We start from the raw sequence: 286,895 nt of genomic DNA on the forward strand, positions 1-286,895 counted from the left end.
TGCTATGAAACTGTTTATCACAGGTTTGTGTTCGGCCTCTACCTGATAAGAACATCCAGAGTTTGCTGAAGGGGTCCTCTCTGCTTATAGAAATGACCCAAAGAGTGCAGTTTCTTTCCAGCTCAGTGTGTGTGTGTGTGTTTGACAAGACGCTTGTGATCAGCTCCAATAACCCTATTAATGTATTTTAATCATTATGTGCATTGAAAGTAATTGCAGTTTGAAAATGCAACAACTGGTGTAGGAAGAATGAGATATAGTTGCTCAGGGTAAAGACAAATGTGAACAAGAGGATTGTCCCCGAAACATTTGTTTGCTTTTAAGAGTCAGCATTTATTTGCAGAATATTTACCTATGAATACAAGAGCTGTCTTGCAGGATCAGAGCAAGGTCCATGTAGTTCAGCATTCCACTTATCACAACAGAAACTTGGATGCCGATGGAAGATCACCAGCAGGGAATGAAGATGCATAGAGCATTCTGGAGTATTCTGCTTGCAAACTGAACTGTCATTCAGCTATTGCGGCTGATAGCAGAGACTTTTTAAAGCAGCCATCTCTGCTTGTGGTCATTACTACATCTTGTGGCAATTAATTCTATGTTATAAGAGTTCCACTGAATCAGACGAAGGGCGGATCTAATAGTTACCAACACTGCCCAGAGATTTATCCAGGAATCTGACATGTAGGGCAAGAAAACAACACCTCTCTCTCCTTTTGTTAGTTGCCCCTTCCCAAGCAAGTGGTGTTCTGAGGCATGCTTTCTCTGAAAATGGAGATTGCGGTCATGGCTTAATAACAGCTGATAGGCTTGGATCAGTTTGCCTGATCCTCTTTTAAGTGTTGGCCAGGCGAGTGACCATCAACACAATACAGTGGTACCTCGGGTTACATACGCTTCAGGTTACATACGCTTCAGGGTTAAATACTCCACTAACCCAGAAATAGTGCTTCAGATTAAGAACTTTGCTTCAGGATAAGAACAGAAATCGGGCTCCAGCGGCACGGCGGCAGCAGGAGGCCCCATTAGTTAAAGTGGTGATTCAGGTTAAGAACAGTTTCAGGTTAAGAACGGACCACCGGAATGAATTAAGTACTTAACCTGAGGTACCACTGTATGTGGCAGTGAATTCTCTGTGTGTGTTACGTGTTGTTTGGCAGTGGATGCAGGATACTTATTCAATCATGTGTCATTGAGTGGTGCAGAGTTCTAGTATAATAAAGGGAAGGCTATGGAATGAGGAAGTACCCAAAACATACATTTGGGGTGGAGTTGGAGGAAGGGATGCTGCCTTGGACCAGATAGGAAAGCACCTATCAGAACCCATGCCAATCTTTTGCACTGTTTGTGCTACAAAGCCTGGATTTTGTTTTGTCAGTTAACACTGCTTTTAGGGAACTCCTTCCTCTGACAGTAAAGTCAGAATATTAGTGTCTACCTGTAAGCTCTTTTCTTGGGCAATTAAACTACGGCTGTGTATTTCTGCCCTTATTGAAGAACTGGCTAAGGAAACTTTAAAAGTCAGCAAAATTGTTCAGAGATTATAGCTGAACGGTGCTATTTTGACGGTGGAGATGATGGCATTGTGTACCTCTGCCACATAGGTCTTGGCAAATAGTGGAATCTATGCTTGAACAACACCAAAAAAGCTGGCCTCCCTGACAGCTAGAAACATGGCTCTGTAAGGGCAAAGTAATGTGACTGGGTAGGTCTTCCACAGTGCACACAAGAACATAAGGTAACTGAATTTGTGATGGCTTTTTTCAAAGATCTGCTGTATCTGATTAAATGTGCAACTGGATCCTTTAAACCTTCACCTGCTGCAGGTATATCCCCTGAGCAGTCAACTTCAACATGTTGCACTTTTCCACTAGAGGAGACATTGTGTGTTGTGCAGCATAGAGGGTGGCTACCATGAAATTTGCTCATTGCTGCTCAGGAGTTTCAGGGCTATTGCTGCATTAAACTATTGAACAGGGGTAGACTCTGTGCTGCCCTCCAGTTACTGTTCACTAAAATTCTGATCACCCCAACCATTGGCTATTATGCTGCCTGAGGTTGATCTAAGTTACAGACCAACATCTGGAGGCTACTACATGGACTAACACTACTATATTCATAATTAAAGATGACCACTAGAGGGTCTGGAGAACCAGCATAAATGTTCATTCAAGTTGGACAAGTAGTCTCTCTTGTGCGTCTAATATTCAATGGCCTCTGTAGCTGAAGAGTGTGATGATCTGTGCCCTTTGTAGATTATCCAGGCACACACATGGGAAAATCCTGCACAAGGCATCTTCCAAGGGGTGGGCTCACATCTTCCCTGATTGTATTTGAGCACCACAATGATTTCTGGTCAAGATTATTTATGATTTAAGGTTCAAGAGGAACCAGGGGTGTTTCCAGACTGTTGCTGTTTTTTGCTTTTGTTTTGCATACTGGGAAATTCAGGTTGCACAAGTACAATGAATTTGGAGCTCCTGTACAACGAACCCACATCCCCCAAAGAACGGGCATTTTGCAATAAGGAAAGTGGTGGAGAAACGCACTGGAAAGTGTCGAAGGATGCTTGATTTGATGCAATATCATCTAACCTCCCTGCAAACAAACCATAATAAACTGGCCATTTGGAAACACTCTGCACCTGTGTTTTCTCCCTTTTGTGTGTGTTTTCATTTTCACTGTGTTTTCCCATGCTTGTGCCACCATGCTTTATGGCACAGCAGCCTCCTCCTTAAGGAGTGTATAGGATGTGAGGAAAAGCTGCTGCTGCGCCAGCCATGGAGACAGACTTTTCTCCTTGTGGGGAACCTCCGACAGCGAACAAAAGAATCTACAAAGAGGTCCACCAAAACCCTTCAACTTTTATTTGTGGGAACTGGCATGTGTGCTCTCTTTCCTGGCGTTATAGTCAAAATGGAAATGGATGGAAGGGATGTGAGGGTGGTGGGTTAAATAGCAGGGGGAACAGAAGTGTAGTCTAGTGATTATAGAACAGCCCACAAAGTCAGTCTGGCTTTTGGGTCTGCTGGAAGAGACATTAAATGTTGCTAAACCTGTTCCCTTATGCCTTGGGTGTCCCCCTTCTTGGGCTGTGTGTGGAGTAATTCTGGAACATTAACCTGGCTTAGACGTCAGATAGATCCTGAATGGGGGCGGGCGGGTAAGAAATGGTAAGAAACAAGTTGCTTCCTTTTCCCATGTCTTTAAATATGGCAGTCTGGGTTTAAAAAAGGGCTGGGAGGACGAAGCTGTACTCTCCAGCTAACATCATCCCTGACCAGCCCACACTAACAGGGTCTGATGGGAGTTCTCCAACAACAGAAGGACCCAGGCTCTCTTTGCTTGGGTTGGGGGATCCTTAGGATGCCTTTGGTGCTGAATTCTGCGAGACTCAACTAATTAAAGTGGGGGAGAAGGTTAGCAATTTGGGGGTCTGTGTACTTTATTGGGTATTGAAGGTGGGATATGTTGGAATCACAGCGCAGCCTCCCTATAATAAATGGAGAGTTGATTTCCCTACCCAAACAGGGCCAGTCCAAGACATTTTGCCACCTGAGGCAAAATCTCTCTTTTTTAAGGGAGGGGAAGGGGAAAGAGATCTGGGACTTGGTGCAAAGAGCTGGGGCTCCGCCTTTGGGGACCACCCCCAATAGCACTCTGCTTCCATTGGCACTGATAGAAAGCTCTTTTCAAGAGTTTGGGTTTGGGTTTTGGTCACAATACATGGGATGGGAGGGTTAACTCTTTTCTCCCCAGTTGTGAGTTAATATTTACTTATTGTTATATGTATTAGTCTTTTTTCTTACAAAATAATTTGAAGTGAATTACATCTTGAGCTAGGCAGAATTTACTCTCAGATGGCAGTTACTTTTGAAAGTGTGGCTGGGAGCAGGGAAGAGACTGCTGAAAGATCCAGGTCTTAATCCCTTTGGTCCCCCCCCCCCCCTGAGAATACTTGGGCCTGCGGATGTGGCAAGATGACCACGCATGTAGCATATGCCTTCCCATGGAACTAGGGCTTTGATGAGTTACACCTATACGTGTAGTGTTCTGTCTTCAGTTTAGTAAGAGATTTACACAGCTAAGCATCTCTGAGATGCTTAAGTATTTTGCCACCATCCCTGAAGGTGTACCACAGGGCAGTCCAACATTTCATACCAAGTGGGGCCACAAGAGTAAAGGTAAAGGGACCCCTGACCATTAGGTCCAGTCGCGGACGACTCTGGGGTTGCGGTGCTCATCTCGCTTTATTGGCCGAGGGAGCTGACATACAGCTTCTGGGTCATGTGGCCAGCATGACTAAGCCGCTTCTGGCGAACCAGAGCAGCGCATGGAAATGCCGTTTACCTTCCCGCTGGAGTGGTACCTATTTATCTACTTGCACTGGCATGCTTTCGAACTGCTAGGTTGGCAGGAGCAGGGACCGAGCAACGGGAGCTCACCCCGTCGCGGGGATTCAAACCACCGACCTTCTGATCGGCAAGCCTTAGGCTCTGTCGTTTAGACCACAGCGCCACCCACGTCCCACTTTGACACAAAACCCACAGGCCACACACTGCCATCATCATCGTCAACATCATCATTTGTTTAAGAAGGCATGAAATTGATGGTGTGTTAGCCAAGGTATTTAGGTGTGCCCTAGTTTGACCTGTATTTCCTGTGTTGGCATGGATTTGTTGTTTTTGTAGAAGTGTTTTAGACAGTGTAGACCTTTGGCTTGCCAGGTTTTTATCTGGAGGTTTTGCGCTGTGTGTTGCAACAGTGGGTGATAGGCCAGGGGAGGTAGTGGGGGTGGGCCTGGGGATAGTTTCCCTACTTTTCCCTACTGACACACACTGCCTTGTTGTGTGGCGGGGGTTGGGGAGAAGGAGCCAGACCAAAATTTGACGCCCCCATCTTGCAGCCCTTGCACTACCTTCCCAAAGCCAGCTGAGGCACTGGGTGTGTGAGGCTCTGGCAGGGTCCTAGAGCCCTCCCACCTCTTTCCTGAGAAAGTGTTAACTAGACTTTAGGAGGGAGTCATAGAATCACAGAATTGGAAGGGACCACAAGGGTCATCTAGTCCAGCCCCCTGCAATGCCAGGAATATTTGGCCCAATGTGGGGATCGAACTCATGAGCCTGTACTAAGAGTCCCAGGCTCTATCAACTGAGCTATCCCAGGAGGTCCTTGTCAGTTGTCAGACCCTCAAGGCACAACAAGAGCTAGGGAGGGGGACAATGTTGGACAACCCCTGTCTACCAGGACAGGACAGGTGCTACACTGTAGAGTATTGAGGTGGCTAAAATGCCAGAGCCCTGCTCTCACCCAGGAAGAAGCAGTAGGGCACTACCACCTAGACTTGGCAGATTTATCCGTATAATTTGTTTTGAACGATTTTCAGCACTATATTTTTTAATTGCTGTAACGTGTAACCTGTCCTGCAGGTTGAACTATTTTTTTGGGGGGGGAGGGGGAGCAGCTAAGTCCCACAAGACATGGTACAGGCCCACTATTTGAATGGCAATTCCCATCAACTTTGGTGGGGCCTGACCCCCTTAAATATTTTATTGGGGAGGCCGGAGGGACCTCAGCCTCTAGGAGTTCACTCCTATCCTGCCCTGGGACCTTTTGATAAACTGGGTAGGTAAGAAATCACCATCATACCCTGACTGAATCCACAGGTCTCCCACCCACCTGTAACCAAATGGAGAAAGTGGAAGCACTTTAAAGAAAAAAATCCTGTCCTAGTCTCGGCTAGGCCAGGCCACTACATCCATATATATGTGTGGAGAGAGAGAGATTAGAACCCAAGTTTCTTTGCGGGAGTGCGGCTGAGGAAGCCGCTCCCACTCCGTGAAACTCTGGACCAGTGTCTTTGGGATTTGGGACTACAATTCCCATCACCCCTGACCACTGGTCTTGCTAGCTAGGGATGATGGGAGTTGTAGTCCCAAAAAATCAGACGGCGACCCAAGTTTGGGGTAACCTTGCGCCTGGACCAATGGCCTGTTTCGGTCTCCCGACAACTTTCCTACGCTCTCCTCTCACACGCGCATTTGCCAGAAGCAGCGCCAACTCAACTTCCCTCTCCCTCTCTCTGGTAACTTTCTAAGCCTCGCCGGGCCGCAAGCGCGAAGAGCACAAACCAGGCCTTGAGGGGGAGAGACGGAGAGCCTCTTCTGCCGAAGAAGGGCGCTTTCTGGCGCGCCGCTCGCTCCCCTCAGGAAAGGCACAGCCTCTCCCTTTCGCTGAGGCGAAGACGAGCGCGCCCAGAGCTCTCCCTTCCCCGACCTCTCCAAGCCGGGGCGGGCAGCCCGCGGAGACCGGCCCCCGAGGCGGGGTCGCCCCGTCCCATGCCGGCCTCGCTCCTCCTCCTCGGGGGGCGGGAAGTTACGCTTTGGCCGCCGCCGCCGCCGCCGCCGCTGGGCTGGAGCCCCGCCGACTTTGGCGCCGTCGTCGTCGTCCCGCGCTCCAGTCAGTCCGCTGCGCCAGGGGCCGAGGGCCTTGGTAGGGGCCGGCGCCAGGCGCGCTGCAGCCGACTCCCTCCTGGCGCCCACCGGACGCTGGCTGGGCGGGCGGGCCAGCTCCCCCTGTCGGGCGCGCCTCCGCCCCAAAATGCCCGCCTGGGCGATCCTGCCTATCGCCTTGCCCGCCTTCAGCATCACCGGCATGTGGATCGTGTGAGTAACACAGGACGGGGCGGGAAGGGACCCTCACCAGCGGACCCGCGCGCCACGCTTCCAGCCAGCGGCGTTTCTGCCCCGCTTGCTTGCCCCGAGCGGCTCTAGGGGCGCCGCCGGGGGGAGGCGAAGGTGGCGGGCTGCGCTGCGCTCCGGAGCCGTGGCTGCCGCTGCTTCTTCGCGGCTCCGCCTGCCCGCGCCCTGGCCTGGCCTCTCTGCCCGGCCCTGCGCCCGCGAGCCTGCCCTCCGGACGGAGCCGGGGATGGCCCTCGCATCTCCTCGCATGGCCCCAGCCTCGGAGCTGCAAGCCGGGGTGGAAGCCGGGGTGCAAGCCGTGCAAGCCGGGGTGGAAGTGAGCCAGTGCCAGTGGAAAGTTTCAGGGCTGAGACCTGTCGGGGTGGGGGGCAGCATCTGCGTGGAAGGATGCTTTGCGTGGCGTGTGCTTGTGTCTCGTCCGCCCGGAAATGCGCCCACATGTTTCCAGAGTGCTGCTTATACAGTAGTGCGATGCGCGCTCCTCGTGCGCCCGCGCGGTGTCTTCCGACTACCTGCTTATCAAGCATTCCTCCGGATTTGTTTTCGCGCAGTTTTGCGCACGCGTTGGATGGCGCCCCGGGTGTATTGAGCATTGATTCTGATTCGTTTGGCCAGAGATGTTCGGACATCAAGCAGTGGAGATTCCGACAAAACATCAGGAAGAACTCTCTGGTAGTAAGAGCTGTTGGACAGTGGAACGGTCTCCCTCTGGAGGTTGTGGCCTCTCCTTCCTTAGAAGTTTTTAAGCAGAGGTTTTTAAGTGCATTTCTCCTCTGTCTCTTTCATTTAGAAAGTTTCCATGTTTGACCGGGAGTCAATCAGCTACTGGTAAATTCCATTTACTTCATCATGCAATTGGGTTAGAATTGTGGAGTTGGAAGGGACCGCGAGGGTCATCTAGTCCAACCCCCTGCAAGGCAGGAATCTCAGAATGACAGATGGTCACCCAAAGGCAAGGTAACTGCTTTTTACAGAAGTGAAAGCCTTGCCAAAATGAAGGGACTGGTAGAACAAGGGCAAACCAATTATATGGCAAATCAGAAGGAACGACAAAAGGGCGCCCCTAAAGGTGCTTAGGCTAAATAATGGAGACTTCTTTAAAAAGGCACCAGACAGGTACTGCAGCTGTTAAGATCAAAAAAGGTGTAAAGGGAGGGGGCAGGGAAATCACAGAACAGCTAAATAAATCCTTTGCCCCTGCCTGCAGGGGTTTAGAGACCCACAAGTGAACCATATATATATATATATATTAGCACTGCACCTAAGACATGCAAAGGATGGGGCTATAGACATTTTAGAAACTTAAAACCCAGCTTCCCATTGTCAGCTGGCATTTACCCAAGGAGCTCCAGGGGTAAAGGTAAAGGGACCCCTGACCATTAGGTCCAGTCGTGACCGACTCTGGGGTTGCGGCGCTCATCTCGCTTTATTGGCCAAGGGAGCCGGCGTACAGTTTCCAGGTCATGTGGCCAGCATGACTAAGCTGCTTCTGGCGAACCAGAGCAGCGCATGGAAACGCCGTTTACCTTCCCGCTGGAGCGGTACATATTTATCTACTTGCACTTTGATGTGCTTTTGAACTGCAGGAGCAGGGACCAAGCAACGGGAGCTCACCCCGTCACGGGGATTCGAACCGCCAACCTTCTGATCGGCAAGTCTTAGGCTCTGTGGTTTAACCCACAGCGCCACCCGCATCCCTTTCTCCAGTGGTAGTTGACTTCTTACAAGAGTGGAAGGTGCTCAGCGTTCCACTGCCCAACTTCAGAATTTTACAGGAACTCCTGAAGTCTATACTCTGCTGCTGAACTATTTCAGTAGCTATTGCGATAAAAAGCATTGATCTCAGAAGCCTAAGAAGGAGGAGGCTAGCTAAGAACAAGATATATTCTCAGCCTCCATTAAAGTTGGTTTGGCACCCTTACTCAACAAGCCTGATCCCACCCCCAACTGGACTTCTTGCTATAAGGAAAGTGACATGAAAAGGCACTGGAACGTGCGGCAGAACAAATTGCTGGACCCAGTGTCGTATACCCTCCTGGAAAACAAATTGGAGCAAATGTTCAGTATGCAGCCAGTCACTGTCTAACCTCCCCACAATCTTTGCGCAGGCAAAATTGGGAAGCAGTTGAAAGATTTTCCATAAGTACACTCAGTGTCTCTGTTTTCAAATAACAATATCCTTCACACAGGTCCATTACAGTCAGTTTGAGACGTTTTTGTAGCAATGTGGGATTGATGAAGGAAGAGAGGTGGGGAGGGAGAAAGGAGAAAACAGAGAAAGAGAAAATAGGAGGGGTGAAAGCAGAGGGGGTGAGGGACTTCCATTATTTACATAGTGTATGAGTGGAGATTTTTTTGTCCGCATCGCATGGGTAGGTGTCTTATTTTTGCTGGCAGAGCGAGAGATCAGAGGGCCCAAGTTATGGCTACTTGCAGTTGACCGGTTGCAGGGTGTTTTGTTTGTGTGTGAGGTTAAGTTAGCCCTATTGATTCATACGTTGTTAGGGCAGGGGAGGGGGTCATTGTCTTGTTGGCCTTTGTATGTGATAAAGAGGAGCCACACAAGGGGGAAGGCCTCCTTCTTTGTTTGATCCCATGATAGATTCAGTCTGCTGATTAGTTTTTCCAGTAGCGCTGTTTCCCATGCAGTTTGGTACCAGTGGTCCATGTTCACTGCCGAAAGGTCCCTCCAGTGTCTGGTAAATATTGACCCATGCATTTTCCCTTGCTCAGGGGTGCCAGCTTGAATAAAATATTGGGAGGGCAGACAGGTAAGCTCCACCCCACATAATCTATCACAAAACGTTGTACACATACAGTATTTGAATGGCAATGCCCATCAACCGGGGGGCGGAGGCTCAAATATTTTATTGGGTGTGGCTGAAAGTACCTTGACCCCTAGGAGCCTGTGCCCCCCACCCTTTTACCCTTTCTGGGGGAAATGCCCACATAGTTTAAAAAAACAACAGCAGCAGCAGCAGCAAGAACACCTTGTTGCCAAGAACCCTGATATTTCCTTGACCTGTTCAAAACATTAAGCCCTTCCCTGGAAACATGCACAATCGCCATTGTTTGCCTGGCTTGAGAGTAAATCCTATGGATTAGTGGGATTTACTTCTGAGTAAGCATGCATAGTGTTGGGCTGCTGGTTTCGCCTGGGACTAAAAGATCAAGCAACCTGCCTGGCCGCCCGGTGGGGCTCAGGGGTGTTGCCTGTCACTACCAGATGGCTGCATACCCTTGATTGGTGTGTTTAGTTAGCAGATTCTTCCAAGCTGAATCACTTTCCAGGCTTCTTGTCAATTCTGGACAATGCAGGAGAGGCAGACGGTTGCCTCAAAACATTTGCGGTGCCTCAGGCAGGAAATCTGCATTGTCAAAATATGCGGCTAAACTAAATTACAACTGGCTGCCCTTTACAGATATTCCGTAATGCGCTGCCTGAGGAAGGCTGCCTCAACCTGACTGATTGGTATCTTGTTGAATCTGTCTTGTCTGGTTGTAAGGAGACCGTTGCCTGCCGTTCGTTAGCTGCAAGGCAACGCGTTTGGGTTGTCTGGCCAGAGAGGGAGCAAGATGCAAATATTCAAATAGCTCCAGGTATATAGGAACATAAGGTAAAGGTAAAGGTACCCCTGCCTGTATGGGCCAGTCGTGTCCGACTCTGGGGTTGTGCGCCCATCTCACTTAAGAGGCCGGGAGCAGACACTTCCGGGTCACGTGGCCAGCGTGACAAAGCTGCTCTGGCGAGCCAGCACCAGCGCAGCACACGGAAACGCCATTTACCTTCCCGCTATAAAGCGGTACCTATTTATCTACTTGCACTTAAGAGTGCTTTTGAACTGCTAGGTGGGCAGGAGCTGGGACCGAACGACGGGAGCTCACCCCACCGCGGGGATTCGAACCGCCGACCATACGATCGGCAAGTCCTAGGCGCTGAGGTTTTACCCACAGCGCCACCCGCGTCCCCTTATAGGAACATAGCCAGCTGCATTTTGAGTCAGGCCGTGGACCGTCTACCTCTGTATCACCTACACTGGCTGGCAGCAGTTCTCCAGAGTTTCAGATGAGGAACAAATAATAAGTTAACTCTTGAATGAAACCCCAAGATGGTTCCTGGGCAGATAAAATATAACAGATAGAATTCCGCAGGGTGTGTTGTTAGTGTGTGAAAACGGTCAAGCTCCAAGGAAGCCCGGGCAGGCACCTCTAGATGGTGGAGGCGCCAGGCGTCATCCTGGCACCTGGGCATCTGCACTTGGTCACAAGTGGCTGTTAAAGGTAAAGGGACCCCTGACCATTAGGTCCAGTTGTGACCGACTCTGGGGTTGCGGCGCTCATCTCGCTTTATTGGCCGAGGGAGCCGGCGTACAGCTTCCGGGTCATGTGGCCAGCATGACTAAGCCGCTTCTGGCGAACCAGAAATGCCGTTTACCTTCCCGCTGGAGTGGTACCTATTTATCTACTTGCACTTTTATGTGCTTTCGAACTGCTAGGTTGGCAGGAGCAGGGACCGAACAACGGGAGCTCACCCCGTCGCGGGGATTCGAACCACCGACCTTCTGATCGGCAAGTCCTAGGCTCTGTGGTTTAACCCACAGCGCCACCCGCGTCCCAGCGTTCATTTGCTTACTTATTACGTATAGGTGCAAGAAATCCAAGACTGCTCGGCCAGCTCTAAAAGTTGGTTGCTCCTACCGCTAAACAAAACTCATAGCTCCCGTACAACATCCTCCACTCTCTGGCAAATGTAGGAAGACAACATTACTGGCACTACCATGGTGCCAGTTGGTAGAGCATGGGACTCTTAATCTCAGGGCTGTGGGTTTGAGCCCTGTGTTGTGCAAGAGAGTCCTGCGTTGCAAGGAGTTGGGACTAGAAGACCCTCATAGTACCTTCCGACGCTACAATTCTACGACTCGTAGAAAGTCGGAATGGCTTTGGCCAATGCCAAGTTCACAGATTTTATTTCTCAAATAGCAGCTTTCTCCAGGGGGTAGGATCAGCGGGCAAGACCCCAAGAAGTGCCCAAACCATGCCCAGCCACGTACAAGCATCATTCACTCTAGGATACCAACCACACTTCCATTATTTACGGCTGAGGTATAATAAGCAGCCGGCACCGCCAGCCAAGCAAATTAACATGGAAGAATAGTGGCTGGATGGGATGAAGGAGCCTAGACGAAACCACAGACATCCTGAATCATGCGAGAGAAACTAGCAATTGGCTAAATGCTGTAAATAGTCCCTACGACTGGGCCTGGAGCTGCAGTTTCTCAGGTGTACTGGGGGGGGAGGGGCTTCCTGTTGCTGGGTGCCCACATTCAAAATTCTAAGCATAGGGCTCCTTCCTTTTTCTTCCTTCCATAGATGGCTTCATCTATGGTCCTCATCCAACCTGTTTTGTGTAAGCGTAGCATAGCATCCAGTCTGCTCTGCTTGCCTTCTCGTCATTGCATCCATTGCTTCTACTCATGGTTTTATCCTTTACTGTGTTGTACAGCAGACCCTCCAAGTGTCCCTATTTTCCAGGGATGTCGTGATTTAGAGAAGCCATCCCGGTTTCTGATTTGATCCCGGAATGTCCCACTTTTCCTTAGGATGCCCCTATTTTCATCTGAGAAATGTTGGAGGGTATGACATTATCCAACCCCCGAGCCATCCAAAGGGAAGTTTTTAAAAAATATATATTTAATGTTTCATTATGTTATTATATATGTTGGAAGCTTCCCAGAGTGGTTGGGGCAACCCAGTCAGATGTGTGGTGGTATAAATAGTAAAATTATCATTATGGAATGGGACGTCCCTGTTTTCATCGGAGAAATGTTGGAAGGTATGGTATAGTAATGTGGTTTAAAGCAAAATTTGAATTTCAATTAGGGTCTGTAATAGCTTACACACAATCTCTTAAAACTGAGTCCATGACCCTCTTGTCAAACCCATATTTTTCTGTAAAACACATACTGTACATCATGCACTCAAGTTTCAAAACCAATTTAACATGTAACAAGAGAAAAAGATGTTCCTGTTTGAAACCCCCACCCTTGGGCTCATGTAACTAGTTTCTTGATTATTTTTTTTGGACCTGCTCTTTGTCTTCCAGTACTGTAAATGATCTTGCCCTGTATCCTTGTAGTATGTGGAAATTACCAAACAAAAATCCATTATTTACGCAACTGCCCCCCTGCAAGAAGATCTAAATCATGTTTTGAAAAAAAAAGGATTGTAGGCTGCCTGATCAAAAGTTTTGGATTTTGCCCCTAAGAGAAGTATAAAAGACCCGCCAAAAGACTTAACCCTCAGTGGCTAGGAGCCACAACAGGATATGAGAGCTGCCCAACCAATTGGGAACACTGATCTCAGAGCGGGTTCGCTTTATTTTATACCGTCAGCTTTCACCCTGTTGATGCACTTCTCAACTGTTGATATTTTTGCATTCAAACACATACTAGCAAACTCAGGCTGTGCATTTATTGTTCGTTGGGAAGCCTTGCGCAATAAACTCACTTCCTCAAAACACTGGACTTTTTGTGGAAAAGCCAAGTGAGAGGAAAACGCAGCGAAAAGTGAAGCGGGTAAGATTTGCTTGATTCAGCATGGTCTAAACTCCCTGTGAACAAAAAATCTGAATGAATGCTCAATAAATAGTTGGACACCCACAGCCTGGTAAACAAATCAGGATGCTTGATAAGAAGGTTGTCTGGAAGCAACCTTGCTAGTACTGTCCGCAGCAAAGCCCAATGAACTTTCAGACAGAGAAACACAAATCAAAAGGATCTGCAAGCATTTCTGAACTTGCAATACCTATGGACAGAGCTGGATGAGTATCACAGCAGAAGTCAAGATCAGGGAGAAACAGAGTGCCTCTTCTGTTTAGGTAGAACTCAACACAATCCTGAAAGAGGCCAATTCAAAAAACAGAAGCTCTCTTGAAGCAGCAGAAGGGACTGTCCTGACTTGCCCCTAAACAGCACACCAATGCAACAAAAGCATGGACCTCATAACCAAAACCAAACCCAGGGCTTGTATATTTTTGTAACTGCTATTTGTTTTGTGATATTTTGGGAACCACCCTGGGATCAGTATAAGCAAGGAAGTGCAGTCTGCAAACCTAGCTCATCATCTGCTTCTTCTGGACGCAACAGTTCTATATCAAAGCCACTCTTGCTACAGCTTGCCTGATCTCTTTTCCTCTAAGGAGCCCAAAACTGTATTTTAGTTGCGTAGCATTCCTGAGAAGAAGCTCAGGCTGGCAGTGGCCACCTGCAGATCTTCACAAACCAATGGGAACTTGCATTATCTTATGTTTCCTCAACCACCAGCTTAAGGAAGCTGCCACGGTATTTCTGCTTTGCAGATTGGCAAGCAGAGGTAGATAATCGTTGAAATAAGGTTGGAGGGGACCTCGAGGGTCATCCAGTCCAAGCCCCAGAAAGGCAGGAAAACCTTTCTCCAATGTGGGGCTCAAATACATGACCCTGAGATTAGGAGATTCATGTTCTACAGGAAGAAGTGTGCATGCACACGAAAGCTCATACCAAGAACTAACTTAGTTGGTCTTTAAGGTGCTACTGGAAGGAATTTTTTATGTTCTACAGGCTGAGCTATCTACAGGTAGAAACCAAACCCAAGCCAAACAATGGGAAGACATGACTACGTGTGAATCCTGAAGAATTCGATGACAGACATGTACGCCCAGCGTTGTAACTCCTGCTGGTTGCCTTAGGAGCTTTCGAGGCAGTAGCTCATGCAACGCTGTTCTCGAAATTAATGCAAACTGGCTGAGATACAAGTGCTGTCACATGGGCTGACAGACAATAAACAACAGCTAATGATCAACAGAAGGGAAGTGTGGGTGGGGGAGCAGAAGGCCTTTCTTAAGGAAACACCCGGAGTGGGAGAAGAGGTCTCACCTCACCACCAACTCTGAAAATAAGGTTGCATCAGCAAAGTAGCTGCCGCAAGGATTTTTTGTTATCTGTTATTAACAGGGTCGCTTCAAAGGAGGGAACCACTGGAATAAGGTGCTCCGTTGTATTTAAGGAAACTGTGATTCTTTGCAGTAAGAAGCAGGTATGGAACGGATGTGGCATGCCATCTAAAGCAGTCCGAAAAGAGCCAGTCCAAAAGGGTATGGTTTTTTGGTTTGGGTTTTTACAAAACCAGCCTGTGAAACACAGTGCCTCTTCAATGTGTGCTAAAGTATATATACAGCTCTGCACCTGATCATCCAAAACTGGCCCCACAGGCTCTCATACTCGTAGGACCTAGGCCATATACCTCCACCGCTTGTGCTTGCAAGTCGGCCACATAAAATAGGGGATCTCTGGCCAGCCTCCCCAGCAGCACAGTACAGTGGTGCCCCGCAAGATGAATGACTCGCAAGAAGGAAAACCCACAAGATGAGGACTCCCCTGAGTGAGTGCTTGAGGGCCCTGCTCCTTCCTGCCACTTACCATCTGGCCTGGGGCGGGGCCTGGAGCCTCATAAGGACTGCGTGCTGCTTGCGGCCTGCTGCCCAGGAGGACTCCCCTGAGTGAGTGCTTGAGGGCCCTGCTCCTTCCTGCCACTTACCATCTGGCCTGGGGCGGGGCCTGGAGCCTCATAAGGACTGCGTGCTGCTTGCGGCCTGCTGCCCAGGAAGACTCCCTGAGTGAGTGCTTGAGGGCCCTGCTCTTGCCACTTACCATCTGGCCTGGGGCGGGGCCTGGAGCCTCATAAGGACTGCGTGCTGCTTGCGGCCTGCTGCCCAGGAGGACTCCCCTGAGTGAGTGCTTGAGGGCCCTGCTCTTGCCACTTACCATCTGGCCTGGGGCGGGGCCTGGAGCCTCATAAGGACTGCGTGCTGCTTGCTGCCTGCTGCCCAGGAGGACTCCCCTGAGTGAGTGCTGAGGGCCCTGCTCTTGCCACTTACTACCATCTGGCTTGGGGCGGGGCCTGACAGGCCTCATAAGGACTGCGTGCTGCTTGCGGCCTGCTGCCCAGGAGGACTCCCCTGAGTGAGTGCTTGAGGGCCCTGCTCCTTCCTGCCACTTACCATCTGGCCTGGGGCGGGGCCTGGAGCCTCATAAGGACTGTGTGCTGCTTGCGGCCTGCTGCCCAGGAGGACTCCCCTGAGTGAGCGCTGAGGGCCCTGCTCTTGCCACTTACTACCATCTGGCTTGGGGCGGGGCCTGACAGGCCTCATAAGGACTGCGTGCTGCTTGCGGCCTGCTGCCCAGGAGGACTCCCCTGAGTGAGTGCTTGAGGGCCCTGCTCCTTCCTGCCACTTACCATCTGGCCCAGGGCGGGGCCTGACAGGCCTCACTAGGACAGTTATTGCCGGAGGGGCACAGAGTGTTTTTAAAATGTTTTTTAAAAAAATTTCTTTGGATTTTTTGTATGTGGGGGGTGGGGGTGGGATGGATGTGTGGTTGGGTTTGGGGAATTATTTTTTTATTATTATTTTGATGTTTTTGTAATTTTTACATTTTTTTTGTTTGTATTGTTTTATTGATTTTGTTTGTTTGTTTAAGGTGTTATTTTGTTCTTAGGGGGAGGGGTCAGGGCTGCCGGGGAGTGGGCCCCAGCCCACAAAATGGCTGGGGCATGTTCCACAGGGGGGGATGCACTGGGACAACTGATCTCAGTGATCACGGGTAGGAGGAGGAGTTACGCTAAGACTAGACCATGTCATTACAGAGGGGGCAGGTTTAGTCGTTGTCTGAGGACTATTCCTGCCTCCGGGTCTGGTCCTGACCGGATGGATACTAGAATCAGCAAGGGATACCCACATGACCTGAAAGTGTTGCTGTGCAATGCCAGGTCAATGATTCATAAGACCACTGCCATCCATGACGTGATCATGGATGGAGGACTTGACCTGGCATGTGTGACAGAGACTTGGCTGGATGAAGCAGATGGGCCTGTCCTTGCTGCTGCTTGTCCACCAGGTTTCTCTTACGCACAGCAGCCCAGGTCATGTGGGCGGGGAGGGGGGGTTGCAGTGATTTTTAGGAAGTCATTAGTTTGCACCAGGCGTCCTATTGGGAAGACCCAGTTTTCTGAGTGCATGTTCTGGAAGTTGGGCAATAGGGGCAGTACAGGATTCCTTTTGGTGTACCGACCTCCCCGCTGCACCAAGGATTCCCTGTCCGAGCTGCTTCAGGTCGTGGCGGATGTTCTCCTGGAGACACCTAGCTTGGTCGTCCTAGGGGATTTTAACATCCATGCCGACACGACCTTACAAGGGGCCGCTCGGGACTTCGTGGAAAGCATGGCCTCCATGGGGCTGTCCCTGAATAAGTCTGGCCCAACCCATAGCCGTGGACATGCCTTGGACCTGGTGTTTACCTCTATGGATGTTGGTGATCTGACACTAAGTAAAAGCGAAATGAAAGAAGTGCCATGGTCAGATCACTTCCTGGTGCAACTGGACTTCTCTGCAACCCATCCCCTCTGCAGGGAGGTGGGACCAATTCGGATGGTCCACCCCCGCCACCTAATGGATCCAAATGGTTTCCAGAGAGTGGTAGGGGATGCTTTATCCCATGTTGATGGCCTTTCAGCCGATTCCCTGGTGGCCCGCTGGAATGTGGAGTTAACCAGGGCTATTGACTGTTTGGCTCCGAAGCGCCCTCTCCGATTGCATGGAGCCCGGACAGCCCCGTGGTTTTCCACGGATCTGAGGGCAATGAAACAATCGTTGAGACGGCTAGAGCGCCGGTGGCGGATAACTCATTCCGAATCTGACCGGACACAGGTTAGAGCTCAACGTCGAGCCTACCAAGTGGCGATAGCGACGGCGAAGAAGAATTTCTTCACCGCCTCTATTGCATCTGCAGAAAACAGCAGCAGGAGACTTTTTCAGGTGGTTCACAATTTAGCGGAACCACCTGCAACATCGGGGCCCAGTACGGGCCACATGTTCTCCTGCAATGATTTTGCAAAGTTTTTTGCAGATAAAATCGCTCAGATTCGGGAAGAAGTAGACTCCACCGTGGGAGCAGGGCCGGGGCGGGAGAGTGCTAGAGTTCTGTCTAGTCAAGTTGAGTGGGATCAATTCCAATCTGTTACCTCCGAGGATGTGGACAGGCTGCTTGGACGAGTGAAACCAACCACCTGTCTCCTGGATCCTTGCCCATCCTGGCTTATAAAAGCTAGCCGGGAAGGACTGGGCGATGGGCTTCGTGGGGTGGTGAATGCTTCCCTCCGTGAGGGAGCCTTCCCAGACCCGCTGAAAGAGGCGGTTATTAAACCGCTTCTTAAAAAACCATCTTTAGATGCGGCCATGATGGCCAATTATCGCCCAGTCTCAAATCTTCCATTCCTGGGCAAGGTGATTGAGCGAGCGGTTGCCGAACAACTCCAGGCACGCCTGGAAGAAGCGGACCATTTGGATCCCTTCCAGTCGGGATTCAGGCCTCATCATGGGACTGAAACTGCCTTGGTCGCACTGGTTGATGATCTCCGGCGGGCTAGGGACAAAGGTGAGAGCTGTTTCCTAGTTCTGCTGGATCTCTCAGCGGCGTTTGATACCATCGACCATAGCATCCTTCTGGACCGTCTTGAGGGGCTGGGAGCTGGGGGCACTGTCATACAGTGGTTCCGCTCCTTCCTCCTGGGCCGTGTTCAGAAAGTGGTGGTGGGGGATGAGTGTTCAGACCCCTGGGCTCTCACTTGTGGGGTGCCTCAGGGTTCTGTCCTCTCCTCCATGCTTTTCAACATTTACATGCAGCCGCTGGGAGAGATCATCAGGAGGTTTGGGCTGGGTGTTCATCAGTATGCCGATGATACCCAGCTCTACCTCTCTTTTAAATCAGAACCAGTGAAGGCGGTGAAGGTCCTGCGTGAGTGTCTGGAGGCGGTTGGAGGATGGATGGCGGCTAACAGATTGAGATTGAATCCTGACAAGACAGAAGTACTGTTTTTGGGGGACAGGAGGCGGGCAGGTGTGGAGGATTCCCTGGTCCTGAATGGGGTAACTGTGCCCCTGAAGGACCAGGTGCGCAGCCTGGGAGTCATTTTGGACTCACAGCTGTCCATGGAGGCACAGGTCAAATCTGTGTCCAGGGCAGCTGTTTACCAGCTCCATCTGGTACGTAGGCTGAGACCCTATCTGCCTGCGGACTGTCTCGCCAGAGTGGTGCATGCTCTGGTTATCTCCCGCTTGGACTACTGCAATGCACTCTACGTGGGGCTACCTTTGAAGGTGACTCGGAAACTACAACTAATCCAGAATGCGGCAGCTAGACTGGTGACTGGGGGCGGCCGCCGAGACCATATAACACCGGTCTTGAAAGACCTACATTGGCTCCCAGTACGTTTCCGAGCACAATTCAAAGTGTTGGTGCTGACCTTTAAAGCCCTAAACGGCCTCGGTCCAGTATACCTGAAGGAGCGTCTCCACCCCCATCATTCTGCCCGGACGCTGAGGTCCAGCGCCGAGGGCCTTCTGGCGGTTCCCTCATTGCGAGAAGCAAAGCTACAGGGAACCAGGCAGAGGGCCTTCTCGGTAGTGGCGCCCGCCCTGTGGAACGCCCTTCCAGCAGATGTCAAAGCGATAAACAACTACCTAACATTCAGAAGACATCTTAAGGCAGCCCTGTTCAGGGAAGTTTTTAACATGTGATTTTACTGTATTTTTGGTTTTTATGGAAGCCGCCCAGAGTGGCTGGGGCGGCCCAGCCAGATGGGCGGGGTATAAATAATAAATTATTATTATTATTATTATTATGAAAGGGTTTTCTGTTTGCGAGTTGCTTCACAAGACGAATTTCCCTATGGGCTTGCTTCGCAAGAAGAAAGCCCATAGGGAAATCTCCGGGGACCTCTTTTAAATGCTGGCGGTGGGGAGCAAAGCCTTTCCCCCCCTCCAGCCTTCAGAAGAGGTCCAGGAAGGCCGGTGGGGGCCGAAAGGCTTTGCTCCCCACCGCCAGCATTTTAAAAGCAGTCTGGGATAGCAGGGAAGCGCTTCCCGCTGTCCCGGACTGCTTTTGAAGGCAGGCGGGGGGGAGCAAAGACTTTCGCCCCCCGCCGGCCTTCAGAAGAGGTCTAGGACCTCTTCTGAAGGCTGGCGGGGGGCGAAAGTCTTTGTCCCCCCTGCCTGCCTTCCCGGGGGCTTTTAAATCGCCCCGGGACAGCGGAGAAGTCCTCCGCTGTCCTGGGGTTTTTTAAAATGCTGGGGGTGGGAAGAAAAGCCCTTGTCCCCCCCCCCCCCAGCCTTCAGAAGAGGTCGGGGGACAGACTGTCCCTGGACCTGGTCTGAAGGTGGTTTCCATAGGAACGCATTGATTGATTTTCAATGCATTCCTATGGGAAACCGTGCTTCGCAAGACGAAAAGCTCGCAAGAAGAAAAAACTTGCGGAACGAATTAATTTCGTCTTGCGAGGCACCACTGTATATTGGTGGGAGTGATGGGCAAGTCACCTATGGCTTGTATCAACACTGACTCAGAAATAAACCAAGTTGCTTCTTGCCAAAAACCAGGGAGTAGTTTGGCTTATTAACAAGCCAAAAGCGAATCCCTTGCCCTATGAAGTCTTTGCCCACTTTCCTGCAAACTCTGCTCAGCACCTGGGAATGGCAGCAGCCAACACTCCAGGAACAGTGTTCGAAATTTGCCAGGCGTATTTTGCACCTGGCTAACAGCCACTTGGGGCATGGGTGGTGCTGTGGGTTACACCACAGAGCTGAGGACTTGCCGATCAGAAGGTCGGCAGTTCGAATCCCCGCGACGGGGTGAGTGCTCGGGCCCTGCTCCAACATTCAGCAGAATGTTGCAGAGTGTATAATTGGGGTGCGTGCTTGTGGTCACTTCAGACAACCTGTTTACTGAACATCCAGATTAATTTGGACAAAGTTTGCAGGTAGGTTAAATGTTTATTGAATATTCACGCAGATTAAATGAGGTTGAGTCAAGCAATGGTTACCCCACGTTTTCCAGTACATTTCGTAACCCCTTTTCTTATTGCAAAAAGTCTCATTTTTTGCAGATAGGGGAGAAGCAGGTTTATTACATAAGAGCCCAAATCCACCCTAGTTGTGCAATGCCCACTTTCTGGTATGAATTGAAACCCACCCACAATACAGTGACAGCCTGGAAGTGCCTGGTGTTTCCTGTTTTAGCCTGTGGTGAAGAGAGTTGAAAAAAACCACACACAACCCCATCAAAAATGGGTTGCGTGCTTTAATTGGGCTCTTAATTCACAAACAATTTTGTTTAGATTTTAAAAGTGCAACCAGTCTGCATGCAAGTCAGCAAGAGATTGAGTTAATTGGGTTTGGCTTGGGAGGACGTCTGACGGTGGCGCTATCTCAGGGTTGGAATTTCACAGTGGGTTACTTTACAGGGCCTCTGAAAGTTGCCCTCCATCTCGCAACGGGGTGCAACACTACACTATATCAGAGGGTTATTGTAGGTTACTCTCAGCCCAACCTGCAATGTGGTGGTTGTAGTGAAGGCCCAGAATCCCTTGTGCTCCATTTTGCCTTGGCAAAAAAGGTCACACCCAGCGGTACGGCGTCAGTTGCTGACACCCCAGGGGGCGGGTTCGCCAGCCCTCGCCACCGGAACGACCCCACCTCCTAGCGGGGCTGTGCTGAGACATCTGCCTGTCCGCACAGAGGGGAGCCTGGCTGGTCAACACAACCCTTGATGGACAGAGAGGAACATCAGGCCACTCTGCGGTGAGGGCACCTGGTTTGTGCCCGCTCAAAAATTCTGTGCAGCCCCCCCCCATGCCATGCCCCTGGTCACGTCTCCCCTTGAATACACAAAAGTACAGGGTAGGTTCAGGGACGTGGGTGGCGCTGTGGGTTAAACCACAGAGCCCAGGGCTTGACGATCAGAAGGTCGGCAGTTCGAATCCCCGCGACGGGGTGAGCTCCCATTGCTCGGTCCCTGCTCCTACCAACCTAGCAGTTCGAAAGCACGTCAAAGTGCAAGTAGATCAATAGGTACCGCTCTGGCGGGAAGGTAAACGGCGTTTCCGTGCACTGCTCTGGTTCGCCAGAAGCGACTTAGTCATGCTGGCCACATGACCCGGAAGCTGTACGCCAGCTCCCTCGGCCAATAAAGTGAGATGAGCACCGCAATCCCAGAGTCGGTCACGACTGGACCTAACGGTCAGGGGTCCCTTTAACTTTTACAGGGTAGGTTCTGTCTGGCGCTACTCTAGCCCATCTCCCGACTTCCGAAAGGTGCCAAACCATCTCCCTGACTGATGTGACTGACTTGTGAAGAGCTGCTGCTTTGCCACTCTGGCAGCTCCTTCAAGGCGTTTCCCCTCCCTGATCCACTCTTCCCATTGTGTTTACTCCGGTGGGATATAAATGACCTGCTACACATGCTATTAGATTGTAATTTTTATCTCGCTTGGACTGCTGCAATGCGCTCTATGTGGGGCTATCTTTGAAGGTGACCCGGAAACTACAACTAATCCAGAATGCAGCAGCTAGACTGTTGACTGGGAGCGGCCGCCGGTACCACATAACACCGGTCCTGAAAGACCTACATTGGCTCCCAGTACGTTTCCAAGCACAATTCAAAGTGTTGGTGCTGACCTTAAAGCCCTAAACAGCCTCGGTCCTGTATACCTGAAGGAGCGTCTACACCCCCATCGTTCAGCCTGGACACTAAGGTCCAGTGCTGAGGGCCTTCTGGTGGTTCCCTCACTGCGAGAAGCCAAGTTACAGGGAACCAGGCAGAGGGCCTTCTCGGTAGTGGCGCCCGCCCTGTGGAACGCCCTCCCACCAGATGTCAAAGAGAACAATAACTACCAAGCTATTAGAAGACATCTAAAAGCAGCCCTGTTTAGGGAGACTTTTAATGTTTAATAGGTTATATATTGTATTTTAGTGTTTTGTTGAAAGCCGCCCATGCCTTTGCATCCAAATAGAAAGGTTCCGCTCACCTCTTGTTTTAGCAGGGGGCTGAAATTTAGACCCTTCTTTTCTTTGTTAGGTTTTGACAGAGGCAGAAAAGGACTGCCATGCTTAAAAAAAAACCAAGTGCATACAAATATATATGCAAATTGGGACTTGCAATCTTTCTCCCACAGCTCAAACCTGGCTTCACCCAACCCCCTGTTTTTGGACACAGATTTGCTGGCCAGCCTTTCTCTCTAACATTCAGGCAGACTGTTTGCATTTAAAAAGAATTACCGTATTTTTCACTCTATAAGACACACCAGACCATAAGGCTCACCTAGTTTCTGGAGGAGGAAAACAAGAAAAATAAATATTCTGAATCCCAGAAGCCAGAACAGCAAGAGGGATCGCTGCACAGTGAAAGCAGCAATCCCTCTTGCTGTTCTGGCTTCTGGGATAGCTGCGCAGCCTGCATTCGCTCCGTAAGACGCACACACATTCCCCCTTACTTTTTAGGAGGGAAAAGTGAGTCTTATAGAGCAAAAAGTACGGTATTTTAAGCACCGCCTGTTAGGGATGGGCAAGGATCTGTCGGTTTGGGGTTCTCTCGGGTTTTTCTCCCCTTCTCTGCCCCCCCCCCCCCGGTCTTCATTCAGTTCACCACATTTCTGCATCATTCTGCATTTTTATTTTGAAAAGTGTGAATTGATTAATACTGCTGTTATATGCTAAGAATGTGGAATCTTAGAAATTCGTGATTTGGTAGACGCTCCCTAAACGTGCTGATGGTTATCATGCCACTTAACAATGTTCAATTACCGTATTTTTTGCCCTATAAGATGCACCAGACCATAAGACGCACCTCGTTTTTGGAGGAGGAAAACAAGAAAAAAAATATTCTGAATCCCAGAAGCCAGAACAGCAAGAGGGATCGCTGCGCAGTGAAAGCAGCAATCCCTCTTGCTGTTCTGGCATCTGGGATAGCTGCGCAGCCTGCATTCGCTCCATAAGACGCACACACATTTCCCCTTACTTTTTAGGAGGGAAAAAGTGAGTCTTATAGAGCAAAAAATACGGTAAATGGAAAGGACAGTCCTGTGGCTGCTTTAGCAGCAGTGATGAGCAGTAGTATGTGGATTGACTTTCTGCACGTTGTCCTGCTAACGCAGTGTGTTGGGGGGGGGTCAGGGAAACCTTGGACCCAGGTGTCAAACACTGACCCCAGGCCTCACTTATTTGGCCCTTGGGACTCTTACCAGGCCACACCCTCTTTCCTTGAGCCACACCCCCTTACTGGCCTTGGGCTGCAACCTCCTGGAGTGTTTTTGCCTGGTTGGAATGTTTACTTGACCTCTAAACCTGGCTTCTTGCTTGTCTGGATGGGAGGATACAGAGGGATGTGCGACTGCGTCTAGAACAGCTAGTAGAAAATAGTATTCATTGCTCCACCCCCTTTTGGCCCTGACCCCACCCACTGCTGGCATGTGGGCATGGCTGCCCAGAAGCAAATGCAGCCCTGAGGCTGAAAAATCTTCCTTAAAAGGTTGCTATCTAAGGGGTGGGGAGGCATTTGGAGCCGTTTTGCCTGGGATGCATGTCGGACTCTTATCACTAGACAAACACTGCCAAGCAGATAGTCTGGCAGGGGAAGGAGCTGATTCCAAGTGCAGGGGTGGCCCCCACCTTAGCTAGAGTGAGGCAACTGCCTCAGACAGACGATGCTATATTAAGGCACCCCCTCCCACTGCCTGCTATTTCTCCAGAGTTCATCAGTTCTTCCCTTCTGCTGGAGGACAGCAACACATGCCAGCCCAGCTCTATTAACATGTGGACCCCAAAATTTCGGATCCCCCCAAAACTGATGCCAAAGCTTAGTGCTGGTTTTCTGCTGCAAATCCCGCGTTTCGTGCTGCGCCTCCCCCCAAACCGAGTAATTGACACAGCAAATCGGGGTCACAAGTAAATAGCCAAAAACCCAACATTGTCCGTTTGGCTCCATACTGGTGCCAAAGCTGTGTCCTGGTTTTGTACCACAAACCCCACTTTCTGTGCCAGTCCCAAAACTCTGTAATTGACACTCAAATCAGGGGCCACAGGTACATCCCAAACAGTGTTCGAAACTCCCATTGTTCTAGGTTTGTTTAGCGACAGGGAATTTCATTAGCACAAGCCGTTTCTGAGCTCTGGGCGCAGTACTGCGCCTAAGATTTCAGATTAAAACTGCAGAGGGGAAGGAAAGGAGGACCTTTTTCTGCCTCCCCACTTCCAGCTCCTCTCTGAAGCCTAAATAAGAGACCCTCTTAAAAATATTAGGGGGGTGGGCAGGGGAAGGACTAGACCATGTGAAAAATGAACCTAATATTTTAGCTGCCGTTCATTCATTTTCAGCTTTGTATTAAAAAGCGAGCCTAGATGTTCCGCTGTTGCGTCCATAACCTCGGTTTCAGGTGCCATTAGCTCCTAGCTTTCATATCTCCGTATCTAACACTGACCCCAAAGCCCAAGCTTGTCCGATTGACTGCACACTGGTGTCAAAGTTGTGTGCTCGTTTGGTGCTCTATTCTTAACACACCTGTTGCCTCCAGGTGTGATGGAGGATGCTACCCCATTGCTTAGGCTGAACTGCAGTGCAGCATGACCCAGATTGCCTCAAAATCTCTACCAATCCACTTTATAGATGGGCAGCAAAGGTTAAGAGAAATGACTTGCTGAAGGCTACGCACCGAATTTGTGGTTGAGGAGGCAGGAGTTTGAAGACTGCTTCCCACCTTTGGTCCGAACACCCTGTTTACTGTGTATTCTTAATGGAGGCTTGAGCATCAGGGCTGCTCCTAGGCTGCAGAGAACTGAGAAGCAGACGTTGGGTGTTTGAGGAGAGCAGACACGATCACTTCTTTCTTTTATTCCCTACAGGTATGCCATGGCACTGTCCAACAATCACATCTGCCCAGTCCATAATTGGTAAGAGTTCTTCCTCCCTTTGCACAATGGCTTTTATTGGTGGCTCTGCCTGTCTGTGTGGGTTTTCCTGGGCTGTTTCTCATCTCCTTGCTCATTTGCTTGCATTCTGCTTCTAGCCAGGAGGGGAAAGACCTTGATCTGGTATTTCAAGCGCAAGATGATACGGTTTACTTAGACTCTGTGCTTGCATAGTCTTTTTTTTTTTTCCCCAACCCAAAGTCGGCCGCCTAGATGATGTAAGTAGCTAAAGAACTCCAACTATGAAAGCCTGAAGATGTGAAAGTTTGCAGTTTTGCCAACGATTGCATGGTGCAAGTAGTCTGCTATTTAAAGCACAGAGTCTACCCACCCATTGCATTACAGGGTTTAAAAATAAAAAAGACACCACTTGGTGGTCTTCATGCTTGTGGAGAAAAAAGGAGGCATGCTAGACAGTTTCACCTTAAGTGGTGCCGAACCTCCAACCTGCAGGCATTGTAATTCAGATTGTTTTGCCCAAGCCCTGCCACTTTCCTTACACTTGATGTCATATACAATGATGCCTGGTGTGGTTTGCAGGGATCAGCCATCCAGCCGGAGTGGCTTGATTTCAAACCATGCCGGCGAAGGGAGTGCAATGTGCAGGTGCTGCTGATCAACAGAATGTTGGCGCTTGCGAATACGTGTGACTTTGCCCATGTGGTTTGAGTTGAAACTGCAAGGGCGAAGGAAAATGACATCGTCCTGATGTCAAGAGGATTGACAGGTAGGTGGGCCCAGTCCTCCTGCCAAAATGGATTGAGAGACATAAGCACTCACCCTCCTTGCTGGAAAAGGGACCTCTTTAATCCTTAAAGGCTCCAAATCCTAAAGGAAGGAGGGGCTGGAGTCTTAGTCTTTATGAACCCCGATAGCTCAGCTGGTTGGAGTGTGGTGCTGATCAATGCCAAGGTTGCAGGTTCTATCCCTCTATGGGACAACTTCATATTCCTGCAATCACAGGGGGTTGGACTTCGATTATACACAGGTCGCGCCCAACTCTGTGATTCTCTTTGTGGGAACTTTTAACTTCTCAGCAAGATACGCCAGCGTCATGAGGAACCAATAGGCTTTCATGGTGAATAGATCAAGTAGTTAGTAAATAGAGAAGCAACGTAGACTGGCTACAAAACATAGCATGAAAACAATATTGTGACTCCCTCCTCTTCACCGCTTACAAACCTCCCTCCACATTATTTATTGTACATAAGGATATGTACAATTTTAATGCCCACAGTGTGCAGCTCCATTTATTATACGAAAGGAATGCCCTTTTTGACTAAAAATGAATATAAAAAATATTGTTACACTTTCCAAGCTCTCCCCCCATTTTAATGTAGCACTTACAATTTTGTAGCAGGGTGCCAATCAATGGACAATTTTGGGGCAGGGACTAAGGTTATTTTTTAACCCAAAGCTGCGGTCGGGATCAGAGGTTCCTGCAGAGGAGACGTGGATATGCATATCTCTCTCTCTGTCTCCCTGTGGGCCTTATCTCCAAGGTTTCAGCCAGGAGTGTTTCCTAGTCCTGTCTGGAGTCACCAGGAATTGAACCTAGGAACCTCCGCATGCTAGGGACAATTGCATGCATCCAACAGCTCTGGCATCCTGCAACTTTAAAGGTCCTGCCCTGCACTTGGAGCAGGAGATGCACAGAGGACCACCTTGCTTCTTTTTCACTAGGACACCCCACCTTCCAAAGACCTACCAACCAGTTGCTGTTGTTGTTATTTAGTCATTTAGTTGTGTCCAACTCTTCGTGACCCCATGGATCAGAGCACGCCAGGGACTCTTGTCCTTCACTGCCTCCCGCAGCTTGGTCAAACTCATGCTGGTAGCTTCGAGAACACTGTCCAACCAACTTGTCCTCTGTCGTCCCCTTCTCCTTGTGCCCTCCATCTTTCCCAACATCAGGATCTTTTCCAAGGAGTCTTCTCTTCTCATGAGGTGGCCAAAGTATTGGAGCCTCAGCTTCACGATCTGTCCTTCCAGTGAGCACTCAGGGCTGATTTCCTTACGAATGGATAGGTTTGATCTTCTTGCAGTCCATGGGAGCTAGCTGCAAAATGCATGTGTTTAGAATTAAATAATAGGGTGTTTCTGAGCGCATTCAGACCTCAGGAATTTATTTGCAGCACCAGAACTGAACTGGGCTCACTGTCCTTTGGCACAAAAGTCTACCCCTTGGTTACCTTCCTTCATTTCAGCTAAGTTCAGTGGGAAATGTTAACTCTGTTGTTGCTGCTATTGTTAAGAAAAGATCAGGCTCAGAAATCCTTGCTGATCTGCAAAGTCCATTCTACCAGCTGGTAGGATCTACTGTCTGCCCCCCCCCCCCACTTAGAGAATCCAGCTGCAGGGGGCCACCTGTGTGAACTTGTGTGTGTTGCATTCCTTCTTGCTCTGGGGCTGTGGAGTGTCTGTTCCTATCAGGGGAAGCAAAGAGGCACAGAGAGCCACCCAGACAGAGGATTCTAGAGAGTGGAAATATAATAGGGCAAGTAAATATTAAGCGAGTGAGCAGAGATCTCATGGAAAGTGGAGGATAGTGAGGAAACAGAAGGAAGTGTACCAGTTGGCATCAAGTCCTGATGAACCAAAGGGTTGTGGCGTCACATTTCAGCCATTACTCCCTCCAACTCGCTTTTCACAAATTGCCGAAACTGTATTCCCCACCCATATCCCACGTGCTGCTCTCTGAACACAGGGCGCTCTTAGGAGACCAGGTAGCCACCTTCTGCTGACTGAGTCCATTGGGCCATCTAGCCTGATGGGCAGCAGCAGCCCTCCAGGGTTCAGACAGGAGTGTTTTCCTAACCCTACCTGGGATTGAAACTGGGACCTTTCGCATGCATATGCTCTAAGACAGGCACCCCCAAACTTGGCCCTCCAGGTGTTTTGGGACTACAACTCCCACCATCACTAGCTAACAAGACCAGTGGTCAGGGATGATGGGAGTTGTAGTCCCAAAACATCTGGAGGGCCGAGTTTGGGGGTGCCTGCTCTAAGATGAGGCAGGTGGCAGCTTTGGGGTGCCGTCAAGGGTGGGAGAGGGAGAGACTTGTGCTCTTGGAGTCTCACACATGTCCATGATGGAAATGGTGGCGTTGGTGGGGTTTCACTTGGATGTTCTACTTTGAGCACCAAAATTCCTTGAGCTAGCCTTGTTTATGAATTGACCCCATATCCCTTGCAGGTGGGTGTTGGTAGAACCAGTTTCCAGGATTGTTGGCATCCGTGTGTCTTGAAAGACAATGGAGTGCTCCACCGGGGGTGAAGTCAAACCGCTACATTAGGAGCACTGAAGTGAACTTCCTGGGGTGCAGTCCTGGGCAGTGTGCATGGAGTTCCTGGGCTGCCCAAACAAGACCCCACTCTCTGGTCCAAAGGAAAGTAGAGCAATATGTTTGGCAGCAGCTTGGCTGCAGGAGTTGCCGGAAGGAGGCGTACAAGGCTCCATGCAACCTTCCTAGGGTCCTCACTCCAGATTTGTGTAGGGTTTACTCCTTAGCCGTTTCTTCTCCTGAAGACGTCCTGCAAAACAGAGAAGGTTTAGGGTCAGAGTTCTAGATGGGCTACTTTCCTAGGTAAATTGGGCCGGGTGAACAGCTTTTTCAGCATTCTGTCATTACGAAGCACATAAATTCTATCCAGCATAATATGATGACAATTTGTCCCCTCGGCTGAAAATTTGGCATGGGAAATCTTCGTTTCCGCTGGAGAACAGTCAGTTTCTCTGGAGACTTCTCATTTTTTTGCTGCCGTTTTATTTTAAGCCGTCAAATAGCTCCAGTGGGAAATGCCAGGAAGGTGATCTCTGCTCCGTTTTTGTCATGCTAGTTATTTCCTAGAATCGTAGAATTGGAAGGAATCCTGGGGGGTCATCTAGTCCGACCCCCTACTTTGCAGGCTGTGTCCCTGCTCCAACTATTGGAGCATTCGTCTAGCCTTATTAATTATTATCATTTGAACAAATGTGCCCCTAGACACCAAAAGGGTGGCTCAGCTCAGTTGGTTAGAGTATGGTGCTGATAATGCCCAGGTTGCGGGTTCGATACCTGTAGGGGGCAACTGCATATTCCTGCATTGCAGGGGGTTGGACTAAATGATCCTCAGGGTCTCTTCCAAATTCTACGATTTCTAAAAGTTTATGTTCAATGCTCTTCCCACTTTCCCCTCTTTCCCCACTGGCATGTGGATGCCAGAAAATTGCCCAGAAGGAAGTATGGCTCTCAGGCTAAAAATTGGTCCCCAATTCCACCTTAACTTGTTATAGGCATGGTGGGGGAGCCTATTTCTCACCGCAAGGCAGCTTGTGGAGAGATGGACCTTATCCCTTCACCTATCAGTATGATTCCCTCCCATGCAACTAGGAAGACACCAATGAATTGTCCACACCCCAGTCTATTATGTTTGGCAATTGGGCTTGTGCAGGGGTTCAGATCTGGCACTGACTTGTTGGTTGCTGTTTTTTATTTCTACGTAAAAGCCTTTAGAATTAGTTTTGATACAGCCGATATTTTTATTATAAAGGCTTCTGTTAGCTCCCTTTGAGTTGAATTCGGAGCACAATTATGCCCCATTTTTTGGCACAACTGCCCTTGCATTTTTTTCAGAAGTAGTCAAGGATGAAAATCATTCCGGAGAAGTTAACAGGGTGTGCTGGGGGATGAGTCGGAGAGATAGCAGAATGTGTTTCTTGGAAGCTCTTCGTGGCCAAGCACTTCAGCCAAGAAAAAGACTTATATTTAGTTTGATTCCGCATTTCCAGCTGGGAAACAGCTGATATAAAATATGGGTGCACATACTTGCCCTGGAAAAGAATCCACCAAGTTTTGGGGTGAGGCTTAGGAGAGAATTTGCCATTTTAAACTGCACATTTCTGAGCCGGTTCAAATGAAAATATTCCCGGCAGTGCCTGTCTCTTGCTAGACTAGAACCTGAGAGAAAGGTAAAGGTAAAGGGACCCCTGACCATTAGGTCCATTCGTGGCCGACTCTGGGGTTGCGGCGCTCATCTTGCTTTATTGGCCGATGGAGCTGGTGTACAGCTTCCGGGTCATGTGGCCAGCATGATTAAGCCGCTTCTGGCAAACCAGAGCAGCGCACGGAAACCCCGTTTACCTTCCCGCTGGAGCGGTACCTATTTATCTGCTTGCACTTTGATGTGCTTTCGAACTGCTAGGTTGGCAGGAGCAGGGACCGAGCAACAGGAGCTCACCCCGTCGCGGGGATTCGAACCGCCAACCTTCTGATCGGCAAGTCCTAGGCTCTGTGGTTTAACACACAGCGCCACCCCCGTCCCTGACCTGAGAGAAAGCAGGGTTCAAATTTCCACGTGGCCATGAAGCTCACTGGGTGAGCCTGGGCCAGTCACTGCCTCTCAGTCTAACCCACCTCAGAGAGCTATTGTGAGGATAAAATGAGAAGGGATCAAGCATGGGGGTGTCTGCATTCTTGATCTCCCCCTGCCCAATTTTCCAGTAATGCTCTCGAGACATCTTTGCTTGAATACCTCAGGTGGTTAGAGGCCGTGGTGCTGATAATGCCAAGGTTGCAGGTTCGGTCCCCGTATGGGACAGCTGCATATTCCTGCATTCCAAGGGGTTGGACTAGATGATCCGCAGGGTCTCTTCCAACTCCACAATTCTCTGACTCCATATCCGAGCCTTTTGCTGCAAATCATTTGCATGGCAGTCCTTCCTAATGCATGCAATTAGGAAAACCCTTGTTCTGCTCTGCTCATTCTTCCTCTGGCAATCCTGTCGTTCAAAATTACCATATTTTTCGCCCCATAGGGCGCACCGGCCCATAGGGTGCACTTATGTTTTTTTTGGGGGGGGAGGAAATAAAGAAAAAAAATTATTTCCCCCCTGAGCCCCAAAGAGCAAAGAAGCCATGACAGTGAGTGGGATGGATCCCGCTAGCTGTCCTGGCTTCGTTTTTAGCCTCGGGGCTGGGGGTCCAGAAGCGATGGCGAGGTTGCGCTCAACCTCTCCATCGCTCCTGGAGCTTGCTGGGCTGGGGCGGGGGAGGCCCGAGCTTCCCCCGACCCCAGCCCCCAGAACAGGCTGCTATCCGCAAGCCTAGGGAGCCTGGCGGGAACTCCCGCCGGGCTCTCCAGGCTTGCAGATATCTGCCCGAAGCCTGGGGCGCCCCCCGCTGCGCTCCCCGGGTTTCGGGTTGCAGGCTGCTGTCCGCAAGCCTTGGGAGCCCGGCAGGAACTCCCGCCGGGCTCCCAAGGCTTGCGGATAGCTTCCTGAAGCCTGGACAGTGAGAGGGGTCGGTGCGCACCAACCCCTCTCGCTCTCCAGGCTTCAGCGAAAGCCTGCATTCGCCCCATAGGATGCACACACATTTCCCCTTCATTTATGGAGGGGGAAAAGTGCGTCCTATAGGGCGAAAAATACGGTAGTTCCAACTCCTGATAAGTTAGGGAATCGGTCGTCTTAAAAACCATTCAGCTGTTTCATCTTATTTATTTACTGCATTTATATCACACCTTTTTTACTGAGACCCAAATTGCTTTATTATGTTTTATTATTCTTTGTGTGCTGTGTTTAAAACCCTATATAAGCTTTGTTACAAGTTTGCTCTGGGCAGTCTTTTCTAACTGGTTCTGCTGAACGATTGGTTGGCAAGGCCGTCCTATTGCAATAGTTCCTAAACCAGATTCCTAACTGGATTCGCTGATGCTTGCTGCAATTCTCTCGGTTCCGTGTTTTATTTAAAAGGTGTTCCCTCGCCTGGGCAATGAGCAGGTGGTGTAGAAGCCAAATTCTTACCCCATATGGAACAAGTTGTTTTGGCTTTAGCATCTTGCAGGGTGAAAGCAAGTGTAGCTGGAGGCTTGGCTGTGCCAGCATTGTCTTGGGAAGCTCTGTGTGTACATATCATTAAAACCTACATATTTTACATAAATTATACCATTCAGTATTCCATTAGTGCAACCATCAAAACTTATTTACACTGCTCAATTTATCTTAATGCTGCCAGCGTTTTCAGCTGTACACAGTTATTTCCCATATATTCAATAAACATTTTCCAATCTTCTTTAAACGTATGTTGTTCTTGTTCTCTTATTCTATATGTTAAGTCTGCAAGTTGTGCATATTCTGTCAACTTAAGTTGCTATTCTTCTTTGTTTGGGACCTCGCTCGTTTTCCATTTTTGGGCTAACAAAACACAGGCTGCAGTAGTAGCATACATAAATAACCTTTTTTGACACCTGAAAATTTCAGTCTGAATTATCTCCAACAGGAAGGACTGGGGTGTTGTTGTTGTTTTTAAGTACTTTTGAACAATTTTTTCCATTCATTATGGATCATTTCCCAATACGCGTTTACCCTTTTACAAATCCACCACATATGAAAGAATGTTCCTTCCACCACTTTTCATCTCCAGATGCGATGCAAAGAGAATCTGCTTCTGTGTCTTAATAAGCCTGCATTGAAAATTTATTTCCCTCGATCATTCTTCACCCATTCATAAGAAAAGAAATTGCATTCTAATATTACCAAAGGGGACTTTGGTGAAATTCTCATGCATGGAGTGCAGGGTTTTTGTCACGCTTTATGTATCTTTTGATGTGGCCAAGGGATTTTGCAGATGTGTTTTTCTTCCATTTGCAAATCATCTCTTCACTGCATTCTGCAGTGAATGCCTGTCCCGAAAACCCCATGATGTCCTTGGCTGGGCTTTCTGGAAGCTGGAGAGGCTGTGCTCCTGACAGATTTTCAATGGCAACTAAACACAAACACGGGACATGGGTGGCGCTGTGGGTTAAACCACAGAGCCTAGGACTTGCCGATCAGAAGGTCAGCGGTTCGCGGTCCCTGCTCCTGCCAACCTAGCAGTTCGAAAGCACGTCAAAGTGCAAGTAGATAAATAGGTACCGCTCCAGTGGGAAGGTAAACGGCATTTCCATGCGCTGCTCTGGTTTCGCCAGAAGTGGCTTAGTCATGCTGGCCACATGACCCGGAAAAACTGTCTGCGGACAAACGCTGGCTCCCTCAGCCAGTAAAGCGAGATGAGCACTGCAGCCCCAGAGTCGTTCGCAACTGGACTTAACTGTCAGGGGTCCTTTACCTTTACCTTTAAACACAAACACACACCACCCTCGGCCACTTCTCAACCAGTAAGGTAAGGTCAGTCCCGCAGCCATCAAAACGATAAAGGAAAGCACCCGTTAGTGAATGGGACAAAGAAACAGAGGCTTCTTTGATGGGGGGAAAAGACTTTCAAGAAACTGGAAGACCAGTTTCAGCAAGTCCAGCTTTGTTTCCTCTCCCCCCTTGAAGTTTCCCCCTTAGGGCAAAGCCACCTTGCAATTTCTGGGAATGGTTGCCTCCTCTGGCCAAACCCGTGCATGAGTCATGTCTATCCCAGGGAAAGCTCTCCCCTCCTCTGGGCCATTTGGAGTCTGTTGAACCGGTGGCTCACTTCCGCTTTCCAGAACCAGCCTCAGGAAGGCCTGGCTCTGTTGCCTTTGAAAGGGAGGCTCCCCACCTGTTAAGTTGTGGGCGAACATATCAGACGACACAGCGATTCCTCCAAAGCAGCTCTTTATTTGTAAGCTGGAACAGAACTGAACTGAGAAGCTCAGTCAGCCTGCTTATATAGAGCTCCACTAGAATGCAACAGTAACCATTTTCTGTAACTAGCCAATCACTGAACGTCACTTTCGATCCTTCATTTGCATACAAACTATCCAATCACTGAACGTCACTTTCGATCCTTCATTTGCATAACTATCTACAGTATCCCCCTGCTGGCCCAGGGTGAGAACTTCAGTACATAACACCACCCTCATCTGCATCTGATCTGTACAGTGGTACCTCGGGTTACATACGCTTCAGGTTACATACACTTCAGGTTACAGACTCCGCTAACCCAGAAATAGTGCTTCAGGTTAAGAACTTTGCTTCAGGATGAGAACAGAAATCGTGCTCTGGTAGCGCGGCAGCAGTAGGAGACCCATTACCTAAAGAGGTTCTTCAGGTTGAGAGCAGTTTCAGGTTAAGTACGGACCTCCAGAATGAATTAAGTACTTAACCCGAGGCACCATTGTATTTCCAAGAAGGTATCCGAGGAAAGAAGAGCGTTTGTTTTGTTTTGTTTTTTAGAGCTTTCAGGAGTGCTAAACCAGTCCACTATGCTTGGGGTTATTTGCCCGACACAGAGCAGTATCTAGGCAAGTTTTAAAAACGCCAAGCTTCCATCAAAATGGCCACGTGAAGAGGAAAGCCTTTGTGGTACAGGAAAAAATGTCAGTGTCAGCACCGGGCAAGCTTCACTTGGGATATCAACCAATGGTGAACTGAAAAGACTTCGCTAGTTGCCACCCTCTGAACCTCTCTGGGAGGGACACACAGATAAGGGCCTTAGACTATGTTTATATGTTTGAGAAGTCTTTGAGTCCCTAATCCATCCTTGTCCCTAATGTTGCTGCTCTCCTGCTTCATTCAATGGCTGCAAATATGAAAAGAGCTGCTCTTCACAGCCATTCTTCATGGGGATAGATATAACGTTTTTAAACAAAAAATTGGGATTCTCAGAATTCCATGCTTGCCCAACTGTTGTGTGGCATTGCAGAATATCTGTCCTTGGGAATCTATATCTAGTTGGTGAGTATGCTGCTTCCTGGTTCTTCTTTGTATTCTCCGTATTTGGGAAATCTACTGCATTCTTTGTTGGTGGCCCATAGAATTCGATGCTAAGTGATATTTGGGGGAGTTTGGGCCGTTTCTAGACAGGATGACATCTTTCTGAATGGACCCAAACTTATTCTTCTGTTATTCCTCTTTGGGGGGGAAAAAAAGATTTTAAAAATTGTTTGCCTTGTTTAGAGATGCAAAGCCTTCATGTTATGCGCTCTGCTTTCCTTTGCAGGATTTATAATCAATCTTGTGAGCTGGATAGTCCTATTTCCTGCTGTACGTTGGATCATATCCCTCTTGTCAGGTAAGGAACGCTATTCCTTGCTCCCTGGGGCAAGTTGGTGGGTGATGTCTGGAAATCAGAAGCAGCCTTGCAGGCCAGGGATGTGAAATTTCAGGCCAAATATAGCCCTCCATTCCTATCCAACTGGCCTTCAGGACTCTCCTCAGGCCACAACTTCTCACCAGCCCAGCTCTGCATCCTCCTCACATGCTTTTGCCTGGCTGGAGTGTGTCCTTAAATTGTACTATTGCTTGCTTGACCAGATGATTTCTGGGGCTTATAATAAAAAATTATTTTTTGTTCCCTGTGCATTCGACGAGGTTGCCCCAGTCACTCTGGGCTTCTTCCAACAGAATATACAAAAGCACAGTAGAACATCACACATTAAAAGCTTCATGATACAGGGCTGCCTTCAGATGTCTTTGATCAATTGTGTAATTGTTTATTTCTTTGACATCTGGGGGTACGACGTTCCACAGGGCGGGTGCCACTACCGAGAAGGACCTTTGCCTGGTTCCCTGTAACCTCGTAGTGAGGGAACCACCAGAAGACCTTCAGAGGTGGACCTCAGGGTCCAGGCTGAACAATGAGAGTGGAGACGCTCCTTTGGGTATATAGGTCCAAAGTCATTTAGAGCTTTAAAGGTCAGCACCAACACTTTGAATTGTGGTTGGAAACGTACTGGGAGCCAATGTAGGTATTTTTGAAGTGGTGTTATATGGTCCTGCCTGCTCAGTTTATAAAAGCCGTAAACATATTTATAAAAGACGTAAGCACAAACAGATGGGCCTGGTGAGCATTCAATGTTCCCATCCCCTATAGTTATAATCCATGGGTTGCCATCTGATTTTATTCTGCTCCAATTTTGATTTTAAGTTGTATTTTAATCAATTGTTTGATTTATGCTTTTAATGTATCATACTTCGATGTTAGCTGCCCTGAGCCCAGTCCTGGCTGGGGAGGGCGGGGTATAAATAAAATTATTATTATTATTATCAAAGTGCAATTAACAACACATTATACTAAATGAATCTTTGAGAAAAGAATATATAATGTGGCTGTTGCATGCAAAGATTATAATATGCAAGAGTAAAATTAATTACAATTTAAACACTGCTGAATTGTGCATTGCCCCTCCTTCCTTATTTAAATCTTCCAACATAATCCTAGCTGTCCTAACTACATGACCTTTTAGTTCTCTTGAGAGTTTACTTACCAGGCCAGAGTGAAATTCCAGGCTAGAATATAAGATCCAGGAAAATCTGAACAGAAAACTTTGTTTTCATGCCACAGTGAGGACTAAGGCCTCATGTGATGCAGTATTTGCCTGGGGTTCCAAAATTCCTGGGACTGTTCTCCTTATCTGGTCTTATGAGATAACATGCTTTGATACCTTCTCAATGTTCTCCCCTACAGCAAGTGTGGTACATTCCCTCCAGAGAGTTGCTTCTTCAGCCTGATCTGCAGCTTGGGCTCATTCATGGGTGAGTTGGTTTGTCCCCAAGCAAATGTTTGGATTTGTTTGTAAGAAAAGAAGTGTTAGAGAACAAAATATAGGGGGGGGGGGGAGAATGGGAAACTGTGAAGGAGTGGAATGGTCTCCCTCTGGAGGTTGTGGACTCCTTCCTTGGAGATTTTTAAGCAGAGGTTGGGTGGTCATCTGTCATGGATGCTTTAGCTGAGATTTTGGGCCCTGAGTACTGTAGCTGTTTTGCTGGTGGTGCTGGCATGCTATGAAATAGATAGATGATAGATAGATAGATAGATAGATAGATAGATAGATAGATAGATGATAGCTAGATAAGCCAAAGGCTAGGAATATCTTTTTCTCTTAAATGAAAAAAGAGATTTTTAGGCATTAGCTGCCTCATATATTTTGTATGACGACTGGACCTAATGGTCAGGGGTCCCTTTACCTTTGCCTTTACCTTTATATTTAGGGATGCGGGTTGCGCTGTGGGTTAAACCACAGAGCTTAGGACTTGCCGATCAGAAGGTCAGCGGTTCGAATCCCCTCAACGGGGTGAGCTTCCGTTGCTCAGTCCCTGCTCCTGCCCACCTAGCAGTTCAAAAGCACGTCAAAGTGCAAGTAGATAAATAGGTACCGCTCCGGCGGGAAGGTAAACGGCGTTTCCGTGCGCTGCTCTGGTTCGCCAGAAGCGGCTTAGTCATGCTGGCCACAGCCAATAAAGCGAGATGAGCGCCGCAACCCCAGAGTCGGTCACGATGGACCTAATGGTCAGGGGTCCCTTTACCTTTATATTTCATATGAGTTGTAAGAACTCATTTGGTGGGGCATCAACGTTCTTGCTCTTTTTCTGGCTTACGGTGGGGGCAGAAATGCCGGTCTTGTGTACAAGTTCGGTAGAGGCTTTTCAGGCAATGGTTGAGGCTGATTCTTGCTTCCTTTTCCTAGTGATGCTGGTTGGCCTGCTGAGATATGCGCACGTTATAGAACATTACGGCTCTTCCCTTCTCAACACTTTGGGGCTGGCTTTAGGCTGGATCTGTGCAGCTGGCCTCATTATGGTGGGCAACTTCCAGGTAAGACGACTGACTCCTCCATTTGTGTAAAGTGTGGTAGGGAATCTGTGGCCTTCCAGGTGTTGTTTGATTGTAACTTTTATCACCCCTGCCCATTGGCCATGCTGGCTGGGAATGTTGAGGGTTGTAGTCTCAGAACGTCTGAAGATACACAAACTTTCAGTCTCTGATATAAAGCCTTAAGATAGGAGAGGGCAGTTTGAGTTTAAAGAGGAGAATGCATATCTCTTATCTAGGGTGCTCTGCTTTTGAGTATCGCACAACAGTGGCCTTGATTACCTAGTCATCTTATGCTTATATGAGCACTGTAGAGATATTTTATGTTATTTTTAGATAATTTCTATGTTGTGCTATCACAGAGTGAGTGGGGTGAGATGTTTAAAGTCAAGTGGCATGTCTATAGTTCAGGAGACAGATTGAGGATTAAATCTGTAGATTAAAATTAAAACTTTATCCACGTGATGGGAGAAATACAAAAGTAAGCAGCCTGTGAAACCTTTTTAGCAGGGTAAAACACTTATGTTTTGTGGCTTACTAAGGTTTAGAAATTACACATTACACCTTTTAATCCCTTTTATCTGTGGCCTGCTGACCGCCCCCTCTTCACCCCCGTTGCAGAGAATGAACCACACGTTTTTAGTAAGATAAACAAAAAAGGCTTACTTACATTTCAATGCAGGCAGCAAATAGAACACAAGTAAGAAAACTTCTCAGGTACAAATTATAAAAAGTTGGCTTGAAAATTGACTGTGTGTGTCTGGAGTGCCTAGACACGTCTGATCATTTTGGAAGCATGGTGGAGAGAGAGTCTCCTCAGAGGCTGGAGAAAGTATCAAAGGTTATCTCCTTTGTTACCAAATTCCCTCCCAAAGGAGGCAGGGGAAGTGACCTCACAGAAGGCCCTCTCTAGGAAGTTCAAGAACTCTCTGTGTAGTAGCCCCGTGCTTGTCTAGCAAAACATGCATTTGTGGTTTGGCTGCAAACTCCACATATATGTGGCAAAACTTCACTAGTGTTGAGCCTAGGGATAGGAGTGTCATTATTGACACTAGGATCCGTGGAGAAGGAAGCCATCGTAGCATGGTTAACTCTAGTGTCAGACACTGGCAGAGTTCCTCTGCTTTTAATAGTCATGGAAAAGGAGAATTCTTCCACCTGTGGCATTTTCTCTCACTGCCGCATTGTGACCTGGCAATTTTAAGGGTGCAATAAAGGTCAAGGAGCAGTGTGGGAAGCTGAGTGTCACATATATTTAAACCTGCCAACCAATTATTTGGCTGCAGGTGTCTTGTAAATTTATTTAGCGGCCTGGCTATATTTGCTGCTATATTTTTAGTTCCTTTTCTCATAATTCCTAATATTGCATTTGCCTTTTTCACCGCTGCAAGACGCTGAATGGAACTTTTCATTGGGCTGCCCTGCCCAAACTCCCTCTTTTGTAGCTAGCCACAGTCCCATTGGCTCTGAACCACATGGCCTGAATCAAACCATTGTGGGTCAGACTAGACATGAAGTGGAAGCTTTGTGTTTGGATCTCCTAACACCCGTCTCCCCCTAAAAAATATGTGAGGGCATTTGGGATTAAAGTCAGGGGAGGGGAGTTAACCTTTCGCTCCTGCACCATGGCCCCAGTTTCAACACACTCCCCAATCTCTGATAAACTGTGGAGGGGGAAATTTGTGGGCTTTAAGAAAGCAAACCCAAAAGTTTTCCTGTCTGTAGCTAGTAGCATGTTTGGACGTGGGGGGAGAGGGATTTGGAGTTGCTTTGTTAGAAAGCAAAGGGTCTTTGGATCTCCAGAGATAGAGCCCCCGCTTCCGATTTAGTTTGACATTGTGGCTTACACCAGGGATGTCCAGCAGGTCGATCGCAATCTACTGGTAGATCCCTGCGAGGTTTTGGTAGATCGCGGGTCGATCTCTGGCTCCCTTTCCTCAGTGTTATTGAAATTGACTCCTGCCCTGCCCCCTTGCCCAGCCCTCCATTGTTGTCTGATCAGTGGAAGGGAAGACTGAGCTTTCGCTCTGTGGCTGTTCTCATTCAAAGCGATATTATTGTGAGTGACCTTTTACCTTTGACCCTTGCCTTTAAACCCCCCCCCCCAAACATGGAACTTCCCCCCTAAGAAAGTATATGTATAAAAATGGGGCTTTTCTCCTCCCTAAAAAATTCAACAACTTTGACCTGACCCCCCCAAAAACGGGGGAGATCATTGCCAGATTTTAATTCTGAAAGTAGATCACAGTCTCTCGGGAGTTGGCCACCCCGGCTTACACCATTGCAGTTCCTCTTCTGGCACAAAATCAGCTGTTCTTGATAGACCCCCCCCCCCCGCGTATCTGTGGCTGCTCACTCCCCTAGAGCTTAATGATGCCCATTACTGCTTTAGCGGTTTGCTCTAAATAAGCTAGGATGACAGAGCAGCTGCAGAGCATGTTTTCATGGCGCCCAGGGCGCAGAGGGCAAACTGAGCCTGCCGTGTGCCAGCCCAGTCCTCGCTGCTGGTGCCACCAGAGCAACACCAGCCCACTAGGCTGGGACCTGGGGAGGGCAGTGTGAGGATGCACCAGCCATGTCCCCTTCAACCCCAGCCCCTCGAGGGCAAGGCTGGGATCGAAGGGCGCGTGGTGTCCTTCTTATGCTGCCCTCCCAGAGCTTTGCAAAGTGTCACAGGGCTGGCTCGGAGAGGGCGACATGAGCCACACGCCCCCCCAGAAAAATGTGCCTGGGGCAATCGTCCTGGCAGGGCCCCTCCCCCACGCTACGCCCCTGGCATAGAGAATCCCTAGTAGGAATTGACTGGGAGACGAAATGTTAAAAGAGTGTCCCTAGACGTCCCTGGATGTCTGCAAATGATGTCTCTAGAACCTGATGTAGGTGTTTTTAGGCATTTTCTACACTTGCACTCAAGGGACACAGGTGGTGCTGTGGGTTAAACCACAGAGCCTAGGACTTGCCAATCAGAAGGTCGGCAGTTTGAATCCCCGCGACGGGGTGAGCTCCCGTTGCTCGGTCCCTGCTCCTGCCAACCTAGCAGTTCGAAAGCACGTCAAAGTGCAAGTAGATAAATAGGTACCGCTCCGGCGGGAAGGTAAACGGCGTTTCCGTGTGCTGCTCTGGTTCGCCAGGAGCGGCTTAGTCATGCTGGCCACATGACCCGGAAGCTGTACGCCGGCTCCCTCGGCCAGTAAAGCGAGATGAGCGCCACAACCCCAGAGTCGGCCACGACTGGACCTAATGGCCAGGGGTCCCTTTATCTTTACCTTATACTTGCACTCAAATTTTCCCAGCATTTTGTGACACTTGGCTTCCTCCAGCAGCCTGGCCAAGTGCTTTCTTTTCCTTTTGTCAGTTGCTGAGAGGCCTGGTAGCTGACCTGGGGGCAATGGGAACCTGCTGCACCCAGAGGGGCCAGGCATATTAACTGTGTCATTGTGTTTGCTTTCCCTTCGTTTTGGCAGTCGTGCTTTGGATGTTTGCTGTGTCTCTGTGAAGAGAGGAGAGGGAGGATGGGGCTGCCTGAGCAGCTGATGCTTTATTGCAGTGTCTGGCTTTCTCTTCCTGCCTCTGACTATTCTTAATGGGCGTGGAGGGATGTCTGTTCAAAGCCGAAGGAGCTGGATCTGCCAAGGCCCGACCCCTGCAAATCATCTTGGCAACAAGCTCTCTGTGGCAACTGGCTGCGAAAGATGGAACCAGAGAAACATTCTCATTCTCCTGCACGTGTAGACTGGGCAACCTAATTGGTTGTGTACTGCTGGGATAGCTCCGTTGGTAGAGCATGAGACTCTCAATCTTAGGTCGTGGGTTCGAGCCCCACATTGGGCCAACAGATTCCTGCATTACAGAGGGTTGGGTTAGAATCAAGGGTCAGCACACTTTTTCAGCAGGGGGCCGGCCCACTGTCCCTCAGACCTTGTGGGGGGCCGGACTATATTTTGAAAAAAAAAAATAAAAATGAACGAATTCCTATGCCCCACAAATAACCCAGAGATGCATTTTAAATAAAAAGGCATGTTCTACTCATGTAAAAACACGCTGATTCCCGGACTGTGCACGGGCCTGATTTAGAAGGCGATTAGTTTACCTACCCATGGGTTAAATAATAATAAATAATAATAATAATAATAATAATAATAATAATAATAATAATAATAATAATTTTTATTTATATCCTGCCCTCCCCAGCCGAAGCCAGGCTCAGGGCGGCTAACAACACTAAAACAGTGTGACATTATAAAAATTCATTAAAATCAAAATTGATGGCAACCATAAACTAAAGTTTTATAAAGATTGCCAAAGGAGGGAGTCAGGCTGCGCCCTGACCAAAGGCCTGGTGGAACAGCTCTGTCTTGCAGGCCCTGCGGAAAGATGTCAAGTCCCGCAGGGCCCTGGTCTCTTGTGACAGAGCGTTCCACCAGGTTGGAGCCACAGCCCAAAAAGCCCTGGCTCTAGTTGAGGCCCGCCTAACCTCTCTGTGGCCTGGGACCTTCAAGATGTTTTTATTTGAAGACCGTAAGTTCCTCTGTGGGACATACCAGGAGAGGCAGTCCCGTAGGTACGAGGGTCCTAGGCCGTATAGGGCTTTGAAGGTTAAAACCAGCACCTTAAACCTGATCCTGTACTCCACCGGGAGCCAGTGCATCTGGTATAGCACTGGATGAATGTGATCTTGCAGCAAAGACCCCGTAAGGAGTCTTGCTGCGGCATTCTGCACCCGCTGGAGTTTCTGGGTCAGTCTCAAGGGCAGCCCCACGTAGAGCGAGTTACAATAATCCAGTCTGGAGGTGACCGTCGCGTGGATCACAGTGGCTAGGTCAGGGCGAGAGAGGTAAGGAGCCAACTGCTTAGCTTGGCGGAGATGAAAAAATGCCGCCTTTGTTATAGCTGCAATCTGCGCCTCCATGGAGAGGGAGGTATCGAAGATTACACCCAAACTCTTAACGGACGGTGCTGGCACTAATTGCACCCCCGCAAGAGATGGGAGTTGCCCCCTCAATCTCATATCGTCCCGTCCCAGCCAGAGGACCATCGGGGTTACAGTTCTGTGTCTGCGTGTTTTGGATTCCTAATCGGGCGCTGCTTCTTTCTCCTAGGTGGACCATGCTAAAGTTCTGCACTACATCGGGGCAGGTGTGGCGTTCCCCACCAGCATGCTTTTCATATTCCTTCAGTCCATCCTGACGTACCGCATGGCAAAATCCAGAGGACATTACTGGACTGGGCATCTGCGCAGCATCCTGGCAGCCCTGGCTTTCATCACCCTCATCTTCAGTATCCTTTCTGCAGCAACGTGGTTGTTGGTTTTTTGGGGAGGGGTGTGTGGAGTAGATGTATCCAGAGGCAAACAGGAGTGATGGATCAGATTGAATTAGTGTTTGGCCAGGCGAGCCGAGGCAGAGACTGGAGAGAGGTCTGCCTGGCTATAAATAGGGCCCTTAATGCATTTGGGTTGTGGAAACAGAAGGGCCAGACTGCGTATTAAATCATGTAAACGTTGACTCACAGCTACATCTCTTTGGGAAGAGCCATGCGCTTCCCCTAAATTGCAGGGGTCAGAATCACATCAAGAAAATGGAGCAGAATGAACAGGTGATATCTTGCCCCAGCCTACCCCTACTGCTGAGGTCCTAGTGCAATTGAGGAGGTGCTGTGGTTGAATTTTTAAGAAATATAAATGGGACGTGGGTGGCGCTGTGGGTTAAACCACAGAGCCTAGGACTTGCCGATCAGAAGGTTGGCGGTTCGAATCCCCATGACGGGGTGAGCTCCTGTTGCTCAGTCCCTGCTCCTGCCAACCTAGCAGTTCGAAAGCACATCAAAGTACAAGTAGATAAATAGGTACCGCTCCAGCGGGAAGGTGAACAGTGTTTCCGTGCGCTGCTCTGGTTCGCCAGAGGTGGCTTAGTCATGCTGGCCACATGACCCGGAAGCTGTACGCCGGCTCCCTCGGCCAGTAAAGCGAGATGAGTGCCGCAACCCCAGAGTCGGCCACGACTGGACCTAATGGTCAGGGGTCCCTTTACCTTTACCTTTAAATGGGAGAAAGAAACTGCCATGAACCTCCAGCGACTCTTCCAGTTGGGCCCTGGAAGAGTCATGCTGGAAAGGGTGTGCAGATCTGCGATGGACTTAATAATAGGTTTCTACTAGAGTCCACACTCCAGCTCCTTGCAGAGTGAAAGCTTCATAGTGCCTGCTATAGGGGTAGGCGGGGCGGGGGGAGGAATTGGTTGGCTGGGAGAAGAAAGAGGGGCCAGGAAGTACTGGACTTGTGGCATTTCTGAGGAAAGGACAAGGAGCAGTAGGTGGAATGTGCAGAGAGCAAGAGGTTTGGGCTAAATATTACCCTAAACCTCTCTGGAAAGTTACAAGGTGCCTGCCTTGGGAGATTTAAATAAACAAAGGCGAAATGAGGTTTTATCAGGGTTGCTCAAGACTGAAGGCATCCTACCCCAGGGGATGGGGTGGGGGGGGTTGTATGGGAAGATGCATTAGAAGTCCTCCTTTCCTCAGAAGGTGAAATCCCATGTTAGCAGAGTTCATTGCTGCTTTTTAGGGGTTGTTATTGTTTTCGCAGAACACCAGCTGACGAGAGAGCAATTTGAAAGGGGCCGGTGCGGAGGGGCTTCTTAATATTTTCCTCTTGGGCTGTTTTGCAGCTGAAAACTGCATCCTAGCCGCTTTTAGTCCCACTGGAGAAAACCAATGTGCATCTCATTGTTTCCCCTGGCCAAGGGATAAATGGTTGGGGGGGGGGATTTGTCACTGGAAAAGAGCCTGCAATGTGGAAGTTAAGAAGCCTTCCTCCTCCTCCGATTTCCAACTTGCAGCCACATTTTGCCAAAAGAAAAAGTCTCCCTAAAAAGGGATCTTTTCACTCCGAAGATGATAACCCTATCAATAGCGGTTGTTTTGGCCGACTGCTGGGGAACAGTCCACATGGGGAACCAGTCAAGGTGTAGAATCAAGCAGCCTGTGTGAGTTTTAACTTCCATACTTCGTTCTGGCTGTGAGGCCAATAACACTCGCATTGTCAAATGCTACAGAGGAGTGGCTTTCTGTGTGGCTGAAGCCCCCCACTACCCCCCCATCCTCATTGCCATTGGATTTATAACTGATAATCAATATACATCCTAATATTCTATGATAGGCGGATGCTGCGATATCTGATGTGAAGGATAATGGAGGGAACAGCCAAAAGCGCTTGCACTCAGAATAAAAGTATCACTGCTGTGAAAAGGTATTAAAAAATGCTAACTGAAGGTGCTCCATGAACATTCACTATAATGTCAAGGTTTCCTGTGATGAAGCTTCAGTCTTCTCTTAGTACAGAAAGATGTCCAAAATCCAGTTTGGACTGAGGGCAGTGTGTTGCCTGCTTTAAAACACTGGCCAAGGTGTGTATAGTTAGCTGTTTTGCAGACATGGGACATTCTCTCTCTTTGAGATATATAAAAATATATTTAATAACCATGACCTATGGGACGTGGGTGGCGCTGTGGGTTAAACCACAGAGCCTAGGACTTGCTGATCAGAAGGTCGGCGCTTCAAATCCCCGCGACGGGGTGAGCTCCCGTTGCTCGGTCCCTGCTCCTGCCAACCTAGCAGTTTGAAAGCACGTCAAAGTTCAAGTAGATAAATAGGTACCGTTCCGGCGGGAAGGTAAACAGCGTTTCCATGCGCTGCTCTGGTTCGCCAGAAGCGGCTTAGTCATGCTGGCCACATGACCCGGAAGCTGTACGCCGGCTCCCTTGGCCAGTAAAGCGAGATGAGCGCCGCAACCCCAGAGTCGGTCATGACTGGACCTAATGGTCAGGGGTCCCTTTACCTTTACTTTTATGTTGCCTCCAGGACTGAGGCAACAAATGTGCCACATTTAGTTGGGCCCGAAGCCTGACACTCTAGATCAGGCACCCCCAAACCCGGCCCTCCAGATGTTTTGGGACTACAGTTCCCACCATCCCTGACCACTGGTCCTAGTTACAGGTAGGTAGCCGTGTTGGTCTGCCGTAGTTGAAACAAAATAAAAAAAAATTCCTTCCAGTAGCACCTTAGAGACCAACTAAGTTTGTTATTGTTAATCGCTTTCGTGTGAATGCACACTTCTTCAGATACACTGAAACAGAAGTCACCAGACCCTCATATATAGTGAGAGGGTGGGGAGGGGTATTACTCAGAAGGGTGGTGGGAATGGGTGATTGGCTGATAGGTGTGGTAAACCTGTTGACAACTGTTAACGACTGCAATTTGACTTACAGGAAAAAGGAAGGGGTGAGATGGCTAAAAAGCTTTATCATGTATAATGAGAGAAGAATCCAATGTCTCTTTTCAGGTCTCTCCGTGGTTTTAAGTTTGGTAATAAGTTGCAATTCAGCAACTTCTCTTTCCAGTCTATTTCTGGTCCTGTTAGCTAGGGATGATGGGAGTTGTAGTCCCAAAACATCCGGAGGGCCGAGTTTGGGGGGGTGCCTGCTGTAGATATTTAAAAAGTGGGGAATAAGTAGCTAAATACACTTGACGTGGCACATCTTTTCCTGTAAATGTGTAGTAGCAGGTTCTAGGTTGTTCCAGTTCAGCACCTCACTAAACTATCCACGAATAATTAACTTGTAGGTTGCCGGGGTGAGAGGGAGGAATGAATGTGACGGGAGGGCACTGGATTTTCCCAGGGCTTGAGACCGGTAAAAAAATTAAGAAGCAAGAGTGTTAATATGCACCCAAAGCCTTTTGAGGTGTGATGGGTGACCACTCCAACAAACAACAAGGGTGGTGTTTAAGGCCTTGCAATTTTTTTTAAGTTGATGTTTTTTCATGTTTATTTGAGTTAGTGTGTGATCCCACTATATGGAGACTGTGTTTTTGTCTTCCCCAGCCTTTAGGCCAGAAATGGTTCAAGACATTTTGTTGCCTGAGGCTCAGGATAAGATGGCGCCCCTTCCCAATCCCATGTAAAGAGGTCGATTGGACTGGCAGTTGAATCTTACTTCAGTGTGAGAGATAGGACAATGCCCCCAGCCGCTGCAGAGCAGGGTTCCTGGCACAGAGAACAACTCTGCAGCTCAGGAGGAATGGCACTAGGTTTGCTTCTGCCACCTCTTCCCTAGCATCCACAGCCTGAGGCAACCACGACACTGCCTAATGGTTGTGCCGGCCCCTGACTTTACCTGGGATGCGATGCTTGGGAGACAGGCTAAATGAGGTGAGGTAGACCATTTTTCAGCTTGCCCTCTTCCTAATGGGCTGATATTGCCAGAGATACTGCAAAAGGAGAATTCATTAGCTGGGGAAACAGCTAATTCTGAGCATCAAAGAGAATATAGTTCATTCAAAAGGGAAACAAAACGTTTAACATCAGATAGCGGCATTTAAAGTTGCTGCTGCGGTTTTTGCCTGCTTTTTACAGTATGATGAAACTTGATGACAAGAAGCCAGCTCGGTTCAAATAAGGTTTGCATACTGTTTTATGAGACTGAGATCATAAGGAACGGCTACAATAAACGGCTGGGGATTTTCACAGGCGGTGCTTGCAGGCTCCCGTTTGAACTCTTCACTTTCTGTAAAATTAGTGAGTGCTGAAGTTCAGAAAAAACAAAACAAAACCCAAACAGGTAAGGCTGCTCAGAGTAGCATTCTGAATAGGTCTTTCTTGCCTTAAGATGCTTAAGTGTTTGACAAGGCTGTTACAGGTGTATATATGCTGGTTTTGCACCTGTGTGGACTACTCAAAGCCAGCTGTTACCAAGCTGACGATTCTGGATCCAGCTGATGGGAGCCTACCACCACTAATTTTACTAAGCCAGTTTACTAAGCCTTGTCCTGTTTACTAAGCCAGTTTACTAAGCCTTGTCCTGTTTCTGGTGAGATCCTTCCCACAGCTTGTTTGCCTTGACTTCAGCACCCCCATGTGGCGTATTTTTCATCCAGCAGAGTTTCGTCCTGCAACACCTAGCCGCCCTCTGCGAATGGATGTTCATCATAAACGTCCTCGTCTTCTACGGCACCTTCACGGCTGAATTTGGAGCCATCTCCACCGACACCTTTCTGGTTCTCCTGAAAGCCAGGCGGACTCCCAAAAGCTTCAAAGTGGATAGCAGCACGCCGAGCATGTCACATGTTCACACCCATTTGGAGAACATGGCCATGATGGGAAGGGACGGCTAGGAAACCGGTTCCTCCCAAGACTAGCTGTGCTTACCGGGACTTCCAACGATACCAAAAAAGGGAGAAAAGACAGAATATTGCCTTAAGAATCACCTCTTGTATTTATTTTGCCTATGTGCCACACTAACAGTGCCCTGGGTATTTTGCTCTGAAGGCATAGCCACATTCCAGTATCACCAGTGGCCTTTATGGAGCAAGATTTCTGTATCCTTGGATCGAAGACTCTCCTTCCAATGCACGCAAGAGGAGGGAGAGGATGACAAACGGCAATACTGAGAGGTGTAGGTGGGGTACCTGTTGCCATTTGAAGAGAGTAAGACAGATTTCATTTTGGGTGGCACAGCGCACCTTTTTGGCACCTGCAGTTTTGTACCTGGGTTGAAGAGACCTGGATTTCAGACCCACAGCAGACATGGACTTTTTTTTTTAACCTGGGACTAGGAATCAGATGTGAGCTGTCCCTGTAAAACGTGCTCCTTTCATCCAAGAAGTCCTCTTTTAAAGTGGCCTTAATTTCTTCAGGACCAAAAGTATTTGCTGCGTGAGTTGTTGCTTTTTGCCAACTTAGTGCGGTTCTGTTTACTCAAGCAAGTGCAGTGAGCAATAATTACAAGAGGCTTATTTTATGTTCCTTGAAAAAGTCCCAGCTGAGTTGGTGCCTGATTGCTTATCAAAGAAGTCTTGGGCAAGTCCAGAGTGTCTCCGATTAGAGATGCAGCGCTTTAGCTCTGGGCCTCATTACTCAATCTCACCGGAAGGATCCTTTGCAGCGCAAGTCGACAGCCCTGGTGGTGCTGTCCCACATAGGAGAAGTCTTGGGAAACCCAAATCTTCTGCGTAGCTTCCTTAGAGATGTCATCCTCTCCCTGTTCTAGGTGCTAGCAACGGTTGTTGCCTCCAAAGAGCTCAACGGGGACTACCCTCCTGGTTTTCTTCGCTATGCTCCCCATCCCTGAAAATGCAGTTCTAAAACTGTAAGGACTTTGGGATACTTGTTTTGTTCCCAGCAGAGACCTGGAAAGTCTGGAGACCTAGGGAGACAAACTGGTGCGTTCCAAGCCGTCACAAAAGTTGGTCAGATTCTGCACCCTTATCTTGTGGAACAAGACAAGACTGTGGTTCACCTCATGCTTTACTCCATACCGAAATGCCTTTAACATGCTCAGCAGTGTTTTGTTCAGGAATTTCAGTGTTTCTGAAATCTGTGTTCTCTCACGGGCTCCTTTTGTACTACTCTTGATTATTCAGGCAGGGTTTCTCAGGTCTGCGTCTCATGTTACTTTGCCCTGTGTACATTCTAAAGATTTATGTGTGGGATGAAAGTCCCAAAGATGTGTGCCTTAGAATCTTTGGAGCGCTCAGCTAGACGGCGTTCAAAACTTCCCAGAAGCTGGTTCACAGAACGTGTGCCTGAAACGCACGGCTTAGTTCTTACATTGTAAGAGCTGTGTGTTTCTGGTCAATCTGTGCCACACATTTAAAGCATATTCAACAAACGTTGAAAGCACATAGCTTTCCACGAAGTGCAGTTGTTAAGGTTGCTGGGAACTGTAGCTCTGTAAGGGTGAAACTATAGATCCCAGGATTCTTTCGTGGGGACTCATGTGCTTTAAATGTGTGTCAAATGTGCTTTTAAATATATGGTATGTGTCTGCAGTTAGGTAAACATGTTATTGCCCCTCCCTCCAAGATCCTCTTTGTAACATCATTGGAACGCCATGAAAAGGAGCCACATGAGAGTTTTAACACCACTGTTCTTGTAACAGACGAATTGGCCTTGATTCCTAGGTAATGATAAAAGCAAGATTTCGGGAGCATTTTTTTGCTACTTCCTCGCACTCCTCTTTTGAACGAGTAGATGAAAGTACCAGGCAGAACAGCTTCACTTTCTTACGACGTACTATCTCGAAACAAGACCAAAGTGCATAAATCCCACCGAATTATTCCAGTTGCATCCCTCCCCCCCTGCTCCCCTGCTCCTGTTAACCTGATACCCCATGCTAGCTGGAGTGTGATATCCTGTCCTAGGCAATGGAAGATCGCTGCTTTGGAGTTGGGAAACGCGTGTGCTATAGGGAGCGGAGATGGAGACACTGCGGAAATTGAAAAAGGAACAAGAAAACAAAAAAGACTCCCGACGCAGCAAGCTGTTGCTGTGGAATGAGGAGCTAGACTTGAGGTCTGCCATGTGAAAACAATATTTAAAGGGCTGCAAGGATGAGTCTGTGCTTACGTGTCATAGTGGGGAAGTACCTACTGCCCAAAGCAAAGATGCAAAGCTTGCAGATGCTATTGGATTGCACCCCCTCCCACTCCAGCCTGACTGACCCATGGCCCAAGGGAACTGGAGTTCCACAGCACCCAGAGGGCAACAGGTTCCCCCACCCACTGGTTCTTAAAATCAAGGATAAAACATTTTTGTATGTTTACAGAACGATGCACCTGGGGAGAAATGTGTCGTTTCTTACCAATGATATCTCGGGCACGGTTGGATATCCGCTTGCGCAGCGGCACGCCACACACTGCACTCGTGATTTCGAGTGACACCGTCACTCTGGGAGGAATCGCACTCAACCGCGGCAAAGTAAGGGCTGGGGAAATTTAGTATAACGACGGTTAACAGCATCACGATGGGGGGGAAATAGGTCTGAATCCCATGTTACGCCCGAGCTGCACCTTGCGTGATTATTTCACACCCTCGAAACAAAAATGAAAAATGACATCATCTAGAAAGCCCCTATGGTATCTCTTAAAAAATAAAATAATAATACAAAGAGGAACTTGGTGGATTGGAAGTTCCTCTCTTCCCATTTGCTGCTTTATGTTTAGCGGAGCTGGAGCTGCTCCTCAGTGGAATTGAGTTGACCTGTATATACTTTCGAAAGGACCATTCTGAATATTTTATACATGTAATATATACAATGAATGTGCAATAATTTAAAAGATATACGTGGTGTGTGTGTTCCCTCCGCCCCCCCCCCCATGTTCTGTGACTTATCTTGGAGATCTGTTTTACTCCAAGATCCTTGCTCTGGAAAATGATCGTTTGTTCTGAGGAGCTTCGTGGTGGGATTTAGATCAGGGAAACTGGGCAAAGGAAGGTTTGTTGCCCCCTTCCCCTGGCAGCTTCCCTGGCCTTCAAAGCAGGGACTATTTACCTTTAAGGGAGGTGGGTGGCGCTGTGGTCTAAACCACAGAGCCTAGGGCTTGCCGATCGGAAGGTCGGCAGTTCGAATCCCCGCGACGGGGTCAAAGTGCAAGTAGATAAATAGGTACCACTCTGGCGGGAAGGTAAATGGCATTTCTGTGCACTGCTCTGGTTCTCCAGAAGTGGCTTAGTCATGCTGGCCACATGACCCGGAAGCGCGACCCTGAAGAGCGAGATGAGCGTGCAACCCCAGAGTTGTCTGCTACTGGACCTAGCGGTCAGGGGTACCTTTACCTTTATTGATTAAAAGGCAGGAGGAACTCCTGAACATGCATCTTCCACACCATATACCACTTGATCTACAGACTTAGGAGGACACCTTTCTATTTGGAGGCACACTGGGAGCAGCAGGTCTGGGGACCACCATCTAAATACAAGCACTGTCCCAGTGTATTAACTTTTTGGGACCCTAACCAGAGTAAGTAAAAGGGAAAGGGCCGAGCAGGCAAGTAGAAGCAGCTCCAATCTATCCATCATCTCTCTTGCCAGCCCTGTCTGGAGGCAGCACCCTGCTCACAACTGCCTGCTTGCCTCACTCCATACCAATTTCCTCTGCAATTAGACTACAGTGGTACCTCGGGTTACATACGCTTCAGGTTACAGACTCCGCTAACCCAGAAATAGTACCTCGGGTTAAGAACTTTGCTTCAGGATGAGAACAGAAATTGCGCGGCGGTGGCGCGGCAGCAGCGGGAGGCCCCATTAGCTAAAGTGGTGCTTCAGGTTAAGAACAGTTTCAGGTTAAGAACGGACCTACGGAACGAATTAAGTATGTAACCAGAGGTACCACTGTAGTAAGGTTTATGTGCAACATTTGTACGCCATGCAAAGATGCACACCAGAACTTCCATTGCCTCTCTCTCGAACCGAGGCAGCCCACTCCCCTTTTATACATGTGCAGGACAGGAGATGGGGGTTGCATCCCCCCCGTCTCCCCATTTTCTGCTCGACTGCAGGCTGCCACTATCCTTAAGAGTCTGCTGTACGAAGCGCACTGCAGCCTTTCAACATGACAAGCAGAAGAGATAGCAAGGCTCCAGCTCGCGGCCTGTGGCTGGAAAAACACCCCCCCCATGAATTTCTATTCCCGGGGACCTGCAAGAGAGGAGGAGCCATCCCATCCCCAGACTGTCCTCGAAACCTCCAGGGAATAACATAATTATCATGTTGGCCAACAGGGAAACGGTTTCCAGGTTCTCGTTTCTCCGGCGATTGACTAATTTGCGACCAACACTAACGTGGAGAGGAAAATGATTTTGAAATGAGAATTTAGAAGAAGAGGAGTTTGGATTTGATATTCCCGCCTTTCACTCCCTTTAAGGAGTCTCAAAGCGGCTAACATCCTCCTTTCCCTTCCTCCCCCACAACAAACACTCTGTGAGGTGAGTGGGGCTGAGAGACTTCAGAGAAGTGGGACTGGCCCAAGGTCACCCAGCAGCTGCATGTGGAGGAGCGGGGAAGCGAACCCGGTTCCCCAGATTACGAGTCCACCGCTCTTAACCACTACACCACACTGGCTTTAATTTAATTGGTTTCTTTTTTGATTAGGGGTTCTGCTAAAATGTGAGGGCTGCCAAATCCAGACGTTTGAGAACTGTGTAAATGTGTTTCTTTCCCAGAGTTTGGGGGTATGGGGGAAAATTACAGTAGAAGAAGTATAATTTGACATCATTGCCCCTTCCTCATATTCTGGTGAGGTATTTGCTTCCTCCTTACTTTGAGTGTTTTACCACCCCTCTCCCAAAATATTGCAGATTTCCATGCATACCTAATTCCTGGATTACTGGAATGTACCGTATTTTTTGCTCTATAAGACTCACTTTTTCCCTCCTAAAATGTAAGGGGAAATGTGTGCGCGTCTTATGGAGCGAATGCAGGCTGCGCAGCTATCCCAGAAGCCAGAACAGCAAGAGGGGTCGCTGTTTTCACTGCGCAGCGATCCCTCTTGCTGTTCTGGCTTCTGAGATTCAGAATATTTTTTTTCTTGTTTTCCTCCTCCAAAAACTAGGTGCGTGCGTCTTGTGGTCTGGTGCGTCTTATAGAGTGAAAAATACGGGAACTTCCTCCTTTTTCTCCCTATGTAGTCTCCTTCTTCTCCTGGGGCGTGGCTGTCCTCTCTTGCCAACTACACTCTGAATTTCCTCTGGCACGCTGCTCCTGCTCTCCCTGTTCTTTCCCTCAGTGTCTCTCCTGCAACAACACCCTTCCCTGTGACTGGCTGAATAAAACCACTTAACAAGGGATAACTGCCAAAATGGGCTTGTGACCAGTTAGTAAGGTGTCCCTCTGTGCTGCCTCACCTTTTCTGGGGAATATTTCCTGTAAAATCTCTCCAGGCTGGTTAGCCCAGCTTACCCCACCCGCCTCCTAGGACCTACTAATAAACCAGCCGTTTTTAAAGAGAGAAGGAATGTGATAAGATTTCTTCAGCCTATGGAGTTGTGTATTCCTGACCTGCAAAAGTGTGGGTGGGGGAGATAGTAAAAAGTGGGGGGAGGGAGGGGAGACATAGGCAGAAGTCCGTCCCCCCACACAAATGATATATAAATCTTAGGAAATAAAATAGCAAGAGATGGCTTTAAAAGGTCCATTAGGTCCAGTCGTGGCTGACTCTGGGGTTGCGGCGTTCATCTCACTATTGGTCGAGGGAGCCGGCGTACAGCTTCCGGTTCATGTGGCCAGCATGACTAAGCCACTTCTGGCGAACCAGAGCAGCGCACGGAAACACCGTTTACCTTCCCACCGGAGTGGTACTTATTTATCTACTTGCACTCTGATGTGCTTTCGAACTGCTAGGTTGGCAGGAGCAGGGACCGAGCAATGGGAGCTCACCCCGTCGCGGGGATTCGAACTGCCGACCTCCAATCGGCGAGCCCTAGGCTCTGTGATTTAACCCACAGCGCCACCCGCGTCCCTGCCTTTAAAAGAGGATTAGACAAATTCACAGAGGCTAAGGCTATCCATGATTACTGGCAGTGTGCTTTTAATACCAGTTGCTAGAGATCATGAGAGGAAAGCGGCTTTTATGCATTTATGAGTAAAGCTGCATAGGACTGCCCTCTTCAAAAGGTTAGCTGAATGTTTAGAATTTACCCAGAGCAGAGGAAGTCTGATGTCACGACAAGCTATTTCCCTGGTTTTGCTTTTGGGCAAACAAGTTCAAGTTCGATCTTTCGACATTTCGGACTTATGCTTTTTGGGGGGGGGGGCAAAATAAACAATTTGGAATTAGAAAGCATGTTGTTGTTGTTTAGTTGTTTAGTCGTGTCCGACTCTTTGTGACCCCATGGACCAGAGCACGCCAGGCACTTCTGTCCTCCACTGCCTCCTGCAGTTTGGTCAAACTCATGCTGGTAGCTTTGAGAACACTGTCCAACCATCTCGTCCTCTGTCGTCCTCTTCTCCTTGTGCCCTCCATCTTTCCCAACATCAGGGTCTTTTCCAGGGAGTCTTCTCTTCTCATGAGGTGGCCAAAGTATTGGAGCCTCAGCTTCACGATCTGTCCTTCCAGTGAGCACTCAGGGCCATAGGCGCCGACTCCATGGGGCTTGAGGGGGCCCGAGCCCCCTCAAAAATTCGTTTGGGGGGGCTCAGCCCCCCCAATAATCTCCGGCGCCCCGCCAGCAGAGCGCCATCGCCGCCCCTCCCCCAGCCCAAAATGCACAGGGAGGGGCGGGCTGCATGCCTCCTGCCCTCCCTCCCGAGCAAAAGCTCCACCCAATTTCCTTTGGAGCTGATTAATAGGCGCAGCACGCTCTCCCCTATTCGCTCACGAGGAGGCGGCGCCACTTTATTTGCATATTCATGAGCTTATTTATTATTCATGAGCTTTCCCGGGCCCCCCCAATATTTTTTATAAGTCCGCGTCCCTGCTCAGGGCTGATTTCCTTCAAAATGGAGAGGTTTGATCTTCTTGCAGTCCATGGGACTCTCAAGAGTCTCCTCCAACACCATAATTCAAAAGCATCAATTCTTCGGCGATCAGCCTTCTTTATGGTCCAGCTCTCACTTGCATACATCACTACAGGGAAAACCATAGCTTTTACTATACGGATCTTTGTTGGCAAGGTGATGTCTCTACTTTTTAAGATGCTGTCTAGGTTTGTCATTGCTTTTCTCCCAAGAAGCAGGCGTCTTTTAATTTCGTGACTGCTGTCACCATCTGCAGTGATCATGGAGCCCAAGAAAGTAAAATCTCTCACTGCCTCCATTTCTTCCCCTTCTATTTGCCGGGAGGTGATGGGAGCATAGTTGTTATTAAAGACGAACATACTCCTTCTGACCCTTCCTCAAGCAACTCTTCCCTGAACCTGAGTTTTGTTCAGTTTCACAAGCCATGTGCCTCCACCACCTCGTCACAGGCAGGCTCTCTCGCTGTCTTGCCTTCCCAGAACTTCAGCTGCGAAAAGTGCTCTCCAGGACTCCGCATAGGAGTCCCATTTTCAGTAACAGCACCACTGAGTCCTCGAAAAAGAAGTACCTCTGAGCACGTGCAGAGTGTGACTTCCCACTGAATAAGGGCCGCCTCCTGCCTCTTCAGTACACTTTAGAATTCAGGAGCAGGATTGTTAACATTACAGTACAGCCCACGACCCTTTCCTTGCAGTACATACATACATTTAATTTCTACACTGCTCTTCACTCGGGGATCACAGTATAAAAACAGAAAAATACACAACATAGTAACAAAGAAACAAACAAAATACACCCCCTCCCAAAGTTTAAAAGGCCCCAGATAGTTAAATGCCAAAGGCCTGGTTATAGAGGAAAGTTATTGCACAGCACCTAAAGATATGTAGTGAAGGTAAGCCAGGGAGCCACCACAGAAAAGGCCATTTCTCCTGTTGCCACCCTCTGGGCTTCTCGTGGAGGGGGGTCCTTGAGGAAGTGTGGACCTGATCTGTTTAAGCAGGGGCAGAACTAGGCTTTATTTCACCCAGGTCAAAGACCCAGTTTGGCAGCCCCCCCCCCATGCAGTCACCTACACACACACACACGGTGGGAGCCTCAATGGCGCCTCTCTGGAGGCCTCACCCACTCGTTCTTCCCACCCCACCCCGTATCTATTGCACTGGTTTAAGCCTTTATGGGTCAAAAATCAGGACTTTGGATTGGGCGCAGAAACTGATCATCAGCCTCTCCCGCGTTTAGTTTGCAAGCGGCCTTTGCGCCTCCCGCCTGGCGAGGGCGCGCGCGGGAGCGCGGGGCGTGCTTTCCGTTGCCCGGGCAACTAGTCCCCGCCCCTTCAGAGCGGCGGTCAGCTGATTGCTAAGAACCCTCGAGGGGGGGGGAAGGGAGGGAGGAAGGGCGTGGCTTGTCCCAGGGAGGGGGACACCCAGAGGACTCCAGACTGGACGCGACGCCGAGCCTCGGAGGGTCTCTGCCCCGAAGGTAAGCGGCTCTAAGGGTCTCCAGGCCAGTTCCCCTATCTCCAAGCCCACCGTCCTTCCTCTGCCGGTGGAAAGTGAGCGTGCGTGCGTGCGGGGTGTGTGTGTGTGTGTATCTCCCTGCTTCATTAGTGCTTTAATTGCATTGCAGGTGGGGTTGGACTAGATGATCCCTTGGGCACCCCATTCCGACTCTGCGATTTATATAATTCCGGTGGGTCTTTTTTAAATGCCCACAAACTGGAAGGCGAGGAGGTGGGGTGGGGGCCCTGGGCTTGGATCCACTGCTAGGGGAGCACTTTTGTTCTCTTGCTGCTGAGTTTCTGCTGTCCCGAAATGCCCCATCGGGGGTGGCATTTTCTCCGGAGTGGGAGAAAATCGCAGGGGTCCCCCCCCCCTTACTCGGGAGCAAGGGAAGGTGAAGGCCCCGAGTGGCCTGCCAGGGAGGCGATCGCTCGCTTTGTCTTTCCCTCGGCGGGCGCGCAAAGCGCCGTCGGGGCGCCTGGCTGCTGGCTGTGCGCCCAGGGCGCAGAGCGCACGTGTGGATATTCCGGGGTTTCTGGAGCGCAGGCGGAGCGGGTAGAGTCGGGTCGGCGGGGCCGGGCCAAGTCCGTCGGGAAGAGTAAGCAAAGCCAGCCCCTCCCTCTCTCCTTCCGACTCGGCTGGGCTTCTAGGGACTTTCCATCGGCGTTTCCTCGCCCGCCCAGTTTCCGCCGGAGGCTCTTTCGGCAGCAGAGGCGGTGCTCGCTCGTCTCCTCTTGCCTTCCTCGGGCTCTCCGTTTTCTTTCGCAGGAAGCCCTAAACTCCGGGACTGCTGCTGCCGCCGCCGCCTCGACCGGCCATGGATTGCGACGGCTACCCCGCGGTGAGTCGCCCACAAAGGGGTGCCTCTGGGCTCATCTTGTTCGGTGGGGTGGGAGGGCGTGGAAATTCCCCCACTTCCCCGCCCTATTTCCCAGGTTGAGCCATATGCAAAAAACCCGGGGCCGCTTGGCTTCCCTGCAGCTCCCCTTCCGGCTTCTAGTCTCCAGAGGTTAACATTGCCGATTAGTAAAGGGCAGCATACTCATTTTGGGAGACAGGAAAACCCCAAATCTCTGTTTGTTTTTTATTTGTTTTGTGTGCCCAAGACAACCGCAGCTCCTTGCCCCGGATGGATAGTGGCCACGAGTCCCTTTCTAGTGAAAAAAAAAGAATATAAGTATTATAATAATATGCAAGAAGATGAAAATGGCCGAGTGATAGAACTAGTCAGTGCTTTTTTTGCTGGGGGTACTTGGTACACAGTACTGACAACATTCCCCCCCCCCTTTCCCCAAATGTTAAAAGTGTGGCACTTACTGTAACAACTTTGTGGTGAGTGCCAATACCATTTTTTTCTTTTTTTAAAAAAACCCCGCACTGGAACTACTTAAGCCACAAGGAATAAAACAATCCAGTACCAGTTTGAATTGTAAACCACTTTGAGGTATTGTTACAATCAAGCAGTATTATTACAATCAAGCCTTTTCTGTGGTGGCTCCCTGATTGTGGAATGCTTTCCCCAGAGAGGCTCGCCTGGCGCCATCACTACATATCTTTAGGCACCAGACAGAAACATTCCTCTTTACCCAGGCTTACGACTACTAAATAATCTATGGCCTGTGAAAGTGTGTGTGGAGATGACTGTTATTTTGTTGACTATTTTATGATTAGGCTGTCTTATGTCAGTAGGCTTTTTAGTACGTTTTTATCACTGATGCTCTGTAATGTGTTTTTAATGTTGTACACCACCCTGGGATCTTTTGATAAAGGGTGGTATTATAAATTGAATAAAGAATAATAAGTAATAAATATTGTGAAAGCAGACGATAAGACTGTGCTCCTATTTGCCTAAAGAGCCTGTCCACAGAAGACACTACCTGCTGTGTCTTTGGAGGGAGGTAAAACCAAAGTCTGCTCTGTCTTTTCCCTAAGCAGCGAAGGAGAGTGCCCTTTGCACCTAGCCATAAGGCACTGTTTTGCCTCTTTCCAGTTGGGAGGCATGATCACACCTGCTTCTCCTGAAACTCGGTAGGGTAGGTGATTTTTTAAAAGCATCCTGAGGCATTCCAAATTGGTATTTGTGGGGGTGGTGCTACTTGGCCCCTCCACCTCTTGTCTTCCCATGGCAGGAATCCCTCAAGAGTGTTAGCATGCTTTATTGAAAAAATTCTGTTTCTGGAGAAGGTGGAAAACCTAATTGTGCAGGATTCTGTCCCCTGGGTCTGGTAATAGAGGCTTCATTTAGCTATTGCATACCCTTAGCAAATGGTTTAAAGCTTTCCTGTGCACCGGCCTGTCTTGAGTTTATGTATTTCATACAGTGAGGGGGGGAAGTATTTGATCCCCTGCTAAATTTGCCCTATTGCCCTCTGACGAAGAAATGACCAGTCCATAATTTTAATGGTAGGTTTATTGTAGCTGTGAGAGACCGAATAACAGGAAGACCCCCCCAGAAGGCCAGAAGACAAAAGTCAAGAGATTGATGTGCATTATAATGAGTGAAATAAGTATTTGATCCCTTTGCAAAAGATGACTTAGTACTTGGTGGCAAAACCTTTTTTTGGCAATTACAGAGGCCAGATGTTTCTTGTAGGTGGCCACCAGGTTTGCACACATCTCAGAAGGTATTTTGTCCCACTCCTCTTTGCAGATCCTCTCCAAGTCAGTAAGATTTTGAGGCCGATGTGTAGCTACTCGAACCTTCAGCTCCCTCCACAGATTTTCAATGGGATTAAGGTCAGGAGACTGGCTAGGCCACTCCAGGACCCTAATGGGCTTCTTCTTGAGCCGTTGCCTTGGCCCTGTGTTTTGGGTCATAGTCATGCTGGAGTACCCATCCTTGACCCATTTTCAATGCCCTGGCTGAGGGAAGGAGGTGCTCACCCAAGATTTGACGATACATGGTCCCATCCATCGTCCCTTCAATGCGGGGAAGGTGTCCTGTCCCTTTAGCAGAAAAACACCCCCAAAGCATAATATGTCCCCCTTCATGTTTGACGGTGGGGATGGTGTTCTTGGGGTCGTAGGCAGCATTCCTCTACCTCCAAACACAGCGAGTTGAGTTGATGCCAGAGAGCTCGATTTTGGTCTCATCTGACCGCAACACTTTCACCCAGTTCTCTGGGTCATTCAGATGTGCATTGGCAAACTGCAGACGGGCCTGTACATGTGCTGTCTTGAGCAAGGGGACCTTGCGGGCTCTGCAAGATCTCAGTCCTCCACGGCGTAGTGTGTTACCAACTGTTTTCATGGTGACTATGGTCCCAGCTGCCCTGAGATCATTGACAAGTTCTGCCTGTGTAGTTCTGGGCTGCTTCATCACTGTTCTCATTGATCACTGCAACTCCATGAGATGAGATCTTGCATGGAGCCCCAGACCCAGGGAGGTTGACAGTTATTTTGTGTTTCTTCCATTTGCGAATTATTGCACCAGCTGTTGTCACCTTCTCACCAAGCGGCTTGGCAACAGTCTTGTAGCCCAGTCCAGCCTTGTGCGGGTCTACAATCTTATCCTTGACATCCTTGGACAGCTCTTTGGTCATGGTGGCCACTTTGGAATCTGCTAGAACGATTGCTTCTGTCGACAGGTGTCTTTTGTACAGGTACTGTAACGAGCTGGGATTACAGGTAAGACCTTACAGGTAAGCTGGGATTACAGGTAAGACCTTACAGGTAAGATGGGATTACAGGTAAGACCTTACACCTTACAGCAGGTGCCTCTAATCTCAGCTCCTTACATACAGTGAAGATACCAGGTAGCCTAACATCTGGCTGATTGATAGGGGGTCAAATACTTATTTCACTCATTATAATGCACATCAATATCTGACTTTTGTCTTCTGGGTTTCTGGGGGTTTTCCTGTTGTTATTCTGTCTCTCACATCTACAGTAAACCTACCATTAAAATTATGGGCTGGTCATTTCTTCGTCAGAGGGCAAACGGGCAAATTTAGCAGGGGATCAAATACATCCCCCCCCTCACTGTAATTCTGTGGCCCTTCTGTCACACTTGTGCCAAATGTGCCGTAAGATTTCTGTCTTGTCCCCCTATTCTGTTTGCAGTGCTTGGACGGGATAGAATACGACGATTTCCAGTTTGGCCCTCATTTGATGGAGCATAAGGATCTCATGGAGACGGGTAATGAATGCTTTTGGGAGTTTATATGTGCCTCGGGGAATGATAAATTACAAGGGAGGGGAAGTTTCAGTTGAGCTTGTGCATATTGTGTTATGGCTATAAACTGTTGCTCAACGGTCGGTGCTTCTCAAACTTGGGTCCTCAGCTGTTGGGACTACAGTTCCCATCATCCCTGACCTCTGGTCCTGCTAGCTAGGGATGATGGGAGTTGTAGTCCAACAACAGTTGGGGACCGAAGTTTGAGAAACAGTGGCTTAATGGAATTGCATGTGGTTGTGTATACATTGGTCCAATCAGGATATTTTCTTTTTTTTTATCCACAGTTGAAGGCCCGTTCCTCACTATAATTGAGCAGCCAAAGCAGGTATGGATGTAATCATTTGTCACTGAACTTAGTTGCCCCAGCTATGTACCGTATTTTTCGCTCTATAGGACACACCTTGTTTTAGAGGGGGAGAACAAGAAAAAAAACAACCTCCCCCTCTCTGCCCAGCGCCCCCTCAGCAAAGTGGCAGAAGGGGCATGGAAGAGACTTAAGAGCCTCGGACATAAGATTACCAGGTTGATGAACTAGATGGAATGGACAGTAAGGTCTGACATAACCCGAGACCAGGAAGAAGGGACGTTGGATGGAGATTGGAAAAAAGTTTATAAAGAAAAATTGTTATATTGGGAATTAATGTAAATTAATGAATATTGGGGAAAATGTTGGAATGAAACTATCTGGCTTTAGTAGAAATGATATAAGGAGTTATGTATAAATAAGTTTTAAGCTTTAAGGTATTTTTCGGTAAGATAAGGTTAAATAAATTGAGGCAAATTGAATAACAGAATATGGTGAAAGATGGAAAGGATCTGTTGAGTTAAGTAATAGGTTAGACGGTTAAGATAAATTGTTTAATAAAAAGTTAGAAAGATGGAAAGAATTTGCTGAAACAACTAATTAAGCTAGAATACAAAAAGGGAGGTGTGAGGAGGTCAATGAAACAAGTAAATGAAAGGTAAAGATAGGCAAAAAGGGATTGGTATTTTTTTTTATTCTTTGTTGTGATGATGTATTGGTTTTTTATGTATTTTCCCTTTTTTCCCTTTTTATATATTGTAGTTTTTTCTCTTTTTGTGTGTTATTTCTTATTGTGTGTTTTTTCTCTTTTCTCTTTCTCTTTCTTTTTGTAATCTTGAAAACATTGATAAATATTATTTTTTTTAAAAAAGGTGCTGCTGCGCAGAGAGGGGGAGAATTCCCCCCCCTTGTTCTCCCCCTCTAAAACAAGGTGCCGTTCAAGGTGCGTTCAGTCGCCTTCAGGCAGCTACCTTGGAAGGCTGGAGAGCAAGAGGGGTCCCGCGCACCGACCCTTCTTGCTCTCCAGGCTTCAGGTTCCTTTCGACCTGCTCTTTGGGGCTGGCGGGGGGAAGCCCACCTCCAGCCCCAAAGAGCAGGTCGGGGGGCAGCGGAAAGGCGCGAAGCCTTCCTGCTGCTCCGCGAGCTTCTTGAGGCTGCCGGGGAAGCCCGGGGCTATGGCTTCTTTAGCCCCGCGCGCCCTCTCCCGGCTGGAGAGGTAGCGCGCGGCTAAAGAGACTGGCCGTGTCAGTTCCTTCTCCCTCCTGAGGAAAAGCCCGCAAGAGCCGCGCAGAGCTTGTGTGCGGCTTTTGGGGGCTTTTCCTGCCTGCCTCCCCCCTGCATTCGCTCCATAGGACGCACACACATTTCTCCTTCATTTTTGGAGGGGAAAAAGTGCGTCCTATAGAGCGAAAAATATGGTATATGCTGTTGCAAGCACACTTTCCCTAATGGCTTGGTTTGGTGTAACTGGTCATGTAATGGGATGTCTTTGTTTCCCTTTGTCTTCTGCAGCGAGGTTTCCGATTCCGATATGGCTGTGAAGGTCCCTCGCATGGTGGGCTTCCTGGAGCGTCTAGTGAGAAGGGACATAAAACTTACCCCACAGTTAAGGTGAGCATGAGATAGTTTTTAAAAAAATGTATATTCTTCATTGCAAGATAAAAAGTACACAAGAGTAAGATAAGACACAAAAAGAAGAAATGTAGAAAGCAGAACAACAACAAAATTGTATACATTACCCCCCAAAAAAACATTGTGGTTAACCAGACCTTAACCTAATACTGTACAGTATTTATAAAATGAATTTGAAATATTGTTGAATTTGTCCATGGCAAGTCTCCGTTTGTAGGCAACTTGTTCATGTGTAGCGAGTTTGGACGTATATTCAGTCCAGCCGTTGAAGGGAGCTGCTTTATTTTCCCCAGGTTGTCAATATCTGTCTTTTTGCCATAGGGCAGGGAGAGTCCATTCGTATTGTGCCCTTTTGTTAGATTCAGTGTATTGAAATATAGCCCAACCAAATATTGATTAAACTATCTGAAGGTGAGAGCATCAGATGGTTTAATCAGTATTTGGTTGGGCTATATTTGAAGATCTTTAATTTTTTTTTTTTTTTTTAAGAACAGCCATACTCTCGTGGGCCACTGGTATTCCCACTTAGGATAGCCTTTTTGACTAGCAGATGGACATCTGTTGCTTTGGGAGGAGTACAAAGTGCCAATGAAATACTTGGTTTGCAGTCTTCATCCACCTGCACTTTAGGACACACTTTGCAACATTATACCTGGCAGGTGTTGTGAAAATATCGCCTTGCTCTTGTCGGCTGCTTGGCTGAGGAGCTGAGGTGCTTAGTTGCTTAGGGATCAAAGATGTTTTGGTGTCCAGCTCCTCTGAAGGAATGGAGCATTTTCATTTAGCTTGAATCAGGGTGGATTTGATTTAAATCACTAGTCAGTAAGATTTGATTTAAATCACTAGTCAGTAAGACTTGATTGAAATCATTTTATTACAGAAAGACTCATTCTTGCTGGTATAATCTTAATATTTACAACCAGATGGAGGTTTCATTTTTGGGAATTTTCAGAGTGGTTTTTTACACTTACAAAAAAAAAATGCTGATTTGGTTATACTGTTAGAAATACACATATAATTATGAAATTATTGTGAGGTTTAATAAGTTAACTGTTTATATTTGGACAACTTTTCTGCTGTACTTTATTGGAAGGAGAAAAATAATCATTTACTTTAAAACAATTTAATCAATTTATTTAACTAAAACAATAACATTATAGCATATGTATCCATGTTTGTTAACTGATGCGGTTAAACAATAAAATAAAAAAACAACTGACGGAGTTTTAGCACACACGAAAAGCTTAAATCCTTATTTCCTGATGAATAGCCTTTGGACTGTAGTGTAACTTAAATAGAAAACTATATTTAGAACGATTTTTCCTCCAAAAGCATTTTATTTTAAAAATCCAATTAAAATTAAAAAAATCCGATTTAAAAAAAATCTGGTGTTGTTTTTTTTTAAATTTAAAAAATCATTGATTATAATCAATGGAATTAAACATTGGGGGCAGGTTGAGTCACTGGGAATAAGTTGTGAAGAGACCCCAGAGGCAAAGAGTGTAGAGCGGATGGGTCGAGTCATCTGACGGGAAGGCTTTTAGTGGAGGGTGAGGCTTGAGGAAGAAGGAAGAGGAGATGGAGAATTGGGGAAAGAAGGGACTTAATTAGAAGGCATTAAAACCTCATAGTACTTAGTATCAGGAATGTCTGTGTGCCATGAAGGAAGCGAGCGCTGGAGAGGCTGACGGTTGCTCAGTTTCCCTTCAGCTGTGCAAAGCAGGCAAGGACATGAAAAGCAAGCGTGTGAGGCAGTGCTGGATTTACATATTGCAGCCCAGGGCCTCATAACCTAGTGGGGCCTTGGTCTCTTGCCATTTTTTGTGGGGGAAGGGAGGCAGAGTTTACTCTCTAGGCCAGGCATAGGCAAACTCGGCCCTCCAGATGTTTTGGGACTTCAGCTCCCACCATCCCTAGTTAACAGGGCCAGTGGTCAGGGGGGTTGATGGGAATTGTAGTCTCAAAACATCTGGAGGGCCGGGTTTGCCTATGCCTGACTAGGCCCAGTTGCTTTTGTTGTCGTTTAGTCGTGTCCGACTCTTTGTGACCCCCTGGACCAGAGCACTCCAGGCACTCCTGTCTTCCACTGCCTCCCACAGCTTGGTCAAACTCATGCTGGTAGCTTCGAGAACACTGTCCAACCATCTCATCCTCTGTCGTCCCTTTCTCCTTGTACCCTCCATCTTTCCCAGCATCAGGGTCTTTTCCAGGGAGTCTTCTCTTCTCATGAGGTGACCAAAGTATTGGAGCCTCAGCTTCAGGATCTGTCCTTCCAGTGAGCGCTCAGGACTGATTTCCTTAAGAATGGTTAGGTTTGATCTTCTTGCAGTCCATGGAACAGTGAAAAAGAGAACAAGGTTTCATTTCTCATGATCAGGTGCTGTTGAGTTTGGGCCTCCCAAAGTCTCTTAGTCAAAGGCATCCAATTGCTTTAATCTGGCCCTGATGTGAGGGAACAAAAAGGTGGCAGAGGCCAGGAAGATGGGGAAAGTAGTACAAGGCAAAACGGCACAAGGGCTGTGACTGAGAGCAGCTGTGCCTTATTATTGGGAAGGAAATTGGCAGGTCGAGGTGTCCTGAAGGACTATTGACTAGGCCGATGTACTGAGTCGAGACCTTCTGTCCTCCTGGAGCTGATGGAAGTTGTATTTGAGCAACCCCAACCAGCACAGCTGGAGGGCCAGGGGCGGCGCAAGACCATTGGGCTCCTGAGGCGGACCACAAAATGGCGGCTGCTCTCCCCCGCGAGGGAAGAAGGCATGGGTGAAGATCTACCTCAGGAACAAGGGGGGTGGGTGGGAATGAATATCTGCATTGGGAACAAAGGTGGGAGGAGAAGAGCAGTGTTTCTTAATGGCATGAGTTGGCACAGTGGGTGCTGCCAGTTGCAGGATTGCAGCATTGTGAAGGGGCAGCAGATACCTACAAGTGGCAAATAGCTGTGGGATTGAATTTCAGGTGAATTGGCCATTTTTATTTTTAGCTTCAGGCTTGTCAATTGGAGTTTCCTTGGGCTTCACAGATTGACTGGTGTACCTGAGCGGTCCGTTTTAGGATGCATTGCTAAATGGAGGTGTTAATGATTTTCCACAGCTCCGCCTGGTTTTTCTCAGAACTTTGTTGCTGCAGCAGCCTTTATTTTGCGGGGCAAATTTTCCCAAGTATTACTGGATGGGGAAAAAATAAACACTTGCGATAGATAGGAGTTAAAGCTCTTGTTCAACATTAGTGTGGTGAAATCTGTTTCAGATGTTAAAAAGAAGTAAACAACCATTCCCTATCTACTTTGTCTAATCCACTCTTCTGCCTTCCTTTTAACATTTGTCTAACCCCTTCTTTATAAGTAAACTATTTTGTCTTTTTTCTTGTTTTTCAGTTCTATGCAGTTACTAGAGCTGCGCGGAGTGCTCATGTTGTTGAGACACCATTGATTAGTGACATTATTATTATTACCGTATTTCTCGCCCCATAGGACGCATCGGCCCATAGGATGCACCAAGTTTTTTTGGGGGGGAAATAAACAAAAAAAAATTATCCCCCCCCCGCGCTTGTGGGGCCGGCAGCGGGGAGAAGCGCTCTTCTCCCCGCAGCCCGCCTTCAGACCAGGTCTGGGGACAGCGGGAAGAAACGCCGTCCCCACTGTCCCCGGAGCTTGCGGGGCAGGCGGCGGGATCTCCCCGCCGCCAGCCTCCAAACCACTTTGGGAGACAGCGGGATGGCGGTGTTCTGCCTCCCTCTGTCCCCCGACCTTGTGGGGCTGGCGCTGGGGCTCTCCTGAAGCCTGGAGAGCGAGAGGGGTCGGTGTGCACCGACCCCTCTCGCTCTCCAGGCTTCAGCGAAAGCCTGCATTCGCCCCATAGGATGCACACACATTTCCCCTTCGTTTTTGGAGGGGGAAAAGTGCGTCCTATAGGGCGAAAAATAAGGTATTTATTCTAGAACTCCTGAGTGTATTGGCTTTCTGATGGCTACTTAAAGTGTACAGATTCATTTTGTGTAAGGTTGCCTATGTCAGGATCTGTGGCAGCGGAAAGAAAAGCTGACTGTAGTCTTTGGAGATAATTTGTGCTACGTTTGTGTGAGGCCCATCCCTTTTAGACAAAAAGAAAAGGAAAAAAAGGGTCCTGTTTCAGGTGTACACAAAGTAGAATCAGGCTTTGTTGTGAAGAAACCCAAATCCTGCACCAGTGTTTTTTTCTTTGTAATAACAGAAAATGAATTACTTTGGCTACAATTGCATTGCGTACCTTATTTTATCTGTATCTGGCTGCAATCTGAATTTTAAAATTTAAACTTTTAACATTTAATGATTTGAAATTGTGATTGTGAAATCTGGCTGTAATAGAGGTGACTCTTAAAGTTTACACCAGACTAGTAAACTTACTTTCGTTACTTATTTCCGCACTGATTCAGGGGCCTGTCCTGAAATTTTTACTGAGTGCTTTCTTGGGCAGTTGATGGTTGCTTTCAAGAAGCTATGCCTTGAAAATGGCTTTGTGCTAGGTAAATTGTCACAGGAGATTGGAACCTTCCACTTCCACTTTGGATTAATCATAGCATAGCATGTTGTCTGAGCCCTAAACCAATTAATCTTAACTGTGGCTAGCAAAAACGACCCAGCTTCATAAACCGTGGCTTGAAGTTGCCCTTCTGCTATCCGTGGTGAAGATTAACTAGTTATTTCTACAGTCATACCTCATGTTGTGTTCGCTTTATGCTGCGTCTTTTTGTTTTATGTCCCGTGGCAACCTGGAAGTAGTGGAACAGGTTACTTCCGGGTTTCACTGCTCGCACCTGCGCAGAAGCACTAAATCGTGCTGCGCGCCTGCACAGATGCAGCACTTTGAGTTGCGGGCATTTCATGTTACGGACGGGCCTCCAGAACGGATCCCGTCCGTAACACGAGGTATCCACTGTATTTGGATGAAGCAGCAAGTTGCAGTTAAAAAATAAAATAAAATGGAAGCTTCCACATTCCTTGCAGCTGTGTTGAAGGAGGCTGGCATGTGGTTGGGGTGGGAATGTACGAGCCCAGGTTGAGGCGAAATTCATTTTCACAATGCGAAACTGTGGCTTACTCTGGTTTCAAATTAACCCAGTAATATTGCTGATGGGAATTCTGGGGAGAAAAACTGATCCATAGGCCTAAAAGTATGTGTTACAAACAATTGTCCTCTCTCTGGCGGGACTCTACTCACTTGGACTTCTTTTTCATTGCCAGATCTCCAATTATTTCGGGATGGCTAGGATAGAAGTGGACCTGGTGACTCATACTGACCCTCCGCAGGTGCATGCCCACAGCCTCGTGGGAAAGCAGTGCAACGAAGCTGGCAATTGCATTGTAACTGTCGGCCCAAAGGACATGACGGCACAGTACGTATGAGCTGGTGGGTGGGGAGTTGTAGATAGTAATGCTTTTTTGTAAAATTCTGATTTTGTAAAAAGCAGAATTTTGACTATATTTTTGGCTCTGGCGAGCTAGAGCTAAGCGTTTCTTTAAAGAAATGGCACTTAACTCACAATACAGAGGTACCTCGGGTCTTGAACGTAAGACCGTTTGTGTTCCGAATCGTTAGAAAACCAAGGCACAAAACCAAGTCAGCAAAATCAATTGAGAAAATTGAAAAACACGCAGCGGAAGCGTTTGACTTCCGAGGTGCGTTTGAAAACGGAAGCATTTACTTCTGGGTTTTCGGTGTTCGGGTTCCAAAACGTTTGTCAACAGAGATGTTCGAGAACTGAGGTACCACTGTACAGCTGGATATTTTACACTGGCCAAATATTGCACACTTAACCAATTAGTTAAGAATTTTGGAACAGTCATTTATTGCAGTATAAAATATTGAGAGCATTTCCTCTTCCTGGACTTAGCTGGGGGTTGAACTGGCAACTTCTAGACCACAGCATGCTCTCAGGACCAGATGGCTGAGCCTTATGTCGCCATTAGGCTCTGATGTCTTAATTAGTTTTCTTATTTTTTGTTGCACTTTTCTTTATTGTAAGATAAATTTGATGAGTTTAATGCAAGCATAAAACAGAATTGTTCTTTCTCAGAGGAGGAGGAAGATATGCTGTGAAGAGTAAGTTTGCCCATCTGTTTCTGGAGGCAAGTCTAGCTGTCCATCACATCTCCACAATTCCAGTGGTTAAGAATCCTTTCCCAATTCTTAACTGGCTTTTGTCAGGAGGGTAGAGTGGTTTTTTTTGGCTCTAGAGCTATTGGCCCTATTTTTGCTCTTCAGATTCCCCCACTTGCTCCCCCAGACTCGGACAGGTGCCTTTCTTTTTCTTTCCTGTGGGAAAATATATTGTTGAAATGCAAAGTAAGCATAGCTTACTACTAGGAAGCTAACTCTTCTAGGTCAGTGTTCCCCATCCTTGGGCCTCCAGCTGTTTTTGGACTACAATTCCCATCATCCTTGATCACTGGTCTTGCTAGCGAGGGATGATGGGAGTTGTAGTCCAAAAACAGCTGGAGGCCCAAGGTTGGGGAACACTGTTCTAGGTGACAACTTCATTGTAATGACTATACATTGTCCAAACTCTCTATATTCAAAGAGAACTTTACTTTCATTAACTGAAAAGAATGTATTCACAACCTCATGCTTATTCACTTTGTTCCTTATAGAGAGCTTCTGCGCAGGTTTCTCCTTAGTAACATTTAGGGATCTTCCTCTGTCTGTTTCGCTTCAGACAGATCACTCTGACACAACATTGTCCTCAGCGGTATCCTGAGAAGTCTCTCTCAGCAGCCGTTCTCCACACACAGAGAGCAGAAAGCAGTTAAAAATGACAGTTACCGGAATAACAGTCACAACACAATGGAATGCCTCTCTCATGTGACTCACAGCCAGCCAATCACATGAGAGCTATTGCAAAAGAAAAAACCCCATGTTAAAACTACACAGTAATTTAACATAAGTAAAAATTCCCATTTCAGGAATTAAATCATTATCCTTAACGGGGGTGGGGGTGGGGGAAGGAGACGAGGAAGAGGACTTTGCACTTCCCCATAGAGAATGTATTTGATGTTGAGCCCATGTAAATAATGCCTCCAAAGCATCCATAAATCAGATTCTTTCCTTCAGTCAAGTCTGGATTGAGGCCTTTGTCTAGGCAGATCAATCATCCATGGCATTTTTCAGTGTCCTGGGTTTAGTCTGCAACATGTCCACATCTTGCCTATGAATCGTGCAAAGCACTTTCTCAACAGTGCACAGATTTCCTGTGTGGAAACGTTACTCTGTTTGAACACTTGTCTCTCTTGAACCTGTTTGCATGAGTCCCATTAAGCACCTGACCTTTGGCTGTGTTTGGCTGGCTCATGGAGGGCTTTTAAAAAACGTGTTTGTCTGCGAGTAAGCTAAGTTTGTGTATGTTTTTGAGGAGCTACACTGTGAGCCTTGTCAATGGGTGGAAGACGCCCATCGCATATTGTTTTGTGCTTACTTCACTTTCTTCCAGTGCTAATCTTCTAAAAAAGAGAGGTGCCAGGTACTGAGTTTTGTAAATGAACTGGTTGGATGCTACTGGGAAAGTCTCCCTGCTCCTCCACACATTAATGACTTCAGCTTTTCTAGACTGGTGCAGGATATGGCCTCGCAGCAGAATCAACACTGCAGGCCCCTTTCTGTTGTTTTCAATCCTTATTGGCTGCCAATGCGGCAACGCATCTCCCTTCCTTGTTCGGAGGAAGAGAAGGAGGCCCTTCCTCAGTTCTTTATATTTTCTTAAAGAATGCCTAACCGCTTCCTTCCCTCAGAATAAGGCAGAGAGGAGGGGAAGAGGCCCTGCTGTCCTGTTGCCATGTTGGCAGTAGTGAAACATTAAAAATAGAAGAAGGCTGAGTAGAGTGGCAGATGAGGAAGGGCCTCATTTTGCTCATTTTCCGAGCACAATTCAAAGTGTTGGTGTTGACCTTTAAAGCCTAAACGGCCTCGGCCCAGTATACCTGAAGGAGCGTCTCCACCCCCATCGTTCTGCCCAGACGCTGAGATCCAGCGCCAAGGGCCTTCTGGCAGTTTCCTCAGTGCGAGAAGCAAACCTACAGGGAACCAGGCAGAGGGCCTTCTCGGTAGTGGCACCAGCCCTGTGCAACACTCTCCCATCAGATGTCAAAGAGATAAACAACTACCAGACTTTTAGAAAACATCTGAAGGCAGCCCTGTTCAGGGAAGTTTTTCATGTGTGACATTTTGATGTATTTTTAATCTTTGTTGGAAGCCGCCCAGAGTGGCTGGGGAAACCCAGCCAGATGGGCGGGGTACAAATACTAAATTATTATTATTATTGTTGTTATTATTATTATTATTGATGAACTGGGCTTGACTGGGAGGTGGCTTCTTCCCCTTAGTGATCAAGACAGGACGGTCAAAAGCCTTTGCTCCAGAGATTGATAGGTGGGGTCACCTTTCTCAGGATATTGTCTTAATGTTGAGGAGAATGAATGGTCAGTACTCTAGTCACGGCAGCCCAGTGGGTAGATTTTGCTGTTTCTTCCGATCATTTAGCTACCTGCTGATGCTCAAAAGAGATAGGTTCATGGGTTCTAGTCAGATCTTGATGTCAATATTGTTTATCCAGATCCAGCAAAAAAACCCCATGAAATCCAAACTTGAAATGGAGATTTTACCAGGTAGAGGTTTACTTGCACTGTTTCTTTTCACTGCACAGTAGGCCTGCAGAATTTAGAGCAAGCAAAGTTCAGTGCTCTGTCTCTTCTTCCATTTCTTTTAGAAGAGCAAAAGAGAAAAGCTGATGCAATTTAGAGTCCATTGCGGTTAATTGATTCTACATGCACAACAGCATGACCGCCTCTTGTTTATTTGTCATGCCCCTTTGTTAACACAGGAGAGTTCCCATTGCTTTGTCCCAGTTCCTGCCAACCTAGCAGTTTGAAGCATACCAGTGTGAGTAGATAAATAGGTACCATTGTGGCAGGAAGCTAAACGGCGTTTCCATGGGCTGTGGCACTCGTCACTGTGTTCCATGCACCAGAAGTGGTTTAGTCCTGCTCGCTACATGACCAGGAAAAGCTTTCTGTGGACAAACACTGGCTCCCTCGGCCTGAAAGCGGAGATGAGTGCCACACCCCATAGTCAAATTCAACTGGACTTAGCCATCCAGGGGTCCTTTACCTTTTACCTTTTATTAACATGGGGAGTTAAATAAGTTGTTTTTATTCTGACCTCTTGTTATCTGTGCTTTTTGTTTTCCATTAAATATTTTCAAGACATGTTCAGCCCCAGTAGTGGTGACTGGGATCTCCTGCTCTTGTTCTTGGGTGCATCGCTGCCCAACTAGGCACTTTCGCTGACATGAGGTGTTGATTTGTCCTTTCTCAGATTTAACAACCTGGGGGTGCTCCATGTGACCAAGAAAAACATGATGGAGGTCATTCGGGACAAGCTGAAGAAGCAGAAGTTGCGGACCAGAGTGCAGTCTCTGACAGGTGACCTTGAACTGGGAAGGAAACATCTGGGGAGTGGTTTGCTAGGAACTGTCTGCCCCTCTACCTGTTAAACTATTTGGGGTGTGTGTGTGTGTGTGTGTTGAGGTTCTATAACTGATTTGGAGTACAGTGGTACCTCAGGTTACATACGCTTCAGGTTACATATGCTTCAGGTTACAGACTCCGCTAACCCAGAAATAGTGCTTCAGGTTAAGAACTTTGCTTCAGGATGAGAACAGAAATCGTGCTTTGGCGGCGCGGCGGCAGCGGGAGGCCCCATTAGCTAAAGTGGTGCTTCAGGTTAAGAACAGTTTCAGGTTAAGAACGGACCACCGGAACGAATTAAGTACTTAACCCGAGATACCACTGTAGTGGATTAGTTCCAGTTCACTCTGGGACTAGAGGAGCAAGATTCATACCACGTTTCTCACTTGAAGTGCGCAACAAGTTAATTGGTGCAAAGTGTTAGCATGGCTAAGTATGGTTAAGTATGAGTGAAAAAGAGTTACTTGCCAGTGACAAGAAGCTTCACACAATTTTCCTCTTAATAGCATTCTTAGTTTACAAAACATGACTGAGGTTTTGGATGTGCCTGGCTTCTCCAAGACAGCAGTCATAGAATTAGTACTGTAGAGTTGGAAGGGACCCTGCGGGTGATCTAGTCCAACCCCTTGCAATGCAGGAATATTCAGCTATCCCATACGGGGATCGAACCTGCAACCTTGGCGTTACCAGCGCCACGCTCTAATCAACCGAGCTATCCAGGTGACAATGAGTCTACGCACCTGACTTTAAAGGATCTTGGGTTTCCATGCAGAACTGTGCCTCTGAGCGAGTGTAGAAGGCATTGCCCTCTATAGAGTGGCCGGAATCTGATCCTTCCCACTATGTCTGGAATTGGAAGGAAGGCCCTTTAACTCAAAATCACCCCTTTCTGGGGTAGGGGGCGGGGCTTGAAATCTGGTGTACCTAATAGGGGCAAGGTACAGGAAAGGGGAGGGACGCGGGTGGCGCTGTGGGTTAAACCACAGAGCCTCTTGCCGATCAGAAGGTTGGCGGTTCGAATCCCTGTGACGGGGTGAGCTCCTGTTGTTCGGTCCCAGCTCCTGCCAACCTAGCAGTTTGAAAGCATGCCAGTGCAAGTAAATAAATAGGTACCGCTCCGGCGGGAAGGTAAACGGCATTTCCGTGCGCTGCTCTGGTTCACCAGAAGCGGCTTAGTCATGCTGGCCACATGACCTGGAAACTGTGCGCCGGCTCCCTCGGCCAATAAAGCGAGATGAGCGCCGCAACCCCAGAGTCAGTCACGAATGGACCTAATGGTCAGGGGTCCCTTTACCTTTACCTGTACAGGAAAGGGGAAGACTGAAATTAGGGAGAGGAGAGTGGTGAAAGGGCAGAGCAGAGTTGAGAACAGAACACAGCATGTGAGAGGAATGGCTTGCTGGAGCTTAGCATGAACTTCCCTTTCTATTGCCAGGCCCTTGGGCTTGAAACCTGGGAACAAACAATCGCATTCGAGCTTGTGTAGTGTTCCTTTTTTCTTCACTTTCTGTAAGATTGCCTCTTAAAATAGGGGCCAGCATTGAAGTATGACTTTCTAGAAGCTGGTCTCTAGTGGGAGCTTTGTGCTTCCAGTGGAAGACTCACTTACATGGGTTTGATTAAAATGGGACAGCTTGTTCATGTGTTTTTCCGGGGTGTAATGGTCCAAAAGCAAGTCAGGGTCGCCCTTGCTGTAGCCCCCAAGGTTTTGTTTGAGACATCAGAAGCTATTATGAGGGATTGACTGACATAACTTTCCAACCAACTCAATTCCGCTTTTCTCAGTATGCCCGGTGTAATGTGGACCTTTATGTCTTTTCGATATAATTTCCTGCACAGTTATCAACCCAGTAAAGGTGCAGGAGCCCAGAAATTCTGGATTCAGATCTTTGCCTCTGCTGTAAACTTTGTAGGTGCCTTTGGGCCAGTTGCAATTTCTTGACCTTGGATCTCCAGCCTGTAATTTGGAGATCGTGATTCTGACCTCTCTCACGCGCAGTTATTGCAAGGATTATATGGAGCACTTCAAAAACTCAAGGCTCTTTGCAAATGTTATGTAATTGGCTTTCCGCTTGCCGACGACAAGGACACACTTCAACCCCCATCCTGCCACATGGGAGCCACTTCCAAGAAGCCATGTGTTTTAGTAGAGTGTGGGGAAAGCCCACCGGGGTCCCCCAGGGGTGGGAGAGAACACACAGCAATTGCTGCAGGAGTCTTAGCGCCATGTAGATCCAAAATAATTTCTCTTCCAGCTGTTGGTTCATATGGTAGGCGGAGATTGTATACATGACATGCGATTGCAAATCACCGAGAGCATCCTGCCTCATTAAGAGTTACTCTGATAGCAAGAGTAGGGCTGGGTGATATATTGACGTATCGCCCAAAACCGGTTTGAAGTCCATATTGTGATACCTGTTTCGTAATTTTTGACTTGGCAATATATCGCGAAGCATGATATGTGTGTGTGCTATGCAAAAATATGGGAAAAACTGAAGCCAGCCCAATGCCTCTACATAGCTCCATCCTTATTCCTGACATTGTGATATATCAGTATATCGCAATGTTTAGTTGGTGACGTATTGTGATGTTTAATACCAGATATCGCCTGGCCCTAAGCAAGAGGACCATTAAGCCGGGGCTGTTCAAGCATATCTTTAAAAAAAAACTTTGGTGCCCAGGCTGGACAGATCCCATCATCACGGCATTATTTTCAAAGGCAGCCCATACAGCAGAAATGGGGTATTTGTTGTCCTTCAGAGTCATTATGAGATGACCTCTTGCCTTTGGTAGGGAAGGGAACACTTCAACGTGGGGTACAGGACCCCCGGGTTCGTGGATGTAGTAGCCCTTGTTTGCCAGGTGTATAATTCAGCATCTCCTTTGGCAGAATCTGAAGAAGAGGAGATTGAGCAAGAGGCTAAGGAGCTGAAGAAAACAATGGACCTCAGCATTGTCCGGCTGCGATTCAGCGCCTACCTTCGTGACAGCAGTGGGAACTTCAGCCTGGCGCTGAAGCCGGTTATCTCGGACCCTATCCATGACAGCAGTAAGTCTTCCCTCTTGGTCTGTGGACTGACCTCAGTTGGGGTTTCACCCTTGTTTGGAAGAGAGCCATGGAGCAAGCATCTGCCACTGTGTCTGCTGCTTGGCCAGGTGTTGAACGTAGGCATCTGGTTAGCCACAGTATGGTCCAAACCATAGAGCCTCTTGGGCTTGCCGATCGGGAAGTCGGCGGTTCAAATCCCCGTGACAGAGTGAGCTCCCATCGTTCTGTCCCAGCTCCTGCCAACCTAGCATTTGAAGCACACCAGTGCAAGTAGATAAATAGGTACTGCTGTGGCGGGAAGGTAAACGGCGTTTCCGTGCCCTCTGGTTTCCACCACGGTGTCCCGTTGCACCAGAAGCGGTTTAGTCATGTTGGCCACATGACCCAGAAAGCTGTCTCTGGACAAACGCCGGCTCCCTTGGCCTGAAGTAAGATGAGTGCTGCCATCCACATAGTTGCCCTTGACTGGACTTAACTGTCCAGGGGTCCTTTATCTTTACCTTTTTACCTTGCTGGGATGGGTGGTGCTTTGACCTCATCCAGCTGCTTATGTTCTTAAGAAGAGTTCTGCTAGCTTGCAGGACTGGCTTTCATTTCACTTTTTATTTGTATACCTCCTTTCTATATTACTATACGGAAGGCGGTTTGCAAACTAAAGAGATGACAAAAATCACACACACACCTTGTAACAAGCTGATCAAGTACAAAAAAAGTCATAATGCAGACATAACATTAAAATAAGCAACTTACTTCAGATAAAGCAATGCTCAGTAATCCATTAGAATATAATGGTGCACAATGAAATTAAATATCAGCAAACCGTAATTAAACATAAATTCTTAACGGCAGGGGTCAGCAACCTTTTTTAGCTGTAGGCCGGTCCACCGTCCCTCAGACCATGTGGTTGGCTGGACTATATTTTGGGGGGGAAATGAACGAATTCCTATGCCCCACAAATAACCCAGAGATGCATTTTAAATAACAGGACACATTCTACTCATGTAAAAACACGCTGATTCCTGGACCGTCCGTGGGCCGGATTGAGAAGGCAATTGGGTCGCATCTGGCCCAAAGGCCTTAGGTTTCCTACCCCTGTTTAACGCTCTTAACAATTACAATAAATAATTACCGTATTTTTCGCCCTATAAGACGCACTTTTCCCCCTCCAAAAATGAAGGGGAAATGTGTGTGCGTCTTATGGGGCGAATGCAGGCTTTCACTGAAGCCAGGAGAGCGAGGGGGGTCGGTGCACACCCCAGGGACAGCTGGGAGACGCAGCGCGTCTTCCTGCTGTCCCCAGACCTGATCTGAAGGCGGGCGGCGGGGAGAAGAGCACTTCTCCCCGCTGCCGGCCCCACAAGCGCCTGGGGGGGGGGAATAATTTTTTTTCTTTATTTCCCCCCCCCCCCAAAAAAAAAAAAACTTGGTGCGTCCTATGGGCCGGTGCGTCCTATGGGGCGAAAAATACGGTACTAAACCGTTAGCAATTAAAAAAAGAACAGCAAGTCACAATGCGTAAAATGCCACAATACATAAAAAACCATGTAAAAGGGTCAAACAAATGCACACAACTTATCACATTGTTTTATTTAATCCTGGAACTCCTGTCTTCAGCGTGATCTCTGATATTGGGAAGACCACCACAGCTGCATTTAGGCCTCAAGGTTGACACATCTGTTGAGAGGAGTATGTCATCCTTCTCCCCAGGTCCTGATTGTTGATATTTTGGGTCTTGCAGACTTTGTGGAACACTAATTTCAAGTTTTCACATATGTGCTGGAGAGCTTACAAGCTCAGGTGGGGCGCGGGGAACTGGGCTGTATGGGAGACACCACAAACTATGGCCACCAGGTGGCAAGTAGTAGCCATAAATCACTTCCTGTCTGAGCGTGTCGTGAGGCCTTCCACCAAGATCTCCTTACATTGCACAGAACATGGAAGAGAGTTGAATCCCTCTCTGCACCACATTTTGGAGGTCCCTCCCACTCCTCAGTCTCCATAAAGGTAAAGGGTAAAGGGACCCCTGACCATTAAGTCCAGTCGTGACCGACTCTGGGGTTGTGCGCTCATCTCGCTCTATAGGCCGAGGGAGCCGGCGTTTGTCCGCAGACAGCTTCCAGATCATGTGGCCAGCATGACTAAGCCGCTTCTGGTGAACCAGAGCGGCACACGGAAATGCCATTTACCTTCCCGCCGGAGTGGTCCCTATTTATCTACTTGCACTTTGACATGCTTTCGAACTGCTAGGTTGGCAGCAGCAGGGGCCGAGCAACGGGAACTCACCCCGTTGAGGGGATTCAAACCGCCGACCTTCTGATCGGCAAGCCCAAGGCTCTGTGGTTTAACCCACAGCGCCACCCACGTCCCCCTCAGTCTCCATAGCTTCGCACAAATGGAAAGACTGACATTCCTTCCCTGAACCTTCTGGGTGCATGGCTAGAGTACTTGAGAGGGGAGGATTGATGGTAATCGCAAAAAAATAATGGGCTGCCGAGGCTAGCCAAAATTTGTGAACCTCTAGGCGCACATTTGGCTTGAAATAATGTGGCTCTCATATGGAGTCCCTTTTCTTACATTTGTACGCATGATTACATACAAAAACGCATCTCTCCAGCTGTCTGGATCTCAGTTACACAGCTCTGCATTTTCCTTGCTCTTCAGAATCCCCTGGGGCTTCCAACCTGAAGATCTCAAGAATGGACAAGACAGCTGGCTCCGTGCGAGGCGGGGATGAAGTTTACCTGCTGTGTGATAAAGTCCAGAAAGGTGAGCGCTGTCCCTTATTTCCCTTATTTCCTTATCTTTCATTTGTTGATGTTTTTGGGGGAGTGGCATCCGAGGTCTTGAAGATTAGGAAGCATCAGACGGGGTGGCCAACAAGGTGACTTGAGATCTTTTCTGGGCACCCAGGAAGCCACCGCCTCGTTGTTCGTGAGGTTAGGAGGATGGTTTCTCTCGGAAGATTTTCCAAGAGCAGTGGCACACTTATTGTTTCATCTCTGCATGCTTTTGAAGGCTCGGATTGATTCTGCTGGATCTCACTTTCACTCAGATCCATTGGGAAAGAACCCTGTGCACATGGTCCTTTTCTGTGGGCTGGGCTGGGGGCGTTGATCTGGAGGAACAGAAGTGACCAGAAAAGGATGTCCTCACAACATCCGTTCAAAAATCCATATGTGCCCACAGGCTTAGAAAGGTTGGAGGTACCCTGTCCAATTATGCCTGTGAGTCTTAAGAGCTTGATTCCTTGTACTCCTGTTAAACATTCTTCAGAAATCTGGATGGAGACCAAATTCTGACCCAGTTGTATTGGTTGTTTCTTTGTTCTCAAGACTACTTCACTTGGCTAGGATTTTCCAAATACAGACATATATAAGGTAAAGGTAAAGGTACCCCTGCCCATACGGGCCAGCCTTGACAGACTCTAGGGTTGTGCGCCCATCTCACTCTATAGTCCAGGGGCCAGCGCTGTCCGGAGACACTTCCGGGTCACGTGGCCAGCGTGATATCGCTGCTCTGGTGAGCCAGCGCAGCACACAGAAACGCTGTTTACCTTCCCGCTAGTAAGCGGTCCCTATTTATCTACTTGCACCCGGGGGTGCTTTCGAACTGCTAGGTTGGCAGGCGCTGGGACCGAGCAACGGGAGCGCACCCCGCTGCGGGGATTCGAAATATATATATATATATATATATATATATATATATATATATATATATTTGTTTATGCACTTTCTTACCTGCCCTTTCATCTTAAGGTCCCAGGGAGCCCAGCTACTACAACCCTAGAAAATAGGATTGTGAAAAGTAAATAAATTTGTTAGAATGGAACAGGACAACTTGTTTCTGCCAGGCTTGCTTCAGAAGAAGCAAGTGTAAACATTGCTTTCCAAGGCAGATGGTCCCTTTGTAAATTGGGCCTCCGAGGGCTCTTCATTAGCACAAGGAGAAGGAATGAAGGAAGACCCCATGTGGCTGCAGAGGAGACTTGTGGCCTGAAAATGGCTCGGGAAAGGAAGAAAATGATGCTCTAGAGCAGGCATCCCTGAACTCTGCCCTCCAGCTGTTTTGGGACTACAATTCCCATTCCTGACCACTGGTCCTGTTAGCTAGGGGTGATGGGAGTTGTAGTCCCAAAACAGCTGGAGGGCAGAGTTCGGGGATGCCTGCTCTAGAGGGCTGGGCTGTGGTCACATAGTGGGATTGATGGCACTGAGAATGTATTGTGTGGGGGGAGAGAGAAGACCTTAATAAATGAGACCCTGTGCTAGCTCAGATGCCCGGGACCTGAGACAGGGTGGGCTGGTGCTTGCTCACAAGGGAAATAACTTTTCTCTTCCTCCTCCAGATGATATTGAGGTGCGGTTTTATGAAGACGACGAGAATGGCTGGCAGGCGTTTGGGGACTTCTCCCCTACAGATGTACATAAACAGGTACCGGTTGGGTCGTGGGAGGCCTGGGTCCCACTCAAAAGATCAGTCTTGCAGACCAGCTTGAGCAATTAGATGTCAAGATTGTGTAGCATTCCGTGTGGCACCAGGCTAAAAGACAGGTCAAAGACCACCAGGTTTTATGTGCGTGGGAATTTAAGGATTGTAAGTGTGGGCTTGGGGTTTCATCTGCCTGGGGAAAATGAGAGGTTCTGCTAGTATACATAGGTCCTAAGCATATGCTTTTGGATCGTCGTCGCTTGTTAAACCTGATGTGCTTCGCAATATCTTTGGAAAGCCCATCTCCTTTCCCTGGTTTGCTCGCCTCTCGCGACCAGTGAACGCAAGCCCTGGGAAACTGGGTTTTCCTTCCAATAAAGCTCAGAGGGCGATAAAACTATATTCTGCATGGTTGTGCGACTTACTTTAGGTCGTGAACCAGGAAACTACTTGCCCATTTTCATTGCTATTCCTGGGTGAGGTGACTTGGCAGCTGTAGGGGAGGCATGGACGAAACTGATTTCTTCAGACACATCATTTGGGACTCGGGGCCAAGATGCGGAATAAGCTGCAGCAGTTGTCCTAGTTGATGATCCATTTCTAGAGGTATATTTCCCTGGACACCTCAGCTCTGTTCAATATCATAGGCTCGTGAAATCCTGCTGAGCTATTTTTGGGCACTGCATTGTGATGCTTCTCCTCCTGGCTGGCGGGTTTTTAGAAGGGTTAATACTTAACTGGGCAACGGCTGGAGCTCAGTGGCCTTCTATGCAGCGGGTTCAATCCCTGGTGTCTCTAGGTAGGCCTAGAAACTTCTCCCAGATACCCTGGAAGCAGCTGCCAGACAGTGTAGACAATACTGAAGAATAATAATAATAATAATAATAATAATAATAATAATAATAATTTTTTATTTATATCCCACCCTCCCCAGCCAAAGCCAGGCTCAGGGCGGCTAACAACAATAAAATAGTACAACATTCTAAAATCATTTCATTATAAAATTAATTCAAATCAAATTGATGGCAACCATTAGGCTAAAGTTCTGTGAAGATTGCCAAAGGAGGGAGTCAGGCTGTGCCCTGACCAAAGGCCTGGTGGAACAGCTCTGTCTTGCAGGCCCTGTGGAAAGATGTCAAGTCCCGCAGAGCCCTAGTCTCTTGTGACAGAGCATTCCACAAGATTGGAGCCACAGCCGAAAAAGCCCTGGCTCTAGTTGAGGCCAGCCTAACCTCTCTGTGGCCTGGGACCTTCAGGATGTTTTTGTTTGAAGACCGTAAGTTCCTCTGTGGGACATACCAGGAGAGGCGGTCCTGTGGGTACGAGGGTCCTAGGCTGTATAGGGCTTTAAAGGTTAAAACCAGCACCTTAAACCTGATCCTGTACCCCATCGGGAGTCAGTGCAGCTGGTATAGCACCAGATGAATGTGATCTCGCGGTGAGGACCCCGTAAGGAGTCTCGCTGCAGCATAAGATGGAGCAGTGGTCTGACTCAGTAGAAGGCAGCTTCCCATATTCCTAATATTTTGCTGCTCTGCCTCATGGGAATTAATCTGTCGGGTGCTGCAAGAATATCTCTCTATCAAACCGCTGTGGGTAGGAGGGAGCCTGTCAGTTTTGAGCTCACTTCCCTCTGTGTGCTTATGACATCCAACTCTGCTTTTGATTCTCCTTTAACCCACGGCGGTAGTTAAGTTCTTTACGTTATGATACATTGACTCTGAATCAGTCGGAGCTGCCTCTTGGGTTGCCCTATTCAGGTGTTCACACTTTTGTGTCCTTGCAGTACGCCATTGTGTTCCGCACGCCGCCCTACCACAAGACCAAGATCGAGCGCCCGGTCACCGTGTTCCTTCAGCTGAAGCGCAAGCGAGGGGGTGACGTGAGTGACTCCAAGCAGTTTACCTACTACCCGGTGGTGGAAGGTACAGGGAGCTTGCACCAAGAAGTGTCTTGCTACTTCTGTTTGTCCAGTGCCAGCGCAGGGCCTTGTCTTTGACGACTCTCCTCTTGTGTCCTTGGTTGCAGATAAGGAAGAAGTGGAGAGGAAGAGGAAGAAGACCTTGCCCCAGTTCCCTCAGCACTTTGGGGGCGGCTCGCCCATGGGAGGCGCAGGGGGTGGAGCCGGCGGATTTGGTTCTGGCGGAGGTAAACGTTGCTCTTTGTTGACGGAGGCTTGGGGAGTTTGGAGTGCCTTGCTCTTAGGCGGCTTCCTAGTTTTGAGATCGAAGGCTTTTCGTTGCAATAGTTTTGGCAGCAGAGTATTGACTCCAGGAGAGCCTGTAAAATTCTGGCACTGGGCAGTGGAACCCTTCAGTGGAATCTTCCACTCTTGTAGGAAGCCAACTACCCCTCGATCTCCTTGGGGGTAAAGGCCACCTGACCACGGGAAGCTGGGTTTTAAGCTGTCAGTTTATAAAACGTTGATAGGCCCATCCTTTGCATGGATTTCTTGGGTGCAGTGCTAAAAAATGGTTCGGTTGTGGGTCTCTCCCCAACATCATCTGACATGTAAGTAGGGGCAAAGGGTTTCTTTAGCTCTTCTGTGATATCCTCACCCCCTCCCTTTACACCTTTTTTCATCTGTCTGGTGCTTTTTTTAAAAAAAGGAGTCTCCATTATTTAGCCCAGTGTCTCCCCAACTTGGGTCTCCGGCTGTTTTTGGACTACAGCTCCCATCATCCCTGACCACTGGTCCTGTTAGCTAGGGATGATGGGAGCTGTAGTCTAAAAACCGCCGGAGACCCAAACTGGGGAAGCACTGATTTAGCCTAAGCACCTTTAGTGATGGTCTGTTGTCTTTCCTTCTGATTAGCCATATTATTTGGTTTACACTTGTTCTGCTGGTGTAGCACGTCCTTCATTTTGGAGAGGCTTTCACTTCTGTAAAAAGCAGTTGCCTTGCCTTTGGAAGACCATACGTCATGGATGTTTTCATTGAGATTCCTGCCTTTCAGGAGGTTAGGATTAAATGACCCTTGGGGTCCCTTACAGCTTGACAATTTGATGACTCAATGGCCACTTTTTTGTTTTTCTCAATTCTGTGCTTCATGTGATAAACATCTTCTCTGTGTTGGCTTAGAAATAAAACAGAGAATCTGCATAGGCACTTTGGTGTAATGGTAAGGCAGATTAGGACCATAAGAAGCTGCCTTAAGACTATTTGTCCACCTACCTTAGTGTTGGGACGCAGGTGGTGCTGTGGGTTAAACCACAGAGCCTAGGACTTGCTGATCAGAAGGTCGGCGGTTCGAATCCCTGCGACGGGGTGAGCTCCCGTTGCTTGGTCCCTGCTCCTGCCGACCTAGCAGTTCGAAAGCACGTCAAAGTGCAAGTAGATAAATAGGTACCGCTCCAGCAGGAAGGTAAACGGTGTTTCCGTGCTCTGCTCTGGTTTGCCAGAAGCGGCTTAGTCATGCTGGCCACATGACCTAGAAGCCGTATGCTGGCTCCCTTGGCCAATAAAGCGAGATGAGCGCCACAACCCGAGTCGGTCACAACTGGACCTAATGGTCAGGGGTCCCTTTACCTTTACCTGAGTGTTGCCTGCAGTTGCACTGACGGCGACTTGCTAGGAATTCAGGCAAGTCTCTCCTAGCCCTACCGGGACATGCTGGTGATTGGACTTGGTGCGTAATGCATGCAAAATAGAAGCTCTAGCCACTGAGCTACAGCGATTCCCCATCCCACTAAAGGGTTGAGGGAGGGGATGCTACTGTAGTTTAGTTCCACAACATTCTTTGATAGGAAACGATTCTATCTCTGGCTTTAAGTGAGCCACTGTTGCTGACTGTGAGCAATTCTGGACAATTCATGGGGTGGAATTGCTAAAAGAGCGCAGAGTAGTTTGCTTAATTAGACACACACACACACACACACACACACACACAGAGAGAGAGAGAGAGAGAGAGAAGGCTGATCTTCCAATGCAATTTGTTGAGGCAGTTCCAATTCCTGCAGCAAGTGGAAACTGCTAATTACCATTCGCTTTACACCTTTCCCCGTGACTCGGGAGGCGAGCGTTCTTTCCAAAGACAAAACCACGCACTCTTGCAGCAGGCAGCCCTCTGATGGAGTCATTATTTTAATTTACTAGCTTGTCTTCAGCGCAGAGAAAGGGGGTCTGGATAACAAGGCTCTGCAGAACAAATGGCAGGCGTGTCAAATGTTGCAGAATTAGTAAGCACTGAGCTGAGCATGCCCAGGGGGCTGGTTTCTATTTTTAAAGGAGAATGTGCCGCAGATCAAGGTTTCTGGGTTGCAAAGCGGGGAGCAAAGTCTAGTCGCCGTCGACAACTAGAATACAGGCTCACAAACTCGCCTGCAGTAAACTGAACGGTGCCGGTTTCAAATGTGATATCTGAAAGTCCTAGGTTGAGCGGCGATTTTGCCAGTGCGTTACTAGCTTGGGAGCTGCTGCCGTGTCTTTGCTCAGCTGGTGACGAAGCAGTGCAGAAGTGCAGACCTGACTTATTGGGGCTTGCCCCCCTTCTGCTTTCCAACAGCTACAATTTGCGAACAGTGTATAGGGGGCTTGCATGCCGATTGTGGGCAGGGACAAAACCAGAAGTGGTTGGGACCACCCTCTCTCCCATCCCCTCTCTCTTTCTTCTCCCCTTCTCTTCCCTGCTTTTCCACTAGACTGCCGGGGGAGACACGGGTTCCTTTTGCTAGAAGTCTGAAATGTTTATCGAGGGCTCCTGAAATTTAGCCACGCGTCGCCCAACCCTGTGAGCACAACTGGGCTAATATAGAAACCTCTCTCTATCTCTCTGTTGCGCGTATACGCCTGCCTACCCCAGCTGGAACTCCTTGGCACTCGGCAGGATACAGCTCTTGCAGCAACAGCAGCATCTACCTCTCCGGCACCTACCCGATGGGCAACTACCAAGGAGGGAGGGGCATCCACATGCCAGGAACTTCCAAGCCGGAAGAGGGGGAGCAGCAAACATTAGAAGATGGGAGCCGGATCTCCGCGGAGGAAAAGCGCTACGCAGAACTGCTGCAGCATGGTACGTCTGTGAGACGAGTGCTGTCCAAAGTAGTCAGGGGTTAAGAGGCGGTTCAGAAGCAGCTTACGTGCTGGAGAGTTCTCTATATGCATATATAGAATGAAATATACACATTCTATATGAAAGAGCCATAAAGGGCAAACCACCTAAGAGGTATGCTGATGAGTTTGCTAAAACAGCTGTTGTTAGTAACTCAGAGAAGGTTTGGGAACCTTCAAGCTTCCAAGAAGTCCAAGATTTAACCTCAAAGGATGCAGGTAAAGGTAAAGGGACCCCTGACCATTAGGTCCAGTTGTGACCGACTCTGGGGTTGCGGCGCTCATCTCGCTTTATTGGCCGAGGGAGCCGGCATACAGCTTCCGGATCATGTGGCCAGCTGCTTCTGGCAAACCAGAGCAGTGCACGGAATCACCGTTTACCTTCCCGCTGGAGCGGTACCTATTTATCTACTTGCACTTTGACGTGCTTTCAAACTGCTAGGTTGGCAGGAGCTGGGACCGAGCAACGGGTGCTCACCCTGTTGTGGGGATTCGAACCGCCGACCTCCTGATTGGCAAGTCCTAGGCTCTGTGGTTTAACCCACAGCGCCACCCGCGTCAAAGGATGCAGAGCCATGTTTAAAAGCCATGAAGGCTGAACTTGATTCCTTAGAGAGGAACAAGACCTTGAAGAAGTTGCGCCAGGGCTACTACGAGTGGCTGCTGCAGACCCAGCAGGAGAGTGCGCTGATGGATCTCCGCAGTGGCAAGGCTGAGAGGGGAGACGCTCCGGCTGGGGCCCAGCCAGTTGGCTTTTCACCCCCCGGTTCCGACAGCCATAGCCACAGTGGCCCATCTCTTCCCCTTCCTTCCCCGCTCCCCCAGGAGCCAAACCGATGGTGCTACAAGCTGTAGGACTCTGGCATGTGCACATAGCCGGGGGAGCGGGGCACTCTTAATCCTCCAAGCGTCACCGGCTTTTTAGTTCCACAATTAATTAATCTGGGAATGTCTGCTTGTAAAAGCCACATGCTCCACCGCGGACCTGTGACCTTCCTCTGTTGCAGGGATGGGGAGAACTATTTTCAGCCAGGGCGGGGTGTGTTCAGCCATGAGCATCCATTTCGAGGGGGGGGGGGCACACGATGACACAGGGGCCAAAGTGGGCAGAGAGACTCCCACCTTTTGCATCAGTAGGTTGCACTGCAGCCTCGCAAAAGGCGGTTTTCTGCACAGACATTCTCCCTCCAGACAAGCAAAAGAAACATTATCGGATGCCAAGAGCACATTCCACCCAGGCAAAAGCAGCAAAATGGGGTGGAGCAGGAAGGTGTGGGTCCCAATAGGAGAGACCTGGAGGGTCGCATCCGGACCCTGTGGGGCCCCCCAACCCCCTGCCCTAGTAGGGCAAAGCTTGGCAAGGGTGGTGATGTGTCCAGGGGGATTCATGCACAGTGACCGAGTGCAAGAAGTCCAGTTTGGCCGCCGGCAGAGGGTTGCAATCACACCGTGCCTTTTCCCTGTCCCCCTAGCTCAGGAGTGCAGCTCGTGGATGCTGATGCTGGCTCGGCGCAGCTCCCGGGCTCTTCTCGACTACGCAGTCACGGCCGACCCACGGATGCTGCTGGCTGTGCAGAGGCACCTGGCTGCCTCTCAGGACGAGAACGGAGACACGTGAGTACGCAGCGGATGGGCCTTTGGGGCAGGCTCTGTCTGGTGGGTGGGAGGAGGCAGGAGCAAGGAGGCTTCCTCAGAGACTCCACAATTTGGGGGACAGTTGCCCGCTTCCTGCAAGCCTTCTGTTGGAGGCAAGAGTCTGGAGGGTGCTGCTAGGGAGGAGCAACAGACCCCTCTCTGCCTCTTGAGATGTGGAAAAGGAAGCAAGGGCTCATGGGAAGGAATTTTGCTGCCCACTTGAACAATATATTCAGTCTCTCTCGGGGTTAGGAAACACTTCTCGATACCTTCCCCCCCAATCTAATGTTAATATTTTATCAGAAGGATTTCAGTTATAAAGAAAGTGATACAGAGAAGAAAAGGGGGAAGCGAGGGTGGGCAAAAGAACGAAGAGGTGTATAAGGGACAAAAAATAAATAAATACAAAAATGCAATGTATACAATCTTATATAAATTGATATCATGTTATTTCTTGATACCTGATTTAAGCCCTTTAGTATAAACTCCAAGAAACTGCCGATCCCTTAATATATTTGGCTAGGTTTTTAGATATTTTGATAAAAGCTATCGCCTTTTCTCAGTCTTTGGTTTGTGTCCATTTCCCCAGCTTTTTCCTTACACATTGGGCAGACTTCAAAATCTTAGTTTTCCCTTTGAAATTCCTTTAAATTGTGAGAACAGCAGTTCTCACCATCTGGTGAGAACAATGGGTGCTTGTGGCAGCTGTTGGTTTGTATTGTTCTTGAGTTTTAGTACGTATTTTGTGTTTTTATCCTTCATTTTTATGCTGTGAACTGCTGTGAGACAGGTGAAGGGCCAGGGTTACATATTTAATAAACAAATATAGTAAAACAAGTGAGCACAGAGCTGTAGCGGAGGCCTGACCAGAACTCTATGTCTGATCTTCAGCTTGTCCTCTTCCGTTCCATAGTCACTCATACGAAAACGTGTCCCATTTGCAATATTTAATTGCCTCCAGTAGTTTCTGGAGCAAACATTTTTCTTCTTTGGACCAGAAAGCCCCAATGTAGGGGGAGTTTTGGATCCTCCTTTGCAAATTGTAGAAGGGGGGGACTTGGTGACGCACACAGACCATAGCTAGGAGTTGGACTCGCTTCTTGTCCCGTCTGCGACTGACCGCACAGTTCCCGAGAACTTCACCTTCCCGTCTTAAAACAATAATCTTGTCTGTCCCCACAGGCCTTTGCACCTGGCTATCATCCATGAGCAGACAGCTGTGATTGCACAGCTGGTCCAAGTGGCAGTCAGCATCCCCAATCAGCAGATCCTGAACATCACAAATCACTTGCAGCAGTATAGTAGATCATGTTTCAGGGTGCAGTTTCCCTGCCCCCTACCTCCCCCCCCCCCAATCCTTTTGTCTGCATTCCCTAGCACTGTTTGGCTTGTGTGTGTCGTGAGAGGGAGAAAGGATCTCTCTCTTTCCCTGAGAGCCAGTGTGGTGTAGTGGTTAAGAGCAGTGGACTTGTAGTCTGGTGAACCGGGTTCGATTCCCCGCTCCTCCACATGCAGCTGCTGAGTGACCTTGGGCTAGTCACGCTTCTCTGAAGTCTCTCAGACTCACTTACCTCACAGAGTGTTTGTTGTGGGGGAGGAAGGGAAAGGAGATTGTGAGCCGCTTTGAGACTCCTTAGGGTAGCGATAAAGCAGGATATCAAATCCAAACTCCTCACTCCTCCTCTTCACTAAACCCACCCATCCTTCCAAGTTTTGATACTGCCATGCCTTTGCTCTTGTTGAGCTGTGATGGCCTTGCACAGACTCCTCCTTGGCTTTGTCTTAAGAAGGAGCTGCTGCTGGACGATGCCGAATCAGCAAAACTAACAGCTAAAACAAGAGAACTTAATGATGACTGCTTTATGGAAGAACTGGAAGCCCTTTTTTGCACCATTTAAAGAAACGTTATAATATGTTGAAGATGTGAGCAGGATTTGAACTACGACAGCAGAAAGAATGAGAGATTATTGTTTTACGGTTATGATGTAGAAGAGTGAAGAGTGCAGCAATGAGACAGATTTTTTTTAAAAAAAAAGAACACAGAAAATGGGATGGGAAGTCGACAAAACTAAAGAAAAAATAATTATGTATTGGAATTTTTGTGAAATGTGCGGAAATACACACACACACACACACAGACACACACACAGTGGTACCTTGGTTGTCAAATATAATTCATTCCTGGAAGACCGTTCAACTTCTGAAATGTTTGACAACCGAGGCACGTTCGAAAACAGAATCATTCACTTCTGGGTTGTCGGCATTCGAAAGCCGAAGCATTCTACTTCCAAAGCGTTTGACAACCAAGGTACCACTGAATAAAAGAACTGCCGAAAGCAGACCCCATGGCGTTGGAACGTAACCCCATAACGAGTTAAGAAAATGAGCTGGTCCCAACTTTTCCCTTGTCTCCTGGGATTCTTCCTTGTGAACTTCCTGTTCAATTTTGCGCTGGCCAATATGGCACCTCCAGCTATTGCTGGGCTGCAACTACTTCCATTCCTCTCCATGGGCCGCCATGCTGGCAGGAGTTGAAGTCCAAGAACATCTGGGTGGAGGCACTGTGTCGGCCACCCCTGCTTAGTTTAAGGGCAGCAGCGAGGAGCGGTCCTCGTTTCCTTGAACCAGCTGTGAATCCACATAGAGTATGCCTGTCTGATCGTTGCTTGCGCAGGTAGATGATTGAGTCTTGTACGAGGAAGTGTCTCCTTCTCCTCTGTTACTCAGGTGGAAGTAGAGAGAAAGTGGCCACCCCAGAACGTTGCTTAGATGGGAAGGGGCGAAGGAAGATTCTCTGGCCTCTGCACTTAGGACAAACACCTTGATTCCTTCCCCCGTTCTTTTGCTAGAATTAGACCCATCTCCCCCTTTTCTCCGCAGACACCTTTGCACCTGGCTGTGATCACCCGCCAGCCCAGGGTGGCTGGGTTCTTGCTGCAGGCTGGCGCGGACCCGACTCTGCTGGATCGCTATGGCAACTCCGTAGTTCACCTGGCGCTGCAGCTGGGGGATGAGGAGATGCTGAAGACCCTCCTCTGCCACCTTGGCTCCCACACCCTCCAGCTCCTGGAAACACCTAATTATTATGGTAAGCGGAGGGATAGTTTTGGAGGCTCAGGCAGGTGAGAGGTGGCTGGCTGGTTTCAGAGTGAATGTCTCTGAGCTGCTCGAAACAAGAGGGGAGGGCAGTGCATAATCTGCAGGAGGTGTGCTGTCTAGGGATGGGCGATATCTGGTTTTCAACATCGCAATATATCACCAGCTAAATATCATGATATATATATATCTGCGGTGGCGGAGAGCCTTGCTGGGCCTCCCCGCGGGGACAGAGAGTCCTGCCGTACCTCCCCACAGTGGTGGAGGGCCTTGACGAGGCTCCCAGCGGCAGTGGAGGGCCTTAAAATGTAAAGTAGTAGATCAAATGAAAATATTAAATAAACTTCCATATATTAAAGGTAAAGGTACCCCTGCCCGTACGGGCCAGTCTTGACAGACTCTAGGGTTGTGCGCCCATCTCACTTAAGAGGCCGGGGGCCAGCGCTGTCCAGAGACACTTCCGGGTCACGTGGCCAGCGTGACGAAGCTGCTCTGGCGAGCCAGCGCAGCACACGGAACACTGTTTACCTTCCCGCTATAAAGCGGTACCTATTTATCTACTTGCACTTTAAGCGTGCTTTCGAACTGCTAGGTTGGCAGGCGCTGGGACCGAGCAGCGGGAGCACACCCCGCAGCGGGGATTCGAACCGCCAACCATGCGATTGGCAAGTCCTAGGCGCTGAGGTTTTACCCACAGAGCCACCCGCGTCCATATATTACATTGAATATATTTTCAAGTGATTTACTAGTCAAGTTGCATCTCCTTCCCCACCCAGAGGTCTAAGTGGAATCTGTGCATGCATAAGTTCAACTAAACTTTCTTCTTCTCCTTTCCTGGGAGTAAGCCCTATTGAATTCAGTAGGGCTTGTTTGTGAGTAGACACACATTTGCTTTCACTGTTTACTGAAAAACAGCCTTCCTGTCATTCTCACATAGTACCCAACCTCCCATTTCAGCATAAGGCAGGCAGCTAAATCTTCTCCCTCCATTTCCCCCTGACACAGAAGGACTCCCCCATCCCACCAATTTCTCTTTTTTTCATCAAAGGGAGGGCAAACAAGCATGCAAGCAAAAAGGTAAAGGTAAAGGGACCCCTGACCATTAGGTCCAGTCGTGACTGACTCTGGGTTTGCGGCGCTCATCTCACTTTATTGGCTGAGGGAGCCAGCGTACAGCTTCCTGGTCATGTGGCCAGCATGACTAAGCCGCTTCTGGCGAACCAGAGCAACACACGGAAACGCCATTTACCTTCCCTCCGGAGCAGTACCTGTTTATCTACTTGCACTTTGACGTGCTTTCGAACTGCTAGGTTGGCAGGAGCAGGGACCGAACAACGGGAGCTCACCCCGTCACGGGGATTCGAACCGCCGACCTTCTGATCGGCAAGTCCTAGGCTCTGTGGTTTAACCCACAGCGCCACCCGCGTCCCTTAAGCAAAAAGATTGTCTCATTTAAATTAAAAAACACCCGTTTTAATATGGAGGGAAGCTATTTAGGGGGAACCAACAACATAATCACCGCCTGAAAATACTCTTCCCCCTCTTTTTTTCACTGGCGAGGGAAGAAAGAAGTGCTTTCCCGTTCTTTGTTTACTTCGCCTCTTGGGGTTGCTCCTGAGTTGTTAGCAGGCTCTGCATAATTAGCTGAGCTCCAAGTGGAAAGATAACTGGAAGCTGAAAGAGTTTGCTAGTTTGTGTGAGGGCTTATCTTCTTTCTTATTGGTTAGGAGGGAGGAGGGAGAGAGCTTAACAAAGCTGGAGACATCAGTGCCTGCAAATTATCTGCAAAATATTGAGCTACCCCCTGGGAAACTGTTACGTCTCCACCTTTTGTTCACGGGTGTATATTGCCTAGCTGAAACACTTATTTCAATACCGGTATTCAAATTCAACGATAAAGCGATTTTATTGCACAGCCCTAGTGCTGTCCCTAGAGGGGTTTCCCCAGCCGTCCTCAAAGGCAGCTTCTTGGTGCTTCATTCCCACCAACCTTTGCTCCTTTGTTAGGCCTTTTCCCTGTGCACCTTGCCGTGAAGTGCAAGAACCCGGCCTGCATCGAGCTGCTTGTCGAGAAGGGAGCGGATGTGAACGCAGCCGAGCGGCAGAGCGGCCGGAGCCCTTTGCATCTTGCTGTGGAGATGGAGAACCTTAACCTGGCGACGTACCTGTTGAAGAAGGTAGGCGGGGTTTGGCTGTGTGCAGTAATGGCTTCCCCATCCTCTTTCACGTATGTGGGAAGGGGTGGCTCTTTTCTGAGAGCGCTTGCCAGCCTTTAATCCTGTGCCCTTTCTCTGTCCAGCTGGGAGCTGATGTGAATGCCCAGACGTCGGCTGGCAACACGCCTCTACACCTGGCAGCAGGCATGGGCTCCCCCATCCTTACCAGGATGCTGATCAAAGCAGGTAAATCATCTCTCCAGGGTCCCTGGGACTCAGTAGGGCTCACGGATTCCTCTGGGAGCTGGTGGGCTGCCCACTTTCTCTTCTCACCCTTCTGGTTTAAGAAGAGCTGAAACTTTGCATTGACCGAAAGTCATTTGACTTCCTACTAGGTATTTATTTCCACTTGATGCCAGACACTTATTTCCACTCATAGTTAAAGGTAAAGGTACCCCTGACCATTAGGTCCAGTCGCGGACGACTCGGGGGTTGCAGTTCTCATCTCGCTCTATAGGCTGGCATTTTTCCGCAGACAGCTTCCAGGTCATGTGGCCAGCATGACTAAGCCGCTTCTGGCGAACCAGAGCAGCGCACAGAAATGCCGTTTACCTTCCCGCCGTAGCGGTACCTATTTATCTACTTGCACTTGACGTGCTTTTGAACTGCTAGGTTGGCAGGAGCAGGGACCGAGCAACGGGAGTTCACCCCGTCGTGGGGATTCGAACCGCCAACCTTCTGATTGGCAAGCCCTAGGCTCTGTGGTTTAGACCTCAGTTACTTAACTATTGCTTTGCATATCCGTTTGTATTAAGTGCTTCCCAAAACAGCAAACAATTTGAGGGTCCATCCAGCAGATGACCTGGGTCATCTGCAGCCATAACTTTACTCACTCAAGAGGGAGCAGTTCTTACTGGGATGGGAGGTGGGCATCTTGGGACCCATTCCATTCCTCAGGAGAGGACCCTGTGCTCAGTTGCTCAGTTATAAGGTCTCTCTGTCTTGTCCACTTATTTTGGGGTGTAGTCTAGACAACAAATGTTGCATTAGTTAGACTAGGGTGGGGGGGAATGAGCTATGCAGTTGATTTCAAATGGAAGATGACATTGAATAAATATCCCAGACTTTTAAAAGTTTGGGGGAAGGAGAGGGTGGGCAACAAACTGGTCCAGTGAAAGATTGGAATTCAGCACTGACAAGCAGAAATGCTTTGGCTAATGGGTCAATCTCTCATCTCCTTTACCCATGCGCTGTTCTGGGGGCGTTCCTGTGCCTCCAGTGGATTTGGGGGAAGAGATGGGGGAAAGCCTGTTGCACTATTGGGGAGTCCTTGCACTGGCTTCCAGTAGCAGAAAGGGTTTGTTGAATCTGGCCCTAAAATTCCAGAACAAGGTGCAGATCAGTCACAAAGGGAGCTGCCCGATAAACCCCCTGATATACTTTGCCCTGTTTGAAGCATTATGCCAGCTTAACTCCCTGTTGAACTCCCCAGGGGCAGATGTCCTGTGTGAGAACGACGAGCCCATCTCGGCCCCTTCGTCTAACCCAGGCAGCGACGTGGAGTTGGAGCAGGAAGAGGAGGAGGAATGGGTCATGGAGCTGGGAGAGGCCCTGGTGGAGCCGGGTGCAGACAGCGTGGCTGAGCTGAAGAGCAAATGGCCTGACAAGCAGGGGCGGGGGCACACGCCATTGGACTTGACTTCGAGCCAGAAGGTATGTAACGTTTCGGGGGGTTCAGATTGGACCCTTGCTGCAGTAGATCCATTCCTAGTTGTAACGTATGCAATGTTCTAGGCCAGACTTTCCCAAACTTGGGTCTCCAGCAGAGAGCCAAGGTGGTGTAGTGGTTAAGAGCGGTAGACTCGTAATCTGGGGAATCGGGTTCGCGTCTCCGCTCCTTCACATGCAGCTGCTGGGTGACCTTGGGCCAGTCACTCTTCTCTGAAGTCTCTCAGCCTCACTCATCTCACAGAGTGTTCGTTGTGGGGGAGGAAGGGAAAGGAGATTGTTAGCTGCTTTGAGACTCCTTAGAGTAGTGATGAAGCCACTAGAGTAGTGATCAAATCCAAACTTCTCTTCTTCTTCCAGCTGTTGTTGGACTACAATTCGCATCATCCCCATCTAGCAGTACCAGTGGCCAGGGATGATGGGAGTTGTAGTCCAACAGCAGCTGGGGACCCAAGTTTGGGAAACCCTGTTCTGGACCAGCCTCTTCTGGACTGCAGCTCCCATCATTCCTGGCTGTTGGGTGAAGGTTGTTGTGTTGCCCTCCCAGGTGTTGTGAGCTACATTGTCCACCTCTGGACTATAGAGCGTCCTGCAACTAAGGCAGTTTGGATCATCGTCCACCTCTGATCATAGCTATTTGTAGCTCTCTGTGTACCCCTTTGTTCCCCATGTTTTGTGATGGGAAGGACCCCATCCCCATGCACTTAGTAGAAGAAACTCTTTTTTATCTCTCCTGATGTAACCTGCTTAGGGGACAGTTAGAGGTAACCAAGGCTTCTTTCCTTCCAGGTGCGGGAGATATTGCAGCAAGCCTTGCTGCAGAACCCAGAAAGGGAGCAGTCTGCCGAGACTCCTGCTTCCAGGCAAGGTGAGTGAACGCTTCTGTTCTGCTTGGGGTCCTGCTGAGAAATAACCCCTGTGCATAGGGGGCTTTGGCCATCCATACACATAAAATTCCAATACATATTAAAACATCTTTTCTTTTATGTTACTGACTTCCCATCCCATTTTCCATGATGTTTTTCTTACCCCCCCCCCTGCTGAACCCTGCCCTCCCCTCTTATTTAACATAGTCGTAACACAATAATCCTTAATTGTTCTGTTCAAAACCTGCTCGCAGATTCGTCCTGTTGTAGTCTTTCTTCAAATAATCTGAAAAGGGCTTTCATTCTTCAAGAAAAACCATTGTCACTAAGTTCTCTTATTTTAGCTGTTAGCTTTGCTGATTCAACCTATTTCATTACTTTACTTATGCTTTCTTCTTTAGCGGGGGCCATAGGTGCTGCTTTCCTGGTCGGGTGTGGAGTGGAGGCAATGGCTTTCGGGGCAGAGACGGGCACCTTTGTGCAGAGAAGCAATCACCTGTCATCCTCTGTCTCTGATTTCTCTCCTCCAGGAAGCGTCCTGTCTCTGAATAGCGACACCCTCCAGAGTCTAGAGCAGCTTCTGAACCATGACTGCCAAGGGGCAGACTGGGCAGAGCTAGCCAAGAGACTGGGCCTCTGCAGCCTGGTGGAGACCTACAGAGGGGCAGAGTCGCCCAGCAGAAGACTTCTCCTGAGCTACGAGGTTAGTAGATCCTCCTCTGTCCCTTGCCCTCCCCCTCTCCTCTGTCACCGATTCCTAGCAGGTCCCCTCTGAACCCTATGTTTCTCTCTCTTCCCCCCCCAGCTTGCTGGCGGCAGCCTCAAGGGTCTGCTAGAAGCACTTGACTCCATGGGACTGACGGAGGGAGTGAAGCTACTGCAGAGACCAGAGACGTTCGTCAAGCTACAGAGTACAGGTACAGATACGGAACGTTAGAGCTGGGGTTGCAGGGGCAGAAAGACTGCACCGGATAACTTGCTGACGGCTATCTCTGTCTGCCTCTCTCAGAGCTGAAGGAAGATAGCGCCTATGGGAGCCAGTCCGTGGAAGAGGAGCCAGCAGCCCTGCCTGGGAAGCTTCCACCAGCCTCCTCGCTGCAAGTCCCACCTCTCTTGCCTCACAGCCAGCAGGAGCAAGTGCACTGATACGAGAGAAGCCGGAGCCTCGCTGGGGGAAGGGTGATTTTGGACATGTGCCTCTCGGACCCAGGACTCAGGCATCAGGAGCTGGGAAGGCCGTGCAGAGCTCGGCGCAGCTCTGATTTTCACAGCTGGTCTGCACAATGTAGGAAGGACTGTTGCAGTTAGCTCAGCCTGCCTTGCATTCACCAGACCTTCACCAAATGTGGGAGATAGGGATAAGCAGTTGTTTCGTCCTGGTGCCTTTTATCAAATTCTGATTCCAAGCCTGATCAGGACTTTTTTGTCTTCTGCTCTTCCTGAGACAACCTTGCTCCCCGGCATCAGCCACGTCACCTGTGATGGGTTAGGTTTCATTGGACAATGGATGCTGTTTACTCCTGAGCTCCTGGGCTGCCCCACAAATTGGTCCCCTTTTAGTGCCTTTTTATAGTCCTAGTGATTCAGGTGCTCTTCTCCTTGGGAATTAATGGCTCTACAGAGCTGAATTTTCACCTGTGGCTTGGTAATTTGGGGCAGAACCCCCAAAATGCGTTCAGACGAAAGAAACCCTACGTTTGGCACAACCCTCGTGTCATGTGAAGCAGGGTAACAGCCCTTTCAGAACCTTGTGAACAAATTTGTTGCTTAGTCCTACGATCTAATTTGGATTTGAGCAAACCCTTGCATAATGGCGCATCTTGGAAAATTTGCTAGCATGCAATTTTAACAATTGCCTATCAGCAGGTGTCCAATCTGCACATTGTTTTCAAGTGACAAAGAATGCCATTCAATGTCAGTAAGCAGTTTCGACAAGTGGAGCAAGAAGGATGTTCTGGCCGTTGGTAGCTGCTGACAGTTGTGCTTCCTAGTCGGAGGTGTGTGAGCGGGGAGAGCTCTTGCAATGTTGAGTAGCTAAAACTTTGATGTAAAGATTTGCAGTTAGGAATCCATGCTGGTTTGTTGTGGGGGAGGGGGGGGGTCTTCTGAGCTGAAAATCCCAACCTTGGCTCAGGACCCCCCCCCCCCCCCCAGTTCTGTGAAGGGAATAAATGATGCAAATTTGCATGTGTCTGCTACTTGGTACACAGCGAAGAGGCCTTTTCAGGAGAACTTAGCCCTTTGGATAGAAGAAGGAAACCGGCGCATCAGAGGACAAAAGTATCGAGTGGATGACTCACAAGTTCTGCCACAACCGCACTCCAATTTCTAAGTCTTTGTAGTTTTCAAAAGACTTCTGTCATAGAGAATAGACTTGTGCTTTGCGGATAATTTTTTAAAATAAAAATCCCAGGGTGATTATGTCAGCATCAAAAGTACATTCATCATTGATGCTTTATGGCTGAGACTCTTGCATTTGCAGAGGGTTGGACTAGATGACCCTTGGGTCCCTTCCAACTTTACGATTCCATGCTGATTAATGCATTTTTCTAGACCCTTTGCCTTCCAGGTGTCCTCCAGACGTTTTGGACTACCTCTCCAATCAACCCAAGTGTGGTCCAAAAGAATCTAGAGAGCGTAAGGTTAGTGAATGCTGTTTTAGGCTGTTAAGAAAATGTTCTGTTAGCTTATCACAGGCTGTGTTTATATGTCAGACTAAGTCAAACCATTGTGAGCATGCTGGTTTCAGAGGAGGAGAGTGGAGCTGTTTGCCTCCTCGGTCCATTTTAGCTTAGTGCAACATGGCAGTTTAGCCAAGGTTTTAGTGTGCTGTTTGAACCCAGGTTTGTGGTTGAGCTTTATTTCCCTCTTGACCAGAGTTTTGTCTAGGCTGCAGATGGTTCTTGAGGAGGAGAGCTTAGTCAGGACCCCAGCAAGTGACAGACAAGTGGCTGTTAGGCAGTAAGACTCTGGATTGGTGTGTTGTTGTGGCTTCTGGCATCCAAGAGCAGAGTTCTCTCTTGCAGGGATGATGCTCAGAAGCCAGCCTTTCTTCCATAGCAGAGTGGTTTATATACGTGCCACATTTCTGCCAGCCTTGCCTATTAATGTTAGGAAAGATTCACTACTAGAAAAGGGCTAGTTGAATGATCTGACCCTTTCCAAGTACCTCTCCTCTTCCACATTGCCCTGTATTCCAAGCAGAATACAATAAGCCTTTTGAACTGCTTTTACAAATCATCAGAGTAAAAATTGGAAGTGCCATTCTCTATCCCTCCTCCCAAGTTTTCAGAACTTGCTGTAACCTGCAAAAATGCTTGTGCTCTCTTCACTGTCTTCACTTCCTTCATTGTGTTCTCTTACTGCTGTTGCTCTACTCTTCAGCTTCTCCTTTTATCCTGCTGTTCCAGACACACCTCCATTTTTGCTTGCTGCTTTATTTTGAACTCTGTATAGACATGTGTGCTTTGCTCTAGTTCCTGTCTGATTCTTTTCATTCTCCAGTCTCTAACCCTCAGAAACTATGGGTGTAGCATCCAGGGAGTTGCACAAGGTGGAAGGCGGCTGGCCAAGCCATTTCCCTCCCACCCCTCTGCAGCTCCTTTTGGGCTGTGTTTCTTGGAGAATGGCAGCAGAGAGAACTGCCCCAAATTAGCTGGGAGGGCTCTTGGGCCCCAAACCGTATTTCACTGTGCTGGTATTAGCTTTGTAGAATTCTCTTCCACCCGAAAGCTGCCTGGTTTTGACAGTTTTCTTCCTTAACCCTACTGTTGTTGTCACATGCTACATCTGATCCTTTCCCCCCTCCAGCTCAGCCCTTCATGGTGTCTTTCTTCAGGTCCCCCCCCCCCAAGGTACGTCCCATTTTGTTTGTATGCGTATGCATAGCAACCATGTGTCTTTACTTCTTCTGTTTTGCTTTCTCCAGCCCCTACAGTATTTCACGTGTCTGGATAGTGGTGTGCCTTGTTCCCTGTGGTGATGGCCTTGCTCCAGGTAACTAGTTACCCAGGAGCTGCTTGACTTTGGCTCCTTTCAGCCATAGTAGGCAGTGTGGCCAAATGGTCAGGGATGGTGGCAGTTGGGCATCCCAGTGAGACCTGTGGGGTCCCTACTTTCCACAAGGGTCAGGCAGCTTCCTGCTCCTTATCTAACCCAAGTGTGTTGAGAAACAAAATTGCCGCCCTTCTGCCATGGCAGTGGCCCCCTCTGGCTATCTTTTTTTCAGTTGGGTAGGAGCAGCTGTTGTAGTTGGTTTAGGACAGCGGTGTTAAGATGCTTTGGGCTCAGGGAGAACCAGGTCAATGAAGGTGCTTGAATAAGTTTTACTTAGGTAATTAAAGGAAGAAACTGTACAGAGCTCTTTAGGTTTGTTTTTTTACAGTCAATTCAAGAGCAGAATAAAAAAATTGACACATTCAGAGAGTCAGTGCTGGAAACAGCCAGCCAGTCCCCTGCCCCTCCCCCCCCCCACTTTGCCCTTCTTTACGTCTGCAGAATTTCCCATTTGCTTTTGTCCCATTCCCCCCCCCCCCGCCCGACTGTCACCTGGGGCTTTCTTTAACCCATCTCCTGCTGTTTTAAGCAAGTATTGGAGCCACAGCCTTAAAGCCCTTTGAAGTGACAAGTGAGAAGGAGCAGGCCGGCTGTATGCAGCCAGGGGGGGTTGCCGTGTTTTCTTAAACTTGGGTCCCTGGCTGTTGCTGGAATACAACTCCCATCATCTCCAGCAACAGGCGGCGGGGACCCAAGTTTGAGGAAACCCTGGTTGAGGGGTGGAAATGCTCCTGGCAATTTCAGAACCCTCCACCCACCCTTGTGAGATTAATCTATATGTATTCTGGCTAGGACTATGGGCTACTCAGTTCTGGCCCCTGCATTGTTTAAGCCCCACATCAACTAGGCCGAAAAAGAGGCCAGCATGCTCATCATCCACAGTGATCTCCATAGGGGGGAGGAGGAGGGATTAGAGGGGGTGTGCTCTTGGGGGGGGGTCCCCCACCCCTACTATGGCTTTGTCAGGCTGCCACCCGGGAGGCACCCGTTGTCCCTGGTTACCCTGTTAAGTGCTGGTCCCTTGAAGCCAAAGGGCAACCCCCCCCCAAGCCCCGAACAAGTATCAGGGTGACTCGAGGCCCAGCTTGTGCTGGTGGATAGCTGCTGGTGGTGAAGAATGAATTGGGCATCCGTGCAGGAGTTGCTTGTGCTCCTGTAGGCAGCCAGTGCAAGCGTCGTGTCTGCAGGAGGGATCGGGGCCCTTGCCCCACCCCGAGCTCTGGGCCAAACGGTCCCTGCTTAAACGAAGCAAGTGTCTTTTTTTTTAATCTGTCGCCAGTGTGATTCAGTGTTGCCGGGTACTAAAAAAATGTAAAATATTATCACAAAAACGGTAAGAAACGGGCAAGGAAAAGTGGGGGGGGGGGTTGCAGTGTGGAGGCAGCCAGGATTCAGCCCTTTCCACCCCTTCTCACTTTTGCAAGAAATGGGGGGGTGGCGCAGGGGGTGGGGAGAAAGGAAGGTTCTTGCCGCTGCGTGTGGTTTGGAAAACAGCCCTGTGGTTTTTGTCGCACGAGGGTTTTTGGTCGCTTCACTCACGCACGAGACCAGGAAGGCTGCGCACGCTGGAACTGTGGTCGCCCCTCCTCCTGGATAAGAGGCTCTGTCCCGCAGCGAAGGAGAGGCCTCGGGCCTTCTGTGGTGCGGCTCCCGAGAACGAAATCATGCAGGTTTGTAGGACGGGCACGGCACCCTCCTGGCAGGCCCCTGACCCTTCTAGGACTTCTGCAGACCGCTGGCAGCTTGTCGGCTACTGCGCTTGATCCTGGGTCCCCCGCCGACCGGCTCCTGGCTCAGGGAAGGGATGGACTGCGACTTTTTGACACTGTTCTCTGCGCCGGCTGCTGTTTCAAACAGGGCGGCCTCTAGCACCGTGAGGTCCTCGGAGCCTGTCTTCAGCTTGGCCCGCATCAGGGTAGCATAGATCCCATAGCGCGTTTTCTGCAGGGAAGAGAGACGTGAGAGGCAGCTGGTTTGGGGGGGACCCCCTTTGCACATCACACCCCTTATTTATCCTGTTTATTCAGACCCCACTTCTGCTCCAGGGGGGAGAAGCTGGCTTGCATGGCTCTCTGCCCTCAACAATAACCCTGAGGATTAGATTGAGGATTTGAACCCTGCCCATCCTTTGAAATACCGTATTTTTCGCTCCATAGGACGCACCGGACCACACGAGGAGGAGAACAGGGAAAATTTTTTTTTTCTTGTTCTCCCCCTCTAAAACAAGGTGCGTTCAAGGTACATTCACCCAGGCTTGTGGGGCTGGTGGTGGGGGGAAGTGCTGCTTTCCCCCACCGCCAGCCTCAAAGATCCCTGAAGCCTTTGGAGCGCAGCGCCCGCTGCCCTGGAGAGGCTGTGCACACAGCCATCCCCAAGCTGGAACAGCGAGACGGAGCCCTCCGCCTCACTGTTCTGGCTTGGGAACAGCCTTGCTAGCTTCTGCAGGACAGCGGGGTGAAGGCACCCCGCTGCCCTGGAGAGGCTCTGCGCGCAGCCGTCCCCAAGCTGGAACAGCGAGACGGAGCCCTCCGCCTCGCTGTTCTGGTTTCGGAATAGCCTTGCAGCTTCTGCAGGACAGCGGGGTGAAGGCACCCCGCTGCCCTGGAGAACCTGTGCGCGCAGCCATCCCCAAGCTGGAACAGCGAGACGGAGCCCTCCGCCTCGCTGTTCTGGCTTCGGAACAGCCTTGCAGCTTCTGCAGGACAGCGGGGTGAAGGCACCCCGCTGCCCTGGAGAACCTGTGCGCGCAGCTGTCCCCAAGCTAGAACAGCGAGACGGAGCGCTCCGCAGTGCTCCGTCTCCCTGTTCTGGCTTTGGGCTTAGCGGCGCAGCCTGCATTCGCTCTATAGGACGCACACACATTTCCCCTTAATTTTTGGAGGGAAAAAAGTGCGTCCTATAGAACGAAAAATACGGTACTGTGTGTGGTTCTTATCCCACGCACCCACCCCCATTTCAAAAAGGATATTGTAGAGCAGGGGAAGGCACAGATCAAAGGATTCTGAGCATCTTTCCTACAAGAAAGGCCTAAACATTCGGGGCTAGTAAGTTTACATGGGAGAAAGACTACTATGTGAAGGTTTAGAAAAAAGTTGGGGAGAGATAAAAATTCACAATACTGAAACGCACGCACCTCAAAAAAGGGACAAACTGCTGGTTTGGGAGAATCAAGGGTGTGTTACACACAAGACATAATTACCCTAAGAAATCCAATGGGGTAGTCAACAGAGAGAGAGATTGCAGCCAAAACACATATTAGACAGATACAGGGCAGGCTATGGCAGTGTTAGAAAGTCAGCTATATAAGCTAAGCTCTATATGGCACCTTAAGCAGTTGCCACAGCGGAATGTCTATTCGCCAGGGGGTTGGAATAGATAAGTATTGGGGTCCCTTCCAACAATATGATTCTATGATCTCAACTACATTCCTTGACTGTAGCTTGCTCGTACAACAATTTGCTTGTCCCAGTTATGCGAGGAGGAGGAACACACATGGCATGGACTAAGGCAGAGGTTTTAAAACTGGTCACGGGCCCAGAAATCTCCATGTAGTCGTCATTCAACCTGCACCAGTAGCAAAATGTGCCTGGCTTGTTTCGAACAATGGGCTACAGGTGTTTCAGCTGCTGCTGAATGTACCTCCAACTACAGAGGAATTGCGAGCAGGATTAAACTATAACCCATCATGTCAGTGCAAGGATTTCTGCTTGTGCAATGGGTCTTTTGCCCCCTATGCTCTCCCCAAATCTGCTCCAGAAGGCTGGGGAGCGGGGATGCAGGGAGGGGAGAAAGTTTCCTTTCCCAAACAGAAGCCCCTGTGTCGACGAAATGTTCACGTAACGCTACGTTGGGCTTCCACCCAGCTCTGCCTGCCAACATCAGCTGCCTTGGGACATTTCTTTCCTGCCTTGACTGTGGGTTTCCTGGTGGGCTTTGGTCTGATCCAGGAAGGGCTTGCAAAGCACGACTGCCCCTGGTGCCGGGTCACCTCTCTCTGGCAAGCAGCCCGAGTATAGGACTGGTTTGGCTGTAAAGGTGGCGCTTCCCTTGCGAGAACTTCCACCACCAGGCTGTGGCAAATTCTTGGGGGGGGGGGGGAGATTCCTGGCACCCGCCCGCTCCCTTACTGACCTCGAATATCAGGTACTCCTCCTTTTGCTTCAGCTCTTCGTACTCCTTGCCCTTGACCTTCTTCTCTGGCAGAGAGGAGCGGTGCTCAAGCAGCTCTGCTGCCATGGCTTTGAATTTGGCCTCATGACTCTTTACTTGCTCCTCCTGGGAAAAGGAAGGAAAGAAGTTCCCTTGACTTCAGCTGTCCAGCCTCACCATCTAACTTCCTTTCCCTCCATCCCCCTGCACCGCAGCTCTTTATAATCCCCTTTTCAGAGAGGCTGAGAAGCTGCTGGCATGGGCTTCTCCAGCACCCCTATTTTCCCCCCACTGAGCTAAACTTGTACAATGACTTCCACCTGCCCTTAAGTTGGTGCCTTCTTATGCTGTCTTCTGGAAGTCTCTCTCCCCACCCCCAAAAGATACATAGACTGTGTATGACATCCCTGCCCCTCAAGGAAGCTCCTTTCTAAACATGGCAGTTCCTGCTCCATCCTTTGTTAGACTTTAAGGTGGCCACAAGCCTCTTTGATCCTGCAACCCTGCCACATCTTCTTTCTCCAATTCCTCTCGGTGGCAGATGCCTGGTCCTCCGCTTACCTGAGACAGCCGTGTGGTGGAGCTGGGCAGCAGCGGGCGGCTAAATTTCTTCTGAGACCCAATAGCAGCTGGGAACGGGGGCGCGGAGAACATGGCTGCCACCACATTGATGCGTGTGATCCAGGAATTCATTTGCTCCGTGTTTCTAGAGGAAGATGCAAAAGTCAATAGATGAGGTTCCCCTTCCTTCCTAGCACTAGGACAGGAGCTTCTTCCAGGTTTTGTATTAAAAAATGAAAGGGTGTTTTGTGTGTGTGTTAAGTGTGTATTTATGTGCCTTAACAAGGGACAGGCCTATATTTGGAGCCAGACTAGGACAGGGCTGAACTAACCAAAGCATACTCTGCGACTCTGGAGAAACGCAACCAAATTGAGAAGGGGATTGTAAGTGGCTGGGACACTTAAGGAAGGAAAAAAATTAAGCAGAGGCAACTGGAGCAGATCTGAAGCAAGTTCTGCTCTGGTTAAACTCACAGAGGCAGCTGAATCTGAGAAAAGGGGGCAGTGTGGGAGCGACAACTTCCCAGCAAGCCATTTCCCTTTCTCGCTCTCCCTCCCCTCTTGTCTGGATGCCCAGGGCTTTCAACATGGGCCCCAAGACGATCAACTTACTGGGCCTGGAAGAGGAAGACTCTCCAGTCAGCCGTTCTGAGGTAGAAGACGTTGGGCCTCTTGTTGTAGTCCGATGCTTGGGTGGCCAGGGAGTGGTGGATGCTGATGGCATTCTTCAGTTCCTCCTCGGCCAGGGCCTTGCCAGGCTTGTACTCCTCCTGAAACGCAGGCAGGCAGACAGTGGGTGGGTCTGGTGAATTTGCTTCTCCTGATACCAGCCACCTGCCAAAAGGGCATGGGGCTCCCTCTCCCTCGCATCTCAAGAGTGATCTTAGGTTTGAGTGTGATGTACCAAGAGGCTTCTAGGACTGCAGATTGGGACTTTGTGCACAGCCACACCAGAAAATCCCAAATAAGGGGACCTCAGATCTGGTAGGCAGGACATTGGACTACAGCAGTTATACCATTACACGTTTCAGTTGAGTTTTGTGTGTATATATATGTATATAAAATTTGCATCAGCTTAATGTTTACTTAGATGTGTCACATTGGCTGAAGGTGGGCATTTTTGTAAAAATGCTTGGAAACCAGAGAAGCTCTCTGAAAGCCTCTGGGTGGCATTTTTCTTCCCATTCATTATTGGTCTTGGGTTATGACCTGCTCTTGCCATTACGTACTGCGATATCCACCCTGCCCATTCTCCTAACCAAAATTCATAAATACTCCGCCACAAACATATTAAACATCCACATTCGGGGAGAGGGATTCCTGTGCAAAATCTAAGTCATGCAGTTGTCTTGCTATAGCTGTCCAGTTCATTCCAAATAAGGCACGCAGTGCAGACCACAACTACCCTGGCTGGCTGGCCCTTGCTTCTTTAGCAGCGCTCAAGGAGACAGCTAAAGCAGGATGTGTTTCTGCTTAACAACGTTCAGGAATAAATGAGTAGTCCCTCGCTGTCCAAATGAAGCTCTGGAAGTATTGACAGATATCCAGCATTTCACAGGACTGCTCATTACAAGGGCGTGGGGGCATCTGTCCCTGGTTAGCTTCCAGCAATATGAGTTTTGCAGTGAAAATAATTCCTCGATACAAATACGGCTTCTCCAAAATGGCTGCTCTTGCAAGGCCATCCTCACAGGAGACGAAGAAGTGTCCCGATAGATGAGGCCAAAGGCATATCTCACCCAGCGTCCCATTCCACCCAATGTTCCCTACCAAATTTGAATCATGTTGCATTTCTTCTAACACCCTATGCCAGCCATGGGCTTCACCGCCTCCTGTTCCTTCCTCTGCCCACTGGCATTGACTGGCTCCAATGCCACATCTCTTCTGTGGCAGACTGATCTGAATCCATCCCTACTACTTGTCGTCTCCCTGAGGCTTCCATCACACAGCCAAGTGGCTGCCTAAAACTGAATCTAGGTAGTCATTGCTACTTGCTGCTTAGCTTCCACTAGGACCAGGATTTCCAAACTTGAGACTCCATCTGTTTTTGGACTACTACTCCCATCATCCCTAGCTTGCAGGACCAGTGGCAGCTCCCACAGCAATGGTCACCAACCTGGATGCCTTTAAGAGAGGATCGGATAAATGCATGGAGTAAAGGTAAAGAGACCCCCGACCATTAGGTCCAGTCGTGACCGACTCTGGGGTTGCGGCACTCATCTTGCTTTATTGGCTGAGGGAGCCGGTGTACAGCTTCTGGGTCATGTGGCCAGCATGACTAAGCCGCTTCTGGCGAACCAGAGCAGCGCACGGAAACGCCGTTTACCTTCCCGCTTATCTCCTTGCACTTTTGACGTGCTTTCGAACTGCTAGGTTGGCAGGAGCTGGGACTGATCAACGGGAGCTCACCCCGTCACAGGGATTCGAACCGCCGACCTTCCGATTGGCAAGTCCTAGGCTCTGTGGTTTAACCCACAGCACCACCTGCGTCCCTCTCAAAATGCATGGAGAGGAGAGGGCTATTGAGGGCTGCTAGATACAACGGCTATGCTTTGCCTCCACAGTCTGAGGCAGCAATGCTTCTGAAACTACAGGAGGAGGGAGGGGTCTTGTGGTCGAATCCTGCTTGCAGGTTTCCCCAGAGGCAACTGTTCAGACACCGTGAGAACCCAATGCTGGACCAGATGTGCCGCTAGCCTGATCCTGCATGCTCTTCCCATGTTCTTTGTTTGCAACTCTTTGGGAAAATGTGCATTGTGTTGGCTGCATCAACACTGCCTGCCGGGTGGGGAATTTCTCTCCCGCTGCAGTTCAGCCAGACTTCTGGTGTGGAAGCTGACATGTATGTAGGCCTGTCCCTTTGTAAAAAATGTGCACAATCATCACAATTATCTCAGGCTCGTCTTAAATTGGGGAGGATGATTCACCCTTCAATTTTTCTGGGTTAACAAAAGCAAGAAGAGTTGCAAGATGCCTCGAGAGTTCTAAAAAGGGAAATGATGCCGTTTCAGTTTGGATTAAGACCCGTAACACTTGAGAGGCCTACTACACAGGGCTATCGCGAGGCTAACTATAACAGAACCTGCAAAGTGTTTTGCAACCTTTAGCTGCTGCAGAGCAGAATCTGCGAGAATGCAGTATCCACATAAATTTTGCACGGCAGGAATATGAATGTTTCATGCAAGCAAGCGTAGTGTCCCGGTTTTTAATCCTCCAGACCCGGCCACCCCTGCAGGACCCAAGCAGTCCGGTGAAGTGAAGGGTGTCAAGACAGTACGCTTCAGTTAGGCAGAAGCGCAGCTCTTTCCCCCTGCAAGAGACACTCGTCTCGACAGCACTAAGGCAGATGCAAAGCAAAGCGAAGAGACTGTCACAGCAGATGATCTTCTACATTGCCTCTGGTCTGCGTGACACATGGCTGGACTTTCCATGCAGTCTCACTTTCAGTTCAGAAAGGGTCTAAACAACATCCTGAGGACAAGAGAATATAATTTCTCTGGCCGTGTAGGAAAGCTCATGCTATGGGCAGAGTTGGGGAAGATGTCAGAAATTGCACATGAGGGCAGGGGCTTGAGATCAACCACTTGGCGGATGGGGGAGCAGGGAATTGGCGGGGAAAGGAGACTCCAAATGAATTCCATGCCCAGCCAATCTCAACACTCCTCGTCTTCAGTCCCAGCTTTCCTAGTCAACATTTCAGTTTAATGAATGGAGTTATTGGGAGCAGAACAAAACATGCAAAACCCATGGGAAAAACTGGGTTGGCTCCCTTATTCCAGCCAATGGAAATCATGCTTTAGTTACCTTCTGTAGATACAGGATCATGCCCTTCAGGATCGCGTGGAAAGTCTTCCACCCCCGCTTCCCTCTTGGGGCTGCCAAGGAAAAGGGAGAAGAGTCATTACAAAAGTTGGTGCTAGGCAAAGGCCTTGGTGGGAGGGGAGCAAGCTCAGCGGAGGCACGAATTTCTGGGGGCCTGGGAATGAGCACATTCTGCATGGGGGAGGCCTGGCAAGGACAGGACTGGTCCCATCCTGCTGTTTTCTAGGGCAGGGGCATCAGGAAGCTGTTGAATCTCCACTTAGAGGAAGCAGGCACAGCGAGTGGCTCCTGCCAGGTAATTCTGTACTCGGCAACAGATACAAAGCATACAGGCACAGCATCTAATCAGATCAAAAAGGCATTAGTTGCCTGGGATTAGGAAGGATTTTGCAGGGAAAATGGAGGGCGCAGCGTGGGTGCATTCTGTGGGATGGGCCAGGTACCTTCACGCCAGGCAAATGACTCGGTTCCCCGAGTGCTAACTGCGCCGAACCTGGAAGAATGTCCTCGCCTTGCAACCCGCTCCCCTGCCCCTAATTCAAAACCATGCCCAGACAAAGAGACCCAAGGGAATAGGCTGTCACCTGGCAGAATGAGCTTAGTTTATCCCCAGCAATCTCTCCAGTACAACCTCCCCCCCCCCAACCGCTCTGTGCAACCTTCCCAGTGCCCTCCCTGAAGGTTATGCATGGTCCCCCATGCTGCCAGCCACATCTGGCACAAAATTGCAATGGTTTTAAAAACCCAGCAATCTGCAAGAAACAAAACAAAAATCCCCACATCCCGCCCCCCTGCCCCAGGCTAGAGATGTGCGGCAGCTTCTGTTATCCTTCCTGAGAAAAAGTCATGCTCGACTCGAACATTGCTGACCTGCTCCTTCAAGCGAATGTCGTTTGGACTCCACCCTTGCCTGCAATCCTATAGACACTTGAACTCAGTGGGGCTTACTTCTGAGTACACATGAATGTGGACAGAAGTGCTTATGTGGCCCTGTTCAAAGAAGCTGAAGATAAACACCAAGTACACAGCTAAGGCAAATATGAATTGCCATTTATCCTTAGATAAGTTGTTCTAAACCAGGGGTCGGCAACGTGTGGCCCATGGGCCGAGTGCGGCCCATGAAGACCGTTTTACCGGCCCATGAGCCACCCCTGAACTGAGCTGCCCACTCGGCGAGTCCCCCTACACCAGCGCGGCGCGGGGACTCGCCGAGCAGCGCCAGAAATTGCGTCTGCGCACACGCAGATACTGGAAATCATGTCTACGAATGTCCAGACGCTGAAAATTGCTTCTGCGCAAATGCGATTTTCAGCGTCTGGGCATGCGCAGATGTGATTTCTGGCGTCACACTGTGCCAGTCCAGGCCACGGATGATCTGCGTGGGAGTGATCCGGCCCATGGCCGGTAATCCTTGCCACCCCGTTCTAAACCATGCTTTTTGTGTTGTTTTTGAACTGCAACCTGTTCCTCACCAGATTTGTACTGCTGAAGCGGGAGATATTAAGACGCAGCCTGTATGTGGCGCCATCAACACAGTACAGAAACCCATCCTAGACCCTTTAGAAACGGCAGAGACGCCACAAGACTGCACGAGGGGAAGAGTAACTTTGCAGAGCTTATACCAGGGGTCTGCAACCTTTGAGACAAAAAGAGCCACTTGGACCCGTTTCCGAAGAAAAAAAAACTGGGAGCCGCAAAACCATTGCGACATTTAAAACAAATATATCTCCGGAGCCGCGATCTGACAGCGGGCGGGAAGGTGACGTCGGGACGGTGCGTGACTAACATGCGACGTTACAGCCAGTACAGCGCCCGCCACAGTGGGGAGTGTCGGGGTGCACAACGCACCTCCTCCCCTCGCTAGTATCCACCCCGGAGCCGCGGCAAAGGTGTAAAAGAGCCACATGCGGCTCCAGAGCCGCGGGTTGCGGACCCCTGGCTTATACGAAACACTTTAAGGAACAGGGAAGGACAAAGGTCTGGCTGGAATTTGTGAACGGAGCCCCTTTGCGACAGCAATTCTGGTTAAAACGAACTCCCATAGAATCTGAATAGGTCAGAAAAATTGGTGGGCTTTTGTTTCCGGCAAAAAAATTGCAACTCCCTTTGAATTGTTTTGAAATAAGAGAGGGGGGTTGATTTTAAATAGGTGCCCAATAGGTGCACCTCAAGCAAGAGAATCCGAACAATATGCTGTGTGGGTAAGGGCAGAGGAGTTAGTCATACAGGGAGTTTCCATGAACATAAAAGGGGGGGCGGGTCTTTCCTCATGTGAGACACGGACAAAGACTCTGGTGACCAACTTCCTTTTTTTCCAGGTGCAGCAGACCTGGCTGCCATAGACGTTTCACCACACAATTCTGGACATGTGAGAACATCAGTGGCGGATCACATACTAGCCCCTCTGGGTTGTTTTTAAAAAATTAATAAATTACTGGGGAGCATGTCTTTCTGCATAAGCTTTTATACAACAACAACAACAACAACAACAACAACATCATATTATTTATACCCTGCCCATCTGGCTGGGTTTCCCCAGCCACTCTGGGTGGCTCCCAACAGAATATTAAAAACACGGTAAAACATCAAACATTAAAAACCTCCCTAAATAATAATAATTTTTTGCTTACACACTCCTTGGCAAAGCTGAAATATTTGCAAGGTGTGTTTCTTGGGCCAAAGACAGGGCAAGGATCCTGCCTTCAAAGGCGATGCCATTTTAAAAGTTTCCTCCTGCCTGTGGGGGGCTAAAAGGAAGCGATGCTCAGCGCAGACCAGAACCTCCTTGCTCTCTTCCTCATGTGCAGTCAAGTGCAGCCCGTGCCATTGCCAAGAGGGAGCCCCCCCCCCATCGCCCAGCACAACACCACCAATATCAGACTTACTCTTTTTGCAATCCGGCTCGGCGTGGCTCTTGCGCACGAGGAGGCTGTGCTTGTATGTAGCAATGCTGGGATCCTGCGAGAAATCCAGGAAAGGGTTGCTGCAGCTGCTGATGCGCTTGATGGACTTGGGGTTGGGGTCTGCCAGTTCGGAAAGCGACTTGCGCAGTTCCTCTTCGTCTCTGCACGGCAAACAAGCAGCGTTTTAAAGTCAGCTCAGGCCCCAGACCGGTCCCACCAATAGCTCACCCTGCCTACGGTCCAGTCATTGTGCCCTGACCATTTTCAAGTGGACGAGGAGGAGGAAAGCCCTGCTGCAGGAAGACAAAGCCCTTTTCCTAGATCCTGGCTGCAGTTGCTTCTTCTAGCCTGGGGGTGAGGAACCAGTGGCCCTCGCAGTTGCTGCTAGACCGCAGCTCCCATCGTCGCCACCACCCAGCCTCGGTGGCTGTGGCTGATGGCAACCTACCAGCACATGGGAGGCCACAGGTCTCCCCCACCCATACACGCCAGCGGCGATATGAAACTGACAAGACTCATTGTTGGCATCTGTCTGTCTCCAGAAACAATGGAGTGCACATCTGGGGGTGAAGTTAAACCACTGCATTAGCAGCATCGAAGCAACCTCCCTGGGGTGCAAGCCTGAGCAGTGTGTCTGGAGGTCTTGGGCTGCCCAGTTGACAGGACCCCCTTCTCAGCCTCAATTATGTGGTCCAGAGCAATACGTCTGGCTTGGCTGCAGGAGTTGCTGGAAGGAGGCGTACAAGGCGCCATCCAACCCTCTTAGGTATTCTACTCTGGATCTGTGTAGGGCTTACTCCTTAGTCTTCTCCCGAAGATAACCCACAAGGCAGCAGAGGTTTAACATCAATTGTTTCCTTATTCTAGATGGGCTACTTCCCCAGGTGGATGAGCCCCACCTACCTCCCACTTCCCTCTACAGCAGACGCAGAAACCACCTTCTTAATAATAATAATAATCAATCGACATCGCTTGCAGGGTTGCAAGAAGTTTTGAATTATATGAATTATTGCGAAAAAGGACTAAGGAGGAGTTTATTTAAGCTTTGGATTTTATAGCAATAACTATTAAATTAAAATGCAAAATCAGAAAGAAAGTTAGAAAACCATTAGTCGAGGTTGACGGAAGTCCTAGGCTGTGATAGCCAAAGTTTGTTATATTGTATAAGATGGGTCGTTATATTTGGAAAATGTGTGCAAAACCAATAAAAATGATATATATATAAATAGCTGGAGGGCCAAGTTTGGCCATGCCTGCTGTAGGGTCAAAAGGAACCAAATCTATTCACTGTATGATCCTTTCTTAAGTGTGGCAGGCATGTGGCTTCCTTTTAAGTCTTCGGTTTTCACCAAGACACATTTAAGGGATTTGCCAGGTAGAAAGGACCCTAGGAAACTGCTTTATACAAGAGTTAGATCACTGGTTTGTCTAGCCTGGTATTATACCCCGCCCTTCCCGGTTCAGGAAACTGGGCTCAGGGCGGCTAACAAAACAATTGATACTACAAAAAAAGCATAAAATACGGTATAAAGCGTAAATAACAATAAAATCAAGAATCAAGAATCAAAAGTCAATTTAGGGGAAAAATCCATCCAATAAACATTGGGTGATCACCAGGGCTAGCTGGCTAAATTAGTCCTACTTGGGCCAGCAAGGAGACCAGGGGAGAACCAGCTGTGGGATCCCAGAGCGGGCAATCTTCACAAAAAGGGGAGGGGGAGGGAAGGAAGGGGAACAAAAGATCAGGCTTCTTGACTGTTGGACCCACTATTGGTCTTGTCCATTTAATCTGCCAGAGCCTGTCTTTGCATGCAGGTGTAGTCCCTAACTCACTGAGGGTTTGAGACTCATCGGTTACCCTCCCTTGGTTTAGCCGGCCAAAAAAAGTAAAAAAACCTAATTCTGGCTTGAAAGGGGAAAACACACACACACACACACACACACACACACACACACACACACTAAAAATGGATTTTAAAAGTTAAGAAATTGCAGAAGATGATTATCTAGAAAGAGGCAGCCTTTTGCTGCTTTCAAGATGAGTGCGTATGCAGACACTTTTGACTTACCCTTAAAAATCAAGAAAAAAACTTTAAAAACTGATCCAAACTTTGCATGTATATTACTCATCATGTGAGTCAAGGGAGGGGGGGTTGTTTTATTTTTAAAGAACTAAAATGATTAGTTGTAAGCATGTAAATGTCCTGTACATTACTTAAGACACAACCCACCCACCCACTACAGAAGTAGGGAAAAAATGCACAAAACTAATCTGACCACGGAGGAGTGGGGTGGGACGAGCTTTGTGGGTGGGGAATGTGTTGTTCATCGCGGAAGCTGAGCTGAAAGAGCACAGCGAAGAAAAAGCAATGCCTATACTGTAGACAACGTTAGCCAAATATAAGAGAGAGAGAGAGAGAGAGAGAGAGAGAGAGAGAGAGAGAGAGAGAGAGAAAGCGCAGAACAGAATTCCTGCATTGAAGGGAGTTGGTCTAGATCCATGTTATGAACTCGGATATATAAGCTAGTCACCAAACAGCTTCTTAAACCAGGTTACAGATGCCAAAACAAAATGCCTAGTTGGCTGGAGCTGAGATAGCTTGAAAGCCGTTGTATTTTCAAGACATCTTTTGGGTTCCTGAAATTCATCCTGATTGTGCAGGTAAAATATAACAGACAGGATGTGTTGACCGTGTGTGAAAGCAGTCAAGCTCCAAGGATCCCCAGACATGCACATCCAGATGGTGGAGACATCAGGCGCCATCCTGGCACCCAGACATCTTCACTTGGTTGCAGGTGGCCGATCGCCAGGTGCAGAATGTCCCTAGTGCCTGGACTAGAAGACCCTTGGCGTCCCTTCCAACTCTACAAAATAGGATCCCACATGCAGCAGGCAGATTGGTCCTACAACAATAGGATTCAGAACACAGCAGTCTGATTGGTCCGCAGGAGCCATCCAATCCAGCTCCAGGTGGAAGTGAATCCACAACCTGATTGGCCTACAGGAGAATCCCGGAATTAGCCAATCACGCGCAGCCCATTGTGTAAATAATGTATATAAAGCAGATACTTTGAGGGGACTTTCATTCCTCCTCACCACTATGAGCTGAATAAAGAGCATGAAATCCACTCTCGACTCCCAAGTATATTTCACTCAATTTTATGATTCCCTGAACATAATAAACCTATCAGGTTTATCCATCTAATCAGTCAATCAAGTCATCAATCATCTATTGTCTTTTGTTCTCCCCACAATATTCTACTAAGCTATCATCTGCGCACAGCCCTCAGTATGGTTACAGCTCGGGAGGAGTTTGGGTTATCCTTTCTATCAGTCCCCAGCTTTGTTGAAATATAATTTTGGGGTCATAAAGGCCTCAGAGGCAGAGACTTGAGTAGCTGCAGCGAAGAACAGGAGCTAGGTTAAGTGCGAATGACCTGTCGCTCCTCTGCCTTATTTCCCAGCACCCTTCAGCAGAATCTCCCGCTTCTGTAGCCTTGCTGAAGACCTGCCTCTTATTTCAAAAGGAAGCTGGTGTTCTGCGCATCTCTTAATGCGGAAAGGCCTTGCAGCTCCCCAATATCAAAGGGAGCTCTACAGAAAAAAGAGAGAGAGATTCGCAGATACGGAGGGAGGCGGCACAGACAAAAACCTGGCCGCGAACGCAGAGATGAGAGTTGATTCTGTCTCCCCACCCCACCCCACCCACAAAGGCGCACATGGAAAAGGACCCTAAAGCAGGCCGGGGTGTGCGCACACAGTGACACATCCCTTCAGGGTTGGGGACAAGTGACGGGTCTCTCCTGCGCCGTCTGCCTCGTGAATCATGCCTCGGTACTGGCTCCACACCGTGCCAGGGCGGAGGGAAGCTGGCACGCTGCATTTTCCCTCACAAACACAACGCAGACTTAAATGCATCAAGCCCAAGCCGAGCTGTCTCCATGGCGACAGCCTCGGCGATGCTGGCTCGGCGCCAGGGTTGCAAACCAAGATGATTAATTCCAACAAATCCCTTGAACAAGTCGGTGGGGAGGGAAGCCAAGTGGGCAGATGAGAAAGCTGGCACAGCCCACGTCACACCAGGTTGGCGGAGAGCAAATGCCAGAGTGAAGGGCACTCTGTTTGCCCCTGCCCCCCCCATTGGATCCTGTCCCAAGCTCGCCTTTCAGCGCAGCTTTTGCTTCCAGGGGACCTAAATTGCTAGGTCTGACAGCTTCTGCTATTCATTGGATGATGGCAATCAATACTAACACTAATAATAATATTTTAAAAACTCTATTATTTCTACCAAATATGGGATGTCTCGGGTTCCATGATGGATGGAAGGCAGCACAGAAATGTAAGAAAAGGATCAAGTAAATAATGCAGAACTTAAAAAAACAAAAAGCTATATAGAAGTTAAAAAACAACAGCTAAACCTGTTACCCACAGGTTCACAATCTAATAACCTTTACAAAATGCTAAGCGTGTTAGTAGAAACCACATCCAAGTACAGTGGTACCTCGGGTTACATACGCTTCAGGTTACAGACTCCGCTAACCTGGAAATAGTACCTCGGGTTAAGAACTTTGCTTCAGGATGAGAACAGAAATCGTGTGGCAGTGGCACGGTGGCAGCGGAAAGCCCCATTAGCTAAAGTGGTGCTTCAGGTTAAGAACAGTTTCAGGTTAAGAATGGACCTCCGGAATGAATTAAGTACGTAACCAGAGGTACCGCTGTACAATAGTAATAGTAATAGTAATAATAATAATAATAATAATAATAATAATAATAATAATAATAATAATTTATTATTTATACCCCGCCCATCTGGCTGGGTTTCCCCAGCCACTCTGGGCAGCTCCCAACAGAATGATAATAATAAAGCGGTAAAACATTAAAAACCTCCCTAAACAGGGCTGCCTTCAGATCCTTCAGAATAGATCCAAAAGCATGGCTGCCCCAGCCAATCTCACGTTATGGGGAGTTCTGCAAGTGCTCCCAGCCATATCCAAGACTCAGACCACTTAATGGCTTTATGGTTTATAGACAGCACCTTGAATTGGCTTGGAAACATATTGGTAGCAGTATAAGGAAGAGTGCCCTCTCATCATTTTAGGACTGTATTGAAACCCCTCACTATGTATCCATGGTTAAATGAACTGCGGGGTAATGAACCTTGGCGCTTCTAAGGCTTTATTTCTCTCTGCCGGTATCTTTGGCGGCAGCCGCAGGAAGGGTGCTCTTATTTCCTCCGGAGAGCAGCCTGAGAAACACCAGCATGGTCTGGACCAACCACCCGCCATTTCAAGGATCCATGCCTCCAAATCATAGTTCATTGGTTATACACCAATGGAGCAGGGACCGAACAGGGAGCTCACCCCGTTGTCCGGATTCGAACCACCGACCTTCTGATCGGCAAGTCCTAGGCTCTGTGGTTTGACCCACAGCGCCACCTGCGTCCCTATATGTTTTGCTAGGTTCCATGGCCTATATGTTTTGCTAGGTTCCATGGCAAATCTGAAAAGGGCTACTGAGTGCCTTTAAATTGCCTAGCAACTGCAAAGGGTGCTATCACTCAGCACCTCAGTCTTGCAACACAGCACGGATTCAAACTGCCGACCTTCTGACTCGCAAGCCCAAGAGGCTCAGCGGTTTAGACCACAGCGCCACTGGCATCCCTCATAGAATTGTAGAGCTGGAAGGCACCACAAACACCACCTGGTCCACCCCACTGCAATGAAGGAATCTTTTGCCCAACATGGGGCTTGAACACATAACCCTGCGCTTAAGAGTCTCGCGCTCTACCGACTGAGCTACCAAGTGTTCAAGAGCCCCCAACAAAGCAGTCCTCCCAAATTCAGGTGGTTGGTAAAGAGCAGCCCACTAAGGAAGGTGGTCTTGCCCCTCCCCTTGGTGGCATTCTGAAATCTGGTGAGGACCCTTTTCCTCTTCTAGAAGAAGGTGTTTGGTGGTCAAAGCCATTGACTGCTTTAGTACCCCGACATACCAGGGGGTATGTTTTGTCTTAAATACAGTGGTACCTCGGGTTACAGACGCTTCAGGTTACAGACTCCGCTAACCCAGAAATAGTACCTCGGGTTAAGAACTTTGCTTCAGGATGAGAACAGAAACCGTGCGGTGGCGGCACGGTGGCAGTGAGAGGCCCCATAGGCTAAAGTGGTGCTTCAGGTTAAGAACAGTTTCAGGTTAAGAACAGACCTCCAAAATGAATTAAGTTCTTAACCCGTGGTACCACTCCAAACAGATCTACTCCAGTTCTGACTTCAGGGGAGAGGAACCACTCCTGCTCCTTTCTAATTGATCAGAATACATGGAGGCAGGTGGTACTCAGGGTAAACAAGGCTACATGGCAGGCAGGACTGCTGCTTTGCAGTTCCTTACTTGGACAGGGAGGACGTGTGTGTGCTTTGGAGAGCGACATGAAAAACTGCATGTAAATTCCCCAGACTTGTAAATGGAAGGAAAGGGACACACTGATAATCTGATTTAAAAATGAAAAGAAACCCAGTTCACTCTTACTTTCTATATTGTCTTAACAATCTTCCGAAATGACTCACTTTGAGACTTTCAGGGTATGTAAACTCCTTTCCATCAGCTAGTAAATTATATGGTAAGTGGGGGGGGGGGAATAACCTTAAAGAAATGCCTACAATCAGAGTGGGGGAAAGATATCTAGTAGTGTCCCGTCCCCCCCCGCCGCCTTTCTGGAAAGAGGAAGAAATACGAGAATTGCTTCGGAAATTCCGATGAGCTCTAAGTGAATATATTGGGGCAGTCATGCAAATAACCATTGGCCTAGTCATCAATGATGAATAACAAGAGAAGACAGATCTTTCTAATGTTTTGAGCATTGGAGTGATGAGTCTCACTCTTCCTCGGTGCCATTCCTACTCTGGCTCCCTCACCTGGAATTGTAGAGATGAAGATCGGAAAGCAATCGGTCTGCCCCAGCCCCCAACAGCTGCACAGCCTAGGAAGAAAAGCCCCTCCCTGCTGCAAACCAAGAGGGAGGCAGCTCCAGCGCAGAAGTAAGGCTAGCTACCGTGGGAGTAACTCATTTCTATGCACGAGTTAACATTGTGCAGGAGAGGGGAGCGGCCGTGGGGAACAGGATGCGAACGGCATGACTTGGCAGAAGACAAGAGATCCGTTCCGTGTCAGATGATCACAACGAGATCCAAACCTTCCCATCTTGCCAAACGCGCCACTTTGCACCCGTTTCTGCGGCGCTGCAGGGTAATAATAATAATAATAATAATAATAATAATTTTTTATTTATACCCTGCCCACCTGGCTGAGTTTCCCCAGCCACTCTGGGCGGCTCCCAATCAGTGTTAAAAACAGTACAGCGTTACATATTAAAAACTTCCCTGAACAGGGCTGCCTTAAGATGTCTTCTGAATGTCAGGTAATTATTTATCTCTTTGACATCTGATGGGAGGGCGTTCCACAGGGCGGGTGCCACCACCAAGAAAGCCCTCTGCCTGGTTCCCTGTAGCGGGAGACTTTCCTCCCTGTTCTCCCGGCAGGTGCTGATCATGTAACACAGTTCATTGCTGGGATTCGGAAACACGGGCCCAATTCTTGCTAGTCCAAGGGAAGAAAGGGGGAGCCAGGACTGCACTTAAGGAGAAGCACTGTACATCGATACAACACATCTTCTCTGTACACAGAAAAGGAGGTTGCACAGAGCTGGCAATGTTCCTGTTTACCCTGAAACGCTCCTTCCATTCTTATGGGCTTGAAACGCCTCTCCTAAGTGAAGCGTGTAACACTTTCACTTTGCAACTATGGCCGTGTTGGCCAACCTACAGTGGTACCTTGGTTCCCGAACACCTTGGCTCCCAAACAAATCAGCTCCCAGACGCCGCAAACCCACAAGTGTTCCGATTTGCGAATGCTTTTCAGAAGGCAAACATCCGACACGGCTTCAAACAGTTTCAGGAGTTGGAGAGACTCCCGGAATGGATTAAGTTCGAGAACCAAGGTACCACTGATGTGCTGGCTTCCTTGTCTGGCGGAGATGAGGGTCCAGGAATCTGAGTATGCTCACCAGCTATTGGTTCTAGACCATAGCTGTCAACTTTCAGATTTGAAAATAAGGGATCAGCAGTCTCGAAAATAAGGGATCAGCAGCCTCACCTGTCCTGGGGACAGTGTACAGGATGTCTAACAATCTGGGATAGCAGCGGGAAGCAGCGGGAAACGGTGCTGGAATAAGGGAATTTCCCGCAAAAAAAGGGAAGGTTGACAGCTATGTTCTAGACCACCAGCACCTTCTGTTCTCCAGCAGAAATGGTCCCAAAGGAGCTCAAGAGGAATGTCACCATCCCTATTCCCTTCTCCTTCCTCTTCTACTGCTTCCAGTCTACTTGGATCTGGTCCCATGCCCTCCCCCTTTCCTAGATGCGACTGAGGCTTACTTGCATCACCTCGATTTGCGTTTTGTTAGCATTTAGCTATTGCCCCTGAACCCTGTCAAGAAAGGCTCCTACAGTTTTTATCGTGCTGGTCTCTGGAACTTCCACATACTGGAAGACAATGGTCTCCAGTCAGACCCTTTTGCAGATCTACTTTCTGAATGAAACATTGAAGGTGGCAGTTGGAGGATGCAGTTATCCAACTAGGTCTCCTAGCACCCCGAGTGGCACCACCATCAATTCCCAAGTGACGTCATCAAGCACGGGAGGTTGTAACATCATGGCTCAGTTCAGCTGCTTGTTTTCTTCTCTATTCTACCTACTGAGCTGAACCAGTCTGAATTTTCTCTCCAATCTCCTTAATTCTGCCTAGCTGTTCCTTCTGCCGAAATCCCTTCTATGCCTCTCTCCGAGTTTCAGAATCAGATATACTTACTGAAACGCTGTTATCGTATTAATCCCACTGCAGAGACATCGCATAGAAATGCACTGTACACCAGCTTTCCAAACTTTTCACGTTGGTGACACATTTTTTCAGATACAGAAATTCAGTTTTACTAGCAAACCGGTAGGAGAAACCAGTAGGAGAACACTTCAATCTCCCAGGACATTCTATACAAGATCTCAAAGTAGCTGTTTTACTACAAAGGAATTTCAGAAATAGACTGGAAAGAGAAGCTGCTGAATTGCAACTTATTACCAAACTTAAAACCATGGAGAGACCTGATCTGAACAAAGACATTGGATTCTTATCTCATTATACATGACAAAGCCATTTTTCACCTTCTCACCCCTTGCTTTTTCCTGTAAGACCTATTGCAGTCGTTAAGAGTCGTCAACAGGCTCATCACAGCTATCTGCCAATCACCCATTCCCACCACCCTTCTGAGTAATACCCCTCCCCACCTTCTCACTATATAGAAGGATCTGGCAACTTCTGTTTCAGTGTATCTGAAGAAGTGTGCATGCACACGAAAGCTCATACCAAGAACTAACTTAGTTGGTCTTTAAGGTGCTACTGGAAGGAATTTTTTTTGTTTTAGCAAACCGGAAGTTAAACTAAGCACGAGGTGCATTCACGCAACACACCTACACACTGCAGCCGACACACTAATGTGTCGCGACACACAATTTGGAAAGCTCTGCTGTATGTTGTGATCCAAAATGCTACACTAAAAAAATACCGTTGAGGAATCCTAATAAAAATCTTTTTAAAAGTATGGTTGTATTCTGGGCAAGGGTGATATCTGCCCCATTCTGTTGATAGCAAGGACAGAACATAAATGCATATGGTAATTTATTAAATGAAATCATTGCAAGTGGGGTTTCCTTTTCAGCCTCAGTTAGATTTAAACAGAGGTGGCTTGCGATAAGATCTAAAGCAGCGATATTGACTTCTACAGATGACCGACACAGTTGTTGTGTGTGATGAAACACAAATTCAGATGACACAGTCACACAGTCGTGCATTAATGGGACAGTCACAAAGTTTTGCGGCATTCATCAAGATAAAAGGAAGTCCCTGGGAAACCCTCAAAGTCTTATACCACACCGCCCCCTACAGTGGCCAAGAAAGAGAAAGAGAGAGGCCAGGACTTCTGCACCTTCAGAAGCTGCGTAGAAGAGGAGATCGCAGAAAGTGTTCCTTGAACTACAAGCTACACCTGATAAAATTCTCTCTTACATGCAGCTATTATAGCTGCAGGACCCCGTCCTCTCTATTTCACCTGGCCACTCCACTGCCAGCCAACTAGAAAATAATTCATCCCTTTACATTACTGATTCATTAGTAAATATTGGAGAAGCTATAGCATCTGTGTCTCTTGTAAATGCTTGCAACACTTGAGACGTGTATTTTTGAGATTATATGTTGCTTTAAACTGTTTTTAATATAATGTTTTAATGTTGCAGCCTGCTCTGAGACCTCGGGGTGAAGAGTGGGTTGTTGTTGCTAACAGTATAGTTATACTTTTGCCAACAAAGGTCCGTATAGTTAAAGCTATGGTTTTCCCAGTAGTGATGTATGGAAGTGAGAGCTGGACCATCAAGAAGGCTGATCACCGAAGAAGTGATGCTTTAGAATTACGGTGCTCGAGGAGACTATTGAGAGTCCCATGGACTGCAAGAAGATCAAATCTATCCATTCTTAAGGAAATCAGCCCTGAGTGCACACTGGAAGGACAGATCCTGAAGCTGAGGCTCCAATACTTTGGCCACCTCATGAGAAGAGAAGACTCCCTGGAAAAGACCCTGATGTTGGGCAAGATGGAGGACAGAGGACGAGATGGTTGGACAGTGTTCTCAAAGCTACCAACATGAGTTTGACCAAACTGCGGGAGGCAGTGGAAGACAGGAGTGCCTGGCGTGCTCTGGTCCATGGGGTCACGAAGAGTCGGACATGACTAAACGACTAAACAACAACAACAAATGCTTTTAAGCAATGCTTTTTTTCTTAAAAAATGTTTAGGGGTACTCTTCTTTTGACTCAAGGAAATCACCATTTTATAGTTCAATTCGGGGGAAATAAATACAGTAAATGGACAAAAGTACAAAGATTCACAAAATGTTTAGGGGTATGCGTACCCCTGTGTCCCACCCCCCAGAAAAAAAACACACACTGCTTTTAAGTATAAACAAAAATGATCACAATAGCAAAATATATAAAAAGAGAAAAGGGGGACATTATACTTGTGCATAAATATCAAACAGCAGCATTTGCATTATTTGCCAAGTCTGAGGTTAGAAGACATCTATCATTCGTGTGCCTCAGCCAAAATCAAAGAATATTGCTAAATTTTATATATTCTTTAAAAATTCTATGCCGCCCTTCCATAGAAATTTTCAGGCAACTTAATTGTCCTTCAGAAAAAACAAACAACACACCTGAGTAACAAGTTTTAAAAGCATTAAAATAGTGGATAAAAACTGGGCAGCAGTAACATCATCACAGTTAAACAGTGAATGCCTGGGAAAAGAAAGCGATTATTGCCATTTAAAAACCTGGTGCCCGAAAGATAGCAAAGTGGGTACCAGACGGGCCTCTCCAGGGAGAGAATTATCTAAGTAGGGCACCACAATTTAGTAGGAGTTACTGAGCATTTTGGGAAAAAGTAATTAGGCAGACAAATTATTTGATGCTCTGGGATGGCAGAACTGAAGAAAAGCATGTTTTGGCTCATTAATCGGCCAGGGAACCAAGGACTGTTCAATTGTGTGGGTTTGGGGTCTACGTGTCTTTGTGTGCATATATATATATATGTGTGTGTGTGTGTGTGTGTGTGTTCGCTTTTGCAGCACATATACTAAAAAAATGGAACGATATATATTTGTGTGTGTGTGTGTGTGTGTACACATGTACATTATTACAACTGATTGTAAGCTGCCAAGAAGAATTCGTTCAAAAGGCAAGGTATATATCAAATGAATAAGCTAGCTGGTTTGCAGGAGAGCAGAAAAGTAAATCAACTCCATCAACAGACCTACAGAACCATCAGCTATTATCCAAAGGCAATAATAATAAATCCTTAGAGCACACTCAGAAGCAGGTCCTATTGTGCTCATTGGGGTTTACGCCTTACGTCTGAAAGTCATCTCTTAGTGCCAAATAAATGAAGATCCCATATAGTGTGCAGCGGAAACAAAGTGTTCTAGGATGACACTGAATTTTTTGCAATGGTATTAAAAATAAAAATCCAGACATTTATGTCTGCTTGAAAAACCAACCCTCCCAATGTCAGCAACACTGCAGGAATGGGACCGGATGAAAAAAATACATCTATTTTGTCTTATTACCTCTTTGTTCCTTTTGGATTTGTTATAATGTAACTAGAGTCGAAAATACACTATCAAACGGGAACTGTATAATTCATGCCCAAATTAGTACCGGGATGGAAATCAATGCTTTGTTGGGGTTACTTTATGTACAGTTGCGGAGTTTCAAATTGTAGATCCTTAAGTCTGGGAAGATGAAAGTAGAAACATCTCCCTTCAAGGAGATTCATTTGTCATGGATGCTTTGAGTTGAGATTTCCTGCATTTAGGGGGTTGGACTAGATGTCCCTCGGGGTCCCTTCCAACTCTACCATTCTATGATTCAACATTTACTTGCAAGAGCAGACTATAATACTTTAGATCAGTGGTTCCCAATTATGTAGGACAGGGGTCTGCAACCTTTAAGACAAAAAGAGCCACTTGGACGCATTTCCGAAGAAAATAAAACTGGGAGCCGCAAAACTCGTCATTATAAAAATAACTTTTTTGTCACTTTTTTATTATTTCTTTGTTTGACCCCTCAGAATTACTCCTCCTCATAGAAATAAACGTTAAATTAACAAGTTACCTTTGTGTGTGTGTGTGTTCTTCACTCCCCTTCAAAACAGTGACCAGCATACATGCCCCCTTTCAATGCAGTGACCAGCATACATGCCCCTTACAATGTAGCGGGCGGGTGGGCGGGAAGGTGACGTCGGGACGGTGCGTGACTAACACACACACCGCCCCCATGTGACGTCACAGCCAGTACAGCGCCCGCCACAGTGGGGAGTGTCGGGGCCCAGAATGCGCCTCCTCCCCTCGCTAGTATCCGCCCCGGAGCCGCAGCAAAGGTGTAAAAGAGCCACATGCGGCTCCAGAGCTGCGGGTTGCGGACCCCTGATGTAGGACCTCCTATTTTTCAAAAGCCAAGCCATGGACCACCTACTTTTGAAAATTTTGATAGCTCTACGGTAGTTACCTCTGCAAAGCAAATTTTTGAACAAAACGTGGGGTAGCCCCTAACAAGCAAAGGATTTTAGGTATACTAAAAAATAAGAAAATCTGAATGATATCTGGTTTTCAACATTGTGGCATATCAGCAGCTAAACATCATGATATTCTGATATATCATGATGCCTGAAATTGGAGATCAGGAACAGGGGTGAAGGAAGGCTAACTGTCACCTGGTGCAGGGTGTTGGGGAAAACTGCCTGGTGGCGCATGCACGTGTGGCGTACGTACGGTGCACGTGCAGCACATGTGTCGCATGTAGTGCTGCCACCGGGCGGTTCGCTGATGGCACCACTCGAATTTCTCCTGGTATGTCCCACGGAGGACCTTACGGTCTTCAAATAAAAACATCTTGGAGGTCCCAGGCCACAGAGAGGTTAGGCTGGCCTCAACCAGAGCCAGGGCTTTTTCGGCCGTGGCCCTGATCTGGTGGAATGCTCTGTCACAAGAGACTAGGGCCCTGCGGGATTTGACATCTTTCCTCAGGGCCTGCAAGACGGAGCTGTTCCGCCAGGTCACAATCTGACCCCCTCCTTCTGTAATCCTCATAGCACTCTAGCCCAGTGGTTGCCATTCATTTGATTTTGAATTAATTTTAGAATGAATTGATTTTAGAATGTATTTCAATAAATTGATTGTGATTTTATGTAAACTGCGTTATTTTTACTGTTGTTAGCTGCTCTGAGCCCGGCTTCGGCTGGGGAGGGAGGGATATAAATAAAAATAATTATTATTATTATTATTATTATTATTATTATTATTATTATTATTATTAAGGAGCAGCCACGAAGATCGGGTGTATAGGAGGAGGAAAGGAAGCGGAGTCACCTCCACCACATGGTTTTAGTGGGTGGCAGCCAGAGAAGATGCACGTCCACTGTGGCTGCTGCTGCTGCTTTCCTGCTGAGAAAAGATGCTCCACCCAAGTGCCAGGGGAAGGTAGTGCCACGGTGCCTTGAAGTGAGGGCGATCAGCTGCCCTGTTGTCCGTCAGGTTAGCGTGAGAGGAAGGCAGCGCCTTGCAACTGGCTGCCATTTTCCCTCAGCGTGAGGGCAGGCAGCTCAGATTGTTATCGGCTGAGATCATCCTGCAGTATTGGCAATGCCTTGAAATCGGCTGCCTTGTTCTCCCTTGCGCGGGGAGCGATATACAGTGGTACCTTGGGTTACAGACGCTTCAGGTTACAGACTCCGCTAACCCAGAAATAGTACCTCGGGTTAAGAACTTTGCTTCAGGATGAGAACAGAAATCGTGTGGCAGTGGCACGGTGGCAGCTGGAGGCCCCATTAGCTAAAGTGGTACCTCAGGTTAAGAACAGTTTCAGGTTAAGAATAGACCTCCAGAATGAATTAAGTTCTTAACCCAAGGTACCACTGTATTGCCGGGTCAAAACCGTTCTTGAGGTGTGGTTTCCAAACCGATTTTGGCCCACCCATTGAAAAACCGCACAGTGCTAAAACAACCATAACATTTGTGATATTACCATGCAAAAATGACCAAAAATTAGTTGGGGGAGGCAAGGGATGGGGTCCCCGGACCCCTAATTGGGAACGACTGCTTTAGATCCAAATTGAGGCTTAATCCAGACAAGACAGAAGTCCTTTTGTTTAGTAGGAACCAGTGCAGGGTAGGGTGTCGTTTTGATGGAGTCCAGCTTCAGCTCAGGAGCCAGCTGCAACTCTTCCTGGAGAAGGCAGATCTGGGCCTTGAAATATGTTTGGAAACGGCAGCTGAGGCAGAAGCTGTTTTGCCAGAATGCTGATGGGAGCCTGGGCATATTAAACTGATATAATAATCCAATTTTCACTGGCTCCCAGTTTATATCTGAGCCCCTTTCAAAGTGTTGGCTGTGTTTTTACGCCTTTAAAGTTCTAAATGACTGGGACTGGGGTATTTAAAGAGGGATGCCTACATGATTCTGCTTGCCCACTGAGAACTTCAGTGAAGGCTCTCTTTTGATGTACTGGGTAGGGCTGGGCGCTACCTGGTTTTCAACTTCGCAATCTATCACCAGCTAAACATCACATTATACAGATATATCACAGTGTCTGAAATAAGGATGGAGCTATGTAGAGGCAGTAGGGGATGTGGGTGGCGCTGTGGGTTAAACCACAGAGCCTAGGACTTGCTGATCAGAAGGTCAGCGGTTCGAATCCCCACGACAGGGTGAGCTCCTGTTGCTCGGTCCCAGCTCCTGCCAACCTAGCAGTTCAAAAGCACGTCAAAGTGCAAGTAGATAAATAGGTACCGCTCCAGCGGGAAGGTAAACAGCGTTTCCATGCGCTGCTCTGGTTCACCAGAAGCGGCTTAGTCATGCTGGCCACGTGGCCCGGAAGCTGTACGCCGGCTCCCTCGGCCAATAAAGCGAGATGAGCGCCGCAACCCCAGAGTCGGCCACAACTGGACCTAATGGTCAGGGGTCCCTTTACCTTTACCTTATGTAGAGGCACTAGCTGGCTTCACAGTTTCCCCTGCATTGTGATTTTGGCCAGTGCCTGCTCTTGTGATTCACTGCCTCCTGCATGAGGCAGGGGTGAGCTGAGTCAACTGAGTCAACAGGGGCTGCAGGAATCTAGAGAAGCTTCGTCTGGCTTCATGGCTTTCCCCACATTGTGATTTTTGCATAGCACACACACATTATGCATCATGTTTCGCAATATATTGCCAGGTCAAAAATTATGAAACTGATATAATGATATGGACTTCAAACTGGTTTTGGATGATATATAATGGATGATTAGTTTGTTGTTGTGACTAAGTATTGACCACGTGACATTTTTGTTGTTGATGATGATGATATTGAATAGCTTAATCATTGACCCAAATGGTCATCTATTCCACCCCCAGCAAAGATCTCAGAAACCCGTTCCACAGCAGCTTGGAGCAGGACTTTTAGTGTGGCTGCCCTTGTTCTATGGAATTGCCTTCCCGTCAAAATAGGATAGGCGCCCATTATCGGTGCTTTCTGGAGACGTTTTTGTTCTGAATGGCTTTCCCAGACAGAGAAATGGGTCTTTATCTTGATAAGGCTACTTTGATGGTTTTAGCTTCATCTTAAAAATATTTGCTGTTTATGAGTTTTAAACTCTCTTCAATTATCTTTAGTGTACATCGCCTTGAGATGATTGTTTAGAATGTGATTAATAAGTCAATGATATCTTTATTTTTAATAATAATCATCAGGGGTTTTTTCAGCTGAAACTTGCCGGAACTCATTTGTGGCACCTCTCAGGTGGGCGCCATTGGCATTCTAAGAGAACGAGGGAGGTGTTGATGGTAAGTTCTGGCACCTCTTTTTCTAGAAAAACTGAACTAATAATAATAATAATGATCGTGATGTAAGTCATGAGTCTACCCAACTCTTTAAAGTACTCGTAAATCCTGTGGAACAGCCTTTCCCAAACTGGTGCCGTTCCAGATGCTTCCAAAATAATTAAATAAATGCCCATTTTAAGAAGAAAACACAAACACAAACACAGAACTGAGCAACAGAAAATAAAGTATAGTCAGCCTAACCAACCTTTTATTCTGGTTTAATCTGGGCAATATTTTTAAGCCACAGACCTAAAAAACTGAGTTTACTGCACTGTAACAGTTGGGGAGTCCCACCAAAAACAAAGGACTTACTCCTGAAGACAGTGACCAAGAACACAATGTGGCAGCTTTAAACGATGCCCGATGGAAACTGACTTAAGTTCTTGTAAATGGCAAACCTTCTTTCTCAAAACATTCGCCACAAATTAGACACTTGCGCTCTGAAGACCTAAACTAATTGCCAACCAAACCTATACGCAAGATTACAATTTCACAAAAGGACTGTGGTGCGCAGTTTGATTTTTTTAACACTCAAAAAGCAACTGCAGAAGGCTGGAATCTTAAAGAGAGAAGTGGTGGGTGGGGTAATTTTCCAGCTACTTATCTCTCAGAGGAGGAAAAGGTATGGGAACCTGTATCCTTCCCTCTTTGGGAAGAAATAGAAGCTGGGTGGGATGTTGAGCAGAAAAAAAGAAGAACTGAGTAACTCTTCCCCATCCACTCATTGCCTGCATAAGACTGCAGCCTCCTATAGCTAGTTTTCATTTAACAACAACAAAAACAACAACAACAGCCTGGCACCTCCGTTTGGTCCAAAACAAGGCAGTGAGAGATTTTACTTTCTTGGGCTCCATGATCACTGCAGATGGTGACAGCAGCCATGAAATTAAAAGCTATAATGCTAGCACCTCTGCCCCAATTTCTAACTTTCCTTTTATACTGCAGTACCTGTTTGCTTTATGGAAGTGTGGCTTTCACCAGGGCATGTGAAATTTTGGACAGCAGGGAATAACCATTTGCCGGAATACCACCCCAAATTTTGTCACGCGAGTAGCGGGGGGCATCCTCATTAAAACCACAGGAAAGTTACAACTGAAAGCTCCTGCGATCTTCCAAGGTAACAGAGTTGTAGATGCTTCCCTGCCCCTCTTTCTCGAAGTCGTTAACACAGAAGTGAGCCGTAAATTTAGATTCCGGAAGTGGCTTCCATAGTGTGTAAAAGATCACACAAAATGCAAAAAAAATAATGATTGACAGAATAAAGTGCCATCTGATTGTCGCAACATAGCAGACAATGGAAAGAAAGTGATTGGACTGCAGTGAACCTTCTGTCTACAACAAACTATTTCCCTTCCTCGTCCTCCAGTGTTTTGCAGGAAAGTGATGTGGATATGCAAGAACGCCGAAAGACAAATACCAATTTCTGTAATTATACAGGAAGGACGTTATGCGCCTGCAGCATACTTATTGCATGTGCTTCGTTCTAAGGACAAGCTCGCCATTTTCCTGCTATAAATGCTGAAGGTAAATGGCTCAGGACCGCAAGACCTCAAGGACCGCCTCCCAGACCCAGCGATCATCATGTGGCCTTCCTTTGTGTGCCCAAGGTCTGGAGGGTGGCAACATGAGAACAGGCCTTCATTATACGCCTTTAGGTGCCAGGCAAAAATGTTCCCCTTCAACCAGGCTGATTGACACCTATTGCCCTTTTAGATGTGTTGTGGGAGGGGAGATTATTGGCTTGTTTTCATTCTTATTTTGATTATGCAATCTGTGTTGTTTATATTATGTTGTGAACTGCCCTGAGATCTACGAATGAAGGGTGGGATACAAATTAATAATAATAATAATAATAATAATAATAATAATAATAATAATAATAATAATAATTTGTACCCCGCCCATCTGGCTGGGTTTCCGCAGCCACTCTGGGCAGCTTCCAACAAACATTAAAAATACATCAAAATTGAACAAATAATGATGACAGCAAGAGATCAAGGAAGAGGAGAAAACAAGAGGCTGTTCAGAGAAAGGGAAAAATAAGCAGAGGTACTCACATAGCCCACTGTAGCTTTTCGTTCTTGATGGAGCTATACAAAGCCTGCGGAGAGAAAAAGAAGTATAAGTGTCGCCAGAATTTTAACCGAGTAATTACAAGGAGAAAAATGAGTGGAGTTCAACCAGGCGCCAGGGACAGTGCTCCTTCAGAACCAACTGTTATGTACTGAAGTTCTCCCCCTGGGCCAGCAAGGGGGGGGGGATACTGTAGATAGTTTTCACTCAGGTCCACATATGCAAATAAGGGATTGAAAGTGACGTTCAGTGATTGGATAGTTACAGAAAATGGTTACTGTTGCGTTCTAGTAGAGCTCTATATAAGCAGACTGGCTGAACCCTTCAGTTCAGTTCTGTTCTGGCCTGTGAATAAACAAGAGCTGTTTGAAGAATTGCTGTCTCGTCTGATATGTTCACCCACAACTTAACACCAACATTTCTGCTTCCAATCCAGAGCAAATTCCTCTCTCCCCCCTCTCTGCGCACTGTTCTGTGGGTCCTCGGACCCTTCCAAGTGGATTGTGGGAGGTTCCCAGCTTCACTAGCAGGGCTTTTTGTGCTTGTTTCCACTAGTGCAACAACTCGGCCCAGTGTTCTTAAGATGCATATATCATTCATGTTTAGAGTAACGATAAAAGGCAACTCAGCATTTAATCCTAAGGAGTGGATGCAGCCCAGTTTGAGACGTCAAGTGCTTGGAAATGAGAACCACAACGCTAGCCCAGTTCGCATGCATGGGAGTGAAAATTGTTCAGAATGTGCAACACGGTGATAAGAAGGGATTAGATAAAAGGGAGCTGAAGTGGGGGAGGGGGGAATCAGGAAGGTCAACTCCCTCCAGGAAGACCAGAGGTTATTTTTTTTAAAAAAAAACTAATCACAGAAGCTCAGATAAAAGATACGCAATCCAAAATGATGCCACAGATGAGTAGCAGAGGCAAACAAGCTATGGGAGCCAGAAAGGCAGTTTCCAGGGTTTAGCAGCACTGAAAATTTCTCCGCCACAATCAGTGGGAATTGAATTCATAGCGTAGTGTCACAATCCTGCACGTGCTTACGTGAAAGTAAGCTTCGTTGAAAACATAGACTTTCCTACCGGGCAGGGCTGTCTTACCCATAGGTGCTAGGGGTGTGGGGCACCCGGGCACCTGGCTCTCAGGGCGCCAGGCCGAGAGTCCAGGGACCGAGAGTTGAGTCTGGGCTCCGGCGAAATTAATGGACTATGCAGAATTCGACAAAATGACAGGAAGGATTCGAAACCTGCGGGACCAGAGATTTACAAAAGATTGGAAGAAGTATATGAATTATTTGAAGAGCAACTGCAATCAACAAATTACGCTAGTAGGACTACAAGACGTTTTGTAAGGAGAAATATACAAAGTGATGCAAAGTAGAAAAAGAGATATCGGTAATGAGTTTGAAATGTAATTGGGAAGATAAGAAATGAATACTGAGAGTTAGACTGGAAAATTTTCAGACAGGATTGATGGAAGTCAAAAATTTGAATAAGATGTAAAAGTATGTTTAATTACTGTTGAAAATGATATGTTAAAAAAAACTAATATTTTTTTAATATATATTTTTTAAAGAGAGTTGAGTCTGGGGTCTCAATCTCCGTCGGTTGGAGCACTGCGCCAAGCTCTTCTGCTGCAGGCGGCTCTGTGCCATGAGTTTGGGGGCGACCAAGCCAGTGAGACGCTGAGGCAGCTGGCCAGCTCCGCCATCCTGCGCACCTGGGCCTGGGCAACTGTTGGGGGGCGCCGTGTGGATCTTTGCACCCAGGCACTGCATATGCTTAAGACAGCCCTGCTCCAGGGTCCTTGTACATACAATTGTGCTGCTAATTATAGTGTTTACCCTCATTAACAGGGAAGAAGAAGAAGAGGAGGAGTTTGGATTTGATATCCTGCTTTATCACTACCCGAAGGAGTCTCAAAGCGGCTAACATTCTCCTTTCCCTTCCTCCCCCACAACAAACACTCTGTGAGGTGAGTGGGGCTGAGAGACTTCAGAGAAGTGTGACTGGCCCAAGGTCACCCAGCAGCTGCATGTGGAGGAGCGCGGAATCGAACCCCGTTCCCCAGATTACGAGTCTACCGCTCTTAACCACTACACCACACTGGGAGATCACAGGCTTACAGAGAGACCTCAATAATGTTTACTCTGATTATAGAAGTCACAACTTTAATAAAAAAAGATCTGTATATCATCAGCATATTGCTAACAATGCACCCCAGAAACCTACTTTATCAGATACAGGAAAAACGGTAGATCTGTTCTATGTGGGCTCACCAAAGCACTGGAGGGAATAGTTATGGGACTCAACGTGATGGTCCCCAGCGCCATTTAGGGGGCTGGATCTAGTCCTCGGGTCAGCTGGCAGGTCTGTGGGTTGGATTGATTCTCCCGATGCATCTGCTTCGAAACCCCAACGACCCTGCCAAATGCCAAACTACAAGTGATGAAAATATTTCCTCGGCTTCATTTAAAGGGGAACAAAAATGTTTCCAAAGGTTACAAAAGAGAGCCCACATTTTTTAATTTTTAATTAATACCCAGGGCAGTGGATGTATTAGACCAGGCATCCCCAGCCTGCGGCCCTCCAGATGTTTTGGCCTACAACTCCCATGATCCCTAGCTAACAGGACCAGTGGTCAGGGATGATGGGAATTGTAGTCCAAAACATCTGGAGGGCCGAAGGTTGGGGATGCCCTTATTAGACTGATATCTGAAGCTCAATTCAGGTAAGGCTGGAGTTCTGTCAGTGTGTGGGGTCCTAGGCTGGACAGATCACGGCCTGTTCTCCTTGGATTACATCCTCTCTGAAGGTGCAGGTACATAGCTTGGGGGTACTTCTGGAGCCATTACTGTCGCTTGAGGCTTATGTGGTAGCATGAAGGGCCTTCCATCAGCTTGGGCTGGTGGCCCAGCTATGCCTCTAGCTGGACAGGGATATCCTTACTTTTCTTGTCTACGGAATTGCATTATAGGCAGGGCTGCCTTTGAAGACAGTTCAGCAACTGTGGCTGTGCCCCATCTGAGACAGGTCCGGAGCATGGCTAGGCAAAATAAGGCCCGGGGGCCAGATCCAGCCTAATCACCTTCTAAATCCGGTCCGCGAATCAGCGTGTTTTTACATGTGTAGCATGTGTCCTTTTATTTAAAATGCATCTCTGGGTTTTTTGTGGGGCATAGGAATTCGTTCCTTGCCCCCCAAAAATAAAGTCCGCCCCCCCATGGTCTGAGGGACAGTGGACCGGCCCCCTGCTGAAAAAGTTTGGTGACCCCTGGTCCAGAGGGTGGCAACTCAAGAACAGTCCTTCTCTGTGGTGGCTCCTCATTTATGGAATGCTCTCCCCAGGGCAGCACACCTGGACCATCACTGCCTTTTTTTTTAGGTGCCAGGCAAAAATTTTTTTATTCACCCAGGGCTTTGGACCTTAACTTCCTACCTATCTTTGAGTGGGGTGGAGCCGGATCTGTTTTCTATATATAGTACTTGTGTATTTTAGGATATCCATACTTATTCAGAGATATACAAAAAAGACATACACATTACAAGATATCTTTTTAATAATATGCTGAGGTAAAACAGCTACTTAGTCTTTAAAAAAAATAACAAAAACAGAAAGGAGAAAAGATAAGAAAAAAAACCCTAAAGAGAAAGTGAGAGAAAGAGAGAATAAAGAAGAATAAAGATACAGTATTCACTCTGTAAGATCCAACCATTCTTCCTATAAACCAGTATTTTTTCCCATCTTCAAATCCAGCTACTACAAGTTCATTTTCTCTTTCACTCAAGAGGTCCGTAAGAAATTTCTAATCCTTAACAAATGCCAGTAATGGCTTTTTCTCTAATTTTCTTTAATTAAGCATGTTAACTTTGCCATCTCAGCCAAGTCCAAGAGTTTTACCAGTCAGTATTCTATAGTGGGTAAGGCTGCATTTCCCCATCTTTGTGAATTTTTATATTTGTTTCCAATGTTCATTTTGGTAAGCTGCTTTGAGCTTCACTTTTTGGGGGAAGAAAAGTGATGAATAAATATAAAATAATAATAATAATAATAATAATAATAATAATAAGAAGAAGAAGAAGAAGTAGTAGTAGTAGTAGTAGTAGTAGTAGTAGCCTGTTTGTTTATTCTAAACAGAAGTCTGTAAGAGCAAAAACCATGGAGCAGCTTGTGTAAGGTTGCTGATAAGTAAAATGCAGACACCTGCAGGTCTTGCCCTCAAATATGGTAGGTTTTTTTTTTTTTAAGGAGGTGGGGTTACTCCCCAACGTATATAAAAAAAGCAGACTTTAAAAAAGATATGCTTTTGGAGTTTCAGTTATATTTAGTGAGTCTTTTAAAACTCATTTAAGACAAGACTAGCCTTTTAACAGAAATATGTCAAAATGCCACACACCTCTTACAAGTCAACCCAATACTTTCCATCCATACACACTGAATAAAAGCCTGCTTTTATATCTCCAAGGAAAACAAGAGCAGAAGATCTGGGAATAGATGCCTGACCCTTCCCTACAATTCCCATCATCCCTGACTCTTGCTAGCTAGGGATGATGGGAGTTGTAGTCCAAAAACAGCTGGAGACCCAGGTTTGGGAAACACTGTAGGGCAGGCATGGTCAAATTCGGCCCTCCAGCTGTTTTGGGACTACAACTCCCATCATCCCTAGTTACAGGACCAGTGGTCAGGGATGATGGGAATTGTAGTCCCAAAATAGCTGGAGGGCCGTATAGTCGATACAGAGATTTATAAGCATGATAAAAAAAAATGTTTTTATATGTGACAACAGCAGCAAGAAAACTATTAGCCCAGCAATGGAAGCAAGAAGAACTACCAACAAAAGAAGAGTGGCAGATGAAACTGGACTATGCCGAGTTGGCGAAATTAACTGGGAAAATTTGGAACCAGCAAGACCAGACTTTCCTGAAAGATTGGAAGAATGATATATTTGAAAGACAACTGTAATCAATTGACATCGCTTGTTGGGTTGCAAGAAGTTTTGAATTATATGAATTATTGTGAAAAAGGACTAAGAAGGAGTTTATTTAAGATTTGGATTTTATAGCAATAACTACCGGTATTAAAATAAAATGCAAAATCAGAAAGAAAGTTAGAAAACCATTAGTCGAGGTTGACGAAAGTCCTAGGCAGTGATAGCCAAAGGTTTGTTATATTGTATAAGATGGGATGTTATGTTTGGAAAACGTGTGCAAAACCAACAAAAATTATATATATAAAAATAGCTGGAGGGCCAAGTTTCGCCATGCCTGCTGTAGGGTCAAAAGGAACCAAATCTATTCACTGTTTGATCCTTTCTTAAGTGTGGCAGGCATGTGGCTTCCTTTTAAGTCTTCGGTTTTCACCAAGACACATTTAAGGGATTTGCCAGGTAGAAAGGACCCTAGGAAACTGCTTTATACAAGAGTTAGACCATTGGTTTGTCTAGCCTGGTACCATGGACACTAAACAGCAACTTCCTACGGTTTCAGGCAGGGGTCTTTTCAAACCTGAAAGAGATGCTGGGGACTAAATTTGTACAGCTAAATTCTACAACTAGGCTAGGGCCTTCCCTGGGCTACAACTCCATTTTCAAGGGGGAAACTAAATCAGAGCTGGAAAGCTCAACCATGGGTTACATCTACTATGCAGTGCTAGAACCTCAGATATATAAGCTGGGAGCCAAATGGCTGCTTAAGCCAAGGTTGCAATTGCCGAAATTGAAAGTCTAGTTGCCATTTTGGGGCAAAACGGCTCTAAAGTCTTCTTTTTCAAATGATGGGAGTGACTGTGATTGATAGACTACTGTATTTTAATATACACTATTGCATTTTACTATTCTGCTGGAAGACGCCCAGAGTGGCTGGGGAAACCCAGCCAGATGGGTGGGCTATAAATAATAAATTATTACTATTATTATTATTATTCTCAGGTAAACAGCTGGCTAGTTCAGATGACAACCTTGAGCTAGGTTTAGAACTCGAAGAACTTAAGGAAGAAAAGTCACTTGATCCAGGGCCAGTCCACATATCTATTGACCTATTCCGAGCTCTTTTTCTTAATGGTGACATGAACCATTCATAAAATAAGAATATTCTTCACAACTGTGAGCAGGGCAGATGGGTGGGTAAGTGAAGACAAGCGACAACAATTAACTGTAACACTGTTCGCTGCTCCTGCTCAGGCTGCACAGAAAAAGCATTTTGGTTCCTGGAATTCATTCTGATTGTGCAGATGAAATATAACTGATTGAACTCTACAGGGTGGGGTTTTAGTGCGTGAAAACTGTCCCGATCCAATGATCCCCAGGCATGCACCTCCAGATGGTGGAAATGTCAGGCACCATCCTGGCACCCAGACATCTTCACTTGGTCTCAGGTGGTCGTTAGGGGACCCCTGACCATTAGGTCCAGTCATGACCGACTCTGGGGTTGCGGCGCTCATCTCGCTTTATTGGTCGAGGGAGCCAGTGTACAGCTTCTGGGTCATGTGGCCAGCATGACTAAGCCGCTTCTGGAGAACCAGAGCAGCGCACGGAAACGCCGTTTACCTTCCCGCCAGAGCGGTACCTATTTATCTACTTGCATTTTGGCGTGCTTTTGAACTGCTAGGTTGGCAGGAGTAGGGACCGAGCAACGGGAGCTCACCCCGTCGTGGGGATTTGAACCGCCGACCTTCTGATTGACATGTCCTAGGCTCTGTGGTTTAACCCACAGCACCACCAGGTGGTCGTTAGCAAGGTGCAAAATGCGCCTGGCTAATTTCGAACACTGCTGTTAATGTTATGTGAACCTCTTGCACTTTGAGCTGAAATCACTCACAAAACCAGCTACCATCGTTAAATTCACGGATCCTTTCCTCCTCATATTTGAAACCTTGAAGAATTTCAACCAATGCACCATTCTGCCCCCGGGAGATGAAATGTGCCGTCAAAAATAGAAGCAATTATATAGCTGCCCAGGATGAGGCTTTATGAAGCGTAAGAAAAACAGCTTCATTTTTCTTCTCACCTGAGTTAGTTAAAAGCTCTTCATTAACTCTGGACAGGCAGACGTCAAAAACTAAAGCAGCCACAGCTATATTGATGGGAGAGACTTTTTAGGAAGGTCACAGCCTTGTCTTGAAGAGCGCAGAACTTGCCGGCCTCACCAAAAATGTTCTTCCCTCAGCCTGGGGCAGGCAATTTCCAAAACCTCAGGGAAAGAGATAAACTGCTCTGAAGGTCTTGCTCTAGAACAGGGATGGGAAACCTGTTGCCTTCCAGATGCTGGAAGCCTCATGGTGCAGTGGGTTAATGCACCTGGCTGCTAACCAGAAGGTTGGTGGTTCGAGCCCACCCAGTGATGGCTGTGGACAGGTTCCTGCATTGCGATTCTATGAAATCTAAGTCCTTTCACCCTGACCAGTGGCCATAACATCTGGAAGCCCTGAGGTTAGACACTCCTGGTGTAGAGGAAACATCGGCAGGATGTGCAGACAGGATGCGAGCAGCTTTCAAAAGCAAGGCAAGGCAAATATTTGGCTGAACAGTGAGTAAAGCAAAATCAAAGAGATAGCCTTTCTCACCAGATAATTCACCCGTCTCCCTCACCCTGGGTAAAATGATTTGCAGAAGGAAAGGGAAGCTGAACATCTCAATCAATCCACCAAGTTAGGGGTAATTGCATTCCTCACCTCTCAAGTAATGGCCTCTGTGTGATGATGGGGGGGGGGGGACGGGACCTGAGCTCTGCCTGCAAAGGGGTTAACTCTAATGTTGTGGACGTGTTAGCAAAGAGCTGGTGCTCTCTGAATCAGGCCCACATCAGCAGCTGTGGTTCTTTTCCTTACGCTTTTCTCCCTGTTTGTCCCAGAACCTGCATTGTCCTATATACTTCCACTTACTGAGCTGTGGCTGGGGGGAATGACCAGGGGAGACAGGGAGGAGGAGAACTCAAGGGAACTAATTAGCCGCTCCTGCTCTTCCTCCAGGAAGTCCCTTGCACCTACAAGGTATGGCTGGGGGACACAATTCATTGAATCACATACAGTCGTACCTTGGAAACCGAATGCCTTGGGAGTTGAATGTTTTGGCTCCCAAACGCCGCAAACCCAGAAGTGAGTGTTCCGGTTTGCAAACATTCTTTGGAAGCTGAACGTCCGAAGCAGCTTCTGAGGTTTCCGACTACGTGCAGGAAGCTCCTGCAGCCGATCAGAAGCCGCGCCTCGGTTGTCAAACGTTTTCGGAAGTCGAATGGACTTCCAGAACGGATTCCGTTCCAACAACCAAGGTACGGCTGTAATTACAAGTTAGAAGGCTCTCCAAATGGCCGTGCCTTCGGGCTTAACTACCGTATTTTTTGTTCTATAAGACATTTCAGACCACAAGACACACCTAGCTTTTGGAGGAGGAAAACAAACCAAAAAATATTCTGAATTTCAGAAGCCAGAACAGCAAGAGGGATCGCTGTGCAGTGAAAGCAGCAATCCCTCTTGCTGTTCTGGCTTCTGTGGTAGCTGTGCAGCCTGCATTCACTCCATAAGACGCACACACATTTCCCCTTACTTTTTAGGAGGGGGAAAAGTGAGTCTTAGAGAGCAAAAAATACGGTACCCTACCTGGTCCTCGGGCGCTCCTTGGCCACGCCCATCCCCCAGGCCATGCCCTTCACAGGCCCTGTATGATGCCACCCTTGAGGGCTTCTTCCAGGCTGGAATGTGTCCTCAAACTCTGAATGAGTTGAATGAACTTTATTACGGTCACAGACCAGACCTCAAACTCTGTTGGTGTCTCTTGGCTGGATGGAAGTTGGAGAAGGGGCTTGTGTAGAAACTAGCCTACTAAATAGAGGTGCATTTTTACTGCTCCACCCACTTCTGGTTTGGGTCCTGCCTACTACTGACATAGTCCTTTCCCCCTCAAAGATTGCCCAAAAGGAACATGGGTCCTCTGCCTGGAAAAGGTCCTCCCCAAGCCTGTTTATAAATATATATATATATATTGCAAGGGACGCGGGTGGCGCTGTGGGTAAAAGCCTCAGCGCCTAGGGCTTGCCGATCGCATGGTCGGAGGTTCGAATCCCCGCGGCGGGGTGCGCTCCCGTTGCTCGGTCCCAGCGCCTGCCAACCTAGCAGTTCGAAAGCACCCCCGGGTGCAAGTAGATAAATAGGGACCGCTTACTGGCGGGAAGGTAAACGGCGTTTCCGTGTGCGGCTCTGGCTCGCCAGATGCAGCTTGTCACGCTGGCCACGTGACCCGGAAGTGTCTGCGGACAGCGCTGGCTCCCGGCCTCTAGAGTGAGATGAGCGCACAACCCTAGAGTCTGTCAAGACTGGCCCGTACGGGCAGGGGTAGCTTTACCTCTACCCTATATATATTGCTGAGAAGTGAACACACTAGCCGTCGTTCCACGCGAATCCTCAATAGCTGCTGCTGAGTGTTGGGTGCCAAGAGCTGCTGCATGCTGGCAAACACGCTGGGAGGGGGCGGCTGCAGCTTCTGCCTGGAAGCAACGGGTGCCCAAAATCTCTGTGCGCGTCAGCTGAGTGACGGAGAGCACCGAGCCTCCAACTGCTCCACACTTTCATATGGCGTGCGCCATTAGGCTTGGTATCCTTCCCTACCCCACCCCCTCAAAAAACACCCCCTACTCCCTTGTATGAACAGAACTGAACGCTCACACACACACAAAGATAAAATAAAAATTAGAAGAAGTCCAAATCCCCAACTAACTGGACCATAAAGGGTAAAGGGACCCCTGAGCATTAGGTGCAGTCGTGGCCGACTCTGGGGTTGCGGTGCTCATCTCGCTTTATTGGCCGAGGGAGCCGGCGTACAGCTTCCGGGTCATGTGACCAGCATGACTAAGCTGCTTCTGGCGAACCAGAGCAGCGCACGGAAACGCCGTTTACCTTCCTGCAGGAGGGGTACCTATTTATCTACTTGCACTTTGACGTGCTTTCGAACTGCTAGGTTGGCAGGAGCAGGAACCGAGCAACAGGAGCTCACCCCGTCGTGGGGATTTGAACCGCCGACCTTCTGATCAGCAAGTCCTAGGCTCTGTGGTTTAACCCACAGTGCCACCCGTGTCCCATAACTGGACCATAAAGATGAGCGGAAAACTCATCAAATAGTGCTGCATCTCTTCGTAAAAATATTGCAGCCCGAAGCAGTTCTGAAGCAGGAAAGAAAGAAAACTTGACATGGCCACTTTTATTTTGAAGACAGGCAGCTCTGTGCTCAGCTGTTGAGTTAGAGAGCTGACCAAACAGCATATCCCAACCTCCTGGCAGAGGCTAGGAAAAGCAGGAGGGAGCAAAGGGCACCCCTCAACAAAATCAGGAACCCCCCATAAACTCCCCTTCATGTTTGTTTTGTGCCCTATAAGCCACCTATTTTCTCCAAGGAGCTCAAGGTCCAGCATGACATTCACCCACTCATTTAATCCCGCAAACAACCCTGTAAGGTCGGTTAGGCTGATAGCGAGGCAGTGACCGGCCCAAGAGGGGATTTGAACCCTGATCTCCCAGGTCCGAGTCCTGCACTCAGACCACTACACCACTCTGGCTGTCTTGCAGCTCTCTCCCTCTGAGCTGAACTGTGGTGGGAAGAAAAAAGAAGAGGCAGCAGCTCCTGCCTTCTCCTCTTTTAAGCAACGCAATATCGAGTACCTAGGCTGGAAAGAATGTTCAAGTTGCCACTGCTATCTGCGCACTCTCTCTCAGTGCAGCTTAGAGGGCTGAGCATGCAAAGGGAAGACACCTCATCTTTGCGGGTCCAGGTTCTCTTTCTGTGTGCTGTATCAGTGGGGATTCAGCACAGCCAGCCCAATCCCTCTCGCTGGGCCACCCAGAGGGAGAGGGAGCCAGAGGAAGGCAGCTGCTAACTCCGTACAATTGCTCAGCTTAATTTTCTCTAGGCAGCAAGGACAGGGCAAGGGGTGGTTGCTGCTGACAGTTCTCCACCCCATTCCTCTGCCCTCTTTCTCTCCCTCTTGGCAGGGCAGCAAGGAGGGCTTCCCAAGTCCAGCCCAATCCCCAATGACGCATCACCCAGAGGCAGACTCCGCACACAAATTCCAAGTTCCTAGGCAGCCCCATGGACCCTGTTTCCCCGCCAGTGCTGCTACCCACTCCAGACTACAATGAATTATGACCCTTAGCCCAGAGAACAAAATAGAAACCCCTTCATTTCCGAACCTCCCTTTCCCCAGCCCCATTTGTCAAAGGACAAAATGTACAAAAAGACTACAGAGGTTTTGCAAGATGCTTCCAGGTAGAACCAATATCTTAATTAGCTGCAAACTAATTTTTCTATACCATACAGCAACCAGTTAGCAGTGTGCAGGAATTTCTCGTTCAGAAAACGTAGGAGCTGCGAAACGGGAAACTTTTTTTTTTAAAAAAACCCCCACACCCCACTAATTGAAAAGGACTATTTACGTCAGCACGATTCGTACCAAGCCGCCCTGCCCATCGCCCCTGCGCGAAACAAATGTACCCGAAGGCGTGCACCCAGAGGTGTGGGTGTCGATGGGAGCTACCCAGGGCTGTACGTGGGTTTGCCACATGACATGCCTACTCTGACTCGCAGGATGCAAGACTGTATGGGCGACGGGGGCGGTATGGGCGACAGGAGCTGCCATCCTCTGCGCACCTGCCCGCTGCATTTCTAACTATACGTGCGTAAGGTGCAGCCGCGAGTCTGTAATTGGCCACGAGACGAGGGGGAAAAGCAGGGTGGGGGAGAGACGGAGAGGCGTCATTCGTGCTCTGCTTTCAACTCATGCCCGTTTACACCTGTGGGGAGGAAGCCTCAGGTGCCACGCGGCCCCAATCGTGTGTGCAAGAGAGAGAGAGAGAGAGAGCGCAGGGGCAGCCAAGCCCCCTCCGCCTGGGCGTTGCTGGGTGTGCAGGGGTGCCAACTTGAATAAAATATTGGGGGGGGGGGCGAGAGAGTAAGCCCCGCCCTGCATAATCAATCACAAGATGCCGTGCACGGACAACATATGAATGGCAATCCCAATCAATTTGGTGGGGGGTCGGCCCCCTCAACTATTTTATTGGGGGCCCCGAAGGGACCTGCGCCCTTAGGAGTTGGGTCCTATGGCTGGGCGGGAGCGCGTGGAGCGGAGAAGCGAGGCCGGCGGTGGCGCAGACGCGCGCCACGCTCCGGCTTTTTCCAACGGCAGTACCCGGGGCGAGGCTCCCTCCGGCGGCGGGCTGCCTCCTTTCCCCACCCCACCCCGATCCCTTACCGGCTGCTTCTTCTTCCTGCGACTCTGCAGGCGGCTGACCACCAGGTCGGTGTAGAGCACGGGCTTGAGGGTGCGCGAGCGCTGCGGCCAGCCGTAGCAGAAGGTCTCCATGCCGCGGCAGTTGCGCCCGTAGCGCACTGAGCACATGGAGCGCGAGCGGAGGCGCCCGGCGCTGCCGCTGCTGTTGATGCTGTTCACGCCGATCATCGCGGCCGGTGCGCGGCTCCGGCAGGCCGGCTGCCTGGCCGAGAACCTCGCCTCCCGGGAATGGGGCTCCGCGGGCTTGAAGGCGGCGGAGCCTCCGCCCTAGCGCAGGGAATCGGGGCCCGGCTCCGCGCAAGGGCTGGCGAGCGTCTCCCGGCTCCTGTCTCGCCCTCTCCGCAGCGGCCAACGGCGGGCGGGGAGCGCTGCGCAGCCAGGCGAGCGGCGCGCCGAGGAGGCTGCCGGAACGCAGGGGAGGGGGAGAAGAGAGGGAGGGAGGGAGGGGAGGGGACTGCGATCGGAAAGGGGGAGGGCGGCGGCGCTGCTACACGTGCGACCTCCAGAGTCGCGCTTGGAAGATGGAGGAGAAGCGAGCGCAATGCCGAGGGAAAAGGCGTGCGCTGCGGGGAGAAAGCGAGCCCTTTCCCAAACGACCACCTTGTTGCTAAGCCTTAGCGGGGGTGGGGGGTAGCCAGGTTTTTCTGCCCCGGGTGAAGCCTCCAGAGGGGCGCCATGGAGGCTCCCAACCTCTGCCTGTGTGTGCAAATATGTGGGGAGGGTGCCAAACTGTGGGGAAGAAATTCTAGTTTCGGCTCTGCCTTGTTGCAGCGCGGGGCTTGCAGCTGTACAGCGCCTTTCCTGCAAGACAGACCCTTGTCTTGCAGGGTTTCGGGACAGTCCGGGTCAAGCATGCTTGCTATAGGCCACGGGTGCTAACTTGAATAAAATTGGGGGTAGGGTAGATAAGCCCTACCCTGCATAACCGATCACATGATGCCGTGCACACACACCATTTGAATGGCAATGCCCATCAACTGGGGGGGGGCAGCCCCTTCAAATATTTTAGGGGGGGGCATGGGACCTCAGCCCCTAGGAATTGGCTCCTATGGCCCATAGCTTTTAAAAACAAAAAGAGAAGCAAACAAACAGGTGGTGCACATTTCAATGTTTGGGGCAGAAGCGCACCCCAAAAGATGGCAAAAGTGGAGAGGAAACATCACAAAATGGCAGAGCTGTGAATTGCCCTCACCCTCGCATTTTAGCGGGTACAGTGGACGGGTAAAGCAAGAAACACTGGCCTGAAACAAGACAAAAAGGGAGGTACAACAAGGAAAATGGTACCCACCCTTCCCAAGGCACTCATTTCATTTGCTTCTTCCATTTGTTTCCAATAAGCCAACTCCTGAGACACTTGTCAGCATTTGCCATCTAGAATGGCAGCCGAACTTAAACTCGAATCCTTGCTCACTGGGTAACCTTGTGCCAGCTACGGTCTCTCAGGCTAACCTACCTCATAGGGTAGCTGTGAGGATAAAACGGGGAGTAGAGAACCATGCATGCCCCATTGAGCAACTTGGAGCAAAGCTGGGATATAAATCAACAATACTCAATTCAGCTGGGGCCATTGCAAGGGATTTCAGAAGCTCTGAGCTACCACTTTGCAATCAGACCCAATTGAAGACACAGCCAGGATTCTGCCACAACACTTTTAAGAAAAACTATCCCAGATGGATTTTTTTGTGGGAGGTGACTTTTGTATTATCATTTGTATAGACAATGTGGAGGGGAAAACAGCCAAGCAAAGTAATAGCATGTCTCTGCTTTTTATCCAAGTTCTGGCTAACACAGCTGTGCAAATGCCCCAAAGGTTTAAGGCTCCAGGGAACATGCAGTCCCTGGGCTAGACCACAGTGCCTGAGCCTTGGAAACACTATGGATCCATCGTTCCTGAGCTTATATGAGCAACTTAAACGAGTTTAAGGTTAGGCAGAGCCTTTATACTCTTTGTACGACACCCAAACCCAAGTCATGTGAATTGCGGTGGAAATGGTGCAGAAACTGGGGGTGGTGCAGAATGCAGCTGCCGGTTTATTAAATGTGGAAGTCTGATGGAATCCTCATTCCATGGAACACTGATCCCAAAGCTCTGAGTTGTTGTTACTAATGGTTGTTGTTACTAATGATTTACTGCATGCTAAGCTAGGGATGATGGGAATTGTAGTCCTAGCTTCCCAGCTAGCTAGGGGTGGTGGGAGTTGTAGTCCAAAAACAGCTGGAGACCTAAGTTTGGGGAACTGTAGTTTACCGAAAGCCCTAAACTGCTTGGTAGCCAAATATCTGCTGGAGTGCCTCCTCCGATACCAGCCAATTTGATGCATAAAATTGGTGGGGGAAGGTGAGGCTCCGTTTGCAGTCAACAGCAGGATTTGGGGAGAGGGGACAAATGGGAGGACCGTCTCCATGGCGGAGCCCAACTTCAGAATGATCCCCCCAGAACAGCCAGGCCTGTCACCCTCACTGCTAGCTTTCAGACATCAATAAAAACATTTTTTTATTTACCCAGGCTTTGCAGTGTGACAGTGCGATGTTTAATCCTTAGTAGCAGTATCTGTTTAGTGTTTTAATTACCTGTTAATATGTTTCATGTTATGTGTTTATCGTAAATCCATATTACCCAATGACCCTGTTCCCATTCCCCCCCCCCTCCTTCGGCTTAGATTTTAATCCAAGCTGGATAATAAATCCAGTCAGCCAGCCTGCTCTCAAATCCCCACTTACTCCATGTGTCAGCGTGAACTGATGGTAGAAAACTGAGTGAGGTCTTCCATTTCCCAATCTGTTGTTCTTGTTCCTTTGCTTAGCAATGCAAAGTAGCCTCTGGGAAATAATGCAATAGTCCTTGGAAACTAAATTCCAATGTGTTCTTTGGCTTGGTGCATCTCTGTGAGGTGTTCCAAAAGGAGGAGAGGGGGAAATGGAAGACCTTTCTGCTGCTTGGGGTAGGACAAAGGGGGGATTATTAAGGGATAAGTAGGGTCGGGACGCGGGTGGCGCTGTGGGTAAAACTTCAGCGCCTAGGACTTGCCGATCGCATGGTTGGCGGTTCGAATCCCCGCGGCGGGGTGAGCTCCCGTCGTTCGGTCCCAGCTCCTGCCCACCTAGCAGTTCGAAAGCACCCTTAAAAGTGCAAGTAGATAAATAGGTACCGCTTTATAGCGGGAAGGTAAACGGCGTTTCCGTGTGCTGCGCTGGTGCTGGCTCGCCAGAGCAGCTTCGTCACGCTGGCCACGTGACCTGGAAGTGTCTTCGGACAGCGCTGGCTCCCGGCCTCTTAAGTGAGATGAGCGCACAACCCTAGAGTCTGTCAAGACTGGCCCGTACAGGCAGGGGTACCTTTACCTTTAGGGTGGGGGAAAGGGCTGGGTAGATAGGGGGATGAGTTAATGACTCAGTGGGGTGGGGTAGAATTCAGGTTGTCTTGGGGAATGAAAACTCATCCATTGCTAATGGAGACTGTATCAACAGACGCCGACAAAGCTCTGTTTGGTCAGGGAGACTCTGAGAAAACGGAATCACAAATTAAGGAATGGTGAAGGTCATTTAAACCCAGTTTTGGGGGAAAGTCTTAGTTGGTGGACTAACTCAAGGTTTTCACAGTGCTGCAGAGTTCTAAAAGCCATCCTTGTGGACTTGATAATATAAAGAAATATGCATGAGAAATTGTTTGAAAAATAGATGAAATTTCAAGGAGCACTGAAAAGCAGATACAAAAAAATGTGGGATGGTTGGGAAGTGGTCATGAAAGTGAAGCGTAACAGTTTCAGCTAAGTCAGGGGTAGGCAACCTAAGGTCTCTGGGCTGGATGCGGCCCAATTGCCTTCTCATTCCGGCCCGCAGGCAGTCCAGGAATCAGCATGTTTTTACATGAGTAGAATGTGTCCTTTTATTTAAAACGCATCTCTGGGTTATTTGTGGGGCATAGGAATGCGTTCATCCCCCCCCCCCAATAATCCGGCCCACCACATGGTCTGAGGGACGGTGGATTGGCCCACGGATGAAAAAGGTTGCTAACCCCCGAACTACTGTATTTTTTGCTCTATAAGATTCACTTTTTCCTTCCTAAAAAGTAAGGGGAAATGTGTGTGTGCCTTATGGAGCGAATGCAGGCTGCGCAGCTATCCCAGAAGCCAGAACAGCAAGAGGGATCGCTGCTTTCGCTGCGCAGCAATCCCTCTTGCTGTTCTGGCTTCTGAGATTCAGAATATTTTTTTCCTTGTTTTCCTCCTCCAAAAACTAGGTGCGTCTTGTGGTCTGGTGCGTCTTATAGAGCGAAAAATACGGAAAGTTGTACTGGAGATGTTGCATTGCGTTGTTCCATACAACACCCCAAGGTTACAGATTTAGCATATCTTACAGGGCAGGAAGCAAATTGCATTTTGTCACTGGAACCTGATGCAGAATGCCCCATGCCTGCCCGTGTGTATCAGTTAGGTGCTTGCAAGAGCCAAGCATCTCCAGCTCATACAGGAAGCCATGGTGCAGATGAAAAGCTGTTAACATCTTCTGTTTGGTTTAGGAAAAGCTGTTCTTTTTAGTGCAGAGATCTGAAGGAACAAGAGATCTGAAGCCCGAGTGAGATGCTAAAGAGAGATGTGTGGGCATCACTGATCCACACCTCCCCAGTAATGTTGAATTGAAAGCCTGTGCTGTGTGACGTTATCATATTAGTGCGTTCCTGTTCTGCAACGCTGGCTTCTGCTCAATAGACTGAGAAAATGCTAACTTGGATGATCACATCTCCCTCCCCCCCCCCCGCTACGCTTTACTGGTGAGACATGTTTTGATGGTACCCAATGCATTTTCCTGCAGCATGCACACTGGTTCTGGTGCAAATGTATGCTAGCAGAGGAATGCAGAATCATTTTCAACCCTAGGTCTGCATTCCCTTCTGAGCTTCTGAGGCAAGAAGCAACTGTGGGCAATGTGACAGGTGTGGATTTTGCCGTTTCTATACACACACTCACACACCCCTCTCTGGCCTCCATCCAGGCAAACAAAAAGCACGATCAGGGTTCAAGGACAGCGCTAGGCCAGTGAGGTGTGTGGTTGGTGTGTGTGTGGCCTGGAGAGATAGATTCCAGATAGGGATGGCCTGGAGAGAAGCATTTGGCTCCTGGACCAGGCGTTCCCCATCCCTCTGCTGGAAGGATGAAAAGAGGAAGTGCTTGCAAGGGCCAGTGTGGTGCAATGGTTAGAGTGTTGGACTAGGGCCTGGGAGAGCAGGGTTCGATTCCCCACTCGACCACGAAGCTCACTGGGTGAGCTTGGGCCATTATAAGAGAACAAGGGAGGTGTTCATGGTGAGTTCCGCCATCTCTTTTTCTAGAAAAATAGCACCGGTTGTGAGGATGAAACGGGAAGGTAGAGGAAAACCATGCATACTACCTTGAGATCCTTGAAAGAGAAATGAAACACACTTGATGTGAGCAAGAGCAAGAAAACCAAGCTGCATTCTATGATGACAGGTAAGGCACAAACAGGGATGGTCAAATTTCAAGGATGCATCGCAGAGGCCGAAACACTCCAGGAAGATGCAATACAAAGAGTGAAGTCTGACATGGGGTTAAAATCAATCCCACCCAACAGATATCATTTAGTATAACTTGTCCACAAAAGGAAGTTCTAGGCAAACACAGGTCCACTCAACACCTTGTCTTTGGTTGTGACTCTCATTTGGGCCCCAAAGGTGGGGAAGGGAAAAAAAAAAAGATTTGGTTTAAAGAAGCAGCAGAGAAACTGCTTTTCTGAATCCAGTAAGTGAATCTGGGTGTTTGGGAACACCTGGGATATCAAGTGATTTGAAAGTGAATGTCTTTTCAAAAGATGAGTTCCAGGTGTGTCACAAACAAGTGATTATTCTTCAGAACTGAGATGCATTCTTTCCAAAGGTATCCCTGCTTCCCCAGAGCTCAGGTAGCAATGGGCCTTCACCCAAAACGTGCCCAGAGCATCACTGGTGGAAAAGCTGCACAACTGCAACTGCCCAAGCCCAGCCACACCAGACTGCAACAGTTTTTAGCAGTTACATTCTTTTTTTTAAAAAGAAAAAAAAAGTCTGTCAATGGGAAGCACTCACACTGCTGTGCCACTAAAGGGCAGAACTTCAAAAAGACAACCACAGGGTCGCCCACAACAATGCATCACTATCTCTGCTTATATTTACTTCCTAATTCTAAAATAAAAAATAAAAATCGAAGGATGTGTCCAAATGTATGAACAAATTGTTGTTGGCATCTGTCTCTCTCAAGAGACAATGGAATGCGACTCCAGGGATGAAGTCAAGCCCCTGCGCTAGCAGTTCCAAAGTGTGTATGGAGGTGCTGGGCTGCCCGGATGACAAGACCCCTGCCCTCTCGGCTGCGCTGATGTGGTCCAAACGAAAGCAGAGTAATACGTTTGTCACCACCTTGACGGAAGGAGCGGCCGGAAGGAGTCATACAAGGCGCCATCCAACCATCTTAGGGACTCCACTCCTGATTTGTGCAGGGTTTACTCCTTAGCCTTTTCTTCTCCAGGAGATATCTCACAAGGCAGCAGAGGCTTAGGATCAGAGTTTTCCTTCTCCTAGATGGGCTACCTTCCCAGGTGGACGAGCCCCATCTGCCCCTCATTTCCCTCTATGGCAAGTGCAGTAACTGCTGCCTTGGCCATTGGACCCACTATTGGTCTCGTCTGCTCAATCCGCCACAGCCTGTCTTCCCAAGTCCCTAACTCACGGAAGGTTCGAAGCCTATCAGATACCCTCATCTGGTTTGTTGGCCAGTTGAAGCCACTTTCCAGGGCACAGGTCCAACGCCCTGGAGCCCTAGGTGCCCAAGCACCCACAAAATTTGCCATGAAGAGGCCGAGCACCCACAACTTTCGGTGCCAGGGCCACGCACGCTGCACGGCACTCATGGTCCTGGGCACCCACGGTTGTGAGGCCAAGTTGGCAGGGTGTGGCCGCTGTTACCTACGGACAGCTTCTAGGAGCCACAGGTGAGAGATGGTTACCAGGTGGGGGCCAAAAGGGTGGGCAAACAAACCCTGAAGGAGCACAACATATCTCCCACCAGAGGTACTACTGCTCCCCTAACACCCCAGCATATGGGGTGAAGAAATATCCTGGTGGAAGGGACCGCTCTTAGGCAGAGGCTGTGACCAGCAGCTGAGAGAGACCTTGTGCTCCTACGTCCTTGAAGCACTATTGAACTATGAATCAGAAGCTATTCTAATTTACTTAGCCTCACTGTCTAAGAACACCATTTAGCTGACGCCGAGAAGGTCAGCGACCGTACCCACTGTCTTGGTACGTGTGGGAGAGCAGGGGCGGGGGTCCTCTTCGCTGCTCTAATTGTGGAAAGAGTGATGATGGAAGAATTCCAGGCTTCTACTCAGACGCCTGAATCATGCCTGTGATGCTCCTTGCTTGCCGAGGGCAGATGAAGCCCCTTGCTAACTGGCTGTTTGCACAAGTTGTGTCAGTGCGTGCAGGAGTAGCAGGAGATCTGAGCAGGAAGCCATTGCAAGGCTGCATCGCTAAGCCAGCAAACCTTTAAGAGATGTCTAGCCTGTTCCAGGACCTCTGCCAGACAGAAGGAAGAGGTGCAAAGCTCACCCACCCACCCACCTCCTTGGCAGAAATGGCTGGTTGCTCAACACACATTTCTTTTGCATAGAGTTAAGTTAAGTGTTTAATTCGTTCCGGAGGTCCGTACTTAACCTGAAACTGTTCTTAACCTAAGAAATGGATAAGAAGTGGTGAAAACGGTGGATCATCAGAGGTGCTGATGGAAGTCCAACAAGACTGTATAAGTGATAAGCTTTGTGGAACATTTTATAATTTATATGTTAAAATTAATCAAAAATATTATATATATATAGAAACTGTTCTTAACCTGAAGCACCACTTTAGCTAATGGGGCCTCCTGCTGCTGCCGCGCCGCCAGAGCACGATTTCTGTTCTCATCCTGAAGCAAAGTTCTAAACCTGAAGCACTATTTCTGGGTTAACGGAGTCTGTAACCTGAAGCGTATGTAACCTGAGGTACCACTGTATTTCTAACTCACCTTTCTTAGAAAAGTAAGCCAAGATAATTTTCTCAGGTTCCTGGGATCCAGTGCCAAGGGATACAGCACCACCCTTCTTTTTTTATGTAGAACAAGTGTGGTGTCTTCTACAACCAGGGACACCCTCCCTCTCCTGTCAGCCATTAACCTCACTGGGTGACCACGGGACAAATACCAGAACTCTCAGCCTAACCTGCTTCACAGGGCTGTTGTGTGGATAAAATGGGGAGGGGGAAGAGAACCATGCATGCCAGCCCGAGCTCCAAACTGTGTGTGTTCAGGACATCCCTGACGGGAACGGGTCCTTGCAGAATTAAGTGGGGAAACTGAGGCATGGGTGCTGCAGAAAGCACATAGCAGCAGATCTGTATATGGAATACAAACTGCTTCACTGCTTCCTAGACCGATGTGCTACTGAGAAGATGAAACTGTTTCCTTCTGTGCGGCACCATGAGACTGGTGTCAACACAAAGATGAACAAGCAGAACAGAAGAGGTTGTCCTCTGACACTTGCACTGTGTGTACCGAGACACTGTTTCTTGCGAAGATAAAAGAACAGAGAAAGCACATGGGTGCAAGGGAGAATAAAGGCCGTTGTCTGCGACATGCTTGTTTCCTTCAAGCCCTTGCTGCAAGATGGGATCGGTAGGCAATCGCACCTTCCCGCCCCCAGTATACAACCACGCTGAAGCAATAGCAGTGAGAATGGTTCCCGAATGCGTACTTCCTTCTTCCCTCCTGAATAACTTTGATTTTTGCTTCTTTTCTATTAGGCTGTGAGCCTGTGCTCAGAACGGTCTTATTTTACGATGCTGTATAGCTCTTAGAAATGGGACGCGGGTGGCGCTGTGGGTTAAACCACAGAGCCTAGGGATTGCCGATCAGAAGGTCGGCGGTTCGAATCCCCACGACGGGGTGAGCTCCCGTTGCTCGGTCCCTGCTCCTGCCAACCTAGCAGTTCGAAAGCACGTCAAAGTGCAAGTAGATAAATAGGTACTGCTCCGGCGGGAAGGTAAACGCCGTTTCTGTGTGCTGCTCTGGTTCGCCAGAAGCGGCTTAGTCATGCTGGCCACATGACTTGGAAGCTGTACGCCGGCTCCCTCGGCCAATAAAGCGAGATGAGCGCCGCAACCCCAGAGTTGGTCACGACTGGACCTAACGGTCAGGGGTCCCTTCACCTTTTTATAGCTCTTAGAAAATGTGTGTGTCGGGGAGGGGGCAAGCGGTTTTCATAAGTGTTTATTAATAATAGCGATCTCATTTTGTTTCGGATGATGCATGAACATGTCACAATAAGTACCGCCTTACGAAAGCATTCCTTTCTGCGTGAGGTGGGAGGGATCGTTTCCCCCCAGAAGTGAAACCAGGTACTATTTTAGCAAATAGGTGTATCCAGAAGGATGCCTAACTTCTTGTCACCAGTTGCCCTCTGTAAAGGCCTCCACAGGCTGTTTTCTTCCCAGACGCACCTTCCCCTTCCACCTTAGGAGCCCAGCTGTAGGGGGTGGTAGTTAGTATCCCTTCTTGCCTCCTGATTCTCCTCTTCAAATGCTTCCCTTCCTCAGATCTTAGATTAGTGATATGAAGGAAATGAGGTCGGAGGGGTCCCCCCCCCATAAGGTCTAGTTCTGCCCTAAGATGGTACCCACCACCCATAGTTCCTGTCCATTCTTGTATTGAAAATAATTAACAAATGCCCTTTGAAAGAGTCACCTTTTAATTGCTCCAAAGCAAGTTAATTGGATAAATGTTGTAGCCCTACTTATTACAGGTTTTGGCTTTTTATCAGGCTCAGCCACCGGAGGAGTCGGGAGAATTCCCGTTTCAGCAAAATAAAGACTTCTTGGCTATGTCTGACACCATATTTTCCACTATTATATATTGAGTAGGTTGACAGGAAAGTGGCCAGGAAATCGCAGCAGCAGCAGCAGCAGAAATGCATATTTGAAATGTGGCATTTGAACCACATCTTGCAAAGACCTCCCCTCATCCTCCAAGATCTTCTAAAAGGTGTTTGGGTGTAAATTTGTATGTTTTGGTGTAAATTTTCAGACACTGCAAAAATGCATTTCTTCATCTGTTTCCTGGTTGCTTCACCCAATTTTAAGGGCAGCCCAACTTTGTGACAGCAGGGGGAGTCTTTGAACAGAGTGCCCTTGGGCTTTAGGGTGGCTGAGTCAGGACCAGCAGAGCTCTCTGTACCTCTGCCTTACCCCTGTCCTTTATCTACCGTATTTTTTTGCTCTATAAGACTCACTTTTTCCCTCCTAAAAAGTAAGGGGAAATGTGTGTGCGTCTTATGTAGTGAATGCAGGCTGCACAGCTATCACAGAAACCAGAACAGCAAGAGGGATTGCTGCTTTCACTGCGCAGCGATCCCTCTTGCTGTTCTGGCTTCTGAGATTCAGAATATTTTTTTTCTTGTTTTCCTCCTCCAAAAACTAGGTGTGTCGTGGTCTGGTGCGTCTTATAGAGTGAAAAATACGGTATTTGCCACCCCTGGTTAGCTCAGTCCCCAAGCAGTCTGTTTCTGAAGGGCTAAGCAACTTGAAAGAGCACCCCTCTTTCCAAACTTTGTGAGCTGGTGGCCCCTGCAACTTCTTCAACCACCACCAACAGCACCCCCCCCCCCCCCGTGGGAAATTCAAAGAGAGCCACCAGCTATTTATCCTATGGGTAGGTTAGCCCTGCAGGACACAGAAACTCAGGTCATTGGGAAGTTTTGGCAGACACAGTATGTGCAATTTCAAAGGAGTCTTCCCCATTACAAGGCCTGCATTTTATTTAGAGGTGGGGAGCCCTAAAGAAGCCAGAGGTTTTTAGGGTTCTTAGCCACATACTAGATTCCACGAAGGCAGTGGCATAGCATGGGTTGCTGGTGCCTGGAGTGGGGCAAGTGTTGCACCCCCTTGTGGACTGGGCAGCAGGGATGGAGGCATGCACTGGTTGCGGGGGGACTTCCCACCTCAGGTCCTTTCCTGCCTTCCTCTCAGCCAGGCAAGGTGGCATGTAGGTGGCGGTGGCGAGGTGCGGGGCTGAGGGGCATGCTGGCAGGCATCTGAACCAGGAGAGCTCAGGGCTGCCCTCGCGTGTCCTGCTGTTGCCTTCCAGCCATGGCTCCCCACTGCTGGCGAGCCCGGCACCAGGAGCACTGAGAAATTCTGGGCCCGGGGCCACCCTCCCCCATGCTATGCCACTGCATGGAGGATTCTGCTCACTTTGATAACTACCAGTGTGCATCTTCTGGGATTCAGTGTGGAGAGTAGAGATCCTCTTCTGTTCCCAAGCACAGCAATCTCATAGCCATGTCGCAGAATAAATGTCCTGGCTTCAGAAAGCCTCTATTTGAAAACGTTGCTGGCCAGGACAATGGTGCCATTTTTTCCTATTCAAATGGCCTCTCTTGGATTGAGGAGTAGGGAAGCCCCTATTGGCCTGGGCAATTGTCCCAGAAATAATGCCATGCAAACAGATACCACAGCCTCTCCTTGCCCTGTGCAAGAATAGCTCTTAACGGGATTTACCTTGAGCAGTTCCCGGGGGAAGTCACTGCCTTCGTTGAGTCCTTCCAGGTTCCCAATGAAATCCGAGCAGGACATCCGCTTCCCAATGTTCTGTTGAGGAGGAAAGAGGGAAGGAGTAAAGAGGGACAGAGTCATGAGAAACAGAAGCCATGAAGTCAGATTTATTAGGTTAAGAGTTTGATGTCAGAAGATATGATGGTAAGTGCCGGGTTGTATAGCATTATAAAATAAAAATGCTTAGGCAATGTAATGGAGGATAGGTGTCCAATGATGGCTTTTAGCCATGGTTGCTTAACACAATCTACGTATCTAAGGTGGCAGCTGCTTGATGCAGTGTGGGGAGCTGAGGCGCAGTGTTGGAAGACATTGCTGTATGGAATGATGGGAGTATTCTGTCCCATTGCCAGAGGTGATTCAACTGTCATTCTGTGGTCACCTTCTTTATGTGAAATTTGGCTTGGGTGTTTAGGGATCTTGTCCTTTATCCAGGGACAGAGCGTGGGAAGGGCCAGGGGGCCGTAGCCCCAGGCGCACAATTTTGAGGGTGCGTAAACAAAGTGCCCCCATGCAGGCTCCCCGCCCCGCCCTGCTTGCTGTCAAGGGTCTCTAGGCGGACCTGAACCCTGGCCTGGCCGCCACATCCTTGACCCCCTTGCTGAATGGCCGCCTGGCCAGCATTGGGGGGGGGGATCCTCCTGGCAAGGGCCGCATTGGCTGGGCGCCCCCCTGTGTAGGTGGGTGGGTGGGCAGGCACAGCAGTGCGGCCCCGTGAACCCTCTGTGCAGGGCTGTCTTAAGCATATGCGGTGCCGGGGTGCAAAGATCCACCCAGCGCCCCCCCAGTTGCCCAGTTCCAGGCGCGCAGGAGGGCAGAGCCGGCCGGCTGCCTCAGCGTCTCGCTGGCTCAGTCGCCCCAAACTCACGCCGCAGAGCCGCCTGCAGCAGAAGAGCCCGCCACGGTGCTCTGACCGATGGGCGGGCTCTTTCCAGGACTCAACTCTCGGGCCCCGGACTCTCGGCCTTGCGCCCCTTAGAGCCCGGTGCCCGGGTGCTCCGAACCCTTAGTGCCTATGGGTAAGATGGCCCTGCCTCTGTGCCCTGCACCCGGCTGGCAGCATCGGTGGCAAGGGCTGGGCTGGTGTGGCGGGTTTTGTTCGCCCCTGGTCCTGCCCAGCACACATGCCCCGGGCACTGGCAAACGACGCAATGCCACTGCCTTCACCTCTGGCTGCAAAATGTACTGAGCTGATTCTGGCTTGGAAGCATTTGGAGACCTTTCTAAGTCTTAGAACAACCATCTCTTATTCTGGGATGCTGCAAGTATGTATGCATGTATATATACATACATCAGCCAATCATTTCCTCTTGCCTTCCTTTGTGTTGGTCATCTTTTGCCACCCAGTCTTTTCAGTCTCTCACCTCTTTCTCCACGCCCACCACCATGCTTACATAATTTTGTCCCCATCCCTGTTTACAACCCCCCTTCTCTTAAATCACCCCTTCTATTTTGCCGCACGTACATAGAGCATTGTGCCATATTCTGGAAGGTGGCTCATTGCGAGCCAAGCCTCCTCTGCGCCCCCTTCCAGATTCAGAATCAGGATGTATTTCAGCAAATGCCATTATTCTGCTTCTGAGCTAGGTCAGCTCCTGGCATTTTTAAAAACCCCCCATGTTCCTTTGATTTGCCACGGGGAAATTGCCACTGTGTTCTGGGCGGCAGGGAGTTCTAAAGGAAGGTTGTAGGAAGCAGAACAGGCAGATTTGGCACACAGGGGAGTTTCCAGACAATTGCACAATCTGGCTGCGACAATACACCATAGCTCATTTAGCTTAGTAGAAAGCCTTCCCAGCTCAGCAAAGGACATTTTCCTGCATAGCTGCCTTGACATATGTCAGTAAAAGGCTTTCAGCATACCAGCTAGAGAGTGGGAGGATAGAAGCACTTACATGGCCGTGGAGGTCTGTGTTTAAGAGCATCAAGGCGCAGGTCAGAGTGTGGGCTCCATCTGTAGCACAAAGCACCAGAGAGAGAGAGATCATCAGCCCCCCATCCAGCCACCCTTCAATTTAGCGACCCCCTTTGCAGCTCGGTAACGTTCTCTCTGCCTTGTGTGTTTACATGCTGCGTGAACCATCCCAAAATCTACATGAAATAAAAGAGGCCTGAGAGACCAATACCTCAAGGACTGCTTCTCTCCATATGAGCCTTCCCAGACCCTGAGATTGTCCCCTGTGGACCTTCTTCATGTGCCTTCTCTACAAGAGGTCCGAAGGGCAGCAACATGGGAACGGGCCTTTTCTGCAGTGACTCCCTGTTTGTGGAATGCTCTCCCCAGAGAAGCTTGCCTGGCACACTTTTAAGTGCCAGGCGAAGACATTCCTCTTCAACCCGGGCTGATTGACACCCGATGCCCTTTTAGATGTGTTGTGAGCGGGGGATTATTGGTTTGTTTTTGTTCTTATCTCAATTACGCATTTTGTGTTTTTTATTTTGTAATTTTATGTTGCGAACCAGCCTGAGATCTAGGGGTAGAGGGTGGTATACAAATTTAACAGATAATAATAATTACAAAACGTAAGTTAAGAAAATAGAGCTTGATCCCAGTGTTACAGGATTTGGCCATTGGTTTGTGGCTTGATATAGGTAAAACAGCATTCTTTAATAGAAAAATATGTCTGAAGTGGGCAAACCTGTTTCTTTGTTGGGTTATTCTTTGGGTGGGGTGTTGTTGCTTTTGCTGTTTGTTGCTGTGTTATGCATTTTTGTGTTTTTATAGCAGTGGCGTAGCGTGGGGGGTGCAGGGGGGGGGGCCGGCCGCACCGGGCGCAACATCTGGGGTTAGGGCAAATCCACAGGTTAGGGGGCGCAAATCCACGGGTTAGGGGGCGCAAATTACTTGCCTTGCCCCGGGTGCTGACAACCCACGCTACGCCACTGTTTTATAGTGTAAACTGTCCTGTGATTCTCAGATGAAGGGCAGTATAGAAATTTAATAAATCATCATCATCACTGGTCAAAAGCTTCCCCAATGTGGACCACACCGGAGCTAAAAAAACCTCTTTTAACTAGCTCAAAGGGTTGGGATAGCTCAGTCGATAGAGCATGAGACTGTTAATCTCATGGCCCCCCGTTGAGCAAAATATTCCTGCATTGCAGACTAGATTACCCATGCGGTTCCTTCCAACTCTAAGATTCATAGCCACATGAGTGGATATTTGGAAGGAAAGCAACACGAGGTTTTTGCACACCGCAAGTGACTGAAGCAGTTATCTCCTATATCTACATATTGCCCAAGGAGTTTAGAAGGGGGCATTTGATCTTAGAATTTTCATTTAAGATGGGAGAAGTTGCTTTCCTAAGCTCTTCCATAGGCACCTGCGCACCTGCTGTCACTTTCAGAAAGGGGCATGTTTTAAAATATTTATTGTGCCATGTTCATCTTGGTTTTAAAATTCAAAAGAGTGTTGTCTTCTTCTCAAGCGCTTTCAGCTTCGTGCACAAGTCAAACACTCAATATTAGCTCTTGGGTGAATCATTGTGTTTTCTGTGTATTCCTGGTGACAATGTGAGCTTCCATAGCAGCAGCTCATTAATGCTGTGATTCAGGCAACCATTCCTTTTGTTAGGCACGTTGCTTGATATTTCATCAATGGGAGCTAATGGATGGGAGGTTGCCCCTCCCCTCCTCCCCAGTTGATAACCTCTCTGTGTTTTTGAATGAGCTACCCAGACAGGCTATAGGCAGCCTAAAAACTCAGTGTGGGGGGAGTTTTATCCCCAGTTACACAATATGCTTTACCTGTACTCATTAAGGCTGTATTAATTACAATAAAAATGATCATTATTACTGTTTACCTGCACAGGTGCTGTAGGGACAGCAGGCCAGGTTGGAGTGGCCAGAGCATCCTTCAACTGCCTTTCCCTCTCTTCTTCACCTCTTCCTTTTCATCCTTCTATCCAGCCCAACCTACTCCCTCCCTCCTTCTCACAACCCTTCTGATCTTTGGAAATTCAGCTTCTTGGCCTTCGCTTCCCTTTTGTGAAACAGCAAGTAGTGCCTCAAACAACTCACTCCAACCCCATGAAGCAGAGGTTTTCAAACTTTTCAGGTCTACGGCTCCCTTGACCAACTACCGTATTTTTCGCTCTATAGGACGCACTTCCCCCCCTCCAAAAATTAAGGGGAAATGTGTGTGCATCCTATGGAGCGAATGCAGGCTCCTTGGCTTCAGCGATAGCAACACAAAGCCTCTGAAGCGCAGAGGGAGCGCTCCCTCCGTGCTCCGGAGACTTCGCGTTGCTTTCGCTGAAGCCTGTAGAGTGAGAGGGGTCGGTGCGCACCGACCCCTCTCGCTCTCCAGGCTTCAGGGATAGCCGCCTGAAGCCAGGAGAGCAAGACTCTCCTGGCTTCAGCAGAGAGGGAGAGCTGCGCAACGCCCATTCAGCCAAGTGGGAGGAGAAATGGAAGGGGCTCCGTTTCTCCTGCCGCTTCGCTGAAGGGGCGCTAAGCAGAGAGGGGGAGATTTTTCTTCTTCTTGTTCTCCCCCTCTAAAACAAGGTGCATCCTATGGTCCGGGGCGTCCTATAGAGCGAAAAATATGGTACATTCTTTCTGCGACATTCCTGTGGGGCTCAGGAGCCCAGCTAGGGCCCTTGCTTGCAGAGCTGGCAGCCCTTCACCCTTTTTCGAATGCCCTCCCTTGTAGAGTGTTCCCTCAGCCTCCTCTCTTCTTCCCTATCCTTGGGAGTCCTCTGGGCAGCTGCAGCTGCCACCCCTGGTCTCTGAGCCAGCCCCCCCTGCCCCAAAGAGAGGCACCTCCTCATGCTGCCCCACAAGGGCCTAGGAAGCACTCCCTGGCCAGCCCCAGAGGCGCCATTCACCTGGGGAGCTTGTAGCTGGGGCTGCTGCAACAAACAGCTGTGCAAGCCTTTGGGAGGCAGAGATACAAGAGGGCATCAGAAGGAAAGAGGGATTGAGGCCAGTGTTGCCCGCGGCACCCCTGACCGTCATTCAAGGCACCCCAGGGTGCCACGGCACGCTGGTTGAAAACTACTGCCACGAAGCATAGAGATGCCTGCTTGTGGCACTGCATGAGACGTCTCTGTGAACAGAACCAACTTTTTGGTCCAAGAACCTCAACCGCCCCTTTCCTCCTAGTTTCACAATTATCTCACCCTCAGAAGAGATGGCCTTGGGGTTGCACTCATAATAACGCTGCGAAAAATGAGCCAGGACTCTCTCCCGCTCCTGAGTCTCACCCATGAGGGCCAGCTCCTTTAGAAAAGATCTGGAAAGGAAACGAAGTGATTGGTGACTCCTCAAAGCAATACCCATTGCCCTCTGACATCCTGATGTTTGAGCAGAGCACCGGAAACCTCTCTTCCTTCGGAGGTACGAAGTTTAAAGCGGCATTCACAGTGCTGTTACCATGGCCACCTGATCGTCCCATCTCTCCCTTCTTATCAGGCGCTGTCAACACCCAGGGACGACGCAGCACCCTTGTATCATCTTCATTTAATTTAAAAAGGTAAAGGGACCCCTGACCATTAGGTCCAGTCGTGACCGACTCTGGGGTTGCGGCGCTCATCTCGCTTTATTGGCCGAGGGAGCCGGCATACAGCTTCCGGGTCATGTGGCCAGCATGACTAAGCCGCTTCTGGTGAATCAGAGCAGCGCACGCAAACGCCGTTTACCTTCCCGCCGGAGCGGTACCTATTTATCTACTTGCACTTTGACGTGCTTTCAACTGCTAGGTTGGCAGGAGCTGGGACCGAGCAACGGGAGCTCACCCCATCACGGGAATTCGAACTGCTGACCTTCTGATCAGCAAGTCCTATGCTCTGTGGTTTAACCCACAGCGCCACCCACGTCCCACATTTAATTTACATGCCTCTTAATTGCCAAGGTGGTTCGCCAAGAGGTTGATAAATAGGAAACCAGTTGCAAAGAATAAAAGCACACGCAATTACAATACCATACCACCCAACATTCCTCAGGTGAAAATAGGGACCTTTCTCACCCCCCAACTGGCCCTCCTCCACCCCCCCCATTTTTGTATCTTCCCCCTCAGAGCACTTCCACCACCACGACACCAATGGGGCACAGCACACATGTCCTCCGCAGTCCTGAAAAAAACCCCTTAATCCTGATTTTATTTTATTCTTTGGCAGACTGACAAAAAGAAAAAGACACACCAATAAATAAATTTTAGAAAGGGGCAAAATTAGACACGGATGCACAAAGCATTTTTTTTTTTAAAAATCAAGACTCCTTGTACTCCACTCCCCCTTTCTTGTCGCTCAGGGTGCCCCTCCCTCTGCATGCCCCTCGAAACTGGTGTGTCGCTCAGGACTGGGCCTCGGCGGCTGTAGTCTCTCATCCTCCTTCACCCACCCTCCAGAAGCTGCCTCAAGCTGCCCAAGAGAGGAGGCTGGTAGTGGCGGCCATGGAGAGGCAACGGGACGCGCCATACAGCTGCCACTACTGTCATCGCCACACAGGACAAGCACTGGCTCACCCTCTTCCCCAAACTCGGCACTGGCAGGGGGAATAGGGACATTCCAGAATCAAATCAGAAGCTGGGACGGCTTTCGTAATTCTGGGACTGTCCCTGGAAAACGGGGGCAATTGGAGGTTATGCAATGCATGTTCAAACTACTCAATCTGAACATTAAAACTGACATCCGCGGTAAAAATGGACAGTAAGAGAAACCCACTAACACAGGCAATGGAGTGCTGCTGGCCTGCGGGCTTGTGTGGGTCGGCAAACTAAGGCCCGGGGGCCGCATCCGGCCCAATCGCCTTCTAAATCCGGCCCGCGATGGTCTAGGAATCAGCATGCTTTTACATGAGTGGAATGTGTGCTTTTATTTAAAATGCATCTCTGGGTTATTTGTGGGTCATAGGAATTTATTCATCCCCCCCCAATATAGTCCGGCCCCCCACAAGGTCTGAGGGACAGTGGACCAGCCCCCTGCTGAAAAAGTTTGCTGACTCCTGCTCTAGACTAGGGTTGCCACCTTTGTTCTGGCAAAATATAGGACAGGACAGAACAGGGTGGGGCGGGGCAGTTGGGAGGCGATTCCTCCCCCCCCCCAAATCCGGTGCTGAAGCAACTTCAAAGCAATCCAGTACAATCTATTGCAGCCTAACAGGACAGTGCTTCTGGAATCTGTCACACACACATTAATTTGTAAATCTGTGCTTTGCTAGCCGGAGCTTAAATACATGACTTTTCACATGCCCTTTCAAGAAAACACATGCATTTGAAGAGGATCCCTATTTTGGTGTGTGTGTGTGTGTGTGTGTGTGTGTGTGTGTGTGGGAGACCTGAAATACAGGACTAACTGTATCAATACAGGACATAGCATTTTACATTGAAATATGGGACAAGCATGTATTATACAGGACAGGTGGCAACCCTAGCCTAGACGCACTTCAAAAAAGAATAATTTGTACATGCCCTGCCTAAGTAAGGCCCCCTTCTTAATGGAGACCATCCACTACGCATTGTGGCCTACCAAGAGAAAGACCCCACCCCACCCTAAAACCCTGTTTTTGCAGTTCGAGGTAGGCTTTAAAAACGGGAGGCTTATCCAATGCTGGTGAGTTACCATGAACTTCTTTGAGGTTTCTACACAATCAAGAAGTGTATGAAATTTATGAAACTAAGAAAGAAATGGCTGGCTGCATAAAAGGGCAGATGAAAGTACGTGAGTGCTGCCGCATTCTTTAAAATGCAAATACAGTGGTGCCTCGCAAGACGAAAAGAATCCGTTCCGCGATTCTCTTCGTCTAGCGGTTTTTTCGTCTTGCGAAGCAACCCCATTAGCGGCTAAGAGGATTAGCGCTATTAGCGGTTTAGCGGCTATTAAAGGATTAGCGGCTAAGCTGCTAAAAGGCTATTAGTGGCTTAGCAGCTTAGAAAAAGGGGGGGGGGGAGTGGGGAAAAAATGGCGAGACTCGCAAGATGTTTTTGTCTTGCGAAGCAAGCCCATAGGGAAATTCGTCTTGCGAAGCGCATCGCAAATGGAAAACCCTTTCGTCTAGCGGGTTTTCCGTCTTGCGAGGCATTCGTCTTGCGGGGCACCACTGTAAAGGGTAATCCTGAAACCAGTCTCACTGCTGCTCCAGAAGGTTCCATTTCCCCTTGAAGTTCTACTAAACTCCCCGCAACACTCCTTACAGATTTCTGGAGATTTCACCCATAAACACTTACCTAAGGGCTTGATCCAGACTCATTCCAGTGAATTCAAAGAACTTGAGGTACTCGCCTGCTACCATCTTACTAAAATCGTTACTGGAAAGGAGAAAGGTGGCGGGTGGGAGATATAGATAAATATATTTTAAAACCTGTATATATTAACACAAGAGAGGGACAAAAACAGAGGAGATGAGACCTCGGGGAACATCAGGGACACCGCAGCAAGGGAACAGGAAGGCAGAATTCTTGAGGCAGAATACACACCACTAGATCCGCAAGAAGCATGCACAGGTCTTTGGCGAAGGACTTTGTCATGCGCCCCTTTATGTGCCTTAATCTCTCGGGAGAGCTTTTATTGTCCTGTGACCATCTGCGTTAGGAGCGGAGGCGCATGTGGCGAGTGCGAATGTTCCTGTCAGGCCTAGAGGAGACAGGCCATCCCTAGGGCATAACTATGTGGGCCACAGAGAAAACGCCGCCTTCCTAAGAGTGCCTGGTGATGAAGGCAAGCTAGCCAAAGCTTTGCTTGTCATTCTGGAGGGAAGGCTGCCTTCTGAGGGTGTCCTCCTCCACAAGACTTCCCTGTGCTTAGGGTGTTAGCAGGCTGCTGCATTCCCTCGGGGAATTAACAAAGCTCTGGGGGAAGAACCTTTTCTCCTAATACCCACACGTACTTCTTCCCCAGGTGGCGGGCCACGTCTGCCTTTTTGAAACCATCCAAGTTGTAGAGCCTCTTTGCCAGGCGTTTAGCGGCCTCCAGATCAGCCTTGTGCCCGTTGGAGAGGGTGTCTGTGCTGCCCAGGGCGAGTTGCTCTGTGCTGTCCATCTCGGAGTCAGAGTCAGAGACCAGCTGGCTGAGAGGATGTTCACTAAAATGAAACAAACACAAACACACAGAGAGAGAAGCTGTCACAGAAGCCTTTGTGCTCTTGCCCTTCCCCGAAGGTGCTTCTGAATCAATCTGTGCCTTCCAGATGTTTTGGACCACAACATCTGTCATCCCCAGCTAGTACAGTTTTGCACCTGGAGGGCACCAGGTTGACAAAGGCTACATAGAGAGGAGTTGGGGCATGTGCAAACTGGTTCAAAGTCCATATCAGGATATTGGCTTCATAATTTTTGACCTGGCAATATATCACGAATTGTGATGTGTGTGTGTGTGTGTGCTATGCAAAAATCACAATGCGGGGAAAACTGTGAAGCCAGCCAATGCCTCTATATAGCTCCATCCTTATTTCAGACATTGTGATATATCAGTATGTTGTGATGTTTGGCTGGTGATATATCGTGATGCTGAAACCCAGATATCACCCAGTCTTAGGCGTGTATGTGTGTGACGTATGCCGATTGGGACTGTGGAAAATTGTTATGTACTGAGTTGAATAGGATCCAAACTGCAGCAGTCTGATTGGTCCTAGAACAATGCAGCAGTATGATTGGTCGGCAGGAGCCACCCAATCCAGCTCCAGATAGAAGTGAATCCACAACCTGATTGGCCTACAGGAGAAGTCCAGAATTAGCCAACCACGTGCAGCCCATTGTGTAAATAATGTATATAAAGCAGATACTTTGAGGGGACTTCCATTCCTCCTCACCACTATGAGCTGAATAAAGAGCATGAAATCACTTTGCGACTCTGAGTATATTTCAAAAATACTGTTCTGGTTACTATTATTCCAAATAGTAAACCAGAGGCTAGAAGGAGCAGCGTGGGTGACAAAAGTATTTGGTATCCTGAAGGATCTTTCCCCTGCCACTCCCAGTTTTGTGTTCCAGGGCTAAAGACATCACCAAAATGATATCCGGAAGCCAGCAGGCAGCAATTTTGGAGGCCCCCCACCATTTAAACATGAAAAGAAGTGGCTCCAATTGGAAATGTTCCACCTGTTTGTATGAATGAACTGGTTCAAGGAGACAGGAAATGGAAAATCTCCACTGCGTCTGTGGAAGGTGTTGTCATTTTTTCTTTACAACAATCCTGTGAGGTAGGTTCGGTGGCGAAGTTGCAATTGGCTCAAGGTGAACGATGTCAATGTGAATATGACGCCTATGTGTGTGGCGAGATCAAATGCGAGAGAAGCTTCTTGACGTAGAAGAGGATGCTCCTATCTTCATTGAAGAAATGTTGGGAAGGGATGGAATGAATTGGCTCCGCTTGGGTCTGGGTCTGGCTTCCAGCTACAGTTTGGGCTCCTTTCCTTCTGCCTTACCTGTCACAATGGTCACCAGCCCGCCCCCTCCATTCCCACCTGGCTCCACTATCTCTGGCAGTTCTTTCGTAGGCAGGAAGATGAAGAGAACTATGTAGCCTTTATGGATGTCAAGGCGGCATTTGATAAACTAAATGGAAAACTTGTTGTGGGAAAAGTTATCCAGAACCAATCTGACTACTCTTACCCTAGTTTTAAAATGTATATTCTGCCACTACTCTAGTTGTGTTCAAGAGCAACATCCCCCTATAGAACAATGTGAACCAAGGATACACAATATCTCCTTTTCAGATTACCTTCTTTATCAATTGCATGATTTATGATTGTCAATCCCGAAGACGCTAATCTAATTCTAATCTAAACTCCATCCAAAGCTCATTTTTGGAACTGCGGTTTTGGGGATGTAATGTTCTTTCTGTGCCAATAAAAAGAGTATTAAATGCTATCTTAAGCACCTGTGGGTGTTTAATTATTGGATTAAAATTACAAAGATGACAACTGAGAGCCTCCCTAAAGTGTGTGTGTGGGGGGGGAGCGCCTCATTCTGGTCCACCCACATGAACCCAGAAATTCATTCAGATGAGCCAGTGGCTTGAACTCCCTTTATGATCCACAGAGCCTGGACTTTAACTTGTTTATGTAGCAGGATGTCTGTCTGTTAGGAGCAGAAGAAATAGCACTGTGGTACAGAAGCAGTTTTAAGTTTTAACACAAACTGGAGAACTGCTTGGTAGATCTTCTACACTTTTTTATATTTTCAGCTAGGCATAGATGATATAGATATAGATGGGACGCGGGTGGCGCTGTGGGTAAAAGCCTCAGCGCCTAGGGTTTGCCGATCGAAAGGTCGGCGGTTCGAATCCCCGCGGCGGGGTGCGCTCCCGCTGCTCGGTCCCAGCGCCTGCCAACCTAGCAGTTCGAAAGCACCCCCGGGTGCAAGTAGATAAATAGGGACCGCTTACTGGCGGGAAGGTAAACGGCATTCCGTGTGCTGCACTGGCTCGCCAGATGCAGCTTTGTCACGCTGGCCACGTGACCCGGAAGTGTCTCCGGACAGCGCTGGCCCCCGGCCTCTTGAGTGAGATGGGCGCACAACCCCAGAGTCTGTCAGGACTGGCCCGTACGGGCAGGGGTACCTTTACCTTTATATTTTCAGCTAGGCACAGATATAGATATAGATATAGATATAGATATAGATATAGATATAGATATAGATATAGATATAGATATAGATATAGATATAGATACCCCCCCCCCAGATTTCGAAAGAATATGCAAACTGGCCAAGCCAGTAGAAATCAGAATGGCTTTTGACAAATGATAGTAAAGACACCTCTTGCTGATTATGGGCTGGCAAAACCCATTAATGAAAATGTGTTGATTGCAAGACCAACACTTCTACACTAATTCATTCTGTTTCAGCCAGTATGATGTTCAGTTGACTCTTCTTCTTATGCTGGTTTGGCCGTTCCATCTTAATTTGCAGTTTGTTTCTATATAGTCTATGGTGAATACAGCATTTTCATTCTAAATGTTGTAAGAGAAATTGCACAGCATCTCCCTAAGCTTCCTTTCTCTGCAGCTCTGCAGCTTGCTCTGACTGGTAGCGCTGAGTTTATTATAGATCCGGAAGCGGTTGGCTCTGCGTGTCAAAATATTTCCTCCCAGCCCTCAGGCCACCGTCTGGGGAAGAGAGATCTATAGCTATCCCTGGTTTCGACAAAAGCCAAGCCGCAGACACTGCTTCTGAATCACAGGACAGGAAAGCACTGGCTTTGCCCCTTGTTGTGGAGGAAAGTAATTATTGGTAGCTTGCTTAGCACAAGGAGAATTACCACTTTATTAGATTTCAAGCATGAGATTAGTGGGATGGGAAGGGGCCTCTGCACGTGCGCAGGCTGCAGTAAACGTCGCTCTGATCACTGGCAGAGGAGAGATTGTGACTTGAGGGCAGGATCCGAGACCAGGGAGAAGAATCAGTGGAAGAAGATTGGAAGAAATTTAAAGACTATCTACAGAGATATTGTAAAATTAATGAATGTTAAAATGATGTTGGATTGAAATTAAGTGGTTTCTAGTGGTAATGGTATAAAAGAATATGAAAAAATGGTTTTTTTATAAGTAAAAATTTAAGGGTATAATAATTTAAGTTCAAAGATTTGGGTAGAATAAAGAGGGAAAGAAACTGCTGAGCTAATAAATTGAATTAGAATACAAAAGAGGGAGGTATGAGGAGGTCCGAGAAACAAGTAAATGAAAAATAATGTGATGAAAAGATTGATTGTTTTTAACTATTTTTATTTTGTACTTTTTCCTTTTCCTTTTTCTATTTTGTAATGTAAAAATCTTAATAAAATTTTTTGTAAAAAAAAAAAAAGATTGTGACTTGAGGGCAGGAGACAAGTGAGGCTGTGGAGGGTCCTCAGAACCTCTGGAACCAACAAGACCACTCTCCTAGGCAGTATCAACCCAGATAGAATCACCGAATTGTAGCTGGAAGAGACCACGAGGATCATCTAGTCCAGCCCCCTGCAGTGCGGGAATCCTTCACCCAACATGGGGCTTGAACCCACAAACGTGAGATCTCATGCTGTACCGACTGAGCTAGGATATCAGAAGTGTGTGCAGTGGGGTGTTAGGGGAAGGGTGGTGGGGGACACTTTCTGGGGTAGTTTGTCCACCTTTGGTCCCCACCCTGCACTCCGCTCTCACCTGTGGCTCCTAGAAGCTGTCAACATGCAACAGCGGCCACACCCTGGGAAATGCCTCTGACTGGCTGGTTAACCAGGTGAGGGTCTCAGACCCTTGGTGAGTTATGGACTTCCCCTGCATGCGAAGATAGACTCTGGTGGATTGAGTGGATGAGACAAAGAGCAGGTCAAGAAGGTGGCTTCTGCATGTGCTAGAGAGGGAAATGAGGGGGCAGATGGGGCTCGTCCACCTGGGAAATTAGCCCATTGTGGAGAAGGAAAACTCTGATCCTAAACCTCTGCTGCCTTGTGGGATATCTTTGGGAGAAGAAAAGGCTACACAAATCTGGAGTGGAGTCCCTAAGGTGGTTGGATGGTGCCTTGGGAAGGAGGCACGAAGCTCTGGAAGAGTTCCACCTCTTTCCCAAAGTTGGGAAAGCTTTAACTAAGCTTTGGGAAGGAGGTGGGAGAACTCAAGGACCACGCCAGACCCTGTGTGTTGGACCATTGTGATCAGTGCCCTCCCCCTTCCCTTATTGGACTTGCCAACAGGAATATTGGTGTGGAGAGATGCAAGTTTCAGGAGGAGCAAAGGGAAAGGCTGCTTCTGCTACTTCCATCTTGCACAGCTCTCCAGGATCCCCCTCTCCACCTCCATCCCCTCCATATCTTTCTCCCACTCCTCTTCCAGTTGCTCTCATTCCGCTGCCATCTCCCAACGGTCCTGCATAGGATTCTGCTGCCAGACCCTCCTTGTTGCTAGGCACCCCCTCCATCCTTCTCCTCGTTGCCATGGCGCCCACTGTTAAGGTAGGCAACAAGCAGGAGAGAGCAGTGAGCAGCAGCAGAGAGCCAATTCTGGTAACTAACCCATCTTTATTAATTAACTGGCGCTGGGCCTGCCAATAGGACGGATTGCGATTACTCTCTCCCGCAGATGTCCAAGGGAGCCGCTGAGGGGGTCACAAGAAAAAACACAGGGGCTGAATGAGAGGCAAAGTTGCGGCAGGAGCCAAAAGTTCCCCTGACCCCACATCTTGGCTCATCCAGAGCAGGGGCAGGATTTGCTTCCCCACTGAGAACCTTCCCCGACGCAGCTAAATTTCCTTTCCCCTCGTAAGTCATGAGGGAACCGCTGGGGGGTGCGTGTGTGTGGGGGAACAGAACGGGTTGTCTCAGGGTCACAGCGGAGGCGAAGGCAAAACCTGCCTCCCACCTCAGCAGCGATTTACTTCCTGTTGCTGACGGCTGCTGTTCACTTCTGCGGCAGAAAATAAAGCAAGTTGCGGGCAGAACTTCAGAGAAGCGGTGGTGTGCGGGGGAACCATAAATGAAAAGGCTAGCCACAGGGCAGATAGGGCTTCATCTGCACTATGCATTTCATAGAGTCATAGAATTATAGAGTTGGAAGGAAGGACAAGGGTCATCTAGTCCAGGGGTCGGCAACCTTGTTCAGCCGTGGGCCGGTCCACCGTCCCTCAGACCATGTGGTGGGCCGGATTATATTTTGGAAAAACATATGAACGAATTCCTATGCCCCACAAATACAGTGGTGCCTCGCAAGACGAAAATAATCCGTTCCGCGAGTCTCTTCGTCTAGCGGTTTTTTCGTCTTGCGAAGCAACCCTATTAGCGGCTTAGCGGATTAGCGCTATTAGCGGTTTAGCGGCTTAGCGGCTATTAAAGGCTTAGCGGCTAAAAGGCTATTAGCGGCTTAGTGGCTTAGAAAAAGCGGGGGGGGGGGAGCGAAAAAAATCGCAAGACTCGCAAGACGTTTTCGTCTTGCGAAGCAAGCCCATAGGGGAAATCGTCTTGCGAAGCAACTCAAAAACGGAAAACCCTTTCGTCTAGCGGGTTTTTCGTCTTGCGAGGCATTCGTCTTGCGGGGCACCACTGTAACCCAGAGATGCATTTTAAATAAAAGGACACACGCTGATTCCCGGACCGTCTGCGGGCCGGGTGGAGAAGGCGATTGGGCTGCATCCAGCCCACAGGCCTTATGTTGCCTACCCCTGATCTAGTCCAACCAAACACTGGACTTGAACCCACGACCTTGTGATTAAGAGTCTTATGCTCTACCAACTGAGGTATCACTATACAAAAAATGCTCTTGAGCTTTTTTTCTACAGTCAACCAGTATACAGTGATACCTTGGTACTCAAATGGCTTGGCCCGAACAAATCGGCTCCCGAACGGCACAAACCCAGAAGCAAGTGATCCGGTTTGCGAACGTTTTTCGGAAGCTGAATGTCCAACACGGCTTCCGCTTGAGTGCAGGAAGCTCCTGCAGCCAATTGGAAGCTGCGCCTTGATTTTCAAACGGTTTCAGGAGTCGAACGGACTCCCGGAATGGATTAAGTTTGAGAACCAAGGTACCACTGTATCAATTATTTTTTGGGGGGGAGGGGGAGAAGCAGTATGATATCTCTTTGAACAGGATTCGTCCAAAGAATTCTGGGATTTTTTTCTTTGTTAACGGTGCTGAGAAGTTTTTTTTAAGGAGGCCCCTATTCCCCTCAAAGAGGTACAAGTCCCAGAGTGGTTTAATGATCAACCCTTCTTCACAGGGAACTCTGGAATCTGTAGTTCTATGGGCGAATAGCAGGTCCCCAAAGAACTCTCAACACCCTTAACAAATTATAGTTCCCAGGATTCTTGCAGAGAGAGCAGCCAGGACTGCTGAAAGTGGTATGATACTGCTTTAAATGAACAGGTGGATCTCATCTTATGTGGAGGTTACATGATATCCTCCAACATTTTCCCAATGAAAATGTCCTAAGGAAAAGCGGGACATTCAGAAACCAGGATGGCTTCTGTAAAGCTGTAACTATCCCTGGCTCTCTCAGGTACAGCAAAATCGCATAAGCCCACCAAAACATTTTTAAAAGCCCAGCAAATCCCTCCAACATCCTCTGCAACTCTCTCTGGCCTCCTCTGATCTTTCTCCAGTCGCTTCCAAAACTCTCTGCAACCTCCTCTGCTCTCTCCCCACACTCCACCGACTCCCCAACCACACCCAAACACTTTCCTAATGGTACCCCGCTGCCCGCCAGGGAAGACGGGTGAGTGAAGGATCTGCTGGTCCTAAGGATCCTACCGCCTGAGGTGGTTGCCTCACCATGCCTCACGGGTGGGCCGGGCTGGAACACCCATCAGTTTTAAGTTATGTTGCCTGCCGTAGCAGAGGCCAGAAAGTGTAGGTTCTCTGAGTACAGATCAAGCCAGGTATGTAAATACACACTAGAAAGAACACAGTTAAGTCAATACATCCATGAGATGGGCTTAAGCATGATCACTATACATCTCCAGTAATACACAGTCCATTTGAAAACTAGAAACCCCACACCCATAGATGTGAATGGGTGTTTCCATGCCTTGCGTCCTTTTGAACACTTTTGCTTTCAAAACTTATATCAAACCTGCAACCTTGCAACCTTGCAACCATGCAACCTTGGTGTTATCAGCGTCATGTTCTAGCCAACCGAGCTATGAAGTAGAGCCATGAAGCACCCACACTTTACTGGCTCTAGAGACATTGTGCTCGACACAACAGAGGATAACAGACTTGGAAGGGAGTCGTAAGTCGGTCAGTTAAGCCTTCTTCTTAAAAGCAGGATTATCATTCCACCAGCAACACCTGTGCCTTTCTAACCATCCAGCGTCTACAGAGCAAATACCCCAAGGAGGAAATAGCTCCAAGCAGGTGGCTGATTATAATTTTTGTGGGCACAAACCAGCTACGGATTAATCCCAGAATCTGTACTCTTGAAAAAAGAGAGTACATTTGAGCACCTATAGAGCTTATTTCCCTTACCACAGAATAATCACAACCATCCAAACAGGAATAAAAGGGAAGGCCCTGGATCTCAGCTTCCAGAGAAACTTGACTCTCGCAACTTTTCATTATGATCTATAAATACCAAATCCAACATAGCACCATGAAAAAGCAATTTTGCACGTAGGAGGGCAGATATATGGGGTGGGGGAGAAAAGAGAGAGAAGCTGGGAAAAGAGGGTTGAAAATGTACATTTCTCGTTGAGTCAGTAAACCTGTTTTTAGGCTGAACGACTTCAGACAAGGCTCACATGACTGAATGCCCTTAAAGGTAAAGGTAAAGGTACCCTTGCCCGTACGGGCCAGTCTTGACAGACTCTAGGGTTGTGCGCCCATCTCACTCTATAGGCCGGGGGCCAGCGCTGTCCGCAGACACTTCCGGGTCATGTGGCCAGCGTGACGAAGCTACTCTGGCGAGCCAGAGCCGCACACGGGAACACCGTTTACCTTCCCGCTAGTAAGCGGTCCCTATTTATCTACTTGCACCCGGGGGTGCTTTCGAACTGCTAGGTTGGCAGGCGCTGGGACCGAACGACGGGAGCTCACCCCGTCGCGGGGATTCGAACCGCCGACCATGTGATTGGCAAGTCCTAGGCGCTGAGGTTTTACCCACAGCGCCACCCGCATCCCTGCACCACCCGCGTCCCTAGCGCCACCCGTGTCCCTAGCGCCACCCGCGTCCCTATGCCCTTACATACAATAAAATGCCCTATGCCCTTACATACAATAAAATATTCCACGGACTGCAACAAAATGTCGAAGTATCTCTCTGCGCTTAAGAGGAGTGCTCCTCTCCAGGGTTCCAGCCATCCTGGGATAAAAGCCTTTAGCTCCTCTTCAGGCTTCTTAGAGAAGAGTGAGCTTGTGGAAGGCAGAAAGGGATCCTTTTCCCCTCTTCTCTTTTGGGGTCCCAGGCTGGTGGACACAATCCCATTCTGCCCACTCCATGCATTCAATGAAAGTGCTTCTTCTCAGGTGAGAACTGGGCATCTGAGTACCGTATTTTTCGCTCTATAAGACGCACCAGACCACAAGACGCACCTAGTCTTTGGAGGAGGAAAACAAGAAAAAAAATATTCTGAATCTCAGAAGCCAGAACAGCAAGAGGGATGGCTACGCAGTGAAAGCAGCAATCCCTCTTGCTGTTCTGGCTTCTGGGATAGCTGCGCAGCCTGCATTCACTCCATAAGACGCACACACATTTCCCCTTACTTTTTAGGAGGGAAAAAGTAAGTCTTATAGAGCAAAAAATACGGTACTTTCACATGCCCACATAACATCCAAACTTTATTTCAAGCCCGATTGTTTAAAGGGACATTTAGTCTGACTGATTTCTAAATAACATTTTAAATAGGAAAAAAATAAATGGGGGAAAAGATGACTCTTCAGTTTTAAAAGAACTATTGTGGTTTTTTATCTGTGCAGACATCTGCCGCTCTTTGAAAAAGCACGGCTGAACGAATCTCCCTTTGCGGAGACTGTGCAACCGCAGGGAAGCAGACTTCCTCCAAAGGAATTCCCTGCTTGCTTCCTCACACCTTGGAAAAGGGAGAAGCACGTCTGCATGTTAGAAAACAGACTAGAATCCATAAATGCAGGGAAGAGGACGCTGTAAGATCTCTTGGCCGGCAGAGGTAAGATTCCCATAACACTGTGAGCATGATCAATGCGCTGCTTGAAAAACAAGTGATACATCACCCTCAGGAGAGAACGGCAGGCTGAAGAAACGAGATCCAGTGCCAAGCTGCTAGCCTGCAAATGTTCTGGGCGATGGCTTGAGCTCCCTCCAGCTCCAGTCAGCATGATCATAGAATTGCAGAGTCAGAAGGGACCCCTAAGGTCATCCAGTCCAACCCCTGCAATGCAGGAATCTCAGCTAAAGCATCCATGACAGATGGCCACCCAACCTCTGCTTCAAAACCTCCGAGGAAGGAGAGCTCACAACCTCCCGAGGGAGACCGTTCACTGTCAAACAGCTCTTACTGTCAGAAAGTTCTTCCTGGTGTTTATTCGGACTCTCCTTTCTTGTATCTTGAAGCCACTGGTTCGAGTCCTGCCCTCCAGAGCAGGAGAAAACAAGCTTGTTTCCCCTTCCATGTGACAGCCTTGAGGTATTTGAAGAGGGCTCTTATCTTTCCTCTCAGTCTGGTCCCTTCCAGCTGAAACATCTGGCAGGCTGGCCTCTGTTCCGGGTTGACACCTTCCTTTCACAAAAAATCTGGCACTTAGAGCTAAGGGTCTCTGAACATGTACAGAGGCCTTTTCCTTTGTGAAGAGAATGTCGCTCCACATGTCCTGAAAGAGCAAAGGCTCAGGCTCTGCTCAGGCACGCAGTCACACAAAACGTACCTGACAGAGGTTCTAGCCCAGTGTTTCCCAAACTTGTGTCTCTAGCTGTTTTTGGACTACAGTTTCCATCACCCCTGACCACTAGTCCTGCTAGCTAGGGATGATGGGAAATTAAAAGATGCCTGCTTCTTGGGAGAAAAGCAATGACAAACCTAGACAGCATCTTAAAAAGCAGAGACATCACCTTGCCAACAAAGGTCCGTATAGTTAAAGCTATGGTTTTCCCAGTAGTGATGTATGGAAGTGAGAGCTGGACCATAAAGAAGGCTGATCGCCAAAGAATTGATGCTTTTGAATTCTGGTGCTGGAGGAGACTCTTGAGAGTCCCATGGACTGCAAGAAGATCAAACCTATCCATTCTTAAGGAAATCAGCCCTGAGTGCTCACTGGAAGGACACATCGTGAAGCTGAGGCTCCAATACTTTGGCCACCTCATGAGAAGAGAAGACTCCCTGGAAAAGACCCTGATGTTGGGAAAGATGGAGGGCACAAGGAGAAGGGGACGACAGAGGACGAGATGGTTGGACAGTGTTCTCGAAGCTACAAACATGAGTCTGACCAAACTGTGGGAGGCAGTGGAAGACAGGAGTGCCTGGCGTGCTCTGGCCCAGGGGGTCACGAAGAGTCGGACATGACTAAACGACTAAACAACAAAGTCCAAAAACAGCTGGAGACCCAAGTTTGGGAAACACTGCTCTAACCACATCTATGATCTTGTCATTATGGGATGGAGCGCTATGTGGTAGCTGGGAATATCGCCAGCATTCATATTCTGTGGCTTGGAAATATGTGTATCCATGGCTCAGAATGCTCACCTCAAATAAAAGGTAAGCACTGCAGCCCCTAAAGTTCTTCTCTGGCTCAGATTTAAATTTAAGCCAGAGAAAGAAAACGTCCTCCCTTTGGTCCATTTGCTTTCCTTGCTGCTTTTGGGCAATTCAGTTCTTTTCTCCAAACTGCACAGACATCTCCCTTGAAGAATATTCTGCAGTCTGCATGAGAGAAGGAACTCATCCTAAAGCTGCAGCTGCAGTTAGCTAAACCCTGATCTTCATCATCTCTCTCTCTCTTTGCCCCAAAGCAAGGAAATTCAGTACAGTAAGTGGCAGATGCCACCTACTGGGGAAAAGAAATAATTGCATGGGAAATGGGGGAAATGGGTGGAGGACCGACAATCAACTTCTTGGCTGGCATCTCAAAGACAGTTGCAATTTATAGATTTTCACATTCCCAAGATGATACACCTCGCTCCTCATCTGCACATCAGACCAATCTTGCCCTGAATGTTCACACACACAAATTATGTGAGATCACAATTCTTTGCACAAGGAAATTCGAATCCGCATTATATTCCAATGTGGACAAGTACTGCTGAAAAAGAATTTTTTTTGCAACAGGAAACCAGCTCAATTTGTTAGCACCTAAGAGCATCTCTGAACAAAAGATTTATATTCAAATCATACTGCTGTGCCAGTGTGGTGTAGTGGTTAAGAGCGGTAGTCTCGTAATCTGGGGAACCGGGTTCGCGTCTCCGCTCCTCCATGTGCAGCTGCTGGGTGACCTTGGGCCAGTCACACTTCTTTGAAGTCTCTCAGCCCCACTCACCTCACAGAGTGTTTGTTGTGGAGGAGGAAGGGAAAGGAGAATGTTAGCCGCTTTGAGACTCCTTAAAATGAGTGAAAGGCGGGATATCAAATCCAAACTCCTCTTCTTCTTCTTCATTAGGGGGCACAGAAAACTGTCACATTCATGAGTCTTGCAAACCATATGTCTTGTGAGAGCAGTATGCTCTGATAGGAGAGCATTGGCCCCAAATCACAGAGAGGCAGAAGCTCTGAGCCTTTTCAATGAACATTGCTGGGAAAGCCTGGCACTGCCCCACCAGCCTTAGTCTAGGCTGAATCGACAGAAGTATAGTGTCCCGATCCTGTAAACGTCCCGCTCTATTCTGCCTTGGTCAGACCGCACCTGGAGTCCTGTGTCCAGTTCTGGGCACCACAATTTAATTAGGATATTGACAAGCTGGAACATGTGCAGAGGAGACAACCAAGATGGCAAAGGGTCTGGAAAACAAGCCTTATGAGGAACGGCTGAGGGAGGTGGGATGTTTATCCTGAAAAAGAGGACTCTAAGATCTAAAGGGCTGCCACATGGATGAGGGAACAAGCTTGTTTTCTCCTGCTCTGGAGGGTAGCAACCAGACCAACGGCTTCAACTTACAAGAAAGGAGATTCCAACTAAACATCAGGGAAATCTTTCTGACAGTAAGAGCTGTTAGAATGATCTCCCTCGGAAGGTGGTGGACTTTCCTTCCTTGGAGGTTTTTAAGCAGATGTTGGATGGCCATCTGTCATGGATGCTTTAGCCGAGATTCCTGCATTGTAGGGGGTTGGACTAGATGACCCTAGGGGTCCCTTCAAATTCTACGATTCTATGATTCTAGAATTAGTTGGCTCTGCCTGTGATTGTCTCTGGCTCCGCCTATCCTTGCCTGCAGCTCTAACTACTATTTGTCTCCCTCTCTTCTGCCCTACCAAGTCCCAATGGGCATCAGCCATCACTGCCTGCCGCCACCACTGGCTTTGCAATTCTGCACAAGCCACACACCTTAGGACAGGCACAGGCAAACACGGCCCTCCAGATGTTTTGAGACTACAATTCCCATCATCCCTGACCACTGGTCCTGTTAGCTAGGGATGGTGGGAGTTGTAGTCCCAAAACATCTGGAGGGCGTAGTTTGCCTATACCTGCCTTCGGATCATTGCGAAACTCAGGCCCCTCTCACTGTCCACAGAGCGGGAATTTATAATCATCACCCTTGTCGTCGTCATCATCTAGGCACACAGTAAGAGATTTCGAAAAGTAAAACGCATAGGAAGAACTTGGCAGGTGAACAATGCGGACAAGATCCTTTCAAAAGCATATAATAAAGAGCATCAAGGAAACATCAGCTCAGGTGAACAATTGAGCCAAGCTTGCATGGGGGGAAACCCTCACTGTGAAACAGCGGACGACTGTGTTTTTCATAGGGCTTTAAAAACCTGTCAAAACAGCAGCTTTCACAAGGCTTTGAAAATGCACCACAGAACTCTGGCAAAGAGCCATACGCCCCATTGTAAGACAGCATCCGTCAGGTGCCTAAAGATCATTTTCTAAAGGTCTGAGAGGAAGGGTCGTGGTGGCCACACACACATCCCTTCATCATCCTTGCCAGCTTGTGAGATGGGAGAGTTGTTGCAGAGTCCACAGGTAAAATAAAAGGTCAGCTGGGATCCTGAAGCACCCGACGATGTTATCTCATATACCCCCTGGATAGAATTAGCTTCATTCACTCACCTTATGATGGAGGCCAGGGGAATTCCTAGGCTGTCGTCGGAGTGACAGGGACTCTGCAGGCTGCCTTCCCCGCCTTGTCTCGGCTCCTCCTCTCGCTCGGTCCAGGGGGCATCCGTGGCGGAGCTTGTCCCGGAGTCTGGCTCCAGGTGGGCCAGGGGGGCGAAGTTCTGCTCAATGAGCTTGGCACTGTCTCGAATTTGCTCTTGTACTTCGGGGGTGAGAGTTGGGAGGTCGAAGGTGAAGTACGTTCCGCTGTGCGTTTGGGCCGGGGAGGACAGGATGTCAATGGAGTCGAGGCTGGTGTAAGAGGTCCCTTTGGCTCGGTGAGACTCCATGATGCTCTCAAAATGCCTGCTGAACGAATCCATGCCGTCCCTGGAGAGGCTGTGTCCGAGGAGAAAGGGCACAGGGGATTTGAGCAGCCCTTGGGCTTCTCTGTTGATGATCCTGCAGATTGGGGATGAGGTGGTGAGAGAGAGGGAGGCACAAGTTACAGAGAAACAGACACAGCAGTCAGCAGCATGGGCATAGCGGGGGGGGGGGGGGAGGCAGGAGGGAAGCTGCCCCTCCTGAATCAAGTAAATAAATAAAAAACCTTAACTAAAAGTAGAAATAATCAGAATATTCTAGTGATTCTTCTTGCGGAAAGTAATGACCCGGCTAAGGTAGACAATGACAGGGGAGCATCTCAACGGGCTGTGCTTACTGAAAAACTGCACTGGGGGAAAAAAAGGAGTACCGGTAATTTGAAAAGGAAATACTGAAAAGATTTTCAGCAAATCCAAGAAAACTTGTTTAGATTTTTTAAAAAGATGAAAAAGGTGTGTTCTTTGTAATTTTGCAAAATATACCTGTTAAATACATGAAAGGGACTCCCCGGTGTTAATTTTTTATTTGACTTCCTAGTTTTCAAGTGACTGGATATTTTGACAGATTTTTCTGAGCGCTTGGGGTCAGAAAAGAAAGTAATTTAAAGCAACTGTTGTTGAGACATTTCATTCCAAATCTGCTAGACAGAGCAAGACATGGGATGATGGCAGGTGGGTGTCCTGCCCACCCCCAACAAATCCTGGCCATGGGTCAGGAGCTAACCAGAGTCAGCCTCTCTTCTGCCAAGCTAAGGCATAGGGAAGATCTATGGATTCTGGCTCTCCTGTTGGGAAGAGAAGTTTTTGAGGTCTAGCCCAATGGACTGGTGTGTATCTGCACTGAGCTTCTTCTGCAAGTTTTGCTGGGACTAAATCCCTTTTTGCTTAGTTTATGCAACTGATAGCCCACACTGGCCCAAGGGCTTTTGACAAGTAAAGACAATGTTCTTTGCAGTGGCGCTACCTCTAATTCTGTCTTTCTAAGAAAGAGAGGGAGTCTATCCAGTTCCATTCTTCTCCTCTGGCAGAGAAAGTGATCTCTGCAGTGGCTCCTGGCTGCTGTGGCCCCACCTTTCCTTTTAGCTAAGAGGAGTGGAAAGGATAGTGCTGCATACACTCCAACATTTTGCCAATGAAAATAAGAATGTCCTAAATAATAATAAAGGGACGCGGGTGGTGCTGTGGGTTAAACCACAGAGCCTAGGACTTGCCGATCAGAAGGTCGGCGGTTTCAAATCCCCGCAACGGGGTGAGCTCCCGTTGCTCAGTCCCTGCTCCTGCCAACCTAGCAGTTTGAAAGCACATCAAAGTGCAAGTAGATAAATAGGTACCACTCTGGCGGGAAGGTAAACGGCATTTCCGTGCGCTGCTCTGGTTCACCAGAAGCGGCTTAGTCATGCTGGCCACATGACCCAGAAGCTGTACGCCGGCTCCCTCGGCCAATAAAGCGAGATGAGCGCCGCAACCCCAGAGTCAGTCACGACTGGACCTAATGGTCAGGGGTCCCTTTACCTTTTAAATTATTATGATTATGATTATGATTATGATTATTATTTTACTATTTATACCCCACCCATCTGACTGGATTGCTCTAGTCACTCTGGGCAGCTTCCAACACATATAAAAACACAACAAAACATTAAACATTAAAAAACTTCCCTATACAGGGCTGCCTTCAGATGGCTCAGGGGTCGGATAATGCCATACTCTCTGATGAAAACAGGGACATCCTAAGGAAAAGCGGGACACTCCAGGATCAAATCAGAAACTGGGATGGCTTCTGTAAATCCAGGACTGTCCCTGGAAAACAGGGACACTTGGAGAGTCTGGAGTTGTGCATCTTCACCCAGATTTGCCTTGATATATGATTTGACTCCAAGCCAAGTGCACACGACATGTGTCTACCATTTCAGTATTCTGGGGCTGTATTCTTTTGGCCTGCATAGCTGGTCATCCTTCTCCCATATCTCTGAGAGGCATTTTACTCTCATAAACTCCAACTCCCACTGTCCCTTGGTTACCCCTTTTTCTCCTGACACCACACTGCTCTTTCGGAATTCAGAATCTTTATTTACATCAGCCACTAGCCCTGGCAATAAAATAAAATAAAATGTACTGAAGATATAGGTAAAAACTTAACTATAGAAAGTACATTTTGGGGGTTTACATCAATAATCAAATAATAGATCATATTCTAATTGCCCCCACTAAAAACCTTGCGATTTTTGCTGTCTCCTGATCACCTTGATCTACTAAAAGAAAGGACACAGTAGCAATGGTTTAGCGACCTGGCATGGAGAATAATAGAGGGGCAATAACCTCCCTCCTCAAATTTTTATAAAGAGTGCAAGCCAGAAGCACATGAGCCACGGACTCAATAATGCCATCTCCACAGGGACATAGCAGCTTTTCTGGTGGAATTTTTTGAGATCAACCCTCAAGTAGAGGCAAAGGCAGTATATTCTATCTTGTGAAAGTGAAAGTGTGTCTGTATTTTGGAATCGTAAAATTTTGCAAATAGGGTGCCGAAGTGTCAAAATGACTAGTTGGAAAATAATCATACCACAGACAAAATTTCCTTACTGTGGCCAGATTATTCTGTCGCTTGATATCCAATTAAATTGCTGCCTAATTAAATTATTTGCTTTCCTGAAGCCCAATGTTAATAACTGTTGTGGTGATAAACCAGGAAAGTAAAGATTTTGGTTGACAATTTTAGTCCAAGCGCTCTCATGACAACCTTGCAATACTAAGGGTAGTAGACCAGTGGGGTTTAAATTTAGGCAAAGCCAATGATTCAATGTCCTACACCAAATCTGTAATTCATCAGAGGGGAGGTCAGGACACTGCTATTTACTAAAACGTTCTCCCTCTTGGAAAATGGTGCAGGGTAATCCATGGGCATTGAACAGGTTTCCCCTTCAAAACAGATGGAAAGAGTGGTTCTTAACCCTTCCTCCACTTTTATTCTGCAGTTGCTTCTTTTGATTTTGCAAGCAAGTTGGAAATAGGGGATATTATTCTGGTCATCGCTAGACTTCTCTCTGACCTCCTTTTTTTACACCCCAGTCTTTCTACCTCTATGCACAATTCTGCCATCAAAACCATTCATATCTCTCCATTGTTCAAACCATTCAACTTGCTCTTCCTCAAACCCTTTCAATGACTTCTCTTCCCCTTCCGCCAGGACACAAAACTCCCTGTGCGCTTTGACAGCTCAGCTGCCGACAGAGGGAGTCACTATACAGGGATACCGTTGCCTAGACAGGGATCTTGCTGTGCTGAGACAAGGCTTTAAAATCCTGTCGGAATCTGAAGTCTGCTGAGACTACTGAGATCAGCACACTTTAGCATGTATGGAGCATTTTCATGGAGAGCTGAGATTTTCAGGGTCAAAAGGAAGGAGCCACATCTGACATAGCCAGAGAAAAGGAATTTCAGCTGCTTTTTCTACTCATAATCAGTAGAGTGCAGAGTCTGCAGCAAGGAACAGGGTTTCCATGGGGAATAATAATAATAATAATAATAATAATTTATTATTTATACCCCACCCATCTGGCTGGGTTTCCTCAGCCACTCTGGGCGGCTTCCAACAGAATATTAAAATACAATAGTCTACTAAACATTAAAAACTTCCCTAAAAACGAAATACGCAAAAGGTGAATTTATCCCCCACTCTGCCAAGACATGCTTGTGGGTATACTGAGAGTCAGGGCCGGCTTAAGACATTTTGGCACCTGAGGGAGACCACAAAATGGCGTCCGCCCTCCCTGTGAGGGAAGAAGCGGCAAGTGAAGGTCTACATCAGCAACAAGTGAGGAATAAAGATCTACATTGAGATCTGCTGCCCCTGTGGATGTCGCCATCTGAGGTGGTCGCCTCACCTTGTCTCAGGAGCTGGCCTATCCTGCTGACAATCTTAATAAATATTCCCCCCCATGGGCTCAGGACAGGTTAAGAACTCTTTTTTTTGCGGGGATGGAGGGCATACCCAATAATACAAATATATGTGTATATTTGATCACGAGTGATTTACCTCACCTTCAGCTGCTGAATGCCAATCCAAATAGGAAAGTCTTTCAACATTCCCAGAAGGAATTTAATGGACCTCTAGAGAACAAGAATTCCTTAGTTTCCAAAACCCTACACACACCCCTGTTTGTGTGTAATTAGATGGTTAGTGCAGGATTCAATAAAGTTGTTGTGCTTGCATAAGCCAGAGCAAGGATTCCTGCTAGTGCAATGGGGCTTCATTCCCCCGCAAAAAATCTCCCTGTGTACCTCTGTACCCTCCTCAAATCTGCTTGGAGAACCTCCAGAACAGCACACAGGGAGGAGGAAGGCGATACCGCCCTGAGACCTTTTTGGGTATAAAGGGTAAAGGGGACCCCTGACCATTAGGTCCAGTCGTGGCCAACTCTGGGGTTGCGGCGCTCATCTCGCTTTATTGGTCAAGGGAGCCGGTGTACAGCTTCTGGGTCATGTGGCCAGCATGACTAAGCCACTTTTGGTGAACCAGAGCAGCGCACCGAAACACCATTTACCTTCCTGCCAGAGCGGTACCTATTTATCTACTTGCACTTTGACGTGCTTTCGAACTGCTAGGTTGGCAGGAGCTGGGGCAGAGCAACGGGAGCTCACCCCGTCTCAGGGATTCGAACCGCCGACCTTCTGATCGGCAAGTCCTAGGCTCTGTGCTTTAACCCGCAGCACCACCCACGTCCTTTGGGTATAGGGCGATATATAAATCCAATAAATAATATTAATAATAATAATTCCACCTTGCAAGCAGAAACGTTTGCACTGATGACACAACCTCCTCAGTGCAACATTGCATTCCACCCTTTGTCTTGCATCTCAACATCATTTGTTCATTAAGTTTTCCCAAAGTAACCAGGTAGCATTTGTTGCGTCCTAGCCTCTGTTTTGTTGCCTACCTTTTCTCTGACCTGATTCGTGGCAATTGTTTTGAGTTAAAACGCAACTGCAGCCTAGCCTGTCCAAATCTCACAGTGCTGTTGAGATTTGCCAGAACCTTTAATTTTCTGCCCCAGCCTCTGTCACTTTAAGTGGTTGGTTCCTGTTCACTGAGATACCCAGCATTTCCCTGAATCTGCCCGTCAGCCAGTAACTTCAAAGAGGGACAAGTTTAATTATTGTACTTTCCCCTTGTGGCCAGAACAATTGTTCATCATCATCATCATCATCATCATCATCATCGTCATTTAGTTTTTATGAGCTGAATTTTGCCACTGTGATACTGAAAATGAAATAATTAATGAGCAATTGGTCTGGCTTCAAAGAGGACACAATTTTCTCTCTCTCCCTTTTACTTTTGGGTTAATGTTTGAGTTTAGACAAAGAAGATTCCAATGAACTCCTCTCACATGGGAAATCAAGGGCTGATTCAGGAACATCACCCATATGAGTGAAAAGGAAGCTGTCAAAGTGCTAGAAACAGAAGCTACTTCAAGAGAAAGAAGAAAACAAAGGGATAGCTGGGGGAAGAAGGGTGCATTTGCCCAAAAGGATGGATATATAATAGATTCTTGCCAATGGAAATGGACACTGTGAGATTTGCTTTATCGGGAATATGCTGTGTGGAACAGCTCTTCTAATTTGCTGCAGCTAATTGCAGACAACCAGTGCCTTTGCAGCACCAAAGTGTCGCAGTATTGAAGCAACACAATGGGAAGCTGCTTCGCTCCGCCTCCACTTTGTGCCCGAGAAGTTCATAATGACAATTGTCACCAGCTTCAATGGCTGAAAAGGTCCCCCAGATGAGCTTTGGCAAGACCCAACCCAGCCTTCACAGGAAAGAGGTAGCTCTGTATGAAGAGACTAAGTCAAACAAGTAAAGCCTATGCTTTGTTTTGAGCGTCTCCAGCCCCATCGTTCTACCCGGACACTGAGGTCCAGCACCGAGGGCCTTCTGGCGGTTCCCTCACTGCGAGAAGCCAAGTTACAGGGAACCAGGCAGAGGGCCTTCTCGGTAGTGGCACCAGCCCTGTGGAACACCCTCCCACCAGATGTCAACGAGAACAACAATTATCAGACTTTTAGAAGACATCTGAAGGCAGCCCTGTTTAGGGAAGCTTTTAATGTTTGATGTATTACAGTATTTTAATATTTTTTTGGAAGCCGCCCAGAGTGGCTGGGGAATCTCGACCTCTGTAAGAACAAAACCAGACAATATTGCTCACTGCAAGGGACAAGCTTGGTACTGACCAGTCCAGAGAGACCCTCACCTCTCCTGATGCTGTTGGATGGCTTCGAATACCTCGTCATCTTCAATGTCCTGCGTCTTGTTTCTCAGACGCTTGTCATCATCTTCTCTTGTGTGCTGAGCAAAGGGGTCTCCTGGAACAGCACACCCTTTCCCCAAGATTCCTGTGAAACTTGGATTGCTCTCGCTGTCTTTCTGGCTCTCGATGGCGGAATCCGCTTCATCTTTCTCAGCCAATATATCATCAATGTTGGTCTCGTGGTAGCACCTCAAAGGGACAGAATCCAAGTCTGTCTCCGAGTACTTTATGGTTCTGCGGATAATCCCCGTTTCACAGTTTCCAGGTTTTGCACTGCCTGGTGGAGCCATCTCAATTTCCACCTCCACGTGGCACAAGCTATGCTCGGGTCCCGTCCAATCTGGCTTTGGCTGAATCTGGTGGTTGGATTTCTTGAGCTGCTGAGGTGGAGGATCGGGTGTGTTATGAGGACGCATCCCTGGAATAGAGAGATCCCGGGTTACAAATAAAAACTACTCACTAAGTCCTGGCAGATGCTGGATCTCTGAGCCTTACATGAGAATCATGGAACTCACAAAGGGGGGAAAGGACCCCTGGACGGTTAAGTCCATCAAAGGTGACTATGGGGTTGTGGAGTTCATCTCGCTTTCGCGCTGAGGGAGCCGGCGTTTGTCCACAGACACCTTTCCAAGTCATGTGGCCAGCATGACTAAACCGCTACTGGCACAACGGAACACTGTGATGTAAGCCAGAGCGCATGGAAACGTTCGTTTACCTTTCCGCCACAGTGGTACCTATTTATCTACTTGCACTGGTGTGCTTTTGAACTGCCAGGATGGCAGTAGCTGGGACAGAGCAACAGGAGCTCACTCCGTCTCAGGGATTCGAACTGCCGACCTTCTGATCGGCAAGCCCAAGAGGCTCAGTGGTTTAGACCACAGCACCACCCGCGTCCGTATGTCAACACCTCTGGTTGTACAGTACAGACTGTGTATCCCAATCAGACAAAGAGAAAAATTGAGAAGAAAAACAAAAACAGACAGCGGAAGGAAGGAAGGAAGGAAGGAAGGAAGGAAGGAAGGAAGGAAGGGGCAGGTTCCCCCACATTCTAAAGTGTTTAGCATTTGTTAAAGGCTCCATTTATTGAGATTAATCTCAATTTGCTTGCACAAAGCTTATGCTGAGGTCAGACCATATCTGGTCATTACTGAGCATTCAATTCAACTTGTTTATGGGGAGGTTATACACCAATGAACCTGTTGGAATCATAGAATTGTAGGGTTGGAAGGAACCACAAGGGTCATCTAGTCCAACCCCCCCTGCAATGCAGGAATGTTTTGCCCAACATGGGGTTCAAACCCATGACATTGAGATTAAAAGTCTCGTGCTCCACCAACTGAGCTATCCCTTCATCCTGATTTGCCAAGTGTATGGTAAGACTTATTTCTGAGTAGACATGCCTTAAGCTGGGGTGGGGATGACTGTTTTGAATTGGGTAGGGTGAGCAACAATGGTTTGCTTCTTTCTCTCTCTTACTTTAAATAGTTTTTTAAAGTTACCACTCTTGACAAAGATGTATTTTTTATATTTGCATGAGCACAGTTGTTCTTGGTGGCTGCCATCATCATCTCCCAGAATATTCCCGAAGTGACACTGATTTTCTTTCTTACAGTTTAAACTTTTAAAGGAGAGGGATGGGGTTTACTTCAGGCAACCTGTTTATTCAGCGTTCATTCTAATTTGCTTTGCACAGAGCTAACGCAATGGTTAGATTATGTCTGGCCATATTGAACATTCATCCTGGCTTGTTCACGGGGTGTTTCCACACCTTCCTATTGGTCAATCGTCCATCTCACACTTTTAAGTGCATTTCCCTGTCACATTCCTAACTGCAAAAAGTTTGTCCTTTCTTTTTATAGTGAATTTGTTGTGCTAGAGCAACAGAGTGCTTTAGTGCGCTTTAATTGAGCAAACCCAAATTTCTGTTGTGAACTTGAAACCCTCCCACAAAATAGTGACAGCTTAGAGACAGATGGAGAAAGCAAGGGGTGGGGGAGAGGAGAGGAGACCACCACCACTTTCTGCAATGATAAGCACCCCTAAGCCAGGCATGGCCAAACTTGGCCCTCCAGAGGTTTTTGGGACTACAATTCCCATCATCCCTGACCACTGGTCCTGCTAGCTAGGGATGTTGGAAGTTGTAGTCCCAAAACATCTGGAGGGCCTGCCTAAGCCATATGAAGAATTTTGCCCCCCTCCAAAAAAGTCAACGAAATCTGCCTGCAACTTGCCCTTGTATGGGCACCTTTTCCAGCGCTACTTTAAAGGTACAGTGGTACCTCGGGTTACATATGCTTCAGGTTACATACGCTTCAGGTTACAGACTCCGCTCACCCAGAAATATTACCTCGGGTTAAGAACTTTGCTTCAGGATAAGAACAGAAATCGTGCTCCGGCGGTGCGGCAGCAGCGGGAGGCCCCATTAGCTAAAGTGGTGCTTCAGGTTAAGAACAGTTTCAGGTTAAGAACGGACCTTCGGAACGAATTAAGTACTTAACCCGAGGTACCACTGTATCCCTAATATATTTTAACAATCTGCATATGCGGTGTTATATATTCCCCCCTCCTTCAAATAAGAATTTAATTTATCTCAAATAAGAATTTAATTCCACCTTTTAACTTCGTGATTATTTGTGTATCAGCTAAAACACACATTATTCAATCGTCATAACTTCCTTGAAATTGAATAGTGCTTGGGAGTAATCAGAGTTCTAACTCCAATTTCACAGACTGTTAAATCTTTTAAGGACTGTGGGGGTGATGGAAAAATCATAAGCAGAAGCTCTTTCTGAAATACTTCCCCCCATTTTTTATATTTATGTTTTCTAATAGACTAACTGGTATAATTGAAAAGATTGATAGGAAGGAAAACATTTATTGTTCCTTTTCCTAATTAGTTCTTCATATCTGCAAATTCCCCTTCTTGCTTTTAATCATTTTAGTCCACTGAAACCAATTCTAGCATTCATCAAGGTCCATCCCAAATTCTTCAATGTCAGTGTTAATTGTCTTAACAGATACGCATTTCATCTTGCAGTTTCTTCATCTCATTCTCATTATTGTTTGTTTGTTTCTTTGTTTGTCTGTTTAAATCAGGGGTCGGCAAACTTTTTCAGCAGGGGGCCGGTCCACTGTCCCTCAGACCTTGTGGGGGGCCAGACTATATTTTGGAAAAAAATATTGAACGAATTCCTATGCCCCACAAATAACCCAGAGATGCATTCAAAATAAAAGGACACATTCTACTCATGTAAAAACACGCTGATTCCCGGACTGTCTGCGGGATGGACTGAGAAGGCGATTGGGCCGCATCTGGCCCCCGGGCCTTAGGTTGCCTACCCATGGTTTAAATAGCTCAAGACTGGGAAAAACATCTTAGCTCACTGAAAGACCATATTCCCTCATACAAACCTGCCTGGGTCTCTGAGAATGGGGGGGGGGGACTTCTCTCAGCCCTGTCACCCTCACAGCCACGTGCATGCGCAGAAGCAGTGAAAAGCAGCACATGCGTGCGCAGACGTAACATCACTAGATACGTTTGCTTCTGGATGCGAACGGGGCTCCGGAACGGATCCCGTTCGTATCCAGAGGTACCACTGTAATTATCTACATGTTTTTAATAGCTATCACACACACACAGAGTTGTTTTTTAACGACCCCCATATTTAGTTGTTCTTATTTTATCTTTAAGACGCCTTGAGTCCCTGTCAGGGTAAAAGGCGGGGTATAACTAAAGAGATAATAACAACAATAATCATCTCTACTTGATTCAAGTACAGTGGTACCTCGCAAGACGAATGCCTCGCAAGACAAAAAACTCGCTAGACGAAAGGGTTTTTTGTTTTTTGAGCTGCTTCGCAAGACGATTTTCCCTATGGGCTTGCTTGGCAAGACAGAAACGTCTTGCAAGTTTGTTTCCTTTTTCTTAACACCGTTAATACAGTTGCGACTTGACTTCAAGGAGCAACTTATAGAATGCGGTGTGGTAGCCTTTTTTGAGGTTTTTAAAGCTTTTTGAGGTTTTTGAAGCTTTTCCAAAACTTTCCCGACACCGTGCTTCGCAAGACGAAAAAAATCGCAAGCCGACAAAACTCGCGGAACGAATTAATTTTGTCTTGCGAGGCACCACTGTAGGTAGCTGTGTTGGTCTGACGCACTCAAAAAAATAAAAAATAAAAAATAGTCCAGTAGTTCCTTAGAGACCAGCTAAGTCTGTTCTAGGTATAAGCTTTTGTGTGCATGCACACTTCTTCAGATACACTGAAACAGAAGTCACCAGACCCTTATATATAGTGGGAGGGTGGGGTGGGGTTTTTCTCAGAAGGGTAGTAGGAGATGGGTGATCGGCTCAATGGGTATGGTAAACCTGCTGACAACAGTTAACAACTGCAATTAGTCGATACCCCACCCCACCTTCCCACTATATAAAAGGGTCTGGTAACTTCTGTTTCAGTGTATCTGAAGAAGTGTGCATGCACACAAAAGCTTATACAGTGGTATCTCTGGTTAAGTACTTAATTCGTTCCGGAGGTCCATTCTTAACCTGAAACTGTTCTTAACCTGAAGCACCACTTTAGCTAATGGGGCCTCCTGCTGCCGCCGCACCGCCGGAGCACGATTTCTGTTCTCATCCTGAAGCAAAGTTCTTAACCTGAAGCACTATTTCTGGGTTAGCGGAGTCTGTAACCTGAAGCGTATGTAACCTGAAGTGTATGTAACCTGAGGTGCCACTGTACCAAGAACAAACTTAGTTGGTCTCTAAGGTGCTACTGGATTTTTTAAATTTTTTTTTATAATCTCTACTTGAGACTTTATAAGTCAGTCTTAGGCTAGATGGGCCAATATTTATGGATGCAGCATTAGGCTTCACACAATCAGCCTGCAGGAAGGGGGTTAAGAAGCACCATGCGGAATCAAACAAAGAGCAGGGCAGGCTCTGGTGCTTACTGATAAAAATATCTTATCAGTAAGCACCCGCTCTCCTCTTTGTTTGAAGGTTCATGCAATCACTCTGCCATGTCACATACTTCCATGGCGACTGAGGTTGTGCAGGGATGAGGCCATTCCTTTCTTTTACATCGCTCCACTTGGTCGCTGTATGTTTGTGGACTGTTCTTTGTACGGGTGCAGTCAAGAAAGATGTGCATCACTCACAAGTGTTGCTCTGCTGGGAAGCTTATGGGTAGATTTTTGGGGATGGAAACGCTTCCATTTGCTCCCTTTTGTGCCTGCAGCCTCTTTTCCTTTTTTGTCTGCCCACAGTCACAGCATCTGCATGCAAGGAAAGGTTCTTGCCCAGCTTTTCCCAACTTGGTGCCCACCTGGTGCTTTTGAATTACTACGCCCATCAACCCCTGCCAGCATGGCCATGCCGACTGGAGCTTATGGGAACTGTGGCCCAAAACCAGGAGAGTACCAGGCCTCTCATATAACACTGTCAATCTATTAGTTAATATTTCCCTTCCTCACCGCACAGTGACCTGGTTTGCATATCACTGCTAAGTCAGAGTATGGCTTACTGTGACTTCACAAATGGGTTGGCTTCCAGAGAGTAGCTCATCCCTGCTTCACTCCTCCCCTGACTTTTGAGGTTAGTGCAGGATGGCAGCTAAAAGGTAAAGGGACCCCTGACCATTAGGTCCAGTCCTGACCGACTCTGGGGTTGCGACGCTCATCTCGCTTTATTGGCCAAGGGAGCCGGCGTACAGCTTCCGGGTCATGTGGCCAGCATGACTAAGCCGCTTCTGGCGAACCAGAACAGCGCACGGAAACACCGTTTACCTTCTTGCCGGAGCGGTACCTATTTATCTACTTGCACTTTGATGTGCTTTCGAACTACTAGGTGGGCAGGAGCTGGGACCGAGCAACAGGAACTCACCCCATCGCGGGGATTCGAACCGCCGACCTTCTGATCAGCAAGCCCTAGGCTCTGTGGTTTAACCCACAGCGCCACCCGCGTCCCTAGGATGGCAGCTAGGCTACAGTTAACTTAGCATTTTGCCCAGACTCAGAATCATTCTTGTAACCATAGGAGGAACCCTGGCTATGGATTGTGGTTAAGGTGGAGAGATGCTTAGCCATGCTCTGGGTTCAGACGATGCACTAAACCAAACCTTGGCTTAGCTGCTGCACTTATTAAAAAAGTCCAGGAAGGAACAAAGTGGCTGCAGATTCCTCTTCAAGAGGCAGCACTAAGCTACAGTTTGTCTTAGCATGATGTGCGAACGCAACCGCTGTCTATCCAGACACTGCAAGGAATGTATTCCAGGGGAAAGAGCACCTCTCTCCATTTTTACAGAGCTTGTTGTTGTTGTTAAAATTTGTATACCACCCTATACCTGTAGATCTCAGGGTGGATCACAACCTAAAAAGCTGTAACAGAGTCTGAATGAGGAGCACCTCCAGCAGGAAGTATAGAGTGTATCTGGGGCATATCCCAGGAAAAATAGCTGGAAAACCACTATGGAAAACCACTTCCAGCTTTCCTAGCCCTCAGGCCTTTGCACGCAACATCCCAGGGATGCACCTATGAAAAAAGGAGGAGTTTCTCAGGATCTCTAGCAAATGGTTAAGTCCACTTCCTCATAGGAAGTGAATGCTGCAATTCACATTTCAACACCTACAAAGGGTTGGACGAGGGTCCCCCTGTTCATCTCAGGTCTTTCCCATAGCTACCTGTGCCTCGTTCCACACCCATGAATTTGATTCTTCTCTCCTTACATATTTTCCTTGTTGAATTTCAGCTTATCACCACCCAACCAGCAGCCCAGCTAATGAGAGCCCATTTTGCATTTCAAGCCTGCTATCTATGGGTGCACGTCTACCGTTCCTGCGTTGTCTGAATCTGGCAGCCACACTGGACATTGCTTTATAAAAGTCTTCAACCGCCAGCATCCAGATGCGCCCCTGCTGTGACTGCATCCACAACAGTACCGTACAGTATGTGGAACCTCCGCCAGGACATCGTTTTTGAGGGTTGAATGCTGAAGAGATGCTGATTTTCATATATGCAAACGCTCTCCCCTACCAGTACTTGCATCGAGCCCATTACCTGTTCCAGGAGGGTCCAGGGAGCCATAGAAGAATTCCCACTTAGCCTTGGCGATGCGCTGGGCGTGGGCAGAGCTCTCTCGGGAATATGCCCATGGACTCCCCTGTAGAAGAGAGAGAGAGAAAATGCTTATTTGTGAGGTTCCTTGCATGGGATGGAGGAAGATGTAGGAAGAAGGGGCAGAGGAGATGCCATTCCTGGCAATGAAGGGACGCTGAAGTACCTGGTACTGGGACTCCCCGCTCTGTGGGCTTCTCCGTAGCGCTGAGATGTCGTTGGAAGGGCTGATCATGCCGTTGGTAAGGGAGCTGGAGAGGCAGTTGGCATTGAGAGAATGTGGGCTCCCATTGCCCAGGCTCAGGGAAGACTGCGCTCCCAAAAGGAACCTGTTTCCAGCCAGGAGAGGGTCTGAAGCAGATGTCTCCAGCTTCAGCTTGTGACTAAGGTGCTCCTGGCCTTTACCACTGAGGGCCAGTGGTGCCTGTTCAACAGCAGGGCCAGTACCGGCCAAGACGGACTCGTTTGTCTTCACTTTGATGCTCTCGCTTGCCTCTTGAGCAATAGGCTCCGGGGACACTGCGGCGTTACGCTGTGGGGAATGCGGATTTTGGGCCACGGGGCAACCGCTTCCCTGCTTCCTTGACGGGCTTCCGAAATGGAGGGCTTCCCCGAGCTCCAGACTCCTGCTCAAGCCACTCTCCTTCCTGGACTCCACCAGAGGGAGGCCATTTAAAGTTTTGACGCTGGCCTTCTCGATGAAGCGGAAGGTCACCACAGAGCTTTGACCGCCGGGGGCTGAGGCCACCAGGGGGATGCGGCTGCCTGGGGAGCCCAGCGAGGGCGGAGGCCTGCTCCTCAGCGGTGTGCATGGAGCTGTCACTCTCCCTGAGTTGGGGCAGTTGCTGTTGCCAAGGTAACCCATCTCCGTGACCTTCCGGATGAGGGAGCCGGTGCTGTTATACATGCCCAGTTGGGAGCGCTTGGCCTCCACGGTGAGCCCCTTGCGCAGGAGGTGGATCCTGCCGGCGTTGAGGTTGGGCGTGAGGCAGTGCTGGGGGTTCAAGGCAGCAGGTTCCGCATTCTTGGACGGCGACAGCCAAGGCCTCCTCTTCAGCTCTCGGGCAAAGCGCTGAGGGGACATGGCGTGGTCTCCCTCAGGGTGGAAGCACATGACTGCTCCGGCCTGGGACATCCTGGAGGAAAGAGCGGGCGAGATGGATTCGGAGCTGAATGGGGAAACGTGAGGAGCAGGAGCAGAGCTTCCCAAGCAGTGCTGAGGTAAGAAATCCAGCGGGAGTAAGCCGTGCTACGTGGCCCTGAAAGCGATAGCAAAAAGTCAGAGGTGAGGATTTCAGCGCCACATTTGATTTAGAGACATGCTGAGATAGGGAGGGAGAGATTGCGAACTGACCCTACATTGCAGGAGTCCACAAACAAGGCTAGAGAACAAGGAGCCAGGAACGAGGGATAGCTCAGTAGGTAGAGCACGAGACTCTTAATCTCAGGGCTGTGAGTTCAAAGCCCGCATTGGCAAAATATTCCTGCATGGCAGGGGGTTGGACTAGATGATCCTTATGGTTCTTTCTAACTCCATGATTTTAAATTTAGAAGGATTTCCCCCCCCAGCCTGAAGGCCAAATTCTCTTCTGCGCAACTTTCTGAGGGCCACATGGCAGTGATGGGCAGGGCCAGAGGCAAAAGTGATCAGGGCAAAAATGTATATATATTTTTACTTGGTTTCATGGTTTATTTTTCACAAAATAACTTCCTATAAGGAAGCATTCTTGTGAGTGAGTTACTTTGAAATTGCATTATGTTGCCCAGTCATCCCGTTCTTGGAAAAATCTCTAAAACAAAATGATTTTATTTTACTTATTAAAATATTAATAGGCTGCTATTTCATTCACAAAAGCAGTTTACAACAAAAAATGCATAACACCACAGAAAAAAGTTAACTACAGACATCAATTATCCGGTGCAGAAAGACGTATTCTTAGTTGGCTGCATAGGCCTGGCAGAATAGAAAAAAGGTTTATATATTGTATTTTACTGTCTTTTATACCCCACATTTCCACCAAGCAGATCAAGGTGACATAGACGGTTCCCTTCCTCCCATTTTCATCCCCACAGCCACCCTGTTAGGTGGGTTCGGCCGAGAGGTCCAAGGTCACCCAAGGAGCTTCGTACCCGAGTGGGGATTTGAACCCTGGCCACTCAGGTCCTAGTCTGACACTCAAACCACTACAACATATTGCAGGCATTCAAAAGTTTAAACAGAAGGTGCCCGCTGAACCTCTAGTGACAAAGTGCCCCACAATAACGGGCCAACGATACTATTTCTTGTTATCAAGTGAGCCTCGCCAACTCGGGTATAAGGGTTCAGGCGATTCCTGAGGTAAACCTTGACCTAAGTTGTTCAGTTATGCAGATAATGTTTGGAGAAGCCTTATTTGATTAATAGAATACCCGGCCTCTAGTGGGCAGGGCTTTTATGCTGCAATGTAGAATCTAGAATCTAGAACTGGCACCTCCAGGTTGTCAGTTTTTTTTCAAAAAAGAGGCTAACTGTCACATACCTCAAGGTGTTTCATTTCTCTCAGCCAGTATGTTACTATGCTACACTTCTCTATTAATGCTTTGTTACACACACACACACACACACACACACACACACACGTGTGAGCTGTTGGCTTCACTGAATGAAAAGAGAAACTAAAGGAGGAGAAGGTGGAATATCTTACACTGGGTGAGTAATGAGATATTTCCTTGACAGGAGGGCTGATTTTTAGTCACCCCACCCCTCCACAAGACAGAGAACAGCAAGAATGGGAACCATGCTTTTCTTTGAACAGCTGACTGCAAGATAGCCTTCGTTAATTTTGCCACAGATAGTTAATTCTATTATTTTTTTAAAAAAATATTTTATTAAATTTTCCATTTTAACAATCCAATCCAATCACATTAAATATTCCAAATTATACAAATACATATCATATAGTCCAAATATTCTGCCAAATTATAATTTTTTATTGGGACTTCCCATGCTTCAAGTTCGGGGGGGGGGGGGCGGCGGCTCTGATCATCTCATATCTCTACTGCCTTGAGTTTCCGATATTTAATTCTAAGGTTGTGAAACTCTAGATGGGGGGGGGGGTCCCATTAATCTCATACCCTCCAACATTTCTCCAATGAAAATAGGGATGTCCTATTCAATAATAATAATAATAATAATAATAATAATAATAATACCTCACCCATCTGACTGGGTTGCCCCAGCCACTCTGGGCAGCTTCCAACAGGATATACAAAAACAACAAAAACATGAAACATTTAAAAAAACCTTCCCTATACAGGGCTGCCTTCAGATGTCTTCTTATAGGTTGTATACAGTGGTGCCTCGCAAGACGAAATTAATTCGTTCCGCGAGTTTTGTCGTCTTGTGATTTTTTTCGTCTTGCGAAGCACGGTTTCGGAAAAGTTTTGGAAAAGCTTCAAAAATCACCAAAGTCTTCAAAAACCTCAAAAAAGGCTACCACACCGCGTGCTATGAGTTGCTCCTCGAAGTCAAGTCGCAACTGTATTAACGGTGTTAAGAAAAAGGAAACAAGCTTGCAAGACGTTTCCGTCTTGCGAAGCAAGCCCATAGGGAAAATCGTTTTGCGAAGCAACTCAAAAAACCAAAAACCCTTTCGTCTTGCGAGTTTTCCGTCTTGCGAGGCATTCGTCTTGCGAGGTACCACTGTAGTTACTTATCTCCTTGGTTCGGGAGTCATATAACTCCATACCCTCTGACATTTCTCCGATGAAAATAGGGACATCCAAAGGAAAAGCAGGACATTCCAGGATCAAATCCAAAATTGGGAGGGCTTCTGTAAATCTGGGACTGTCCCTGGAAAATAGGGACACTTGGTGCTGTGATGTACTATCAATCTCAGGGAAAGAAAGAGCACACATGTACCATTCATCAGGTATAAGGAATGGCGCCATGGTTATTTTGCTCCTCCAAGTACTCAGGTTGGGAAGCTGATGAATAATAATAATAATAATAATAATAATAATAATAATAATAATATTTATACCCCGCCCATCTGGCTGAGTTTCCCCAGCCACTCTGGGCAACTCCCAATCAAATGTTAAAAACAGTACAGCATTAAATATTAAAAACTTCCCTAAACAGGGCTGACTTCAGATGTCTTTTAAAGATAGGATAGCTGCTTATTTCCTTCACATCTGAAGGGAGGGTGTTCCACAGGGTGGGCGCCACTACTGAGAAGGCCCTCTGTCTGGTTCCCCGTAATCTCACTTCTCGCAATGAGGGAACCGCCAGAAAGCCCTCAGCACTGGACCTCAGTGTCCGGGCAGAACGATGGGGGTGGAGATGCTCCTTCAGGTATACAGGACCGAGGCCGTTTAGGGCTTTAAAAATCAGCACCAACACTTTGAATTGTGCTCGGAAACGTATTGGGAGCCAATGCAGATCTCTCAGGACCGGTGTTATGTGGTCCCTTATGTGAAGAGGCTCTCTCCACATAGAAACGACATGAGCTCACCCAACGTACGTTGGTACTTGAGGCTTATAAATGAGAATGGGACCTCTGCCTATCTCTAGTGAGTACATACTAATGGTTGTGTAAAGCTTCTGTCCATTTTAGTGGGATGTGCTTGTGCAGGAAACACTCCCAGTGTAGTGTGCGAGATCTGTCTGCCTCCCACTCCACTCCACCTCGCCAAACCTTCTCTCTCCGCCTCTGACAGTCCCAACTACCTGCAGCATTTTCTTCAAGATGGCCCCGGAGATTTTAGCCAGAAGCCGCAATAATAAGCTGCCCGAACGTAAAGAGGCTTTGCTAAAAGTGAGGGCAAGGACCAATTACTCTCATCATTCAGCACAGAAAGAGCAAGAGATTATGGGATAGCAGTAATGGGCTTTGGCAGCATCTGGCAAAAAAAAGGGGGTGATTAAGAACCTGCTCAGCAGTAGATGGCCTCCCCAGCAAGTCACAGCAGGGATTAATCAAGACCTCCCATTACTTATGGCACAGAAAGCTCATCAACAGGACAAGTAGAAATGTCAGCATCTTCTCTGGTGGGGGAAGGGATGAGCAAAGGAGGATGCTCACGATAGCCACCTTGCCTGCCGAGAGTAGAATGTGCTTTATTTTTCTTTATTAAAGGCCAGCCTACAATATTGTTTTCCATTGGATTATTGGAAATCCCATTGAATCGTTCCACCGGCATAAATCTGGGAAGTGGAGCGCTCTCAAGAAGTGAGACGCTGCTAGTGCCACAAATGCACACCGACTACCGTATTTTTCGCTCTATAAGACGCACCAGACCACAAGACGCACCTAGTTTTTGGAGGAGGAAAACAAGAAAAAAAAATTCTGAATCTCAGAAGCCAGAACAGCAAGAGGGATCGCTGCGCAGTGAAAGCAGCAATCCCTCTTGTTGTTCTGGCTTCTGGGATAGCTGCGCAGCTTGCATTCACTCCATAAGACGCACACACATTTCCCCTTACTTTTTAGGAGGGAAAAACTGAGTCTTATAGAGCAAAAAAATATGGTAAATCACTCTGGACCACAGTAAGGGCTCACGAATTCAGCTGATAAACAATTCTGAACAGGAATTGGCACCAGTACATTCAGAAAACTGATGGGCTTAGTTTACATCCTTTGGAGGGAAAGGGCATCAAAGACGAGGCGTGGTTGTACGCCATACTTCTTGTTCCTGGTTTCTCCATAAAGGAAGTCCAGTTTCTATGCCACAACCCACTCTCATTGCGATTGCAAAAACCATAGGTTCCAATATATGATTATGGTGGTGAGACTTTTATATGCACAAAAATGGAAAGACATGTCATTACCAACAATGGAGGAATGGTTGTTAAAATTATTGGACTTAGCTGAGACGGCAGAATTGACATGTTTCATCAAAGAAAAGCTATTGCTAACATTTGCTAAAGAATGAAAGCCCCTTATCGACTTTTTGCATGAAAAAGAAAATGAATTAGCGACATTTGGGTTTGTGGATTGAAGATATTGTTGGTTCATAGAAAGTAGTTTTGTTGGGTGTTATATTGGAATGAATGAATTGAATAACTTATATATAGCTGACAGGTGAAGAACTGGAAGTTCTTTATTTTCTTAACTTTTTCTCCTTTTCTTGTTTTCTTTCATTAATTTCTCTCTCTTTCTCTTTTCCCTTTATAATCCCTCTCTCTATCTTTCTTTTCTTTTTGGTTTGTGTTTTTAATTAGATAAACTTTTTAGTTTCAATAAAAACAGATATTTGATAGTAATCTCTGTATCTCTTTTTTCCATATTCTATTTTTTTTAAAAAAAGAGATTACAAAAAAACCAGACTTAATATAAAATTGGGCTCTTTATAAAAGTTGTACTGTGAAAAGAAAGGAACAATGCAGTAATGGCTTAATGTACCAGGGCAATGAGGAAGAATACAAAACCCATGTGCCCAACAGCTGTGGTATGTGGAGACGTTCTGCCCGGACACTGAGGTCCAGCTCCAAGGGCCTTCTGGCGGTTCCCTCACTGCGAGAGGCCAAGTTACAGGGAACCAGGCAGAGGGCCTTCTCGGTAGTGGCGCCCGCCCTGTGGAACGCCCTCCCATCAGATGTCAAAGCGATAAACATCTACCTGACATTCAGAAGACATCTGAAGGCAGCCCTGTTCAGGGAAGTTTTTAATATGTGACATTTTAGTGTATCTTTCATCTTTGTTGGAAGCCGCCCAGAGTGGCTGGGGAAACCCAGCCAGATGGGCGGGGTACAAATAATAAATTATTATTATTATTATTATTATTATTATTATTATTATTATTATTATTATTATTTTACTTGCCTGTTTTCAAAGTCTACTTCTACATCTACAGTATTAGAAAATAGGTAAAGGTAAAGGGACCCCTGACCAATAGGTCCAGTCGTGACCGACTCTGGGGTTGCGGCGCTCATCTCGCTTTATTGGCCAAGGGAGCCGGCATACAGCTTCCGGGTCATGTGGCCAGCATGACTAAGCCGCTTCTGGCGAACCAGAGCAGTGCAAGGAAACACCGTTTACCTTCCCGCCAGAGCAGTACCTATTTATCTACTTGCACTTTGACATGCTTTCGAACTGCTAGGTTGGCAGGAGCAGGGACCGAGCAACGGGAGCTCACCCCGTCACGAGGATTCGAACCGCCGACCTTCTGATCGGCAAGCCATAGGCTCTGTGGTTTAACCCACAGTGCCACCCACGTCCCTGTTAGAAAATACCCCTATGGAAAATATGGAAAAGAATTAGCAGGAGAAAGAGAATTTGGTTTGGTGGCAGGACATGAAGAAGAACTAACAGAAGTGGAGAAGAGAGATAAATAAAGGACAAGAGATGGTGTTGAAAATCTTAACTTGGAATGTAAATGGACTCAATAAAACTAAAAGGAATATGATTGAACATGCGGTAAAAAAGTTAAATTTGGATGTGATCTGCTTTCAGGAAATGCATATTGTGAAGATACATAGAATAATTCTGATCAATAAAAGATTGGGAAAGGACCTTGTAGCCTCTGACGTAGGAAAGAGAGGCATGATAATGTATATAAAACCAGAATTAGATCCAAAGCAATTATTTAAAGATGAGCAAGGAAGAATATTGATAATACAGATAACATCACAAGGAGAAAATAAAATGTTTATAGGCGTATATGCACCAAATGAAGAAAAAAACTGAGTTTTAAAAGAGACTGAAGAAATCCTATTTAAATATTTGAAGGAAAATACAATCTTGATGGGAGATATGAACGGTGTAGCTTCTCTGGAATGGGACAGGACTACAAGAAGAAGCGATACAAAAGAAGGGAAGTTATCCAACAGGCATGGGGGCAGAAGTGATTGCACACAGAACAACTATGATGAATTCATAACCCACAACTGTGCATCTGCAATGTCCTATTCGCTTTTGTGACCACATTTACCAGGGCAACCCTATTAACTCTCTGGGATCTTTGCTGTATTCAGGCACTGGAAATCCCAAACCCCAGCACTGAATATTTCTTCTGCCCACTTGCCAGTTCACAAGGCAGATGCTAGAAGAATGACCCAGTGGGTGGGTGGAGCTGTCTAGGTCAGGCATAGGCAAACTCCGCCCCTCCAGTTGTTTGGGACTTCAATTCCCATCATCCCTGACCACTGGTCCTGTTAGCTAGGGATGATGGGAATTGTAGTCCCAAACATCTGGAGGGCCATATCTGGCCATGCCTGCCCTACAGTGTTTCCCAAACCTGGGTCTCCAGCTGTTTTTGGACTACAACTCCCATCATCCCTAGTTAGCAAGAGTCAGGGATGATGGGAATTGTAGGGAAGGGTCAGGCACCTATTCTCAGATCTTCTGCTCTTGTTTTCCTTCAAGATATATAAGCAGGCTTTTATTCAGGATGTGTGGATAGGAAGTATTGAGTTGACTTGTGTGGCATTTTGACATATTTCTGTTTAAAGGCTGGTCTTGTCTTAAACCAGTTTTAAAAGACTCACATAATATATATCTGGAGGGCCGGAGCTTGCCTATGCCTGGTCTAGGTTGAAGGTGGAAACTTTTTTTCCTGGGAAAGTGGTCCTGGAGTTATTGGATTATTGTCCGTCCGTCCCCCGCTCAAATCCCCATAGACTTTTTGTTCACAGCTGTAAACAGTAATCATGGACCACTAGAGATAGACAAAATCACTGGGTTCCAAAAGATTATTCCAAAACAATTTTGATTTGTCAACACCACAGAGTCAAAACCTCCTTTGGGAGGTTTAATAAAACAGACAAACATTGGAGGCAGGGGTGGGGAAGTGGTTTTTTATCTAGATCCGCATTCTCCCAGGATAATCTCTCAGGCTGCAAATTGGGGTCACCTTGTCTTTCTCCCTAATAGCCACCTCATTCTCCCTCTTTCCCTGTCCCAAATTTTCTCTGTCTCCTCTTTTCTCCCCAGCTGCCACCCCAACAAAAATCACCTCCCCCTGCCTGTGTGGCACTTAGCTTAGAAAGAAGACCCCCCCCCCCCACCAAATTGCCACTTGGTGATGAGTGGGACTGAGGAGAAGAGGCCACAGACCTGACCTGTGGGCTGCTGGCTCCTTCTCCCAGACTGAAGCCTTATCCTAGATCACAGCAGCTGAATTAGCAATTTATGCATATAGTTATAATTCATTGTTTTCATTTTATTTTTGTAATACGCTGAGGACAGCTGTCAGTCAAAAACACAGCACTGAAATACAATTAAGTGGTGTGAGATAAGCCTGACACCTTGTGCTGAACTGGGAATGGATTTTTTGGAAGATCCAGGTTATTAGGTCATTAAAGGTCACAATGCTAGCTTCTAAATGGGCTATATCTAACTAGCTTAGGTGGGTCTACTGTTTTGCTGCTGTGGCTCCAACAATTTGAATGGAAATCGCATAATTTCTTTATAAATAATGGAAATCTCCTTAGTTCTGTTGCCAAGCCCAAAGGTCTACCTGTACCTTAATTTCTAGGAATTGTTAACCAAAGAAATGCACAAATTAAATCAGAATTAAATCTTTGACCCAGAAGCTTTTACTGCCTTTTAATGGACATTTATGATAAATACACAATACAATTCCTTAAGCTACTCCTTACCCCATTTAAGCACCTTGCCTTGTTTACATGCCCAGTTCTTAAAGAGAATTTTCCCACCCCAGGATTTCTTCAGCATGATAGGAGCAAGTGTGTTCAAGGAAAATCCACCCTGAGCCAGAGGGGAAAGCTTAGGTGAACGGATCAGCTGACTGGAGCATGACTGCTCCTGTGAAATAACAGCCACCACTGATTTTCCCTTTTAAATTTGAAATGGGATCTTCCTCCCATTGTATATGGAGGTGTTCTTATTGGAACCATATATGCATAGGAGACCTCCACAGCAAAGAGCACCTATCAACAGATTCAGCCGTTGCATCAACTGCACCCTGTTTTGGATAGGGATAGCTTGACCACTGTGATTGACACATCGGTAACCTCACATTTGTACTACTGTAATGCATTACAGTATACTGTAATACTGTAATACTGTAATGTCCCATCACCTCCTGGCAAATAGAAGGGGAAGAAATGGAGGCAGTGAGAGATTTTACTTTCTTGGGCTCCATGATCACTGCAGATGGTGACAGCAGCCACGAAATTAAAAGACGCCTGCTTCTTGGGAGAAGGGCAATGACAGGCCTAGACAGCATCTTGAGAAGTAGAGACGTCACCTTGCCAACAAAGGTCCGTATAGTTAAAGCCATGGTTTTCCCAGTAGTGATGTATGGAAGTGAGAGCTGGACCATAAAGAAGGCTGATCGCCGAAGAATTGATTCTTTTGAATTATGGTGCTGGAGGAGACTCTTGAGAGTCCCATGGACTGCAAGAAGATCAAACACATCCATTCTTAAGGAAATCAGCCCTGAGTGCTCACTGGAAGGACAGATCGTGAAGCTGAGGCTCCAGTACTTTGGCCACCTCATGAGAAGAGAAGACTCCCTGGAGAAGACACTGATGCTGGGAAAGATGGAGAGCACAAGGAGAAGGGGGCGACAGAGGACGAGATGGTTGGATAGTGTTTTCGAGGTTACCAGCATGAGTTTGACCAAACTGCGGGAGGTAGTGGAGGACAGAGGTGCCTGGCGTGCTCTGGTCCATGGGGTCACGAAGAGTCGGACACGACTAAACGACTAAACAACAACAACAACAACGCATTATATTTGGTGCATTCCTTGCAGCTGATCTGCAGGCTGCAGCTGGTGCAGAATACTGCTGCCCAGGGAATGAATGGTGCGCCATACCATGCCTGTGCTAAGGCACTGGCTGCCTATTAGCCACCAATCCACTTCTAAGGCCTTATTACTCACGTATGGTTCAGTCAGTTAGAGCATGGTGCTGATAAGGCCAAGGTTGCAGGTTTGATCCCCGTATGAGACAGCAGCATATTCCTGTGTTGCAAAGGCTTGGACTAGATGATCCTCAGGGTCCCTTCCAACTCTATGATTCTATCTGTGTGCAATCCTGACCCCCACAAACTCCTCATGATATAAAACCCTAAGCAACTCTGGACCAGGTTATCTGGAAGACTAACTTCCCCTCCATTGCCCAGTAAGGGCATTATGGTCAACAAATGGAACCTGGGTAGTCATACCACAGCTTGCTGGTTATCAGCTTGTGGTGATGTGGGCATGGGCTTTTCCACTGATGGCACCAGAGCTGTGGAAGGCACTCCCTGCTGAAATAGGAGAGACTCCATTTGTGCTGGCATTCCACCGACTTCTGAAGATGCACCTATTTACATAGGCATTCCCTTGATCTCTTGACCCAAGTCCTTTGTGCAGTGCAGTTTTAAGAGGATTGCTTTACTGTACTGCATATTTTTTAAAATGGCTGGTTATATTGTAACATTTTAATGATATTGTGTTATTGTGTATTTTGATTGCGCCGTGTTTGTAATTATTGTGTATTTTAACAATGTTGTGTAATTGGTTTTTATGCTTTGTGAACTGCTTAGAGGTCTATTTGGGCATTACACAGTATACTAAATTCAACAACAACAACAGTTGTCCTGTTCTTCACAGGGAAGCTATGCTACAATTTTTTAAGGCTCTTTTAAAAAGCCTTAACTGGTGTAAATCTGTGCTTTAGGCGGATGCACTGCACACATTGGCCCTACCCTCAGCTCAGTAGTAGTAGTTGGTGTTGATAAAATTGGTATACCGCCCTATACCCGCAAGTCTCAGGGCGGTTTGCAACATAAAATCACAATATAAAAAACTACAAAATACATATTGAAAATAAAACAACAGCCCAATAATCTCCCCTCCCCAACACATTTTAAAAGGAAATCGGATGTCAATTGGCCAAAGGCCTGGCTAAAGAGGAACGTTTCTGCCTGGCACCTAAAGGTGTATAATGAAGGAACCAGCCAAAACCTCCCTAGGGACAGGTTGACTGCACTAAACAGGAACAGAGGTCAGGTCTGTTAGAGTCATGGAGGGATGTACAGGCATTCCTGGTTCATTCCCAAAGGGGTTAAGGTGGAGTGTGTCTGCTGCATATACGCCATACATTCAAAGCACACTCCCCTCCCAAGAAACCTGGGAAGCGTAGTTTACCTCTCGCAAAGCTAAAGTTCCCAGCACCTTCAACAAACAACAGCCCCCAGGATTTGTGGTGTGTGTGTGTGTTGCTTTAAATGTATGGTGTGTATTCAGCCTTACCTTTGGGCAGGCAAAGGGAAATCCAGAGACAGCAGTAACCACAGGTGCGCTCAGCAGAACATTTTGCCTTGTTTTGTTTTTCCTACAAGGTCCCAAGGGAAACTGCACCATTTATGGGGTGGGGCTTCTCCCTGGAATAGACAGCAGCAGCACTTTTCCACCGGGAAAGCTGGAACCCAAAATCCTAGCCCTCAGGGGCGAAAAAGATGTGCTGCTGGGAGCACCTGCAGTTGCCACCACCCCTTCAGGAAGGCAGAGGCTCCCAGGATTAGGGCTGACACTGCTTGTAGTAGTCACCTTGATCCTTTCAGGGTGAGCGGGGAGAGAAAGAGAAAGATGGAGAGGGGGCAGCATGCAGGAATGGAAGCAAGAGAAGCAGAGTCAGAAACAGAACACCACTGCCACTTTAGATTTTCCACGGATTTTTTTTTCACTTCTAAAAATGCATTGTTTCATAGGATTAATTAGAAATGTAAGGAATGGATGCAATACCCATAAATAAGGAAGTTTCAAAGTTGCTGTTTACTTTTTCAGATAACCATGTTATTATAAAGGAAGATGGGGTGCAGCCTAGCACTGAGTTGGACCACTGGTTCATGTAGCCAGGGGCATAGCACTGGGGTGCTGGGGGGTTGTGGCCCAGGGGACACAATTTTTGAGGCGGCACGAACCAGGCGACTCCACGCAGGTGACCCCAGCACGGCAAGGGCTGGCGCTCCCTGCCCAACACATGCACCCTCCTGCCCGGCACACACCCCGGGCACCTGCAACCAATGCTACGCCACTGCATATAGGCAGTATTGTTGACGCTGAACAGCGGTAGCTCTCCAGGGTTTAAGGCAGGGGGCATTCTGGCCCACCGGTAGATGCCAGGGATTGAACTCAGGTATTTTCTGAAGGCAAACAAGATGCTGAGCTACAGCCCTTCCCCCAATGCAATAAGTAGGATGGCAACTGCGGACCTGGGCCTCACCTCTGAGCATTTTGCAGAAGGTGAGAGCAGGTTGTGTGTATATATATATATATATATATATATATATATATATATATATATATGCTTTCGTAGATTTTCACGGGTACAGGAATGCAGGTTTTGGTGTCCTCGGGTGTCTTCCCGTGTAAAAGTTGGGGTGTCTAGGCGACGTTTCGACGAGGTCTCACTCGTCATCTTCAGGCTGGTGCTTTCGGCTTCTTGTTACTGGAACAGAGCAGGATCTCAGTGTTTGAGTTCCTATAAATACTGTTGAGGAGGTGTGGTGTATAGCCTCCAATGTTCTGGGCAGAGAGGAAGTTCCCAGGCTAGTGTGCCTTTTCTTCTTTTGTTCCTTAATTGCTTGAGGGATATCTTGAGTGATTTCTTGAGTGATATCCTGAGTACCACTTAGGTGGGTCATTAGGTGTCTAAGTGGTACTCAGGATATCACTCAAGAAATCACTCAAGATATCCCTCAAGCAATTAAGGAACAAAAGAAGAAAAGGCACACTAGCCTGGGAACTTCCTCTCTGCCCAGAACATTGGAGGCTATACACCACACCTCCTCAACAGTATTTATAGGAACTCAAACACTGAGATCCTGCTCTGTTCCAGTAACAAGAAGCCGAAAGCACCAGCCTGAAGATGACGAGTGAGACCTCGTCGAAACGTCGCCTAGACACCCCATCTTTTACACGGGAAGACACCCGAGGACACCAAAACCTGCATATATATATATATATATATATATATATATATATATATATATATATATATAGCAGGACTGTACCTTGGCATGACTGGGGTTTCCAAGCATCTCACACAGAAATCAGTGTGCAAGTCTGCCTCCCCCCCCACCCCTCACTGCATGCATTGGACAAACATGTGGATGCAACATGAGAAAGGAGTTCATACCCATGAAATACCTATATACATCTATGCAGATCTCTTTGGTGTGAACAGCTTTCCTGTTCTACATTTTGTTCTTGCATTTGAATAATGCAAGGTGAAGAACATGCCACTGAATTGTCAGGTCTTAAAATATGTACAGGTATCTCCTTCATTCATTTGAACATAACGACAACATTCGTGTCACAATTCTAAACACACATTAGAGACCAAAACTCAGTTTATCAGAAAATACTCATGATTGCTCCGTAAGTGTGCTTTGATTCCACCTCTTCCTCCCTGTCAACTATTTCAGCGGTTGTTGGAAAAACTTTGATATACTTGTGAAGTATATCCTACAATTAAGATGTTGCTTTGTTGGTTTATTTATAAGTCAAATAAACACACCAAGTCAGATTCAAAGTGAATCTGGGGCACCAGGACCCCCCCCCCCAGAAAATCCACATCATTGAGTAGAGTACATGTTTTACAGCAGGGAAAAGACTTCATGATAAGGGACCAAACCCCAAAGAATCATTTAAGTTCTGCTCAAGTATGAATAATACCTTGCCCAGCACACATTGTGGGCACATCTGACTGCACTCATATGCAGTCCTGAGACATGCTCATACTGCTTAACTCTCCACAGACGAATCTCAAAGCATCACCATCCTCCATATACGCATCCCCACAAACTAGAGTTACCCTCCACACATCAATATGGGGAATATATAGGAAGAAATCCAGTTTTCTTAAACCAGTCTTTAACCAAGCTGATTAGGATTTCCAAATTGTATTATGGGGGTTACCATCAAGGGAGTCTCTTGAACCAGGCATAGATGAGAGGGCAGCACACAATGAAAGAAGAAGGGTCACACACACCACACAGCATTCCTGGACTTGGGCATAGTTCTTTGCCCTTGCTACCTCACCAAGCCTCGCCTCCGGCCAGAGTGATATTTACAGTTCTGCCTGCCAGTCCCTCCCACCTGCCTACTGGGAGACACGCAGCTGATCCTCACCCCGGATCGGCCCAGTTCTCTTGGCTCAGCAAGGATCAGCTCTGAATAGATGTGACATCCATCTGTACCAGGAGGGAATGAGCTCCTGGAGAATCCAAGAGACAGTAAACAAGTTCCGAGCCACTTTTAACCCTTAGGCTCCAAGGCTCAGAGAAAAAGCCAAGCAGGTGAAGGTGGCCCTTCCAGGGTCACGATGGGAGAGAGCATCAATTGATGCAGGTTAGGTTTAAGTTGGGGAGGCAAAGGAAGCTTTTTTAATGACTGTGATGGTATCTTGCCAAGGCAGCTGTTGATATGATCAGGAACACTAGCAGATAAGTAGCAGAGCAGGTCTGGTCTTAATAGCTATATAATTAATTCTGCCTTTGATAGTGTGGAGGCTACTGGCTAAAGCGCACACAAAGTCAAGGATGGGTGCTGGGGATTGCTGTTTCGAGAAGGATGGGCCTACCTGCCAGGATTCTTTTTAAAACCCATTGGCAACATATATACAGTACACACTCCTTATTAGGAGACAGGGTGTTTGTATCTCCTGGGGCTCTTGTGTCCAGGCTTATGGGGCTCAGCTCCTTCTGCTCAGAATGCAAATGTCAGAGATGTACTGAGTAGCAAACTGAATAGCTTATTCTGCTGTCTGCTTTGCACATCCCCACCCTCATGCTTTAGGCAGGCTGTCCTTTATTTTTAAAATGCCATATGTAATTCAATGACTTAAATGTATGTTCATCCCCTTGATTTAAAATAATAATAATACATTTCTTGGGGGGGGGGATTGCTTCAAGGAGTGGGGGGTGAAGAGGAAAAGGTGGCTTTCTGGTATCTCTAGTTCCAGGAAAATGCATAGATGGCTTCCTGAAAGTATCTCTCTCTCTCTCTCTCTCTCTCTCTCTCTCTCTCTCTCTCTCTCCAGCTTGATATGGAAGAAAAGATGGCACATTTGAAGAAAATATGTTGAGTGCACTTTCGCAGCATAATTGCCACCACTCCAATTATGTACAGTTATATGAGCCCATAATCTCTTTTGTAGTTGCTGGATTTCTCATTAGAAGCTCCCGCTGTTTCGTTTTCCACTTCAAGCAAAGAAGCCATTTGGGATGTGCTAAGCAACTGTCCAACTCTATTGAGTCACCTACCCAGGTGAGGAACATCAGGGCCGTTTTGAGCTGTACTCGTGGTTGCTTATGAGAAAGATGCCAGCACGCCTTGAGGCCATCCTTTTCATCCAGGAAATGAGTCTTAGCATATTTGTTGATTCAGGCAAGAGCTTTGATGGGCTCAGCCCATGACAACATCAGATGCACGAAGCAACTACCTTTGTAGGTAAAGGTAAAGGGACCCCTGACCATCAGGTCCAGTCGTGACCGACTCTGGGGTTGCGGCGCTCATCTCGCTTTATTGGCCGAGGGAGCCGGCATACAGCTTCCGGGTCATGTGGCCACCATGACTAAGCCGCTTCTGGCGAACCAGAGCAGCGCACGGAAACGCCGTTTACCTTCCCGCCAGAGCGGTACCTATTTATCTACTTGGACTCTGACGTGCTTTCAAACCGCTAGGTTGGCAGGAGCAGGGACCGAGCAACGGGAGCTCACCCCGTCGCGGGGATTCGAACCGCCGACCTTCTGATCGGCAAGTCCTAGGCTCTGTGGTTTAACCCACAGTGCCACCCGCGTCCCTTACCTTTGTAGGTAGATGGTAGAATTCCCAAGCTGACCCCGAAATGGCCTGGAAGGAACGCAGCTGGTGCCATGGTCCCTATCATCACTCCAGGCTATACACTACAGCGTGGGTGCTGCTCATATCCTCAGCTTGCTCTGGACACAGGACCAGTGCTCTTGCACCATATCCTACTACTACAGCAGATCCTTCTGACAGAGCTGAAAGCTGGGGGCGTCAACTTGGAACAAAATATTGGCCCAGGTAAGCCCTTCCTGCATAATTGATCACATGTTGAAGTGCACACACAGCATTTTGAATGGCAATACCCATTGACTTTGGGGCAGGGGTTGGCCCCCTCAAATATTTTATTGGGAGGCGGGGGCTGAAAGCACCTTGGCCCCTAGGATCTGCCTCCTCTACTGAAGGAGTTCTGGGGGGGGGGTCCCCAGAGCCCCTTCTCACGGCATTTCCCCTGATTTGCTGGCCATCTCATTGGCAGCTCTCGAGGTGTCTCCCATACATAGATCTCAATCTTTCTGTACACTGCTATTGCAGATACGGATGCAGACGTGGCCCCCCTCACCCTGTTCTCCTCCACAGAGCACCGTCCAAGCAGCTGGGTGCAAACTTCCCCGATTCTCTACCCCACCCCACCTCAATAAACTCGCGAGCAGCCCCTCCCGCGCAGTCCAGGCATGATTTAACCATAGCAACCCCTCCCCCTTGCAGGTGGATGCAGGCAGAGCATCTTCCAGCTGCCACAAAGGCTGCGTGGAGAACGGGCAGCTTCTCTCTCTGTACCCACCAACCCGTGCAAGGGTGCCAACTTGAATAAAATATTGGGGGGGGGGGAGGGAAGGAAGCCCCACCCCGCACAATCAATCACAAGACATAGGGAGCACCTACCATTTGAACGGCAATACCTATCACACGGGGGGGGGGGGGAGCTGGACCCCACAAATATTTTATCGGGGGGGTTGGCTCCTATGCACTCTGGGGATTCCCTCTTCATGGAGCTTCGCAAGACTCAAGGACCTCACCAGTACTGGGAGAAAGAGAGAGAGAGAAAGGGAGGGAGGGAGAGAGGACCCCCTCCCAAGGCGCTGCTTGCCCGCCTGCAGCTCCCTCCCTCCCTCCATCTGTCCGTCTCTTCCTCGGCAAGCTAATTCCCTGCTATTCTGGAATCGCAAAGCCTCGCCTGCCTGCCTGCCCGCCTCTCCCCGGTGCGGATCTCCGGGCGCAGCGCTCGGTGGCTGGGCTGCAAGAAACAATGACGGGCGTCGTGCTCCGGGCAGCCCGGGGGAGCAGCGCAGCGCAGCCCAGCTCGGGCGCCTTTGTCTCTCCCTTTCCCCGGGCTCCACTCACCTCTGGCAGGCTGGTGCTGCAGGCTCGCTCGCTCGCCCGCCTCCTCCTCCTGAGCCCGGGCGAGGGGCCGCCCCGCCCCGCCAGGAGGCGTTTTGTATGAGGCTGGTGGAGGGGAAGGTGCCGCAGCCGCTCCGCCCCGCTCAGCGCGCGCGGAGCCACCAGCAGGTAGCGGCCAGCAGCGCCACGCTTGGGCCGCGGAGACCCCGCCCTCCCCGGATGCGCCACGCCCACTCGGACAACCCCCCCCACACTAGCAAGGAGCCAATCAGTGGCCGAGGTGGAAGTCTGGGCCCTCCTCTCCTTCCCCGCAGCTGCTAGAGCCCCCCGTGCATGGGTAGCAAGCCAAGGTCAGCAGCGGGCTGCACTTCTGCCCAGCAGCGATGCCCAACAGTAGAGGGCAGCTCTTCTCCCTGCCTTTGGCTCTGACCCACCCCTTGGCCTCATGCTGTACCGACTGAGCTAGCCGGCAATGTCTCAGAAACTTTTTCAAGGGATGTAAGAAGGGCTCCCCAAGGTTCATCTAGACCAACCCTCTGCAATGCAGGGAATCGCCTTTCCTATAACTTGATGTCATTGGTTCAGGTCCTACCCTCCAGAGCAGGAGAAAACAAGCTTGCTCCATCTTCCATGTGACAGCCCTTAAGATATATGAAGATGACCACTGTATCTCCTCTCAGTCTCCTCTTTTCCTGGATAAACATACCCAACTCAAGGTACTGTATACCTAGCCTAAGAAACTGCCAATTGCTCCAGGACATGTTGTTGTTGTTTAGTCGTTTAGTCGTGTCTGACTCTTCGTGACACCATGGACCAGAGCATGCCAGGCACTCCTGTCTTCCACTGCCTCCCGCAGTTTGGTCAGACTCATGTTTGTGGCTTTGAGAACACTGTCCAACCATCTCGTCCTCTGTCATCCCCTTCTCCTTGTGCCCTCCATCTTTCGCAACATCAGGGTCTTTTCCAGGGTGTCTTCTCTTCTCATGAGGTGGCCAAAGTATTGGAGCCTCAGCTTCAGGATCTGTCCTTCCAGTGAGCACACAGGGCTGATTTCCTTCAGAATGGGACTCTCAAGAGTCCCATTCCTTCAGTCCATGGGACTCTCAAGAGTCTCCTCCAGCACCCTAATTCAAAAGCATCAATTCTTCGGTGATCAGTCTTCTTGATGGTCCAGCTCTCTCTTCCATACATCACTACTGGGAAAACCATAGCTTTAACTATACGGACCTTTGTTGGCAAGGTGATGTCTCTGCTTTTTAAGATGCTATCTAGGTTTGTCATCGCTTTTCTCCCAAGAAGCAGGCGTCTTTTACATACCCAACTCAAGGTACTGTATACCTAGCCTAGGCTGTAGAAATCTGCCAATTGCTCCAGGACATAGCTGCTAACATGTTCTCTCTCAGCTATAGGATCGCTGTCCATGGTTCTGAAACTTAGTTGAAGATTTCTCTCCAAGGTGCTGATCCTGCTTTGCTTCACCTTCCTGTCTCCTTGAAGCATTGTGGTCGTCACCCCATGGGTCAGGACAGCCCAAAGCAGAGAGGAAGTGGAGCAAAACAACAAGGAAGGTTTGCATTGGAGAGCCCAGCAGCCCAAGCTAGGGTGGGTCACAACCATACCATGTAATCCGCAGAGCTTTGGAAATAGCAAATGACAGAAATATCACAGGTGCATGGGAATGGATGGGGAAAACTCCAAGCCACCGTCCTGTAAATGCATGCTCCTCCCACAGGACAACAGTTCAGAAAGCACAATATAATGTAAAACAATTGCCAAATACCCTGCTCCACAGCATGGTCAATGAAGCACTCGCTGTCACATGCCCGATTCCATGCTTCTATATTGGTTACCAATGACAGAAATCTCCAGTTAACCCCATGACAGGCTTATAACAGGTCACTTGGGGGCAGACTGGGCAAATAGCACCCGTCAATACCGCCAGCCATGATACCAGCTCCTGAGCCCACCCAAATGCTGAAATAACTTGACTTTCCTCCCATGACTGAGGCAAACCACACAGTCTTGCTGCTAATAAATTCAAACGTAACCACCATTGTTCATCTTTCAAAGTTATTCCCAGATGGCAGGATGTTGTGTTCTGAAATTGTTCTAGTCTCATCCAAAACAAGGTAAGTCTTTTTCCAAACCTCTGCATAAATTTGTAAAGGTAAAGGTACCCAGTCGGGCCAGTCGTGACCGACTCTAGGGTTGCGAGCTCATCTCGCTCTAGAGGCCGGGAGCTGGCGCTGTCCGAAGATACTTCCGGGTCACGTGGCCAGCGTGACAAAGCTGCACTGGCGAGCCAGCACCGCACACGGAAACGCCATTTACCTTCCCGCTAGGTAAGCGGTCCCTATTTATCTACTTGCACTTAGGGGTGCTTTCGAACTGCTAGGTGGGCAGGAGCTGGGACCGAACGGCGGGAGCTCACCACGGGGATTCGAACCGCCGACCTTACGATCAGCAAGTCCTAGGCACTGAGGTTTTACCCACAGCACATAAGAACATTATGCATATGTAAAAGACTCTGTCCACCACCTCCCACTTGCCATCATAACACATTACCTCTTTTGCAAATGTATTTTATTTTCACTGTGGGACATTGAGGATGGGTGATGGAGGGGAATATTGTTAACCTTTCCCCATATTGTTCCCCCAAAGCTGCTATTTACCCTTCAGGGGAGATATGCAGACACAGTATCATATACACATCATATAGTTGTGACCATAATCTTGTAAATCATCTCCTTAATTAAATAAAAGCATTCTTCTGGCATATTTCTTCCCTATCCTTTTTGTCCAAAATTGCATTCAGATTCCTCCATCCCTCTTTCATAGATACACTGTATTTTCTTACATCTTACCTGGGATAAAAAAAATTAATAAATCCCAGAAATCAAACTTTTAGATGTAATATTCTGTGCCAGTATAATCTTTCTCCATTTCTGCAAAGCTATAGGAAAGGTAATGAAATGATGCATCCAAAATTTAAATGATAAATTTTAGCTGATTTTAAGCCCCCACTATTAAAACATTTGTCTCAATCTGTCCTCTTATTACCTCTGCTTCCAAAGACAAGGCAGCTGACAAAAGAAGAAAGGTCCTTTTTGTGGTGTCACCCTGCCACAGATATCTGACAGGCATCTTCATTGTTAAATTTTAGGTACCAGTTCTTAAAACTTCTTATTTGCTGAAACTTCAAGTATTTTTCTTGCTTTTATCAGCTGATGATTTTCATTAATAGATACCGCTTTTTTAAAAATGCTGCTATTGCACTTCATTGGGTTGCTGTTTAAATCATATATTTTTTTTAAAAAAATAAGTGTATGCTGATTTGGAAACTAACTGCATTTAAAAGCATCATATAAATCTTTGAGATAAGTTATTTTGAGGCTGGCCAAACCTAGAGCAAACGCAGGAGGGAATAATAGCTTCTATTTTTATTGAAGACTTATGTGGAGTTGTTATGGTAACTGCACATAAGGCAGCAGAGAGTACAGTGCCCATCTTCCTTATTTCACTCCTTTCAGCTAAATAAGCATTGTGGATTTATGCATGTGATGGAGACTATAATGCAGCTGCGCTGTTAGTACACAGTCCCATATTTGGCAAGAAAACGATAAAACCGACAGATTCAACTCACCAGAGCTGACTTTCTTTTTGCTGCCCCCTTTATATCATGTAGACTCCACAGCTATTCATTCTTGTAGCAAATGGAACTTCCCACCTGAGACTTCACAATGTATTGAGTGTGTCCTACTGGACAATGTATCCTCTTCTTCCTCACAAAAATTCACATCTAAGGCTTTATTTGGGGGCCGTAGCAGGAATTTCCTTCTCAAAAAGGACCTCTCTGCTTTGAAAGTTCCACATCCTCAGAAACTGGGTTCTCTGTGACCGGTGATCTTAGTCTTGCCTGCAGCATGTAGAAATTCTCAACATCTGTGTCAATATCTGCAGTGGAGCTTCTGTTTAGCATTCATGGTAGCCATTCTGGGTGGTGGTGTATGTGTGGCTTCTACTTACATACCCAAGTGAAAAGCCCCAGTTCTGGGACTTTGGCTGGAAAAGCTACTGTGGTGCTGAAGGGACAGCTCCGGAACACATGGGCAAAGACAGCAGCCATCAACGGCCACTGCCCTACAAGGGCATTTCCAGGCAGTCGAGAATATGCAGCAGTTTCCAAGGTACTGTGGTCAAATCAGATGCCATTTTCTGGGGAAATCTTTTTGTTGCAGGGATATGGTATTTTTTTCAGCACTTAAAATGGGATGCTATGTAGCTCAGAAAATACAATTTCTCTCTACTCCCGCTCAACCTCCCTTGCTATTGTCAGTGCCATATGGAACGTGGTTGCATGGCTGTCACAGGCACATATTAGAATTTATTAGATAGTTCCTCTCATTCTGCTACAGAATATTATTTTGCACACCCAATAATCTGAAATTCCTGTAAAAGCCCTGGGATCCATTATATATGGCTTCATCAAGGAGCTAAAAGTTCTGTTATCTTCGGCATCAAGAATTTTGCAGCGTGACCACTGAATTTATAATATGATTTTCAAGGCTTTATATGGTACTTTGCTTTCTGTCCTTTCTGGACCAGAACATTTGTCTTGGGTTGAAGATAGCCTGCCCATGGAGGCACTGGCGTACGATCCTGCCTGACATGAAATGTGAGCAATCACTCTTATTTTGTCAGAAATCATTAGGGCTAGGATCTGGAATCCTCAGCTGTCTGCAGCTGCCTCTTCTGGGTGAACCGCAGAACTGCCACTTGGAGCATTTCCCAGACTGGCTTCACCCACCCAGACAGCCCACTGGTCTCCCTTAGACGGAAAGAGCTATAAAAGGTTTCCTCTTTGGGCTGAGGTTTGGTTAAGGAGCCAAGGGCAAGATAGAAACTGCCTTGGTCGCACTGGTTGATGATCTCCGGCGGGCTAGGGGCAAAGGTGAGAGCTGTTTCCTAGTTCTGCTGGATCTCTCAGCGGCGTTTGATACCATCGACCATAACATCCTTCTGGACCGTCTTGAGGGGCTGGGAGCTGGGGGCACTGTCATACAGTGGTTCCGCTCCTTCCTCCTGGGCCGTGTTCAGAAAGTGGTGGTGGGGGATGAGTGTTCAGACCCCTGGGCCCTCACTTGTGGGGTGCCTCAGGGCTCTGTCCTCTCCCCCATGCTTTTCAACATTTACATGCAGCCACTGGGAGAGATCATCAGGAGGTTTGGGCTGGGTGTTCATCAGTATGCGGATGATACCCAGCTCTACCTCTCTTTTAAATCAGAACCAGTGAAGGCGGTGAAGGTCCTGTGTGAGTGCCTGGAGGCGGTTGGAGGATGGATGGCGGCTAACAGATTGAGGTTGAATCCCGACAAGACAGAAGTACTGTTTTTGGGGGACAGGAGGCGGGCAGGTGTGGAGGATTCCCTGGTCCTGAATGGGGTAACTGTGCCCCTGAAGGACCAGGTGCGCAGCCTGGGAGTCATTTTGGACTCACAGCTGTCCATGGAGGCACAGGTCAAATCTGTATCCAGGGCAGCTGTTTACCAGCTCCATCTGGTACGTAGGCTGAGACCCTATCTGCCTGCGGACTGTCTCGCCAGAGTGGTACATGCTCTGGTTATCTCCCGCTTGGACTACTGCAATGCGCTCTACGTGGGGCTACCTTTGAAGGTGACCCGGAAACTACAACTAATCCAGAATGCGGCAGCTAGACTGGTGACTGGGTGCGGCCGCCGAGACCATATAACACCGGTCTTGAAAGACCTACATTGGCTCCCAGTAAGTTTCCGAGCACAATTCAAAGTGTTGGTGCTGACCTTTAAAGCCCTAAACGGCCTTGGTCCAGTATATCTGAAGGAGCGTCTCCACCCCCATCGTTCTGCCCGGACACTGAGGTCCAGCTCCGAGGGCCTTCTGGCGGTTCCCTCACTACGAGAGGTCAAGTTACAGGGAACCAGGCAGAGGGCCTTTTCGGTAGTGGCACCCGCCCTGTGGAACGCCCTCCCATCAGATGTCAAAGCGATAAACAACTACCTGACATTCAGAAGACATCTGAAGGCAGCCCTGTTCAGGGAAGTTTTTAATATGTGACATTTTAGTGTATTTTTTTATCTTTGTTGGAAGCCGCCCAGAGTGGCTGGGGAAACCCAGCCAGATGGGCGGGGTACAAATAATAAATTATTATTATTATTATTATTATTATTATTATTTATGGTTGTGTGTTCCAGTGAATTCTCTTTGTTCTGACTCTCAGCTTGATCCTGCAGTTCTGCACACAGCACAACTCCTGGCTCTCCTCTTACAAGTGTACACTTCAGGTTTGTATAAAGGTTTCATGGAGTGCTGTTGACTCTAATACAATTTGTGGTGATGTTAAAGGAAGTGAGTGATTTGTCTATTACAATGTCATTTTTTTCAGCCCCTGAAATGTCACAAGGCATTTAATGAATCTGAAACCTTGTCTCTGTTCATGGGAAGATCTTTGCAAAATGTATTATTGACTTGCCCTCTTCAGAAGAATCAGTCAAGTCCTCATATTTGATTATCAGCTTTAATGCTGAACTATCAGTGCCAGAGACAAGCTTGCTGCTGTGTACAACCAGGGGGATGTTTGCAAATGTTATAGTTGATGAACAGTTAGTGCCATTCAAAGGAAAATGTCAGGGAGGCAATATGCTGTCCAAACCTCCAAGATACAGTATAACATCCTGGTTTGTATTGCAATTCCAAAATACAATATGTTTATAATGCATTTGATGGCTGAAAGGCACTGTTCCTGGCAACTCTGGGTTTTCAGACTGTTTAAACTGTTTTCAGATTTTTATTTTTTTTTTAATAAAATGTTTCATTATTGAAAGGTCTGCCACCCTGGGCTGCTTTGGGAGGAAGGGCAAGATAGAAACTGAAATCATACTAATGTATAGAGAAAGTACACCAACTGCTCAAAACACTGGCCAGAAAGTGGCTGAGAAACTAACAACACATTTAGAGCATTCTGAATGGGATACAACAACTGAAAACGTTTTATAAAAACCAGTGTGCCGTTGGTTAGGGGATAAGCTAATATAAATCTAACTCTAGTTGGCCCTTTGAGAGAATTTCTGGTTTGATTGTTGATATTTTCAGAGTTCCTCACCCAGAAATCTAGAAATTCCAACAGCAGCAATTCTAGTTTTCAGGAAGATTTGACATTTGTAAGTTATGTGCCAGGGAAAGAAAGGACAGTGATTATCCTTTTCTCAACTCAACAATTTCAGACCAGAATTTCCAAGCCTGAGATAGTTCTTTATTATATTAAAACCAAATAGGGTGTGGACACAGATGACCAGATGCCAAACACACTTCTTAAAATATGGGGACAGGGGGCGGGTTACTGCCTGTTTCTTAAACTTAGTGCTGTGGTCTTTAATGGTCTTTAAGAATTAAAACTCTAATTATTAGGCTGTAGTGGAATCATAGAATTGTAGAGTTGGAAGGGACCACAAGGCTCATCTAATCCAACTCCCTGCAATGAAGGAACCTTTTGCCCAATGGGGGGCTTGAACTTACCACCCGGAGATTACGGTAAGTGTCTCATGCTCTACCAACTGAGCTAGCCGGTCACAGTAAGGTGAATTATTTGGGTCCCAAATATCTGAGACTGCATCCTTCCCTACAGGCCCTCTCAGGCATTAAGATAAGCAGAGAGGACCCATTTGGTAGTTCTGCCACCCTCAGTAGTTCAGGGGGTGATAGCCCAGGAGAGAGCATTCTTTGTGGCAGCCCCTAAATTGTGGAATTCCTTCCCCATAGAGGTGTGTGCCCAGCATCCTCACAAATAAAGCTTTCCATATACGCTGAAGGCACACCTGGCCTTTGACACCTGAGAGATGTGTTTTCAGGACCCGCCCTATTCGTGTTTGAACTGTTTTTAATTCTGAATATTAAATTGTTGCAGTCTGCCCTGGAACCTGCTGGTGAAGAGCAGGCAATTGATTAATTGCCGTAAAAGAGCCTGGGTGCCAAAGGGGTGAACCCTGAATAACCCTGAATAACCCTGAGTTATCCCTGAATAACTCTGGCCCAACCCATAGCCGCGGACATGCCTTGGACCTGGTGTTTACCTCTATGGATGTTGGTGATCTGACACTAAGTAAAAGCGAAACGAAAGAAGTGCCATGGTCAGATCACTTCCTGGTACAACTGGACTTCTCTGCGACCCATCCCCTCTGCAGGGAGGTGGGACCAATTCGGATGGTCCGCCCCCGCCACTTAATGGATCCAAATGGTTTCCAGAGAGTGGTAGGGGATGCTTTATCCCATGTTGATGGCCTTTCAGCCGATTCCCTGGTGGCCCGCTGGAATGTGGAGTTAACCAGGGCTATTGACTGTTTGGCTCCGAAGTGCCCTCTCCGATTGCATGGGGCCCGGAGAGCCCCGTGGTTCTCCACGGATCTGAGGGCAATGAAACAATTGTTGAGACGGCTAGAGCGCCAGTGGAGGATAACTCATTCCGAATCTGACCGGACACAGGTTAGAGCTCAACGTCGAGCCTACCAAGTGGCGATAGCGACGGCGAAGAAGACCTTCTTCGCCGCCTCTATTGCATCTGCAGAAAACAGCAGCAGGAGACTTTTTCAGGTGGTTCATAATTTAGCGGAACCACCTGCGACATCTGGGCCCAGTACGGGCCACATGATCTCCTGCAATGATTATGCAAAGTTTTTTGCAGATAAAATCGCTCAGATTTGGGAAGAAGTAGACTCCACCGTGGGAGCAGAGCCAGGGCGGGAGAGTGCTAGAGTCCTGTCTAGTCAAGTTGTGTGGGATCAATTCCAACCTGTTACCTCCGAGGATGTGGACAGGCTGCTTGGACGAGTGAAGCCAACCACCTGTCTCCTGGATCCTTGCCCATCCTGGCTTATAAAAGCTAGCCGGGAAGGACTGGGTGATGGGCTTCGTGGGGTGGTGAATGCTTCCCTCCGTGAGGGAGCCTTCCCAGACCCGCTGAAAGAGGCGGTTATTAAACTGCTTCTTAAAAAACCATCTTTAGATGCGGCCACGATGGCCAATTATCGCCCAGTCTCAAATCTTCCATTCTTGGGCAAGGTGATTGAGCGAGTGGTTGCTGAACAACTCCAGGCACGCCTGGAAGAAGCGGACCATTTGGATCCCTTCCAGTCGGGATTCAGGCCTCATCATGGGACTGAAACTGCCTTGGTCGCACTGGTTGATGATCTCCGGCGGGCTAGGGACAAAGGTGAGAGCTGTTTCCTAGTTCTGCTGGATCTCTCAGCGGCGTTTGATACCATCGACCATAACATCCTTCTGGACCGTCTTGAGGGGCTGGGAGCTGGGGGCACTGTCATACAGTGGTTCCGCTCCTTCCTCCTGGGCCGTGTTCAGAAAGTGGTGGTGGGGGATGAGTGTTCAGACCCCTGGGCTCTCACTTGTGGGGTGCCTCAGGGTTCTGTCCTCTCCCCCATGCTTTTCAACATTTACATGCAGCCACTGGGAGAGATCATCAGGAGGTTTGGGCTGGGTGTTCATCAGTATGCGGATGATACCCAGCTCTACCTCTCTTTTAAATCAGAACCAGTGAAGGCGGTGAAGGTCCTGTGTGAGTGCCTGGAGGCGGTTGGAGGATGGATGACGGCTAACAGATTGAGGTTGAATCCTGACAAGACAGAAGTACTGTTTTTGGGGGACAGGAGGCGGGCAGGTGTGGAGGATTCCCTGGTCCTGAATGGGGTAACTGTGCCCCTGAAGGACCAGGTGTGCAGCCTGGGAGTCATTTTGGACTCACAGCTGTCCATGGAGGCACAGGTCAAATCTGTATCCAGGGCAGCTGTTTACCAGCTCCATCTGGTACGTAGGCTGAGACCCTATCTGCCTGCAGACTGTCTCGCCAGAGTGGTGCATGCTCTGGTTATCTCCCGCTTGGACTACTGCAATGCGCTCTACGTGGGGCTACCTTTGAAGGTGACCCGGAAACTACAACTAATCCAGAATGCGGCAGCTAGACTGGTGACTGGGAGCGGCCGCCGAGACCATATAACACCGGTCTTGAAAGACCTACATTGGCTCCCAGTAAGTTTCCGAGCACAATTCAAAGTGTTGGTGCTAACCTTTAAAGCCCTAAACGGCCTTGGTCCAGTATATCTGAAGGACCGTCTCCACCCCCATCGTTCTGCCCGGACACTGAGGTCCAGCTCCGAGGGCCTTCTGGCGGTTCCCTCACTGCGAGAGGTCAAGTTACAGGGAACCAGGCAGAGGGCCTTCTCGGTAGTGGCGCCCGTCCTGTGGAACGCCCTCCCATCAGATGTCAAAGCGATAAACAACTACCTGACATTCAGAAGACATCTGAAGGCAGCCCTGTTCAGGGAAGTTTTTAATATGTGACATTTTAGTGTATTTTTTATCTTTGTTGGAAGCCGCCCAGAGTGGCTGGGGAAACCCAGCCAGATGGGCGGGGTACAAATAATAATTTTTTATTATTATTATTATTATTATTATTATTATTATTATTATTATAACCTAATTTTTTTGTGGTGCAAACGTGTTTTCATGGTTTTTGTAACTTCTTTATGTGCAGATGCCAAAACCATATCTCGGTAACCTTTGGGCAATTTGAAATACAGCCGTACCTTGGATGTCGAACGCCTTGCGAGTCAAACATTTTGGCTCCCAAACGCCGCAAACCCGGAAGTGAGTGTTCCAGTTTGTGAACGTTATTTGGAACCTGAATGTCCGATGTGACTTCCACGGTTTCCAATTGGCTGCAGGAGCTTCCTGCAGCCAATCAGAAGCTGCACCTTGGTTTCCGAACGTTTTGGAAGTCGAACAGACTTCCGGAACGAATTCCGTTCAATTTCCGAGGTACCACTGTATTTGGCTCCAAGGTTTCAGCAACTGAGAAAACTGAAAATGCTCATGTAGTAAAGCATGCATGGAATATGTAATGTAGTAAAACACACATGGAATAGGTAACAGCTGCACTACAATCTTTCTGGCACCAGGTTACAAACTTTGGGTGTGACCTCTTCTGCTTCAAGTATTATTATTATTTTTAAATTGTTTTTCTTTGAAGGAGATTATGTTGTTTTCTCACACTGTGCTGGAATGCCCTGGAGGAGTTTAGAATTTTTTAAAAAGTAATTAAAAATGAACAGAATAAAATAGAAAGATATAAAACACTAATATTTAGAGGAACGATATATTGCAGGGGGTGGACTTGATGACCCTTGGGGTCCCTTCCAACTCAACAATTCTATGATTCTATGAATGTAAATTGTTGAGCAAGGTTGCTAAGTAACAGTAATGGTGACATGTCTTCCATTGTGACACCTCCCCCTGCTGGAGCACTTGTCAAATGTCTTTGGAAAAAGCAGGTATTTGAGCAGACTTAAGAGACAAAAAGCAGGTATTTGAGCAGACTTAAGAGAGGGAAAAGAGAGGGTAGTTAGGAAGTTACAGCCCATCCACACTTCTGTTTGTCCCGTGATTTCAAGTGATTTCAAGTTATGGGTCCAAGAGGCTGTTTTGGTCCCATCAGCCTCCCATCCAATGGATGTTTGTTCCAATTCAGCAGGAAACAGCGGGTTTTCCAGGATAAAGTGGTGGGACAAAAAAACCCCATCTCAGATCTGTGACTTGAAATCAGGGGACAAACAGGAGTGTGGAGTTATTGGGTTAGTTACATTAGCTAGTATTTTTATTAGCTAGAGCTTTGTGGCACTAGAGGGGGAATTATACAGAAAAACATCACATCTCTTAAAATGTAAGCTGAATTTCTTTGTGGTTTCTGTATTCTGATTCTGTCACTATCCATGAAAATTCAGAATCCTAGGGGAACATCCCTCCCCAATCATGGCTGGATTATTCTCAAAACATCGTTTTCAGGACCAGCTTACATGCTTCAAGTGAAACAGCTTGCTTTCTCCTTCATGGGCATAGTCAGAAGAAAACCATATCCAAGTTTGGGAGGGTCTTTTGACAAGCTATTCTCAGTGGACCCAACCCCATCTTGAACTCTCCACAAGTGTGACAGCAAATTCATGTTAAGTCTGGAAGTGTCAGGTGTCCCAAGTTTAGTGCGGCGATATAGAGAAACCAAACCCCCAGTTCCTTACCACCTTCTCACTCTGTCTTAGATTGAAAATCTAAGTATTTGTTTTTGGAGTGTTTGTTTCAGGAAGAAAGAAAGCTCTGCAGAGATGGAGGAGGATTTTTGGCATCGCTGCTGAAAGCTTAAAGTCCATCCCTTGGCCTGTAAGGATGAGTCCAAGTCCACGTCATTTTTGAGTGGCCCACTGCCCCAGGGATGGACAGGACTGGCTCAGAGCCTTCAGATGAGAAAATTACCTGTGCTGATGGAGAATTGTTGTGATGCCAGTGAGAAACTGGCTAATTGGGTAGGGAGGAGCCATGCCTCTGATTCAAGAAAACTTCAGCGGACTGCAATAGCATCCCGTTTGAAGAAGATAGATAAGCATTTATTTTTACTTATTTTTCATGAGCAAGGTTGCTTGATTCATCCATTTATTTGCTCCCAAAGGGGCCAGAGAACAAGCAAAGGGCATCAAGCATCTTTGAACCAGGGAAAAGGAATGAACAACAACAACAACAACTTTGCTCACTGCTTTTGAGTTGAAATCCTGGCACTTATAGGGTCAGGGTGGTGCAGAAGTTACAGCAAGGGTCAGCAAGTGACCAGAGGAGAAATGACTGCTTGTAGGAGCACAGAGAGAAGAAAAGCCATGGCACACCTGTGCTCCTCTGCTCCAGCTGCGATAAAACACGTCTCTCCTGTATTGATCTCTACAGCCACAGCAGGCGCTGTAACTCTCCAACAATTTGACTTTACCCTCGATGGTGCACTCTTTCATTGTCTCTTGAGACAGATGGATGTCAATATCTCACCCACTATTGGCATGCGGCCCCTGGAAAAGTGGCAACTCAGTTCCCCCACCCTGTTTTAATACCACAGTCTAGTGTCCCTGGACAGCAGTATGTCCAACCAGTAACAAAAGGGAGCAGCAAAAGGGAGAGTTCACACTCTTTCTAACCCAACTCCTATTTTTTTGGTGAAATATATTGCTCCCCATTTAAATGCCCACTTTAAAGTCTGACTATTTAAATGCCTCACTCACTGGATCATCACCTCATTGTGGTGAGTGGGCTTGCACGTTCCTATGATCCTTGTGAGTGAAGCTGATGGGAGTCTCGTACTCTTAGCAGGGTCACCCAAGGCAGTAAGCTCAAAGGGGAGGAGCTAGACAAAGAATGAGCCAAGAAGTCTTCAACGGCAGAACAGGTGAAAGGTAATAAGTGGCATGTTACAACGGCTGTGAAGGCAGAAGAAGGCTGCAGCAGATAGGAATCTACCGGTTGTTGTGATACTCTTGCCATCGGAATAGAGCCTTACTGCAAAGACTGTGCATTGGTCAGTGTGCACTGATCTACACACACAAAACAAATTCATGCACAGAAGTCTTCCAAAAACTCATCCTAAACCCAAAAAAGTCCCATAACGATTGGCAAATGGTAATGGGGGAACCATGATATCTGAAAGCACCTAGTCATGAACTAGCACATGGGCGGTGGATACAGATTCAGTCATGGGCGGTGGATACAGTTTCAGTCATTCTGACTCAAGGAATGAGGCAGTTGAGTAGTTCAGCAGCTGTAACCATGACTGAGCAGTCCTATTTAGGATCTACTCTGGTCACCCCAAAAAGGGGGAGAGGCTAGAAAAGGTGCCTTTATATATAAAAATCTACCTTCCATTTTCCCTGACCGGATTACTGCGCCCAGTGGGGTCACCACCCAGCGATCATAAAAGACAATTGAGCTTTGGAAAATGGAATATACGAACTTTGTTGGATAACATAGATAATGAGCATCCCAAACGCAGGACTGCCATCATTGCAAGCGAGTTGTGACGTTTTAACATCAATATTGCAGCGCTTCAAGAAACTCGAAGAGCAGGAGAGGGACAACTGAATAATAATAATAATAATAATAATAATAATAATAATAATATCTTTATTGTCATTGCCCCCTCTCGGGGACAATGAAATTACGGAAGAAAAAGGAGGCTACACTTTCTTCTGGAAAGGTCTACCTGAACAAGAACGTCAAATACATGGAATAGGCTTTGCTATCAAAAACAATCTTGTGAAAAGTCCCTATTGGAATTAATGAGCGACTTTCAACCCTTCAAATAAAACTCGCCAAAAACCAACAGGCTACTATTCTAAATGCTTATGCACCAACACTGGATGCCAATGGAGACATTAAAGTAAACAATTTACTCTCAGCTGGATACCATCCCATCAGAGGAGGATATCCTCCTGGGGGATTTTAATGCAAGAGTTGGGCAAGATTTCGATCTGTGGCCTGTGACTATTGGTAAAGAAGGAAATGGCAACATTTGGAATCTTACTTTAGACTACCGTATTTTTCGCCCTATAGGACGCACTTTTCCCCCTCCAAAAATGAAGGGGAAATGTGTGTGCGTCCTATGGGGCAAATGCAGGCTTTCGCTGAAACCTGGAGAGCGAGAGGGGTCGGTGCACACTAACTCCTCTCGCTCTCCAGGCTTGCGGATAGCTGCCTGAAGCCCAAAGTCCGGGGAGTGCGGCACTGTGCACCCCGGGCTTAGGGCAGCTATCCGCAAGCCTGCGGGGCTCGGCAGGAGTTCCTGCCGGGTGCCGCAGGCTTGCGGATAGCTGCCCTAAGCCCGGGGTGCGCAGCGGGCTACAGCGCCGCGCTCCCCAGGCTTCGGATAGCAGCAAGCTCCGGGCGCGATGGCGAGGTTGAGCGCAACCTCGCCATCGCTCCCGGACCCGTTCTGGGGGTTGGGTCGGGGTAAGCTCGGGCTTCCCCAGCCCCGCAAGCTCCGGGAGTGATGGCGAGGTTGCCCAACCTCGCCTTTGCTCCCGGACCCCCAGCCCCGAGGCTATAAACGAAGCCAGGACAGCTAGCGGGATCCATCCCGCTCGCTGTCATGGCTTCTTTGCTCTTTGGGGCTCGGGGGGGGGGAATAATCCCCCCTTTATTCCCCCCCCCAAAAAAATAAGTGCGCCCTATGGGCCGGTGCGCCCTATAGGGCGAAAAATATGGTATATTGTGCAGCGCACAACCTTGTTATTACAAACCCACTCTTTCGACAAAATAAATAAATTTATAAAGCCCAAGCTATCTGGAAGACTGTATTCCCTCATACGAACCTTCCCGGGTTTTGAGATCTTCAGGAGAGGCCCTTCTCTTGGTCTCACCACCCTCACTGGCATGCTTGGTAGGGATGCGGGAAAGGGGCTTCTCACTGGTGGCTGCTCCCAGAACTACCTCCCTGGAGAAGCCAGACTGGCTCCTTCCTTGCTGTCTGTCCTTCTGTCAGCAGTTGAAGACCTTCCTATTACAACCGGCCTTTGGCAACTGACTGCTATTCATAGGCGAAGCCGGGAGGGCAACTGTCTCCACCTAAATCAAGTAAATAAATAAAAATAATTAACTAAAAGTAGAAATTGTAGAAAGATTTTGACAGATTTTTCTGAGCAGTTAGGGTCAAACGAAAGTAATTTAAAACAACTGTTGTTGAGATATTTCGTTCCGAATCTGCTAAACAGAGCCGGACAGAGGATGACGACAGGTGGGTGCCCTGCCCCCCCACCCCATAAATCCTGCCTACGCCTATGGTGCTTAAAATGAAAAGGTTGGTGCCGTGCTGTTTTTATTATAATAATTTGTATGTTTTCAATAGATTAGACACACACACATACAGAGCAGACCCTGCAAGTGTCCAAATTTTCCAAGGACAATCCCGGATTTACAGGAGCCATCCCGGTTTCTGATTTGATCCCGGAATGTCCTGCTTTTCATCAGAGAAATGTTGGAGGGTATGGAGTGACATGACCCCTGAGCCAGGGAGATAAGTAACTATACAACCTTTAGAAAACACCTGAAGGCAGCCCTGTATAGGGAAGTTGTTTAATGCTTTATTATGTTTTTATATATGTTGGAAGCCTTCCAGAGTGGCTGGGGCAACCCAGTCATGTGGGTAGGGTATAAATAATGTTGATGATGATGATGAATAGGGCGTCCATAGTTTCACTGGAGAAATGTTGGAGGGTATGACACAGGAGCAACAATTTAAAAGCAAATACATATGTTGAATTGCTTTTTAATGATTGTCTCCTCCCTGTCCATGTTTTTAGGTTCCCATATTTTATCTGTAAGCTGCTTTTTAATCCCTGTAAGGGGGAAAAGGCATAAATAAGTAACAACAACAACAACATTTCATATTAAGAGAACTGGGGGGGGGGGTTACTCCTCCCCCCCTCATGTATTTAGCTTCCCTTATTTTATATCAGCTGCCTTGAGTCTCTGTGAAGGGGGAAAGGCTGGGTATAAATAAATACGTAATAATAGTAATAATAATAGTAATAATAATAGTAATAATAATAATAATAATAATAATAATAATAATAATATTTCACATTAAGACAACTGCCTGGGTTTACTCCCCACCCCAGATGTTTTTAGCTGCCCTTATATTATCTGTCAGCGGCCTTGAGCCCTGTGAAGGAGTGGGAAAAGCAGTGTACAAATAAATAATAGTAATAACAATAATAACAACAACAACTCGCATTAAGACAACTGGCTGGGATTGCTCCACCCCTCCCTATGTCTCCAGCCGCCTTTATTTCATCCTTCAGTCCCTGTGAGTAATTAAATGCAGAATACTGGCGGTAATAATAATAATAATAATAAAATATCAGCAGGACAACCTGGGCGGGTTTACTCTACCCTTCATAGCTCTATGCGCGCGGTCCTTCCCTCCCGCCGGGTAAGGAAGCGGTGGAGGCCGCAAAAAAGAAGCGACGCTTTCGACGCCCGTGACGTCACTTACGCGACGGTGGCTGCGGCTGTCTGTCTGACGGTGCACCTGCCGGCAGCTCAGAAGGATGGAGCCTCCGGGCGGAGCGCGGCACTCGGGGCCGGCGGGCGCCAGGTGCGGAGAGGCGGGGGGTGGGCGTCTGGAGAGTAGGGGGGGGGTCTGGGGAGGAAAATAAACCCCTCCCCACCGAGTCATATAATAGACCTGCGTCTGTAAATAGGCGCGTCTGTCTGGTAACCGGAAGGTGGGCGGTTCGAGCCCAGGCAGGGCAGGATTTTCTGCATTTGGGGGGGGGGGTTGGACTAGATGACCCCCCCCCAGAGAACTCCCCCCACCCCTACTCCTCAGGTTGTACAATGCTAAGTGGAGATTTGATGGGCATCCGTCATGGGTGCCATAGTGGAGATCCCTCCATCACGGGGGGGGGGGGGTTGGACTAGATGACACCCCGGTAAAAGGTAAAGGTAAAGGGACCCCTGACCATTAGGTCCAGTCGTGACCGACTGTGGGGTTGCGGCGCTCATCTCGCTTTACTGGCCGAGGGAGCCGGCGTACGGCTTCCGGGTCATGTGGCCAGCATGACTAAGCCGCTTCTGGTGAACCAGAGCAGCGCATGGAAACACAGTTTACCTTCCCTCTGGAGAGGTACCTATTTATCTACTTGCACTTCTTGGCGTGACTAAGCCTCACCGTTTACCTTCCTGCCAGATTTACCTACCTATTTATCTATTTGCACTTTGACGTGCTTTTGAACTGCTAAGTTGGCAGGAGTAGGGACCGAGCAACGGGAGCTCACCCTGTTGCAGGGATTCGAACCGCCGACCTTCTGATCGGCAAGTCCTAGGCTCTGTGGTTTAACCCACAGCGCCACCCGCGTCCCCGATGACACCCCGGAGCCCCTTCCAACTCCACAGTTCTATGAATCCCAACCTGGCCAACCCACCAGGGTGGTTGTGCCGGATTTATGTATAAGCTAAACAAGCTGTAGCTTAGGGCCCCACTCTCTTGGGGGCCCCCAAAAAATTTAAAGAAAAAAAACCCCCACTGGATGTACATTTCTAAGATATAAGATAAAAAAAAGAAATTAAATAAAACCTACATACAGCAACAATGTTTTGTGTTGTGTAGGCTCCTGTGATGTAAGTCATGGGCCCCGCCTGCTAGCCTGCTCCCTAAAAAATCACTGGTTTGCTCATTTCTATATATAGGGTGCCTGCATTCTGCATGTGCAAATGGCATTAGATACCTATTAGGACTATAAATTACTATATAGCATATATTCAACACAAAAAACAGCGACAATTGGTCGTTCAACATATAAAGGGCCCCATTACCTTCAGTAGCTTAGGGCCTCATCAAATCTAAATCCGACCCTGGGGTGAAGGTAAAACTTTGGGTTAAATGATCTTGCCTGAGCTAGGAGACCTGTGCAGGGGAACCTGCCCACACTGTCCTAAATCCGGCGCTGCTCTGTAGGTGGGTGAGATCCTGTCAGGGAAGAAGGGGACATAAATTTATCTATTTATTTATTTACATATATTTATCTATCTCAAAGTTCACACGCTGCCTGATTGTTAAAGCAGTTCTCTTAAGATTACTTTCATGCAGTGTGGGCTGCCCTGCCACACTCCTTTTTAAGCAGCTGCTTTCTTGACTTCCTTTTTTTTTATTCCAGAAAGCAGTTATTGGACCTGCCCTGGGAAGACATCCTCTTCCCCCACGTTCTCTCGTATCTCCCTCTGAGGCAACTCCTGAGCCTGCAGAGGGTCAGCAAGGCGTTTCAGTCTCTAATTCAGCTTTACCTCACCAACATGCGCTGCTTTGATTCTAGGCAGGTATGGGTAATGGTGTGCATGTGGTAAGAATGTGTGCATTCAGTCACATGGCAGAGTGAGTGTGGGACTGATTGTTTTCTGTTTTGTTGTTTTTAATATAACAATTTAGCAAAAGATACTGAGCGGCAACACCATCACTATCTGCCGCACTTTGTGAAATTAGTTGTAGGTGCTTGGATCAAGCTCTCTGGTTTCTCAATTAGTGTTGGGAATAAGTCCGTGTAAGATAAGAGTTAATATTCCTGGTGCTGAACTTTTGAGCTTCAGCAGTGAGTTTGTTCAATAATTGATCCTGGGCAAAAAAGAATTTCAAGCCTAGCTGTGCAGAAGAAAGCAGGGTGGCACGAGAGACAATTTATTTCTAGGGAAAATAAACTGTTATCTGATCCTTATTCTACCAGATTTTTGGATGTAAAATATAGCTTGAAAGTTAATAGTTTTACAGGGATATTTGGTCATATAGAAATTTTCACATCTATATGTGATGTGAGCATTGTGTACGTAAAGTTGGTACTTAAATCTCCAATTATGCATATAAACTTCATAAATTGACTTTTTTTTTTAAAAAAGCATTCTCCAGATTATAACAGAAGTTTCTAGAAGAGTTTGCTTACTTTAACGCACTTAAGCCTGTAGTTTGAACTCTCCAGAGGAGTATGCAGAGTCCAAACAGGAATAGTTACTTTATGCAAAGTAATTTTAGGATGGTTAAAATACTCTTGCTCCCTTCAATTTTTTAATTATTATTTACAGATATTATCTTTCTGTAATTTACACCCTACCCTTTAATGCCAATTGCATTTATTAGCTCTGCAAACAAAAATTAGGGCTGGAGGAGAGCGCGCTTGGAATATTAAAATGCTGCAACAACAACCCATTTTGTCTTCTTACCTATGGCAGGTGGGACCAAACATTCCGAAAGCTGCATTCTGCAACCTGCTAAAAGACAATGAGGTGTTGCAACAGCTGGCACTACAGAACTGTTCCGATTGGCTGTCTGACAAGGAGCTGCTTCCTGTGATTGGCCAAAACCACCATTTGCAGCAAATTGAGTTGAATGGCTGCGTGCAGCTGAGTCGCCATGCCCTGGTGGCCATCTCTTTGAGCTGCCCCAATTTGCGCCGGCTTTCTCTGGCTCATTGCGAGTGGGTGGACAGCCTCTCCCTGCGGAGCCTGGCTGACCACTGCAAGGAGCTTGAGTCCTTGGACCTTACAGCCTGCCGGCAGCTGAAAGATGAAGCCATCTGTTACCTTGCACAGAGGTGTAACAGACTGAAGTCCCTCTCGCTGGCTGTCAACGCGAATGTGGGTGACGCGGCAGTGGAGGAGATTGCCAAAGCCTGTCCCGAACTGGAGCACCTCGACCTCACAGGCTGCCTGCGGGTCAAGAACAACTCCATTAGGTAATGGGTGCAACAGTTGCGTGTGTATTTAATGTGTTTATATCATGCCTTTCACCCAAATAGTAAAGGTAAAGGGACCCCTGACCATTAGGCCCAGTCGTGGACGACTCTGGGGTTGCGGCGCTTTATTGGCCGAGGGAGCCGGCGTACAGCTTCCGGGTCATGTGGCCAGCATGACTAAGCCGCTTCTGGCGAACCAGAGCAGCACATGGAAATGCCGTTTACCTTCCTGCCAGAGCAGTACCTATATATCTACTTGCACTTTGACGTGCTTTCGAACTGCAAGGTAGGCAGGAGCAGGGACCGAGCAACGGGAGCTCACCCCGTCGCGGGGATTCGAACCGCTGACCTTCTGATCGGCAAGTCCTAGGCTCAGTGGTTTAACCCACAGCGCCACCCAAATAGCTCAAGGCAAAATACAGGGTTTCATCCTCATAACAACTCCGATAAATAGCGACTGGCCCAAGGCCATCCTGTGAACCTTTTGATAGGGTGGGTTTTAAAACCCAGGTCTCCCCAGTTCTAGTTGGACATACTAACCACTAATCAATATAAATCCTATCCTATTATGATAGCTTTTATTCAGTTTATTGCTTATAACCACAGGTCATGTGCTGAACGTAAGAAGCTTTCTTATAACACATTAACCAGTGTTTGATATGACCCAGTACTGTTGACTGAAACAATAACCCTGCTGTCTTGGCTCTCTTAACTGGAGATGCCCGGAATTAAATCTAGGACCTTCTAAATGCAAAATGTGTGCTTTATTGCTGTAGCCCCACCCCAGCCAACCTAAAGGAATATCATGCTGTTTTGGGCAACTCTGATGCTGGCAGGAGACTGCGAACTTAAAACTTCTTGCATCTTCTCTTTTGATAGGACCTTGGCAGAGTACTGCCCCAAGCTGCGTGCTCTGAAGGTGAAGCACTGCCACGACGTGGTAGAATCCAGCCTCAGCATCCTTCGCAATCGTGGTGTGGAGGTAGACGTGGAACCGCCACTACAGCGCGCCCTGGTTCTCTTGCAAGATGTCGTGGGTTTTGCCCCTTTTATCAATCTTCAGATCTAATGAAGGCAAGGCACTGTCCAGTGGTCCCTGGTGGCTGCCTGCAGGAAGACCTGTCGGATACCGCTGCAGAGGAGCTCAAGAGGCAGAGAGGGTTTACGTCTCATCCCTTCAAGCCGGGCTGGTTCTGAGCTACCAATACCTTGTTGGGAACCTGTACGCGCATTAGAAAAACAAACCCACTTGCATCACAATGGACAGCAAGGATGTGTTTTGATGCATCCTGGCTAACAGATACATAGCATGTACGTTCAAGGATATTCTAGAGTTGGATTTTGGGCTTGCTGCTTTGAAGTGACTGCTGAAAGGCAGTTGCATTGATGTTGAACCCATTTTACCCAACTGCACTTCATGTGGACCTCCAAAGATAAATAGGGATTTTGGGGTGGGTGGGCGGGCGGAATCTATGATAACTGGAGAGTAAGGTTGACAGCTGGCAATATTAGTATGACTTCCTTTCTGCTTTGAGTTGAGTGCTGGAGAAGTCCTCACCCTCCTAGAGTGAGTGGGGAGAGATCCTTCAGGTGTGCAACAGACTGTTGTGCCCTTAAAGGCTTCAGGATAGATAGGGGAGTGCTGGTACCAAAGTGCTGAGAAGAGTGGCATTCTCCAAATACCCTCCTGCTTTTAAGGGCAAATGTGGAGCACACCTGTGCTGGTGCATGTAGCTTCTTCTGTGTATGCGGTTAAAGGGGGGGATATTTATTAGATTCTCACCTTCTCGCAGCAAAAGGTGAGAATTGGATGAACGAGCGAAATTCTTAGAGCCGATCTTTTAGAAACCAGTCGGAAAATAGCTTTCTAAAAGGAAGCACACTTTTTGACTCGGTAGCAGTCATGGAAGCTAGGTTTACTGTGTTAGGCGAACGCAATCATACATTATGCACAAATTTCAAATGACTTGTTATAAAACAACACAAGCAGCACACTAGCGTAGTAAACTCCTGTAAGGAGAAGGACAGAGGAGGAGAAGGAGCAGCAGCTCCTATAGTCACCATAGGCCCTGCTTCTGTATACAGAGAGTTAGTTCTCAAGCATGTAAACACAAACTTCTAATTCTAAATTTCATCCCCCAGATAAATAGGCAGAAGGGTTTCTTCGCTCTTGGCTGGTAGATGGTGAGAAAACGGCTAAAACGAGTACCCAAGCAGAAGGCATGTGATGGACTTGAGTGGCCCTTAGTGGAATTTGTATTTCCTGGCTGGCTTGAGACTGATGTACGTTCTCTTCATTTCTTCACTCTCTGCCTTCTTGATGTCCTTGTATCGTTCCCCTTTTGTACTTACTACCTGATTGTCAATGTAGCGAATCATCTTCTTGGGAGCCTAAGGGCAAAGAACGAAAACAGAAGCTGAGTTGCTTTCCAATCTGAATGGGCTGTTTCTTTGTGAATTGGTTGGTGGAATGGTTAATTTCTTGCACAAATTAGTGCACTAACGCAAGGCTCCTGGGAGCTCAAGATGACCCATCCACAGTGGAGACTGGCTGCTACATCTTTGCATGACTCACTGGAAGCTTGAAAGACCAGAACACACACGGCCTCTGCTGGGAATTGGGCTGTGGTTGCATTATTTAATGACCTACAAGACAGAGACGCAGCAGAATCTGCTGTTTAAACAAAACGTGTGCTCAGAAGAGTGACATACATAGGGAAATGTCCTCTCCATGCGGAGTGTCTTCAATTTCAGTGCAGAAAATGTGCTTCAGTTATACTTTGGGGAATACTATACTGCATGTAAAGGACTCGTTCCAAAAGGGCTGCTGTGTTTAGATAGGAATTCATTGCAGTGGGGCATCCTCTTTGGGGTTACAGTAACTTAAGATGTAAAGCTATACATCTTGCTGTATTCTAGAAGGGTAGGGACAGTACTTGAGTGATACACTCTGACAAATCACCGTAAAAAGAGGGTAGCTTGCAGGATGTAATTGGATTCTTTTGCTTGAAGTTATTTGCTTTTATGAACAGTTCTGGAGGACATCTAACTTGTGATCTCACTTAACTGAAGAGACTGAGGGATATTGGATTATGTGGACTGGGTTCCCTTCCAACTATTTGTTTTTCATAGGGCCCCCTCCTGCCCCCCCCCCAAATCTTGTGATATGAAACCTGGCCTCTTGAGTTCATGGAACTCATGCACGGAACTCATGCCGAGGAAATAGTTTGTTCCTACCATTTATTTGCAAGACCCCTACAAGACGTGCCTGTCCCAGAGATTCCTTTCTGAAGCAATTGTATATCTGGAAAAGCATGGCACTATCTGATCTCAGTGCCCGGATGAATGCTTACTGAAATCTACTATTGCCAAGTCCTGCGTGTACATAAAATAGCCCCGATGACATTGGCATCTGTTGCAGTTTACTAAAAATGAACACAAAGACAGTAAAATGAGGCTAGCAATAGTCTGGTGCTAGAGATGTTGCGATGGGGGTGGATGCAGCTGTTGTCCACCCCCCTAGCTCTGAGTGGCAAATCTGCTCTAAAGCCATTTGTCTGCTTTTTGCTGGTTCGAGGTTAGATGCCCACAGTTTGTCTGCCCGACCTCAAACCACTGTAAATAATGATACAAAGCAGTGAGGCTGGGTTATAAAAGTTCTTTCCCCTATTTCAGCTATTGGCTTGCATACGTTTGTGTTGCTTACCTCTTTGGGGGGTGCTGGCCTGTGTGTTTTCTGATCCTCTTCGTTATCTACCATCATGTACCTAAAACACACAAGAAATGCACAAAGCCCTCTCGAGAGCTGGGTCTTTTAGGAAAGTGCAAAACGCTTTGCCGGTGGAAAGTTTCCCCTTCTTCCTTTGGAGCAAAGTTCCCACCCTGTTGGTTTTAAAGTTTGTTAAATAGAGGACACCCCCTTTCCCACATGGCAGAGCCAGATGTGCGATCGACAGATGTGCAACTTAAATTTAGCAGCCAGTTCTGCCGTGTAGTGCTGATTCCATTGACTCTTCTGTGATAAGGATGCAGATGAAACAGCATATAAATTTTTAAATAAAAATGCCTCCGCAAAGCTTTGTGACTACCTTTTTGCTGTTGTCTCCCCCACTAGGTCCTGCTGTACAGAAGTAAGTACCGTATTTTTTGCTCTACAAGACTCACTTTTTCCCTCCTAAAAAGTAAGGGGAAATGTGTGTGCGTCTTATGGAGCGAATGCAGGCTGCGCAGCTATCCCAGAAGCCAGAACAGCAAGAGGGATTGCTGCTTTCACTGCGCAGCGATCCCTCTTGCTGTTCTGGCTTCTGAGATTCAGAATATTTTTTTTCTTGTTTTCCTCCTCCAAAAACTAGGTGTGTCTTGTGGTCTGGTGCGTCTTATAGAGCGAAAAATATGGTATTTTGATCATCTAAGGTCAAATGTTGAGAGAGATGTAATCCTCTTCTTGATAGTACAGCTGGACCTGTTTTCTCCTCTCACATTGTTCAGTTTTCTTTCCAGCCACAGAAATTCAATATATCGAAAATACAGTGTGTCTTGCACTATAAAGAGAGCCCAACAGGGAATTGGGAACACACCCAACTCCTTTCTCTTTACCGAGGCCCGTTTAATACAGTCCAGGATGCTTAGAACAGTGATTTTGTTTGAAATCCATTGGTTAATTTACCTATTTAAATCAGCCTGGATAGCTCATCTGGTTAGAGTTTGGTGCTGATAATGCCAAGGCTGCAGGTTCCATCCCCGTATGGGACAGCTGCATAGTCTTGCATTGTGGCAGTGGCGCCCACCCTGTGGAACGCCCTCCCACCAGATGTCAAGGAAATAAACAGCTGTCTGACTTTTAGAAGACATCTGAAGGCAGCCTTGTTTAGGGAAATTTTTAAATGTTTGATTTCTTATTGTGTTTTTAATATCCTGTTGGAAGCCGCTGAGTGTGGCTGGGGAGGCCCGGCCAGATGGGTGGGGTATGAGTAATTAATTATTATTATTATTATTACAACTACTACGGGGGGAAGGGTTTGGACTAGATCATGGGTAGGCAACTTAAGGCCCGGGGGCCGGATGCGGTCAAATCGCCTTCTCAATCCGGCCCGTGGACGGTCCAGGAATCAGCGAGTTTTTATATGAGTAGAATGTGTCCTTTTATTTAAAATGCATCTCTGGGTTATTTGTGAGGCATAGGAATTCGTTCATCTCCCGTCCCCAAAATATAGTCCGGCCCCCCCCAAGGTCTGAGGGACAGTGGACAGGCCCCCTGCTGAAAAAGTTTGCTGACCCCTGGACTAGATGATCGTCAGGGTCCCTTCCAACTATACGGTTCTATGAAAGATAATGTTTGGCACTGATGTTCATTTTTGGTGTCCCGAGCTCATATTGAAAAAGCCAGAAATTGTCAGAGTTGCCTTGCTCTTCAGGGTCGCACCTAGCAGTCATATTTAGTAGCATGAGACTTGGCATCTGCGCCCCCCGCTGAACGACATTAAACTGCCGTAGAATAATGTACACCAATAATACTAGCACTTTATGCTGTATTTAAATCAGTATTAGCATTTGACACATCATCCTCCGTACCTGGGGTACTGCATTCACCGGGGGATAATTCACTGTTGCTACTGTTTTACGGATGGAAAGCTGAACATTCAGGGAACAGGCCTGGAATGTCTCTTATGGGGCAGACCCCATATATAATCCCTTGCTGGTGGCTACAGCCCTGGCAACGCTGACTGCAAGGAAGCTCTTTCCCAATTACAGGTGACACACACATATTTCTAGAGCTGGACTGAAAGCCAAAATCAAGCCTGACCACTTCGAACCACACTTCCTGAATTGATTTTTGCGGCTTGTTACTTACTTCTCCAAGATAAATTGCTTTAATTCGCCTTGCTTGGGTGTCTTCTGGGATCTTGAAGCTTCCTGAAAGGAAAAAGCAGGACAGGAAACGCAAAAGCAGAAATATGAGAAGGTGAGACTGGCATTCAGCTGTTGCCTGGGGAGTATTAATACAGCTTAGACTTGGAGAATACTGGATATTTGTGAGCATCGTGATCCCAGCAACCAGTTTCCATAACTGCTGTTATGCAGGGAAAGCTGAAAGGTGCCTTGTCAAAAAGAAAAAGAAAAAAAGAGTGTGATCTAAAGTTTTTGAGGTCCATCAGAGAACTATCCACTCCCCGCACCAGGTTCTAAAATACCGTATTTTTCGCCCTATAGGACGCACTTTCCCCCCTCCAAAAATGAAGGGGAAATGGTGTGTGCATCCTATGGGGCGAATGCAGGCTTTCGCTGAAGCCTGGAGAGTCTCACTCTCCAGGCTTCAGGAAGCTCTCCGCAAGCCTTGGGAGCCCGGCGCAACTTCCCGCCGGGCTCCCAAGGTTTGCGGACAGCAGCCTGCAGCCCGAAACCCAGGGAGTGCAGCGGGGTGCGCCCCGGGCTTCGGGCAGCTCTCCGCAAGCTTTGGGAGCCTGGTGGGATTTCCCGCCGGGCTCCCAAGGCTTGCGGACAGCAGCCTGCAGCCCGAAACCCAGGGAGTGCAGCGGGGCGCGCCCCGGGCTTCGGGCAGCTCTCCGCAAGCTTTGGGAGCCTGGTGGGACTTCCCGTCGGGCTCCCAAGGCTTGCGGACAGCAGCCTGCAGCCCAAACCCGAGGAGTGCAGCGGGGCGCACCGTGGGCTTTGGGCAGCTCTCCGCAAGCTTTGGGAGCCTGGTGGGATTTCCCGCCGGGCTCCCAAGGCTTGCGGACAGCAGCCTGTTCTAGGGGCTGGGGTCAGGGGAAGCTCGGGCTTCCCCAGCCTCGCGCCTGGGGGAAAAAATCCCCCCCCTTTATTTCTCCCCCCCCCCAAAAAAAAACCCTAGGTGCGCCCTATGGGCCGGTGTGCCTTATAGGGCGAAAAATATGGTAAATGTATTACATGCATGGCTGTTTAAAGCTTGATTATAACACAGAGGTAGGAAAAGAACATGGTTTATTGTAGGAGTGTGAAGGCTAAGATCAACCTGAAGGAACAGGAAATGCTGGAAGGGCTCCAACTGCACACACCGACAGATCTTGAACTAATCAAACCTTTAACATTTTAAAGCAGAGCTGGGACACCTTTGTTTCATAGGCTGAGTGTGGCCCCCCAGGTGTCACTCTCAGGCCCTTGGGACCCTCCCTAGGCCATGCCCCTCTCCAGTCTTGCTCCGTGCTGTTCTTGTGTGCATGGCTGCAACACAGCCTTTGAAATGTGATAAGACATCGTTTGCCTGGATGAATATACACACATGCATAGCAACCTCTGGCTTTCCTGGCTCTGGCACGCAGCATAGACTGGCACCTGTCACTCTGCCTGCTGTGGCCTTGCTGTGCAACCTCTGGAAGGCAGCCCAAGCTGAAAAGGGTTCCCCACTCTTATTTTAAAGGTTTTATGGAGGAAACCTGTGTTCTCCAATGATAAAGAAAGTAGAATCACACACAGCTTCTGTACTGAAACGTAGACTTTCTAATAGGCTACCATTTGAATTTTGATTCCCAGCACAGGTGGAATACTTGGCAGTTCGCTCCAGAAACTCCTCTTTCACCTGGCTGAAAATGACCTGGTTTCTCCCAGTCTGCTCCCTGGCATGGCACAGCCAAGGGACAATACCCGATTCTCTCCCACTTGGGACTACGGTGGTACCTCGGGTTACATACGCTTCAGGTTACAGACTCTGCTAACCCAGAAATAGTACCTCGGGTTAAGAACTTTGCTTCAGGATGAGAACAGAAATCATGCTCTGCCGGCGCGGCGGCAGCAGGAGGCCCCATTAGCTAAAGTGGTGCTTCAAGTTAAGAACAGTTTCAGGTTAAGAACAGACCTCCAGAACGAATTAAGTACTTAACCCTAGGTACCACTGTACTGCAATGTGCTCTACGTGGGGCTACAGGGAGACTCGGAAACTACAACTAATGCAGAACAACGGCAGGTAACTGGTGATGGAGTGGCCACTGGGACCATATAACACCAGTCCTGAAAGACCTACAGTGCTGGAGCTGACCTTTAAAGCCCTAAATGGCCTTGGCCCAGTATACCTGAAAGAGTGTCTTCACCCCCATCGTTCAGCCTGGACACTGAGGTCCAGCTCTGAGGGCCTTGTGGCAGTTCCCTCATTGTGAGAGGTGAGGTTACAGCAGGGAACCAGACAGAGGGCCTTCTCGGTAGTGGCACCTGCCCTGTGGAACACCCTCCCATCAGATGTCAAGGAGATGAGTAAGTACATAAGCTTCAGAAGACATCTGAAGGCAGCGCTGTATAGGGAAGCCTTTTGATGTGTAATGTTTTATTTTGTTTTTATATGTGTTGGAAGCTGCCCAGAGTGGCTGAGGCAACCCAGTCAGATGGGTGGGGCATGAATAATGAAATTATTACTATTACCTGTATGGTTGTACCCAGGGTGTTGAGTTGCACCTTCTCCTCTAGGATGAGCTGTGCTGCCTCCTCCAGGTCCCCCAAGGCCATGCCTAGAGCCTTTTGGGCTTGGCTCACCGTGCAGGATGGAAACATCTCCAGAATCACTTCCACTGGATCACCATGTGTTTCCTGGTCAAGCCAAGGAAGAAACAGAATGAATCGTAGAGTTGTAAGAAACAACGAAGGTCATCTTGTCCAAGCCCCTGCAATGCAGGAATCTTTTGCCCAACCTGGGGCTTGAACCCACAATCCAGAGATGTTCTAGCTTGGAGCAAACACACATTTATTGCATGTTAGAAGGTTGCTGGAAAGAAGTTAATTGGCTTTAGTAGAAATGTTATTAAGAATTAAGTAAGAATAGATTGATTATGGGTAAAGGTGTAAAATTTAAAGTTAAATTGTGTTAAGATGAATTATGGAATTAATTTTGAGGAAGAGGGCTGAAATAACTAACTGAACTAGAATACAAAAAGGGAGGTGTGAGGAAGTCAAGGAAATAAGCAAATGAAAGACAAGGATATGAAAATAGGGGTTTTTTCTTTTTATTTTTAAATGTTTTTGCTTTTAAAATGTTTTTCTTTTTTCTTTTTCATTGTATTTTTTTTACTGTTTGTTTATCTGTTTTCTGTATTTGTTAAACTTGAATAAACATCTTTTAAAAAACACACATTTATTGCAACCCCACTCCGCAAAGCAAACCCTCTCTAGGTTTTTAGGGAAGTAATCGGCTGCGATGGCACGGCGGACAGGAAAAAAAGAATTTCACAAGGAAATCCACCAAACAGAGTTAGCTGAAGAGGCCACTAAAGTTGAACCTCCCAGTCCATACCTCTGCCGGGGCTCCCTCGACCGGGGAACACGACAGCCTGTTGTCCTCAGATACACTTGCTCCCTCTTCACGAACATGGGCCGTTGCTTCAGATTTTACATGGCTCCTGCTCTGCATGGTGTATTCTGGAAGATGCACAACACCTTTAGACACAAAAGACCCTAGCAGACCCACCTACCTGCCACCCAAAGAGAACAAGACAATTTATACCGTTTTATTATTTATTTTTATTAAATTTTCTGTTTTACCACACAGTGGTACCTCAGGTTACAGACGCTTCAGGTTACAGACTCCTCTAACCCAGAAATAATACCTCAGGTTAAGAACTTTGCTTCAGGATGAGAACAGAAATGGCACAGCAGCAGCTGTATAAAATATTCATTTAAACCACCTTAAAATATCAGTGACTTCCTGTCTTCTCTTTCCATGGTTCATTTTGCATAACATAAATCCCTGCATATTTTATATAAACTAAACCATTCAGTATTCCATTATTACATCCATCAAAACTTATTTACACTGTTGAATTTATCTTAAAGCTACCAACATTTTCAAATGTACACAATACCCCACCATACATCCAATATATGTTTTCCAAACTTCTTTGAACGTTATGCTCCCCTTGTTCTCTTATTCTATAAGTTAGGTCCGCAAGCTACGCATATTCCATCATTTTCAGTTGCCATTATTCTTTGGTTGGGACCTTGCTCTTTGGTTGGGACCTTTTCCCTTTTTGGGCTAAGAAAAGACGGGCCACAATAGTTTTCCCTTTTTGGGCTAACAAAATATGGGCCATAGTAGTTTTCCCTTTCTGGGCTAACAAAACACGGGCTGCAGCAGTGGCATACATAAATAACTTTTTTCGACACCTGGGAGTTTCCATCTGAATTATCCCCAACAGAAAGGACTGTGGGTTTTGTTTTTTTGAAAAGTGCTTTTAAACATCTCTTTCAATTCATTGTAAATGATTTCCCAATACTTTTTTACAGGTCCACCACATAAGAAAGAACATACCCTTGACCTCACTGCATCTCCAGCACTTATCTGATTCAGTCTTATACATCTTAGCATGCCACGTGAAACACTGCCTAGACAGTTTTGTATTTATACTAGACACACTGTGTTTATAGCATAGCATATCTAAATGATGTCAAAATGGACCATGGACCTCTCACATTCTAATGCTGCACATGTGGGTGAGGTAAAAGGTAAAGGGACCCCTTGACCATTAGGTCCAGTCGTGGCCAACTCTGGGGTTGCGGTGCTGATCTCGCTTTATTGGCCGAGGGAGCTCGCGTACAGCTTCCAGGTCATGTGGCCAGCATGACTAAGCTACTTCTGGCGAACCAGAGCAGCGCATGGAAACATCGTTTACCTTCCCGCCAGAGTGGTACCTATTTATTTACTTGCACTTTGACGTGCTGTTGAACCTCTAGGTTGGCAGGAGCAGGGACCAAGCAACTGGAGCTCACCCCGTCTCGGGGATTCGAACCACCGACCTTCTGATCGGCAAGTCCTAGGCTCTGTGGTTTAACCCATAGCGCCACCTGCATCCCTAACAATATGTTAAAGGTAAGTAAAAAATGTATCCATTTTAGACCCCTAAGTCATTTCCAGAACTTTACCCCGGGGTTCTCTACATAGTTACATCCTTATTGCAGAGATTGTGATATACTGTTGTATCACAATGTTTGGCTGGTGATATATCACAATTTGGAAAGCCAGACATCGCTCAGCGCTAACACACATCATGATTCATGATATATCACCAGGTCAAAAACTCTGAAACCTATACAGTGGTACCTTGGTTTAAGAACAGCTTAGTTTATGAACAACTTGTATTAAGAATGCCGCAAACCCAGAAGTAGGTGTTTTGGTTTATGAACTTTGCCTTGGAATAAGAACATGTTCCGCTTCCTGTTGAGTGTGTTCCATTTGTAAATTGAGTTCCCTGCTGCTGTGGGAAAGCACACCTTGGTTTAAGAATGCTTTGGTTTAAGAACGGACTTCCGGAAAGGATTAAGTTCATAAACCAAGGTACCACTGTATCTCAATATGGACTTCATACTGGTTTGGGGAGATATATCAATATATTGCCTAGCCCTACTTTAAAGCTAGTTCAACTCTTTACATCTCCAGTTGCCATCATTTGTAAGTTTGATTTATTACCTGCCCCCCACTCTAAGCGCCATATATTAAATACAACTTTAATATAGTAACCAAGTGTTAAAAGGTCAAGCTAAATATTATTAATTATTATCATTCACTGAATTTGTTAGTCGCTTTCTCTTGCCCAAGGCAACTCAAAGCGACTCACAACCCAAAAAAGATTCAAAATGGGTGGCAAAATGCCAGCTGTGCTGGTGTTTTTGTATTCCTCAAAGGCCAGTCCCGGTGTCTTCCCACCCACCCAAAATCACTTTATACTAAGAAATTATGTGTGGTATCCAATACCTTGATGTATCTTAATTCTACCTCCTCTTATTCAGTGTGCTACAAGCCTTGTATTCCAGTTAGCCACTTGGACACACCTTTAGCCAGACAACACTGCCTGTCACCCGAGTGCTCATCGCACGACTTACGTTTACTGCGGGCTTCGTGGAGCCTTTCTGAGAGAGAAACCATCATTTCACAAACGTTGCTACTGCAAGAGAAGGACAGCGCGTTATTGGCAAAGACCAGATTGAGGAGCAACCGGGAAATTTTCTCTCCCATTGCAGTATCCCGTCTAGCGGAGACACAGGTAAGGAGAGCAAATGCCAAGGGGACTATATTCATCGCAAAACATTTCAAAATGGCAAAGGAATGCAGACCAATATAATTTGCAGCCACATGATCATTCTGAATAACTTCAGTCAAAATGCTTTGTTCAGAGCCCGCTGTTTGAAATCTGCAGGGCTGAAGTAGTGCTGGGAAAACCTAGAAGGACTATATGACGATGACTGTATTACGTGAGACCTCCCATTAAGATATGAGTTCATAAGGCATGGAAGTTCAGTAATTCCTGATGGAAAGAAGACAAAGTCCCTACCAGAGAGGAATGGCAAGCTAAACTGATGGACTACGCTAATATGGCAAAGCTGACTGGAAAACTCAGGAACCAAGAGGACAAAAACTTTAAAAAGTTTTTAAAGTTATATAGGAGACCACTGCAAGAAGATGGAAACATTAGCAGGATTTGAAACCCACTTGTTTGTAACAAATACCATGGATAATACGGATTCATTTAAAATCTAGAATATGGAATAATATGCAGTTGTAAATGTTGACAATAGGACCCATGAAGGGGGTGGGGTGGAAGTCTTGATATTCAGAGTAATCTCGCTATATGGACATGCATTTGGATGTTATAAATTTGTATTTGTAAAATCAAATAAAAATGATTTTTTTAAAAAAGGAAGTTCAGTAACTTGCCCCCCCCGAAAGTTAGAACACAAGTTCAGAAACTTGAAAGCAGGAGACTTTTGCAGGGATTACCTGCCTATTATCTAATTTGTCTCCAAATTAACCGGGGACAAAGTTGGAAAACAAAGATTGACACTTGCTGTAAAATTAATAAGCCGAAATTCTCCACCACTGAAATCTAGCAAATACAAGAAGAAGGAGATCCAACACAAGGGGGCTTGTGAAGAAGGCGGAGCAGAGACTGTACTTTTTGAGAATTCTAAGGAAAAACCATCTTCCGCAGAAACTGCTGCTTGCCTTCTATCACTGTGCCATTGAGAGCGTGCTCACTTATGGCTTATCTGTGTGGTACGGAAGCTGTACTACCCAGGACAGGAGGGGGTTGTGCAGAGTTGTTAAGGCAGCAGAGAGCATTGTTGGCTGCCCACTCTCCACCTTAGAGCAGATTTATGCCACAAGGTGCCATAGGAAGGCACTGGACATGGTAAAAGATCCATCGCATCCTGGTCACTGTCTCTTCGAGCTCCTGCCATCGGGATGGAGATACAGGACGATGAAGACAAGAACGAGCCGTCTTAAGAACAGCTTCTTCTCCAGAGCGATCTGGGCCCTGAATGGGAAGCCTGGACTTTGAAAGTCACTTAATCTTCCTTGCTGTACTATACTGTATTGTTTTAATTAGTTTTGTGGAGCAGTCAAGTAATTTCGTTGTCCCCGAGAGGGGGTAATGACAATAAAGATATTATTATTATTATTATTATTATTATTATTATTATTATTATTATTATTATTATTATTATTATTATTAAATGTTGACAACAGGAGAGCAAGACTCTGACAGGTATGGCCTAGGCAGCACATATCAGAAGAGCTCACTCACTGAGCTCAGGTGTGATCACATCTTTTAAAAGCAGTCACATTTACCTGTTGATTTCCGCAAAGCCAGGGACGTACGCTCCCATCATTTCCATAAAGGTGTCCATGTCAAAATTCTCTTCAAACGACTCGTGGGACCCAAGCCCTTCCAGGACACTTGCCATGTAGGAGAAAACAATGTCATCCAGACCACTGGGGGGGTGGGGAAAGGAAAGGAAAGGAAAGGAACGCAAAAAGCTTATAGAAACCCGACAAGTTCCATTTGCTTATCACACCCTGTTGGATAAAAGCCACCTGATTCCTTAAGGGGAACTGCAGTTAATGTTTCATTTAGATTTCTTCCCCAATCAGCTTTATAAAACATGTTTATGTTAAAAAGCCATGAATGAAAACGCAACAATAAAAAATATTGGCATTCCTTTTTGCTATGTTGTTGCAGCGACCCAGACATTTTGAATCCTGTGAACAATGTGCTTTGTTAAGTCACTATCCAATAAGCACTGTGCAGTTTTCTTTCCACCCTAGTCAGATTGGCCAAATGTGAGGGATGATGGGAGCTGAATTGCAACAATATCTGGAGGGCCACAGATCTCCCAGCCTTGCTCTAAACTCTTCACCATCGGCCAGGTATCTCCAGAGAGGACCGAGAACAAAACCTGCCTGAGTCAGCGTAGACCAAGGTTTCCCAAAGTTGGGTCTCCAGCTGTTTTTGGACCACAACTCCCATCACCCCTAGCTAGCTGGACCAGTGGTCAGGGATGATGGGATTTGGAGTCCAAAAATGGCAGGAAACCCAAGTTTGTAAAATCCTGGCATAGACAATACTGAGCAAGATTGACTAATCCTATGAGGCAGCCTATTAAGTCCCTATGGAAAAGCTTTTGCTGCAGCCAGGAACATATCTTTTTATTTTTTAAGAAAACCTTTGATTCAAAGGCAAAGCCAGAAATTAAAACTGGAAATCCACCTTCAACAATTTCTTCAGCCTGAAGAGTAATTCAACATTTGCTGCCTGCTGCCCTGCTCTGCTGTCCCAATAATGGAAATTTTAAAAATAACTATTTAAAATATCCACATCAATGATTATTTACAGTTCACAGAAATGGAAGCTGAGGGATACTACATCCACATGAAGGTTGGGCTCAGAAATGTACAGTTATGCCGTTTATGTAAAATACTGGGTTTGCCATAATTTGTGTGTCTATAAAATTAGGATTTTTCATTTTTTAAAGGAAAGACTCTGACCTTTCCTGAAATTCAGAGTGCCAGGTAAGCTATAGACAGAAGGAAAGCTTACTAGTGAAGAACAGAGAGGGGAGCAGATAATTATTTTGACACTTAAGCTTCTCCCACGAGCCATTTAACAATTATGCAATTGTTCTTCTACCGTATGCACTCATAGCAATTAACAAATTATTAATTAAATGTTACATTCACCATTAATGACGATATCATCTGACATCTATGAGTACAGCTAAATAAAGACTGAGGAGTACCTATGGAAGTAAGGTAAAGGTAAAGGGACCCTTGACCATTAGGTCCAGTCGTGACTGACTCTGGGGTTGCAACACTCATCTTGCTTTATTGGCTGAGGGAGCCGACGTGCAGCTTCCGGGTCATGTGGCCAGTATGACTAAGCCACTTCTGGCAAACCAGAGCAGCGCACAAAAACACCGTTTACCTTCCTGCCAGAGCGGTACCTATTTATCTACTTGCACTTTGACATGCTTTCAAACTGCTAGGTTGGCAGGAGCAGGGACCGAGCAACGGAAGCTCACCCCCTCGCGGGGATTCGAACCGCCAACCTTCTGATCGGCAAGTCCTAGGCTCTGTGGTTTAACCCACAGCTCCACCGTGTCCCTTTACCTATGGAAGTAGGAGGATCAATAAGCCATGATGACATTCTAATACTGTGAATAAGACCCTCTTTGAAAAGCATCAGAGAAAAGGGGGAAAGGAAAGGAGAAAAGGAGGTTGCACCCATAAATTAATTTGTTTACACATCCAGCTTACTCAACCATAACAACTTGTTAAAATTATACACTCCATCACTCTAATTTTCTACAAAAACAAAACATATCGAATCCCCACAGTGCTACAGCAAGCCAATTTTGGCTTTTCTCCAGTACAGTAACTAAAAATAGTCATTATGTAAGGTTTGTGATTTCAGAAGAAGGAAGCCCTACAGTTGGACAACAGGAACCGTGAAGGCCGCTCCATGCAGTTTCAGTTTAGGAACTGGATTTGGAACTAAAATATCACCAAAGGGGTCCCAGGGACACAAAGGCTAGTAGATGCCAGCCCACTCTGTAACGCAGTTGCGACACACCGCTAATGAAAATCCACACAGTGATTCCGTATGGAAAACACGACACGCTTCTGTATGGCTGTCCTAGACCCAAAGTGAGATAAAACATACCTCAAGTCAGCACCCGGGATATGATTCTGGATGAAGACTGACAAACTATCTTGGATTATTCTCTCCGGCTGCATTTCCTTTGAGGAGTGGGTGCTGCGGAAGAGAAAACACACACACGCGCACAATTTCAAAGTGCAAACTGACACAAGCTCCAATGTGTAACGCTGAATTTGCAAGCCAAAATACGAGACGTGCTCCCTCTGCCAGATCAAGGCACCACTCAGGTGATTTTGTACTGTACTGAGTGGATGCAGGCATTTCCCAGCAAATGCAAGTATTCCCCAAATCTAAATGTGCCAAGAAAGATCACAGGCCCCAGCAGTTCTTCCCTGGGGAAGCTACTGATTTTGAGCCACGGCCTCAGGTGAAGTGGAATATTCCAGCCAAGAACTCAGCTTAGAGCCAAATTCTGCATGCTCAATGCACGAGTGCATTTAGCATACCAGGTGGGCTTTCTCTCTCAAGCCACCAGGAGTCATGATCATGCCCCACTGTATGCAATGATAATAATAATTTATTATTTCTACCCTGCCCATCTGGCTGGGTTTCCTCAGCCACTCTGGGCAGCTCCCAGCAGAGTATTAAAAACACGATAAAACATCAAACATTAAAAACTTCCCTAAACAGGGCTGCTTTCCGATGTCTTCTAAAAGTCAGATAGTTGTTTATTTCCTTGACATATGATGGGAGGGCGTTCCACAGGGCGGGTGCGAATACTGAGAAGGCCCTCTGCCTGGTTCCCTGTAACCTTACTTCTCGCAGTGAGGGAACCGCCAGAAGGCCCTCGGAGCTGGACCTCAGTGTCTGGGCTGAACGATGGGGGTGGAGACGCTTCTTCAGGTATACATGTGTGTCTAGGAATACAATCTTTTCCCAGTCTCCTGTTGAAAAGCACCCCCCTCACCCCCACTATGGACACCAATAGTACTTGGTGTGTGATTTTCATCAGGTAAACATTACATAAACCCCCTCCTCCCTGGAGTCTCAGTCCCACCTGCAATTTATTTAGCTATAGATGAAAATGTTTCAGGGACAGAACTGCGAGGTAGGAATAGCACATTCAAGCATTTGTTTTTGCTGGGCTCGTATCGGGATGATGTGATTAGAGCTGTCAAAGGCTCCATATGTAATCATTTGCGTTCCAGATGTTCCGGAATAACGACAATGATCTGTCTTGGCGCACGGCGGCAAGAATATCCAATGGAAAGGAAGGAGTACCGGGGGAGTAAGCGCATTGATACGAATGAATGGCGTTTAACTAAAACCAGGTGTAAATATGTGCAAGTACCACAACGGTAAGAAGGATTTTGTGTCCTGCGGTTGTAAGCATGGCAGTGAAGTCATGGGGGCAGGGGGTGGGGGTGGAGAGAAAGGTTCTCACCAACTCGGTTTCTGCATGTCAGGCTGCCCTGAAAAGGAACTAAAAGAGGACCAATTTACAAATATGAAGGCAAGCAAGATCATAAAGAAGCTGGATATTTCTGCAGTCTGTTGCAAAAGCACACACACAAAAATAATTATCATAATATTAATAACCGCCAAATAGATATGTGTGCTTTTGTAATAATTTGGAAAGGGTGTCTGAGAAGCCTCTGAGCATCCTTCGCCTAGGCAGGATGGGGGAGGCCATCATTAGGGTGCCATCATTAGGCCAGGTAGGGCACAGTTTTATAGAATCATAGAATCATAGAGTTGGAATAGACCACAAGGGCCATCGAGTCCAACCCCCTGCCAAGTGGGGAACACCATCAGAGCACTCCTGACATATGGTTGTCAAGCCTCTGCTTAAAGACTCCACCACACTCCTTGGCAGCAAATTCCACTGTCGAACAGCTCTTATTGTCAGGAAGTTCTTCCTAATGTTTAGGTGGAATCTTCTTTCTTGTAGTTTGGATCCATTGCTCCGTGTCTGCTTCTCTGGAGCAGCAGAAAACAACCTTTCTCCCTCCTCTATATGACATCCTTTTATATATTTGAACATGGCTATCATATCACCCCTTAACCTCCTCTTCTCCAGGCTAAACATGCCCAGCTCCCTTAGCCGTTCCTCATAAGGCATCGTTTCCAGGCCTTTGACCATTTTGGTTGCCCTCCTCTGGACACGTTTTAGGCAAACTAGTTTAGGTTTGTTTTAGGCAAACTAGTTTTCTTTTGCGTTTGAGAAAGGCAATTTAAGATCGAGGCGCTGCTTTTTCTTGCCATTTAAAAGAAACTTTGCAGCTTCAAGTTTTCATTCCGCCCCCCTCCCACCCCCTGTAAGGCTTTTGAAAATCGAAGTTAGCAGGGGAGGGGGCGTTTGGGGTGGGTGCGCTCGCGCGCAAGTATTTAGCTTCGCCTAGGGCGCAAAACAGACCCGGCACCGACGCTGCCGCGAGAGCAGCAGGGGACTCCGCCGGAGGGTGAATGCACTCTGCACATGCTCAGGAGGCGGCGCAAAAAACGACGACAAGCAGCTAAAGTAAAGGGCTTCTGGAAACACTCACTAGGGGCGTGCCTGCCTGTAGGTCTGTCCGTCTGTCCGTCCGCCGGGCGACCTGCGCGCCTCCTCCGCCCGCTCCCGCGTAGAGATGTTGAAAGAATCACGTGGTTCCGAATCCTCCTTCATCCCAAAGCGGGAGGAGGAGGAGGAGGATGTGGTCCAGATTAGCATCACTGCGCATAGACTTAGAAATGCAGACTGATCACTCGCATCCGAATAGGAGACTTCCTGGTAACTTTTGAAGACTCTCTCCTTCTGTCAGAGACAATGTGCGCCTTCCTAGTGGGCTGCTAGCGTATATATTGCGAGTTCAAATTGGATGGGCACGTGTGAATAAATCAATCCAGTAAATCAATGCAAAATACACCATGAGAAAGGAGAAGGAACTCAGCAAAGAACAATCAGAAGAGCTGAACATGGCAGACCAAGTAAAAGAGGCAGAAATCTTTCACCCCACCACAAAAAAAGTTCTGCTCGTTTCTGCTGCTCAGCCGTGCACCGAGTGGCCATTCAGTACCTTGTGGAGAATAAAGACCTGGCAAAGGTCGACAATGACAGAGGATTGCTTCAGTGGGTGTGCTTACTAAGTGTGCAGAAAAACCACACTGGGCAAACAGGAGGAATTTTAGCTTTTCAGCAAATCAAAGAAAACGTGTTTTAGTTTAGATTTGTAAAATATAATTTTGCAAAATATACTCGCTAGCTGCAGTCCCTTCAAGTGTCCTTATTTTTGAGGATCAGTCACAGATTCACAGAAGTCATCCCAGGGGTTGGGGAAACCCAATCAGATGGGCGGGGTAGAAATAATAAATTATTATTATTATGAAGGCAGCCTACTACTACTACTACTACTACTGAGAGAAAAATCTCCAGGTGCACAGAAATGTACTTTGTTAGTTGTATTACAATATGACTTAGTTTTTCTATAGTCATACTATGTCAATCATTTAAAAACCAAAACTAAAGCATTACAAAGTATTTGCATAATTTAAATGCAGACCGTTTGTTTGATTGGAAATATTGAAGCAGAAATGCAAAGCTCAGTCACAGCCAATAATTATATGCTGCATCTTTTCTTTAGAAATGAATAGCAATGCAATGCTATGGAGCATTTCAATATTTGCAATTACTGAACAGAGATAAGAAACCCACAATGATCACTTAGGGACTTACTACTAAAATAAAACACCATTTTGGCTACTTGTTAAGGAAACAAAAAAAATTGCCTCTTAAACATAAGGAATCTTAGCCACCCATCACCATGAAAGGGTTAATATTCTTTCCCCTTGCATTAATTCACCACTGAGTATAGCATGGCCAGGACTTGTTGTTGGACCTGGTTTGTGATTTGATCCTGTCCTGCTTTTCCTTAGGACGTCCCTATTTTCATTGGAGAAATGTTGGAGGGAATGGTAGCGAAGATGGGACCTACAGTTCCCTTTGCCACCAGCATTTTTGGATATGTCTGCCATCCATCAGCACAGTTGAATCGGGAAGAATGCACATTGGTTTAGTTGCCTTTGCTCACTCCTCTTTGCAAATGGTTTTGTTGTTGTTTAGTCATGTCTGACTCTTTGTGCCCCCCTGGACCAGAGCACGCCAGGCACTCCTGTCTTCCAGTGCCTCCCGCAGTTTGGTCAAACTCATGCTGGTAGCTTCGACAACATTTTTTCAACCATCTCATCCTCTGTCGTCCCCTTCTCCTTGTGCCCTCCATCTTTCCCAACATCAGGGTCTTTTCCAGGGAGTCTTCTCTTCTCATGAGGTGGCCAAAGTCTTGGAGCCTCAGCTTCATGATCTGTCCTTCCAGTGAGCACTCAGGGCTGATTTCCTTCAGAATGGATAGGTTTGATCTTCTTGCAGTCCATGGGACTCTCAAGAGTCTCCTCCAGCACCATAATTCAAAAGCATCAATTCTTCGTCGATCAGCCTCACTTCCAGATCTCACTTCCATACATCACTACTGGGAAAACCATAGCTTTAACTATACAGACCTTTGTCGGCAAGGTGATGTAATGGTTTTACATTCTGTTAATTCAGGAGCATGAAATATTGCTGAACGGGTATCCGCCAATTTCTGTCTTTGTGTTTGGAAATGTTCCTTAAATCGCCACTTCCTGATTTCGGCCCTGCTGCACTATTTATGACTGCAAACAATAACGTCAACAGAGAGCAGTGCCACATTTCAACACTTGATGTCACTCCAAGGCCACATTATTAGCAGCAAGGTGCTTCCTGCAGAGTTGCCAACGAATCCAACTCAGAATGACAGAACTAGCGCTATGCGTAGCAAAATGTCCCCATGGGGGAATTTTTTTTTAAATTCTGTTTTGATTTAGGTTCATCAGCATTAAAGAAAGAAAGAAAAAGAAACCCGCTCTTTCAATTCTGGTTCAGACACAAAGTTTCCAAAATACTTCAGCAGTCCGTTTCAGCCACTTCGAATCAGCAGGGATAGATTTTATACACATTATATAAAACAAGGTTTAAAATTGCAATGTAATTTCCGCAAGATACATACAACAAATATTTCATTTAAGAAAATATAATTCAGCATGCTATTCTCATGCACCACCAGAAAATCAGGTAGTCATTTACTTGTTTAAGATGCTGCTGTTTTGAACAATGACCACACAAAGCGATGTAGAATCTTTAAAATTCATAACCTTTAATGCCACAACGAAATCCACCAAATTTATCCACCGAAAGGACAGACCATGATTTTAATCCCTAAATGTTCTTTTCTGCATTCATTTATACCGTAAGAACTTTAGCTTATTTTGAGTATTGTCCATTTTAAATCTCCTGTTGCTGCAATGTCATTATATAGGGTGGTACCTCGCAAGACGAATGCCTCGCAAGACGGAAAACGAAAGGGTTTTTTGTTTTTTGAGCTGCTTCGCAAGACGATTTTCCCTATGGGCTTGCTTCGCAAGACGGAAACGTCTTGCAAGTTTGTTTCCTTTTTCTTAACACCGTTAATACAGTTGTGACTTGACTTCGAGGAGCAACTCATAGAACGCGGTGTGGTAGCCTTTTTTGAGGTTTTTGAAGACTTTGGTGATTTTTGAAGCTTTTCCGAAACTTTTCCGAAACCGTGCTTCGCAAGACGAAAAAATCGCAAGACGAAAAAACTCGCGGAACGAATTAATTTCGTCTTGCGAGGCACCACTGTACAGCAATCGTACAGCAATGTTTGGAATACTTTGTATGGATACCGCAGCTCAATGAAAGTATATCATGGAGCCATGAAAGTGGCAGAAAAGAAACTAAAATGACCAGAAGGGAGAAAAAGAGAAAAGGAGTTGGAACTGACCAGAGAGTATGGTGGTGGGCTTCCTTGTATTGGGAAAGGTGCTGTGTTTTATCTCTCCCCCTCATAATACGAGAAATCAGAGATATGCAATGAATCTGATCAGCTCCAGATTCAGGAAGATACATGCAAGAAGGAAGCAGTTCTTTACAAAGATATGGAGATGGCTACACTCTTTAGATGGCTCTAAAATGGTTCGGGCAAGTTCACGCAGCATATGCCAGCCAAAAGTAATCCACCGTGATATTTAAATGGAATCACTATGAACTGCCTCTGTGTACAGTAGCTATACATACTGTATAGCAGGAACCAGAACCGGCCCACTCATGAGGCAAGATGAGTTGACCGCCTCAGGTGGCAGGATGCACGGGGGCAGCAGATCCTGATGCAGATCTTCAGGTCCCCCTTGTTCCAATGTTTCTTCTTCCCTGGTGGGGAGGGTAGGGAAAAGTGCTTCTGGCTACATTCATTCACCGTAAGTGGATAACTACGTCTTGTTCCATGAGTTGCGGCATTTTCTATTCCCATTTATAGCAAGTACTTAAATTAGAAATGTTTGGCTTCCCACTTTATCTTTATAGCTTAGGCTCAGTGGCGGCAGCTCCCCACTGTTTCTCGTAGGGAGAAGATCTATCAGGGCCGTCTTACCCATAGGCGCTAGGGGTGCAGGGCACCCAGGCACCAGGCTGATAGCTGTCAACTTACAGATTTGAAAATAAGGGACCAGCAGCCAAAATAAGGGATTTTCCAGGCACAGGTATGTTCAACTTCTGAGCCAAAGGCAGAAAGCCCAGCCAGCAGCCGAATGAAGCCTTAAGCGGTGGTTCCCACAACGCAGCAACCCGGCAAATGGGATGCAGCAAGGAAACCACCATCACCTCTTCACTGGGAAGCGCTGAGCAAAGGCGAGTCTCCAGGCAAGGTGGCTGATTTGATCGGCACAAGGCATGCAACCTCCACCCCCCCAGTCGTTCTTGGACTCCTTATTGGGTGAGCAACGCAGCCATGCAACAAAGTTGGAGCCTCCCTCCGGCAGTGAGGGAGGGAGAGGAGCTGCTTCCTTTGAAACCCGGGAATTTTAAGGGACATCATCAATAAGGGACAGCAGCGGGACACAGCGCTGGGATAAGGGAGTTTCCTGCCAAATAAGGGACGGTTGACAGCTATGACCAGGCTCTCAGGGGCGCCAGGCCGAGAGTCTGGGGACTGAGAGTTGAGTCAGGGGAAGAGCCCGCCTGTTGGTTGGGGGCGACCGAGCCAGCGAGACGCTGAGGCGGCTGGCTGGCTCCGCCCTCCTGCGCACCTGGGGCTGGGCAACCGGGGGAGGGCACCGGGCGGATCTTTGCACCCCGGCATCGCATATGCTTAAGACAGCCCTGAGGTCTACACAACTCTTGTTGTTTGCTGTAACAGACTAATACAGCTGCTGCTCTCAAAGTTTTTATCCTCTAAGCCACCCAGCTGAAGATTTTGAGCTTTTTCTTTTTTTCCTTTTCCCTCCAACAACATCCATCTTTAGGGTCCCCTCCTACTGTTAGCATTGATCTACAGGGGAAATAGAAAACATGGCCGTGTTGTTATATACCCAGTTTCAATTTCTGCTGCGATGATTGAGTGTACGTACAGAATCTTTGAAACATGGTCACTCTAACTTATTTTGTCTTCCTGTCAATAGCACGACACTTGTTCAAATAATGGGTCGATCGCAGCTGATCTTTTTATGTTAAACTGCCATGGAATTGCCTCTCTTATTAGAGATGCAGTTTTTCTCCTGACAATGTTTAACTCAAGAATTTTTGGAAGGGAAATGGGGAGGAAGGGATTGGTTAGGTGCAAATTATTATCATCGTTATTTTAAAAGAGGAACGCATCCACAGAAAGAAATATAGACATATATTTATCCTTAAACTGGATAAATGTTGTGTGTCACAAGGGCACACAACACTGTGAATTTTAAGGGGGGGGGCAGATCTGGGCTGGGAAGGTCCCAGTTTCTGGCAAAGGATCTCTGAAACATAGGTTCTCTCACACGTTGTGTTGAAACATTCACAAATCCGAGGTCATACATACCTGTCCAGCCAGCGATATGGTCATGATGAATCCATCTCTTTCCAGGTGTAAAACAGGGTTGTTTTGTAGGATGAGACATGTTTTTCTCTGAAAATACAAAATAGAGGTGGAAGGATCACAACTTTCTTCTATCTGTTGTTGTGAGACATCAAAGAATATCATGGAACTTTTTAGTTTGGATGTGACGACGGCTATTTCAGAAACAACTGTCAAACCCTTTCTTTCATTATTTTGAAAAGTCATCGTTCCATATGCGCTGCTTAATTTTATTACTATTTCTGTTGAACCATGTACTTGGAGACTGGAGCAGAATTAAAGGTATAAGAGATAATAACTGTCTGGGGGCAGCCCAAGAGAACACATGTTTAAGGAGAGTGATTTTCTGTCATTTTCTGTTTGCTCCCAATTCTAGTTTTCCCATTAAAAAAAATTAATCCCCAAGTTTAAAATATTGGGTGAAATATGGAAGGTAATCTGAAAGAACTGCTTTCAAGAACCGCAGGATTAATGACAGAACATGAGTTTATACATGTAAATTTGGCGGGACATTCCCAGGCAGGGATTGGGGAGGAATTTGTTTGATTTGCACTTTTATGCAAACTTGCCTAATTCACATTTCTCAAATGAACAAGTGGACCAAAATATAGCTCTCTTTCAACACTTGCAGTTCTCTGAATTTTGTGATGCAGTTCTTCCGTGTATGCACAAAAATGCATATATCTGGGGAAACAATATTCAGAACTACATTACCTTAGTAAAAATTGCTTTTAATAAAGTGCATATTAGGCAAAATTGCACGCAGAGGAGCATATATTAGGAGAAACGTGCTTTTTTAAAAATCACAAATTGATGCAAAAATTCAATGAACTGAAGATTGGGAAAATGAGAAATGCAGAGAAACTAAAACTGGTAACATCAATCTATACCCCCAGATAAGGAATTGCAGACTCAGCTACCTATTCTAAAAGAATGATGCCCAGTAATGAATTCCAGTCAAGCACTAAAAGAGTTTGCGAAGGATGAACTGGAATCTCCAGGTATTTCAAACAGTTTCATTTTTAAATATTGTAATCTCATTAAGTATTTTTTTTATAATTCCAACAATATGCACGATACAAAATATAAGCTTTAAAAAAATCTCAACAACTTTTGTGTCCGGATTTTCACTTTCTCAAATACGGCAACCCTAATATATGATAAAAGATAAATGTTACTGGTCCTATAAAGCCAACTATAAACATCACTGGTCTTCAAATAATCAAATGAAGTCAGATATACGATGTCAGAAGTCAACTCTCAAATGCTATCAGTTGTCAAATTTCACATCGTGCCAGATGCTAAATAGGTGTCAAATAAAATGCCACGTGTCAATCATCAAATAGCCTCAAATACCAAATAACGATTTCACTGGATGTCAGATATTGACACCAAACACCAGATACTGAATTTTCAAATGGATATTTCACCATAGAATCGGCAGCGGATAATTTTCAGGAGTCAAAATAGCCCTGGCTGTAGAAGGCATGTGTATGTCTTGTCTGAGCTTCACAATGACCCTCTGCTTTGCTTATCCAAACTATGGTCAATCTGGGAGGCACTTGACTTCACAAACCATTTGCAGGCTCCAAGACATCTTGTCCCACGCATGCTCTACACAAACAAGCCTTTGTCTCTCCTGAGCATTTAAGAGCTCTTGCTCCCGATGAAGAACCTCTTGTGCCAGACAAGTACTCTCTCAAGACGCAGCTGAAACCATGATTCCTTCCCATTCACCTAATGAAAAAGAAACACAGGATGTGGCCCAACATATTTCCCTTTATCTTGCCTTTGGCTTTCTGTTCAATGCTTCTCTTTGGGTGACGATATCCAACTAAGGCGTACTCCTAGGAGACCCACTGAAATTGGTGTGGACCATGGATATTGAATACCCTCCAATAACTTAAGGTAAAGGTAAAGGTACCCCTGCCGGTACGGGCCAGTCTTGACAGACTCTGGGGTTGTGCGCCCATCTCACTCAAGAGGCCGGGGGCCAGCGCTGTCCGCAGACACTTCCGGGTCACGTGGCCAGCGTGACAAGCTGCATCTGGCGAGCCAGCACAGCACACGGAACGCCGTTTACCTTCCCGCTGGTAAGTGGTCCCTATTTATCTACTTGCACCCGAAGGTGCTTTCAAACTGCTAGGTTGGCAGGCGCTGGGACCGAACAACGGGAGCGCACCCCACCGTGGGGATTCGAACCGCCGACCTTTCGATCGGCAAGCCCTAGGCGCTGAGGCTTTAACCCACAGCGCCACCCGCGTCCCCTCCAATAACTTATCTGAAGAAAATAGGGACGTTCTATTCCATAATAATAATTTTACTATTTATACCCCACCCATCTGACTAGGTTGCCCCAGTCACTCTGGGCAGCTTCCAACATATATAAAAATATAATAAAACATTAAATATTAAAAAAAACCTTCCCAATACAGGGCTGCCTTCAAATGGCTCAGGGGATGGATAATTCCATACCCTCCAACATTTATCGAATGAAAATAGGGACATCCTACCATACCTTCCAACATTTCTCCAATGAAAATAGAGATGTCCTAAAGAAAAGCGAGACATTCCAGGATAAAATCAGAAACTGGGATGGCTTCTGTAAATCCAGGACTGTCCCTGGAAAATAGGGCAACTTGGAGGATCTGTACTGAAAAAAATAGTTGCATACCCTCCAACATTTCCCTGATGAAAATAGGGACTTATTCAACAACAGCAACAACAACAATTTTATTATTCATATCCTGCCCCAGCCACTCTGGGTGGCTTCCAACATATACAAAAACAGAATAAAACATTACGAAACCTATACAAGGTTGCCTTCAGATGTCTTCTAAAGTTAAGATTCTAAATATAAGATAGTTACTTATCCCCTTGGCTCGAGATGTAGGTACAAACTGTGTCAATGGAGTTTGTTTTCGGCCTTGGATAAGCTTGATTCTTCCCTGATTTCAATCCACAAATACCTCACAGTGTTGCCTCTAAATCCAGAGCAGAATTATTCTGCATTATTTGTTATGCTGTTGTTCATACTATATTGTTTTTTTTAATTGTGTTATTGTTATGAAATTGCTTTGTCCTTTTCAAAAAACCACAACACAAAAAACGAATAGATAAAAATGAATAAATCTCTCCATCTCCCATTGCTATTTTTTTCTAGAAAAAGAGGTGCCACAACTCACCTTGAACGCCTCCCTCATTCTCTTAGAATGGCAATGGCGCCCACTTGAGATATGCTGGAACCGAGTTCCAGCTGAAAAAAAAAGCCTTGCCTTCTCCCATGTTGGGTTGTCTGCCTTTACCCACACAGCCCTTAGATGTTCATTCAATTAAGCTCTTATTTTAATTAAATTTAAAACAGGGGATGGAAGAGAGAAGTAGGTTGTCATATCCCAAGGACTACCTAGTCAATATTCTGCACAGCCAGATTCTGTTCCTTCCTTAAAGCAGCATAAATGCAGTTTCACTGCTGCTTTCTGCGTATTCACCTTTGGAATATACATTCGCCAAATGTCTTCTGTCTTGCATGTGTAGATACAGTGGTAAAAGGTAAAGGGACCCCTGACCATTAGGTCCAGTCGTGACCGACTCTGGGGTTGCGGCGCTCATCTCACTTGATTGGCTGAGGGAGTCGGTGTACAGCTTCCAGGTCATGTGGCCAGCATGACTAAGCCGCTTCTGGGGAACCAGAGCAGCACACGGAAACGCCGTTTACCTTCCCGCAGGAGTGGTACCTATTTATCTACTTGCACTTTGATGTGCTTTCAAACTGCTAGGTTGGCAGGAGCAATGGGAGCTCACCCCGTCGTGGGGATTCGAACCGCTGACCTTCTGATTGGAAGTCCTAGGCTCTGTGGTTTAACCCACAGCGCCACCCGCGTCCCTGGATACAGTGGTACCTCGGGTTAAGTACTAAATTCGTTCCGGAGGTTCGTTCTTAACCTGAAACTGTTCTTAACCTGAAGCACCACTCTAGCTAATGAGGCCTCCTGCTGCTGCTGCGCCGCCGGAGCCCGATTTCTGTTCTTATCCTGAAGCAAAGTTCTTCAACTGAAGCACTATTTCTGGGTTAGAGGAGTCTGTAACCTGAAGCGTATGTAACCTGAAGCTTATGTAACCCGAGGTACCACTGTATATTCAACTGAGACCAAACCAAAATGATCTCTCTTCCCCATTCATAGGCAGCAAGACAGGGAGCATTTTGACCAATTTTTGGCGAATTTGTGTTGGCAACAGCATCCCCGCCCTTCCAGAAGCCCCCATCAGGGCAGTGCTACGTCATTGCGTAATGTCACTGCTAGGAGCGTTTGGGAGAAGAAATGGGGGCCAGGAAAAACGTCACCATCAGTGGCGTAGCGTGGGGGGTGCAGGGGGGGCCGGCCGCACCGGGCGCAACATCTGGGGTTAGGGCAAATCCACAGGTTAGGGGGCGCAAATCCACGGGTTAGGGGGCGCAAATTACTTGCCTTGCCCCGGGTGCTGACAACCCACGCTACGCCACTGGTCACCATCAACCCTCAGCAGTGGATGCTAAATCCTTCCACAACGTCACTCCCACCTCCTAACTTTTGCTGGAGTTTGGCTCTTCCAAACCACAAAAAGCAAACTGAAGGTTCTTCCCTGAGAACTTACAGCTTAATACGCATCTGGACCATTTTGTAGCATACTCCAAGCATCCCATTTTGAGTCTGCCATGTTTTGGGGCATGACTGTGTCCTCGCCCACATCTCCTCTCCCATCTTCTGGCACCCCCAAGAGACTGGCCTCTATCCTTCCCTTTTCCTCTTACCCATCGGTTGGTAACCCACAGCGTCCCCACACCTATTCCTTAGAACAATTCTGACACTCCTCCTCCCACCGCCACCCAGACTTTGGCCCTCGTAGAGATGGTGACATAACAGCGGGAAAGTAGAAGCCCCCCCAACCCAAAGTCTCACTGATTAACCCAACAGTCGGTCTCTCCAGCATCATTGGGGGAGGATATTCCTAATTAACTGTCAGACAAAGGAGCAAGGAACTGGGGTCCAGGAATCCTGGGGTTTGGCCACCGCTGCTCATGCGTGCAAGCTGCTCCTTGGCTCCGTGCTCAGCCTGGTTCCATGCAGACACCTCCACCCATTACAGTCCACCCCCCCTTGCAACCCTCCTACCTCTCAGGCATGTGGATTTTATGAATGAAACTTTCTGACAGTTATGGCTTTGGCAGGATCCCATTCATTCCGCCAGGGAATGTGTGACCATCAGCCTTCATTAGAGGCTTCTTCCAGTCAGCTGAGAGCTCATTAACTTAAAGTGGCCTCTTGTTTTAAAAACTCTGAGGCAGAGGTTGGGGGCTCCGAGAAGGGGGAGGTGGGCCGGGGGCCGAGGGTCCATTGTTCCACATGCCACCGCTCCTGTGAGATTAGGTGCCCTTGGAGGCGTGTGAGAGAGGCTAAAACAACTTTAATTAGTTATTTTCAAAGATTTCTTTCCCCTTTCCCTCCCCCCCCTTTGTGTATATCAGAGAGGGGGGGTTTCTTTCTGTGGTAGTTTTTTCTGCATGAAAGCATTTCTTGTTATTATGCTTAAGTCGAGGTCCTTAGCCTTTGTCTCCCTCCCAACAATAGGAGTTGGTCAAAAGCTTCTTCCCAAATTCCTGGAGATCTGCTGAAAGAGAAGGGCCATGAGGCTGGAGATCCCTTTGGTACTGACGCCTTTTCAAAGGCTGCTGGGGGTGGAGTGGGGTGCCAAAATATTTTTTTTTTAACTTTAAAAGCTGGATGGTTGGCTGAGGCCCCCACTGTGAAGACTGGCCAATATGGTACTTTATGGAGATAAGAAGACATAGATTGCACCCAAACAAGGAAGTAGATAATGTGTACTTTGTTCCATGGACTCAATGACGGCTGTTTCCCCACTTTGCTTGGTAGTCATGTACAATGTAAGTACAAAGTCTCAGGGAAAGCAAAAAGACACTCCTAGGAGCTGCAACCTGCTCCTTGTGGAAAGTGCTTTCAGGGCACTTCTGTTGTGCCAAATCAATACTGAAATGAATGAACATTGCCCAAGCACAAACACGGCTTATACAAGATGCTACTTAGCTGGTACTCCTTCCTCCCCTGGTTAATACACTTTATCCATAGCCTAGAGCAGGGTTTCCCAAACTCTGGTCTCCAACTGTTTTCAGACTACAATTCCCAACATCCCCGACCATTGGTCTTGCTAGCTAGGGATGATGGAAGTTGTAGTCCAGAAACAGCTAGAGACACAAAACACTGGTCTGGTGTATCTCTGGAGCAAAGGGTGGATGGGGATGGAGAACCTTTTGTCATGTGATGTTAAGAAAGACTGGAAAAAAGGTACCACATGAAGCACATCCTCCCTTCTGCTCATCCTCTTTACCGTTGAATTGGAGCAAACGTCAGTTGGGTTTTCTCCGGACTGATGTTTGCTCTCATTTGGTGCTGAAGAGCAGGTTTTCTGGGGGCAAAGTGGCAGGCCAAACAGAAGTGTGGACAGGTACATAAAATCAGCGCACTTTTGCCGAAAAATTGATGCTTTTTAATTATGGTGCAGGAGGAGACTCTTGAGAGTCCCATGGACCGCAAGAAGATCAAACCTCTCCATTCTTAAGGAAATCAGCCCTGAGTGCTCACTGGAAGGACAGATCCTGAAGCTGAGACTCCAATACTTTGGCCACCTCATGAGAAGAGAAGACTCCCTGGAAAAGACCCTGATGTTGGGAAAGATGGAGGGCACAAGGAGAAGGGGACGACAGAGGACGAGATGGTTGGACAGTGTTCTCGAAGTGACCAGCATGAGTTTGACCAAACTGCGGGAGGCAGTGGAAGACAGGAGTGCCTGGTGTGGTCTGGTCCATGGGGTTACGAAGAGTCGGACACGACTAAATAACAACAACGGCCTTGGGCACCTCCTTAAGCACACAGATTTGAGCAGGGGCATGGTTTGAAAATTGTAAGTAGCGTGGTGTCAAGTCTGTGCATTTTGCAAGACGATACTCCCCCCCCCACTTCGTTGCATTGCAAGGTTGCCTACAGCCTCTGAACAGTGAAGGCCTGGAGCTGAGTAACCCCCCCCCTCGATTTCTAGTTTTGAGTGAGTTATTACAAATAGTTTGAGTGAGAGTCTGTGACTGGGGTGGACTGCGTGGATGTTCATGAATGGAGAGTACATGAAGTATCTATTGTGTGAATGGTTTGCATGTGCACCCTGGCTATGGTTACCAGATTTTTTCCAATGAATCCGGGGACACTTTCTTTTTTGAAGCTGAGTAGCAACAGGGAGTCAGTACTGGGGATGGTGAGGCAAAAGATCCTGGGCCCAAGCACACATGCATATTGTATAAGGCTGCAAAGCCCTTCTTTCGCATCCTGCGAAACATATGTGCAGAGTTTTTTTAAAACTGGGCAACGGCCGACCACCTGCAACTCCCGAGTCTCCCCCAATCAGTCAAAACAAAGGGGGAAGGAGATATATACCGCTGGACGTCCCTGGTTCCCCTTCAGCAGTGGCAGCAACAGCGGCAGTCAGCAGTCTGGAGCCAGCCTGGTAGTGCCAGTTTGCCTCCAAGAAGTCCCCATATGATATGTCTTGTTCACAACACATCATATGGGGACTTCCGGTGAGGAAAAATGGTGGGCGCCACAGCGAGCGAGCAGCAAGCAGGTCCTGAAGCCAGTCAGAGCCAACTGCGCTACCAGGCTGGCTCCGGGCTGCTGAGGCTGCCGCTGCAATGTTTCCCGGGGACAGATTTGCAAATCTGGGGACGTTCCAGGGACGGAATTTGTCCGGGGTCAAATTTGCAAATCTGAGGACGTCTGGTAACCCTACCCTTGGCCCCACTCATGTTTGGATTTGACCTTGTCCAGCACAGCCTCCCTTCCTGCCCAAGGAGACCCAAGAGACCATGTGGTTTTCAGGTGAAATGTGTTAGACGGTTGAGCAGGCCAATTCTCTCTTCTATTCCAGACACCAAATTCCTTCCTTCCTTCCTTCCTTCCTTCCTTCCTTCCTTCCTTCCTTCCTTCCCTTTCCCTCAGCAGTCCATACCTTATGGAAGTTGCAGGTCCCTGTCAGTCTGTTTTGGGGGGTTATAGACTTACATGTTTCCACATACCTAGAGTTGCTCCTCAAATTTATAGAAACTAGAAGCTTCCAGGTGGCTGCATTCTGCCACCAATCTAGTGTACATCCATCCACCTCAGTTCGCTCTTAGAGGGATGAATGCTTTCAGTTCTCGAATTCAGTTTGCAAGCCTTATCTGAAGCTATAGAAGACTATCTTGTGCAACCTGAACGAAAGGTAAAACTAACAAAACAGCCATCCAGCTATCAGGACACCAGACTTGCTCTGTTCTGCTTGTAAATTCTAAAGATGTAATTAACATTTTAAGCAGAGGCAACTTGCTGAAAAGGCCAGTCCTGTGCATGTTTACTCATAAATGCAAGACTCACCTCCCCCTTCCTGTTGCTGACTTGTGCGTCACCCTGTCATGAAGCAGTCACATGCTCCAATGCCCACCTGGCCCCCGTCTTCCGTCGCTCTCTGCATCCACCATCTATCAAACTTTTTTCCCTCCCACCTTCCGCGACCTGTCACAATTAATGCATGCTGTTCTCCCTATCCCAAATTAAATATAGGGAAAACACAGGGACCTCATGTCTGTTTCCCCATACTAGGCCAGTCATAGAAACAAAACACATGCATTTTAGGGGACCGGCTCCCCTCTGCCAATTTAGTAACAGCGCTGGGGAGATATTTTAGCCCCAATGTAATGTCTCACAGTACCGACAAGGCAGTGAGTAGTGTCAGTCCATACAGCTGGTGGACTGAGCAAGCAGAAGGACTTTCCCCAAGGTCAAATAACCCAGGCGCAAGTTAGTCCATCCCTCTCTACTAGTGGTGTAGCAAGGGATATTCAGCAAACGTTGGCGTGGAGGAATTGGGTAAATCAGTGCCGGATTTACGTATAAGCTAAACAACCCATAGCTTAGGGCCCCACTCTCTTGGGGGGGGGACTGGATGTACATTTCCAAAATATATGATAAAAAACAAATAAAATAAAACCTATATACAGCAACAGCGTTTTGTGTTGTGTAGGCTCCTATGATGTAAGTTATGGGCCCCACCTGCTAGCCTGCTCCCTAAAATATCACTGGTTTGCTCATTTCTATATATAGGGTGCCTACATTCTGCATGGCAACATGTGCAAATAGCTTGAGATACCTATTAGATCTATTAATTAGTAAAGGTAAAGGTACCCCTACCCATACGGGCCAGTCTTGCCAGACTCTAGGGTTGTGCGCTCATCTCACTCTATAGGCCGGGAGCCAGCGCTGTCCGGAGACACTTCCGGGTCACGTGGCCAGCATGACAAGCTGCATCTGGTGAGTCAGCACAGCACACGGAACGCCGTTTACCTTCCCGCTGGTAAGCGGTCCCTATTTATCTACTTGCACCCGGAGGTGCTTTCGAACTACTAGGTTGGCAGGCGCTGGGACCGAACTATGGGAGCACACCCCGCCGTGGGGATTCGAACCGCCGACCATGCGATCGGCAAGTCCTAGGCGCTGAGGTTTTACCCACAGCGCCACCCGCGTCCCTTAGATCTATTAATTACCATATATTCAACGCGAAAAACAGTGACAATGTGTCATTGACAAAGGACAGCTGGGCATATAAAGGGCCCCATTACCTTCAGTAGCTTAGGGCCTCATCAAACCTAAATCAGCCCTGGGTTAAACCCATCCCAATGGTCCAGCTCTGGCAGGCATTCAACCGCTTCAGATTGTCATAGTCCTGTGCTGCCAGCCATGACAGAGCTCAGGGGAGGGACAAGCCAGCCAACTGGCCGAGTCTTAGGCGGGTACCTGCCTGGAGACAGAGTCCGTATACAAGGTTCAGTCCAGTCCTAAGGTCAGGAATATCTCTGTTCACGTAGCCAGACGATCTGGGGTGTGTGTGTCAAGAAAGCCGAGGGTCCAATGTCACAAGAAGCAGCAAGGTCTGGCCAGGAATGTTGTTTCCAGCAACTGACGGAGGCTGGGAACCCTGCTTAAGAAAGCTGGAGCCAGCTGGTTCTCATCAGGAGCAAGAAGGCTGATCAGCAGCAGGTGGAGTCCCTTCACCTTCTGCTCCTTCAGGCTGCTGCTCAGCAGGTGAAGCCGACTCTTGGTCTATAGCAGATAATGGTCAGGAGTGGTGTTCCAGCCAAAAAAATGTTTAGATTGACATTTGTAAAAAAAACCAAGCATTTTTGTTAGGTAGGACAAGATCTGCCAAGAAAAATAAAGAACTTTTTTATGTATGCTACAACTGCGGCGCAATAAATAAATAGGTACCACTCCGGCGGGAAGGTAAACGGCGTTTCTGTGCGCTGCTCTGGTTCGCCAGAAGTGGCTTAGTCATGCTGGCCACATGACCCAGAAGTTGTACGCCGGCTCCCTCGGCCAATAAAGTGAGATGAGCGCCACAACCCCATAGTCAGTCACGACTGGACCTAATGGTCAGGGGTCCCTTTGCCTTTACCTTTACAGCTGCGGGAAGAATCTTGTTAGCACAAGGATGGAAGAATGAGGAAATCCCAACGAAAGAACAGTGGCAAGAAAAATGGATGAGTTATGCCGAACTGGCCAAATTGACATATAAACTGCGTGAAAAGGACAACTGTGACTTCAAGGATGAATGGGAACTTTTTACAGACTACAGTGGTACCTTGGGTTACATACGCTTCAGGTTACATACGCTTCAGGTTACAGACTCCGCTAGCCCAGAAATAGTACCTCAGGTTTGCTTCAGGGTAAGAACAGAAATCGTGTGGCGGCGGCAGCGGGAGGCCCCATTAGCTAAAGTGGTGCTTCAGGTTAAGAACAGTTTCAGGTTAAGTACGGACCTCCGGAACGAATTAAGTACTTAACCCGAGGTACCACTGTATGGCAAAATATGGTTGTCACTCACACCCGTGCCAAAATTCTCCAGGAAAATTGGCCACGCTTTTAGACAGGGTGTACAATATGTGGGAAAAGTTCCTAACATTAGAGACCTGTGCCCAGCCAGTGGAGCACAGCACAGGAAATATTTAACGACAGGACATTTTGTATTCGTTTGTCATACCCAGGAGGTGGAAGAAATAACCATGGCAATAGAAAGCTATTTTCCCTTAGGCTCCATATTTTATAAAGGCCCTAACCCAGCCTGGACTCGAGAGTGAATTTATTTGTGGAGGAATTGTTAATTTCAAAATAGTTTCAGGTGTTAATACCAAGGATTCCAGAACCCTTCAGACCTGTATAAAGCAGAAACTGTCTCAGATGCTTTGACATACATGGAAGTGACAAAGAGAAGCGGTTTGTGCTCATTGTGTATATGATATGAGGTCATAACCTGAAGTCTCATCATTGAGGGGAGTAGCTGTCAGAATGGGAAGACGGAAAACAACGGGATGAATGGAAGACGTGTTTGAAGACACAGGATGTTGCTTTAAGACCTGATGCCAAGCCATATCATGTACAAGCAGACCATACAGTTCCCATTTGGTTGCTCTGGAGCTGTAAAGAGTGGAGAGATGTGGTATAATTTAAGTCAATTGACAATCCTACCTTGTGTTCACCAATGGTCACCAGGAAACAAAATGGGAGAATAGGCATCAGTGCAGATTTTTTTAAAAAAGCTTAATGAAGCTGTAGTCAGAGATAAATATTTATTTCCGGTATTAGATGACCTTTTCCCAAAAGGGACAAGTGCCAAAGTATTTTCCAAATTAGATGCCCCAAGATTTTTTTTTTAAATTTTATATAATAATATTTATTAGGTTTCTTGCACATGTAACACATACAGTAAAACAATTGAAACAAAAAATAAAAAAGAAAAGTAAAAAATGAAACAAATACAACAAATCACAACAACAACAAAATATAAACAATACAGATTAATTAATTAAACTTCCAACCTCATAAACATATTACTTGACTTCCTCTAATCCTTCCCATCTGAATTTCCTTGTAACTGAATGTAGCAGTTTTCCAATATCATTATTCAAAAACAATATTCTAATTATAATCAATTTTTCAAACTTTTCTTAACATTCTAAATCTCGTTTATTTAATTAAGTCCTAATTTAATCCTAGGCCTAATTGGTACTTTCAAGTAATTTCTAATCTTTAATATTACAATATTTATTCAAATAATCTTTAAATTTCTTCCAATCTTCTTGAAATTCCTCTTCTTTCTGGTCACAGACTCTTCCAGTGAGGTCAGGTAGCTCCATAAAGTCCATCATCTTCACCTGCCATTCTTCCATCATTGGTAGTTCTTGTGTTTTCCATTTCTTGGCTAGATGCCCCAAGAAGCTTTTGACAAATGCCCTTGACAAACAGGAGTGCTAAATTGATTGCACTTATCACAGCGTTTGGGAGATTTTGTTTTTAGGGTTTGCCATACAAGTGCTTGCAAGTTTTTTCAAAGGGAGACGACAGAACCCCTTTGAGACATAAAAGGAGCCATTGGCTCCATGGGCAATATATTAATATGTGGTGCATCAGTGGAAGACCACAACAAAACCCTCATTTCAAATTGGCTCTATGGATCTGGACTGTGAGCTAAACAATAAGTGTGTCTTTTTGATTATTTTTAATATTAATGCATAGCACTTTGCAGTAACCTTTCCCTACCTGAGAACCCTCCAGATTGTGCTATCTGGGACTTATAGTAGTTACAGTGGAACAGTCTCTCTTGGGAGGTTGTGGACTCTCCTTCCCTGGAGATTTTTAAGCAAAGGTTGGGTGGCCATCTGCTAGGAATGCTTTAGCTGAGATTCCTGCATTGCAGGGGGTTGGACTAGATGACCCTCGGAGTCCCTTCCAACTCTACAATTCTACGTTTCTATGAATGGTTGATCACTGCAGATGGTGGCAGCAGCCACGAAATTAAAAGACGCCTGCTTCTTGGGAGAAAAGCAATGAGAAACCTAGACAGCATCTTAAAAAGCAGAGACATCACCTTGCCAACAAAGGTCCGTATAGTTAAAGCTATGGTTTTCCCAGTAGTGACGTATGGAAGTGAGAGCTGGACCATAAAGAAGGCTGATCGCCGAAGAATGGATGCTTTTGAATTATGGTGCTGGAGGAGACTCTTGAGAGTCCCATGGACTGCAAGAAGATCAAACCTCTCCATTCTGAAGGAAATCAGCCCTGAGTGCTCACTGGAAGGACAGATCCTGAAGCTAAGGCTCCAATACTTTGGCCACCTCATGAGAAGAGAAGACTCCCTGGAAAAGACCCTGATGTTGGGAAAGATGGAGGGCACAAGGAGAAGGAGACGACAGGGGACGAGATGGTTGGACAGTGTTCTTGAAGCTGCTAGCATGAGTTTGACCAAACTGCGGGAGGCAGTGGAAGACAGGAATGCCTGGCGTGCTCTGGTCCACGGGGTCACGAAGAGTCGGACACGACTAAACAACTAAACAACAACAACAAAAACAACAACAACAATGAACGGTTAGTGGTGATGCAAATAGTTACAGATCAGATCATGTACTTATACACCTTTTGTTGTCGTCTGGAAGCAGATGGAAGCAACAGAAACAACCCTCTTCAAGGCTACATCTTCCTCCTCTCCTTATTACGATTAAACAGACTAATAGGCCGCTTCATGGCATTAAGCCATTGCAAGTTGAAATCATAATAAAACGCAAAATAAAAATAAAAATCAAGCTCTGAAAAAAACCCCAAAACCATCCATACAAACTCCAAAAAAAGGAGGTGAAATAATTGGAGCTAATCAGCATTTCAGTGAAAAAAAAAGGGGGGGGGAGGATTCAGATTGAGGAAATGTCATGGGAAGAAAGAGTTCAACGTCTTCTCCCAAAGCACCACTTCCCTGATCTTCAAAGTAGCCTTGCGGAGCTGCTAATTGGTTAAACAAAAACTGTGGGAGAGCCTAATCACATTATCGTCCACATCATATCTAATGGGCAAAGCGAAGAGGGTGGACAGGGAAGGGCATGGCAAGGAGGTGGGAGGGCAAGTAATGCTGCAAAATGCAGGAGCCTCAGGTGTTGTGCCAGTTCACGCCTGAAACGTCATATTGGAAGCATGGGGCACAGGAATGGAGAACAACAGGGAAAACACTGGAAGGCTACCATTGTTTGAGGAACAGTGCCTGGATCCCGATGAATAAATTGATGAACACATTGTGTCAACACCAGAGGAGAAGGCAAGTGTGGCTATCTTTGATCAGTGGCGATCTCCAAACCCCATTTCCTTAGCTGAACAGTTGTGGCGAATCCTGCTTCCAGATCTCACCTGCACATCCATCCTAGGGATACCAGGGCTGGATCTAGACACATTTTAAAAAAAACAAAAACACTTCAGGAAAACACGTTGTAAAGCTCATAATGGAAAATCACATTGCCGAAGCATCAAACTCTACAGTGCCACCTGGTGCCACATTTAAAACACCTTTTTTTTACTAATGTAGCTGAGTCCCAGGTAAACATGGGTTTGCAAACGTGTAGTTCCATCCTGATGAAGCAGCGTAATTGCATCGCTTTATTTTTTAAAAAAATGATATTTATTAGAAGTTTTATAGTTACGGAAAAAAGAAGAAAGAAACAATAAAAAGTTAAACCAAACAAAACAATACCTTACAATACATCAAAAAGAAAAAAGAAAAACAAAGAACAATACAGCAGACCAACAAGAAAAACAAAAACATTTAAAAACACGTCCAATATTTCCGTATCTTTACCTTTCATTTACTTGTTTCATCGACCTCCTCACACCTCCCTTTTTTGTATTCTAGTTCAATTAGCTATTTCAGCAAATCCTTTCCATCTTTCTCAGTTTTTTCCTATAATTTATCTTAATACAATCTAACCTTAATTTTTTTACTTTAGCCCATTAACAATCTGTTTTTACTTAATTCTTTATAACCTTTCTGCTAAAGCCATATAACTTCATTCCAGCATCCTTATTTATTCACTGATTGTGTTTATATCCCACCTTCTTCTCCAAGGAGCTCAAAGTAATGTACGCAGTTCTCCCTCCCCTGGTTTCACCTCCAGAACAACCCTACGAGGTAGGTTAGGCTGAGAGTAAGCGATTAGCCCGAGGTCACCCAATGAGACTCAGGGCTGAGTGGGGTCTCCCAGGTCCTTGTTCAGCACTCTTAACCACTATGCCACACTGTCTTCTGCAAACGCACTGCTCCTTCTGCATTTTCTGGTCCATCCCAGGATGCACTGCAGAAGTGCATCCTTATGCTGTGAAAATGGATGTGGGCCAGAGGCAGGGCACACATGCAGAAGATAATAATAATAATAATAATAATAATAATAATAATAATAATAATAATAATAATATATTTATACCCTTTCTATCTGGCTGGGCTTTCCCAGTCTCTCTGGGCGGCTTCCAAAAATATATATTAAAATACTGTAATACATCAAATATTAAAAGCTTCCCTAAACAGGGCTGCCTTCAGATCCAGGAAAGTCATTGGACATGACCCCAAAAATGGGGGGATGACACAGGAACCTTCCTAAATTTCTGGAAGAGAAGAAGAAAAACCCGTCAATCGAGATACGCGAACTCTATACCCTCCGACATTTCTCCGATGAAAATAGGGACATCCCATTCCATAATGATAATTTTACGATTTATACCCCACACATCTTACTGGGTTGCCCCAGCCACTCTGGGCAGCTTCCAACATATATAATAACATAAAAAAAATAAACTTTTTTTTTAAAAAAAACTTCTCTATGCAGGATTGCCTTCAGACAGCTCAGGGGTTGGATAATTCCATACCCTCCAGCATTTCTCCAATGAAAATAGGGGCATCCTCAGAATGCCATCATCTCTTGTGTTTAAGTGTGCAGTTATAGTTTTGATTTGTACCTCTCAGTGGATTAATGACATCAGCAACCTTTCCATTACCATCAAAGACCAGGGTAGGTGTGGATAGGTTGGGAGGGGTGGCGGATGAGGCCCGAGGCTTGCAAGCGGAAAGCCTCATGACCACAGCATTGATAAGGCTAAAAGATGAAACAGAGCTTCATTGGCAGAAGAGAGGCCAGGAAATGCCACGACAAATTAGCCCTCAGCTTCGCTGCTTTCTCCTTCATTATCCAAGCCCCCTCCGGAGAAGAATGGAGGAGGTTATGACCCTCTCCTGGCAAATGCACTGCTCTGCTTTTCCGTGTCTTCCTCTCAACAGTGCTGGATGGAAGGGGCGCAGGGCCCTCTGATGTTTTGCGGTCAGGGGCGGAATCTACACACACATTAAAAAAGTGAAAATGCTTTTAAAAAAATAATAATAACCGTTTTGAAAAATGCGTTGAATTTGCTATAACTCACAGTTGCCATCAAGTGTCAGAATTGCATATTGCACTTCACAACACATTCAAAATGTTTTACAGTGGTACCTCGGGTTACATATGCTTCAGGTTACATACGCTTCAGGTTACAGACTCCACTAACCCAGAAATAATACCTTGGGTTAAGAACTTTGATTCAGGATGAGAACAGAAATTGCGCGGCAGCAACAGGAGGCCCCATTAGCTAAAGTGGTGCTTCAGGTTAAGAACAGTTTCAGGTTAAGAATGGACCTCCGGAATGAATTAAGTACTTAACCCGAGGTACCACTGTACGTGGAAAAATACGGTAGCTGTTCTTCACAGGGAATCTTCCCAGTTCTTACATCTCATACCAGATCCCAGCCACCATTTAGGATTAAGTCTGGGGACATTTCCTTTCTGGTGGGTTCCATGATCAACTGCTCTTTGTTGTTGTTGTTGTTTAGTCGTTTAGTCGTGTCCGACTCTTCGTGACCCCATGGACCAGAGCACGCCAGGCACCTCTGTCCTCCACTACCTCCCGCAGTTTGGTCAAACTCATGCTGGTAACCTCGAAAACACTATCCAACCATCTCGTCCTCTGTCGCCCCCTTCTCCTTGTGCCCTCCATCTTTCCCAGCATCAGTGTCTTCTCCAGGGAGTCTTCTCTTCTCATGAGGTGGCCAAAGTACTGGAGCCTCAGCTTCACGATCTGTCCTTCCAGTGAGCACTCAGGTCTGATTTCCTTAAGAATGGATGCATTTGATCTTCTTGCCGTCCATGGGACTCTCAGGAGTCTCCTCCAGCACCATAATTCAAAAGCATCAATTCTTCGGCGATCAGCCTTCTTTATGGTCCAGCTCTCACTTCCATACATCACTACTGGGAAGACCATGGCTTTAACTATACGGACCTTTGTTGGCAAGGTGACGTCTCTACTTCTCAAGATGCTGTCTAGGCCTGTCATTGCCCTTCTCCCAAGAAGCAGGCGTCTTTTAATTTCGTGGCTGCTGTCACCATCTGCAGTGATCATGGAGCCCAAGAAAGTAAAATCTCTCACTGCCTCCATTTCTTCCCCTTCTATTTGCCAGGAGGTGATGGGACCAGTGGCCATGATCTTCATTTTTTTGATATTGAGCTTCAGACCATATTTTGCGCTCTCCTCTTTCACCCTCATTAAAAGGTTCTTTAATTCCTCCTCACTTTCTGCCATCAAGGTTGTGTCATCTGCATATCTGAGGTTGTTGATATTTCTTCCGGCAATCTTAATTCCAGCTTGGGATTCATCCAGCCCAGCCTTTCGCATGATGTATTCTGCATATATTAGGCCATCTAGAAGTTTTGCATCTTTGTGCTTACCAGAACATGTGGAGGGGCAGCCAATATTGTGCCCATCAGATGTATTGGACTCTCAACACCCATCAGCCCCAGTCAATGCAGCCAGCGGTCAGAGATGATGGGAATTGCAGACCATAATACTAAGAGAGCACCAACTGGGCTACCCCTAATCTAGCGTATGTAAAGGTAAGGGAAGCTAACCATTAACACCACACTTCCTGTTTTGTATGCCTCCATGATTTCTCTCTCCATCTCCACCTCCATTAGCTAGGGTTGCCAAAAGCTGTTGAGCTTTTTGGCAAAATCTCCAAAAAAAGAGAGAGAGAAGTTTTTAAGGGTGTGTTTTTTTTAATTCGCAAATAAATCAACAACACTTTTGCTATGGGCTGTCATACGCCCAGGTTTCCCTTGACATTTTCATGGATGCCATTTTTGATGGGCAAATCCTGGACATATGGCAGCCCTGCCATTGGTACTCTCAGCATTTAGTTGGTTGGGGGTGTAGCCAGAATTGCGTCTGAAGTACTTTTGAATACAGTGGTACCTCGGGTTACAAACACCTCGGGTTACAAACACTTCGGGTTACAGACTCCGCTAACCCAGAAGTAGTACCTTGGGTTAAGAACTTTACCTCAGGATGAGAACAGAAATTGCGTGCCGGCGACACAGCAGCAGTGGGAGGCCCCATTAGCTAAAGTGGTCCCTCAGGTTAAGAACGGTTGCAGGTTAAGAACGGACCTCCGCTTCGTAACCAGAGGTACCACTGTAGTAGTAGTAGTAGTAGTAATAATAATAATAATAATAATAATAATAATAATAATAATACAATAATTTATTCTTCATATGCCACCCATCTGACTGGGTTTCCCCAGCCACTCTGGGCAGCTTCCAACAAATTAAAACACAGTAAGACGTCAACACCATCAAGAACTTCCCTATATAGGCCTGCCTTCAGATGTCTTCTAAAACTCAGATAGTTATTTATCTTATTGACATGTGATGGGAGGGCATTCCACAGGGAGGGTGCTACTACTGAGAAGGCCTTCTGCCTGGTTCCCTGTAGCTTTGCTTCTCGTAATGAGGGAACCGCCAGAAGGCCCTCGGTGCTGGACCTCAGTGTCCGGGCTGAACGATGGGGGTGGAGAAGCTCCTCCAGGTAAGTCGGAGTCTGGTATTGCCACCCACACAGGTTTCTGGAGGAGTGTACTCCTCATGTGTTTTCTAGTTTAGGTGTTCATGGGCCAGAAATATCACCAGAAGCATGTTGGTCATTGAAGCGTGCATGTACATCTGTATCTGCCTGTATAGATATCATGCGAATACAGAGAGAGGAAAGATTTGTCCCCCTTTTAACAAAGTGGTGCTGAAAGGCCAAGAAGCAGGAGCAACAGACTCTCTGAGTGTCCTTATTTTCCAGGGACAGCCCCAAATTTACAGAAGCTGTCCCGGTTTCTGATCTGATCCCGGAATGTCCTGCTTTTCCTTAAAGGTAAAGGGACCCCTGACCATTAGGTCCAGTCGTGGCCAACTCTGGGGTTGCGGCGCTCATCTCGTTTTATTGTCCAAGGGAGCCGGTGTACAGCTTCCAGGTCATGTGGCCAGCATGACTAAGCCGCTTCTGGTGCACCAGAGCAGTGCACGGAAACGCTGTTTACCTTCCCGCCGGAGCAGTACCTATTTATCTACTTGCACTTTGACGTGCTTTCGAACTGCTAGGTTGGCAGGAGCAGAACGTCCCTATTTTCATCGGGGAAATGTTGGAGGTTACAGAGCAACAGCAGTAGGTGTGTCGTGTGGAACACAAATGAGATCTAGGCCAATGAAGGCAAGTTTCACCCCTCACAAGGATATCTCAATCCCCTCACTCCTCCGACTGGTTCCTGAGCACACTCAAATCCCGCAGTGCTGTTACAGTGGTACCTCAGGTTACATACGCTTCAGGTTACATACACTTCAGTTTACAGACTCCGCTAACCCAGAAATAGTTCTTCAGGTTAAGAACTTTGCTTCAGGATGAGAACAGAAATCGTGCTCTGGCGGCACGGCGGCAGCAGGAGGCCCCATTAGCGAAAGTGGTGCTTCAGGTTAAGAACAGTTTCAGGTTAAGTACGGACCTCCGGAACGAATTAAGTACTTAACCTGAGGTACCACTATACCTCAATCCCCTCACTCCTCCGACTGGTTACTGAGCACACTCAAATCCCGCAATGCTGTTATTTGTTTTGGAAGCTGTTTCCACCGGGTCTTGGGGATGCAGCAGTCGAACTGTGCTGGCTAGGCTCCACCACAATCATCTTCTTCTTCTTCTTCTTCTTCTTCTTCTTCTTCTTCTTCTTCTTCTTCTTCTTCTTCCTCTTCCTCTTCTTCTTCTTCGTGCCCCCCCCCCCCCACTCCAAAGTGAGTAATTGAATGAAAGAGGCAGTCGGTGCTGATGCGGGGAGCTGACTTCCAGCCCAACATCATTAGGAGAGCTGCACACAATGGGGGATGACAGGGAGATTCAAGTGTCCAATTTCTCTCTTGAACTCTCTAAACAGGAGGCTCCAGTCAGGGAAGTCCCCTGCCCGCCCCCCCCCCTCCTTTCCCTTCCCTGACAGTTTCTTTATTAATTAACAGAGTTGGCCAGAGGACGGAAACAGAGGACAATAATCAACACAGATGGGGCCACAGACCTATTTTTAATAATGTGCATTGCATCCATCCTAATTGGGAAAGAAACACTGACCTGATTGGAATGGCTGGGCAGGAGCCCCTTGGGCTCGCCTTCTTTCTTTCTTTCTTTCTTTCTCTTTCTTTCTTTCTTTCTTTCTTTCTTTCTTTCTTTCTTTCTTTCTTTCTTTCTTTCTTTCTTTCTCCCTGTACTCCAATTTTTGTTTGGTGTAAAAAAATCTGACTTGGTGGGGGGACAGAGGGGCCGGTGCGTAAGAAAGACAAAACCCAAGCCTTTAAGGGGCAAACGTTGAGAGCGGAAGGGTGGGCAAACAGGCAGAGGAGCTCAGGATGGAGTTGAGGGGGGGGGATCGCCTCATTTAGTGGCAGTATCACAAAAGGAGAGGCGGAAGAGCCCAGCTGCTACCTAGGGAGATGTGTACACGGCCTAGCAGGAAGCCGGGGGGGGGGATGAAGGGGGGAAGGCAGAGAGGGGTGTACGTGTTTGAGTGTGTGCAAGAGAGCAGGGAATCTCATCGCAAGGGCCAAGCTGCCCGCTGAGCAATTATTACAACCCACGCTACTGTAGCACTTGGCAGCCTTCATAGAAAGGCAAGCACTAGGATCTATATGAGTTAATTTTTTTCTTTTATAAAAAGACATATTAATGGCAGGGCCCAAAATAGCAGGGTGTGTGTGTGTGTGTGTGTGTGTGTGTGTGTGTCATAGAATGAGAAGCAACAGTATAGCTATGGTGGGTGGTGGGATATGGTAGGCTTGACTTATCTCAGAGTTTTGTTGCCATCCAGTCTGCCCAAGATTTTCGCCTGTTTTCATCCCCTGCCCATTGGCTCAGTAGAGGCCATGCAAGAGAAATGTTGGAGGGTATGGTAAGGTAAAGGTAAAGGGACCCCTGCCCATAAGGTCCAGTTGTGGACGACTCAGGGGTTGTGGCGCTCATCTTGCTTTACTGGCCGAGAGAGCAGGCGTACAGCTTCCGGGTCATGTGGCCAGCATGACTAAGCCGCTTCTGGCGAACCAGAGCAGCGCACGGAAATGCCGTTTACCTTCCCGCCGGAGCGGTACCTATTGATCTACTTGCACTTTTGATGTGCTTTCGAACTGCTAGGTTGGTAGGAGCAGGGACCGAGCGACGGGAGCTCACCACGTTGCGGGTATTCGAACCGCCGACCTTCTGATCGGCAAGCCCTAGGCTCTGTGATTTAACCCACAGCGCCACCCACGTCCCTATAGGAGGGTATGGTAGGACACTCCTATTTTCATTGGTGATATGTTGAAAGCTATGGAGTTATACGACCCCCCAAGCCAACGAGATAACTAACTCTACAACCTTTAGAAGACATCTGAAGGCAGTCCTGCATAGGGAAGTGTTTTTAATGTATAATGTTTTATTATGCTTTTATATATGTTGGAAGCCGCCCCATCAGATAGGTGTGGTATAAATAATAAAATTATTATTAGTAATATTATGGAATAGGACGTCCCTATTTTCATCGGAGAAATGTCCTTTTCAACATGTTTGTGGGAGGTGGACTCTTGGTTTTATCTGTTTTTCTTCTTGTTTTTATTATTTATTGTGCTTTTTCATTTTGCATTTTTATGCTGTGAACCGCTCTGAGATCTTCAGACGAAGGGCAATACAGTGGTACCTCAGGTTACAGACGCTTCAGGTTACATACGCTTCAGGTTACAGACTCCGCAAAACCAGAAATAGTGCTTCAGGTTAAGGACTTTGCCTCAGGATAAGAACAGAAATCATGCTCCGGCAGCTCGGTGGCAGCGGGAGGCCCCATTAGCTAAAGTGGTGCTTCAGGTTAAGAACAGTTTCAGGTTAAGAACGGACCTCCGGAACAAATTAAGTACTTAACCTGAGGTACCACTGTATTAGAAGTACTTTGCGCAAGTCCCATTCTGAGGCATGGAAGTTCCCTACTCACTCTGGCCTTGCCATTTCCCATCCTTTCCACCCATGGGAGGCAAGAGCGAGTGTTATACCCTCCACCGACAGACGACAAGGACGACAGAAGAATCAGAGGGAATGACGATGGCGCCATGTCATGTCACCTCAAGAAACTTGCCAGTACACCATATAAATCAAGGGCAACACTAACTAATTTCCTGGGTCGTTCATGATGAAAACACCACATTTCATGGCTTGTTGCCTATTCATGGAAAGCTCCCATTAAAACTTGGCAGATTATTGATACAATTTAAACAAACGGCGATAAAAATTGTGCGATATTCGGTGGCCAACAAAACGAAGCTCTGAATATTGAATATGTCGCTGGTATATGTGGTAAAGAGGAAAGGAGGCGAGCCTCTGCGGTTTTCCCCTGCCTTTCCCTCTCCACCCAGGAGTATGCCAGGTGGCCTCTAAGCTCTTGCCGGGGTTGGGGGCAACCCTTCAACTGAAATAATTCTAATATAATTCTGGGTCCAGGGCAGCTGTTTATCAGATCCATCTGGAACGCAGGCTGAGACCCTACCTGCCCGCGGACTGTCTCGCCAGAGTGGTGCATGCTCTGGTTATCTCCTGCTTGGACTACTGCAATGCGCGCTATGTGGGGCTATCTTTGAAGGTGACCCGGAAACTACAACTAACCCAGAATGCGGCAGCTAGACTGGTGACTGGGAGCGGCCACCAAGACCATATAACACCCGTCTTGAAAGACCTACACTGGCTCCCAGTACGTTTCCGAGCACAATTCCAAGTGTTGGTGCTAATCTTTAAATCCCTAAACGGCCTCGGTCCAGTATACCTGAAGGAGCGTCTCCACATCCATCGTTCTGCCCGGACACAGAGGTCCAGCGCCGAGGGCCTTCTGGTGGTTCCCTCATTGCGAGAAGTGAGGCTAACAGGGAACCAGGCAGAGGGCCTTCTCGGTAGTGGCACCCGCCCTGTGGAACGCCCTCCCACCAGATGTCAAAGAGAACAACAACTACCAGACTTTTAGAAGACATCTGAGGGCAGCCCTGTTTAGGGAAGCTTTTAATGTTTAAGAGACTATTGTATTTTAATATTCTGTTGGAAGCCGCCCAGAGTGGCTGGGGAAACCCAGCCAGATGGATGGGGTACGTACGTACGTATGTATGTATGTATGTATGTATGTATGTATGTATGTATAAATAAATAATAATAAATAATAATAATAATAAAATTCAATTTAATGGAATATCAGCAGAGCACAGTGCTCCTTGCCTTCTTCTCAGAACAGCCATCCATGTTTCCATACCCTCCAGCATTTCTCTGATGAAAATAGGGAGGTCCTACCACACCTTCCAGCATTTCTCTGATGACAATAGGGATGTCCTAAGAAAAAGCAGGACTTTCCGGGATTGTATCAGAGACAGCTTCTGTAAACCTGTCCTTGGAAAATGGAGACCTTTGGAGGGCCTGCCGCCTGCCTGCCTCATGTACCTGTCTTTGCCTCCCTTGGTCTATCTTGCTTCTCCCTTGTAGAGAACTTGCTTTACATGCAGAGAGTTCCTGGTTCACTGCCTGACATTTCCAGGTATGACTGGGAATGTGCCCTGCCTGAACCCCCGGCAGACAATATTGAGCTCAATGGACCAATGGTCTGGTACAATATCAGACAGCTTCCTGTTCCCCAATGTCAATCTTCACCAGTCCCACACAACTGACATCATCATCCTGTCCCTTCTGCCACAGTCATCCAGCTGAAGTCCTTTTCCACTGCTGAAGACTGGAGCAATTACTGAAGAAATGAACAGTCCTTTCAATGTTAAACCAGTGGTGAAGAACTAGTTTTACCATTCTGAAGGAAATCAGCCCTGAGCACTCACTGGAAGGACAGATCCTGAAGCTGAGGCTCCAATACTTTGGCCACCTCATGAGAAGAGAAGACTCCCTGGAAAAGACCCTGATGTTGGGAAAGATGGAGGGCAAAAGGAGAAGGGAGACAAGATGGTTGGACAGTGTTCTTGAAACTGCTAGCATGAGTTTGACCAAACTGCGGGAGGCAGTGGAAGACAGGAGTGCCTGGCGTGCTCTGGTCCATGGGTTCACGAAGAGTCGGACACGACTAAACGACTAAACAACAACAACAAACGTGGAGAATGAGGGACAGTGCTTTTCAAGCAAAGCCTGGACTTTCCGGAGAGGAAGTTTTGGTTGCCAGATATCTTACTGGAAACTCTCCTGCCCTGCTTTTGTCATGGGTTTGATGCGCAGAACATCAGGCGGAGAAGCTGCTCGCAACAGGGGGATGTGCATTATCACCCAATGATGCCTGCACATCAAGCTGCTGTTGGAAGTCAGTCACAATGATGAGCTGAAAGGCTGGCAAGCTTTGCTGAAACATCTCCGACAGGAAACAGGAGTGAGGAATAGGAGGGAAATGGAACGGATGATAGCTCAGATGGACCACTGGATAGTTCAGTGGGTTAGAACGTGGTGCTGATAATATCAAGGTCGCAGGTTCGATTCCCGTATGGGACAGCAGCAGGGGGTTGGACTAAATCAGGTTTTCACATGTACAGTGGTACCTCGGGTTACATATGCTTCAGGTTACATACGCTTCAGGTTACAGACTCCGCTAACCCAGAAATAGTGCTTCAGGTTAAGAACTTTGCTTCAGGATGAGAACAGAAATCATGCTCTGGCGGCGCGACAGCAGCAGGAGGCCCCATTAGCTAAAGTGGTGCTTCAGGTTAAGAACAGTTTCAGGTTAAGTACGGACCTCCAGAACGAATTAAGTACTTAACCCGAGGTACCACTGTACTTGCGTCTTTAAATGTTGTTGGACTACAACTCCCATCATCCCTAGCTAGCAGGACCAGTGTTCAGGGATGATGGGAGTTGTAGTCCAAAAACAACTGGAGATCTGAGTTTGGGAGACCCTGGACTAGATGATCCTCAGGGACACTACTTCACCTCCAGTTTTTTGAACCAGCAAAGATTCAAAATAGGAGCAAAATTGGCGGTGCTTCGGAAGATCAAGGACTTTAGGCCTGCTTTGTCCTTTTGAAGGACAGCGGGTCACCCTGCCTGCCGCCTGCAACATTCAAACAAAGGCTTTTAAGAAGGTGAGGAGGCCAGAAAGCTAGATTGACCACCTGGGTTTGAAAAAGGTAATTGGCCAGCAGGGAGCACCATAACCTTTGTTTTTGCTCGGCGCTTCTCACTTGACTGGGCAAAGGCAAACACACAGCCGTGTTGTGTGTGCAAACACCCACAGACTGCGTGCCTGCAAAATAAGTCCAGCTCCTCTCTGCAACCACCGAGCTCTCAAGCACCCAAACGTGCGACCAAAGGAAGGCATGAAGCACGTTCACTCTCAGAGGAGCTAAAGCAGTTCCTTTCAAGAGGAACTCTTGCCTAGCGCAGGATGGGGAAAATACATATGGCACATATAGGAGACAAGGTCTGCTCTGTTGTCCAGCCTAGTTATATCTCACGGCATCAAACAGTTTTATTATTTCTAAGGTTTCAATAATTGCTGGACAGATATAAGCTGAGCCAGGTCCCTGACTCAATCTTGAGCCACAATATAGCAAAGGAAGGCAAATATGTTGGCATTCCGCAAAGTAATGATATTTCCTAGTGGGACAGGGGCTGGGTGAGGGACTTCCTGGTCCTGAGTGGGGTAACTGTGCCCCTAAAGGGCCAGGTGTGCAGCCTTGGAGTCATTTTAGACTGGAGTCGCTCCAGCACATTATGTTCACTTGCCCCCTGTTCAATGTGCCACGGGCAAATTTGTTGGGATCAATCATACAGAAACTAGAGGGTACCCCACCAAAATTCCACCTTGCCCAAATCTTGCAGGATAAGGATTCCCACACGACCCTGAAAGTGGCTAGGTTCCTGGTCGCTGTCCTCTCCCAAAAGCGACGCCAAGGAGCGCTACAAGCTAATTAAGGCGTAGCATGCCTTTCCATCTTATAGTATTTATTGTTATAGTGGTATTTTAGCGACTTTTTTTCTTTCTTTTCCCCACGGCACAAGCTGTCACTTATGTGTTGTTTTTACCTGTATGGGCCTATGGCCGTAATAAATACTATCTATCCATTTTAGACTCTCGGCTATCCATGGAGATGCAGGTCAATTCTGCGTTCAGGGCAGCTGTCTACCAGTTCCATCTGCTACTCAGGCTGAGACCCTACCTGCCTGCAGACTGTCTCACCAGAGTGGTACATGCTTAGTCCCACTTGGACTACTGCAATGCAATCTACATGGGGCTACCTTTGAAGGTGACTAAGAAACTACAACTAATCCAGAATGCAGCAGCTAGACTGGTGACTGGGAGTGGCTGCCGGGACCACATAACACTGGTCCTAAAAGATCTACATGGGCTCCCAGTACGTTTCTGAGCACAATTCAAAGAACCAGTGCTGACTTTTAAAGCCCTAAACAGCCCTGGCCCAGTATACCTGAAGAAGCATCTCCACCTCCATCATTCTGTCCGGACACTAAGATCCAGCTCCGAGGGCCTTCTGGTGGTTCCCTTACTGTGAGAAGTAAAATTACAGGGAACCAGGCCTTCTCCGTAGTGGCACCCACCCTGTGAAACGCCTTCCCATCAGATGTCAAGGAGATACAACCTTCAGAAGACATCTGAAGGTAGCCCTGTATAGGGAAGTTTTTAATGTTGGATGTCCCTACCCCCTCTTTGATACTTTTACCACGAAAAGCTAAATGGATGAAGCTGTGAACGTATGATATTCCTGTAAAGCACATTTGAAGCACATTTCCCCCCTCAAAGAATTATGGGCACTGCAGTTTAGCCATCACAGAGTTACTATTTCTAGAACCCCTTGACAAACTACAGTACCTAGAATTCATTGAAGGGGGAAAATGTGTTTTGAATATGCTTTGAAGGTATAGTACATAGAGATCCAAAAATTCATTGATGCAATGGTATTCCCCACTTTTGAGCATAGATGCCAGTCTTTCCCCTGTTTTGTCTTGTACTTTAATCAAAAAGAGCTCCTGATCTACTTACACAATATAGAATAAAATTATAGATAGTAGTCCAATATGACAATGATTAATTACAAACACAAAGATGGCATCTCAGTAGTTAAAAGCTTGAAACTGCGTGTTTCCCCAAAAAGCTCCAACGACGGTAGAACTTACATCACCCAAACATCCCCCACTTGCGGTAAGTACTTTTTCTGCAAAAGTGCAGGAGGAAACGGAGGCCGCTCAAAACAAAACGTCGTATGACTACATGACATGTTCAAATTGATCTATCTCTCTTGAAGAAGTTATAAAAAGGGATGAGGTGGGGGAAAGCAAGTCTTAAATCAAGGAGGTTGAATCACTAAGTTTCGGAGCAAAGACAAAAATAGTACAAGAACTCCAAGCCTTAATCATATAATAATAAATTGTACAGTACAAGACATCCAGATATTAAACTCTATATCTAAAGCATTATTTAAAGGTGCCCTCCCAGCCAAAATGATCTTTTTAAAAAAATCCAATATATTTTGGATCACAAATGGAACAATGTAAGAACTATTGACCATAAGCAATTCACACCTAAAAATATTGTTATACGGCTATAGTTCACAATGACGATATAAACTATGGTTATGTTTAATGGTATGTTTAAAACAGGGGTGTCCATGGAAGACAAGATTTGGTTCAGACCTTGCTCCGCTGCTTTGCATAAAGGTAAAGGGACCCCTGACCGTTAGGCAGAGTCGCGGATGACTCTGGGGTTGCGGCGCTCATCTCGCTTTACTGGCTGTGGGAGCCGGTGTACAGCTTCCAGGTCATGTGGCCAGAATGACTAAGCCACTTCTGGTGAACCAGAGCAGCGCACGGAAATGCCGTTTACCTTCCTGCCGGAGCGGTATCTATTTATCTACTTGCACTTTGATGTGCTTTCAAACTGCTAGGTTGGCAGGAGCAGGGACCGAGGAATGGGCGCTCACTCCGTTGCGGGGATTCGAACCGCTGACCTTCTGATCGGCAAGTCCTAGGCTCTGCGTTTAGACCACAGTGCCACCCGCATAGTGGGGTGATTTGGTGCTAACTGCTTTGGAGACCCACTTTCCATTGAGTCAGAATTTTGCCGAACCTTCATGTCTCCACATTTCAGATCATGGGGAAAGACAGACCCTCCAAGCACCCCTATTTTTTAGGGACAGTCCTAGATTTACAGAAGCCATCCCAGTTTCTGATTTGATCCCAGAATGTCCGTATTTCCATCCCTATTTTTCTTGCAGAAAAGTTGGAGGGTGTAGAGTTATGCAACCACCCCAAACCAAGGAGATAAGTAACTATGCAACCTTTCGAAGACATCTGAAGGCAGCTAGTACTGTATAAGGAAGGGTTTTTTTTTTTAATGTTTACTGTTTTATTATGTTTTTATTTATGTTGGAAACTGCCCAGAGTGGCTGGGGCAACCCAGTCAGATGGGCGGGGTATAATTATTAAAATCATCATCATCATGATGGAATAGGGCATCCTTATTTGCATCGGAGAAATGTTGGAGGGTATGAAAGCGGCGGGGAAGCAGGAATGTAGATCAGCCCTGAGTGTGAGGTTTCCATTTCTACTCTAATGGTGGGTTGGAGCCTGAACTGGGAAAAGTTACATGGTTGTAGTCACAACCATTGTGTACCCTTGTGATCCTCCAGCCAGTCTATGTCAGATTTAGGAAGATATGCACATTTCACAACTTTTTATTTTATTTTATTTTTGCATTTAATGCCTAGTATTCTTTTTTTTAAAAAAAAAGATATTTATTGAGATTTTCCACCTTAATACATTAAAAAATCAAAAATCAAAAAACAAAAAAGTTAAAAACACATAAAATTTACAGTCCTTATTTTCAATAACATATTTCCCTGACCTCCCCGCACCTCCCCTTCTTGTATTCCAATTCAAATTGTTAGTTCAACAAGTTCTTGTCCCCAATTTTTGACCTTTTTATATTTAATTCATTTTAGAAAAACCAATTTTAACTTATAAACATCAATGTTTGTACATCGGTGCTCATTCTTAAAACCTTTTTCTAAAGTCGACCCAAATTCCCTTCCACGAATTCCCCAATTTTCATACTAATAACAAAACAAAATAAGAAAAAAAAAAACAGAATATAATTGTGCGCCCTTTGGATTCGATCCCCAACAAATGTCCATCAGTCTTAGTCTACTCTCAGCCTGGAGACCTCACGTCCGAGGCTCTTAATTCTCTCTCAATTCCTCTCTGCCGGGTTTTTTGGTAGACCTTAGTATTAAACACCAGATCTAGGAGAAGCTCTGGCCCAACAGGATCCATGTTTCTTCCAGCCAGACCTCCATACTTAAAAGTGGAGCCCGAGTCTTGTTTCTTACTAATGCCTAGTATTCTAGAGTTTGGATCTCGTGGGAATTTCAGAGATTAGAAGAGGAACTACATGCCTGCCTGAGCTATGGCGAACTTTGTTACTGCGCTGAAAGTTCGTCTGCCATGGGTAGTATAGTCATACCTCATGTTGCGTTACGTTCATGTTGCGTCTTTTCAGCTTGAGAACGCAGCAAACCTGGAAGTTTATACTTCCGGGTTTTGCTGCACGCGCAGAAGCATTCTGCATGCTTCGCACATGCGCAGAAGCGCCACTCTGGTTGCAGACTTTTTGGGGTGCAAACGGCACCGCAAAACAGATCGTGTCCACAACTAGAGGTACCACTGTACTTGGACTTGGTACCATCGCGTCTATGGGCCATCTCTCTCTTTTGAACTGAGCTCGCAAACTGCCTGCTTGCACAAATCAGAAGGAAGTTGCACAAAACACATGCCACCGCCATCCCCTCCACAAAGAAACTGGGACGATGCTTTTGCAAGTCCCGCACAAATGAAAACATTGAGGCTCCGTTCTGGACCTTAAACAAAAGTTAAGTCATTTTGCAGTAGAAGAAAAAGCATTTTCAAAGAAATTGTTCCAGAATATTGGCAACCTTGTGTGGCAGCATGCCAAAAAACCCCACAAATCAGCAACTACAGCACAAGACTATAAGGGCCGATTGCAGAAAGTGAGATCTGTGGTCCTTCTATCCCAGTACTGTACTGCCTGGTGTGACTGGCAATGGCTTTCCAGGATTTCAGCATCCTTCAGCCCTACCTTGAGATGCAGGAATGGAACCTGGGACCACCCGTCATCCACATCACGGCATCTTCTGTTGCCAGCACTGCTTCTTAGATGAATCGAGTCTGTCTATAATTTTAGTGCCCGTGGCCATGAGGAGCACGAGGCCATCCTTACAGCCTCCAAAAGGGCTTGTCCTTTTCTTGTTTTGTTTATTACAGTTAGTTAAAGTTTAAACAGAATAATATCCAAAATACAGAGTAGATTCACTGAAATCAACAGACTTTGTCTGCTCTGGGAATGTTGGATATCACCAGTGCTTTTTTAAGAAAAAAATGTTTAGGGGTACTCTCATTTTGACTCAAGAAAACCACAATGTTCAAACTGGGAAAAATAAATACTGTACAGTAAATGGGCAAAAGTACAAAGAATCACAACATGTTTAGGGGTATGTGTACCACTGCGTCCCCCCAGAAAAAAAGCACAGGATACCATTCCCCAAAACTAATCTTGTGTACGACAATCATAAAAGCTATGCAGCTTGCCATTATTGGGGTGGGTATTTTTCAGTATAGGGACGCGGGTGGCGCTGTGGGTTAAAGCCTCAGCGCCTAGGACTTGCCGACCGAAAGGTCGGTGGTTCGAATCCCCGCGGCAGGGTGCGCTCCCGTCGTTCGGTCCCAGCACCTGCCAACCTAGCAGTTCGAAAGCACCTTCGGGTGCAAGTAGATAAATAGGGACCGCTTACCAGCGGGAAGGTAAACGGCGTTCCGTGTGCTGCGCTGGCTCGCCAGATGCAGCTTCGTCACGCTGGCCACGTGACCCGGAAGTGTCTGCGGACAGCGCTGGCTCCCGGCCTATAGAGTGAGATGAGCGCACAACCCTAGAGTCTGGCAAGACTGGCCCGTATGGGCAGGGGTACCTTTACCTTTTTATTTTTCAGTATTCATCCTGTTTTGTACCAAAACTCATCAAAATGTGCTTGCATTAGCTTTGCCTTTCCCCAAAATTTCCTTTTTTATTGAATTTTATTTATTTATTGAAATCATAATTTTCATTGTTTATTGGCATGAAAGCATCTTAGCAGCACAAACAGAAAAATACCTCCGATTCAACGTCAATAATGTTTTGAGAAAGTTGGTATTACTATGATCCAATATGGTCCATTTCTAGCCATGTAAGCTCAAAACTGCTTCTTTAAAGTTTTAAAAAAATTAAAGATTTTGGACTGAGAGACCATAAGCAACATTTTGGTTTAAAGAGACTCAATTTCCTCAGATATAATAGTAACAACAACAACAATTTGTAAACTGTTGTATACCCATAGGTCTCAGGGCTGTTCACAGCAGAAAGTTACCATATAAAAGCACATAATCAAAATAATTGAAACAACAAACAATTCTAATGTATATAAACTAATGAAAAATACCCTCCCCAGCAAAAGCCCCCAACAGTCCCCCCGCCAACAAATACAAAAACCCAAATTAACAAATACAAATACAAGAATCCAAATTAACACTTAACATTTAAAAACAATTTATAGCAACCTCACCCCCGAATAAAACCTCACCCACCCGAGTTAAAACCCCATCTCCCATTAAAACAATATAGCAAAAACGATATATAAAACTTGCCACCTCTTCTTGCTGTAAATGCAGCGAATAAACGAGCCCCTGCCCTGTGCATTGACAGGCGTCTATTTCAGCCTATAATAATATTATTTTAAAAGGTGTAGGCTGTGGGTTCCTAGATAGCATCATCTGTAGGGCTGCCATACATCCAGGAATTAATGGGATTTCAAAGACGGAATTGACGCCCGTTTTGGATCTTAGGCAAAAGAAAAGGGGTGTCCTGGTTTTTACTTTTTGAAATATGGCAACCCTAATCATCTGTTGGTTTTGGGAGTGAGCTGTAATTGCTTTCTGTCTCAAACCTTTGCAGTGATTGGGAATAAAAAAATGCAACTATTACCAGAGCTTCTAATTCCTGGTGTACATTACATTTCAGGTGGGGAGTGCAGAGGTGCTTTGTCATCTTTCCATTGCTTTTGAAAGCAGTTGCTAACGATAGTTTAAGATACAGGAGCGACAACTGAGCGTGACATTCTAGAGTGTCCATTTTTCCTACCTAACAGAGAACAGTTCTCTATTTTATGGTCTGTCAGAGAATCATCTTTTACTTGAAGGTTCCATCAGTACGAAAGGCTGACTAATCTGTGTCTGGGGAAAAGATAAAAACCCCTAAGAACATACCCTCCAACATTTCTCCGATGAAAACAGGAGAATGATGATGACCCATTAGCAATGGCAGTAACACAGCTTCTTTCCTTTTGGATGAAGTTGATCTAGATGAGATGTGCTTTCTTACGACTTTTCTCCAGTGAAAATAGGAGAAGCGGGTCTCTCTGGGATTATATCAGAAACCATGACAGCTTCTGTAAAACCGGGGCTGTCCCTGGAAAATAGGGCACTTGGAGGGTCTGCAGTTGTAAAATAAAATGCCAATTAGAGTCTGGGACCCTTAACACCAATCACAGCAGAGACAGGGGTTTTTGTGTGTGTGTACAGCAAGTAGTTTAGTGTTTGGTCCAAACAGTAGAGAAGGGCCCAGGAAGGCCTGCTTTGGAAAGACAGTCTAAATAGTGAGGATTGTGAGGAATTCTTCCCCTGAATTCTATACAGTGGTACAATCATACCTCGGGTTGAATGTGCTTCAGGTTGAGTGCTTTCGGGTTGTGCTCAGCGGCAACCTGGAAGTAACGGAGCATGTTACTTCCGGGTTTCGCCGCATGTGCACACTCAAAATGATGTCACACGCATGCGCTGAAGTGGCAAAACGCGACCCACGCATGCACAGACGCGCCGTCACATCGTACGTCCTGTTCAGGATGCGAACGGGGCTCTGGAACGGATCCCGCTCGCATCCCGAGGTACCACTGTACCTCGGTTTAAGAACAGTCCTGTTTATGAACGATTCGGTTCACGAACTCTGCAAAACTGGAAGTTGTGTCCCGGTTTGCGGACTTTACCTCAGTCTAAGAACGGAAGCCGAACAGTGGAAGGGCACCGGCGGCGGGAGGCCTCATTAGGGAAAGCGCGCCTCGGTTTAAGAATGGTTTCGGTTTAAGAACGGACTTCTGGAACGGATTAAGGTCGTAAACCGAGGTGCCGCTGTATAGGACTTTGCATTCCAATTCTTGATGGTCTTGCTTTATACAAATCTGTGTCCTTTGTGTCGAATCGTGGCCCCCCAATGCCCCTGTCCCCCAAATGCAGCATATTCCCTGCATTAAGGAGACTCTTCCTTCTCCCTCAATGGCCTTCCCCTGTGTGCGGACCGGCTCCTTTGGCCTTGCCTGCCGAATTTATGAAACGCATCCCCCGGGCTTGCGGGAGTCAGCCCTTCCTCCCCCGAGTGTGCTTCTGTGCTCGTGTGAGAGAGCTGATAATTGTGAGCGCTCCCTAGGAGAATCTGTGGGGCCATGGGACACAATAGGCAAGGTTTGAGGGTCTGAAACTGTAGACTTTAATAAAGCCACTGACAGCAAATAAAGAGTCTGACATGTGACTCAGATTACGGACAACAAGGGCTGCTTTGTAGCTCCATCTGCACCCTGATCGGGTCCCATACAGTAGCTGAAAGAACAGAACAAACTGCTGCTGCCTCCAGTAAATACAAGAGTGACACAAAGGCGGCCAAACAGACCAACTTTGTGCAGCTCTGCTACAGCTGAGCTGCCCTCCCACCTTCTCCTGCCCTCACCCCCGTCCCTGGGCTCAGCCTTCCCTGGGTCCTTCCTTCCCATTGGGAATAACCAGGTGCTAACTAAATATAACATGCAGCCATATGAATTAAAAGCCTGGTTGCTTGCTCCTTCTGCTGAGAAGCAGCGCCGGCAGGGAGATCTCAGAACACATAAGGGAGGGGTGGCTCCCTGCTTTCTCCACCCACTGGAAATCATTTGCAGGGTTCCAGACATGCCGACCTCACAGACAATGCATCTGGAACCCTGCAAGGTCAGGAGAAGGATGGCCACTTTCTGTGCAGGCGGGGAAGGTCTCAGGAGTAGCCATTCCCCTGCCAAGGTGCCTCCGACCCAGGCTGCTTTGCAGGAAACCAGCTTGCCTATAATATTTAAAGGTAAAGGGACCCCTGACCATTAGGTCCAGTCGTGACCATCTCTGGGGTTTCGGCACTCATCTTGCTTTATTGGCCGAGGGAGCCGGCATACAGCTTCCGGGTCATGTGGCCAGCATGACTAAGCCGCTTCTGGCGAACCAGAGCAGCACACGGAAACGCCGTTTACCTTCCCACCGGAGTGGTACCTATTTATCTACTTGCACTTTGATGTGCTTTCGAACTGCTAGGTTGGCAGGAGCAGGGACCGAGCAATGGGAGCTCACCCTGTCGCGGGGATTCGAACTGCCGACCTTCTGATCGGCAAGTCCTAGGCTCTGTGGTTTAACCCACAGCGCCACCTGCGTCCCCCCTATAATGTTTAGTTGCCATTAATTGAGACTTCTCTGGATTAGAGCTGATTTAATAACCTATGTGCACATGTTGAAAGAGACAGCATAGTGCATGTGAAGGAGACCATATATTGCTTTTTAAAAAAAACCCCAATATACCACCTGTTTGCACAGCAAAACAGGACTAGCTCTGAAACTGCCTGCGCCAGTCCATTCTCCACTGAAGCGACTTTTGATTCTTTCTGTGCGGCACGCAATGCAAACAAGGAATCTTCTCAGTTGGCACTCACCACCCTTGGGGCCTGGATGGCTACTGAATCAGTGAAGCATTGAGGCCTGGCCCAATGGAGTGAATGGGGCACCTCCCCCAACATCAGTCTGCCCTCAGCCAACCCCCATCTGCCTGCCTTCTTACTTACAAGTAGCCCAAGGCGCATAGCTTTCAACCGTCCCTTATTTGGCGAGAAAGTCCCTTATCCCAGCGCTGTGTCTCGCTGCTGCCCCTTATTGATGATGTCCCTTAAATTTCCTGGGTTTCAAAGGAAGCAGCCCCTCTCCCTCCCTCCCTGCCGGCCAGGGAGGAGGGAGGCTCCAACTGTGTTGCTTGGCTGCGTTGCTCACCCAATAAGGAGTCTAAGAACGACTGGGGGGGTGGAGCTTGCATGCCTTGTACCGATCTAATCGACCGCGTTGCCTGGGGACTCGCCTTTGCTCAGCGCTTCCCAGCAGAGAGGTGACGGTGGTTTCCCTTGCTGCATCCCCTTTGCCGGGTTGCTGCGCTGTGGGAACCACCGCTTGAGGCTTCGTTTGGCTGCTGGCTGGGCTTTCTGCCTTTGGCTCGGAGGGGCTCAGAAGTTGAACATACCTGTGCTCTGAAAATCCTTTATTTTGGCTGCTGATCCCTTATTTTCAAGGCTGCTGGTCCCTTATTTTCAAATCTGTAAGTTGACAGCTATGCCAGGGTGTGGCATTGGCTCTCAGATTCCTCCCCCATAGTCACTATATAACTCAACAGCAAGGAAGATGGCGGTTGGGAAACAATTAGTCATCTTTATCTATCATAGGCTGTGTCTCCGCCTTCTGTTGGCTTCCTTGACTTCTGCCTAATCGTTCCTAATGGGATTCCAGTGCACCTCCAAAAAGGATTCCTCCAGGAGCAGGAAACTGTTCCCATCAAAAACACTGCTAAAATGGAGGGTTTTTTGCTCCATTGTAGCTGTGGTTTCAATGGAAATCGCTTCCTGCTCCCATCAGCTGATG

The 286,895-nt window shown here is 47.4% G+C and overlaps 5 protein-coding genes across 6 annotated transcripts; 3 read left to right on the forward strand and 2 right to left on the reverse strand.

Annotated features, from left to right (window-relative positions):
- Positions 1 to 6,113: 6,113 nt before the first annotated feature.
- On the forward strand, positions 6,114 to 51,126 carry LOC114597011 (transmembrane protein 150A-like). Its single transcript, XM_077930684.1, has 7 exons — positions 6,114 to 6,665; positions 25,465 to 25,512; positions 35,421 to 35,492; positions 36,888 to 36,955; positions 37,888 to 38,015; positions 43,112 to 43,289; positions 47,914 to 51,126. Exons 1-7 carry the CDS (start codon positions 6,601 to 6,603, stop codon positions 48,177 to 48,179), a joined length of 825 nt encoding a protein of 274 aa, XP_077786810.1. The 5' UTR covers positions 6,114 to 6,600; the 3' UTR covers positions 48,180 to 51,126.
- A 5,553-nt stretch (positions 51,127 to 56,679) lies between these two features.
- On the forward strand, positions 56,680 to 96,836 carry NFKB2 (nuclear factor kappa B subunit 2). The gene is made up of 23 exons (XM_077930685.1): positions 56,680 to 56,778; positions 57,567 to 57,639; positions 60,861 to 60,936; positions 61,260 to 61,300; positions 62,792 to 62,890; positions 68,133 to 68,284; positions 72,256 to 72,362; positions 75,298 to 75,456; positions 78,118 to 78,222; positions 79,802 to 79,887; positions 81,671 to 81,809; positions 81,913 to 82,032; positions 84,687 to 84,896; positions 86,407 to 86,548; positions 87,752 to 87,862; positions 89,446 to 89,657; positions 91,673 to 91,842; positions 91,965 to 92,067; positions 93,314 to 93,534; positions 94,339 to 94,417; positions 94,946 to 95,118; positions 95,221 to 95,332; positions 95,425 to 96,836. The coding sequence occupies exons 2-23, from the start codon at positions 57,616 to 57,618 to the stop codon at positions 95,559 to 95,561; spliced, it is 2,778 nt and encodes a 925-aa protein (XP_077786811.1). The 5' UTR covers positions 56,680 to 56,778; positions 57,567 to 57,615; the 3' UTR covers positions 95,562 to 96,836.
- Positions 96,837 to 98,720: 1,884 nt separating this feature from the next.
- Positions 98,721 to 189,875, reverse strand: PSD (pleckstrin and Sec7 domain containing). Its single transcript, XM_028728990.2, has 16 exons — positions 188,897 to 189,875; positions 188,674 to 188,776; positions 181,566 to 182,040; positions 174,950 to 175,396; positions 161,204 to 161,398; positions 160,545 to 160,625; positions 157,501 to 157,613; positions 154,272 to 154,330; positions 152,323 to 152,412; positions 128,467 to 128,510; positions 109,889 to 110,067; positions 106,986 to 107,056; positions 103,794 to 103,951; positions 103,182 to 103,326; positions 102,603 to 102,746; positions 98,721 to 100,412 (listed from the first exon to the last, which is right to left on the reverse strand). Exons 1-16 carry the CDS (start codon positions 189,863 to 189,865, stop codon positions 100,188 to 100,190), a joined length of 3,498 nt encoding a protein of 1,165 aa, XP_028584823.2. The 5' UTR covers positions 189,866 to 189,875; the 3' UTR covers positions 98,721 to 100,187.
- Positions 189,876 to 223,687: 33,812 nt separating this feature from the next.
- FBXL15 (F-box and leucine rich repeat protein 15) lies at positions 223,688 to 229,373 on the forward strand. Its single transcript, XM_028728521.2, has 4 exons — positions 223,688 to 223,810; positions 225,372 to 225,531; positions 226,432 to 226,934; positions 227,814 to 229,373. The coding sequence occupies exons 1-4, from the start codon at positions 223,764 to 223,766 to the stop codon at positions 228,001 to 228,003; spliced, it is 900 nt and encodes a 299-aa protein (XP_028584354.2). The 5' UTR covers positions 223,688 to 223,763; the 3' UTR covers positions 228,004 to 229,373.
- Positions 228,830 to 245,509, reverse strand: CUEDC2 (CUE domain containing 2). 2 transcript variants are annotated; one of them, XM_077930687.1, is made up of 9 exons: positions 245,371 to 245,509; positions 242,888 to 242,980; positions 240,517 to 240,660; positions 238,770 to 238,828; positions 236,188 to 236,312; positions 235,323 to 235,487; positions 232,786 to 232,847; positions 230,641 to 230,701; positions 228,830 to 229,325 (listed from the first exon to the last, which is right to left on the reverse strand). In XM_077930687.1, the coding sequence occupies exons 1-9, from the start codon at positions 245,490 to 245,492 to the stop codon at positions 229,179 to 229,181; spliced, it is 978 nt and encodes a 325-aa protein (XP_077786813.1). In that variant the 5' UTR covers positions 245,493 to 245,509; the 3' UTR covers positions 228,830 to 229,178. The 2 variants fall into 2 exon arrangements, with proteins under 2 accessions (XP_077786813.1, XP_077786812.1); XM_077930686.1 differs by having other exon boundaries at positions 238,770 to 238,831; positions 245,371 to 245,508.
- Positions 245,510 to 286,895: the final 41,386 nt, after the last annotated feature.

The sequence above is a fragment of the Podarcis muralis genome, chromosome 6 (genome assembly GCF_964188315.1).
Source record: "Podarcis muralis chromosome 6, rPodMur119.hap1.1, whole genome shotgun sequence".
Taxonomy (NCBI): Eukaryota; Metazoa; Chordata; class Lepidosauria; order Squamata; family Lacertidae; genus Podarcis; species Podarcis muralis.

Bases quoted from the DNA above. Each gene is read 5' to 3' on its own strand.
- LOC114597011 (XM_077930684.1), top strand. From the start codon at position 6,601: ATGCCCGCCTGGGCGATCCTGCCTATCGCCTTGCCCGCCTTCAGCATC. The intron at 6,666-25,464 runs GTGAGTAACACA...TATTCCCTACAG, and splicing joins ATCACCGGCATGTGGATCGT to GTATGCCATGGCACTGTCCA. The intron at 38,016-43,111 runs GTAAGACGACTG...TCTTTCTCCTAG, and splicing joins TTATGGTGGGCAACTTCCAG to GTGGACCATGCTAAAGTTCT.
- CUEDC2 (XM_077930686.1), bottom strand. From the start codon at position 245,492: ATGAAGGAGGATTCGGAACCACGTGATTCTTTCAACATCTCTACGCGG. The intron at 232,848-235,322 runs GTAATAGTAATA...TTTTCCTTTCAG, and splicing joins CCCTGGGTACAACCATACAG to GAAGCTTCAAGATCCCAGAA. The intron at 230,702-232,785 runs GTAAGTAACAAG...TGTGTGTTTTAG, and splicing joins AAGCAATTTATCTTGGAGAA to GTACATGATGGTAGATAACG.
- NFKB2 (XM_077930685.1), top strand. From the start codon at position 57,616: ATGGATTGCGACGGCTACCCCGCG. The intron at 92,068-93,313 runs GTAAATCATCTC...TGAACTCCCCAG, and splicing joins CAGGATGCTGATCAAAGCAG to GGGCAGATGTCCTGTGTGAG. The intron at 93,535-94,338 runs GTATGTAACGTT...CTTTCCTTCCAG, and splicing joins ACTTGACTTCGAGCCAGAAG to GTGCGGGAGATATTGCAGCA.
- PSD (XM_028728990.2), bottom strand. From the start codon at position 189,865: ATGTCCCAGGCCGGAGCAGTCATGTGCTTCCACCCTGAGGGAGACCAC. The intron at 103,952-106,985 runs GTAACTAAAGCA...CCTGCGTTTCAG, and splicing joins TGATCCTGTATCTACAGAAG to GAGGAGTACAAGCCTGGCAA. The intron at 102,747-103,181 runs GTAAGCGGAGGA...TCCTTTTCCCAG, and splicing joins CCACCACACGGCTGTCTCAG to GAGGAGCAAGTAAAGAGTCA.
- FBXL15 (XM_028728521.2), top strand. From the start codon at position 223,764: ATGGAGCCTCCGGGCGGAGCGCGGCACTCGGGGCCGGCGGGCGCCAG. The intron at 223,811-225,371 runs GTGCGGAGAGGC...TTTTTATTCCAG, and splicing joins TCGGGGCCGGCGGGCGCCAG to AAAGCAGTTATTGGACCTGC. The intron at 226,935-227,813 runs GTAATGGGTGCA...CTCTTTTGATAG, and splicing joins GTCAAGAACAACTCCATTAG to GACCTTGGCAGAGTACTGCC.